The sequence below is a fragment of the Falco cherrug genome, chromosome 18 (assembly GCF_023634085.1).
Source record: "Falco cherrug isolate bFalChe1 chromosome 18, bFalChe1.pri, whole genome shotgun sequence".
Taxonomy (NCBI): domain Eukaryota; kingdom Metazoa; phylum Chordata; class Aves; order Falconiformes; family Falconidae; genus Falco; species Falco cherrug.
The window spans coordinates 2,120,606-2,408,963 of NC_073714.1; the positions used below are offsets into that span (position 1 = coordinate 2,120,606).

Sequence of the window (288,358 nt, forward strand, 5' to 3'; positions counted from 1 at the left end):
GAGGTGTGAGCACTGGTCCCGGGAGCTTGGTTGTCCTTCACAAGGAGCAGAGAGCATGGCCAGCGCCAAGTCGAGCTCTTGCTGTCCATCTGGAGGAGCCAGGGATGCTGTGCAATGGGGAAGGCAGTTCCTGGGCTCGTGCATCCCGGGAACACAGCTCACACAGGTCCCCCCCAGCTCTCCCCTTTGGAAATTACTGGTGAAACTGTCCCTGCCAGCTCTGACCATTCTGAAATATATTCAGAAAGAATTACTTAATTTGAAAAGAAAAGAATGTTTTGGATCCAGCCTAATGTTTTCATGCTCTTTCTTCAAGCCACATTTGGAGAAACTTATTTTATGTGTTGAAGTGTCTTTCGAGAGCTGAATCTTTCATAGAAGAGTAATTGTGCAATTAGCTATGAATTAGTAAAAATTCATTCTAATTACTTCCAGGTGTGACACATTTTATGCTTAAAAACAAGGTCGGGACTAGCAGCACCCTGCCAGTGTTTGCTTTTGGAGTGGATGAGAAGAGAGACTCAGCTCTCAGCCCGATGCGTGCCTTGTGATGGCGCTTTGGGAAACCGTAACTGCAGAGTAACTGCAAATAGACCCTGAGCAAATGCCTGGCTCGGCTGGGGAGCCAGGGGCAGGCATCCCTTCAGAAGCCTGCAGCGAGCCGCCTGATGCAGGCTGCTAGCCGGCGCACACTGGTGACCCCCAGGAAAGCCCAGCGCCTTGGACCAGCAGCAAAGGCTGCGGTTCCAACTGACCCCAGGGCAGCAGCGAGCACATCAAAGTCCCTCTGTACCGCTGGCTATGAGCAAACCTGGCTCTGGAACCACGAGCCATGGCGAGGGTCAGCCCCGCTGGGTGCCACTCACCCTAAAGCACTCGGGTTTGGCTGGTTTACTTCTCCTCAGCCCTCAAAAAGGGCTTTGGGGCCACGCTCCGCTGCAGGAGCTGAAGCCCTTCTCACCTCTGGAAAGCCACAGCTACAGCCACAGCCTGCCAGTTCACTGCTGGCTGGAGAGGAAAAGCCAGGTGGATCCTATTGTGCCTGGTGCGTCATTAAAAACACTGGAAATCTCACAATAAAGCCTGCAAGATTTCCAGCTTTAATTCCAGATCAAAGAGGCTTTGGGAAGGAGCATCCCAGGTTTGAATGCTTATCTCAGCCAGACCCCATGAGCTTTTGAAGTTGCCCCATCAGTCACTAATCAAAGATCTCCTTTTAGATGGGGAAATCAAATCCCTTTCAGCAGAACCCAGTGGTTATCAGTTTCTAAACATCACTTGTCTTTTGAATGACCTTCTTTTTGTGAGCTGACCCTGGAGCAAGGTTTTCCTGCTCTGGTGACGGCAAGAACCGGCCCTTTAGTTTGCAGAGCACTGGCACACACATAGCTTTGCTTTCAGGATGTTTGAATCGGCAAAGAATGTGTGTGTGGAAGCAATAAAACCCTTTAGAGGTAAATAAATACATGCTATAGTCCCTGTTTAACACATAGCAATTGCCTTCAACTACAAGTACTAACAAAGACCCAGCATTTCCAATCAAGAGAGGAATTCACAGAACTATTAGTCTCTGCTTTCCCTCATCATACACAGACAACACCGAGAAGGTGATGCCTTTCCAGAGGATCAAGTTCTTAAATATGAAGCATTTTGGCTAACCCCCATGAATAAAAGGCCTTGCCACAAAGCTATAAGTGATGCATCTGCATCCTCCTGCAGCATAGTTTAGGAATAAGTTTCCATAGACTGGGCTGATGAGGAAGCTATGTGAGAAAAACGTGCCCGCACAGAGAGCCCCACTCTGCCACCAACAGCACCAGGACTCAGCGCAGGAGCAGGGAAGGGGCAACCCCGGCAGCTGCCACCCCCCTGCAGCCACTCTGGACCTACTCTTGTCACTGTTTTACCCACAAATGCCGAACTGCCCTAAGAAACTCCCAAGATTCTCCCAGTTAGCCTTTCGCCATTGAAACTTTCAGGAAGCTCATAAAATCCCTCTAGGATTTTGCAGTGCAAGCATGCAGCAAAGAGCAGGGCTCTCTTCTGTCACCTGCTACCAGGAATATTCTCCAACTTAGTTACGATGATCCCACCGTGCCTGTGTGATCCCTTCTTGTAAATTCGTTGCGCAGAGATCAGATGACATGCTTCTCCTTTCAGCCAGTTTCTTGATGGGAATTTACACCTTGAAACTTGATGTGGAACATGAGCAGAGCCACAGCCCGTCTGCATGCTGTATTCTGAGCTCCGCTACAGCATGGCTGGCACATCAAAAGCATGTGTCCCCCTGCTGCGATGCTGGACCTGCTTTCTGCATTTGAGATTCATGACCCACTATTTTGGTCTTTCTCTCTATTTTTGGAAGTAGTCTCATGGTTCCATATCCTTCCCTGTAACCGGATTCTTCACGTCCCCTGGCTCAATGCTCACGGTTAACCCTGCAGGCTTGCACAAGAGGGGTGCCTGGGCTGGGGATCCTGTGAGGACTAGCTGGCAGCAGCAACAGAGAGGCTGAAAATAAGGCAGAGGGACTCTCTGGTTGCTAGTAAGTGCCTGAGCAGGGATGTGTCGGGACTGTAAGGGGAGGGAAGTGCCTGGGCACCTGCAGCAGCTCTGGGGTTTAATACCCCATAGATACCTCTGCTTCTGCCCAGAGGGGTCCCTCCGGAGAAACCTGCACGCCACACATGTACCTTCCATGACATCCCACTCACTGGGAGAGGCAAGGAACAAACCCCCAGAAGCACAATGGGGTTTGAGCTCCTCTGGGGCGGCTGGGGGAGGCGCTCGGAACACCAGCCCCCTGCCCACCCCCCATGTGCCGGTAACCTGGGACATCCATCACCTCTGGTGGCTCCTAAGAGCTGCTAAAATACTGACTGAGGTCGCCTGACAAAACCACGGGAGGCTGAAAACAAAATTGCAGCATCTCCCCAAGCATCACCTCTCTCACCCACCCTGTGAACACCTTCTTGCCACCCATCTTTTCCCATCCTTCCTCCTCCTCCCTCCCCTGTTGCCCTGTCTGCTCACCCTGGCTGTGCATTTTGCAGGACCCTGCTCCGCTGTGGTTTGAGGCACCCCCATGCAGGAGCTGACAGGAGCAGGGGACAGTCCTTTCCCACCAGCAAGTGTCCTTGAGACCCCATCCCTGCTGCAGGCAGCCGCACTGGGGGGGTGGACGCTGGTACCCCATGCCTCCGTCACTCCGAGGTGACATTTCACTGCATGAAGGCAGCTACCTCCTTTTAGGAAACACAAACGGAGTTACAGGGGGGGGCAGGGGGGAAAGCTGCAGTGGATAGCAAGGTCTGTAGATCACCAAGCACCTAAACAGCACACTTTTATTGGGTTATACCTGATTCCTTGCACGTTTGCCTGGGCGACTTTGAATAATTAAAAATAAACCTCTCTTATAAAAAACAAACAAACGGTATCACTGTCCCGGGCAGCAACAGCCCGAGGGCAACACTTGCTGGCTGGGGTGAAGTGCCCGGGCGCTGCTGAGCTGAACTCCCAAGACTCCTTTGAAAACTCTGAGTCTGAGCACAGGAGACTTGAAGGTGGAATATACCGGACCATCGCTGCCAAAAACTAGAGCATTTTTTTAATAAGGGCTCAAACAAACTAATAAAAAGACCCCGTCAGCAGGGCAAATTTCATTCCAGCTGGGAGCTGGATTCCTGTTAAAAGAAAGTGCCAGCAGGCCCTTTAGCTCCAATGGCACTACGAGACATAGCTATAATTACGAGCTTTCTATTGCTGTGTGAAAGCCGTTATGAATTTCAGTGGGCAGAGGGGCACAGAGGAATAGTAAATCACCCAAACAAAAGGTATGGGCAGCAGGGAGCAGGCTCCGGTGTTAACCAAGCACCATTGTAAAGAGCTTAAATTATGAACATGTGCCATAGTTAAAACAGAATCTGCAAACTGGGAGCTAATTGTCCCTGAGGAACCCAAGCATCTCCACAAGCACGGGAGAAATCAGGCTGTGCTTGCTGGTCCTTCGTCCCTAGGAATCCCAGCACTCCCAGTTCATTCATACGAGTGGGAAGATCACGGCTGTGGCTGCAGCACAGCAGGGGAGAGCGGTGCCCCTGGCTCCATGTGCCCCGGGATGCTCGGAGCCTCCTTGGCCAGGCAGAGCCATGCTGCCCAGGGAGCGGGCGTGGGGATCTCCAGCCCAGCGACCAGTGACAGACCCCATCTCCTTTTGGGGAAGAGTAAGGGATGCATGAAAAGGAGATGATGCTCATGAGAGCAAAGGACTTGTTGACCCAGAATGTATCTTTTTGCCTCAGGTTTCCATGTAGAAAACTCCTCCCTGAGCCAGGTTTGTTGCTTGGGCACCCTGAGCTGGTCACCGCAGCCGGCTCCTGGTTCCAGCCTGGTGGCCCGTGTCTGGAGCAGGCTGCTGAGGAAGCCGAGCACAAACTAAAGGGAATTTAGGGAAGCGTTGGAGGCAGCTGGGGCCCCTGCCTCCTTCAGACCTGTCACAGCCCAGCCTCCCCCTCCATGAGTGCCCTCCTGCAGCCCCGCATGCCAGCAGCCCTGCAATGGACCCGTTGCGCATCAGGAGCCTCAGGCTGCGACCAAAGGCATGTGCCGCAGCATCCTTCCCCCTGCCCCAGCCATCGCTCCCAACTGCAACGCCTGCTTGTGCCAGGGAGAGCAGGAGCCGCGGGCACAGCTGGAGGGCACCGGTACAGGGCTGCACCCCAGTTGCAGCAGACAGGCCTCAGGGGGCTCCCCGGCAGGGTCTCCAGTGGGGAGATGGAAACGCAGCCCCTCACCCAGCTCCGCGGGGCCTCTCCTCCATCCCACAGCTCTCCGCAAGCAAACTCGCAAAGCCTGACTTCCTATGAACAGTTATTTTAGGAACTACTGTCACCACCCCTCCAAGCAAAAACTCTGAATAATCTGTTGTTGATTTGTACATGGATTTGTACCGGAAAAGATTTTCCCAAGACCCCCAGCTTTACACAGCCTCCTTTATTAGTCCTGGATGGAGCATTTGTGGGAGGGTGAGCCTGAGGCGAAGCTGTGAGTCACAGGAACGTTGCTCAGTGCTGCAGCCTCACCAGAGGAACCTAAATCAACCCTGCGATAGGACTTCTAAGGGAAATTTAGGCCCCCAGCACGAGTTACAGCCAGGCAAGGCGGCTCTCCCAAGGCAAACCAGTATTTATTGGTCACCTGGACACCCAACACAGTCTTTGAGCTGGAAACTTCTGGCAAAACTCAGCCAAGAAATGAGTTTGACGACTTCATCCTCTGCAGTGTGCCGTCAGAGAAGCCCCCCTCTTGCCCGGCGCCTCCCCACTTCGCTCCAGAGGCGGCCACCACTTAACACCTCCCATCGCAGTCCTGCTGCCCTCCAAGCCATGCCTGCCCACCCCAGGCGCCCCAGAACTCCCCTGGGGAACACCCACATTTCCAGGCAGGATTCTGAGCAGTTTCACCCATTTCTAGCCATGTGCGGAAGGGAGGGCACAAGCCGCGGGCAGCGAGCACCCAGCCCTGTGCCTCACACGGGCAAGGAGCCCCACAGGTCCCCCCTCCCGACCTTCCCCTCCCTGCTCCCTCCATCCCATTCCCCAGGGATTTCGTTTCTATTTAACCAGCCGCTTCCTCACCCATTGTCCAGGCGGCTTGAGCAAACACCGGCATTGCCTAACAACACCGGGAGAATTTCTGTGTTTGCCAAGGCGGTTTTTTCCCCTCCCCTTGATAGATTTTCCTCCTTGGAGAGATCTGTCTGCAGAGCATAACTTCTCTGCACCTTGAGAAAGTCAGCGCTCTCCCCGAGACAGCTGCAGTATTAATATCCCAAACTGGGGAGCAAGGAGGGGAGAGCATGTGAGTGAAGAAGCAAGTCTGCACCAAACCACATCAGTAAAATGAGAAAGCCAAAGATTGCGCCATAAATAAGGACCAGTTGACACTTCTTAAATTCATAGCTTTAGCACACAGCAAAGTGTCTCCTTTTTATCAGGAATTTGTTGACAAGGGTTGCAAAAAGATCTACAAATAATACTGAGTGGGGCTATGAAAATGTATTTGTGGAACATTTCAGTATCAGGGATCACCATTATATCGGAAGAATTCATCTTCCTGGAACATTTTATTAGTATCTAGATTTTATAGCTGCTCCCTTTTAATTTTTTTTTAAATTTATTATTTTTTTCATTCCTCCAGCAAATGTAGCATTGGCTGAGAAGAGGGGGGACCAGCATTTCACATCCCTCCGCACTGCCTCCCTGATTTATCCCCTACATTCCCAGCCCGGCAGCAGCCGTTAGGGGTTCAGCTTCCCAGGCTCCTTCTTGGGGCTGCTGCTCCCCACGGATCTCCTGGGTGCCCTTAGGCCTCCACACCCCCCCAGCCCCAATGCTGCGAGCAGGCAGCGAGGCTGGGGACCACTGCTGGCCTGCATCCCCCAAGCCCCACTGCCAGCCCCAGATGCCAGCTTGGGAAGGTACCCGCGCAGCCATCCCGTTCCGCTCAGGGCCTTGGTGCTGGCCAGGGATGTGAAGCTTTCGGAGCAGCTGGCTGAGGACCAGCCTGGGGCAGCTTACACCCCGTCCCTGCCCCAAGGCAAAGCTCTGCCGAGCCCCCCGGCTCGCTCACGCCATTGCTCTGCTCCACTTCCCCTGTGCATCCCCCAACAAGTGCCCACCTTGCCCTCTCCCCTCCGTGTTCCCCTTCCTCCCCCAGCCATGCTGCAGCTCCAGCCTGCCCGGCAAAAGTGATAATAAATTTCCAGCAGTGGCATTACAGACAGTCATAAATAACGCCTTGCTCTTCGGTGCCGGCAGTTTCCATTAGGGCTGTCTGGATTGGGCTGTTGATACCCCCAGTCTGCACAGGGCCCAGCCGTAAAATTTATCAGTATGCTTTCCTCACCCCATAAATCATCCCAACTGGAAGCCATATGGCAGATAAGGCCTTAAAAACATATGACCACGAGCAGCAGTGGGCAGGCAGCTCCTCTGCAAGGGGGGCACGGGGAGGAGGGCACTTTTGATTTTTGGTCGTACCTCTCCGCAGCCTGCACCCCCCATCCCACGTGCCAGCTCTGCACTGCAGCCTGCTCCTCCTCCACAGGGGTCTGTGCTAGCTGGGGAACAGGAGAAAAAGGGCATTTTGTGGTTTACCAACCCGATACCAGCAGCACAGAGGGAGGAATCCTCCCCCTAAAAAATAAAACCCCAGACCGGACACCCACAGGGGCTTCGCCCTTAATCACATCCCTGGTGGAAGAGCACGTTAACAGGGAAACTGGGACCAGCACACCACAGGTCACCCGGGACCCAGGCACAGCTCAGAAGCACCAGCTTCATTTCCTAAGGGGCCAGTATGTACCAGTTTGCCACCCAGACAGCAGGCAGGTACGCTGGGGAGAGATGCCAGCTTGTCTCCCACCGCTCACTCTGCAGCCCCCACTAACATCCAGCTCTTGAGAAATGTAGTTGCTGGACAGGGAACACCAGCAGCTCCCCAACCAACCACAGGCATTTTGAAGACAACAGAACAAGCACAGATGCAAGTCCACATTCTAAAGTTTGAGATTATTTGAACTAAAAGAGCCTCACAGCAGAGGAACTCACCTTTCCTCCTCCCCACCGTCACAGGAGACACCACACACCACAAAACCAGGCTCTCCTCTGCCCATCCTTATTTATTTCAATGCAGACCCAGGTGTAAATTGGTCCCCAATCAGCCTGTTTACATTTCACACCCATTTTGCACTCAAGAAACATGTGTAAAGTGATGAAGACTGAAGCCTGTTGTGTTTCAATTGAAAAGCCCCACAGAACACAACATCCCTCTGCCCTGGGACAGGAGCCTGGTGCCCTGTGCCGGCACCCCCCGGGCTCTGCACCCCCACAGCTCCCCTGGCAGCACCTTCCCCTGGGCACTGGGTGCAGTGGCTCTCAAAGAGCCGTGGGGGAAGCACACAAGGGGAAGCACTCCCTGAGGTTTTGTATAGCAGGGATTTACACGAGGATTTAGCACCCTCTCCCCCTCCACGACTGAATGCCTAGATACAACCAGTGTTTATACTGGGGGAAAAAATCAGAGTTTGAGTTGACAGGCGTCCATCAGCTCAGTCCCTGGACTGTGAGCCTGGCAACTGGGCAAACGAAAATTACGTGTTTGGGACAATACTGGCAGGTGCCTACTACTTTCCCCACTTGCTTTCTTTCCATTCATCTTCAGCTCCTGCTCTGCTTTACGGTATCTTTACCTCGTTTCCATTGCAACCCATTAAAAAGCCCATTGCATGCCATTCTTTCCTTCTTGGTGGCAGCTTTTCTTGGTCCTCAAGAGCACAGCCCGGGAATTAGCTGCTTCCCTAGCAATGTGCTGCCTTGAACGGGTTAACCATGGCTCTGTAAGCAAATAATGCCATGTGGCTTTGGAGTAAAGAGCAATTCCAGGAATTCTGTGCTACCTAGATAGAGGCCTGTCTTGCAGAATCTGCCATAGTGAACTCTTGGGAACACATTAAATTAAGTGTCCTAAATTTGCCTAACTATGCATTTAATTTGGCAGTAATAGGACACACTCTGTATAATAGCAGAGTTGCTGTATAATAGAAGACTAGCTGCATATTAATATTTTGATTATTAAGGACATGTGTATTGGAGGCTTGATAACTATGTAATATATTATTGCTTAATTGCTCAGACTCTTAAGTATGTTTTCATAATTAGCTGCTATTTAGTTAACGTAAATATCCAGCTTATTAAATATAGAAATGCGTTTCTGCTTGCAACGGTTATTTGCATGAGAAGAAACAACAAGAGCAGAGCTCCCAGCTCCCGGCTCGCCCCTGCCCGAGGAGCCCGGGCAGGGACCTCGCCATGGGTGGCTCTCAGGTGGCCAAGCAGCCACTTAAACTGTCAGCACAAAAAGGCTGCTTTGCCACAGAGCTCATCTCAGGCACTCCAAACTTCACAGTCTTTATTGGACGTGATGGGAAGCCTTCTGAGTTCAAGCCATGGCTTTGTCTGGTTCCTCTCAAGCAGAGATAATCCCCTCTACCTGGGCCAGACAGCTGATGTGCTTCCTCCTTCCTTAATTTGGTAATAAATCTGCCAAGCTGGGAGGCTTCTGAATGAGGCTTTTGCTCTTGTTTCTGCATGGAGGACCCATAAAAACCATATGGAAATGAAAGGCAGAAATGCATATTTCATACTTTGCCCGAGCCGGGCCCACAGCTCCGGGACTGTCAGCATTTATCTGCTATAAGCACCTGATCCCCCCCCCAGCATCTCCCACCGCCCCAGCCCCAGCAGCATCGCTGCCGGCGGCTGCATGTCGGCGTGAGCAAAGGCAAACGCTTCTGGGACACGCCAAACTCGCACCAGGGTGCTCCCTGCCACGGCTGCACCTGCTGGGAGAAACGGGGGCGACTGTGCTGGGACCCCCGTCCCTGGGCAGCACCTCGGGGTGCACTCGGCGGCAGGCCAGTGCTCGAACTCCTGAGTTCTGCTGCTCACAGCTGGGTAGGGAAGAGCTGATGCCTGAGGAAGCCTGTAGTCAGGGTTTGCCATGGGAATGCCTTGTGCAGCCCAGCCCCGGGCTTGCCCTGTGGGGACAAGTGCTGTTTCTGGGTGTTTCTGTTTGCTGTGGTGCACAGGAGAAGAGGCTCTGGACCACGACAGCGCGGCGGCCTTGGCTCTGGGCCCCCCCGCCGCTGTGATGCTCTCTGCCTGGCTCACAGCAGTAGCAGAGCTTTGCAGAAATGGCAAAATTATCTCAGCTGCTTGTGCTGCTCCGATGGAGAGCATCGCTCCCATCTGAAGGTCGGAGCTGCAGGTGTACGCCCGGCCACCACGAGCATCTGAGCCCCTTCCTGCTGCCGGCCAAGGTGGCAGCGATGCCAGGCTTGCCGCCTGGGGGGCTTCACCTCCAATTCTGGGAGGAAACACTCCAAAGGGGTTTGAGCTTGTTTTTCAAGCTCAGAATTTTTGGGCAGGTTTCTTGTTTTGGTTCCTAAATGTCACATTTCAACATGTTTATTGTCCCACTGCCGAACAGGGGAGGAAGGCTGAATGAGCAAATAACTTAGCTGCCGCCAACATGTTTATTTGATATTTTTTTTTTTTAAGAGCTTTAGCAAATACGGTATGTACAAGGAAAGAAAAAAACCCCTTGGTGCCAGCATGTGTAATTCCTCTAGGAGCGAGTCTGATAGGAACACAAAAGCATGTATGCTTCCAAACTGTAACCAATATTTGTACATTGGAGTGACTAATTGTCCACTCTTCGCCACAGAACAATAGGCATAATAGCAAGGTACATTAATGCAAAGCGTGATTGTCTGGTGCCTTGGTTATTTGACACATAAACAAGGAGAGGAGGAGGATTTTTATCTACCTGTATAACTATTCGCCGAACAGCGGGTTACAAATGCGCTCAGAAAATGCTGACCCAGGGCTGCTCCTGTACCTCCTGTGCTGGATTGGCACATGATTTGCAGCACTGCGGGAGTTCTATAGCTGACCTCATTAGCAGTGCATTTCCTGGCTTGTTAGCATCATATTTGTATAATTTACGGCACCTTCGTTTTTATGGAATGTGTTCCTTGTAGAGTGTAATGGCAGCAGTATATTTAACCTCTCCTATTTAGGAATGCTGTTGCTGAAGGCAGCCTGGAGATATAAAAGGGGTTTTTTTTTCCATTCCTTCTTTCTCTCTTGCATGCATATTTTTTATTTTTTTTCTACCCGTTTGCTAGATACCCAAATATACATGTAACCTGTAAAGTGTTCATAAAAGGCAATGTGAAGCTGTGCTCAGGAAACCGCAGCTTTTCAGGAGCACTCCCAAGGTCAAGCCCCTAAATCAGTGCAGTGTCATCTTTCCAAAGCCATTACTCAGCTGCTGGAAGAGGAATGAGAATTGCACCAGCAAAAAGACAGGACAGCTTTGAGGTGAAGGCAGCAGGCGGTGGTGGGACGGGTCTGGGCTCAGCTCCTGGCTCCGCCGCAGCTCTCTTGGCCAACCTTGGGCAAGTCTCTGGGTGACGATGCGTCTCGGTTTCACAGCTGGGGATGCTGCTTCTCTGCTCTGCAGGTCCAGCGTGGATGGGAACCTCTGCATGCTGGTGCGATAACCTCAAAGCAAAGGAGCGTGTGCGCTGGGGAGGGGGCAGGCAGGACCAGCGCCGCTCACTGATGGAGGTTTAAGAGATGGGTTGGGACCGCTGCCCCAATCGTTCATCCTGGCTGAATTGCTCCTAGCAGGCAGTGGGTCTCCCCAGGACAGGAGCGTGTCACAGGCTGGGTGCAGAGGATCAGCCCACTGCCTGCCTGAATCCGTGCCTCCCAAGCTCCCCTGCGCCATGCGGGAGCGTCGTGGCCTGCCAGAGGGAAGCTCGGTACCACAACCAGCCCCACTGCTGGCGCAGAGCCTTTAGGAATATGATACTATTTCTGCTCCAGCCATCACAGTTGTTTTGTTGCACTCTGGCAAATTAGAACATTGATTTCTGTGAGTGCAAGGAGGAGATGAGAAGGTGACCTGCAGAGACCCCCCCGTGAGCAACACAGAGCTAAACAAGACAGGGGCAGCCGGTGGCTGTGCCCCTGCCCAGCCGCTTCCCAGTGTAAAAAGCACTGGAAACTGGGAACCAGCCACACTTGTGCTGCACTCCAGCTGGAAGCATGGGGGCTGTTGCTGCTGCCTGCATGTCCCTCCTTTGCAGCGGTCTCCACGAGTGTGGCATCCCAGGTGGACCAAACGTGGTCACCTGCATTGCTGACCTACCCTCAGTGCTCAAGGCTCCCTGTGTAACCCATGGGGAAAAGCCACGCTTGCAGGCTGAGTCAGAGGTGTCTGAAATAGGGCAGACAAATCCCTGCAAACACTTATTTTCCTCTGTCTAAATGGAGCCTGGGGTGACGAGTGCAGATGGAGATGTCTCCTGTTGACGGCTGAAGACAAGCAAGATGAACCCCACCTGCAGAGATGTTTACTACCAACGTTGTAAAACTAACTGCAGTTTGGAGCATGGTTCTCAGCTGGGGGTGCTGCTCGTTAGTGCCTACGAGGCAGGCTCCGACACGAAAACACGGGTGTTTGCATGAGAGCCGAAGGAATGCAGCACCCAAACCACTGGAACGCCCTTTGGGGCATGAGTTAATGCCAGGTTGCTTTTGGGGCTCACCCATCACACCACCAAGCTGGCACCACTTGAAAGCAAGTGCCTATGACTAACCAGTCCCTGTGCTAGATTAAACCCTGCTTGTTTCTGGCTTTGTCTGCAGATTCAAGTGGAGGGAGTGGGCTGAGACACAGAGTCAGCAAATGGGAAAGGAAAAGGCTTTTCCCAGGGGTGCTCCAGTCAGTGGGGACTCCAGGGTGATGTGGGTTGGGGTTGTCCTACATCTCCTGTTCCTCCCACAGAGGCTGACTTGTCCTCCCAAACCACTGGCTCCTTGAGCTTTGAGGAGACGCCAGACTAAGACCATGTCTGCCATTCCTCTGCTGGGCTCCGATCATTTCTGGAGACTCTGGGAAGAGGTTTAAGGAGCCTCTGGACTCCTCAAGCAGAACATGCCATCACATATACTGCTGTATCTCCTACAGCGAGCACCTCTCCCAGTGGGAAGTGGGCTGAGAATGCACGAACTCATGTCATGCAGGTGACTGAGGAGACCATGGCTTGTTTCAATTGAATTTGGAGGAAATTCAGACCAGCTCAGCAGAGCTAAAAGGTCTCCAAAGCCACTCTCTCCTCCCTGTTCCTCATTTTTAATGAATTCCTCTGCATCCCTTGGGGCTGTATTTCCAAATAAGTATCTTTCCAGTATTATCGGATAATTGCTAACTGGATGGGCATGGTGGCTGCTTCCCTGCTCTGTCTCGGCATTGTCACTGCAGTTGTCAACTCTACCCTCAAGTCCCTGTGCTAAACTGCTGGTCTGAAGAGGGTGAAGTGAAAATTAAGAAGCTTTTCCTCAGGAGACAGAGCTCTCCAAGCCTGAACTAACCCATCCCTCCTGGTACAGAAGCCATTTGCAAGGTTAAGAAGGGCCTGCGGCTCTCGCTGCAGCCAAGTGCATCCTCCATCTGCTCCTGCAGAGCCTGGCGGGAGCCGTTCCTTGCTTTTTTCTTTCCCTAAAGTCACAGATTCACTCCTGACACAGCTATCTCTCTATTATGGGATGAGACAACTGCTTCAGGTCAGCTTAGGCACATTGTGGACATGTGATCCGAGACCAAGGACCTCCTCAGCCAGGACCAAGCAGCTGGGCAGGTGTGTGAGCCCCTCCACCTCACCAGCCCACGTAGCCTGGCCGCGTTTCCATCTGCTTTTCTCCAGTAAGGATTTCAGAACCCAGTATCCCACCTTGGGGGTGAGAGGCGAAGAGCCCTGGGAACATGCCCTGGAGACCACATAGCTGCGGCATGCAGAGCCTCCTGTCTCCCCTAGCTTGTGGTTTGCTTATGCCTTAAAACAAGATTCGGATCCCTTATAACTCGATTTAAATTGAACCTGTCTCATTAAATGGCTATGTACCCGCTTCGTTGTCTAAACATCCCATTTTCATGCTGCTCAGGTCGTCTGTGATATCTTGCAGTGATGAATTCCATGGGTTAGCTAACAGTTGCATAAAAATACATCTTTTTGTGATGCTTTTCAGCCTGTTTGCACCTGACGTGGCTCTTGTGCTGTGACAGTGGTTCCAGATTATTCTACTTCTCCCTCCATTTCAATTTGCTCAGCCTGCTTTCCCCTCTCACTTAAGCCCATCCTAATTTCATTCAGTCTCAAGCTGAAGAGACAGCAGGATCAAAACTGAGTTTCTGCTGCCAGAGGGGGAAATTTGGCTTTGCCTGCTCCCGTGGCTGCTCCCAGGCTGATGTGTGGAGGACCGATGGGGGGTACCTTCGTGCTGGGCTTGGCTTTCCAGCACCGGAGGTGGCTGGGGAGCCCCAGCTTGGGCAGGGCTGGGGTCTCCACTCCACGGTGCCGTTCCCCTGTGCCTGCAGCTGGCACAGTGACGCACTCCAGGGCTGCTTCCAGTGAGGAGATAGCAAAGTGGAGGCGGTATGTCCCACGTGAGTCAAGAACCAGCCTCCTCCACCACCATCCGAGGGGTCCCGGCCTCGCTGGGGGCTGCGGGCGGGCGCGGAGGAGAGCATGGCAGCCTGCAGCTGCCTGTCCGCAGGCAGCCCCCCGAGGGGCTGGGCATCACCACGCCTCCGTCCCCATCAGTTACGTTTGGGGTTAACGCGCGTCTCATCGAGCCCAAAGAAGTGTGGTGAGCAAATAGGAACTATTGATCCGGCTGCATAAGGCAAGGGCGGCCGCCAGCACCCCCGCGCCCCCCTCCCCCCGGTGCCAGCCCCCCGGTGCTGCGGGGCAGCGATCCCGGTGCTCCCCTGGGAGAAGCGGGGCGGTGGGTCCGGGGTGGCATCGTGCCTGCGCGAGCGCTCCTGCGCAGCCTGGCTCGCAGACGGCTTTGCAGCAGCCCTGGGAGCGCGGCAGCACCAGTAATGTCTCCATGGCTTCTTGTTAGCTGCACTCTAAGCAGGAAAGTGACTGGCCCTGACAATATAATTTACATTGCTGTATAAAACTATCTGTGGAAGCCAAGCTAATTTGTGCCAGATTAGGCTATTTGTCTCAGCCACTGTCTAACGGCACAATCTATCAGAGGGCTGTTTTCAAATATCGCTTTTCAAGCGTGCCCTTGAGAGGCGGGAATTGATTGGGATCTTAGAAAGCAAAATTACAGCAATAACTTAAAAGAAACAATAATTACTGAATCATACCAGTGTCAGCACTCTGCAAAACACGAAATAGCCATCAAACCCCAATCCAATATATTCTGAAGCAAATTTATTGAATGGAAAAAGCAGTTGAGTGAGGCTTTTTTTCTCCCCTTTCCCTTCGCCCCCTCTCTCTCCCTGTACATATGGTTATCTCAAAACCGCAAGTGAATGAGTCGATAATTCTTGTCATTGACTGCTCCATTTTCAGAGAGTCAAGAAAAGATCCATTAGCTACCTCCCGACTCGGTGTCTTTCCCCTTCCCCTCCAGTCATTTGCTAGTCTGCGCTCCTCAGGCAAACAAACATATATAACTAATCATCTGTTAAAACGCCGAGTCCCCTAATAAATCTCTGCAACTGAAATACTTTAATGGGTAATTAATTGATCCTGTTCCAGAGGAGTAATAAGATAATAAATTAGACAATATTTCACTCAGTTGTGTCAGTGTACTGCTAATGGTGCTGTAGGGCTAAGCCGAAGGATAATAAATTAGCCAGAAATTAACTGCTAAGAGCTTTCTGCAGAGAAATTGGCTGACAGGCAAGGCTTTGTGATTTAGGGCCCCGCTGCCATTGTGGTGCTCTCCATCCCATTTATTTATTTTTTTGGGGGCTTGCAAACATTAACTCTGGTTGGGAGCTGGCAGTGCTGGGCCGGGGGTGGTGGCAGGAGGGGATGGGCGAGGGGCACAGCACCCTCTGTGCCGGTCCCCGGGAGGCGCAGGCAGGCACGGCGTTCAGCGGGGCTGGAGAGTGGCAGATTTATTGCAATCTGGTTGCGCTGCATGTAGGTAAATTACTTTTGTGCTGACTATAAAGACTGTCTCTAAGGCAAGTTATTACCCATCCAGCAAACAAAAAGGAAATATTTTCTAGTGCATCTGTCATATTTCACAGGAAGGTTTGGCAGAGACATCGGGAAAGATGACACTGGGGGACCTATCCTCCTGTGGTGTAAACCAGCACAGCTCCGCCGAAGTCTGGCCACTTACTCGAGCTTCGTTAATGAGAAGTTTAAGAGGTTTTTAAACCTGGCCTGTGTGCGCAGCCCACACACACAGACACGTCTGCAGCAGGGGCCGCCGAGTGGCAATGGCTTTGATCATGCCAGAAGCAGCCAGGCTTGAGCCGTGCCAGAGGGAGGGAGGAGGCAAAGGTGGGCTTGGGGGAGCCAGAGGCCTCCTGCAACGCGTTAGATCAGGGACTGGCAGGGTTGGGCCATCCCAGGGAGACAGAAGATAAACAAAAGGTGGCTTTAAAAAGCCAGAAACCCACTTGCCATCCCAGAGGCCCTGGATTTATTTCCTACCTACTTCTAAGTGGAAGAGGAAAACAACAATCAGCCTGTGGTGGAGCAATCTGGCTTCCCAGAAAGGAGGAAACGTTTGAAGCTCTCCGTTTTGCAGAAGAAACCAAAATATATGACATCTGATTCAAACCTGAGTTCCGGAGGGTTTATGTTACTGTTGGTCCAAGCTCAGAGTGTGTCTGGAACTAAAGGAATTGAAAATTCCTGCTGAACACTGAGCTCCGAGGGCCGTCAGACACAGCGGGGCAGAGCACAGCCCTCCGAGGGACAGCAGGAAGGTGCCTCTCCAGCCACACTGGGCAGGACTGGGGCACAAGGGGCAGCTCTGCCCTGCCCCCCTGCCCACCTACGCAGCTCTGCGGGGCGCTGAGCAGAGGAGAGCTGCCCCCAGCCCCATTCCCAGCCCACTGATCCCAGCCCTGACAACTGTATAGCCCTGAAACAGGCTCCATAGATCCTCACCCCACCACCAGCTCCCAGTCCTCAAAGGAAAGAAGACGACTCTGGAGTTTTGCAAGGAACTTCTTCTTTTTCCTCTATTTTGGGCTGCTTTGACCACAGCAAAGCCCATTAGTAAGGTGCTCTGGTGATCAATGGCGTCACCCTCCCACTCCCCTCCTCCACTGCCTCCCCTAGCTTCAATGGGACACCAGTGACCTCCAGGCCCCAAACCTGGGCTGTGGCAGGAGCCCTGCACGGCAAACCGCCCTCTGCTTCGGGTCCAGGGAGCAGCAAGAGGATGGAAGTCACATCTCAGAGGTGCTGGGGGAGATGTGGGTCAGGGAAGGAACAGGCTGGTAAAAATGCCATGGCAAGGTCCCCAGTGCAGGGGACACTGCCCCACAGTATCCTGTGTCCCGATGCAGCATCCCACAGCACCCTGCGTCCCGGCACAGCTCAGCCCCGCAGCATCCTGCAGCACCCTGCATCCCAACACAGCTCTCTCAGCCCCGCAGCATCCCATACAAGTGTGGGAAGGGCAAGCAGCTCTGCAGAGCCACCATGGCCAGGCACCTCTCCTTGGGTTTGTCCTCTCCCACTCCCTCTGTTCTCCTTCCTGCTGCCTTTGCTTCCTGAGAGGAGGTGAAGAGAGTGATAATCAGCCAGGGCACCAGGAGAGCTCATGGACGAGATTAAAAGCAAATCAAAGAAGAAAAATTGTGGCATGGTTTATGTCTTCCTAATTAAAACCCCGCCAGTCTCCCTTCTCTTCCCCCCCTCCCCTTTTCCAGCTAATGTTACACTAACGAGCTGAGTTTAGTGGCATTTATGTAGATAAAAGTCCTGATGATTGATCTCAATGGCTTGTTAAAATTAGTTTCAGTCCACCATATTGATTTAATTCCATTGCTTGAAAGTGCTAATTAATAATGATAATAAAAGTGTCTGGGCTCATTATTATCAGGAGGCAGGTTAGGAAGGGGATGAGGGGCACAGTGGCTTGTGCATCACTTGCTCCATCTAAAAATGGCCTTTGAAAAGCCGGCATGGAGTGGAAAGCAAACAAGGCATGAGAGAAGGGCAGGCCAGAGGGCAGGGGAGTTTGGGTTTGCCCTTAGCCGGGGGCAGCTGACCCTGCTTTTGCAGAACGACCGACCGTGACTTTAGACGCGAGGAAACATTTGCTGGGCTTCCCCTGGGCTGCACCGTTTGGCTGCCCATCCGCAGGCATCAGTCCAGTCTGCTCCCAGCACCCTGGGGATGCCAGCGCTGGGCAGCTCAGGGGACCACCAGGTATTCTGCATGTCACCTCCTGCGCTGTCCCTTGAGGCTTTAATCCCCAGGGGCTGTTTGTGCAGCACCCTGGTGCCCACCCTGCACCCTGGTGCGGGTCCCGCTCCCGGTCTGGCCCCGGCCAGGCAGGACACCCCGCCAGCGCCGCGCTGGGTGGGCTCAGGCACCAGGTGGCTGTTTCCAGACTGCCCGTTAATTAGGCTCCTGTTAGATCTCTTCATGCTTCCTAAAATGTTTTGCATTGAGATTTTCTTTTTTTTAAAGACTCATCCCTGGACCAAACTTCAGTGTCAGAGAGCAGCCCTAATTAAGGAATTTGCCGAGAATGCACTGCCTACAAAATGATGCTCATGCTTTCCTTCAGATACCTGCTGTCTCCAGCTACTGAAGCCTCTTTTCTGGGCAAATTAATTAGTGTAATTAATATATTTATGTAATCATTCAAAGTGGTGATTACAGACAACTGCAGAGAAAACTTTTAAGTGACAGCCACCTCTTCCTCGGGTTCAGCAGTGTAATTTCTTTGCATTTGTTTATCCCTGCTCTTGGCCAGCGACTTTGATAGCCCCAGCTGCATCCTCCATCACTCCCCTCCCTCCCTCTCAGGCCCGAGCCACAAAGCAGCCGGCTGGTCTCCCTGTGCCCCCCCAGCACCACGGCAGGGCTCCCTGGCAGTGCCCACCCTCATGTTTGGCAGTGCCCGAAGCTGACCCATCTCCCTGGAGCCTGCGGTGAGGGTGCTGAGCAAGGTCAGCCAGGCGAGGAGAGGCACGGGGGGTTCCCTGTCCACCCTAACTTCTCATTTTCCTGCTAATGCATCACACGTGTTTAAAACCCCAAACCCAGAACTGCCAGCAAGACTAAGTCACCCTCGGAGGAGCATCTGGCTGCCCTTGGTCACCCTTCCGCAGGTGACTTCTGGTCCTCCCCAAGCAAGCTCGCCTCTCCCCCAAGACCCCAGCCCCAAGGTGCTGTGCCAGCGCAACGCGCCTGGCCCTGGGGCGAGCTGGCACCACCGGGCACCGCGGCTCTGGAGCCGCTTGGGCAGCGAGAAGGCAGGTCAGGGGAGGGCCCTTCTCCCCTGCCTCTGCCCCTTCTTTCTCTCATTTTTTTCCCTTTTATTTTTAAAAATTCTCTCTGTCTTTCTCATCCATCATTTTCTCATTCCCTCTCTCCCATACACAGCGAGCCAGCTAATGGAGTCTGCAGTAATTCAGTCCTCGACAGGGGCTGTAATTTCAATAAATAATTACGGGACTTGATTTCATCTCCCTCTTTCCTGAAATGTGACTGCACAAACTCATCGCACAGGGCTGGGTGGTTAATTAGCGGTGGGACTGCAGGCAGCCCCCCGGGCCTGGGGGCTGCAGGGTGAGACCCCGCTTTCCTGCTGGGCTCGCTGACGCTGCTTTTCCAACGCATGTTGGACCCTGTGCCAGGCATTTCTGGGGTGCGTGGGGAGGCTTTGGCATCCTGGTCTGTGGTCCGAGCACCAGCTCTTGCTGTGTCCCGAAGACGGGAAATTTATTCGCTGTCCATGGAGTGTTCCCAGCCCTCCTGCTCTGCCCTGCCCACACCGCTGCCTGCTCCCGCACCTGGCGCGGGTGAGCATCCAGAGCTCCTGGGGACAACCCATCCCTTGCCACAGGGAGTGCGGGTGGCCCCGCAGAGCCGCGGGTGGCAGGGGCTGCACGGCTGCACCGGTGCCTGCAGAGCCCAGGCACAGCGGTGGAGCGTTGCACCCCGATCCCACCACCTGCCTGCTGGGACGGCATGACGGGAGCTGTGTAACCCACCCGCCCAGACTGACCACAGCAAAGCCAAAGCCAAGGGCAGGAATTCCCACGGCCCGTGTAGGCAGCAAGCCCGCTGATAGCCATTTCTAGTGCCTTTGGTCTTGGCTGAAAACAAAGTGAAGGTCCCTCAGTTCTCCTATAAATGGTAATGATAACACAATTATCATGCAAAACAAAAATTAAGTTTAATGGTGCAAAGCCAGGGTGTACTGTGGAGGTAATTCATATTAATTATGTTTGGATTAAAAGCTTATTTCTTTTGTTAGCATCTGCAAGTAGGAACTTAGCAGTAAAAAAAGCCGCATATAATTACTGCATCTTATGGAGGAGCAGTGTCGAACTTAATGGAGCATCCCCGTTCTCTCTGGGCACCCGACGAGTGGTAATATTTCACATTTTATGAAATACAGAAGAAATAAATTACAGGTTTAATGATAAGCATTACTTGGGCTCGTAATGCAGTGTGATTGGCTACTTAATGCGCTTAGACCTGCAGGCCTGAGTGGTGCAGGGTTGGGTGGCAGAGGTCCCCCTGCTTGGCAGCGCCCAGGGGAGCACAGCGCACCCCAAAACGTGCTTCAGCCCCTGCGTGAGCTCGTGGGTTGTTTCTGCCCCTATTTCTGCCTGGCAGGATGGGGGCTGGAACGGCAGCGTGCAGGGTCTGACGGACACGATGGTCGGGTCTGCAAACCGTTATTCTCACCTGAGGTCATACCGAGTGTCCTGGTGCTGTGACCCCATCCCTGTGACCCCCATGCCGCAGTGCAGTGCCACCCATCACTGTGACCTCTGTGCCGCAGTGCAATGCCACCCACTGCTGTGACGCCCCCGTGACACAATGCAATGCCACCCATCACTGTGACCCCCCCATGCCGCAGTGCAATGCCACCCATTGCTGTGACCCTCCTATGCTGCAGTGCAATGCCACCTGTCACTGTGACCCCCCGTGCCGCAGTGCAATGCCATCTGTCACTGTGACTCCCCTCATGCCACAGTGCAACGCCACCCATTGCTGTGACCCCCCATGCCGCAGTGCAATGCCACCTGTCACTGTGACCCCCCTCATGCCACAGTGCAACGCCACCCATTGCTGTGACCCCCCATGCCGCAGTGCAATGCCACCTGTCGCTGTGACCCTCCCATGCCACAGTGCAATGACACCCATTGCTGTGACTCTGTGCCGCAGTGCAATGCCACTCGTCCCTGTGACCCCCCTGTGCCGCAGTGCAATGCCACCTACCACTGTGACACCCCCCTGCCACAGTGCAATGTCACTTGTCACTGCCTCCCATCACCAAGTCTTTCCCAGGGAGAGCTGCAGGCACAGCTGAGGGTTTGGTTTCACTGGGGTTTTTGTTTTCATTTTAAATACACCCTCGGCGGGGTGTCCGTACTGCAGGAGGCATGTCACGCTGACCCGCCTGAAGTTGGACGGGTGGGGACAGGGTTAATCCCACTGTCATCGCCACCTGCAGCCTATTTGCCCCGTAAACTCTCTGGGACAGTCCCTCTGCTCCTTATTAGTCCAGAGCTTGACGTGAGACGTGGGTGCCAGCTGCTATTTTAATATATTTGTGCTGATGACAACAACTAATTGATCGGTGTCTTCCTTTTAAGCACAAACCAGTTTGGGGCTGCAGGGGCTTCGGCTTTTATTTATGAAAGGGACATCTTTTTAAAGCCTTATTTTTTTTCTTGAAAACCAGAAGAGCCTTGAGCTCTCAAGTTCCAGGCTTGGTGACACAGCCAGGCGGACCCTGGGTCCTGGCGGACCATGGAGCGTGTCCGGAGGAAGCTCAGGCTCTGGGGTGCGTTTCACCCGAAGACTCAGGCTGGTCCTGTGTTTCCCCCATTCCCGTTATTCTGTGAGCTGCGAATCGCTGCGCCCACTACACCAGAATTTTTCCTAAGGGGTTTAAGTTGCATCGACACCATCATTAGTATTATCTGGTTATTGATCTACGAATTAAAAATTCTATAGCTGGGCCTTAAGGTCTTGCTCTAACAGACCACGGTGACCCTACGGCAGCTGCCCTGCTCGGCGTCTGGGCTGCAGCCCCCTCTGGGGACCAGCAGACACGGGGGTGACAGGAGGGGTGACCTGGGAGCCATGTGCATGTGAACCCTGCTCTGCTCCCCCAACTCTGTCACACTTGTGTGACCCTCTGTCAGGAGCAGGGTCACCCTGCTTCGTGAGCCCCGGCGAGCTGGGACCGGGCGCTGCCACTCACGTCTCCTGCCTCAGGGCTGCGGGAGGATGCTCGGAGCAGGGACAGCCTCGCCTGTGAGGGATGCGCCGTCATCTTTAGTTACAGTCCAGGTGACTAAACACTTCAGTCAATCCCTTCGAGTTGAAACCTGGCAGAGGAGGAAAGAAAGATGTACAGTAAACGGTCCCCGTACAGGCAGGAATGGGGGGTTAAATGGCGGAGGGAGGGATACGGCATCAGAGGGGGAAGCAGCCTGACTCGGCTTCAGAGCGAGCGTTTAACACAACGGGCGGTATGAAACGGTCCGGCCGGGGATGCCCTGCAGGACTGGGGAGCACACACTGCCCGTGGCGCCGCTCCATGTAGCTGCTCGGTGCACCAGTTCCATTTTTGTGCTGCAACTGGGCATCGCGAAGGTGCCTGTTCATATACAACGTGCCAAGTGTCTTCCAGCGGCAGCCTTAATCCCCGGCAAGCAAGGAGTTGCCCACACATGGTCAATCCCCAGATCTTTCCTGTATTAGGAGATCTTTAGTTCGGGAGAAAGCCGAGGTCTCTGACTCCTGAAATAGCAGGAGCTGGGCTGTGCCTCCCGAGCCAGGCAGCGGCAGGGTGGGCTGCACCCAGAGGTAGCTGCGGGCTGGTTCCGTTTGTCTCAGTACTTTAAATTTAGGGATAGCACTACCTTTCTATCTCCATACATCAAGTACTGCCATATCTGACACGATGAATGCCACAGCTCGCTACCACAGGGACAGCGGGGGGTCCCCAGGGAAGGGCTTTCTCCCCTTACACCTCCCGGTGCCGGTTTTCCCCCTCACTCACCGCCTCTGCCCTGCCCGCTGCACTCACTGAAAATACCCGTGGCTCCCGCTCTGTCTCACTAGAAGGAACTTTGTGAGTTCATTGCACTTAATTACTACCCCGGTGCTCCAAAAGCCCACAGGCCCCTGCTTGGGGCTCGCCCGGCAAAGCTCCCTCCTGGAGCGCAGGAACCACCTGCGGCCCCCAGCCCTGGGGGGGACACGGCAGGGGACACGGAGGGTCCCGGGACCCCGGCCAGGACAGGGCTGAGGGTCACGCTGCCTGCTGTAAAAGCAGCAAGCAGGCGACCAGGAGATAAATAACTCCATCTCGCTGGAGGAGAAGAGCCTCTGTCCATCGACCGGCTGGAGGAATGACAGGGCAGCGGTGGGCGAGGGCGCCTGGGGACCCGAGGGGTCCAGATGTCGGTAAATCAACAACCAGCCTCGTCCCTCCAACCTGCGGCAAGAGGGGAAGCTGCGAAGGGGCAGATACATATGTCTGTATACACACACACACATATACATACACGCAACAAAGCAGATTCTATAAATCAGCACTATTCCTGCCTTTCCTTTTTTTTCCTCCTCCTTTTTTTTGGACACAATAAATCTTTTTTTCTTTTTTTTTTAAACTTGTGGTAGCGATTGCATCATCTCCCTTTTGCTTCCTTCCCCACCCCACCCCTAGAACAGCACAGATTAAGATAAAGTGATAGTGCTGTGTCAAAGAGTGCTTTACTGCCACACTTGGGATAGAAGAGGAGAGGTTAATTTATCATCACTGGGGAGAACTGACAGAAGAGAGATATACTACCGAAGGGGGATTTAGCACAGGGCCAAGAAACTTCACACTATTTTTACCATCTGTCACATGCTCTAATAAAGCAGGACAAAATATGAAGAAAGGAAAAATGAACTATCAAACACTGATGTAATGCAGCCCATAAATCTAATTTAATTACTTTGCATGGAGACAGGTCCTCGAGTCCGTGTGAATATACTGGATTTTCTTGGCAACTTAACAACTAAGTGTTTTAATAACATCACACTATAATTTATTCTGCTTGAAACACAAAACCTCTTTTGTGCAAGTTTCTTTTTTTTTTTTTTGTGAGAACTGTTAATTTTTCCTGCTAATGTCAAAACTGGCATAAATTCACATGTGAACTTGAAGCCTGACTGTGAAAAAAGGCGGAGGTTAGCGAACGCCTTTTTATTGTTTGTTGCTTTATGTGTGTGCTTGTGTGTGCATACATGGGGGGCTGTGCACGGCGCAGAAATAATTGGGCCTGTTGATGACTTAGGTGAAGAGAGTTGTCTGGGTAATTAGATTTTAATATCATGACAAGAGTGGGGGAGGGAGAAGTGGGTGTTGGCCCCAAACCAAAAAGCAGAGGAACGAAAAAGACAACAAAGGCCTGTTTTTGTAGAAGGCAGAAGAGGAGGACGAAGGGCTGGGGCAGCGCTGCCCAGGGCAGCCAGCCTGGGGCGGGGGGAGGATGTCTGCAGGGGCAGCCACCTGCGGGGACCAGGAGCAAGTCAAAAAAAGCAGAATTATTATACAATATGTGTTCCTGTGAATCCGGATGCAGTTACAGAAATTATTGCTAATAATGAAAGCTATATATCAAAGGTTATAAAATTCCTGTGTACTGGGACACAATTTTTCTAGGCTTTGTTCTGAACCATTAAAGATGACATATTGAGTTTGTGTGCCTCTGTGTTTAGTAAGAGACATTTAAATCTGATTTTAACCTAAACTGGCGATTTTGACATTTGTCTCTGGTCTTTAAAGCAGGAGCTATGATGCCACCGAGCGGGGGGCGATGGGCTGCCCCCACCCAGCCTCCATGACCTCACACAGGAGGGAAGGAGCGAGCAGGTAATTAATTTGTTAGATCATCAGTGATTCACGTAAAATAAAACCATCAGTCTCTGTACAATTCTCCCTGGGAGGAATAAAAAAAAAGAAAAAAAAGGAAACAAGGGAGGAAGAGAGAGGCCTCGTGCCAAAGAGGCCAGGGAACCTGCGCCAAAAGGAGAAGGAGCATGGGATGGGGTCTCTGGCTGATGCGCACCCCCAGCCCCACGCACTGCGTGTGGTCCTGCCCCCGGCACCGTCGCATCCCCTGGGAAGCGGGACTGTCCCCGCAGGTGGGTCCAGCCACTTGTACAGGACCAAGGAATGAAATAATTCCCGCCCCGCGGGGTCTCAGCGCTGCCTGCACCAAGTTTATTTAATGTTACAGCTCCGGGGGCTGCCCAGAGCCTGGGCGCAGGGCTCGGAAGAGGCACCCCCCGCACGCCCCCCTGCTTGCTGCCCTGCAGGCACCGTCCTCTCCCGCTCCTGCTGAACAGTCCTTTACAGCGGGGCGACGGAGGAGGAAAGACAAATGAGGGGCATTTCTTGGGGTGCAATTCAAATTTCTTCCCCCTCTGCAAAAGGGCCATTCAGGCAGGGCGGACGAAGGCAGGACAATGTCCCTGGCCGAGGACACATCCCGCTGGGACATGCTTGTAGGATGCCGCTGGGATCGCCCGGCCCCGCACAGGGCGCCGTGATTTAGTGGCCAGAGCTCTTGCTCCGAGCTGCTTTATCACACACACGCAGTCAAAACGTCAGATGATTTATGTGACCGAGCATGCTGACCCGGCCTTCTGGCTGTATTTAGCGCAAGAGAGGAGCCTGGCCGTGAACCGAACATGGCCACATGTCCCATGTCCCTGTCCCCGGGCTGCAGCCAGCGTGGGTCCGGCCATGGGTTCACACACTCACGTGTGGGAGCCAGGCGCACACGGGCAGGGGGTTCCGCAGGACTGGGATTTTGCTTTGATTTTGCTAGGTGAGACTCCCCTCAAACTTGCCCTGAAACTTGCCTGAGCCCTGGAGTGCTTTTTGTGCTTTTCCAACACTGGAAATTTTAACTGACGCAGAAGAGGTTCCCCCTACAGAGCTCCTGCTGCAGCAAATCTATTCGACTCTCGTAGCACCTCAAGGGAGGGAAGTCGAGTCTTTAAAACTGGACAAGTGCAGCAGAAGATACTGCTTTGGGGGTAGGGATAAGACACGACTAACGCATTATTTGCTTAGGGATCAGAAATCTAAAAGTTTGGGAAGCTGTAGGTGCTGTGGCTCTCTGCACATGTGAGCCAACCCCAGTAATAGACGCTGCATAAATGTAGAATAAACCACAAATCCTTTTAAGTCCAAATAATCTTCTCCAAACCCAACATCCCACCAGCGATACTGAAAGAGAAAAACTGTGGCTGAAAACTCAGTATTACTAAACCAGGGGTTTGCTGGAGGACTGGGAGATGTTTGCTTAGCATGTGGATGTAACCGTAAGTGAGACAGAGTTAAGCCCCTGTGGGTGCTGAGTGTAGCAGAGGGTCCCCAGGGCCCCCCAGGAGACCCCACTGATGCACAGGGACTGTGCCCAGGGCAGCACGGAGTGCGTCACTCTCCTTCTCTTGGTTACAACAGAAAATAAGGGCAAATGCAAGTTGAACGGCGTGCCTCCCCCCAGGCTGGGCTCTGGCGGTGGGCGTGAAGCGGGCACAGGGGCAGCGGGGGGATGTGGGGGTTTGTGCCCCTGGGGAGCTGGCTGTGGGGCAGAGGGACGAGGATCAGCCCACGAGGCATGGCTCTGCAGGTGGGATGGAAAAGCTGCTGCCAGCACGGTGCCGCTTGTGCTGGAGGAGATGCATTGGAGGAGATCCATCACCCGTTCTCTTTGCTGGGCATTGCTTCGCTGCTGGCCCTGCTGCGGTTACGGCCTACAAAGCAGATGACAGGTGGGGACCAACGGGGCTGGAGGGGTGCGTGGCACAAAGCACGGTGCTGGGGCGCCCTTTCCAGTGGGAGCCCCACAGGGTGGGAGCCGAAGCCCCTTAAGAGCCCCAGGGCACCCGGCCAGCGGCGCTGGACTGGCCACAGCTGCCTGCAGCTGGGTGTCAGTTCTGCGGTTCAGCCAGGAGACATCGCTGTGCCAAAGTGGTGGGCTGGTCCCCCTGGGGGGGGCTGAACCCTGGGCAGGGCTCCCCCACACCACCCAGGGCACCGCCACCCCACTGAGCCGTAAGCACAGGTACCGCAGGAGGAGTGATCGAGTGATTTATTGCACGAGGGCATTTGCATCCTGTAGCTAATTAATCCATGAACTGGGGGGGCTGCTCTTATGGTGCAAGAATCTCAGATAACCCAACCCAGGAATCATTTATCTCTTTTCCCGACTGAAATTTGAGGAGCAAACATGGCCTGTCCCAAGCTCGTTGGAATGAAGCTACCAGGTCCTGGAAGCGTCGCCAGTCCCCCGAGCAGTCGCCTTCAGTTCCCTGCGTAATGTGGATTTGGGAACAGAGTTGTCGGGCAGCTCTGGGGAATTCCCTGCCTCCAGTTCTGCTCCTGGCTCTGCACTACCCTGGGCAAATAACTGCCGCTTCCCCCTCCTCTCCACTCCTGCCCCCCTCCCCGTGTTTCAGGTCTGTCTCCTGGTGGGGAGATCTCTCAGTCCACGTCGTAGCCACGTGGCAGATCCACGTCTCTTTGGGGGGTCTTCAAAAGGCAACACAGTGCTGATCCTATGAACCAGCTCTAGACTCCTCAAATGCATCACAACAGTAAAAATGCAGTCGAAGGGACTCTGCAATCTACTTTTCAATATATTCCTACTGCAGAAAAAGATTTTGTGTAATACACTAGGCATTATAAGGTTGCAGAAATATGCACACCTTCAAATGTATTGTTCAAGAAATTGGAATTTATTTCCCTCTATTTCCAATGTCACTCTCCCTCCTTTCTTTCTCCGGTGTTGGGAGATAATGAAAACCCTGGTATTTAAATTCAGTTGCAGCTCCCAGCCGCACAGATTGATTGCCTAGAAAAAACACACACACACACACACACACATATATATATAAAAAAAACCCCTCAGAGCGTGTATGCATAAACTAGATGGTAGATTAGGTTACTGGGAGAGGAAACGTACAAACGTACCGGGAGTGTACCTTTTGCAAGAAGATTAACTGGTGGCAGCAGCAAGTTGCTGATGAAGGCAGTTTGTGTAAGAGCAGACCCTGACTATTGAGACTCATCAGTCATAGCTGTCAGCGTCTACTGCTGTCCCCGCGCCGGCGGCCAGGCCCGCGCACAGAGAGGCTCGTGGTCCCGCGTGGGCACGGGGGGCATGCGCCCACCACGGCAGGCGGTGCTGGCGAGTCCCTTCAGTGGGTCTGCCTTGCTTCCAGGCTGCCAGGGATATTTAACGCCGTCGAGGTGAAGCCCATGAAGGCGCAGAAGGCTGCTGTGATTTGAGCCCGGCAAAGCAAGGATTAAGCCGATTAAAATAGGGCATAAATCTCGGTTTCCCGTCAAGCTTTGCAGCAACCCAGACCCAGTGTGAGTTTCCCCACAGCCGCTGTTTGGGAACCTGGAAAGATTTACAAATGGAGCCCTTGAACGTTGCTTTGAAAAACCCTCCTCGTTCTCTCGCCTCTCCCATAGCAGCGGGGCTGCAGCCACCTGCTGCGCTGGACCCGGGCAGAGCGGGGGAGCCACCATCTGCCACTGCCCCGGCCGCTGGGCAAGGGAGGGGGCTTGGGTCAGGGGAGTGCACGAGGAGCCGGAGGGCAGTGGGACGCCCAGGCTGTGCCCCCCCTCCCCAAACTGCGGCCGGGCAGTGCTTTGGAGTGCGCCTCTCCCCCCGACACTCCCATGTCCCTTCGCTGTCGTTTCTCCAGACGTGCAAAAGGCAGCGTGTCCAGGTGCTGGGGAATGTGTAGAAGGCAGAGGAAAGTAAATGAATTCATGGGCTCACTAAGAGCAGGGGTGGAAAATACCTCTGAGCAGAGACAGAAAATGCCTCTTAGCTCATGCTGGAGCAGAGGCCGACCCGTTGCTGTTGTAATAGCACTGGCACCCTCAGCTGTGTGGCCTTTGAAGCAAAGACAGCGCAAGGTGTTGCCAGGAAAGAGGAAGAGGATGAATTTCCACTGGGAGGTTCTGCAGTCAGTCGGGAGAAGCAGGGAGAGCCCGAGGCACCGGCTGAACAAGGGCTGACACCTCCGGCAGGGACAAGGCGAACACAGCCAAGGCAAGGCAAGGGGAGCGGGAGCAGAGCAGGAGGCACATCCAGCTGGAGTGAGCAGGACTTTGCCGGGCGGACGGAGCTGAGCTGCCGAGAAAGCGGTTGGCAGCAGGAAATCACTGGTGAGGTTGCAGAGGTCCCTGGGGAGAGCATCCCCCCTCCTGCAGCTCCCCTGGCCCCAGAGCCCAGCTTGGGATGTCGGTGGAGTGTTCGGGGACACGCTTCTGCACACAAAGCACTGTAAAACCAGTGATGGCCGGTAATTTCCGCACAGATTATTTCCGTGCCTGGGATTCCCCTGTATACGGTTTATTGCAGCCGTGCCGTGCCCTGCTGCCCCTCAGTGCCCCTCGAAGCGCAGGCTTCGAGCCCAGGCCCGCAAGAGCAGCTCCTGCACGTGGCCGCGGCTCGTGTCCCCCCTTCCCCTCCAGCCTGGTGCGCAGACCCCCTCCAGCCCTGAGCTCCGCTCCAGTGTAAACCAGCAGCAATGACTGTCTGTAAACTGGTTAGGGACTAGGCACAGTTCTGCTTGTGCTCCCGCTAGCGCACGTCCGTGCCTTTCTCTTAAGCAGGCGAGACATTTTGCTACACACACACGCACACACACAAGTTTTTACACGAGTTTCCTGAGCTCATGGATAAAGTCCAGAGCTGCCAAGCTCCCAGTACTTTGCCATGTCACACTAATAGCTTCCAGATCCCATCACATATTAAATTCATGCGGTTTCAGCGAAGCCATCTATTTAATGCAATTCGCTAAATGCCTGCGTAGCTCCGCTGACAGTGACATATTAGGTTTGCAGTCTTTTGCAATCTGATATCTCTGAATTTGCCACTGTACTAAAGATTTGATTAATGTGGTTCCATTTCAGTGCAGTAATTGGCTGCGACTGTTGTAGAAAATAATCAGGCTTTCATTCCTTACAACTGCATGGACATGCTAATGAGAGAGTGGGTTAATTAAGCCCCAGGCAGAAAGCGACAGTTACTGATGACTGTTATGACAAACCACCGACTCGGCATTTGGGAGCAGGACAGCAAATTTGCACTTTATGAAATTACAGGAAAACTGGGACATAAGGAATAAATAGTTACATCTGTTTGGTGAAAGGAAAAGAGCGAGAGAAGAGCGAGTGAGCGAGATTGTGTCGCTTTCTCAAATCAGGGCACAAACACACAGGAGAAAAGTTAGGAGCCCAGAAGCACAGGGAAGGGAATAAAGTTTTATTTTCTTTGCATGCACTTCACCGCTTCCCGGTGGGTTTGATCCATTGGCAGGGTGTGAAACATGGACACCCAGCAAAAGGATTTGCATTGCTGCGATGTAGCCGAGAGCCGCCAGTGACTGCCCCTCTGGCAGGCGGGGGCTGCAGCGATGGCCCAGAATAAATCACATTTCGTGAGACATCAACCAGCCCCACGGCGGGTGGCTGGGGGGCGCGGGGGACCCTGCCCCCCGCCCCCCCCGCACTGGGGTGCAGCACTGGGGGACCTGAGCCCACCCTTCCCTGCAGCTACAGCTCTCCCTGGGGGGCAACTCCCCCCAGCTGCTGAGAGGGATTGCGAGAGCCGTCAGGGTGGCTGCAGCAGGGACAGCCCGAGCTTTGTGGCTTCCTTGAAATGGCCAGGAGGAGGGGGAGGCTCTCGCAGGAGCGGGAGGGATGAAGCCAGAGCCGTGCCATGACATCAGCGCTGATGCAACACTCTGGAAGCACATCAATGCCTTCGCAGAGCCCAACAAATCAAAGCCAGCCCCCAAGTGCTCCTCACAGAGCCGGGCAAGAAGTGACCAAACAGCACGGCCTTCACTTGGAAGGCTCCTCCAGCTCCAGCTTTGCAATACTAATAAGTAATTTATAAGGATTAACCGGCAATTTTTTAAACTTTCCCTTTCATGCTGGGGATATTTTGCAACATAAGCACCGCCACCATATAACCAATGATTTAGCTGAGGGGTTTTATAGTCTGAAATGGCTTTAAAATTTGTTTGGAATTACCTTGAGTACATTTTAAACACTTAAATTGTCATCTTTGCATTTTGGACTATTCATGATGCACTATAGGATATTTTTTTTTTTACTCCATTAGATTGCAGAGTAACTCTTCCATTGTTTTACTAAGCCCTCCTGAAACAAGCCGACAGTATATCCAAAGCAGACTTTACTACATGAGCTAGTACAGATCCTGGGGGGGATGGATGGGTTGTTCAGCCGTCACTGTCACCGTCCATCGGCACGTACACACGGGGCTGTCTGTGGGGGCTGCTTCGCGCCTCACCCTGACCCAGGGCAAGGCAAGGCTGCGCCTGGCGCGGTGGGTACCACCAGCGTACCCTCCCCGCGGCTGCTGGGCTTGGGTCAGTGCCCGCAGCCAGGACATGGGACATGCAAAGTTTCCCTGCAGAGCTGAAACGTGGTGACTCTGAGCTCATATCCCCAGTGGAGAAACAGGAGTGAGCGTCCTGCACCCCGCTGCCATGGCCAGCCACAGAGAAACAGCTGTGAGCATCCTCCGTCCCACTGCAACCTCAGGAGTGTCTTTGAGATGTTCAGACAAACGGGGCTTTTACAAACACATTCCCAGGTGGGATTTCAGGCACATCCAGGGCTGGGAAGGCAAATACAGCCAGAGTTTACTTATGGGTCTCATTAAGGTTTGAGGATTATTTTGCGTTCTCTGCTGCCTTTCAAAAGCTGTTAGGTTTTACTGGGGGATCTGGCTCCCATCCTTCCACCGCGACACCTCACCTTAGCTTTTCTCCCTCCACCTCCCGCGCTGTCCCCGGTCGCCGCGTGCTCCTGCCGGGGGACCCCGGGGGTCCCCGCTTCGCCCGGCTGGCTGCCAGGGGGTCCTGCGTGCTTTCATACCTGACAGGTCCTCGCCAAGGAGCCCCTAGAGGAGAAGCTGTAAAAATGTTTTATGTAGGAATAGGTTGGTTTCTGTGCAATAAAACCCAGAGCCATTGAAAAGCAAGCTCCTGTGTAATTACAAAGACAGAGGAGATCGCTTCCATATGTCTGAGTGGGTGTGAGGGGCCCCGAGCCCGCATCTGCTCTCTTTGTTCTGGTGGGGGGAAAAGGGAGAGAAAGAAAGAGAAAACAGAAGACAGAAAAGGCAACCTGGGGTCTGCTGGAGAAAATGACCTCTCGCTAAACCCTGGCCAGGGCTGTCCCGGCTCCCAGGATCAAGGCACGGCAACATCTGGCTGCGGCCGAAGGCACGCTTGATCAATAAATTGTGCTACCAGGCACAAAATCAGAGAGATCTGAGAGCCATTCATTAACGAGCTCGTTAAGTGATTGATATGCTTAATTTTCCTGTCAAATGTGGACTTCCCTTGTAAACATGTCAATTGAGAAAAGTTCAAGCTGGTCACTCGGATTTATGGCTGGAATAACATGTAGGTGGAAAAGAGTGACGCGTCCCCTGTGGCCCCTGTTGTTTCCCATTGCGCGGCGGGCCAACAGCCCAGGTGCTGCAGTGCCCTTCTTCTGCCTCCCTCCTCCTCCTCTCCTCCCTGCCCACAGCTGAGATAACAAAAACAGACCATCCCACTGGAAACACACCAGAACTTGGCCCCAGCAACAATTAGCCGATTAATTTGTTCACCTCGATAAAGTGGAAGCTTTTAGCTTTAGGGTGCCTTTGATGGGCGGGTGTGGAAACCCAACCCCCACCTTGCCTGAAATAGCTGTGTGTTTAACTTAGTGCAATATCCACGATGAGACTGGTTTAGCCAGGATATTTAATTTAATACCAGACCTATGATTAGACATTTTAGCCACTACAGCAAAGGCTGGCTGGGTTTTTTTTTAAAGTTCTGCCCTTTTTTCCTCCTCCCCCTAGCATCTCACCAGAAGTCCCAGGCCATGAACATCACTACAGGCTCCTGCAGGTGTACAACCTGCTGGGCTGGTACATTGGGACCCCCAAATGCACGGTCCCTGCCTGGCATGCTCTGCCCCCTGAGCCCACCCGCCCAGCTCCCTCGGGTACAGCCTGCTGAAAGCAAACAGCCAGCAAGAGACCTGGTGTCCGCCCCCCCCCCCCGAGGGAACAAGACCCTCAAAGTGCTCCAGGCTCAGGGAAGCCGGGCTCCATCTGCATCCCCTGGGTCTGGGACTTGGGTCACCAGAGCTGAGCCCAGCACGGGGTCACAGCTCTGTCCAGGGACCACCCCTACGGTGATGGATAAACACAGGCAACGCTGAAACATTTTGCTCAAAATATTTGCTTTTAGGCAAAACACCGGAAGTGTTTTATTTTGTAAGCACCGTGCAAAACGCTTTGGGCTTCTATGTGCTAAGACACAGAGAAGGAGGGAGAATGTGTGAAATCCAGGGGATGCCACCCAGTTTTGTTTCATCTGGGGGTACTTTTGGGGGCAGCACTGCCTGGTTGGGCAGCTTGAGGGCAGAGCAGCACAGACCGATGGGGAAGAGGAGCACGGGACATCACCCCCACCCTGCTGTCCTCTGCTTGCTCAAATCCTGCTCCAGGAGCCAGAAAATTAGCCTGGTTTGAGCAACCTCAAATGATTTCATCCCCCAGCCCTCCCCTCCCACTCTGCATGAGCACCAGTCCCTGCACTGCCCACCAGGAATGGTGGGGAAGGTACCACCGCTCCCGGGAATGGTGGGGAAGGTACCACCGCTCCTCCTGGGAATGGTGGGGAAGGTACCACTGCTCCTCCTGGGAATGGTGGGGAAGGTACCACCGCTCCTGGGAATGGTGGGGAAGGTACCACCGCTCCTCCTGGGAATGGTGGGGAAGGTACCACTGCTCCTGGGAATGGTGGGGAAGGTACCACCGCTCCTCCTGGGTATGGTGGGGAAGGTACCACTGCTCCTGGGAATGGTGGGGAAGGTACCACCGCTCCTCCTGGGAATGGTGGGGAAGGTACCACTGCTCCTGGGAATGGTGGGGAAGGTACCACCGCTCCTCCTGGGAATGGTGGGGAAGGTACCACTGCTCCTGGGAATGGTGGGGAAGGTACCACCGCTCCTCCTGGGAATGGTGGGGAAGGTACCACTGCTCCTGGGAATGGTGGGGAAGGTACCACTGCTCCTCCTGGGAATGGTGGGGAAGGTACCACTGCTCCTGGGAATGGTGGGGAAGGTACCATGTTGCTCCTCCCGGCAGCGCGATGCCGGCGCAGGTGTGCACGGCCAGCACCTCTGCCCCGCCTTTCCCAGGGATCCCCTTCTGGGCCGGGCACAGCTATAAATAAGCTGTTTTGTGACTGATTCATTTTTATTTCTGTTAACTTTTATCATGAAATAGCAGTCATCGAATCGACACCTCGGTTCCCTTGAGCATATTCCCTCTGGTGTCATTTTTTGATAAATGCCAAGAACAGCCTAGCAGCAGGAGACCATTATCCTGTGACATGCTCCACTCTGCTCACATTATCTCTAAAATAACACGGATGCTCGCACAAATCCCCACAGCAGTTGTGACAGGGACCAGAGACAGACCCAGCCCGGCTTTGCCGGCGAAGCTCGGCCGCCTCCTGCTTTTCCCAGCCAGGGCCCATTCCAAAGCCGCCGGGCATCAGCGAGCAGTTTGGGCTGATGGCAGAAGCAGTCAGAAACTGGTAACTCCTTCCAGCAGAGGGGGAAAAATATTCAAAGTTTTTCGGTTTTGTATTTTCCACTTTATAATTTATTTCGGGCAGAATCCTGCTTCCTCAGGTACTGGAAGAGCCTGAAGCATCACAGGAGAAGATCAGAATCTCACTGCCAAAACCAGGACTTACACTTCTCCCAGGTTTTGGAGTAATCCCTCCTTCCATCTTCCTTGTTCTTTTCAGTGACACCTCAAAGACCCCATAAACTCAGGAACAAAGCGAAAGGAGGGAGGGGAACACCAAGACCAAACCCAGCACCGTCCAGGTTTCACCTAAGCCCCCAACTTCAGATCTCCTTTCTGTTCCTTAAAGAGAATCAGGAAAGTTGGAAATTTAGTTTACTATGGAAATGTAATTTCATGGGGGTGATGCGGGGATACTTTTTTTCATAGCAAAATCATCAAAAAGCCACTAGAGATTAGGCATCTGGGGTGAGCAGCAGAGAGTGAGCAGATCACAGCATTTCAGCCTCCTTTCATCCCCACTGACGCCACGGCCGGGGTGTCCCCGCACGGCTGGTGGCACAGCCAGCACAGCCCCTGCCGAGCGTCGGCACAGAAGCCCAGGCAGCGATCACCCTCCTGCTCAGCGCACCAGCCTGGCCAACACTTGTCTCGACGCGCGCAGGCTTCTGGGCACTCTCCGGGCACAAGAGTCCGATCCCGTTCCCAGGGATTTGCCATCGTTTTGTGTCAACCTCACACTGTATCAGTATTTATTTTTGCTAATAGGACACAATTAAAGGGTAATTGTATCTGTACCTTTCATACCATGTCAGGCAAAATGAGCGCTGTTAGAAGGATGATACTAACGTGGCACGATAGGACAGTTAACGCGATGAAATGTTCAGATCATATTAATGTAAAAGAAGAAGGGAGGGAAAGCTTTGGTTTCTCTCACCCTTCTTGGGTGGCTCGCCGTGATGCCCGGGAGTCCAGGGCTCGGCACTGGAAGCTTTGCTGCTTCCAACCTGAGCCGGTGCCTCTGCAGAGCCCCGTGGGTGGCTGGGCTGGACAGGCCCAGGGCTGGGGCAGTCTCGGGTGCCAGAAGAGGAAAAAATACATCAACCACAAGTCCTACACCCACCTCCCTCTGGGTGCTGCCTCACATATCTCCGGCTGCTCCCCCTCGCTTTGCCCGGTCTCAGTATCTCTGACGCTCTGCACCCTCAGCAACCCTTTCCATCGAAAACTTTGAAGCATGGTGGCAAAACTTGGAGGAAATAATTAACAATTATTTCACAGGAGAAGGTTCCAGCTGGAGCAGTATCTGGTGGTTGAACATATATCTAACAAAGGCTTGTTATTTAAGCAATAACCCTTGAGAAATTGGTCGTTACCAGCATTAAACGACTCAGCCCATTGCCAAGGATGGTTAACGCTCTAATAAACTGGTCATTAACTGCAGTAACAATGAATTTCGAGGGGATTATTGCTATTATAAACCTTAATCAATGGTTTATAACAGCAATAATGTGGTCCTTTCTTTTAATGGTAAGTAGTGCGGCATGAGCAGCCTGCTTGGAAATATTTTCAGTCTGGCTGATAAGACAAAAGCAGGCGTTAAAAGCCCTTCAACTCCAAACACTTTTGGGGAGGAAAAAAGGCCCAGCGAGGTCTGCGGTGAGAGGTGGTGGGGTGCTCTGGCCTTTGCAGTCGGCGGCTGTGCCATGGGGGCCAGCGGGCTTGGCTGGCCCCGTGCCAGCAGTGGGCACCCATGCCGGCCGCCTGTCCGGCAAACATGCTTTGCCCCACTTAACTCTGACACTCGGCAGGACCTGAACTCATTGCATGTGTCCTCTGGTAAGGAGCAGCTTGGGGCAGAGATGCGGAGAGAGGCGGCTCCAGGGAAGAGGATGGGCAGGGGGGGTCAGCCAGCACTGGACGTGATGCACCCAGCCACGGATCCACCAGTTTCTGTGGACAGGGACTCCCTGGCACGCAGGGACCCCAGGGACCAGCAGCTGATGCCCTGAAAAATAAGATCCATCTCTACCTCCACACAAAGAACCACAAACGTTACTATGGGTCATAAATTACCCCATCTCTTGAAACACAACCGCTGCACAGTACTTGACACCACAACCTTCTGCTGCATCCCCACAGCCTGAAAATGTCACAGGTCCCTTTTCCCCCTCCTCCCCCTGCCACTGATTTGGAGACTCCTGTTATTGCCTTTTGTTTGCCATGTGAGGCAGATACGTTGTTTGTTTACAGTGTGAGAAAGCTGGGGAAAGGTTCACATTCAACCCGAGGTGTGCAAAGAGTCCAACTGAATTAAGGAGATGAGGAAGAAGCCAGTGGTGCTGGCAGAGAGCCCCAGACCTGGTGGATTTTCCGGGGGGCCAGGGGGAGCCACTGCCCCGACTCGGGGGGATGGGTGACCCCAGTACCCGGGACAAGGAGCACAGCGAGCACTTTCCTGTTTGGAGCACCCCTCTACAAAGGGATGAGAAAGCAGCTCTGTTGCACTCCCATCTTGTTTCGTGCCCTGTATCCCTTAAAAAATACTCTATGGCAATATAATAAGGTAACAACCTGGTACGAGTGTCATTCCAGGGTTTAGGAAGCATCATCCTCTTTCCGCGAGCGAGCGGAGCTAGACTGCAGCATGCTGTGTCGGTAACTGCCCGGTCTGCGCCTCCTTCCCCAGGCAGGCTTCAAAGAAATCCCTTGCTGGGCCGAAACTTGTCTCATCACCCTCATCCAGGGAATTATCTCCGCTTTGTGCCGAGCAGCCGGGGGCTCAGGCACCCTCGCTCTTGCTTCAAAGCCCTGGCAGATCCAGGGAGCTCCCGGCGGAGGGCAGGGGGATCTCCAGCAACTGGGGCTGCAAAGCCCTCAGCCAATGAGTGAGTTATAATTATGCTCTGACTTTAATGGAGATTTTCTCTCTTCTGTGCTTGTGATTTTTATGGCTCTTCAGAGCTGGTTCTCAAGCGCTGCTTTTATCTCTGCGCTTCCTCAGCTAAGCTGGTTGCAGCTGCAGGAGCAAGGCATCATTCTGTATTAGCCAGGGTGAAACCATGAGCAGTTTGAGGGCTCTGGCTGGTTTCGGCCAGGCTTCTGACTTCTTTTCCAACATGGTCCCACTCATCCCTCCTTTGGTCTGCTTGTCAGTGTCCCTCAGAGTGGAGGGGGTGGTTAGCGACTCTCCTCTCTGCACTTTTTTTCAGAAGAAGGCTGCAATGGAATAAATTGGAAAGTTTACTTCATGTAGCATGGAAATAAAAAAGCTCATTCAGAAAGTTAATGATTTATTTTATAGTTTCATTATCAGGGTCACATTACTCAATAGCATTTCAAACATGTCATTTGTACAAACTATGGTAATTAAAATTTATAACGTACTTCATCAGCGGCATATGAATCTTTTAGCCAGCACTCTGCTGTCATATAAACAGTGTAATTTCAGCTGCAATTCACCCTTTATTGGCTCTCATTTGTGATTTAACAGCCATCAATGACTGTGCTATAAAGAATAAATTAACCATCCGTAAACCTTATGATGACAGGGACAGTCAAACAGACTTAAACTGCCTCCACCAGACTCTGGTTAGCCAACAGAGATCAGACCCTGGAGGTGCTGGTGCGAAGGCGTGATTGCTCCCGTCACCAGTGTGCTGGGCACGACGCACGTCACCGCCAGGTCTGCGAGCGGCTGCCGAAACGGAGCTTTTTCTTGGCGCTGCCCGCAGGGCCCGGCCACAGGTCCCTCCCCTCCCACCAGCGGTCTCCTGCCTTCAAGGAGGGGGTTCAGCCACTGCCAACTTCAAAATCGTCTCGCCGCCCCCCGCGCCGCAGCACCGTCTGGGATGCATTCGCAAGATGCCTGCGCTGTCGCATCCCTGCACCTCCTGCTGCAACCCCGTGGTCCCTGCACCTTCCCTGGCTCCTGGCAGGTCAGCAGCCCCCAGGGCCCCCGGCTCCTCATCCAGCACGTGGGGGGGGCTGGGGGGAGAGCGGGACTCCGCTGGGAACTCCCCAGAGCCCAGCACCTCTGCTCCCATGGCTAAACCCTGCCTGCCTCCCACACAGGCAGACGGTGCCCACCCAGACCCCAGCGCCCCCACCTCCAGGGAGCTTTATGGACCCACGAGCAGATTTGCAATGAGCAATTTCTTAATCGGGGGCTCCTTGCAGCTGACAATTATCCAACAGCTTATTTGCGCCCATCTTTTGCAGAGGGAGCAATACGTTTTAATGGGATCCCTCCTATGCTTAGAGCTGACACTGTACAAAGCTAATAAATGATATGGATTGGATTTGTTACTGAGACATCTCCAAGGAGCCTGGGTCATACAGGCCAATAAAATTGGCCTCATAAATTTACCCTGACACGCAGGATTACTCCAGCATTGCTGAGGTCACCTTCTCACACTGATTTATTGCCAGCCCATGGGTTAATAATACTGTTTACGGGGTTGTTGTTTTCCCCTACACGTAGCAGATATTAATCAGCGCGTCTGTGCCTTTTTGGTGCTCTGGGGGTGGGTGCAGCGCGGGGGAGATGTGGGATGAGGACATGGTGGGGAGGGTGAGCCTGATTTATTTTCTAGGCAAGAGTTTTTGTGCTTAAAAAATCTTCTGAAAGACCTCTGCGGGAGGAGGTAAACTTTTCCTTCAGTGAGCCCCAACGGGGGCGGCACTGGAAGTGTTTTTGGCTGTTCCCATTTCTGGGCAGCATCTTTGGCGCTTTGTACTGCGCTTGTGCAGGTCCTGGGAACTTCTGATCCATGGGAGGGATGTTGATGTTCAGAAACCTGTATTTCCCACTTGATTCATTCCTCGGGGGAGCAAGCAGCAGCACAGGGTCCCCTCGAGCAGGGTGGGTGCAGCCAGGCCATTGCCTCTCCTAGATGGATGAGGAGGATGGAAACTGCCCCAGATGCAGAAGCAGAGGCAGCGATGGCACGAGCACAATGCGGCGAGGGTTTGCTGGGCGATGAAGAGGTGCCTTCATTTCAGGGTACTCCTCACCTGGGTGCCTGAGGCGTAAATTTAAGAGGCAGCCAGGTTGCAGAAAAGCCTGCAGACTCTTCCAAACCCTATGGAAGCTGCTGCAAAGAGTTGTGCTGGTTTCAGCGTGCTCAGGTGAAATGTTACTCAGCGAGTACTTGGTTTGCAGGATTTCACTGCCTTGCTGCCAAATACGTATTATTTGATGCCTCCAGGCAGGTACACACCAGGCCCCTGCACTGGTGCATGGCTGGAAGAGCAGGAAGCATTGGGCCGAGCTCCCGCTCTCTTCGAGCGCAATGGCAGCACTTACAGCCAGGGCAGAGAGAAGCCAAGTGTCCTTTCCTTGCTGTGACAGCGCTTCAGCGAGCTACACAAATAAACAAGTCCTACAACTAACACAGCAGACTGTAAGCGTGTCAAGATTTCCCCTGGGACACTTCTGTCTTCAAATGCGGGAGGGATGGCTCCCTCCCCAGGGAGGGTCCTCCTTCTCTTGGTGACTTTCTCCCTTTGTCCTGGTAAAAAGCACTTTACAAAGCAGCTTCCACCTCCAGGATGCTGTCTGGGATGAATCCTGGCTTGAGAAGGGCCCCAGCACCATCCCCTGCGGCACTTTAGATCAACACTGGGATATGTACTGCTGAGACTGAGCGCGGGGAGACTCAGCCTGGCAGCACGAATGAGCTTTGCACGCTGGAGAAACTAAAATTTCTTTCACGATCAGGCCAGGCCAGTCTCTGCAACAGCACCTGACTGCTACAGATACCACACTGCCTGTGCTCCTCTTCCGTCCCACTGAATCCCTGCTTTGATGGCTTAAATAGAGCGCAGGTTTTACGAAGAACTCTGCAGGGGGGATTTCATCCCCATGGTGCACCTGCTCCACAAGAGGGTAAAACTTCCTCTTCCCAGGCTGCCAAGGGCAAGGACCTGCTCTTCCTTCTCCACAGAAGAGCTTCTGTGTGTCTAAATTCTTTTAGAAGGGAGGAGGGAAGAGAAAGGCAAGTTCCGTCAGCGAACCAGAGTGACCGGTGGTGTGCCGGAGCTGCCCGGCAGGAAGGCAGACACAAAACCGGAATGGGCACTCCGGCAGCACTGAACGTTGTGCTGGAATTCAGATGGAGGTCAAAACCCACTGTAACCTCCCAGTGAAACATCACTGCCCATCTCCCCTCCATCACCTTGCCTGCCTGGAGCGGGAGGTGTTCAAATACAGCTCACACCTCTGCGCAGCGGGGAACAGCCTCGAGCTGCAGCTGCCACGTGCTCCCGTGTGCTCCGTGACGCTGAGCCCTGGGGAATCCGGTGGTGGCTGGTACCCAGAGGATGCATGTGAGAGCACTACGGCCCCCCTGGGGACCAGCTCCGTCCCCTCGGGGAGGGATTACAGTGGATGCTGGATTGGCACATGCTTTGCAGAGCAGTGCTCCTGCTTGGGCACATGCCGCTTCAGCCCATTCGATTGCTACTGGGCTGGGCAGATGCCCGGCCCGCAGGCACAGGAATCCATCGCCTGTTGCAGCAACAATAAGAAAGCCTCGTGCCAAGCTGAGCTGTCGCTGCAGATGATGCTGAGGTAGAAATAAAGTGTAAGCAAAACCCAGAAACTTGGTCTTATTAGTCCCTCCCTCGCATCCTCCTATTTTGAAATCTGTGGGAAACGAGCTTCAAGGAAAAAAATTGTTGAGAACCCTGAGCAGGGAGAGCTGGGCGATAGTGAGAGGCAGAGAAAAGCGCAGTGGTACCTGAAATGAAACTGAGCGGCTTAAATTGCTTGGACTTACAAAAAGCAAACTCCAGGATATGAATTATGGAGTACTAATTCCCAGCCAGATTCAGCTCCACATTTAACGTCTTATTTCTATAGAAACTTGCCGGATGCAATACTGCTGCAGGACCAGGCTCCCTCGCCCAGCTCCCACTGAGCAGGCCTGGACTTAAACCAGCTCCTCGCAAATGAGCAGCTCATGGTGTTGCTCCCCAGGCACTGGTCGCACTCTCCCAGGATAGCCTGTGGCTCTGTTTCGCAGTGGGCTGTACCAGATGCCCAGATACTGCTTTTTCTTACAAAGTTACATGTCTGCATGCCACGCCAGCATGCCACAAGGATAAGCCTCTGTATTCCATGAAAAAACATGGAAAAACACAGCCTAGAGAGTCATGCCCTCTGCACCCCAGCTCGCTCTGTTGGCACTACTCATTTCCTCTGTTTGCCGGTGCCTAAAGCCCTGCAGCGAGAACCAGCAGGGCTGTGTGTCCATGGATGTCCCTCCGTACCTGCTCGGGTGATGTTTTCGGAATTCTTCTCTGTCCCTTTCCCCAGCTCAGAGAACGGCACCATGTGTTTACCATCCCGCAGCCAAGACCTGGGGCAGCCAGCCTCGCTCCTGCTGCTTCGTGTTATTTTCATTCTGCCATAATCGGAGGGGACAGGTGAGATGTGCTTCAAAACACTGTAATCATATTTTAAATGGAAATGAAATGTGTGAATTAAATGTAAATTACAGCAGAATGGAAGGACAATCACTATTAGTTAAGGTCTGACACCTATTTTTGCAGACCTTTCCTAAATGCCACAACTTGTTTCTCCGCACTTGTGACGAGGACTTGTAATTACGTGGCAGCTGCTCCTGCAGCCGGGCGGATGGTGGGTACCGAGGGGGGCCTGTGTATTTTAAATAGCTATGGACTGCTTGTTGGTTCTCTGAAATTATGAAGCAGCAATGATATTTTTATTTGGAAGCCATGAAAATAAAACTTGGTGTTTTCCCCCTGAAAAGGTGAGGCAGTAATACAAAAGGACGTTTTTATAGAGTCAATTTATTTAAGGGTTCCCCCATTTGCTTTTATATTGGAAAAATATGGGCCCTGCCAATGAGCTGAAATTTCTTCTTTATCTTTAATCCCTACCCCACCTCCTCCGAGCCACTGGCTATTCCCGCAGCCTCGCTGTACCTCGAAGCCTCCCAACAAAGTCTCACTTCATTTTTCACAGCGGGAAGCATCCGCAGGCCCTCGCCAGCCACAGTGCTGGGGTGTTCAGCATGGTGGCGTGTTCAGCATGGCACACGCCGACAGGCAGCGACAGCCCCTGCCCTGCGGATGCTGCACAGCAATGCGGCAGCCACCACGGCGTTATTATTTGGCAAGGAAAGGTGAGTCCCAGCGAGATCAGAAGTGACACTCTGGGTCTATGGCACAGCCAAGGGACAGCCTCCTTGCCCAGGAGAAGTTGACTACAATAATGAGACAACTTACGTGCAGTGAAAATGGTACATTGCAGGAAAACACAGCGCTGAACAGAGACTGGTGGCACGCCGCTCCTTGGGTGACATCTTTGTGATTCAGAGATTTCCTCCTGCGCCCGTTGTTCTGCCTGTCTCCCTGTAAAGATAAAACATTTACTGTTCTCATTATCACTGGGAACTTTTCATCTGGGAAAAAAAAGAGAATCCTTGTCCTGAGGAAGCCGAAAGCTAAGTGCTGATTTAATCTGTTATTAATACCTGGGGCTACTTGGCTAATTTTTTATTTTCCAAGCAGTGGACAGTAAATAGTCAACTGAAAACAGATAGCAGCGAGAGATACGAGCATCCCTTCTGCTCTGGGCACCTTGGGAAGACGAGGCAGGTGTGCGGAGGCCAAGGACTGTGCAGATGGTCCCTTTGCCCGGCGGGGGGAAGCAGCACGGCCCGAGGTGCCCGCTCCCCAGCCCTGGAGCTGGCAGCCCCAGTGGGGATGCGGCCACTGGCAGCACGTCCCAGCGGCCGGGTGGCCGAAGAACCACGCTTCTTTCATTTCTCTGACTTCCCTTCCCTGTTTCAAAGCAGAAGGGTATTTGGGCTTAACTTCTTGCAATATCGCAGTGGGGGAAATCTATCATCACGTGGTGGGATAATCACAACATTTAATTCTGGTTTCAATAGTTCTTACAGATATATATATATATATATATATATATGTAGTACATTGAAACAAAATGCTTTTTGAAATGGAAAAAACCCTATGCCATTTAATTCATAAAAGGTCAAACTGAAATGCTCTGGCCTTATCGAAATGATTTTCTCCTTTGATTTTTCTTTCCAAATGCAATTTCATCAAAATCAGTGCATTTCCGCAAATGTTTCACCTTTGGCGAAATGGCATCTTCTGACAGAGAAGTGTTTTGCAGGGAAATTTCTGCCCGACTCTTGCCAGGAGCGAGCCACCTGCTCTGGCTGGAAGGGAGGAGCGAGGGGTCCTGGCGGCGCCCAGCACCAGCTCCTGCAGCGCAGAAGGCTCCGGGCAGGGCGCTCCGAACGGGATTGTTGCAGCCGGAGATGGGGTGCTGGGAGACCCGCACAAGGGCTCTCCCCACTGCCCGCACGCTGCCAAGGGCAGGCGGAGGGTCTCGCCAAAGCTCAGCCCCAGCCTGAGCAAGGCGCCGGATTGGGCCCCATGGCACGGGTGGCTGGCACTGCCAGAACAGCCATTTATTTTCAGCCGGCCCTGATGGGGATGTGTTGAAGGGGGAAATGTCTCTCATTCCTAAAAGGTGATTCACTGCCCTGGCCCCGTGCTGAATGCTCCCTCCTCCTGGAGCCAGAGTGCTGGGAGGATCCAGAGCCTTCCTTCCTATTTTTACAAAGCTTGCAGCATTGTCAGAAAGGAAAGGGTACCATCTGGTTAGCCCTTGTTTACTGCACACCCTGCCAGTTTGAGCTTATTAATCATATTTACCCAAGTATCTTAATTACTCCCTGTCTAGCGACTTGCCTTGCACTCAGCTGTTGACCCGCTCCCCTCCCCTCTCCCTCTCTCTTTTTTTTCTCCTTCTTTTTAATTCCTTTCTATCATTAATCACAGGAGCAGCGTGGGCAGAGGAATCCGTGGCTCGGCTTTCACTGGCGGCAGTGTTGCTTTCACAGCCGACGGGCTGGAGTTCACCGCCGCCTCCTGCCAAACTTCACACTGCATCCGCCGAGGTCAGAGGAGGGCGAGCGGGCAGCGAGGGCAGCGCAGGCAGCATGGGCGGTGCAGGCAGCACGGGGGTCAGCCCCGACCCTGCCCACCACTGCCCTGTCTGGCTGGGCGCAGGGGACTGGGGGCTGCGGGGCTGGGGCTGGCTGTGCCCGGGTGTGAGCTTGCGCGAGGAGACACCATTAAAGATGGTAATTTGTTGATCCAGGCTCTCCCGGCGCTCCAGTGCGAGAGTGGCACCGTTTTCTTTACGACCTCATAAAGTCACAGCCGAGAGGCCGATTTGGAAAACAAACTGCCTCAGGTTGACAGATAATTAGATACAGGGGACATATTATACACCTTTGCATATAAATGCGCTCTGAAGCACGTTGGTTCATCAGAAGTTTAGGCTACAGGAGAAGCAAGTACTCCCGGCACATCAGGATATATGTGCTGGTGCAGCCTTCAGATGACGGCTCCATTTTATGGCCCTTTCATCTCCTGTTCGCCGGTGCTGCGAACACGGTTGCGCTTTGGAGGCAAACTGCCTTGGTTTGGTTTGGTTTGGTTTGGTTTGGTTTGGTTTGGTTGCTTTGCTTTGGGGATTTTTTACCCCAGCAACCTTCTGAGCTTCCTTCTTCCCATGAGATAGGGCTCGCATTTTGCATCGTGGATATTATGCTCCTGTGCTTGCAGCAGGGAGGAGTGGCTGAGTGGGGATTCATTACTATTATTACTATTTTGGTGTTACTATATCATGTCCAAACCTCACTCTTCCTGAGAGCGAGCCCGCTGAGAACAGCAGAGCAATTCTGAAATGACACGGTCCTTGTATTTATATGGCAATTCAGCATCCTGCTCTCCCAGCCCCCAAACCACGAGGCTTCACATATTAAAACAAAACAAAACAGTTGGGTTTCTTTTTATGCACTTTAAGATTTAAGGTGTCATCCAGCCTTGTCAAGCTCTCAGGGTTTGCTTTTCCAAGTGAAAGCCAAGATCCCCATACCACCATGGTTCCTGCTGGGGGTATTTTCAGAGGATAATCCCAATTTGCAGGATTTGACCAAACTGTGCATGCATAGCTACGTACCCTTCTGCTCACCTTTTAGTGGTTTCCTCTCCCTTGGAATCAGACCCGCATTTCAGTAAGATAACCCCTCTTTCCCAGCTCCCCCGACATATCTCTCTATTTTGGGGGCGAGGCAGAAAATGCCAATTAAATGGCCATATTCCCAAGGAAAGCTTCACTATCAGTCCTTCTCCCCTCGAAAGGGAAAATAAAAATGTGTGTGGGAAAGATAAAGTTGTCAGAAAAGGAAAGGGAGAAAAACCCCCAACCCTAAACCCCCAGCAGCCCCCATGCAAGGAGGTGGTATAGATAGAGTTGCTGTCACTTTGATGAATTAGATCTTTTGTTAATTAGGATACATTGATTTAAGGGTTGTCCAACCAGACAGACCTCTTTCCTTTCCCTTCCTTTTCAAATTACAGCCCAGGGTGGCGGCAGAGCATCTGCCTCCCTGCCTCTCATCGCCTCCTTCCCCGAAGATCATGTTCCTACTTTCACATCAGGAAGGAACCTGGGCAAAGCTGCCCAAGTGATGCGGCAGAGCCGGCAGCATCACGGCTTCAACGCGCCTCCGGTGGGGAAAGCGCTGGAGAGCTGAGTGCGCCGCTGGGTGTTTCTGGCACGTCTGACATCGGCACCCGCTTCACCCAAGGCGCAACCTAAACCAGTGCTGTTAACAGCCCCGTGGGGATGCTGGGGGTCGGGCTGGAGGAGCTGCGGTGCCATCCAGCTCCTACCGCGCTGGGCGCAGCTGGCACTGGGCACGCGCAGACCAAGATACTTTCACCCACTGCCTGGGGCAAACAGCCCAGGGAGGCTTCTGCAGGGAAAGCCGAGGTCAGGGCTCCAAAACCAGCCCAGCAGCTGCAGCTGAGGCCACCCCTCCCAGCGCACGTGGGCCCTGTGGAAGCCGCGCACAGACCAGCAAGACTTGTCCAGGTTGCATGGGAGCATGGCCCTGTGTGCCTTGCCCGCACGTCCCGGCAGGCTGCTGCAGGACCCTGGGCGCTGCTGGTGTTTCCGGCTACCTCACAGCTGCCCCGGCTCCATCCTGCTGGGCAGCGGCAAGTTGAAAGCGTTGGCTTTCTAACGGGACCCCTCTGAGCAAGGGAGGATTCACCCCTGCTTGGCCACCCCCTCCCTTTGGCCTTTGCAAACTGGTGCCCCCGTTACTCGTGGCTCTGGTGAGATGGGGCTTTACGGTATTTGCATCGGCAACGGCCCCTGCTCCTTCCCCTGGTCCCCGCAGAGACCTCCAGGCTTTGCAGGTTTCCTCACTGCCTCTTGTCGTCACTTGAGCACCAGCGAGTCCGAGGGAGAGAGGGGAGAAAAAGTGCTGTGCTGTGTGGATTATTGTGTGTTTGTCATCTGGAATGGTATAAGCTGTAGGTACAGCATCTCCCAGCGGTGATTTATGGCCCCTGTCAGGCAGCACCAGCGCTTTGTCTGCTGTAGCGTGGAGGATGAATGCAGTGCTGTCAGCCCGGGCAGGGCAGTCTTTCTCTCGCTCTGCTCCGCACACTCGCTCCCCATTTCACGCCACTGAACATAAACAATCTTTTGTAAACCTGACAGTCACACTTGCTTCTTTGGAAACATAAAGCAGGAATGTATGACTCGGCTTTCATTACCCAATTTCCTAGGCTGTGCAGAAAGCTCTCCAGGAAGACGGGAAGGGGAGACCCCAGAGGACCAGAGAGATCCCCAAAAAGATGAGAGGGAAGGGATGCACCTACGTGGCACATATATGCCAACACCGGCCACGGACACATGTGCTCACACACACACGCTGCATCGCGATTCACGCACCTATTTCCCGCTGCGGTTTTGACACAGAAATGTGCCCTTCACAGACAGAGCTGCACTGCGCTCCTGGAGCAATGCACATTCCCTACCTCAATTGTTGCCATATATCTTCCTCCCTCAAGCAGAAAATCTAATAGCAGCGTAACACTGGGATTGCAGCCTGCTCGGTAACGGGCTCTCACGTGCCCACCAGAGGTGACGGAAAGTCTTACAAAAACTAATGCACTTTTATTACTATTAATAGTAATTGTAATAATCCTGTATGCGGACAGTGCCCAAAGCACTCTGTTCAGTCTCCGCTTTTCCCAAAGCTGGAAGAGGGTGTCGAGGTGCTGAAGGGGGTGGAAAGGCCGGGGAAGAGGCAGCACCCCCAGCACCATCGGGCACCTGGCTCCTGCCTGCACCTTACCCCAGGGAGGACCAAGGCGACTTGAGGGTGCAGCAAAGGCGGTGGGTGAGCCAGGCCCTAAGCGTGGGGCACGCTGCTCTGAACTAACGGCGCGGGTGTAAGAAACCCTGGGAACGGAGCACTTAGAGTGGGGATAAATGGACCATCTTATCTGAAGCGCTAATGGGGATATACGCACTCATGCTCCGCTTGCGGAGCGCAGGAACCCGCCCCGCTGTTATGGCTAGTGGTGAAATTTTGCCACTGGCTTAAAGCATCATGAATTTAGAACCTGCCAAGGGGCAGAATAAATGCTGTTGATCTCGTGGCCGCTATAAGAGGCGTGAGGAGTAGGTTCCATCTTGGTCCTGCTGCGATTTACTGCTCCAGCTCTGAACGAGAGCGTGGCTCTCACACTGGCGGCAGACAAGGCCAGGCGGGCTTGTCCCTCTGTCCGTGGGGACACCAAGGTGCACCTCGCTCATTGCACAGGGCTTGGCCAGTCTCTGAAGGGACGTGAGAGGGGACAGGCCCTTTTCACGAGCAGTCATCAGCCCTTTGGCAGGGGCCTCGGCCATTGCTTCAGGCTGGAACTGGATGCAGGAGGTGAAGCCCAGAACCCGCTCCCAGAGAAATTGTCCTCATGTCCCCTCCTGCAGTGGGAGCGAGCACTTTCTCTCATGTTTCTGGAAATAAAAGGAAGAAAAATGCATGACTGCGTTTTGGCTGCCCGGCACACCAGTGTGAAGAGCTGCAGGTAGCTAGCGGGAAACCAGAGAGCTCGCAGCACCGCAGGACCTGCCAGAGGGCAATCACGGCTCAGCTCCAACCTTCCTGACGTTACTTTCCCATGTGGGGGCTAAAGCTAGCGGCTCCTCTTTAAGGTGGCAGGAAGCCGGGATGAAAAGCAAAGAGAGAAAAGCTCCAGCTCCTGTGCGTCCTCCCGGCTCCCGCTGCCCACAGCAAAGCTACTAGATCTGCTCAGCCCTGGGGCTGCCCCAGCAGCTGCCAGTGTCTCGCCAGCTCCGGGCCACGCCGTGCCAGCCCGCTGCCTTGCCATGTTTTACAAGAACAGCTGCAGCCTTGCTGGGAACATTTCTTCACTGACACGCTCCTTCCGTTCCTGGCTTTGGCGCTCCGCTCTGTCCTCTCAAATCCTTCCCTGTGACTTTGTGATCAGGGATGCTGGGCGGGGGGGAGAGGCGGAGGAGGGAAATAGCTTGCAAATAGTTTGCTGTTTTCTTTTCCAGATGGTTTGTTTTGGAAGTTCCTCTGGGTAAGCCCGAGTGCTGTGTCTTGAACATCTGCTGAGGAGGAGCCCGCTTGGTATAACTGCGCAGGGGCTGCTGGAAGGGCACGTTCTGGGAGGGTCTCAAGCCTTCCAGCACACCTCAGCCTGGTGGCAAAGGTCGTCTTTGCGTCCTGAGGTTGCAAGAGGGCACGCAGGCTCCCTGTGCCCTGGCTTGTACCCTCCGCTCTGTTAAAGTCCACACTTTGGGTGTGATTTGCAATGTGTTTCAGTGTGTGCCAAGGACACCCAGAGCTTAGGGAAACACACCCTTTGTAAAAAATTTGCATACACCCGAATAAGCAAGCAGGCTGTTGTCTTATACTGTGGCCTTTCTGATGTCTTTAAAAACAATTATTTGTACTTGTGAGTACAACCAAATTTTAGTGACAGCGCTGCCTTCTTGCTTTTGGCTGCTGAGGGAGAGGATCTATTAAAGGCTGGGATGGCTGAGGCTGACCATGCTGGAGGCCTGCGGGAACCACAGAAAATATGAGTAACCAGTTCACGGGATCAGTGACAGGAAAGGAAACTTTCCTGGCAGGTTGCTATTTCAGTCCGTCGGTTCAGGGGTGACTCGTTGTTGCCACGACCTCATGGACAGTCTCTGTGTCTAAGCGCTGCTGTGTTCGCCGGGCGCTTCCTGTGGGAGGGACCAAACCGGCCGGGCGGATCCAAGCCAGAAGTGACACCGAACCAGTCATTCACAAGTAGGAACAACTGCGACAACAAATGATATATAAAAGAAAGGGAAAAAATGGTGGTGCAGCCTGTCCGATGCTCTGAGCGGTGCTTGGTACCTGGCTGGAGAGCCGGGCGAGCTGCAAGCTCGGGGCCGGCAGTCGGGCTGTCGGTGCGGCTCGTGGGTGTCCCCGTAGGAGCCTTGGCACCAACTTGTGTCCTGCTGCGAAACCGGGAGCAAGTCCCAAGACATGCTTTAGCATCGCTGCGATCCTCCCTCAAAAATCTACAGTATTCTTCAGCAACGGTCCCAAAACACCTCCCAGAAAGCTCCTCCCTTGGGGTAACCCCATCCTGGATGTGCACATGGGTACCGCTATAAGCACATACATACATACATACAGGTCTGCTTTGAACGTGAAGGACAAGCAACACTGAGGCCCCTTGTAGCGCTTTGCAGGGAGAGACGCATCAGCTACCAACGTGGGCTGGACATTCTTCTTTCCAGCTCTGACCCAAGGATTTTAACGAGAGGCACCTTCTCCAGCCAGCAACTCCGCGATTACCATGGAGAGAGCAGAATTCGACAGCCATGCCAACCGACAGGGCATCTCCTACACTTCACACAGGATTTTAATTTTAATGAACCGTCAGCAGTTGCAAGGTTACAATTTTAAATCCATTTCACCCTCCTCTCATCATACCCTAATCATCAATAGCGCCGGCTCTAGAGGTGTGTTTAATTGGAAGTTCGTTTGCAGCTTCCATCAATTTGCTTTTCTATCCCCTACGAACAACCTGTAATTTTACTTAAGAACAAAACCAGAAATTTAACGGAAAACAAGCTGTTTGTAGAGGAATGGTAACTGGGTGACCAGTTTGGAGGGCAGTGTAGTAAATAACAATTTGATTATGTTGTTGTCTGATGTATTTTTATAACAAAATAACAGGTTGTTCTACGACAACTTCTGAAAAAAAATGCCTGATCCTTCTGGTGACAAGTGCAGCTGGGAACGGAGGGTCCCAGCCCCCCCAGCCCCCTCCGGCACGCTCCTGGTGCTTTGCAGAAATCTTAAGAGGAAAAATACACATTGGGGGAAAGAACAATCAAGCAAATTATTTTATCCTTTTCACATACTTGGATGCCCTTTCTCCTTCCCAGAGACAAGAGAGAGACCAGACAGGATCTGGTAGAGCCAAGGGAAGGGTAGAGAACGGAAAGGGGTTCCCCTGAAGTAACTAAGCTGATGCGCTGTCCTGGGCGGACAGACACACGGACCCACGGACAGATAAATGCACCGTGGTCATGCACCAGTGCTAGGCTCTAATGCTCGGCTTGCTCAGTGCAAGCGCTGGACCAAACCGTCTATCTCCAGAGCCCAGGAGACCACCCAGGCCAGGGCTGCTGCCCCTGCCCGAGAGCAGGGCCCAGCCCCCCGCGGTGAATCCGCCTGCCCAAGGTCATACAGGAGGCACAAGGGACGTACCACAGGGCCCTCCTGCAGCCACAGCACCGCCTGCCACTCTGCCAGCCTTCAGCTCTCTGCTCTGTTTACCATTGAGCTCGTCCTCTAAATTTTTGCTGAAGACACCCCAACCCACACTCGGGTGAGGAGGGCTGTGTGCAGCTGGAGCGACACCTCTGCCACTGAATTCCCAGCTGGTGCTTTGTCACGGAGCCAGGTCGCTGCTGCCTCTGCATAACACCATGTCGTGTCCTGCAGCTCCAAGGGGAGCAAAGACTCGGACGCGTTCCACCGGGGCGGCGAGGGATCACGCTGCCCGTGCCTCCTGCGGGGGGACGGGTCTGATTTCCCCTTCTACAACAAGCAGCTTCCTGCAGCCAGGGGCTGCGTCTCCTACCCAACCATGCCTCTCAGTTAACTGCACCGTCTACTGAGCTGTAACGTTATTTCCCTCTGCTAAAGGATCCCTCTTCCGTTGTGCCTGTCCCAGCTGGCACTGTTCCTCCCCATCCCACAGGAGGGGAGCGCACTTATTTCCACGGGGAGAAATGATTATTTTTTCCTGCAGCTGCACTTGCTATACGCAGGAATTATGGGTCTTTCCACACCTGTGAAAGAAACATTATCCTCAGCCTTCAAGGGTGAAGCATCTTATATTTAGTTGGACTAAATAATGATTCTTCTCTATCTTTCATATCAGGATTTAAGAGCACCCTGGAGCTACAAAGTTTATTAGAACCCATAAGAAGAACTGTACCATAAACAGGACAACCGTGGCCATAAACCTGCACCTTGAAGTTGTAACAAATCCTGGGATGTTGAAGTAGGACACGGTCTTGTCTCAGTCAGCAGAAAGGAAAAGAAAAAAAGGAAAGAAAAAGAAGAAATGCAAACTTAAGCAGAAAAGAGGCCTGGAAATATAGAGGAGAAGAAAGGGAAAAATAATAATAATAAAGAAAAGCATGCTGGTTGCATAGCCCTCTCAGCAGGAGCCCTGGGATAGGTGCCCACATGATAAAATGCAACTCAGATTAATGGGGAGAGAGAGAAAGGGGAGCCTGAAGGAGGAGAGGGAAGGCCAGGTGGAAGGAAGGAGGTGCTGGGGGGGTTTATGAGACACTTACGCAGGGAGGGCCACTCGTGGCCGTGGCGGTGGGCTGCTCATGTGGCCGGGCTTGCCAAGGCAGCAGCGGCAGCAGGCGAATGGTCAGAGCCATCCCTCCCGTCGCCTGCGGCCGGACCCAGGGCCACCAGCACCAGTGAAGGGCTGGAGGGGATAAAATCCTGGAGAACTGTGAGGGGGTGGGGGGATGCCCCTGAGCATCAGCCTGCCCTGTGGGGGCAGGATGTGGCGTGAAACGGAGCAGAGACCCTTGTCCTCTCTGCGGGAACGTCACCTGGTTGCCCTGTGCCTCTTCTCTGTTGGCCTTCAACTCTCTCTAACTCTCCTACTTTATTTTAGTATCACTTATTTAGCTTGCATTTTCTTCTGCTGGTAGCCAAATTTTTTTCAGCACCTCAGCCTCCCAGCTCTCCCTGTTTCCCCCCCTCATCCACACCAAAGGGGGCTGCAGTGGTTTGGTTTGTACATTTTCTGCCTTCTGCAGCCATCGCAGGCACGTGGTTCAGAGTTGCCGACGAACTTCTGGGACTGCGGGCAATTTGGGTCAGGATCTGAGCCGCCCTCCCATGCGCTACAGAGGCTGCAGAAGCCGGAGAGAACCCTGTCCCTCCCCTCCAGCCTTCACTCTTTTGTCACATCGGGTTATTTTTGCTGCTGTTGAATAGATTAAATGACAGAGGGGTTTTTTTTTAAGTAATTGAGTTTTATTTTGGAGAGGGAAAAATGGAGAGCTAAGTGGGAAAAGGAGGGAGATAGGAATAAACCACACATCTTTTTATATAGGATCCACAGTTAATTCTTAATTAGAACTGACAGATGCTTCTCCCATAATCCTATTCCCAACATGTTCTGTTTGCTTTGTTTGGCGCTGCATGATACATGGTGGCATCGTAATGACCTTTCGCAACTGCTCCTGGAAGTGTTATTGGCACTCCAATGATTTATTGCATGTTCCAGTTGATTACTGGGCCATTTGTCAACATTTTTTTTTCGCTCTCCATAAACCTGTCTCCTGTGTCACAGACATTCGCTAGCATGAAAATTTAAACAAATACAGTGTGCGGCTTGTAGTCAGCATCTGACTTTCACTCCAGGCTTCCAGCACAAATTCATCCTGGCCTCGGCAAGTGTTTAAACTTTGCAGCGCGCAGCCGGCGGAGACGTCGGGACATGGGGCGCTGCTTTCCAAGCCTTGTTTTCGAGAGCTGTCTCTGGGTGATCCATGCTAGTTGCTTGATGGTTTATTGGCATTTTGGTACCGCTTATGGGAACGGGGGAAAATCAGTACTGGAATTAAACACCAAAATAATTACCCTGACAACGAGTGCCTGAGGACAGCCTGTGTTCTCCCCTCCATGGCTGCTGCGGGGCGAGCGCAGCAGAGGTGCAGTGTGAGGAGCAGGATGAGGGCTGGGGGCATACTGTGAAGCACAGAGCAGAATGCGGCCCCGCAGCACGACCAGTCTGGCAAAGGACCGGCCTTTTGGGGCAATTAGCAAGCAGACACCACTGAATGCACTAATGCTTTTCTGAGCAGACGGACCTGGGATCAGGGGAGAGCCCATGTTAGAGTGCCCAAAATTCTGAGGACAAAACCGCAATTATTCAGAGGCCTGGGAAGGACCGGCTTTTCTCGCGCCTGTGAAGTCCCAGCCCCCCTGGGCACCCTGAGATGGATGCCATAAATGGAAGCATCCAGAATCACCTGCCTGATTTAAAAATCTTGGCCCATAAGTAAACTGGATATAGTGGCTGTTACAGTGGCCTGGAGCATCTGCACTGCATTTCGAGGAAGCTTTTCCAGGCACTCGTATAAATCACCACTCTGCTGCAGTAAAGGAAAGGTATTGTTTCACTGCTGTGACATCAATGCAGGCCACATAAATAATTTTTTATTAAGTGTGCAGTGCCCTGTAAAAATACACACACAATCTGAGGATACTGCAGAGCGAATGCAGAAGCACGGCCAGCTTTAAATAGTCTTTTCCGTACAGAAGAGGCTGGGATGAGAAAGGAAACTCGCTGGGGTGGGGAGAGGGGTGGCTGGGTCTTTTTCCAATTCCAGCTCAGATCGGCATGTAATGTATGGCTTAATTTCCTCTCAAATTAGACACTTGATAAAAAAAGTTATTATATCTGTCAAGTTGCCAGTGCTTTTTATGAGTGTGATAAACTAAGAACCACTGCTTTACAAACCTTGATAGGATGTTTCAGTACCTGGAAAACAATTTTATTGCAGCCTGGACTACTAACAAATTGCAAATACTGATTAAGCCATAAAGTTACAACAACATTAAAAAATAATGAGAGGTTATTGCACAAGGGGAAGGCTCTTAAGCAGCGGATGCAGCCGCCAGATTTCCATTGTGCACGGTAACAGGCCGACCTGCAAAGTGCATTTCTCCAGCAGAGCTTTCCCACCCGCTCCCCTGTGGAGGTGCCTGGGAAGCCAGGCTGGGTGCGGGGCAGGTGCCAGGGACGGGCGAAGGAGAGACCGGCAGTTCCTTCCCTCTGCAGCCATGCAGGGACCCCTGCTAAAAATGAGAATATCTGTGTTTTTCTAACCAGGGAGATCTGAAGTCAGAGCTTTGCACAGAGACACCTTTGCCAGGGCAGAGGTCCCTTGTGGAGCAAAGGCAGGCTCTGCAGATCCTGCTGGAGTGGGCTCCTCCAAACGCAGGGCAAGCCAGGTCCTCCTGGGTGCCTGACCTCCCACCTCCAGGGAGGAGAGGAGCCTGCTGGGCTCCCCCAGAGACAGCAGCTGAGCAGCACCCAGGGCCGCTGGGGGCTGTGAAGGGCCTGGACAGCATCCCTGAATGGCTGCACCCACACGTGCCAGCACGCCGACACTCAAGTGTCAAAGTGACTCCACCCAAGTCAGCTTTGAGCAGGAGTTGAGTACCTGAATATCGAGAGACCTGCGCCCTAGACCTCCCCGTGCCTCAGTTTCCCAGCTATAACATTAACATGACAATGCTACCTCACAGTCAGGACAGCATGAGGACAGGCGAAGGCTGTGCCAAGGGCTTGGGTCTGTCTAGACCCCACCAGATCTGTGCTGGCGGCTGGACCGAGGCACTGACCTTCCCAGTTGGAACTGAAGCGTGAGGGCATGGGATAACTGGTGTGAGGGCATGGGATAACTGGTGTGAGAGCATGCGATAACTGAAGTTACCGACCGTGCCTGAGCGCTAGTAATGCTCATCGGCACTCGGGTAGAGGGAAACCCCAACTGCAGACCCCCCCCAACACACCCGGTTGCCCCCACCCTGCCTGCTGCTGCCTCTGACCCCCCACCGCACAGCTCTGCAAACACCAGCGTGTTTGAACACGGCTTTAATAATCATTGTTTGGACAGAGACTAGACTGCTAAAACCTCCTGGGGAGCCGGAGAGAAATTCCTTCTGGGAAGCTCCGCGAGCATTCGGGCGCTGTGCAAGGTGTTTAGCAGGCAAAGCACAGGCTGTGTTCCCGTTGGGCTATCAAAGGCCATCGCACCTCGGGGAGATGCAGGGATAAAGTACATGAAAAGCCTCCCCCAGGCCGTGGCAGCAAACAGAATGAGATCTGGCATCAAGACAAAAAGATCATCCTCCCAGTTTTACTGGGCACCTCCTGGAGGCGAGGTCAGAGGCGGGGGATCGATGACCTGCGCCCTGGTCCGCAGGATAACACTGGCACGGTCAGAGCGTGCAGCGATGGGAACATCACCTCGTCCACTCCTGCGGAGCAGCCGCGTGTAACGGCACCATGAGAGGCCATTTCGGTGCCTAACGCCACCCCGAGCAGAAATGCAATCGCTGCCATTTTAGGGACAAGGAGCTTTACCCGACTCTTTAGAGGATTTAACCCGATTTCATTTTACCCCACGCAGTTTTAATGATGGCAAGCGGCTGCGCAGCCCACACCGGTGGCTTCCTTGGGCCCCACCGCTGCTGAAACTGGGAGACTGCATCTCCTCACACCACCTGTCTCATTTTACAATCCTGCGCACAAGCTCCTCGTGCCCTTGCAGTAATTGAAGTAGCCCAAATTGCAGAAGGAACTTCAAAGATAAAAGTCAGAAAAATAGACGCCTATGAAATCTGTTAAGTACTTTGGGGTCTGTGTGGATGAAGGGTAATGCACGCATCTGTGAGTTTCTGTTAGGATTTCTTTAGCCTCGCACTCTCTGGTGACCGGAGCTGGCCAAACTCTTCAGTGAGCAATTTATCTGATTAATTTAACCCTCTGCTCTTCTCCTTTTTAACCCTATCTGAGTTATCTCTGAAGGTCTATTGATCTCAGTGATTTACTGGTTTACGGTAAAGAACCCTCTACGAAATCCTGTTTCTCAGCCCATCAGCGTCCCAGGAACCTTCATTGCTGCCTTTCCATTGTCACATTTCATTTAAAGTATGTCACTGGTGGTTTTAATCACATGAATTGGTTCTGATCTCTGCTTACTGATCAGAGATGACATTCTGAAACCCTGTACAGAAGGGACAGCACGAGGACAACACATATCACCTCTCAGCTCTGTGGTTGCATCCACCCCTGCAGAGCAGAACTGCTTCCAGAAGGAGGCATTTCCACTCTGGGCAGCGCATCCACATCTCTCTCCCATACCCCATCCTTGCTCAGAGGCACGCCACCCGCTCACCAGCACCTGACCCAGGATCCACAAGCCACTTCACAAATATCTGAAGAAAAGTGGCAGTAAAGGGGCAGGAATGCAGCATCATCATAAACCCACTCAAAATTCAAGCTAACATTCACCCTTCTCCCCTTGCCTACCATCTGCTGAGCTCTGCGTGCTACACAGGTGCTTTGGAAGTCCCTAAGTCTAGGAGTATGCAAGACAGGCTCAGCTGGGACTTCACACCTGGCAGAACCTCTTAATGGCATTTCTGCCCTGGAGCAGCCTGCCTTCTGCAGCCCAAGGTCCTCGGGGTCCTTGTCCTCGCTTTCTGCTCAACAGCAAACTTTGTAGCTCTTCCTCCCTACCCCCTCCATTTAAGCCCGTGCTTAATTGCTGCATTACTGCATGGCTGAACTAATGATGCTGCAATTAAAACCATTTAGGGTTCTTGCCAATAAGGTGGATTTGTGAAGTTGATAAAAAATAGTTCACTGAGGAACGTAACTTCACAAAAGAAGTGAAATAAGCAAACAGGCAGAAAGATGAAAACAAAGGTGAGAAAACGTCCTCTGGTCAGGCAAGATAGTCCTGTGGAGAGAGCCACGGTGACCCTGAAAAGGGGTCCCTGACCTGACCTGCAAGCGCCCCTTTCTCTCTCCAAGACCCAGGCTACAAAGAGATCTTTTCATTTGACCCATTTAAAAGGAAAATCACAGGAAAATTATCGCAAAGGTGGTGGAGATTAGGGGGAATCTTCCTTTCTTTAACTAAATTTGCAGTAACAAAAAAAATGGCCTTTCTTCAACACGTGAGTGGAAAGGTTCCCAGAAGCTGTGGTGTCCCCTGCGGACCCCTGCCTTGAGCATGGCTTCTGCAGGTCCGGGGGGCAGCAGGAAGCCGAGACCTGTGTGGGGAGCTGCACCCCTGGGTGCAGAGCAGGGATGCTCACACAGACCCTGCAAGCAGACTTGCCTCATGACGCTGCCCAAGCTAATAAGCGCCGCCTGTTAACAGAGCTCATTAGCCAAGCTGCAGCCCTGCTCGGATGCAGCTATTCTGGGGCTGGTGCCAGGGCTGCTCACACCACTGCTGGCCTCAGTGCCCCTACATGTCCCTGGTCTTGTAAGGCACCCAGAAGCCCAAAGCCGGATGCAACAAGCCCCTACCAGCCAGAGATAGGGTCCCTCGCTGCCCAGCCCTGTCAGGTGAGGTTGCTCTCTTGCAATCCCTGTGCTCGAGATCAAGTGCAGTGAACGCCCGGGACTGCTCTCTAAAGGGCTCCTCTCCTCAGCCGTGTCACGCCCGATGGCACGTGCCGGTTGGCAAGTGGCACCTTGAAACCTCAAGCCTGGGAACCGTCTGGGAGCTCAGTGCGTCCCCCTGCTCCGCTCCGCCGTCTCGCGTGCCCCTAAAGGTGAGCAGGACTGACTGGCACTCTATGGAAATTCGTGCTGCTTACGAGCGTGATCCGAAAGCGTTTTCTTATGCACACACAGAACTGGCATTTTGCTAGATTTAGGGAAGTAGGCAAGACGTATTTGTCTGTGGAGGCTTTGCACCTTCGGCAATTATGTCTGCAGTCTGGAAAACAACAGCAGCAGGGTTGCAGCGGGGAGGGAAAAAAATTCTATCATGTCAGAATAATGAGATCTGTGATTTCAGCACTTACTGGGTCAGAGACACACACAGTGTGTTATCTGTAATGCTTTCCTCTGACATTCAGGGAAATTGCATTTATGCAGAGGACACGAGGCGCTGAAGCACTGTGCTTCGCCAGCCCCTGACAGGGGATGCTCGGCCTGGGCTTCACCCGCCCCACTCCTCCGAGCCCCCCAGATACCCACGGGTGCCGGGAGCGGAGCACAAGACCGCGCAGCCCTTGGGCCCCGTCTGCTTGGCACCTCGTGGAGACACAACCGACACGTTTCTGCAGTGACAGCTCCAGGGGGGGTCCCAGGAAAGCGAGGTCTGCCTCTGCCTTCTCCGCAGGCTTTTGGGGGCTCTGGGTGTGGGACACGGCGGTTCTGCACCCCATGCATTGAGGGGGTGCCAACGACGCAACCCCCTCACCCCATCAGGGTGTACTGGATGAGTTTCAGATTGAAACCCTTGGGGTCCCACAGCAGGAACAGGGAGCGAGGGATGATCCCGTCACCTCCCACGGGTTTAGGTTTAACCCTGCTGCGAGCCCAGCGGGACACATGGGGACGGCACGAGGCGGCGGGGCCACGGCGGTGCCCCACGCAACGCGGCTGGGGAGCAGGGTAATGGACCGAGAAGCCCCTTCCCCTGGGCTCTGGAGCACTCCGGGTTGTCAGCAGCTCCCGGCTGCCGGGGGCCATGGCGGCGTGCCTGCCTGCCTGCCCAGGCCTCCACGGAGCAAGGGAACGTGCCACGACTGCCGTCATTGGTACTGATGCTGTGCCAGTGGCATCGGCAGAGAGCGGCACCGTGGCATTGGTCCCCCCTCAAAGACAAGAGGCCAGGGCGCGTTTAGTGCAGCTAAACACACGAAATAAAGCGTAAGGTGGAGCGGGTCATCCTGGGGCTGGTTTCTCAAGGAGACAAGCCAGTGTTTTCCCGTATCTGGAAAACACTCCCTCCATAGGAATTTTCTGAGTTTTAGAGAAGCAACTTAAAACCAGATGAATTCCTTTCCCTCCCTCTCCCTTTAGAAATCCATAGTTGTCAAACTCAAAACATTTTGCTTTCCTCATTTAAATCCTTGCGTTTTCATCCAAACCAGCTTATTTTCTAGCAGAAGTACGGTTTTCCAACAAAAATCTATTTTCTGATAAAAAGGCACTACCCTTCTAAGGCAGAGCTGCATGGAGGGGCTGCCGGGAGGGAGCCCTGCCCTGGTCGTGCAACATCAGACGAGGGTTTTCAGACTCCAGGACTTCTCGCACAGCCGCCAGCGCTGGCCAAAAAGTCAATCAAAAATTCTTTTCCAGAAAAGAACACCATTTTCTACTAATGCTCTGAGGCCTCAAATGATATGAGGCCTTGGAATAGAAGCTGTGGAATAATTAACAGTGGGACTGGTTTTTTGCTCCTTACTACTTCTCCTTCGTACTTCTCATCATCCAGGGGGTTTATTACAGCTTTTGCTTTTTGTTTCCTGCCCCCCTCCTTCTTTTTCTCTTTGCAGTGGAGGAAGAAATCCATGTCTAGATTAAAAAGATCTTGTTTTCCAGCTGTTTGAGATAGACTGAAACACAGGCCTGTGCCAATACCCAGGCTCAAACCTCCCACTGTGGGAGAGGGAGTTCCAGCCCAAGGCCAGATCTGAATTTTGCCAATAGCTCCTACATTTACAGTTTTCCTTGAGGGCTTTCATTACAGGCCACAGAGCTTTCGCAGTCAGGATCTGGAGTTTGTCTTGGACCTGATCTGCAAAAGCATGGGGCTGCCTCCACCAGCCAACGTTTCTGGACAGTTCCTGCGAGAAATGCGGAGAGAGGAAGAGGAGGAGGAGGAGGGGGAGAGGGCAGCTGCGGTGCCGGGGCTGCCCCTCATCCCCGTTCTCCCAGGAGCCTCCCAGACCGGGAAGCTGGGAAAACTGCTCTGAAGGGACCGGCAGAAAGGACGGTGGGTGATGCCCCGCGGCGGCTGAGCAGCCTTTCAGCATCCCAGCTCAGGCCAGGGCTAAAATGCCTATTTGACTGTCAGAGTTAAGTTGCCAGCTCTTGCTGCCTACGAAGGATGGTTCACTAAAAGTCCCCAACAACACAGCAAACAGCCCCAAATGGCAAGGAGAGTGTTTCACGCCAATGAAAAAACCTCAGAGAAAGGAAGATGACTGCCTTAGGCACGACACTGCCCGCCCCAACCTCACTGATTTCAAGGATCTTTCTCTACCCATGCAAACAGCAGGGCAGCGGCTCTGCTCCCGAAGCCCACCGCGTGTCTTCGGTGGGCTCTAGGAACGGAACAGACAGCGGTTTCTCTCCATGCCCAACAGCAGGTCCCTGCAGCTGCTTTTTACGATGATAGAACTGACTAACAGCGGTATAAAATGCTCTCGTTCGTCCGGCTGCTGATCTTTTGGGCAATTATTTGGAAGTAATGAAAGTGAATGCATGACATTTAAAAAAGAAACTCCACTGTCAGCAGGAAAGCTGCCACATTCCTCCTGCACCTCGGAGAATACGCTTAGCTTGAAATAATGTTCATTTTAGCAGAGTTGTAAATTACAAGTGTGTTAGGGTCTTGTGGGATTTATTACCATTTGGAAAGAGGTTATAGGCCTTGTGCTGTTGCTGCTGCGTCTGGTGCATGCTACAGAGCAACCACAGAGCAAAATTTGGAGGCAAAAGAAAGCACCTTTTATAGCTCATCTCTGGTGGCTTGTATTGCTAACATTACACATGCACATGCACATGAACTTCAGCAGTAAAGAGGAAGGATTTCAAAATCCGTTTTCCCAGTTGCTTGCTGTAATTGATCCAGTGTTATTAATAGCCAACGACAAAACCTCGCTGGGCTCCACCGCGCGGAGCGTGGCCACTGGCCCCTGACCTGTGGGCTGCTGGCCGCGGGGAGCAGCGCGAGAGCTGGGCCTGGGCGCAGGGCTGCAGCCCTCTGGGGCAGCTGTTTAATTTTCTGAGGTTTATGTTCTTTTTTTTTTCATTGCAGGTGTTTCATAAAAATGCAGCCATGGACCTGGCAGGAAGCAATAAGCTTCAGCTTCCTCTGCATGAACCAAAGGGATTTCTTCCTCCCTTCTGGCAAGGATGGAGCTCTGCTAATGTAAGATTAATGCTGTTCAATCCTGACCCTGCTGTCTTCAGTCTGTAAATGCTGAAGGGTCACCTTTAGTCCATGCCATTAGTGATTAATTAATCTCAGTGTTTATTTGATCCATCCCTTTCAGTGAGAATTCTGCGCTAAGGCTGTTTTGATTCCTTTTGCTCCCTCCCTTTTACACGGTGTTCCCCACCAGAGCTGTTCAGTGAGCGCCCTTTGATATCCCGAAGGAAGCAGGACTCTCTGCTCCTACTTCCCAGCCGCACGCCCTCTGAAATGCTCCGCGAGTACCAGGAACACAACCGCAGGTCTGCAGGGACAGCCAGAAGAAAGAGGCTGGGGAGAGAGGGGAGGCTTTTAAGCCCACATCAGAAAATAACAGGCAAGGAAATGAATGTCATCTTAGCTGGATGCGTAAATTCCTTGCAAGTTTCTGTGCCAGCTAATGTAAGAGAGATCGATTTTTCAACTTTTACCAAACTAGTTTCTCCCTGAAGAGCTGGGCCGTTAACTGAGGTGCACTTGCATGGGGAGCTCTGGAAAAAAGTTACTTCAAGGTACACGGGAGCAGTGGGGAGGGGAACAGCACAGACACTGGAGGCTGAAGGAGGAGCACTGTGGCTCTCCATTCCTGCAAAGGGGCAGGCAGCCTGTCCAACAAGAGCAACCCAGAGGGCTGGGGAGCCAGCATGGCAGCCGGGAAGTGTCTGAGTGCAGTGGCCATAAAAGCTGTGAGATGCTGCGGAACAGTTGCCTCCACCTCACACTGCGCAGAGCAGCTGCACGATTAGGTACGAACATCCTCTGCACCGTGCGGTACAAGCTGCGCCAGCCGCGCTGGTGTGCCGAGGCCCCGGCTGCCCGCAGGGTGGGAGTGGGTGAGGAGCCCAAGGTGGGTGGCTTGGCACCCACAGAGCATCGATCTCCAGCAGAGCTTCAGCTCACCAACAGTTTCCCATTCCAGGGATGGGATTTTCTTAGATCATGAGCTCTCCTCCCCATATGTTTATCTCTGTGAATCCCATTAATCATGTTCTGTGCCTGGACAGTTTATAGCACCACATCCATCCTCTAAGAGCTGTTATCGTACACCCTGAAGATCTGTCAGATAAATAGCCAGGTCAGCTGCAGCTGTTCCAATATCCTGAAGAAATCAGATTTATCATTTTAGATTAAAAAAACCCACACAAGCACACGCACCAGAAAAATCCCCCCCAACCCACCAGCAGGCTGGCTGGGAAGCTGTGTTTCTTGGCCCTCCACAAGTCCTGCTGCCGCTGCCTTCCATCTGCAGCCCTGTGATAAATGGCTGCAGGGTGCCAGGTACAGTTCCATGTTGAAAAATCCCAATATGTGACTTAGGCATCTCATCGCAAGTCATTAATCTAAAAGGAGAGCGGTGCCAGGACAAGGCTCTCACTCACTCCATCGTCATCTGGACCTGCTCGGCGCGGCCGCTGCCAGAGGCAGGGAAGGAGGGAAGCAAAGGCCCCTGCCATTTTCCACTCACATGAAAAGTGCTCTCCATGCTGTTAACCCCCTCCGCAGCCCAGAGCTGCGCCCAGGAGCCCCGGCCAGGTCACACATGGCTTTGCCACCTCAGGGGAGGCTTGAACATCAGCTCCAGAGAAGCTGTCAGTGGTGGGCAACGCTCAGCCTCTGCCCCGCACAGCCCCTAGCCACCATTAGCCCTTTCATCCGCATGGAAAGGCCACCTTCGTGGCACACGGCAAGGCTGCCGCAGCTCCAGGGGCTCCCCTCAGAGCAGCACCTGCCCCTCGCCTTGCTCCCACCGCAGGATAAAGCTCCTGCTTGGTGCCCTGCAGCTACTCAGCAGGGCAGGGAGCGCGGAGCCTGGCCTCTGCTGAGGACGGGAGGAGAGCGAGGGGACGTGGCTCTGGCTGGCTGCCACCAGCTGCCCACTTCTGTCCCATTCCCTTTCACAGCTCCAGTGTCACCAGCAGCAGCCACATCACACGGAGCAGGGATAGCTGGGTGCCGCAGGGGGTCTCAGACATGAGCTGCAGAGGAGCACGAGGAGCTCCTGGAAACCTGGGGTACCATCCTCAAATTGTCACAGAAATAGACTTCCCATGCATGGCCTCTGTTTTGCACTGTGTAGTTTTAAATAATTCATATGAAGAAGCTCCCAACACAGCCCCGGAGACTTCAGGCTTCCCTGGTAGGTCCTGCTACTGGGAGAAATCCTTGCCTGACCGTTTCTTCATGGGGCCGTGGCACTCCTGCCCTCACTCACTGTTGAATGTGCCTGCTGTTACACCCCAAAGCCAGCACCTCCATCAGTAATTCTGACTGGCAGAGCCCTGCCGGCTCACCCAGAGCTGGCACCCACCAGCTCTGCTAGCGGCCGCGGGGATGCCCTCGAGTCAGAGCAGGAGCCACCTCCCGGCTGCAGCACCGATACCCACCTCCTGCCAGCCCTGCACGCCCTGTCTGCTGCCTGCGCCTGCCTGGCTCTGCCGGGGCTGGGCCCTTCAGGCACCCCCCTGTGCTCCCACCAGCCTTTTTTCTGCTGTGATTCCAGGTCCCTGGAAACCCCGCTGATGCCAGCAGGAGCTCCAGCCAGACGCTCCGGTGCTGGGTCCCTCTCTGTGCGGTGGTCCCTGGGCACCGGGCAGGCGCGGGGGATGCTCTGGCTGCCTAGCAGCACCGGCCCCTAGCCAGCGGCCCCGTCCTGCGCTCTCGCCGGGAGCCAAGCGTCCTGCCAAGGTGTCTCTCCTCCCCTCTGCACCAGTCACATCCTGAGCCGTGTGCCTGGTGCCAAATTGAGTTGTAGCCGTGAATTATTTAGAAGCATCAGTGGAATATTGTTGTATCAGTAACGCAGACTATCAGTTTGTGGCCTTGGGGCTGCCTCAGTTACACACTCCATCACTATTTTCTCTCATGAATAATGTAGGAGTGGAATTACTCTGCATGTAGAGAATTCATACCCTGAGAAAACAAGGTTGCTCCAAAATTAATTTTCCGTACTAAAAGAGCGACAGAAAATCAATTAATCGCATATTATTCTATACGGAGACAGAGTAAGGGAAACAGCGAAAATGGCTGTAGCTATACATCAGCAAATGCTGTATTGGCAGAGTGCTTTGCAGGGATGTGAGTTACAGCCAGCTACAAAGAAGGTAAATATATTCCGCCCGAGAGAGCCCTCGAACATCAGGCTCTGGAGCTCACATCGCAGCCAGCCGGGCGCTCTCGCTCACCGCCGCTGGCTTCCCAGCACCAGAGCCGAGCTCAGCAGCATCCCTTCAGCTCTCAGCTTCTTCCTTTGTCCTGCCGCTAGCGGGCTCAGGCTCTCCCCGTGGCAGCACCCAAGTAGAAGCTGGTTTCCCAGAGGTGCCCAGCCCTGAAGAGCCGTGAGCTGCGGGGAGGCAGCCCCTGCCAGCCAGTGCCCGGCTCCTGCCGCTGCTTGCATGCAGGTGCTCGATGCACCCACGTCCGGCTGCAACTCGGGCAGGTGTGCGAACACTTGCCTCTCCAGGAACGTGAGGGGGACCAGCAGCAGGAGTTCAGAAATCTCACCTGAATAAGTTCCTGCTCCTAAATCATGGAGCTGGAAACCAGGGGAGCGGAGCTGCTGCCCTACCGAGCCCGGCAGTGGCCCCGAGGCTGGGGGGTGCCAGGAGAGCCCCGCTCCCAGCGCCGGAGGTAGGAAGCTTTCGCGGCCCAAAGCCATCAGCCCGGGAGCCCGGCTCTGTTGCTGCCTCCGGCACAAATCCACCACGCTGCTCTTGTCAACATTGCTTTGTTTTTATCTCTGTAACATAAACAGTAACCAACCATTGCAGAACAGAGCTGAGAGACTTAATTAATATTTAAAATTGCTTTGAGTCTCATAGCAGAGCGAAGCATTTCTCAAAAGGAGTGAATCCTGTAAAACTGGTGCAGAATCAGGCACAGCTCCAGCCAGCCAGAGTCAGCACAAGGAGCATCACAAGCAGCTGGCCAGGAGGCAGAGAAAACATTCACCCCTTCTCCTGGCAGAGCCAGGCCTGGATGCTGCGTCCCCACTGCCCCAGCAGCATCCCGGGGACAGCCCAGGGAGTTTTCTCCCACCAGATGAGTGGAAGTGGATCCATTCAGTTTGGCTAATTTCTTCTCTTAGACACCTACAAGACTTGACAAGCACGTGGCCACGGGTCAGCCACAGAAACACCTCTGGAAAGGCTGTAACACTGCTGTGACCTGTATCTATTCCACCGCCTAGCTGCTTTTGATTAATAACATTCATTGGTTTAACAAATGGTGTAATAATTAAGGGATGAGAAATTATGAGGCTGACCTCAAAAAAGCTGGTCAAACATCAATAGCATCTTCAGGAATAAAACTCAAAAATAAACTAATCTATAATGAAGACTGGTTATTCTTACTGTAGCTAATTATTTTTCCCCAAGCACTTAATTCTTCTGTCATCTCCTAGAACCAGTAAGTTTTAAGGGTCATCACACAGTGGAGATCATTTTGCCAGCAAGGAAAACAGAGGCTTTCCAAGTGTTCACAACAACAACTGCAACTGCAATGGCATTTACAAGCTGCAGTCTTGGGGTTTATTACAGAGTTATTAACCGGTATGGTTTCTAGCCTGAATTTACAGGCATTTTTATTTTTCCTAGCACTATTAGCAGGAAAAATTGAAGAAACAATCCTCTGTACTTCTACCAACATGTCCTTTGCCATCTAGAGGCGGCTAAAAATCCACCACAGGAGCCAGAGGCCATCAACAAGCAAGAGAAGCTGCTGGGTGAAAACTAGCAGATCTGACACAAGAATCAGCTCTTCTTTCACCAAAATGGAGGGTAGGGTTTTCTCTCCATTTCTTCAAATCCAAAACATCAATGAGGATGAAATAAAGCAGTGTATTTTGTGTTTCAGCCCAGCAACCACACACTTCAGCTGAGGTATCCTCTCTAACCTGCATCTCAGCTCCTCAAAGCAGTGTATTTGTTTCTACTCTGGGGGACAAAAAAAAAAAAAAAAAAAAGGCTTTTAGCTTTCAGGGACGGTCGCAGACACGTGAGTGAGCACACATGTGTGCGCACACACACTGGTACCCATGTGCACTAACAGGAGACACGAACATGTGAGTTTGCTCTCTGCCTGCATGAAGGAGCAAGAGACTATGCTTATGCACGCGCACATGCACAAATGACCCAAGGACAAGCGCAGCCAGCACCTGCAAATGCCTCTCCCAGCCCCTTCCATGCTTACAAGCCAGTTGCCCCTTGCTCCCTCTGTGAATGATTTACTTTCTGCTCTGTCGAGGCAAAAAGTTTCCCGGCGCAGGGCCCAGGCAGAGCACACAGGCAAGCAGAGAGCATCTCTGTGGGTATGGAAGCGTTTAAGAAGTGTCTGTGAGTCCCCCAGCCGGAGCAGACATGAAAGGGAAGATGCTGTGTGTGATTTATTGCGTGCTGAGCAATTTGACAGTCATACTGTTTGAAACCACTGTCCTCTGGCTTCATCCCGGCGAGGGGATGGCTCAGATTAATGGTGCGGGGGAGGAGATTTATGGCAGTACAAAGCCAGCCGCTGCCTCGGCCGCAGATGCCTGCTCCCTTCGCCTCACCCCCCACCAGATGTGGAGCAGGGGAAGATCTGCTCCAGAGGGTGCACTTGGATCCCAAGCCCTCTACTCTGCAGATGTTTATTGACTTATAAATTCAGTCTTTTAAGAAGTTCATTAGAGAGCAGACCCGTGGCGGTTGCTCCCCTCTCCCCGGCACAGCCGGCCGTACCCTGCAGCCGCCTCCCAGGATGGGGAAAATGCCTTTTGCCCCATGATGGTGGAGGGCACAGGGGCTCTCAGGCTTAGTTATTCACCAGTGACACAGAAGGTACCAGCACTGCCCACCTGCTTTTCTGTCCCTGGTTTACTGGGGGGAGACCTTCCCTCCCTGCGAGCCGCGGCAGCAGCCTGCGCTGGGGAGCCGAGGGGGGCGACCCCGGTCCCTTTGCCCCACCAGCCATCCCTCCTCCCCCAACCTGGGGAGCGGCTTAAAAACACGGGAATCAAAGAGGAGCGCCTTTCTGCTGTTGCTTTCTTTGGCTTTTGGGACTCATAATTTCCCTTCAAGCATGAAGGATGGAAACTTCCTCATACACAGAGAAAAGAGGTCAGATTTTTATGCAATAGCAGGACTCTGGGAGCTGGGATTTTTAATGACAACAATTTTCTTGAAATCTGTTCTGTGAGAACTGGCTTCCCTGTGTCCAGCAGCCACGCACCGCCTAACGCGAGCCGCAGCCCGGTCAGCCCCGGGAGCTCAGCACTGTGCCCCAGCCCAACAGTGGCCTTTGCTGGAGACCCAAAATACCACTTTGCCACTGCTCCTCAAGTATTGACATAGGCACTTCAAACACTGGCTTATTCTGTCCACCCCCTTTAGACTAACTCTGCCTTGGAAAACAAATGACCCTATTGGGCTCAAAATGCTCCCGCAGCTGACTCCATAATGAGCTGTTTATTATAGTTCCCATAAGTGAAATCCATTAAGTCTGACAGAAATGCAGCTAAAGTTTACATTCAGCATCCGTTCGAGGGGAGTTCTGGGTCTGAATTAAATTTGCCCCTTCCCTCCTCCACCCCAGCAAAGCTACACATGATACTTAAATGAATTTTCCATCATTATTTTCCAGAAGAATAAGGCTGAACTTTACTGGGCCCTGGATGATTTGGCAAGTTGTCCAACTTGTCTGCTAGGAGTCTAAATTTTCTCCCTTCCAGTGTCAGTTTTCAGTCTTGAAAACTTGAAAGGAAGGAAGGTGGTTTAGGGATGACATTGTTCTTTAAATCTTAGGCACAAGCGATTTGCTGTTTTCTACCGTCCTTTCAAGATTAATATTGGTGCAACGGTGTTACTATTAAAGCTGGCTAAAAAATGGAGTTTCTATTGTACGAGAAGTTCTGAGGTTTCAAACAGGAGTAATTGTCCCAAATCTAAACAGAAAGCCTGTGTCTGTAACTACATTACAACTGAAACAATTAATCCTTTTGTGGTGTATCAACTACAATATGACCTTAATACAGAATGGTAAAGTCAAAACGAAGGATTTGGGGATTCTAAAAGCAAAATGTTTTTTCAAAAAAGTTAAATCAAAACCTACATGTTGGTGTGGAACTTTTTTGTGCCATTGAATCATGTTTTCAACAGAAAAGCATTCCAGGTACACCCTCTTAAGCCTACAGGCTTCACTATGGCTTGTGAGCACCGCCCAGCAAAGCGCGGGGCTGCTGGTGTTCTCCAACTCTCTTGACAGCAGCGAGGAAATGGGAGCTGTGCGGAACAGGAAAAGGTGCGAACAGGGGCAGAAGAGAACAGACAGGACAAAATGGGCAATAGAGACGTGCCATAAAAATCCTGAATCGATAGCAAAGCTCCCCTCACCGTCAGTGGTGCCAAGGGCATCCTTGCTGCGGGCCGCTGCGTCAGTGGTACCCTGGTCCTTGGGAGGGTTCCTGGAGAGACGCGAGCTCCCCAGCACCTGCACCAGCAGCAGCTGCTGCTTCCCTGCCCCTCCACAGAAAAGGTCTAGACATGATGAGAGCATCACCTCGCTTCCCCCAGGAAAAGGAGATGAGGCTTTTATACACTGAATGGCTCTGCAGTCTGGAAATCGCAGTGATTATACAAACTCTGCCATGAGTGGCTGATTGACCTTGGGAAAAGCACTTCATACCTCTGCAGATTGTAATCAGGTAATATCTGTGAAGTGCTCTGAAGTCTTTGGACAGAGAATGTTGTAAGATGATCCCAAAGGCAATAAAAAAGGGAGAAATGCTGTCCAGCCATACACAGAACTGTATCCTTGAAATTACATTTCCTTCCTCCCCTCTCCTCCTCCTCCAAACGTGGCACCAATTTGTCAAGTCTGGACAGATAATCCAGAGGTGTGCGCGCCTGGTTTATCACCAGGAATGTCTGTATCACACCAGCACTAGGTAGTGTATAGATTTTGATTAACGCAGATAAATCCAAAGGATGTTTGATGGCCATATTTTGTAAATCTAGCAAGAAAAGAGCAATTTCTACACAGTTGCGTGTGGTATGTCTGCAAGCAGGTGAGACTGTCTACATTAGCATATAAATGCATTTAAAGTGAGACAAATACTGGTGGCTTTGGCAAGCTGGATAACTCTGGAATCAGAAATGTAAACTGTTTACAAAAGGAAACATTTCTGTTTAAATGTAAGGAAAAGGCGGCTGTGGAAGGTAAACATCCTCCCAGAGAAGGAACTGCTTTCGGAACTCGTGCTGCTCGCCTGCGCGCCAGCGAAGGTGGATGGGAGCTGGCACCTAGTGGCACCGGTGGGCAAACCTGCTCTGGGCAGGCTGCGGCACGCGTCCATGATGCTGCGGCACGCGTCCATGATGCTGTGGCACATGTCCATGATGCTGCGGCACGCGTCCATGATGCTGTGGCACATGTCCACGATGCTGCGGCACGTGTCCACGATGCTGCGGCACGTGTCCATGATGCTGCGGCACGCGTCCACGATGCTGTGGCATGGCGCGGGGCAATTCCTAGGCAGATGGGCCCCAGGAGCAGCAGTATCTGTGGCAGGATGTGTGTGCAACTGCCCCGAGGTGTGCACGCTCGCTGAACATGGAGTCATCGGTACAAACTCTCATTTCAGATGGGTCTGGGTTACTTAGGATTATAAACTCATTAGGGGTTGGGCCACTTCCTTGGTATGTGCTTGTACAATTCCCACTGCCAAGGGCCTGCCAGCTCCAAGTACAGCAAAAATGACAATAGTAGTAAGGAAGCTTCAGCAATCTTAATTGAGTAATGACCCAAATTCCTCTCTCAGCCTGGAAAAGTTTAAGGCAGAATAAGGCCTACTCTGTAAGACAGGTTACCTCTTCAAAACCATATACTCCTTGGTTCACAATGTGTTTATGTGGGGAAGAAAAGACCAAAAAGCATGCTGGCAGAGCCCTAGCGAGGTGCCAGGTCTTCACGTGCGCTCTCTGCCCGCACCCTATGTGCTGCCAGGCGCGGTGGGACCCGGCAGACCCCCCAGCCGCTCACGCACAACCCCGGTGCTCCAACAACAACTTTGCCCAAATAGTCAAGATTTTGTCTGTTCATCACTCAGGGTTTGTTTTGGAAACAGCTGTTAGTCTGTGCGGTAAAACATAAGATGGAAAGTGTCACAGGAATGTAGTTGTCATGTGAAACCTTTCCTAGGAATGGCAAGGAGATTTATATTTTGCATTTGGTTTTAATTTGATGCATATGGCTGTAGATGCCTCAGATCGGGGAATGGCACTCGCAGCCAGGATGCATTTTTCAGGGATGGCTTGTGGCCCGACATGGGAGGAGAGCACACTCCGGGGAAGGACTAACCACGGCCCGTCACCCAGGACCCCGCCAGCAAGCAGAGGTCCCCACCACGCCACTCCAACGAGCCGTCACCTCTCAGGGTCGGGCATCGAGCTCTTCCTCCTCCGTGCCACCTCCCGGCACCCTGACGCTTCCCACAGGACCGGAGGCTGCAGGACGCACTGCAGGACGCCGCCTCTCCCGGCTGTCGGAAGACAGGCGATGCCCTTCAGCTCTCGCGTCCCTGTCTGTCCAGCCGGTCACTGCTTCCTTAGCAGCATTTAAAAACTATCTTCTAACTATTTCATGACCTGGTTTGGCCAGGGGTGCAATTAGCAGGCAGGCTATGTGGAATTATGCGTTTAAATATTCCAGCCCCCCCCCCCCCCCCCCCCTTCCCCGCTTTTCTTTTGGGAAAAAACAAGCAAAACAAACACAAACAAAAGCAAACCAGATGTGGCCTGTGCACCGAGAACGGAGAGCGCTCCGCCGCTTTGTGGGAATCTCACAAGCGGCCCCGGAGATAAACAAGGCTGGGCTTGTAAAAGGAAGGCTGGTGTTCTGCGGGGAAGGGAAGAGGGGCAAGAAGAAGATCTCATTTTCAAAGCATTAGAAAAATGTGATGCAATTCCTTTAAAAGAAAGACAGTGAGTGAGCAATGCAGGGAATGCCACAAACTCATGCAGGCAAGAGTCTGCAGCTGGCTGAGTTTGCAAACAAATGATTTTAATCAGCTGCTATTCAACTCCTGTCAGCTCTGATTTACTGTGTTCAGCCAATTAAGGTTTTTTGGGGTTCAAAGGTTAGGAGGTAAAAAACAAAAGCATGTTGTTGGAGGAGAGGAACGCTGAAGCAAGAGCAGGAATGGGGCTCTCCAAGCTCCTCCCCGAGATAAACCGTCACTGTCAACTCAGACTTGCCACCGCACAGCCGGGCAAAGGGGCTGGGTGACCCCCAGAGCGCAGCCCCTTCCCCGGGGTTAGTCAGCACAGGCTCACCGCAGCCAGCCGGCAGCTCCCAAGGATCTGGAGCACCGGGGTGGCTCCAGCTCAAACCCAGGATTGTCCCAGACCCTCGGAATTTGTACAAAACACAACCGCAAGGCTTGGCAAAAGGAGCAGAGGGGTTGAAAATTTGCTGTAATCAAACGGGACATGGTCTTCAACGATGGCAGAAGCAGAACGAGTGCAACGCTCGCGATGCACCTGTAGGTCTTCCAGAAGTTTGCTGCAGCACCAGCACTGGTGCCCAGCTGGTCAAAATGGTTCCCCTGAAAAGGCGTCTTTCAACTTTGTCACTCTCACACAAAGCAGATTACTTCCATAATCTAAAAATGACAAAATAACTCGAGGTATCTTTCCCTCTCTCAGATCACCGCTAATATATTCAATGCAAACAGTTCCAGCAGGGCCGTGATATGAGCTTTCCACAATTAATTAGTCCAGCTAAGTACTAAGCAATGAAGAAAATTAAAAAGAAAAACTATCTTCCCAAGTACAGAGATATCTGGGTATTTGCACAACTCCCACCTTAGTGGCAGATAATAGTCTGGAGTCTTTGATCCTATAATAACTCTTGGAACTATTAGTATTGTTAAAATGCTCCCAGGCTTTGGCTTACGGCAATGCCTACTCCCAGGATATGGCATGCAGAACAAATGTCTCACTGTGTCCCATAGATTATGGTCGGTAGGTCCTGTTTACCCTGAGATCTATAGTTTCACTCATACCAGAATCGTGTCACTGTGCTGTCTTTGTTCCTCCTATTTAGCACTTTGATTTGTGCAGCTCTGCTAAGAATCTCCCTTGCAGCTTGTTGACTTATCACTCATCCCCGTGAGTTCCCATTCTCTCTTCTCCTGACAGCTTTGCCTAATGTACTTATTCATTCAATTTAAATAAATCGAACACGGGCCTATGACAGCCGATAAGTGAGTCACACAAGAACAAACAGAAAGGAAGCACTGCAAATAGTCAAATGTCAAGTAGGAATGGAAAACTGTCCCTACAGCTTCAGCGAACCTTAGATGTCTAATATTTATGGCCAATTGATGTCATTAGAAAGTAAATAAGCCCTCTTATGCTGCATTACAAAAGATTAACTGCAAGCAATGGAGTTTAAATAGCACAGATAAGTGCAGATGGAAATAAACCTGTTTAAAGCTGGAAATATTTGCTGAACCTCCTTGCTGCTTTTAAGATAATTGATCTCTGTATATCTGTATTGAATCTCACCATAAAAGCTTTGAAACGTCTTCTGGCAAAGCCAAGCTCACTTGTGACTCAACCTCTCCTTATCTCTCCAGATTGCAGAGGGTTTTTTCATTCCTCAGCATACAGGGTGGGGAGCACCGGGGCCAGTGTCAGCACACTTTCCATCCTGCGATGCTCTGGGTTGGGGTCATTTACCTACCAAGATGCTCTGGGCTGGGGTCGTTTACCCACCGAAGGAACACTGGCACCAGCTCAAGCCCTCGCCCAGCCCCAGACTCGACCTCCTGAGCGAGCGCGAGTGTCTCTAACTCACTGCAGTTTGCTCAGCTTCAAAGCATGTCAGAAAAATAGTCTTTCAGGTTATTGAAATGTGCTCCAGCTGAGGATCTCTGGAAACAGCCCTGCATGATAGATATTAATGAGTTACATCTTGCTGATAAGGAAGGTAAGCGAGAAAGGAAAAAGTGATTTACTTCAGCATTTTGCTTTCCTGAGCCCACACTGGTCTCCGAAGCACGCTGCCACCCAGGGCAGTGCTTGTTCGGAGGCAGAAACACGCTCACAGCCCTGAGCCGTGCCATCTGTTTGGGCCAGCCAGGAGCAGCGCGGTGGCCCAGGGCACCTGGGGGGGGGCTTTGGGCTACCTGTGCCAAAACATGCTCGCAGGCGAGTGGGCACCTGCGCGGCGGAAGCATGGGAGAGGGTCAGAGGGGTCAGGGCTCTGCCACCGCAGGGGTCTGCACATGTACACAGGAAGGCCAAGTAATGATGAACACAGCTGAGCTCTGCACAGCAGATATTTATGCAGTGTCTGTGCGAGTCTGAGTAGGCTGAGAAAGGGAGGACACGTGGCCAAGATAATAAGTCAAGCATTGAAGACAACTGCAAGACCCCACCCCTGAGGTCCCCGTGCCCTCCGCGGCTGCCCACTGGGCACCATCTGCAGCTGGACTCCATGCCAAGTCGGCGCTGCACCACTTTTCCACTGCAGAAACATTTATTTGATCCTACAACATTGCTTTCAAGATGATTAATCTTTGCCCGGCTGTGTGTTTAGGCTCTCCATAAAGGCAGGTGCATGTGTTCATGTGCTGCTGCTGTCAGGGCTGTTAATGTAAGCGTCTGTTTTACAGCCCAATTGACAGCCGTATTGTTCTGGCAGGGTTACAGCTCTGACATGTGGAATCAATCTTTTTAACCTGTCAATTAATCAGTGGGCAGCTGTCAGCCCAGCTGAAAGGCCTGAAGGACAGTGCCCTTTCAATGGATTATACTGGATGCTCAGTGGAGTAAAATTGAACGCTTCAGTTTCAAGAAACTCTCCCTGCATTCAGAGCAATGCTCAATCTCGCTTTTACTGTGAGAAGCAAATGCCAGGCCCTCCTGCCTGAAGTCAGGCGGAGAAGGATGACAGCTAGGCACCCTGGCTGTGCCTAATAGCTGGCAAGAGACAATTCTGAAACATGGCCACAGGGCATGGCTGAACAGATCCCTGCCTCCCCCTTCCTCGAGGACCATGGCCAGGCTGGGAAGGCTTGTAAGACACAAACCCGCTTCCAGGGGTCTTGCGGTGAGCAGACGGTTCCCGTGCCCTGCGCCTGGTTCTCGCTTGCAGCCCAGATTGCCTCTCAGAGCTCAGACGAGTCCCCCAAGGCTTGGCTACGTTGCGTGCCTGGCCTCCACCGTCGCCGTCCCGCAGCCAGCTTCCCGTGCCACGCGTCGCAGCCAGAGCAACGGCAGCCGCTCAGGGTGACCTCCTGCAGCTCCTGCCTGCTATCTCCTCTGGGGGCTAAGCCTCCCCCACCGTTCCCTTGCTACTTCCAAGGATGTTTCCCAAATCAATGATTAAGAAGGGTACCTGAGGGAGCCAACACGGGTCTGTAACGCCGTTTCCCTTTTCTTACAGCAAACTGGGATTCTCTCTATCACCTCTGGAGCAGCAGTTGGACAGGGGACAGCATATATCCCCCCCGCAAAGCGACTCGGAGTGGCCAAGGTCCGGTGGCAGCAAGCAGCTCAGGGAGGAAACAAAAGCATAACCTTGAAAATAGCTGCATTTCCCCAGTCCCTTCAGCCTAATGTACTGTGGTGCTAGTTGAGCGGCCACTAATTTGATTCATATGAGAAGCCTGACCTTATTCCACCAAGTGTTTTCCAGCCTGGATTTCTCTAACTGCTTGTTTATAGAGAGTATATGGAGCATTTTATGTTTTTTCAGCTGTTTAGGAACTTGATTTTTTTAAGGCAGTCCCAAGAGAGCAGGGTACCAGTCACAGCCTCCCCCCTCCCCTCTCAGGCATCAGGGTGCCCAAGCCACCTTCCCCGGTCTGGTGCTGGGAAGGAAGAAAGGATAATTTATTTGGTGGCTGCATCATTACGTGGAGGTGACTCCAAGTGCTATTATCTTTGTTTAGCACAAGCAGGGAGCAGTTAGTGCTCTCTGGGTAATCCATCTTAGGATCAAAAAGCTATGGAGACACAGAAAACCTCTTCTCAAGCCTTAATCTCTCAGAACCATCATTTTCTCAGCTGAGGATGGGCAGAGACCTGGGTGCCAATGCCTTTCGTGATGATTTTAGATGATTGATCTTTCTAAACTGCTTTTTTCCTTGCTTGCCATACAGACATGGATAGATTAAGCATTTAGAGATTATCCCTGTGTGAGATGGCTTTGGACAATTAGTCACAAGCTAAGGAGTACCCTCATGTTTTTCAGCAAGGGGAAAACATTAAGGGAATGAGGAGCTGGCAGGTCTGGATGCCAATCATACAACAATAGACGGCAAATTGTAAGGTGGGAGACAGGCGCTGACCATTTGTATAAAACACCACTGATTATTTGCTGCAGGGTCCTGGGGAAACCTGCATAAAAAGCTCTTTGAGACTGTCAGGACTTTGACAAAAGCACAATAGCACCTTCAGAGGAAAGTTGGATGCCAATGAGCAGCATGGAGCATGAAAGCAGGCTGCATAGGGGAGGAGATGTGCAATGAGAGCAGGTTTAGAGAGAAACCTCAGGAGGGCATTGGCTCCCAGACCTCTTTGAACAGCCTACCGTTTTCACTTGATTTATTCTCACATTGCACTGCAGGAAATAGAGAAATATTATCTCCTGTTTACCACTGCGAGCTGAGATTAAGTACCCTGTCCAAGGTCACAGAGTGAGTCTGTGGCACAAAGTAATTTAACGCGAGTTGCCTGAGCCCCACTCTCGCAGCCCGGCTGACGGTGCCTCCTGCGCTCAGAGCCGCCCTGCGCCTGAACGGATGCTCACCCAGCAGGAAGCTGTGCTCAGAGTGTTCCTGACAGTCCCTTGATGAAAGGCACTAAAGAAGAGTAAATAGTAATTGAAATATTTTCATCTAGGGCCCTGTTATAAAAAGCAGCAAGATGAAGCACCAAATGCCCCCTCATTTGCACTTGACTCTTTTAATCAAATTGAACTTTCAGCCCTAATGCTAAACCATGCTCTTCAGAAAAGATTGCAGAAAGATTATTCATCAGAAGGAGCAGAAGCTCAAAGAAGTCATTAACACCCATTCTTTTGATAGAGGAGAAAAGAGGTGACCTGCTCTACAACTCAGTTCATGCCTGTTTCCTTCCCAACCCCCTCCCTCCCCATCTCTGCCAAACCTTCCCCCACCGCGATGCTCTTTGCTGGCAGCCCCGCTGCGCAGCAGGGTACCACCTTTGGCTGCGAGCGGGCAGGAAGGTCTCTGGGGGTTCAGAGCCCACCTGTGCAGGTCCAGGTGGCCGCAGGAGAGCCCAGGCCCCTTTGCTGGCCTGGCAAGGGGTGCCAGGGCAGGCGCAGGCTGGCTTGAGTTAGGCACAACATGCGCCCAGACTCAGCCTAGCAGGGGAGCAACATCCCCCCGGGCTCTGCAGGGCACGCGGGCTGGGCGCCCTGGGGTTGCTCAGCTCTGTCCCCTGCTTCTTTCTACCCTTTACCAAGTGAAACCCTAAGTGACAATCCTCTCCTACTATTATGCTGCTGACTCGGATGGAGTTGTACCTACCGATAATTTAGATGCCAAACACCCTCTCCTCCAGCCACAGAAACAGGAGGATTTTAAGGTGAAATTGTCAGATCAAAGTGAGTTTACAGAGCTCCTTTAAACAAATTTTTACAATAATAATTTCTCTGTGCAGTGTCTGCAATAAAAAGACAATAGATTAGATAGCCACAGAGTGAGCCTGTGGTTGTAAATCACTTGCAGGGCCTCGGTGCTGCTTTGCAAGCATCCTGCACTCTGCCTCGCATGGTTTATGGTGTCATCCAAGTCCCAGAATCCCCAGAGTGAATTACAGCCTTGCAGGCAGCGGGTGGCCATCTATTATCCTACATGTAAACAGGTATTCAAATAGCAGCTTCAGAGCCTTCTCCTTGGCATTTAATCATGCCTGTAATCTAACCCCAGTCCTTGCCAAGGTCACAGCTCTGATTGCTCTTTCTCCAGCACTGCAGGTTTCAGCCAGCAGCAGTGACAGCCTCAGACAAGCTGATTGTCCCCCAAATTAACTCTGATGCTCTGTGCAGAATAATTCAGTAGCAGCATGGTTTAATCACCAACCTAGAACCTGTCTCCATCCCCACGGCAGAAGGGGAGCCTTACGGGAAGGCTGTGCTTGCGCAAGGGTGCTCAGCCTCCACACTCAGGCCAGGGCATCCTGCAGAACTGCTGTGGGCTTTGCTGGTCTGTTGGGGACCTTCACGTCTGCCCGCCACAGCCATCCCAACCCCGACCCTGCAGCAGGTGACCAGCCTGCAGCCCTCTGCTTCCTCCCCTGCCTCCAGCCAGGAGGAGCCGCTGCCTTGGATGGCTGACCCCAACCTTTCAAAAATAACTTTCCCCTGTCCACCGGTGCTCAGAGATTGCTCCGGGGTGCGTGGAGCGCTGCGTGCCTGGCTCCCTCTGCACATGAGCTACCTGGAAGAGACCCCGTGCCCGTCCTGGCCCCCTGTGCCGCCGGAGCTCCTGGTGCCCAGCGCAGGTCTCTCACACGCTCCCTGGGTTGTGGCACTCGCAGCTTTGCCCTGGCGCTTGCTGCCTTCCCCTTCCAGCCTCCACAAGAAGCTGCGGAGCCGAGAGGTGCTGCCCTTGCGACCTTGGGCACATCCTGCCCCTTCGTCACGCTGCGGTCCCTCTCCTTGGGCTCTGCCTCCCGGGGAGGATGATGGCGCTCACAGGTACGGGCAGATGCAGTCTTGGCACAGTGGAACTCACTGAGTGCCACATGTGACGGAAGAGCCCAGACACAAATACATCCAGACCCTGTCCCGTGCTGAGCTGGAAGCAATGAGATTTGAAGGTGCTCAGCAAAACCTTTTAAAGGATCAGGTCCTTGAAGCGTAATCGATAATCAGTTCATCATCCTCCCCACTTCTCTTTCCTCCGTGATGCCTTTCTAAAAAGCTGCTGAGAAATTCCTCACTCACTGGCCAACTAGCAGGCAGTAAATCTGCAGAATATAAAGATGATTTTCATTTCCATTGGGCTACTCTATTTTTCTCTCTAAATATTTCAGGGGAGCTCGATTCATGGCTTCTCCTTTGGCGTTAAAAGAAAATAATAATAATTTTTTATTTAAAAGGTAGAGAGCAAAGCCCCAAGCACTGGGGCCCTCTGTATTGTGTTTCAAATGGTTCCCAGCTTCATTACTAGCTCTAAGCAAGTTCTGTATACATCACCTAGTTTAATTCAGCAATATCATCAGTGTCAATGGGTATCCAGCGGCTGCCGGCTATTGGTCATCTGGACCTGACACAAACTCAATAAATACTCCATAACCCCTGACAGGCGCTAGCAGATTAGCCCGAAATGAACGATTGCACAACCAACACCTGCTGAACCAAATCACCGCGGTGACTGATGGGCCTGTACTGAGCTCTGACCACAAGTGAGATCAGGGGAAGAATGATTTTATTCTTTAAGAAAAGAATTAGAGATGGTGGCTGGAGTGATTGGAAAACCTTCACGAGGCTTCTCACTCCTTCCTGCCTCCCCCTGCCATGCTGAAAGCCATCAGCTCTCCGGCTGTGGCACGCTCCACGCTGCGAGCTGACCACATGATTTCAACAACAGCAGCAGTTTTTATTATTCTATACATTATTTATGTTGCCATCAGCAGCTTTATTTCATGTCCTAGCGTATTATTGCTATAAATTACTATTTTAAACTCTTTGGTGAGACTTTAACCACTGCTTAAAAATAAGCACTTATTTAAAGGTAACATTTTGCAAATGGCTTCAAGAGCCATAGTTGCGCCGGACTGAGAGCTTCTGCTGCTGACTGCAGAGACCGGCTGCAGCTCAAACCACAGCACTTACAGAGTGTTGCTTTCCTTCCAGAGAGCAAGTTTTGGCTCCTGATCCTGTTGCCCTAAGTCATACCCATAAGCCGACCTAAAGGCTTTGCTGACTCAAGCCCCAGCCCCTCCCTGGAAGTCCCTCCTGCTGGTCTGGGGATGTAGTGGGAGCAATGGTTTAGGTTAAGTGCTAGGCAAGGTCTTGGAAATTTAGTGGAGCTGGAACTCCTGTATCTGTTGCAATTCTGAATTGCTACTTGCCTTGGGCAAGTGCCTTGCAACCAGATTTTTAAAGTTTTCAGCTCCCAAGAAAACCACGGGTAATATGCATGTGCTGAATAAATCGAGCTAGATCAGAATGGCCAGGCCAAGTTCAGCTCTGAGCATGGGGCTTTTACTCTTTCAGTGCCTCAGTTTCATAGAACCGTAGAACAGTTCTATATAGAAGGGACCTTGAAGACCACCCAGTTCCACCCCCTGCCATGGGCAGGGACCCCTCCCACCAGCCCAGGGCGCCCCCAGCCCCGTCCAGCCTGGCCCTGGGCACTGCCAGGGATGGGGCACCCACAGCTGCTCTGGGCAGCCCGGGCCAGCCTTCACAGCCACCTTCACAGCAAATGATTTCTTCCTAGTATCTCATCTAAACCTGCCCTAAAGCCACCGTCCCTTGCCCTATCACTACACGCCCTTGCACAAAGCCCCCCTGCACAAGAGTTAACCCATAGGCTGGTCAAGAAGTACTTCTCTCTGGTTAGGAGCTTTTTGATCCTTTTCTCCAAAACTAGACTTTCTTGGTGTGACTACTCTCCCCATCTCATCTCAGGAGTTATTTTGCACCAGAAGAAACAATCTGGTGCAGAACTTGCATGGACTCGAAGTTTTCCAATTGTGTAGCTGACAATTCTGCCTGTCCCCAGCCCTGCAGCTCGCCTGCCTAGTGAGACGCCGAGCTCCACGCTCCCTCCAGGACCGGCCCTTGGCACATGTTTCCCAGCGCCTGGCACAGCCGCAGTCCTCGCCTGAGATGGGACCTGTAAATTCTACGGCAATGCAAATGGAAGGGTAATAGCCCTGCTTGTTTTATCATGTTCGTTTCTGTCTGCTCAGAATCTGTCATCGTTTTCACTACCCAGAATAGCTGTCACTCCAGTTTTGGCTCTAGGATCCTGTTTTGATTCCAGCCCTTATCGAGTTTATCTAGAATCCTTCTGCTCATTTAAAAGAAAAAAAAAAAACCAACCCAAAAAACCCACCCCCCAAAAAATCTCTTATTGAAAGTGCTTTTAGGAGTTTGTCTGAGTCGGATCCCAGAAAGCCCTGCGTGGGTTTGATGCACTCCAGCCTAACTGATGTCCCCAGTTTTGAAGAGCTGTCTAGATGAGGGGCCCGCCGAAGTAATGCGATTTGCTGGAGAGCCACGGTATAGGTTTGCAGAAACACTGATGCTCCCGCTGCCAGCTTAAATCAGATACCAGCCTGACCTCAGAAAGCAGCGTCTTTTCCTATAAATTTTGGCATCACATTGAGTTACATCACTCGTGCTGCATTATGTGCTGTTACAGACAAGAAGTCATGCAAGTTAATGTGGCATCTGGCTGGAATTTAAAGGAAAATGCACAAAGCTGGAAAATCCAAAGGCGCCTTTGCCCGCAGCCACCTGTGGCTGCTCGGCTGGCCCTGCCCTGCGCGCAGCCCTCTCAGGCAGGGCAGGGAGCTCTCTCCTTGCAGGCTGAAGCCCCCATGCTCACGTCTGCAAGGCTTCTCCTCCCCTCTCCCCATTCTGTTTTTGACAAGGAAGATGAACAGTCATTCTTCATCTTTCGGAGGCAGAAGCTTGCTGACTACAGCTCCATCTGGGGATGCTACCAAGCTTGAGCAAGCATGAGCGCAGCCGGGGAAGGAGGTGGGCGACGTGGGGGGGCCCGGTGCCGGTCACCCCCTGCCCTGCTCCCGGCACTGCCTGGTGGGCAGGACACGGCTCCCCGCAGCCTGGACTGCACCGGGGCTGTGCGAGGACCCAGCACTGCCCCCCACAACCCCCTGTGTACCCGCAGCCCCCGTGCAGTCTCATTCACACAAGGGCTCCCCGAGACTCAGGGCCAGGCACAGCACATATACACGTACGCAGGGGAGGACACGTGGTCGGTCACACGCTCCTACATGGGGACACGTGCTCTCACACGCTCGTGCCTGCCAGGCTGTCTTCACTACACCCAGATTAATCACTACACGCCGCCTTGCCACGGAAGCAAACAGATTTTCCAGCATGTTCAAGACCCCCTTGGCTACCGGTACATCTCAGCGGCTCATCGTGAGCCAGAAACCCCTCGGCCCCGCGCGGAGGATAACGCCACGCACCGCGCGGGACAAGCCCTCGGCGCAGGCAACAGCCCTTCTCCTCCCCACCTGCCTTCCAGCCCGTGACGCTACTGACTGGCAGCCCTCGGAGACAGCAATCACGGCTCACAAATGTGCACTTCTCTCATTCCTGCTTAATTTGCTCCTAGCTGCTTTACAGAACCCCTCACCAATTAACCAATTAGTAGGTAATTTAATTTGCTCTATCAGGACTGCAGCCCACTGAGTGCCATGGTGGATGTACATAGCAAGTGCTGGCTCCGCTTGCCAGCCGCCAGCGCTGGGTCCAGCCCGCTACGCAGCCAGGCACAGAAAGTGGGTCACGTTCAAAAGTGATGCAACCCAAATTCCAACCACCTTCCACGTCCTTCCTCGAAATGCTGAGACAAATGCTTGCCCTGGACCTCAGGCAAGGCACCGAACACCTGCCTCCCAAACCCAGCACTTCCAGCTGCCCCTGCCTTGTATCTCAGGGAGATGCTGCAAGCAGAGACAATTTGCAACTGTCCATTAAGCAACAAAACCTGGTCCAGCCGGAACAGGGCTGAAGGACGGTTATTTCCAATTATTATTTTTTTGGGAAGAGCTGGAAGCAGCATCATCTGAGTTTTTAATTTAATCTCGCACAGTGATAAAATATTTCATATAGGTATGATGAAACTTTCTACTTTCAGTAATTTTCCTTGATTTAATTCCAATCTTTAGGCTATATTAAATTGTTGATTTCATTATATTTTATACAAGTTCTAGCTGCTGTCCATTTTAATATAGAGGGAAAAAAGAAACATTTTGGACTTTTCTTTCCGAGTAACAGGATAGACAGATACACAGATCTGTGTGCAAACCACCTCACAAATTTTTCAGAAAAGAAAATCTCTTTTCTACTCTGGTTCAAATCTAACCGGTGGTACAAAACAGCGCTGCTGTTGTGCAGTGGAGCTCTGCAGCCCCTTGTACGAACGTCAGTAACCAGACCAGGCTCCAGGCCGAGCTGGAGCAGCCCCTGAGGTGAGCAGCCCCTGGCTTAGCACTTCAGATCAGCATCCTCCTCCCTCGTCCCGCTGCCCAGCAGGAAACACATTTGTTGTAATTGAGCAGCGGGGCCTGGAGGCTGGAGTAAGTCTGTGAAACCAGGGAAATCCTCAGTGCCACCCCTGTCACCTGCGTCAGCGAGATGGAGCTTGGGTTGTCCCAGGAAGCAGCTCTGCCGTGAGCGGTGGTCCCGAGGAGGGGAGCAGCACCCCCTGCCCCAGAGCCAGCCGCGGCTCATGCCTGGGCACGGCAGCTGCGGCGGCCAAAGCGTCACCCCGGAGCATCCAGACAGGTCGGGGGGGTTCAGCCTCCTCCACTCCACCAGCTGCCAGGAAACTCCAACATCTTGGAGACACGGTGGGATGGGGGAAGATATGACGAGAGGGGAGGACACAGACCGTGATATTATGGAGCACCTGGTGAAAAACTACAAATGGATGGCCACATTTTCTGTCTACCAGGCTCTGCCTTGAAAGAGTTTTTCACTATAATTGTAATTGATGTTTTCCTTCGTCCTTGTAAAATGGTTTAGTGGTTTGGAAATGATTTAAAGGAGGAATAAATATGCAAAACCAGAGAAGGTTTCTGTCAGGCTGCAACTCCTTTCTCTGCAGATGGACTGCAAGGCACCTTGCACAGATCGATACCTTTAGGGAACAAATAATTTTGTCTAGGTTATGTGACATCTTCAGAACATTTCTGATCTCACACTAACCTAGCCAAAGTATATTAAGTGTTGTGGGTGTTTTGTTAGATCAGTTTTAGGCCAGTGCTGCTGGAAACTCATACAGTCTGGATTCTGTCTGCTGGCTTGGAGAACAAAGCCGTCTTAATTTTCATCAGTATTTTTTAGTTAGTAGAGACAGCTAATGAGTATGATTACACACATACATACTGACTCACAGGCTTTACCTACATGTTTTAAGAGCTGCCTAAAACATCACACCCTCCTTGCTGATCCAAGGGAAAGGATCTTTCTGCAGGAAGAACTGGAGGAGAATCTATGGAGGATATAGTTTGCAGGGGATGCAGGGACCAGTGCAAGGAACAGCTTACCCAGCAAGTACCTCTGCCTGCCAGCAAACCAAGCAGGCACGTTTCTAAAGGAGGCCACTTTCAGATTTTACAAGTCAAGATGACTGCAGTCCTCCAACCTGCGTTATGAGGAGTCCATGAGACAAGAGCAGCAGAGGACAGCCCAGAGATCCCAGGTCTCACCAGAGGACCCCAGGGAATGATGTGGGACCAGCCTTTCCACCCATGTCACCTCTCTCCGTGCTGTTGTGACCAGCCCTGTTTGGCAAGATCACACAGATGGGATCCCATGAGCAGATCCCTGGGCATTTCCCTGGAGCTTCCATGCTCCTGAAGTCTATTTCCCACTTGGTCAGAAAGCACCAGGATTTGATTGTCAAATATGCTGCAAGAGACTGGAGCGAGTGGTTAGAAAGGCTGGAGAGTGAGCCTTCTAGATGACAGCGGGGTGGTGGCTTGCTGACTGAGTGCCTATGGAAAGCAGGATATTAATGAAGCAGAGTTTGTAATTGACTAGAATTTATTGTACAATTAACTATGTTAAGGTACCTAGAGCCTTGGATGGGTGTGTCCATTATTTTAAATCTCAATAACTAACTAAATTAATGCTACCCTTACTAGTTCTTTTTTGTAGCATAGCTGAGGCCAAAGTAATTTACTAAAAATAATGAGACTGGCTCACTGAAATCAGCAAGACTTGTGAGACAGCCCAATGGGGTTATATTTACAAACGGATATCTTCCAGATGTCATGGTGATTGGTGGTGTATGCGAACCAGGAGAGGAGAGAAAATAACTTTGGAGCCCATGTCTGGCCCCAACACAGACCACGCACAGATGCCCGTACTCAAAACACGCTGCCAGGCTCCAGAGGCTGCCTGGAAATGCCCTCTAGACACACCACCTTTCTGTGCAATGACTTCTCAAAAAATCACAGATAGTCCTGAGATGTTGTTGTTATCATTGTTATTATTATTATTATTATTCCTTTAAAAAGTTACTTCTGAAGACTGCTGTGCTGGTGACATTCCCTTCAAACCGCAATAACTAACCTGTCACAGCCTACAAACGCTGACAATACAGCACCGTGTGGGGCTGACTTAATAAACCTCATTTACATTCATTTTGATTCGCTCAGGCATTGAAAAACATTTCACAGGGAAAAAGAAATAAGTAGGAACCTCTCCAAGCTGACACGATGTTTGCTGATATGATACGAATGGACTTAATAGCAGCACGTATGAGAACATGCATTCCTTACAATATTTGCAAATGGGCTTCTTTTTATTTACTTGCAATTTTTTTTTTCCTTCTTCTCTTTTGTGCTGTTGCCACTTGTGCCACGGAAGCACTGCCATGACCGCATCTCTGTGCCACCAATATGCCTAAGCACTCCCGTCCCCCCGTCCCCCGGCTGAAATGGCCCACAGGGGCAGGATGGGGTGCTCACTGTGCAGCACACGGGTTGATTCTTGCTGCAGTTTTTATTTTTGTTGCTCCGTTATCTGAGGCTCTACTCCCCAGTTCCCTTTTTTAGAGTTTGCCTGTGAGCTGGTCTTCCTGAACTAGGGCAGCCCAACGTTCCCAGCCTGCCTGCATCCTGTCTTTGGGAGCCAGCAGCTCACCTGCGCTGTGCTGAGCAGCGGCGCTCAGTTCTGCTGCAGGTGGCAGACCCAAAAGTACGGCAAACAGCCACCCCTCCATGTCAGAGGTGGCAAGTGGCCTCTCAGGCTGCCTTGGACAAAATGTATTTGCTGAACTCTGAGCCATAGTTTTGAAGTCTCCCCAAAGCTGTGGTTTTTTATGCTTTGTGTATCACTTTCCTTAGATCTCCGGCACGCCTTGCAACACACACCAAGTCCTGTTGCAAATACATTACTGGGAGCTGCACCGCAGCCTGCACAATGTTGGAAAAATCACGATCAGGCTAAAAGTTTATCTTACCTTGAAGGGCGATAAACACACAAGGCATGGTGGTTTTGTTATTTCTGCCGAGCTTTTTCCTGCTGACATTGGTTTAAAACAAGTTCTTCTTGATTTACATCTGTCTAAGATCAGAATGAAACAGGACCAGTTTTAGCAGAATAGGATTCTGCAGATGAACACATGGGGCTCATTTGGTTTCTCTTATCTGATTTGCATCACACAGAGAGACAGTTTAATTTCGAGCACTGGCTCTGAGCAATTGAGAACAGGGGAAAAAATAAAACCCCAAACACTGAAAAAGTATCACAATCAAGCAAGTCGGAGAGGTATGGGGAGCTGGGAAACTATCTGGAAAGGGGAAAATGATATTGCAAGATGAAAAATAACACCAAGTGGCAAGGTATAGGGAAAAAGACTTCTTGCAATGCATGCAACGCAATGGCACTTAAGGAAAACTCAGGCCACTGAGCTATCGGAAGTAACGGTGAGTGCAGCAGCTTCCCCCCATCACACACCGTACCTGGGTGCTGGAAGCTGGAATCCAGCCAGGATAAGTCACGCAAGATGCAAAATGCAAATACTTCTGTGTCATGATGGCACAGTGACACGGGGTTTAAGGGACTCCCCTAGGCGGATCTGGGCAGGACCAGATTTCTTGCAACACCGCTGCTCCTTCCCCACGAGGCACCCCAGACCCAGCCGAGGGAGGCTGGTCCCTCAGCGGAGGCGTCAGCTCCCTTGAGGCTGCACCTTTCTGCTTTAACCTGCCGTCCATGCTCCAGAGGAGGAAACCCCTTCCTCTGCGAGGCAAGACAAGTGCAGAAAATGAAAACTAAGACGACCCCGCTCTGGCCTATTCAAAATGGCAACTCCGTCAGACCTGTCCTCTTCAATGGTGCCATTTCTGCCTGCTCCCCACAAGCGCACAGGCTGCAAACAGGGCATTACAGGCCCGTGACAACCCCAGGGCCAGGGTTCAGCGTCGCGGGGCTGCAAACAGCACGGCTGCCCCGATGCAACCCCTGAGCAGCCCGGCAATGCCCAGTGGTGCAGGGTGGCCGGCTCCCAGGGGCAAGTCCCCTGTTTCACCCTTGCCTGGCAAGGCTGCCGGGGATGCCCATTGCCTGACCACACCGCACCAAATCCAGAGGATAACAAGGCCTCAGAGTAAACACGAGTCTAGGAAAACTTCTGATGTTGCCTGTGCGGTGGGTCTCTACACTACTGCTTCCAGGAGGGAAATGCGCATGGGCTCGTCTTCTGTTTCAAAATAAAATTCTGCAAGAAATCATGAACAAAATCAGAACTAAAGACTCCAGAGCACAGAAAGACTCTTAAAACTTCCTGCTACCCACTGCTCCCAGCTCTGCCTGGCTCCTGCTGTCAGCAGCTGTCTTTCTATACCCAGAAACCCAGTAACAGCAGCAAACACTATCTGCAGCACAGGCAGTGATTAAGCTCCAGATGTTCCAGCACTGCCCAGGTTCAGCAGCAGCGGGTCCTTTAAAGCCAAAGCGAGAGAGAGCAGGATGCTGCTGGGGGGCCAGCAGAGATACTCACTGCTCGAGGGCTCAGGGCAACCCAGGGATCCCCAGCACCCTGACCGTCAGCTCACTATTTTTAACAAGTGAAGCACACACTGCGCACGTGCGTGCTTGTGCCGTGCGGTATTTTCAGGCTGGACTGGGTGCTGAGCAGTGGGTGGGCTGTTCAGCCCTCGCAGCCTTCTCAGACAACCTTCACCAACGCAGCCGCTGCATCCTGCCCCCGCGGATCCAGCCCTGCACCCTGAGGGGGGCTGGCTGGGCACCCATGCCGAGCCTGCTCGTCTCCCTGCCCTTCCCCAGTGCCCACCCCGACGCTCGCCTGCAGTTGGGCTGCAGCGAGCTGTTTTGCAGCCTCCAAGATGTTTCCAGTCAAACACTCCGATGTGTTGTTCCCTCTCCTCCCCTGCTCTCCCTGCTCCTGCAGCCACTGCCTTCTCCAGACTTGGGCAAATAGACAAAGCAACAGGACAGGGAAAACTGAGTCGTATCATTTCCCCCTTGGGGAGTCTCACTTTCCCACCTGTATTTGAAAGCGCTCATTTCCTACATCTCCTGATGAGAGTTCCCATCGACCAGTGACCCCTAAATGCCTATGGCGATCAATAGTCCCCAGTACCGTATTGACAGGTCTATTGACAGCTCTCCCCACGCAGGGGAGCCGGGCGGCAGCCGGCTGCAGGCTGGCAAGGGCTGCTTCAGGAGCAGGGACGACTCCAAGCCAGTATCGACACCCCAAACGGAGACAGTTTACTTCGCACATGGGGAAGATGCCTCCGTTAAAGCAGCCTGTAGATTTCCCCACTGTTCAGCAGCCGCTGCCCGACGGAGGAAGGGGAGTTTCCTTCGCACGGCGGCAGCGCTGCCCCGTAACAAACCCACCACAGGTCCCCAGGCCCCAGGCTCGGTGCTCTGATGAGCTCCACGGCTCGGGTGAGTACAGCTGGACAATCCCTTCCTGGCTCTGCTCATGTGCCTCTGCAACGTGTTTCCAAAAAGCAGCGATCCTTTTTGTCGAGATCTTGTCGCTAACCCACCAAGAGCTCTCTCCTCCTCTGTCCCTGGCTCACCGCGCTCTGGCCAAGCCATTGCTCCTCCAGCCCCAAGTACCTGCAAGCCCTGGGTCCTCCACTAAACACACAGTACAAGGAGACACTGCCCACAGAATAGGATGAAAGCTTGAGAGCCCAGATTCACACCATCTCCCCCAGACAGCCATGGAGCCCACCCTAAAAATATCCCTGCCCCCAGCTGCTCCTCCAGTCAGCAGAGACGCTGGCCCCCCAGGAGGCACAGGGACCCCCCTGGCCACTCTGCTCTTGCCCATCTCTGTGCCAGCCCCAGGTGCAGGAACACCACGCGGACCAGCACACGGCGTGTTTACAGTAAATCCTCCCGGCACATGCCTTCATAGCCCACCACTCATCCAGGCGAGGAGCCGAGGGGGAAAAAATGAAAGAATATTGAACTTCTAATGCACTGTAATTACCAAATGATCCTGTCTCAGAAGCAATGGGGCCCCATGGGATTTATTGCTGTATTAACAGTGGTTTTCCATTGCATTACTTAATGAATAATGTCTAGGCTAACAGCGCACCAAAAAAAAAAAAAAAAAAAAAAGAAAGAGAACACAACTCCAGTGTAATTATTATTTCTTCTAATGCAGCCACTTCTTACATAAATACCCATCTCTCTTTATTGGGTTGCTGTTTAAAAAATGTTTCCTATTAAATTGCCATTGGTGTGAGGCATATGTTATCGTTATTATTTTTACTCTTGCTATAAACAGATATTTCCCTACTCCGTGATGCTCTTGCACACCCAACTGACCACTCAGCTCCCATCCACACCCCTGGTGCCACCCTCAGCTTTGCTACCTGGGTTCTCAAAAAGCTGCACAGATCTCAGCTGTGCAAACAGCCAAGCCTCTGTTTATTTTGGTAGCCTCACAAAATATTTATGGAGAGTTATTCGAGCAGAAAGGCTGAATGGAGATCATTGCAATGTGTCAAATTAAAGAGTGCTTAATGCTGCCTAATCTCCTGGTAATTACTGTTGTGGCAGCGGATGGCATTAGAGCTGGGTAAGAAAGCTAATGATAGTCAGATAGGAGCCTGGCTGGGTGTCAGTGCAAGGCGGGGTTGGGAGCAGTCTCCTGTCATCAGGCAACTCCAACAAGTGGGTCTTTTTCTCTATATGTATTTATCAAATGACCCCCTCACCATTCCAGCAGCATCCTCACTCACGAATACGATTAGTTATTTGCATCGTGGCAATACACTGGTGCCCAAATACAGGTCTCAGCGCTGGGCACTGTGCACGCCCTTAGAGGGAGGCAGCCCATGCCCCACGGAGCTCATCATCAATTAAAACAAAGCAGACAAGGAAGCTTTATTATCTCCATTGCAGAGCTGGGGAATTAGAGTACCTAGAGACTAAGAGACCCAGCAAATAATAATAAATGCTACTTGGAACTGCCGATGCTTATCTGAACTTTGCAGAGTTTGTGTCACACTAATTACGGGGGCTGTGTCTGATTAGCTCTGCATTCACTTGAGGATTACTGTGCCTATCTGGGCATCCCACACTCAGATCACTGCTGCAGTTTGAGCGTCAAAACCGACCACCTGTGGGGCAAGTGGGACTTCAATCCTCATGGCTTGTCTGGTGTTTGTCCTTGATGAGGTCAGCAGCAAGTGGAAAAGAAAAATGGAGACAACTGGCTTGTTGAGTTCCAGAGGCGCGGCTGGAGCAGGCTTATTTAGAGATACGTATTTAGAAGTACCAAGGACTTACTGGAGACATTTCCAAGTAAACACTGATTTTGTTCCTTAAGGACTCTTCTTTCTCTGTTTAATCATAATCCTGGTTTTGCAACAGCAAACCCATTGCCCTGGCAACAAGCTGTGATGTCAGAAGAAGTTGGTTTTGACATCTTCAGGGGAATAAACAGGACCGGTTGATAAACGCTGAAGCCAGAAAGATTCATATTGTAATGCCAACTACCTAGTACCAGCACCGGAAAAAAGAGCTCTCCCAGATGCACAGCTCCAAACCGGGGAGGGGGGCAGAAAAACTGATCCAGCATTTTTCCCCATCACGGGTATCTCTACAGCACCAAGCACTATGGCAAGGCAGCACCTTGCCAGTTCAGTACCTGTGCGGATGTCGCTGGAGTCGCAGCCCAAGACTGTGGCAAACACGGACCATCCCAGGAACTCACTGAGAGCCTCAGGACTCTCCACCTCCCACCGCCTGTAGGAGAGGACCTGGGGAGAGGGCATGCCGTTCAGGGTGGGAGGTGGGAGAGGGATCCGGGAAAGGGCTCGACAAGGGGAGGGAGGGATGAACCGGTCTGTTCCAGTTAGGGAGCTCAGCAAGCGAGAGGTTCATCATTAACTGTCAAACAGCGGTTTTAATCAGCCCTGCTCCTTGGCGGAAGATAGATTTAATATCAAGGCACATTTTCAGAGCCATTAGTTTAATTATGACAGGTGTCTGCAAACTGGATGGCTCCGCTTTCAAGCTATGAGTGACAGCGTTTAATTCTCCGGGCCCACAGGGGCCACTAGGCTACTTTACAAAAATGAGCTTCCATTAAAGCGTAAGTGTTTCTTTCTTCCTTTCTTCACCCCCCCTGCCTTTTTTTTAATACATATATAAATATATATTTCTCTCCTTTTGCTCTTTCCTCTGCATGCTTCAAAATGAGAGCGGACAGAGAATTGCCCTTTAGTAGAAGGCAAAATAATTTTCCTTGCCCATTAGGACTTACATTACAGGTTAGGAAGGCTGTGCTCCACGTCCTCTGAGCAGGCAGAAGCGTGGCAATTTGCTGTTTAACCTTTCCATTATCCATCTGTCTTCTGTGTTTTCCCAATAAATAGGTGAATCAACAATATCAAATAATGGAAGCTTTGGATGCCTAAAGGATGCTGTCCCCCCAAGCAGAGCCTAGAGCCAGGTTACACCGAGCCCTCCACATCTGCTCGTGGAAGGCTGCTGAGCTTCAGCATCCAGCTTGGGGTAAGATGTGCGCTGCATATCTCCCACCTCTGAAACCAGTGCTGTGCCAGATGAAATCGGTACACACAGCATCCATCCTCCTTCAGTGGCCAGTTGGTACAGGCTTTCCAGATCAGAGCTCTTCATATGCGCCTCTCTTGGGAACCAAAAAGCCTTCCCCTCGCCCTTATTCCCTATAAAAGGACAGGTTTTACATGGCCGTGCTTGGGGCAGGGAGGGGTAAACCTATGGGAGCTTTTGCAACTTTTGGGAAGTTCAGATTAACTTCAGTAATGGAAATGCAGGGGGTTAGCACAGCTACAGGCCTCAAAGATTATTAAGTTTTAAGAAAAGTAACAGATGAGAAGACAGGGTATGAATAAACTGGCAGAAGGGCAGTAGTGTGAGCCTGTGTACTAACAGACACCAAGGACTCGGCACAAAAAGAGTCCCAGTCAGGGCAAAAGGTTCAGATGAAGCTTGTAAAACATCCAAAAAACCCCTAACCAGCAGGAAAGTCAACATGACGATTTTTTTCCCAGTTCTTTACCCAGAGAACTAGTTCTTTTAGACCACTTTTCACACGGAAGCAGCAAAGGTTTCTACTGCCCTTCCTGTGGTTATCCGATGGCCTTTGCCTGCTGTGGTCCCTCACGTGTGAGCTGCTCCAGAGCGACAGCGTTGGATTTCCAGAGGATCCAGGACTTTCAACATCTCCTGCCAGACAGCCAGAAGAGCTCGATCTCTCATACCCCACAGGCTGAGCTCATTTTCAGGAGTGGGTTATTCTGTAAACCTAACTCCAGCTGGCCCTATTATTTAGCACTCAGCTTTTAGAAGTGTTCCTTAAAATCAGGACTGGCTGCATTGAAGTGAGGCAGCCAAGTAACTCGCCCAGTCACACCTCTGCTGTCCCGGCTGGGCTCCAAGTGGATGGAGTCGTGATGGAAAGCTCTCTGCTGGCTGGTCTGGCTTGTCACTTGGATGGTGGCAGGTGGGCTTACTGGTACCAAGCGGAGCTTACAATTACATTTTAAGAAAAGTATTCTGTGATCCTCCAGACACAAACGCCATTACAGGCCAGCTTACAACAGAAGAAAGAGAGGTGAGGAGAGAGGGGAAGACTTGCCGTGCCTCTCAGGGTGGCAGGGGAGTATGTCTGGCTTGCCAGCCCCCAGTCTCCACCCCACCTTTTTCTGAAGTGCAGCTCTGAGAAGCCCTTACTGCAACGCCTGAGCCTGTCCCGTCACCGCAGCGTTGCTGCTCACCAACCCAGCTGACAGCGCTTGTCAGACGCCCCACTTTCCCTGGCAGCGCTAACCCCTTTGCTCACATTGCCCCGAGGGGGGGATGGATGTCGTCTCGCCGGCTGGCTCCCTTCATCCCACCATGTCCTGCCGGGGACGTGCCCCTGGGCAGCCTGTGTGTGATGAGGGGGACGGGACCGCTCAGCGCTGCCCAGGGAAGGTCAGGCTGTCCCCGAGCAGCCCGTGGCCCTGCGCGCTGCTCGCCCGGCTGTACAGTGACCTCTGCTGCAGAGCAAAGCAGCTACCAGCCACGCAGGCACCGCGCTGCCGCTGACACGCACCTCTGGGGGACGGGGCCGCTCACAGCCCAGATGCTGCCTCAGCCTCCTGCAAGACTCTTCTGGCCTGTTTGTCACAGACACACACACACACCCCCCCGCCCCCCGAGTCCCTGTTGTGCCTGCCTGTAACCTCCCTGCCTTGCTCCTGGGTCCTGCAAGGGCAGCCCCCCCCCCCCCGCCCCGTATGTCAGCTCCCCAATTCCTGGGGGGAGCCCCAGGGAGCAGAAAAGGAAATTCAAGGGGATAGCGACAACTGCTGTGCTCAGACTGCCCGGGACACGATGCAAATAGGTTCTCAGCAAGGGAAGCATTTCCTCAGCTCTCTCAAGACAAAACTCATCTAGACCAGGTGACCTCAGAGTTTTGTCCTGGCATCCCCACCTTGCCCTACTACTCTGCCGTCCATCGGCGTCACCATCTTCCCTGTGCAGCTCTGCAATGAAACTAACTTGAAATTTTCCCAGGCAACACTCCTCTGTAGGAAAATGCCAGCCTGGCACGCTGCGGTGCTCCCTGGGCCGGGCTGGTTTCGGGAAGTGCAGCCACAGCCGTGGCCAGGGATGGAGCGGAGCTGCCAGCTCTCCATCCAGCCCCACGCGGCTGCCCCAGGAGCCGGGGCTGCCTGGCTCCACAGCCTCTCAGCAAGAGGACAGCCCTAGACCAGGGTCTGTCAGCACAAGGAGCCCCCAAGGCCCTTAACTCCCAGCCTCTGTGCAGTCTGGAGTCTTTCAAAGTGTTTCTAAAAGGTCAAAAGGAAATATCACTTCTACTTTTCCCCCAAGTCTGACTTTGAAATGTTTAAGTCTCCAGCCAGCCCTAAATGCTGTTATTTCTTGCTCCTAATTCACAGGGTCCCTTGTTATCTCCACATGCCCATGACCTTTCTGTCATGTGTTTAGAAGCTGATGAATGGTAGTTAAGACATGCCAAACTCATTCCACTTGTGAGACAAACCACACCAGTCTCAAAAGGCATCAGGGAAACCAGTCCTCACCCAGCCCTTCCAGCCCCTGCTCTAAGCACAGGAGACATCAGGTCAGGTCTCCCTTGGTATAAACCAGCAGAGCCCCAGGGACAGACCCCTGAGCTATGCTGATCTGGGCTAGCTCAGTACCTAGCAGGCTCCTGCAGACCCACCTTGAGCACTGGCAGAATGCTAAAGCCTTCTGGGACTTTTTTTTTTTTTTTTTTTCTTTTTTTTGCATGCATTTATACAATGAACTTGTTTAAGTGATGTTGCCAAACTCCCGCATGCAGAACTGGTCTAGATAGACATTGGCATTCAATACTTGAAGAGGTTTATAGACTTATAGAGGGATTTAAAAAAAACCAAACATTTAGGTGATGGAGCCACCCAGCATGAACTGGTTTTAAATGGAAATCAGATGCATAATGTGTTTTGGAGTTTTTGTACAGCCCTCTAGCATCCAGTCCCCTCTTATGTCCACAGCTGCTTTGTGAACATGGCCTGTGGGGGCTAAACTCCAGAAAGCCACTGGGATTTCATGGGAAAGAGACATTTTCAAGATCCATGACCAAAATTAATAGCAAAGTTGATTCAATTTCTGCACGACTTTCTAATTCCTTAAAAAAAAAAAAAAAAAAAAAAGCGAACAATGTGTTTCTCAAGAGCACAGTCCTGCCCCCACCCCCATCCCCTTCCTTTTCAGCCTGTTTGGAAGTGATTCTGCCTTTGTTCCTCCCCAGAAGGGGTCTGGCAGGTTCTAGCACAGGAGAAACCTGGGAGAAACAGCAGAAGTTACTTATGTCCAAACACATAAAATTACACATATTCAAAACAAAGAGCATGGGAACTTGGCAGACGAGAGGGTGTCTAAGTTACCAAAGCAGCCATAACTCAAGAGCTGACAAATGATGTGGGTTTGAAATGACTATTTATTCTGGTATTTAATAATACAAATTCAGAGTGTGGTAACTACTACACTGCTACATCACATTGTCTTTAGTGCCTCCAAGTCACCAAGGGCTATAAGGACCAAGCACTGTTGTGGTTTATATAATTCAATGCCTTTCTTACGTTTTACTGCAGAAAATTACAGAATCAGTAGGGAAAGGGATTCCCCTGCTAGTTTCTAGGCTAGCACTGTTTCTGAAACTTTGGAGCTCAGAGAGGTATTGAATGGCACAAGGGGAACTTAAGTCAGAGAAAGCCTACCAGTTCCTAATCAATCTTTCTGTCTCCGTGTTGAAAGTTAAATCTCCAAAACTTCTCAGCTTTAGAGTAAATCTGACTCCAGTTAGCAGCACCAAGTATTTTCTCACGATGTGGTGGCACCTCACCAGCAATCCAGCTGTGCAGCACCACAAACGGCACATGGGCTGGCACTGGAGGGAGGAGGGGATGTTCGGTTCTGCAAGTTCCTTACTTCACCCCACAAACAGAGTAACGATACTGAGCTTCCACTGCTAAAAGCCTAAAAATCGATGGTCAACAGCTCAGCAGAAGAGGCTTCTGTTTTTCCTTTTCCTATTACTGTAGCAATGAACCTGAGCTGGGGAGTTTGGGTCTAGTTTCAGTCCAATTTTTATTTCAGTTTGTTGGTCCCTAATGGGTCTTTGAAACTCACAGGGAGCAGCACTGTGGTTAGACTGGCCCCAGGACGCTGGGTGCTCTCACTGAAAGGTGACGCAAGGAAGATGGTAATGCCCAGTGACCTTCAGGAAAGTTTGGATCCTCAGGAGATTCTGGCCTGATTTTGTAGAACTAAGAAGTGAGGGGTTAAGGTCAAATCATCAGATCAGTTGTTTACTGCAGTCTCTGCTACCCCACAGAATTTACTGAGAGCAGGTCCTGCCCTAGAGCCAGGCAGAGGCATTATTTCAGGTTACCCAAGGATTAGGCAAATGTAAACCAACAGCCTACGTTCCTGCCTCGTGGGCTGCTGCCTGCCTTTTTCTGTGTGTTCAGTAGGCTTTTTGTATTTTATTTTAAATGCAAACCAAATTACAGAGTAGCATATTTCTGTTTTTCTAGTGAATACTATTGTAATGACTAATTGCTACTGGAATTCAACTCTTAGTCTAATAAACCCAGCCCAAGTGAATGCAGAAAGGGATCTATTGTTTTAAATGTGTAATAATGGTGGAAAGGGTTTTTATGACTCTCCACAACCTTTAAAAGGAAGCTCAGAAAGCGGCTGGACAAAGCAAACAGAAGGATTCCTAGGAAGAAGCTTTCTGCAGTGGATGCCTTTCCTATGAAATGGGTTTTTTAAAACCCAGGTAGAGATTCCAATGTCTGCTATGGGGGAGACATCCCAATGGGGGCCGGTGGGGGACGAGCCATTTCAAAAGCAAGCGTGTTCACTGGTTGCTGCAGGCTGATAGTAGTAGCTTCGGTTTAACTACAATTAAATATACAGTGAAGAACACCCAAATCGGTATGATCTGACTTTGTTTTGGAGAACGAAATGACAGATTCACTTTCCTTAACCCATCCTCAGGACTTACAGCCCTGTCAGTAGGAAGCAGAGCCCAACAGACGAACCCCACGCATCCAGCACTGATCCACCCGTGGGGTTATTTCGGGGGGAGTAACCAATATGGGTGGGTCAGAACAGACATCTAAAACAGGACCAAAGGCGTGCAAATGGCCAGACATTTAGAACTTAGCACCCAAGAGCCCCAGAGCCACCCCACACCTGCGCCGCCCGCGCAGCTGGCCGGGCTGCGGCCAGCACTGGGGGTTATGGACCGACCTGTGCAGCAAAGCGCACCCAGAGCCAAGGCACACGGAGCCCTGTGGTCCCAGCAAGGGGCTGCCCCTCTGACCAGGTGCCCGTGCCTCGGGAGGGGAGGCCAGCCTTCCCAAGCCTGCAGGCCACCATCCAAAACTTTCCAGTGGCCAGGAGCCACCAGGCAGGTACCACGGAGCTCAGGAAGCCTGATGCTGCTGCCCGCAAAGACCCAGACCTGGAACTGCACATAACTCACCCAAATTCAATGGTAATAAGTGTAAGAGTGAAAAAGCTCCCAGCAAGCGACGAAATCACTGCAGTTACACCCCTTGGCATTGAGTGCTGGCAAGAGACAAGCACACCCCCTCCACCAGAACTTGCACTGAACGCGCCCAGGGACCGGCAGGGAACCCCTATGGTCCAGGGCCACTTCTCTGCCATTAATATTGCCAAGTACACACAGGGTATTTGAAGGTGCCTGCAAGCGAGACTCTGTTGTCCCAAAAGTCAGTGTGATGCCGAGGAATATCCCCACCGTGTCACAGATCCACCAATTCAGCCCCACTGGTGCAAGTCCAGGAACCAGCCCGCTCCTCCCCAGAAGCAGAGCAGCAAGCGCTGACACTTTCAGCTGCCATCGAGGCACCCGAGCTTCAACAACAGGGTACTGAAGTCCTCCGACACAGGAGTTAACTCACTTAAACTGGGTAAAATTAACAGAAGGCTTCAGCACCACAAAACCACCACTCAAGACCTCCAGAACCAGTAAGGAGATCCCTAAACCTTGTGTTTGCTTTTGCTTATGGGGATGAACTTCATCCCCAGCAAGGGGTTCACGCTGCTTGACAGCTAGCCGGGGACTTATTGCCACAACTCAACAAAAGTAAATAAAACAAAGCAAAAAATGGTTGTCACATTGCAAAGCGGTATTAACCACCCAGTGTAGAAACCACTAAGTGCTTTTGTGGAGAGCCACTGAAGGAACGGGTCAATGCAGTTTTGTACTTCCTTCACCTTAAATGCTACAAGGAATCACGTGAGGAACAGTATCTGGACTATCCAGCCTTCAAATGCATTACCAAAAGAGAAGACCAGTACGAATATCTATGCACATCACAAAGAAATAAAATGCTGCAGTTCCCAGGACCTGGGAGATGCTCTGAGCATTGTTACTTCTTGGCTGGGAAAGCTGCTTAAGCGCACAAAAGGTCTATACGTAAACATTCAGCCTGCAAGGAGGGATATACCAAAACATTTTTCTAAGGCAGTAGCCCTTCTTCCCTTCCTCTTCTCCATAGAAAAAGACACATAGCAAAACTACATAAATTATCAGCTGAACCATGAAAAAGCATCTTCCCAAGATTATGCAAGGATTACAGCAAACACTAGGAAATGAAACTGTGCTGGAGAAATACAATTGCATCGAGACCAAGAAAATGAGGAATCAGTATTGATGAGATACAGCTGGTCAGACAGAATGGTGCTAATCCTCAAGCCACTTGCCACCAGAAGCCCCATTTATCACTCTGGAAAGGACTTAAACAGAGGGCTTTATACTGGCTTTGTGTAGTTTGAGGGTCCTCTGGGCTGGATGCGTGGTACTCTCAGAGATGCTCACCACTCAGCTGGGATGCTGGAGTTAGAGCAGTTGCTCCTCAGGTACGTGCTGCTTGTGGTGGGAGAGGTTTTCTTTCCAGGAGATGACATAAGGAAGCCACAGCAGCCTGGGACAGACCCTGTCTCCCTACTTTAGTTGCAGGGAGAGTCTGGGGAGCACCAGGCACACTAAGAGTCTCTGCAGCCTCTTATCTGTGGCCAGACACCTGGGCCACAGGCACCTTCAGCGCACTCAGGTAAAAATAAACTAAGGACTGTCACAGAGAAGAAACTGGCAGCACAAAGCTTGAAAAAAATCCCTAAAGGCTTTAAGCAAACTCAGCCCCATATTACTATTTCTGTAGTATCTCATTATTTAAGTCAAAACACATGATTTTAAGAAAGCCGACTCGGGGCTTTTAATGCTGGGGGTTGCCAATGCTGTATGTGCACAAATGCTTTTCAGAGGTACTGATCACCTGCAATTCACACCAGATTGTGGGTAGCTAGCACTTAAAACAGTAAGCCTGTAATTTTATATGCAGTTGCTGTTTTATTTCCTGCTTTCTGTTCTGACCTTGATATTTTTGTGGTCCCAGATAGATGCAGCAAATGGAAAAAACGCACCCATTTCGCTTCCATGCAAAGCTGTTTCATCTCAGAAGAGGTGGTGAATTTTTATGCCAGGTGGCAAATACACAACCCATAATCCCAAGTAAAAAGCATTACCTGTGGCAAACAGGCTTCTGCAGCAGCACAAGGACATGTTCCCTCGGAGAAACGGGCAGGAATTTTCTTAAGGTCAAGTTCTGACTCCAGGAGGGACAATACCAGATTTTACACGCTGGCAAGCAGTCACCTTGTTGCTATTCAGAGCAGTATGAACTTGTTCATTTGTCTTTCACTGTAGTTAAAAAAGAAAATAATAAATAAAAAAAAAATACATCAACAAAACTACAAAGATCAGCTCTCCAGAAAGAAAGCTACAATATATAGGTTACAGTTTCCTGCTAAAACAAACCCCCTCACAGTATGATTTCATAGGCCATGCTAATTATTTTTAGGGCAAGCATAATAAAACCCAGGTGATTTGCCTTTAGCAATTTCTTCTTATCTTCACACAGCTCCGGATCATTTACCCACATGGCAAGCAATTACAATGAGCCCTGCAGTTCTTAACAGACATCTTTTGTCGAAACCCGGCAAGAGTACACAAAGGTTAATATGCTTTTGCACTACAAAAATCTGGGCATTGTCTTGTGTATTGTAAGACGTGCTTGTGACATGCTGAATTCAGCTGATTTACAAGATCAGCAAAACAGAAGGTTTTCCCACTGGGAGCCTTTTTCTAACTATTTCCTCATCAGGATGTTGGCGTGCAGGAGTCTGATTTGCCATGCGTCGGCGAGGAGCGCGGCGCAGCCCTTCCAGCCAGGCACACATCCCTCCCTCGCACACACAGCCCAGCACGCTCCGCAGGGGCCGTGCCAGCCTGGCTGCCACCCGCCACGCTGCGGCCACAGAGGCGGAATCCTAACATAACGCAGCAACAGAGATAGCACAGAAAACCACCACCTCCTCGTGCTGCTGCCCTCTGCTTCCCACCTCCCTGAGGTGACAAGGGATGTTCACTTCACCCTGTTTGGGATAAGCTGGGGCTCCACCGTTACGGTGGGGCTGAGCCCTGCTCTGGCTTCAGGGGCTGGGGGTGGGTGGGCGAGGACGTATGAGCCTCGCCTGATGGCTCAGAACTCGAGACAGGAACGTCTCACCCCCTGCCATACTTCTGGATGTGAAGAGGAGGTTACAAGAAGAGAGTCCCAGTGCACACCTTCCTGGGGAGCTACGCTAGCTCCGATTCAGCCCCTATGCTGTGTGCCATGGGTCCCCAGCTAGGAAAAGCACATCTTGCTGAGCCCCTGGGCTCATGTTTACGTCCTTGATATCAGCCTTAGTGATGGGGACAAATGTAGGAAAGTTTAAACCATGGAAGATCTGCAGAATTCCAGAGCTTTCCTGTGGTTCCTATCCATAAATGCAGGATCATTAGAGAGGTTTCACGTTCTCGGGTCCAGCCTCCACCAAGTTCGCTGCCCAGTCTGCTTTCCCCCGTCTTTGGTTATCGCCGGTCGAGCTGCACGTGCCGTCACCACGCTCACTTGGTGCCAAGCGCCGCGCTGGGCAGATGCGTCACCTCTCACTCGCCACAGCTGGTGCAGCCTGGGCACCCTGAGGTGCACCTCTCCTATGTGTCCTTGTCACATGCCCACTGGTGGCCAACCTTGTCTCCTTGACCTGGAGGGAGGGATGCCAGGGCCGGTCTTCTCACCCTCGGAGACTGCAGCCACTGTCCCTCGACAGCAGGATGTTCCCAGCACGAGAGACCTAGGCCAGCCCCAGAGAAGCTGCTGAGACCTGGCTCCTCACTCTCCTGCTCTGCCGTCGCTCCAGGGCATCAGTGCATGTTCCAAAGCTTGTCTCAGTCCCAGTCGCTGACGGCAAAACCTAAGTGGGACATTGTGTGAGGGGGGAAACATGGGAAAAGAAGTTCATTTATTCTGTAGTGCAGGGCACTTGGTGGCTCTTTTTATTAAATTGTGCATCTCTCTGTAGAGCATTAAATGTAAAATACATTTAGGCTAACTCTGGGGTGCCTAAGGAGGAGAGACAGAAGATGTTTCCTCAGCGTTTATTTATATCAAAATATATATTTGTATTGATGAAGTATTGGCTGTCAGGCTACCAACAGAAAATCACTCTTGATGCAATAAAACTCTCAGGCTGTTCAGCTCTGCTAACAGTAACCCTACCCCAGCACTTAATCACGATTTCCAGACTGAGAAAACCAGCCCAGCTTGATGGGAAGGGAAAATATCCACCAGCACCACAGGTTCCTGCACCACAGTGATGGTACTCGGTCTGAACATGTCCCTGAACAAGCCATTTATAGGAGGAGAAGACTGTTGTATGGTGTAAAAAAATAATTAAAAAAACCTTCAGAAGGGTTGGCAGCATAAAAATTTCTGGCTCTGTCGTGTCTCTGTTTCTGTGAGCAGCAAAAGATCCATAATTCTCACACTTAATGTAATTCCAAGGCATCTAAAGTGATTTACAGTCAGTTTACTCAATACTTTCAGCTTTATTTAATGTAACAGTTATGGCACATAAAAAGTTTATTGAAAATCCTTTGGGAGTATGATTGAGTAAGAAACAGTCATTGCTAATACCATTACAAGAGCTGAAGAGAAGGATCCCAGCATGTTCTCTCAGTGACCTTTATGGCTCTGTGATCCAGGGTTACACCAGGAAATCCTCCCCTGCTCTCCAAGGGGAACGGTGACACGTTGCCTTCTTCCCTCGTGGGGGCAAACGGCCTGGGAGGCACTTCCCTGCCCCACAGCGCCCTGGCTCTGCTCCGTCTCGCCAGCAGGATGGGGAGGGCAGGAAAGGATGTTCTGGGAAGCTGAGGGGGGAGGAACTTCCCTCCTGCCAAACTCACTCATGTATGCAGTTATTTATTTTCGTATTTGCCATTTGCAAGCAGAGCTGAATCTCTCCTCTGAAGAGCAGAGGAGTTTGTTTTGGGTGGGGTTGGATGAAAATAGGGTTGCAGTAGAGGGAAACTGCATGGAGATCCTTCCCGGCTCAGCTCCCTGCTGTGCCATTGACTCTTTCAGCATCACCAGTCTGTTAAGCTTCTCCCCAAATGTGAAATTGCAAAAGATGTTAATTTGCCTTAGCAATTAACAAACATTACTATCATTATAGCAATACCTACAATTTAATAGTTGCCAACACTGTTAGCGATAACATCCACAGGGGTGGGCATATCTCAACATCAATTTTTGTTGGATATTCTTGCAGTGCTGGCAGCCCACCAAGGCCACCTGAAACAAGAAGATTCACAATTATCTTAAAAGGGTAGAAGACGAGCATAGTAATTATTACTGTCAACTTTGGCAGCACCTAGAAGCTCCAGTCACAGACCGAACCCAGACTTGGTTTTATAAAACGCTACAACCTTCCTGAGGACACTGGAGAGAGCACGCGGTTGCTCCGTGAATTGTGCCACAGCCGAAGGCAGGCTTTGCAGGAAGGGAGACTTCAGCGTGGTTAGGGAGAGAGATGTTCAGGGAGATGCAGGCAGAAAGTGCAACCCTTCCTTCTGCTGGGGTATTTCCAAGATCTCTTTTCTCAAGCCTGCTTTCACACACAGTCACAGCTCGTTGTAAGCAATGCGTATTTTCCAGGAACCGGAGGTGAAAGGTGTGTCACGTGAAGGTGGGAAGAGCCAGCAAACCCAGTACAAAATAAAAAAGTGCACTGAATAAACTGGAATAAATAGACAGTAAAAGAAAAAACATGTTCCACATGTGCATGTTCCATAAACAGAAAAAAGGTTACGTTTTTTAGATAAGGCAACTGTGATGGATTGTTTAGCTGTATTTGTCAATCAAGTATTAAGACTTGCAGAATTAAAATCAGTGCAGTTCAGAGATAGATTCCAAGCTCTCCAAAACATCAGGTTTGGCATTTAGATAGCTATCAAGCTATCATCTCTAGACAGACAAACAGATAGATGGATGGATGATTTGGAGAAAAAGATGGAGACATTCTTTCAAGGCTTTTTTTTTTTTTCCTCCAAGAGATGATCTGCTTGTGCCAAGAATTCAGCCTGGGGAAAAGTCCAAATGTAGCATTTCCTCTAGCTTAAACTGGGGCTTGGCCCAAACCAAACTTTGGCTCCAAAGACCTGCTCTCAGCAGGGAGACGGAGAACAGGATTTGGTGCCTCCAGCCCACCCCTGTGTTAGCAGAACAGAGATGTGCGTTGCTCGAGGAATGGACACCTGCCTTTGCCCCCAGAACCCCCATTTACAGGTGCCCAAATGTTAATGCTGAACAGATGGGTGGGAGAAAAGCAGCATTTCACGCTGGAACTGGCAGAGCAGACTCCAACAAGTCCACGATTGTTACGACAGAAATTCCTAGAAACAGATGCAGCAAATTCAGTGCTTTACAGCCAGTTCTGGAGTTTGGGGTCTGCTGGGAGAAGACTGTGTAGCTTATGGATTAATGTACTATTATTACATTACTCTTTAAGCTTCAAAGGTCTGCCAGGAAACCTAAGCCTACTATCTATTGAATGACATTTTAAGAACAAATAATACATTAATATATTTAATTTGAGAATAAACACATACATTATAGGAAGGGATTTTGTCTATGCTGATAAGTCAGTGCCTGACCTTTTCCGTTGCAATCCCCGGGTGCTGAGCCATAGAGGACCTCTTCCAGGAACCTTTGCTATCGGCTGCAAGGCGAAAGCCTTAACGCTGGTCCTGCCAGCTCAAAACTGCAGCTGACACACTGTTTGGAAATGGGAGCTTAGCCGTAATTATCCCTTCGACACTAATCTACAGCTACACTAAATCTTGTTGCCTCAAATTAGTTAATCAATTAAGTGTCAAACCACAAAATGTTAGTGATTGTGGCCTGAATTTATTGCCTTGGCACATGCTTCCATCTGCTCCCTCTCTTCTTTACTCAGGTTCTGCTGTTGGAAAACTTTGGGGCAGGTGCTTCCCCCATCTCATTAGAGAAGGGTTAATGAGGCCAGGCTACCCTGCCCCAGAAAGAGATGGGCTGGGAATGCAGAGTCCTGCCCCTCAGGAGGAATAACCCCATGCACTGGGATATGGGGGGGGGCGCCTGGCTGGAAAGCAGCTTTGTGTGGGAAGTGACCCGGGGGTCAGCAGCCAGGCTCTTCCCAGTGGTGCCCAGTTCCCAGACAAGAGCAACGGGCACCAACCAAACCACTTCGGGGAGGCACCATCCTGAAACACTGTTTTGCGTGTGGGCACGGCCGAGCGCTGGCACAGGCTGCCGGCAGAGGTGGGGGACTCTCCCTTCCCGGTGATACTCAAAAGCCCCTGGACAGGCTCCATGCCACCAGCTCTAGGTGGCCCTGCTCGAGCAGGGGGGTGGGCGAGGTGCCCTCCAGAGCTCCCTTCCCACCTCAACCACTCTGTGCTGCCTGAGCCTGAAGCCAACGCCCTGCTGTGCTCGATACAGGCTGTAATGATTACAGCAAGTCAGAAAGTCCCACTATTTGCACAGGATAGCTTGCAAAATTTTAGAAGCTGATCAGTTTTGCTGGAAGTCTTTTCAGCTTCAGAGAGGTTTTTTTTGTTTTAGAATTTCAACAAAAAGATAAAACTGATAACTGAAACATTCAGCTTTTTCAAAAGTTGTGAAAATATTCAGCTTTGGAAAACATTTCTGGTCAAAAAATAAAATAGTCTGTTTTCTTGGAAAGTTTCAAAAATAAATGTCAGCCTTTTAAGCGTATATTTGAAAGGGGAAACTTTTTAAAAAGTTTTTTAGTTTTGTTTGTTGATATTGAAAAACAACAACAAAAGACTTTTCAATGGAAATTTCAGTTCTCAGTGAAAAGCTATTTTTCATTCAAATGACAGTTAGAAGAAAAACATTCACCCAGTTCTAGTCCCAGGGCTGATGTCTGCAAGCACCATGTGGCCAGGGGTCATCTTCTCCCCATTTACAACTCCTGGGGCCAAAAAGAGAAAGGGATGGGCAAAAATTCTCAGGGTCCCCAAGTGAGATGAGTGATGCTGGGACAGTTACTGCCACAGTGGGAGCAAATGAAAGCATCCTGCTCATCGACACTGTCGTCGTCCTACTTCTGATGATCAGTTAAAAATGTAAATACAAAGGCTAGACTTTGGGAAAGCTAGCACTGGACGATGGGGGGAAAAATTGCAAAAGCGAGGTTTATTGATCCCCAGTCGAGATTGATGGCACAATAAGAGCAGGAGGCGAAGAGTGATTTTGCTTTTGAAAACGTTGATGAATAAGCACTCAGGGGCAACAAATAGCTGGACTCACCGAATGATGGACGGCAGCAGGCGAACAAGATGCATTTTTATAAATGGGTGAAAGGAGAGGAGGACTTATTAAAAAAAATGAATGACCACACGTGGCAGGGATATGCCACTGGGGAGAAGCCAGCCATTGATTTATGTGCACTACTGGCATTTGAAAATTCAATAATAACATTGACAAATGAGAGGCAAAGCTGGCCAGAGGACAGCAGAGAACTTGGAGTGGAGAAAGAAAATGCCAAGGTCAGGATGAAGGAACAGAAAAACATGCTTATGTTGGAAAGGTTTTGAGTTAACTCATCTATATAAAGACATTAAGAAAAATCACTCCGGGATCAGAGCTCACCATCCTGACTCTGTGGCATGAACTAGGGAGAAGTAAACGGAGGAGTTGTGGCATCCAGTGGACCTGTCTGTGGGGATATCTACTTCCTGAGCAGGGATCATTGAATCTTCTCCTCCTGCTTTTGCTAAACTGGTGCCTAGCGCTCCCTGGCACCTTTAAAATTAAATACCCTGCAATTTCTAAGAAGCGCTGGCAAAACGCTCCCGTGCACGCGCGTTGCACTGCCAAGCCCAGGCAGCTCACTGCACAGCCTCGCCAGTTTGCTCTTTGCGGTGCTAGCTGGGAACCCGGCCAGCGGAGACTGGCTAAGCCCGGGCCCCGTCTCACAAACAGCGAGGGCAACGCAGCAACCCAGCCCCAGCAGAACACAGCGCACAAAACCAACGAGGTGCAACGGGCGTGAGAAAAGACGACGCACACAGGGGTGGGAAAGCAACCTGGCTGTGCTGAGCTCACCAGGCAGGGACTCGCCAGCTCTGGTCGGCTCCCAGCCGACTGTTGTCAGCAGTTTGCAGCAAGTGGCCAAACCACTTGCAGAAAGGGCATCTTCAGCAGAGCCCATCCCTCGGAACGTCCTGTAAGGGCCAGTCAGAGGAGGGGGTGCAGTGCGACGGGGGAAGCAATGTAGGGCAGCCCAGCTGGAGGGCCTGGGCTGCAGGAGATGTTTTTCAAACCACAGTTAGGTTATGACTGGGCAGAAAATGAGAAGAAGATGCTGCTGGCAGAGCTGTCACATCACATCATGTCACAGCACCTGAAGATTCTCACATCCCAAAGAGGCAGAGAAGAGGAGCTGCCAGCTTTTCCGGGCTGGGCCAGTCTTACCAGGACTTGGAAGTGGAGTGTTTGTCATCTCCTTCACCTGCTCAGGGACAGATGGTAGAAAAGCCCTGCTGCAACAACCTCTCCTGAACCACAGAGACCTGGATCCTACAGGCCCATGGAAAAAAGCAGTAACTGAACTCATCAAAACCATCTCTGGCTACTGCTTGAATAATACCTTGTCCTCACCAGCTTGCAGAGCGCAGAGTGGCACGTAATGTTACCTTAACATTTGATCTACTTAATAAGCCCCCCATTTTTTCTCCTCCTTGTCTTCTGGCTCTGTTACAAATGGCAGTAAAAGAGTACAACCAGCAGGAGAGCCCGCAAAGAGAACACTAGTGAGAATGTGGCAGAAATGTACTTTGCTCTTTCTCACCATTCCTGGCCTCCCTCTGGGCTTGTACTCATCTATGAAGATGTCTTTTCTAAATGCTAGAAGGTCAGAGGTGCAGATGGAACATAATTCTGTGCATCGGTGTGCCTGGCTCAGTCGAAGGAGCACTTATTCAGTGGTGGCGAGAGATTTCTGCAAGGACTACACAAAGCCCTGGCATGGCCCAGGGAGGCCAGTGGAAAGGAGTGCAGGAATGTGGGAAACCACAGGGTTTGGTGCTTGGTGGTTTTGAACTCTCAGGGGGCACAGATCTTGTCCTGGGGCTCAGCACAGGACTTTCCTGTTGAACAAAGCAAAGACCTTAATCAAAGCGTGTAGCGATTTGCAGCATTAGGATAGCGGTCATCCTGGCAGAGACTGGCCCGAGCCTGAGAACAGTTCAAGCCCTCCCAACAGGACTTTGGACACTGTATGTTTGGGGTTCTTCCCTGCCTTTTTTGCAAAGCAGTTAATTTTCACCTTCAGCAAAGCAGCTGAAGCTCCGGGTCATGGTGCTTCACCCAGTTTTCCAGCCTGGTAAATCCCCCTACCAGAGCCAGCTTTCGTTTTAAATAACATCTGATATCGTGCCACTGAATAGCTGATGTGCAGCACTGGCCTGTGTGTTTTAGGATATGTCCCTAAACAAGTTCCAAGCCAACTAATCTTTCAATACCAGGCAAAGTCATCCCTTGGACCCACTCTTCCCCAGGCAGCGCAATCTTTGGGCAGGTGATTTTGGGGGTGTTGCTAAATGTGAGGCCAAAACTCTCAGCTGTATGGGAGGGGGACAGACAAACCTTATTCTTTTGTGCTACCCTGGCGGAAGTGTCAATAGAAGGATTACACATAATCTCATTAAAATTTACACTGCTGAGAAGGGAGTTTGTATTTCTATGTCCTCTATATTTAGATTCCATGTTGCTGTTGCCACTCAGCTCCTCTCCATCCAGAATTAGCAGCCTTAACAATAACAAGGTACACACATACACACTCATACTTTTTGTTCAGCGTTTAAAAGCTCTGAAAACAAACAATACCACCTTGTGTTTCCTTAATTTGAGGACCTCCAAACGGCTCATGTACATAAAGTAAGTAGCTTCTGCAGGAAGGTAAAGTGAAGCACAGGGAATTTGTTGGATTCACCCAGGTTTTATAGGATGAAAATGGACTGAAGCTCCGTTGCAGAGATGGCTGGAGCCCCTTCTAGTTACCAGCAGTATGTCTCCTACTAAGAGTTTTATACAAATAATTAAGGTTGGCAAGGAGTGCCTAACTCTTTCTGGCTGCTGAGAAAAATCCCCTGCTCAAATTTGACATCGCCAAAATAATTAACGAGGGAAAAATGTTGAAAAGCCGATAAAATCTCTGAAAGCCCACCCCTCCGCCTGTCCTGGGTAATGTTAACCTGATAGCTGTCTTTGTCAGCAACAGGGTTTTGCAATCAAATTTGAAACAGTGCAGCTGAGGACAGCATTAATTTAGAGTTTGGAGCCAGTACCGCAGAAAACCTACGGGTCCAATCCACAGCTGGTGTAAGCTGGTGTAATTCTGCTGCTGTGAGGCTTGTGAACAGCAACTGAGGAACTGGCCAGAGCATCTTAGCCCCTCTCCCCCCAAGGGTTGGAGCAGCTCCTCAGAATCACTCTAGAGCCCATTAAAACAAAAGTAAGATACCTCCAATCATTATTACTCATTTTTATGGCCACGCTGTTCACAAATGACTGAATTTAGCTGTCAAATGTATAGAAAAGAAAAATAAAATCAAAGCATCAGCCATCTGCGCCCCAGAAAATGTTTGTATTTTCATCGGTTGTTTATGGCGAGAAGGTCTCAGCTCCTTTGTTCCACATCATATTAGTTATTGCATGGGAAATGAGTGTTTTTCACTTCACCATTTATAAGGCTTTTGCATTCTCTCTCTCGTGCATGCTCGCTCCCTCCCTATATGTATTTTTAGTCCATATGTCTTGGATTGACACATGAAATTGTGTTTGTTTTACTGGTTCTGTCTCTCTAATAGTTTTTCATTGCAAAGGGGATCCAATGTTCGTTATTTACTCTGCCTTCTTCCAGAGCCATTATTGCGAGTGCTTGGTTCAATCAATCCAATTGCCTGATAGCTGTGAGGTTCCCTGACCTATGCGAGTGTGAAGGGAACAGGCACAGGGAGAGCTCTGAAACCCTGCCTGGGCTCATCTCAGAAATGTTTGTAGAGGCTCAGCTCTTTGAAAGCTCACATGATTATCTGTGCTGTGGGTCAGGTCCTCAGCTGGAACCACCGGCATCGCTCTATGGAGCAATATGAAGAGCAACTGCAGCATCTCGCAGCTGAAGATGTGGTCTTGCAGGCTAAGAATTATCCCAGACCAGGACTGGGATTTCCAGTTCTTTGGGACTGGAGGGAGGAATCCACTCTCTTCATCATCTACCTTGAGGCACCTCAGCAGCCACTCAGTTTTCCAGGAAAGTTCAGTGACTGTGCTCAGAAACCCAGGGCCTCTCTTAAGCAGAGTGTCCCAAATACAGGAGCCGCTTAAGAAAGCCTTGGCCAAAAGGTATCAAGAGCGAGGCATGGTTGTTGCAAGTAAGAGTTCCACTCGATCAGATCATGTAAACATGTATTTAGCTCTAAGTGGATAACTAATCCGTCTTTAAGCCACCCACATAGAATACTTTTCTGGATCTGGTGCTGTGCTCTGGGTGAGCATCATATTTTTTCCTCTTTCAAACTCCCTGAAGGAAGTGCAAGCAGAAGTTAAAATCCCGGTGACTGCCTCCACTTTCAGCCCTGGCCTGATCTCATATTCTCTAACCTTACCTGGGAAAGTGCTGTAAACAGCAGGAGTGTAAATCTGCTGAGGTTACTCGGGCACAGTAATATATGGTGCACCAGGGAGGCCTCCTCTGAAAGGCAGAGCACCGCTGTGGGCCCCGTGTTATTAGATAGATGCTGCAGGAGAAGGAAAGGAGAAATAAAGGGCATCCAAGGACCAAACAACTGCACGATGGAGCAAGCGTTGGTCTCTGCGTCTCTCCAGAATGACGCCACCTCTGAGGCACTGCACGTAAGGCGCGGAGGGGGCACACAGGCATACCACTGCGACACAGCACAGGGGGGTCTCAGGTGCCCTGATCTCAGAGGTTAAGCGGCCCTGTGCTTTGCAATCACCTCTAACAGGGATTTACATCAGCCTTCACCTTCCCTGCTACCTCACCCCTGACCCCCCGTTTCAGGCTGTACAGCACGCCTGGGAACAGCAAAAGGGACTTCGGGGTGCTGTGGAACGGCAGTTTGTGCTGTCAGAAGATACCTGGTCTCGCCTTTCAAGCCTCAGAAGCCAACATCATCCTGTCTTGGAAGATATTTTGGTAGCCCTAACAAAATCCTTCTACAAACCCACCACCAAACCCCTGCAAGACCTGTGCACAGGGAGGCTTCCATAACCAAGGAGAGCATTGCCCGCGCTGCAGCAGGACACGGAACAGGGAGCGGAGGCTTAGAGGCAGGTAGCGATCCGCCGCCAGTCAGGAGGGCAAAACCAGGAACGGGGGATGTCACTGAAACACGAGGACGGTGTCACTAGCGACAGCAGGAAGAACCGAAGGGCTATGCCTACTCTTACACCAAGCCAGGGGCTGCACGCGGACGTCAGCCTGCGGTAATGCTGAATGAGAAATCCCAAGGAAAGCAAGTGAGGAAATGAATTCCAGGCAAGCGACTCGGGCAGGGGGAGGGAAAGGGTGGAACGAGCGTCTCTCTTTTCAAGGCAGCTGGGCTTATTTTAATGGGCAAGGTCAGCAAAGAAATGACCAGGAAGAGAAATCGCTGCCATTACAAATCAGTCGCGATCTTGTATCAATTATTCCCTGCACAGTTCCCTTGCCTTGGGCTGAAGCAAACACGGCCTAATCAGTTTTACATCTACGTTTAATTTTATTGGAAAGAGGAGCTAGCAATGCATCATGGGGCTGCTGTGTGACATGAAAGGTGACCCCTGCCAACTTAATGACACAATACATAACCCTTAATGAAGTCACTATCTTGTCCTTTTTTTGCTGTCTCAGCCTGATGATTTATGATGGCATCATTTTGCTTTGCCCTCTTTTCATTTCAGCTTGACAAAGTGGATGAAACAATTATCTTCGTTATCGGCCAGAGCAGTAGAAATGTGATGGTTGAGGATTTCTGCAGGTGGAAGGCCTTGGCTATGGATCAAGTGAATGGAAAAATACGCTTAGAAATTTTGGGGTCCCCTCTTCTTTTCTCTCTCTCTCCGACTGCAGCCTCCTGAAGATGGCTAAGAGGGTCCCAGCAAGCCTTGCAAGCCCTAGAACACTGTGGCAAAAGAGATCTCCAGAGGTACCAATACATTTGCTCTTCAGCTTTGCTCCCTCTCCTCTCCACGCACACCTGCACTGCTATGATGTACCCCCAGGAATATGCCTGACAAAGGTTATTAGGCACATATGCAGCTATGGAAATGAATCGAGGGGTAATAATGACTGTGTGTGTTTGTGCCTCCACATATCCAGGTGTTTGTGTGTGTTCGTACCTGATTTTATGTACAATTATGATCAGCATTAGCCTGTATGTAATCCTTCAGAGCTGAGTTTACCTCTCCACGGTCACAACACTTTCTGGCTGCAGGTGCATTATAAACCTGCTGTTACTAATTGTAGCTTGATGCTTTGATCAGAATCACAGCCCAAGTTTTCAACCAATTTTTAGCGAAAACGGGTACCTTTTCTCCTTTGGTACCTACAGAGGTTGTATGATGGAAGCCTTCCTCCACTGACAGAGATGCAGATGGAAGCTGACGGCACAGTATTTCAGTCCTGCTAGGCAGAAATGACAAAGTGCCCTCACTAGCCATATGCTTGATGGCACTTGGAACTGCCACAGCAATATTTTTTGGCTGGTGATGCTTAGGGTCTGATGTGGCTGTTGCTGTTTACTGAGTTTCTTCTCTACACCAAGATGATTCAGGATGACTGTGAACAGACCTTCGTAGCACTACTTAGGCACATGAACAAATTGCTGCAATTCCTCACTGATTTAATTTAAGAGATAAAAAAGACAGACTCAGCTATTCCTATCATGTCCTTCGCCTGCACAGGGGAATTTTCTTGTACCACCTTTCCCAAGTCCCCAGCACAACCATTCCCCTAATCCACAAGCTGATGGAAGCCCTTCTTCCACATTTCACCAGCAAGGCTGAGCCTAAGAGTTTTCTGCTCCACCTTACACTGCTCAGCTAGCCCAGCTCCCCAGACATGAGCTGCTGGAGAACCCTCTGTCAGCAGAGCTGGAATTCAAACGTCATTCCAATGCTCAAACACAGCACTCAGTCAACTCAATCACACTGTCCTGCTCCCCGCTGTGCATTTACAATTCAAAACGCTACCCTTTTTTTTTTGCCACATTTTTGATGCTTTTGGAAATAGTCAGAAGCCTTCCAGGGTTTTACAACCACGGCACTTCAGCCTTCTAGTATTCTTACAAGCACCCTTGTAGGTCAAGACCTCTGTACAGCGAACCAGTTAGAGTACCTCTAATTAAGTTATTCTGCCTCATTCCTGACTAATATAAAACATGCTTATCAACCCAGATTCTGCATTAGGGCTCCATCCTCCTCCTCACAAGGAAGGCTTTCTCTCCATGCTGTGACCTGAGCAGGGTTTCTCAGGGAGGGTGGGGAAGGAATGAGAAGATAAATGTAGTTTGGCAGGACATTAAGGGAAACCACAATATTGCCTTGTAATGCAGCTCGTATCTGATCAGCAGAGTCAAATGTGGTGCCGGAGTTATGTCTCATAGGAAGTGGAACCAGCCGCCCCTGTCAAACTGATTGCCGAGATCTTCCCTGAGATACTCCTTCTGTCTGTCAGAGATACCAGCTGCTGAGGAATTCCCAGCATGTGCTGCAAGTGACCCCAGCCGAGCTAATGCAGACCCTTCTCCCATCCCCACCCCTCCAGCTCCTCTCCCTCGCTCCAGCCTCCTCCTCAGGACTGCAGCCACCCTGCAGAAAGGGGGACAGCCTCCCCGGCACTGATGCGCACGCTGGGCTTTCATAGCATGTCAGGGCCTGAAAAAACATGGCCTGGCTTATCTTGGTGAGTAGAGGATGTGGGAGGGGGACATGACTATTGCCTTCTCTTATGGCGAAAGAAAAAGCTGCAGTTCTTGAACTGCTCCTTTAATTTCCCAACACCTTCCTTCTGCCCTCGCAGGAGGCATTTCCTGCTCCTCCTGTCAGTTTGGACAGCATCCTGGGAATTCATTTGCATGGAAGGTGGTAAACGTGATGCGTTGGCAGAAAACATAGGCAGCAGTAGCCTCTAGTACTTTCAGAATAACCTGCAAAAATTTAACTAATTGATTCTCAGAGCAATCCTGTAAATCAGATAGGTATGAATGCCACCAAGATCCAGGCCCTCAGCTGGTCTCAACACCAGAGCGCCCTGCAGCAACGGGGTGCTGGATGTGGCCAAGCCCAGCTGCACCTCCTTTTAGCGGCAGGAGCTACTGCACACAGCTACAAATCCTGTTTAGATTCAAATACATCAGAGAGAGAAGAAAAGGCTCTCTAGAGTGACTCCTCTACTGTCAGGATAATTACAGCCAAGATTAGAACTGGTTGGAAAATAGGAGCATTTTACAAATGAAGGAAGGACTAACTGTAGGGTAGTTTAATCATAATTAATGAGAAGACACCGCTCAATGAGTAGCTGCATGTGGGCCTGGTTGTGGTTCGAGCAGCTGAATGTGATGTATAGCGGCTGTTTTCTAATCCCCTCTATTTATATGCCCATTCGTTCTCATGTCCTTGCTGTAAGAGGTTTTACAGGTTTTACATCATGGCCCTTCCTACGGTATCCAAGGGTATTTAACTGCCACAGCTTGATACATTGGCTCTGGATTTGGGAACACATAGCAGTGAATCCTTCTCAGGGAAGGATGCGCTTGTTGTGATGGACCGAGTGCTCTAAGGGTTAATGCATCCTTCCGCTTTGCTTGCCTTTGGTCCCTCTGCCAAAAACCCTGCTCGTTAGTCTGCTGCGCTTCCTCCGCGTGTCAGCAAAGGAAATCCGTAATCTCCCAGCTACAGATTTGGGGAACTTTGACATCCCCTAATGAGGTAAACACATTACTGTCATGTACAAACAAACAGCAACAAATTAGCAGCTGACACGTGAGGAAGCCACGGCACAGCAACATGCGGCACTCTTTGCAGGCAATTAAGGCTGCCTGCGCCGACTGCTCACGTGCCAGCCGGCTCTGTCCCACGCTGCCTGCCCCAGCCTGTGGCTCTGCTGCCCAGTCTCCATCTGCCTTTGCCTCATGGCATTTCTTCCTCCTCTCCCACCTGAGCACCCTCTCAGCAGCTGGGTGGGATACAGGGTACGGTCGGGCGCAACGCAAGCAGCTACTGGTAGAACTGGGAATCACAACCTCATATGGTGGCGACTGACTGCGAGGGGCTGGCAGGGTACGCTGCACGCGGTGTTTGGCCTTTGCCCAGCACAGGCTGCTATCAGGGACAGGGTGCTGAGCTGCTGGGACCCTCGGCTGGATCCCCTAGCACTGCTTTTATTCTCCACATGAGATATGTCTGAGCCTGGGAGGAAGGATTGCAGCCGCCTGGCAGAGGAGGTTCTTTGCATCACGTGTCTTTCAGAAATCAGTTCCTTGCAGTTCACCCACAAAGATCCCAGCGTCTTTACTTTGAGTCCCTTGCTTGAGGCCCTATCCCAGGGAAAGGGCTCAGTAAGGAAGGGGAGACCAAGCTGGTCAAAAGGGACAGATATCTGACTTTATTTTAGCAAAAGCCATCTCTATTAAGCAAGAGCCAGGGCAACAGGCCCATGGTCAAAGGGCTTTATTATTATAATTGCTTTGCAAGGGTGAAAGCCTCTGGATAAGAATCCGAATCAGTCATCACTCAGAATAATAATCAGAAAAAAAATAGATAAATAAATAAAGGTAGGATCCAGCCAAAAAAGGAGCTCGCATTATCAGCCATTAAACCAATAATCCATTAGTGACCAAGGTTGCTGAATAATATAGTACTTTCACAGTACCCATAATTTATACTGCAGACTAGAGAATAGACACGATTATTAGAGTGAGGGCTACTGGATGACACATGATGCATGACCGCGCGGCATTGATCTTCACACAACAGGAAGGTGTCTAGACTGGGAGATGTATGGCCGTGCGATTCAGAGCAGGGCATATTTCATGCGGGGCCTAATGGAGTAGTGGAGGCTGTGATGGATGACTTGCCTAGTTTCAGTAGCAGCACAGTTATAGCAGTGCTAATGCGTGACCTCTCCCGCTCCCTGCGTCCTTCATTCAGTCAGGGTGACCTCATTTAAAGGGATGGAAAATGAGAGGCGCAGAGTACGAGGGGGAGGGAAGAAGGGGGAGAGAAGGGAGGAGAAGAAGAGAGAATAAGAAAAATAAAAGATAAGGAGAGGGCGTGATGTAAATGAACAATCTCTACCCTGCTTCAGGCTCACTCCACTGCAGTGGCACTGGTTGGTTACGGGACTGACTCGGCTTTGCACCAGTTGGGGTTCTGTCCCTGTTTGGACAGGGTTACTCCTGATTTACACAAGTGCTACTTCAGAGCACAGCAAGGCCCCTGTGGGGCAGCCTCAGCCTTGCTCAGGCTCCCAGAGCTCATGGTACTGGGCCAGCAGACCCTGCTTTGACCATCCCCAGAGCTAGGAAGGTTGTGAAAGAGCTCCTGGCCATCACAGTTTTCAGCCTAGGGTAGCAAAATAACCCCAACTAGCACCCTACTCAACCCTGCGGCAGGCCTGATTCCTTGCTGCATGATACCGGGTGACAGATTCCGAGAGCAGGTGTCTAGCCCTCCCCCTCTTCACTGGACCCCCCGTATTCTCTTCAGCAACCCACCCGACGCTCAGCCACCAGCCTCCTCTTCCAGGCAGAGGCAGGGCAAACTGCACAAACAACACAGAACACCTGAAAAATCCCAAGTGTACCATAAATGTAAAAAATGCAAAAGGGATCAAAATTAATAAATGACAGTAGCCCTAAAAAAATTGAAACAAATTAAAACAGAACACCACCATGAATTTTCAAAACGGATCAGATTCTTTTTTGCAGTGCAGCATTCAAACGTAGCCACGAAGCACAGCGCTGCCAAAGGCGTTAGGGCCAGGGCAGAGCTCCGGGGGGGGCTGCCTGGAGCCAGAGCACCAGCTGACCTGCTCGGGGAAGGGCTGGGTCCTGCTCACTGCACTCCCCAATGAAAACGTGACTCTGGGCAGAGCTGCAATAACATTTTGCTGTCTGTCAGCACGACTGGGAAGGACTGTTGACATGGCGGTTCGAGGCCTCTGTCTGTTTAGAAGGTTATTGCAGCCCCATCAGCGTGCCCAACCTGGGGGGATCCTCCTCCCACTCCCGGTACAACTCATTAGCTTGGAGACCGCTAGCAGTGCAGGACCTGGCCACTCAGGTGCTCCGCAGTGACTGCTCGGGACCTGGCTTCCAGAAGAACCCTGCATAGACCATCAGAAGAACGCGAGGGTTTTTGTTTGGTTTGGTTTTTTTTAAACTTCCAGGAGTTTCTTTAAGGAAAACAGAAACAGAGGTATTTTTATGGCATTCTGTCATATTTTCATATCTAACGATACCACTTTTTGATAGAAACTACTATGTTCAGTTGATGGTAAGAAAGATACCCAGGCTGATAAAACAACATACCCAGGAGCTCTAAACTGATTTGTCTCAGGAAATCGATGGCAGAGCCCAGCACGGCGCCCAGCAAGCCCGCTCTGCCCCACGCAGCACAGCGCTGGCCCGCAGCTAAACCTGACTACAGCAGAGAATTTATCAGCCATCTCCCCTCCTTCAGCCCTTAGCTGGATGCTCACGGCTTCTTCTGTGATGAATTCTGTGCTTTGGTAATGAATCCTACAGGGTCCCTAAAGGTTAAATAAAATGATCTGCTAAAGCTGAAAACAGAATTGATAAAAAGGAATTGTTTGCTTTCTCTCCACTATTCTGATTTTACTTTCCTTATCTCTCGTTCATTGTTTCAGTTATCCTGGATTAGTGCCCAGGACTGTTGTCAGCCAGTGTGTCTGTACTGAGAAGAAACAGTCTCCGCCCCAGAGAACTTGCAAGCTAATAGTGAAGACAGATGGATAAAAGGCAAGATTATGATTGCTGTTCAGAAGTAGGAAACTAAAGCACATCACCGCTTGCCGGCACAAGGGGAAGGCCGGGGCAGAACAGGAGCTAAGGTTCACGCTCTCGGGACTTTAAATGAAGAGCATCCTTCCTCTTGTGAACAGCCAGCACTTAAACTGGGCCACGCAGGGGGTTACCACACCGGGGATGGAAATAGCTGTTTCTTAGGTCCTTGGAGTGTCTTTCAAGTGACTCTTCCTGTGTCTGTCCTCAGCCCTAAACCGCATGAATCCCATGTTCACACACACCCTCCCAGGATCCCTGCAGCCCCCGTAACGCTGCCTCACTGCCCACTATGACAGCTGTGCATCACCCTTCCCCAAACCTGTGTACGAATCCACCACCCCCTGCTATGTTTCTTCCCCTCCATGTAAGAGCTCTAACTCCCCGAGCTGCCTGGAAAGAAAAAGAGAGAATGGTCATTTACTGTGTTTCCTTTACCATCTGGGCTTATTAAAAACTGCGCAGCAAATTAAAAATAGGTGGGAACAAAGATGGGGAAATGACATAAAGGGTTGCAGAAAATTCTCTGTGTACTTTTAAAAGCTGGAATTGCCATATGGACTGGCAGAGAGACATGTTTTACATTTCCACTGGTACATGACTGACATCATTTAGCATTAACTTCTATTTGAATAAAATGGTAGTAGACATTTAGGTAATATTACAGGGCAATAAATGTTTTAAAGAGCCTTGGGGGGATGCTCTTGAAACACGGTCCAGACCAGAACTCTAAAAATATGTCTTAATATATATTAACCTCTTTTAGGACTTCTGGCTCTCAAGCAAATAATGGAGGATAGAGGGTTTCCCCCCCCCCCTCCCCTTTTACTCTCTGAATTAAGAGTCCCAAGCTATATTTTTTCCCTTTTTCCTCTTTAGCTATGCTGGGAAGAACATGAGGGAATGTAGTTAAAATTCAAAAAGGTTCCCCTTTATCATTACCATGAATCAACACAATAAATGAGCCCCTTCAGAGCACGGTAATAAGAATTTGATAAATCATCAGCCAAAAATTAACTAGATGTCAAAACAATCTTTGGGAAGTGTGATGGATTAGGGGCGATAGTGGCAATTAATCTCCCAGCATGAGTTCACAGGAGAGACTGAACGCTGGGAGATGGATAGGGGGGAGACCAAGGCCTCACAAGGTCAGGACACTGCGGAAAGGAACGAGAGAGGGAGAGACGGAGAGAAGAAGAAAAAAATTCCACTGAGTCGGCAATACCCAGGCCCCCAGCAGCCGAGGTAGAGGTCAGTCACACGCCTTTGAAAACCTTTCTGTCTCCAGCTGCTCTCCGTGATGAGGCAAGCACTTTTCTGCTCCTGCTAATAAATGCCACAAGCCAGCTCATGGGGTACGACACATGGCTGGAGAGAACCGGAGACCAAGGCAGGCTTCCCTCGCAGGGCTGCACTCCTTTGTAAACAATAACAGGGGCGGCTGGAGGTGGCAGGATGCCGGAGGGGGAGCGGAGGGAGACAAATCCTTCTCTAATGTGTGAATTCATCCATACAGGGCCTGGCAGTGGGTGCGCGTGGCTTGACTAATTCTGCCTGAGCACAGGAGCGGAGAGTGCAGGAGGAAAGTGTCGCTGCAGTCATAAATCCCTATCCAGCTGGCACAACCGCTTCCTCAGCCTTCCACCGCGTGAGGTTTGCGGCCCCGTCAGAAGCAGCAGGGGCAGCTGCCGGCTGGGGCAGCGCGCCCCATCTCCCACTGCTGGGCTGGGGTCCCCAACACCCCTTCGATCACAGCACGGAGAGGCGTGAGCAGGGAAGGGTTTGCGGAGTGGCACAGCTCCTGGCACACAAGCATTAGGAAGAAACTGCTCGCTGGCTAGGTGGAGGCCAAGGGGAGAAGTTCTGTTGTCCACCTGCCTCTCCTGCGACACAGTGAGCGAGCCAGGCCAGTGCAGGCTGGGCAGTGCTGGGTCCCACCAGAGGTGCTGGCTACAAACCCAATCACAGAGCTTTGTGCTGGGAGAACAATTCACATGGTCACAAAAATTTCAAGTAAGGGATATACAAAACCTGCAGGGTTCAGACTAGCCTTCCAGAGCTCCCAGAAAGAGCTTTACATTGATGTTATGCATAAAACATTGCCATAATTGATGATCTTTTTGCAGCCTCACAAATGGTCCGTAAGCATTTTCACAGCACCTACATGGTGGCTGGGGATGGAGGAAGAGGAACAGGGTGGAAGGTATTCAAGCCCTGCTCCTCCAGCATAGCCTTCGATGCACAGGATGGCTGTGACAAAGCAGAACCATCTTAATATGCCTCAGTTTCCCTTGGTTTGAAGAGCAGGTGACTGGACCAATGTGGCAGTTTGTCACTGCATGAAGTTTAACCTGTCAGGGCTGGGAAGCATCCTGGGACACCCTGAGGAAAGGGCAAGAGGACTGTATATACACTGTGTTAACAAGATAAGCCTTGCAGAGGTGCACTGAGGGTGTTTCTCTCCCACAGCTTCCAGGATTCATTTCTCAAAATCCTGTACATCCCTCCTTTCCCTCCCTTCACTCCAGGTAAGCGACTGCCTTTGCCTGTGCTGGTCACTTTTGCATCTTAACAGCAGTCCAGGCTCCCAGCTCAAGTCAAACACTGTACAAACAAAAATATCTACCATGACTCAGCCACGGCTTTGCTATTTTGCTGCCCTGGGCAATTGCTTGCTCTGCTGGTGTTGCGGAGCTAACCTAGCACAGCAGCTACTCCCTGCTCACCTTTCCCATTATGTCCAGCCCTCGGTAATTACGCGTACAGCAGCATCTCTGCTCTGAGCGTGGGTCTGTGCTGGCAGGACTTTTTGACCAGCATCAGCTGGGCCAGATCCAGCAATTATGTGCACAAGGGGTGGTGGCACACACTTCCAGCCTAGCCCAATTTATGCTCTTCCTTCTTTGCACAAAATCTATCACATGGAACTCTTTGCAATCCAAACAAGGAAAGAAAAAAAAAAAAAAGAGGGGGTGGGGGGGGCAATGAAAGAAAGTGAAGTCAGGCAATCACCTCACAGGGCTCCTAGCGACTTCTCACACTTTGAACTGGGCCTCAGGGCACAGAGCTCCTGGTGACATTTCTCCCAGCAAACACAAAGCCTGGCACATGCTCGGGATCACATCAGCCAGTCAGGGTGACGCTAGGGACACAGACGAGCCTGCAGCTGGCTTTTTTTGGAGTGACAGTGACCACAGGAAAATGAATAACTGGCCTAGATCCTCTGCAGCCACACTGCTGCAGTTGTTCGTTTCATCACCGTGAGGGCTGCAATCCTTTCCTGAGCTGTTTAGCATCTCTCCTCACATTTTCACTGCTGGAGCACTGTTGGCTTTGATGCACACTGCGCTCTTCCCCTCAAGCGACAAGGAACAAATGTTCATGTATCACAGAAAGCGCGCATGGGGTGAAGAAGGAGAGCCTAAGACTCACTGAAAACGTCTGTGGCCGCTTACTTTCGCCACTGCCACTGGCCATCTTCCCACCCCAAGCAGGGCAAGAAGACCAGGAAGCAGCAGATAGGGACAGGGATTTGGCTCATCGCAGGTTCCTCTCCTCCACCACCCCCCCGGCTCACACTGACACCAGCTGAGAAGGACAGACAGGCTTTGCTGCTGACAACCCAAGGGCCTCCAAGGATGACAAGGAATACAAGATCTGGGCAGAGCACCTGGCGGCAGGGAGAAGCTCCACATGGTCCTGATAGCTCCAGTCATGACCTGAAAGCTTCTCAAAGGGGATAGTACCACATGCAAGTGATACTTGAACTTGAGCTGTAAACTTGGAGGTTGGAAGTACAAGTGGTTGTGAAGTGAAACCAGATAGTGGGAGCACCAGCAAGGCAAAATCTGACAGGCAGCATGAGCTGTGCTCCAGCAAGCTGTTAGCTCTCCTGTCTCATCTCACTAGAGGTGCCATTTATGGCCTGAGAAGATAAAAGACTCAAGGTGCAGCTGTGGCAGTATCACTGTCAAACTCAGCCTGTTTGCACTGACGTGGCACACAGAGAATCCATTGTGCTGGAGACTCCACTGCAGCAGATACTCTACAACCACAAAGCAAGACCCATTCCTTTTCCTGAAGGAATTGATGTCCACAGCAGGTTGCAAGCATTGGCAACAGCAAGTTTTATTCTTTGGTTACATGCCTCAGGGCCACATACTGCAGCACATGGGGTCAGCCCACTGAAGTAGAGGCAATTCATTCAGATTTATGCATTTCAAATAAATGTGTTGCTGGTGTCTTGAAACAAAGGTGGTACAGCAAACCGGCTTAGATTGAGCATCACTCCTCCTTGCCTGCAATGCACAACATGCTCTGCAGCTGCCTCAGGGATACTGCAATGAGAAAGTCATTGGCTTCTCCATTAAGATAAAGCAAAATATTTGCTGCGGTCACCTGAACATGCATATCCAGCTCAGTAATGTCTGCCACTGTAATCTGATAGTCATTTATTTACTGAAGTAGGGTTAGCTCAGAAGCATTGTTTTCCCTTCCCTACCTAATTTTGCTGCTACGTTAATAGAAACTCAGCTACAGAACAGGACTTGCTCGTTATTACTCGTTATTAGAGGCTAAGAATAAGTCTCCATTAGCTCTGATTGCTTTGCTCCTGTGTATTCATACTGTTTATAACACCTTTCTTAGATGTTTGCATCCTTAAGAAGCAGCCTTTTTTTTCAGTCCTATTGCATCTTTCATGATTTTCCCTGGGTTGCTCATACAGTTTTGTGGAAGAGACAAACGCCTGGCAAATGTTCGGATACTGCTGGCTGCTTGGCACATACCAATGTCAGAAAGATTTCTGGGGAGGGGGGTGGGGAGGAGAGAAGAAAAAACCCGCCCAGCTGGAACACTTTCCCAGAATGCCTGTCTCTTCTCAAGACAGACAAGGCTTGGATAGAACAGATGTTTCCACCCAAAAGCAGATGTGAAGATGTTGCTTTTCCAGGGAGGAAATGTGGTAGGGTTTATTATTAACCAACAGTCCTTATATGACAGCTTCCCTTGACCAGCAGTTGGAAAATCTGGAAAAAACCACAGCCCTCTAATCCAAGTGGTGGCAGGAAATAGCCAGCCCTGATGGACTCTGTTGATTTATTATTATTAATTACAACCTGGAAATGACCAACAACATCTGGGAGAGCCAAATGTGGAAGAAAAGGAAAGGTTGAGCAAAGAGGCCAAATTTTTAATCCCATGATGGCCTCAGCATACTGCTAAGCTTCAGGAAAAGCAGCTGCAAAGTCAGCCTGAGCATCCCCTGTAGGACAGCAGAGCGGTCCGGCAGCACAGCACCCAACAGGGCAAGTGGGAGACACAACATGAAGCAACCCTGCACCATGCATGCAGCATGATGTGGAGCAAGTGACAGCCCTGAACCCAGAAGCACTAGAGTTGTACAAGCATGATGCTGAGCTTCAAAAAACAATGCCTGTTAGAGAGTGGAGCTGCATGCCACCAAGGGCCCGATCCAGCCTCCCCGTGTAGTGCTGAACAGCACCACATGTACAGCCGAGCTGGCCAGCAGATCCCTGCGGCTACACAATGTTAACGTGCTGTAACCCAGCTGATGGAAAACAGGCAACTGAAAGAGAAGAAAGTTTGGACCAAACCCGAAACCAGACGCAGTGAGTAAGAACAGAAATCCATCAGAGAAACAACAGAAAAGTATTTCAATGAAAGAACAAAAAGCAAAACAGATTTTCAAAACATAAAACATTTGAAAAACGACCACATCTCTAGTGATGGGAAGGTAAAACAGACAGCTCTATAACCAGGTCCAGAAAGCTAAATCAAGTGTGGTTACCAGTTTGGAACCGGAACAAAATAAACCAATAGTTCACAGAAGGCTGATCAAAAGCAGTGAGCCTGTGACAGGTAACAAACAGATGTGTGCGTGCTGGTTTACTGCTGCCTGGGAAGAGGAATTGTGATCGGAGCATTCAAAGCACCAGTGGGCCTCCATTAGCCAGCACGGGAGCAGCATTACTGGTCACCCAAGTGGCCACTCGGGCTTGTATAGCCACGCTGGGTCTTCCACTTGCCGCCCTGCCCAAGGTGGCTGCAGGCGCTGCGCTGGTCTGTGCCTGACACCAGTGCATGGCTGTGAAGAGGAGCTGCCGTCATTATTTGAGCAAACAGGGTAGCCCGCTACTCAGCATTTGGCAGGTGCATCCACATTTTGCAGAAATGAGAGGCTGGTTCAGCTTTATTAAAAGCTTTGAATTTCTTTAGTCCTTTTACTCTAAAGAACTTGTACACTTCCAGATTTGAAAACAAACACTGAATCAACTATTACCCACTGCTAGTGTAAAACAAGACATCCTCCAGCCCTCTGCAGAGAGCCCCACCGAAGGGCACGTGGACACTTTCCCAGCAGGTACTGGAAAGCGCAGGCTCCCTGACACGCACGCATGCCAGTTGTGGTTAACCCACAACCTGAGAGCTCGTAAAACATCTGTTCATATTTTCAGAGCAGTATTAACATTGTCAGACCATGGCAAATCTGCTTAATTTTAATAGACATATGTATAATACACAAGCCAAAATACACTTAAAATGGGACATGTCAGAAAATAAACAGCTATTAACTAATGAAACATACAGGAAGTTACTTCTTGCACTTTCTCTCTCTCTCCCACACACATCCCCTGCAGCCACAGCTCAGTCATCTCCTCATGACTCCCCACTGCAGCCTCACACCCAAGAACTTCCACAGAAAATAAAGATGCCTCTAAGTGCGCTGAGGCAGCACGGGAGGGAGCGCAGGGAAAAGGCCAGGCCCCCGCCTGTGTCTGTGTTCTCAGCATCAGAGCAGCGCTGCTCTCGTGGTCAAGATGTCAGTCCCTTTCTGAGGAAGTAAAAAAAAAAAAATGCATGACATCCATATGAAAAATCAGCCTTACCAAAACGCTTCCAGCACGGTTCTGGCTCGGATACAAGAGCCCCACATCGGACGCGTGGGCTGGAGGCGGCATTAAGAGGCCGCATTTCCAGTTGTACTGTTCGTGGTGGTTATGCTAAGAAAGCTTAAACGGGGGATGGGACAACTGCAGCCTAGGCTCACTTTAAAGCTCTCTTCCCATGTCAGGATGAGGGAAAAGGGCTTTGTGCCCCAGGAACATCATCAACATCTCCTGTCTCAGAACAGGCCTGATGTTGAGGCTGACAGCAGCTTCTTCGGGGTTTTTAAAGTTCCTTCTTGAAGGGGGGTAACGGCCCCATCCTTCAATTCCCTGTACTCTACCTCTAGAGATACACTGTAGAAATTGAACCTGAACAGGTTATTTCCACCCCTGCCCTTTCCTTTAATTTATTTTGTAAGGTATATACTGCAGAAAGCAACTGCACAGAGGTGAGGAGAAGTGCCCCATAATTGAGAACAGCATCTCCAAGGGGCTTTTCCAATGAGGTGCAGATTTCTCTGGCGTATATTTTCAGAGCTCAAGTCAGTATAATGAAGTCCAGAACTTTTAGGTTTCCCCTTTAATATATCCATCATGTCTAGATGCATTATTGACATGTTGACTTTCTTGTTTCTGATTTAAGCTGCCAGACTTGGTAAAATTGCCTTGACAGCTTTAGCATTTGTGGCAGAACACTGACATGATGTTACTTACAGCTAATTAAAGTTGAGAGCATAATAAACAATCTTGGGATCCTAGCAACCTAATTTCCTCGGGTATTGAGTTTGCTGGATCTTGACCAGAGTTCTTTGAAGCTCCAGCAAATTCTGAGACTGACCTCCCTGCTCCATGGATGCTGCCTTTGGAAATCAGGGTGCTTTTTGTCCCAGCTGGATAACCCTGAGAACACACAGGCCCAGCTTGTCCAGAGAAACTGTGAGAGACAGGGATGGGTAACTGGTGAGGAAACAGGAAACTATGGGATGCTGGAAGTGGGTTTTCTAAGGGCATTTCACAGAGGAGAAACTGGCCAATGTGTTATAGCTAATTAGCAACAGGAGGAAAGCAAGCAAAGGAAAATTAGATGGATTACCAGGAGATCTTTCCTACTGGCGAGCTCTGTTAGCCTGCAGAATACTCTCTCAAGGGAAGCAGCACGAACCACAGCGTTTGAGTCATTTAGAACTGGCTGGACAAAGCGCTGCAGTACAGAGTGCCAGGACAGGCAGGCATGTGGGGCAGGAGAGCGAGTGTGAACAGGGTGACCTCATAGAAGCATATTTTCTATTACTAGTCCATAAGGTCTTGGAAACTTTAACTGCATCAGTTCAGTTCTCCTTCCCCCTCCTGTGCCATCTCAAACTGCTTTTTTTAATGTAGAAGTGCCTATCACGTGGGAAATTACATACTCACAACACAGAAAGATCAGTTCAGTCAAGGGCAACATTTCACCTTTTCTTCTGATTAATGTGTTTGTTACTTATTTTGTTTTAACAACAAAAGAATAAAACCTGTCATACGCAAATCAAATTCTTAGAGCTGACTCAGCCAGCAAAATCAGCATTTTTTTCTTGTCTGCAGTGAATCAAAAATCACGACTCACTTGTGCAGAATCAACTGAAATTTGAGGTGAATTAAATCCAAAAATCTCCCTCTGTTCCTGCAAGTGACTGACATGCCTTCTTTATTGCCAATTTCTTGAGTGCTATTGGACTGATTTCTCCCACTTCCACCGTATCTCCTCATTCTGCAAAGTAGGGCAACAACATCATCTCACATCTCTTTTGCAAAGACTTAAATGCAGTGCAAGCAACGCTCACTGTGAGTCAAGCCATGGTAAGTCATCAGAGCAAACAAAAGTTAAGACTGTATTAAGTTAAATTTAAATGAAAAATGTTCTAGTTCAAGCATGTTAACTTGCATTTGTGCATATGAAGAGGAGCAACTGCTGAAGTCACAGTAAGATGATGATGCATCTGACACGCCAACATGTATTTAAACTGATTTAGTAAACCAGTACAAAGGCTGTGGTGGTGCTCTTATTCTCTTAATTTGGCTTAAAATATCCTGAAACTGAACCTCATGTTCATACAATGGTTTACTGTATTTACAGTGGTTTCAAGACCACTATTCTTAAGATGACAGAACTTCTGGGCAGAGACAAGGCCCTAGAGGTGAACCAAAGCACGTGTATATTGTAAGAGAAAGAATCTTTGAGTCCAAGCCATTGCTTGCAGGTACCCTGGTGCACATGTGGTAACTCCAGGGATGCCAAGAACTTAATTCATCTCCATAGAACTGCCCCAAGCTTGCACTCATAGGACAAAAATCATATATTCCACTTTGGAGAATGCTGAACAGTCTCTGGAATTTGCAGATCACCTCTGTTCTTCACTTCCTCTCTGCCTCTGCAGGGCACACACTTCTCCACAGGCTGCACCCGAGTGCAAGGGGCGAGAGAACCACGCTGCTAGTAACGATGCTTCTGGCCTGTGGTTTCAGGTGGAGGATGAAGTTTGTAAAAGCAGGAGAGTAAACAGCCCCAATCTTAGGTCCACCCCTGAATGTTATTTACCAGAAAGAAGTTTGTACCGAGCACCACAGCTGGGATCCAAGGTAGAGCCACACGTGGGAAGAAAGCAGAGAGTAATTATTGACCAAGTGAAGTGAAAAGCTCGGGGTTAATGTCTCAAGGCAGAACATGTCCCTGGGCCTCTTGTGAAGGCCAATGACATCACCTCCAACAGTACTTGCTTGGTTGTTACTTGATTGCTCGGGAGGGGGGCAGCGGAGGAGAACAGAATTAATAACATGGGGCTGGGCGCCTGCCTCCCCCTGACCGGTGCTGGCACGAAGCAGGGAGAGGAGCTCAACTACCTGACAGATCTGGCTTGTAGCAGCCACTGCTGTGGAAGCACTGCAGGGGCAAGCCTTTCTCCAGGGAGGCAGTGGGACCTAGGAAGAAAAGGTACTGCAGGAGGAATGCCTCTCTGCTCCTGGAAGACGAGGTGTGGATCCAAGCCTCCCACCCTGCCCTCTCCCGGGAGCCAGGGAAGGCAGCGTGGGCTGGGTCTGAGCCTGGAAATGCAGAAGAGACAACTGCTCACAGCACGCACACCCTTTCAAGTTCCATTTCCCATTTTAGTCCTCCCCATTTCCTGATGTTTCACAAACACTGGACTTCGGTTTGCCAGCTGCACGCAGTCCTTTTTAGCAGAGCACAGAGGCAAAACGGACAGTAGAGGGACAGCAAAGGAACGGGAGCATTCACACCCCAAATCCCATGCCAAAATCCCAAATCTCCCAAATCCTCACGGGCTGCACCATTCCCTGTCTCCAGAGCAGTTAATGCAGCAGCTCCACCGAATTCACTGCAGGGGAAAGGGGGGGGGGGGGGGGGGGAAACAACCAAAAAACCCCAACTCTTGGATGAAGGATGCCTGCAAAAGCAGCATTTCCTCCCCTTTGTCTTGGCTGGGGCTGTTCTCAGTTCCTGATTGTTCAGACTCTTTATTCCTCACTTTCAGACTCTTGTTCATTTCCAGCTGGGCTGTATGTGTGCTTCAGAGATCCAGTGGGAAAGGTGGTGCGCAGTGACCCCCAGTCATTAATCAAGCTGCCTAAGCCGGGGCCTTTTCACAGCCAGAGCCTGATTATTGGCTCTTGGGAGCTGCGTAATAAAATGACAAGAGGAGTGAGTCTATTTCCTGCCGCCAAACTGCTGACATTAATTCACACTGGGGGGCTCGGGGAAGGCAGCAGGAGGGGGAGAGCAGGGAAAGGGAATCTATGTGCAAACGAACACTGCAGGATCTGCATGCCGCTCCCCAGCTGCTGTATGCATGTGTGCCAACAGACATGGAACCGCACACACGTGTTCATGGATGTGCTATCTGCCCTGTGTAACAGAGTACAGCAGTTTGGAGAAAAACATGGTTTTACAAAATACTAGGCAAAATCTTGGACTAAAACCAGGATCCAGTTCTTGATCCTCCATTACTTCAGAGATCCAGACCTGGTCTGCAGCCGCCTGCTTTACTTAGATATATTCACACTATTACATCAAAAAAACCCATTTTTTTCAGTGGTAGCCCTTAGAAACTGCAAGAAAATTAGGTCAACACTTACAGAAGTTTAGACTAGAATATTAGCTCAGATTCCCAGACTGCAGCCTAATCTAAGAAACAAAATAACTACCACCACACCTGTTTTGACTTTAGATTACCAGGGTGTGAGGAGTTTACCTCCCTCAGCAATGAACTGTGGCTGCAGAAAACCTTGCTGCCAAATACCTGCCATACTTCCAGGGATGACTGGAATCCATCCTAACAGCCAGGGAAAAACAACACAAAGCTCCACACAACTACCACAAGATCAACACTGGAAGTATTTATAACTGAGATCCTCGCGTCCTTGCATCTAGGAAAACTGACATTCCTACTGCCAAGGAACTAACTGTATGGTAAGTGCAACTGGTAACAATTTTCTAAAATTGCAGAAATTTCTTGTTCTTTTCTTTTTTTCTTAGTTAAGAGTTCTTTTGTCCTGACTCTAGACATTTTGCTAATCAGTTTGTATCATATGGGAGCTATCAGCAGAGACAGTCAAGCCTGGGGATATGCAAAACCTTTCCATTGCCTGAAGAATCCAAGGAGACCTTTGACACTTGCCAAATTCCCTTGCAAGGGAAGAGTAAGGGAATAAAGTCAGAGCCAAAATCTGCAAAGTCATTTCTTCATTAGCTTTCAAATACAATCTTTAAACTTTCCTCTACTGATACAGTGTTTTTATGGGGCACCAACAACCGAGGAGCTGTATTGCTAAGACCACTTCTTTTCATACTGTTGGCTCTGTTTCTTGCACACTCGTCTCCCGTAGGCTAGCCTGGCCATCTGGCCCCTCAGCTCGTTCACTGATGGCTGCTGAAGAGCCAAGTGTGTAGAAGTTCAGGATCTGTGGCAACCTATCAGGTCGGCTGCTGGGACGTGAGCAGGCAACATGGTGTGGGGATGCAAGCAAGAATAGGAACACCTCTGCTGGAGCACCGACTTCTTTCCCGGAGCACTGTTCCTTGTGACAACATTATTTCATCAGAGTACTTTTAGCTGCACATATAAAATACTTTTGGAGCCTGACTGATCTTTGACACGATCCTTTACAGTGAGTAACAACCTTGCAAAGAAGCAGAAAACCCCCTTGCATTTCCCTCACTGTAGCACCAAGGTCTGTAGAGGTATAAATGTCTGCATGATGCACTGGGGAATCAGCTCTAAATTCTTTCCTGGAGCATCCCATTAAGGATCGGAAATGTAAATCTAACGTTGTCCTTGCCATCAAAGCAAAAACAACTTGCTGGTTTAAGCAGAACCTGAATAAGTGTAGTCTACGTCCTCCAGCCACCCAGGCAAGAAAAAGCCAAAACCAAAAAAGTGTCAAAAAACTACCCCACCACACCAAACCACAGGAGGGGCTGATATGAGGTACCACAGAAGCCTTTGCTCTACACTCCAGCCTGTCTTTTTTTCCTTTTCTATTGAAATAAATGGAACACGGAAATTGGGGAAACCGAACAAAGTCAATTGAAAGCAACAGACCAGAACCCCACCTCTACACACTGGTAGAAATGAATTGCCTTTGATGGAGTCACACCACTCTGCAGCATCAGAGAACCTAGTGCGTCACTGATTACCAAGTATATTGATCCTCAGAGAGTATGTAACTGAGCCCAGGATTTAGTCCCCAGATCTGCAACGCAACGGTTGCACCAGCAAACTCCCAGCAGCCAGTGCTGCTAGCATCAGGCGCAGGGCTGGTAGAGAAAGCAGCCAGTAAATCAAGGTGTGCGAAGGAAATAGTGTCATTAATTCTCACATGTGCATCTGAGCAAGAAGTGGCTGATAAAAAAAAAAAAAAGACCCATTTGCCATTGCAACTATATCAAACCTTCTACAAAAAGTCACTTTGAGGTCACTGTTTTTGTCCAGTATTTCAATACATTAAATGCAATTACTTCATTGTTGATTTACCTGTCATTAGAGGCATGTGTTTGAACATGATTTATTGAGTGAGTTTTGTGCCAGTTGACTTGCAATAGATTGCACAATATTCAAAAAGGCTCATTTGCTTGGCATTACATTAGAAGCAGGGTGATTGCAACACAAAGCAATGTAAATGAGTTCTGAGAGGCTCCATCATTCATGTTGTCATGTACTGAATCCTATTATTATTTATTACCATAATTGTACTGTGTTTCCTGGGGCGATAAATTAGGACTGATGGGTCCCGCTGACAGCCAAGGACTGGACTCGCTCTATATAATTTAATAGGGATACTGTTGGATCTCTGCTTGGAGGAGACTTAGGGAGGAATTTAGTAAGTAAGCAAAATCTTTTCTTAAAAAAAATTAAAAATAAAATAAAAGCAGTGAGGTTTTTTTCTCCCCCCTTCTCCCTTGGCAGCAATTTAAGTCTTGATAAAAGCTGCAAAGGAAATGGGAGCACTCTGTCTTTCATAATAGGATTGTTAAAAAAAATTACTGCCCTGTGTCACAATCTGTTTTATGCTCCCTGCTGACAGGCAGCCTCACGATGGCTGGGAACAGGGGGACAGAGGATGACTTAAAGGGATAGCAGTGACAGCTTCTGACCTCTAGCATACCAGCTCAAATCCAACCCACGACTGCAAGTAAAAGTTGTTTCTAACTGATGCCTGTGGGGAATGAGTGCTGTTATCCCTACATCTCGCACACAAGCATTCACCAAGTGTCACCAAACCCAGCTTTTCCTGAAGTCTCACAGAAGAGGTTGCTGACCAGCCCGACAGATCTCACTTCCCACCTTGGGCCCCTTCCCAAGCCTGGCACAGGCTCTGAAGGACCCCCGCTTCCTTGGGTTGCGCACCCACCGCCCGCTGGCCGAGGGGCTTGCGGCCAGTCTGCAGTACTCCTTTGACCAGGGAGTTTCTGTATTTCAGAGCCTGGGAATGTTTTAGGCGTTGTTTTGGTAACAGCCTCCTGGCTGAAGCCTGTTCTTTCTGCTGAACACTTCTTCCCACACAAGCGGATTATTAAGCCCCGCGGGGCCGGTGTGGGACTCACAAACAGCCCCAGTAACCCTCCCAGAGAGCAAAGGTGGGACCACAAGTCCAAGCATATTTTGCAGCCACCACCTGTTGAAACCAAGCAGTTTGCTCCTCCTAAATTCAGGTGTTTCAGGGTGCAAAACACAAGGAAGAGCCACAAAACTTGCTCTTATTTTTAATTCAATCAGCAGAAGCCTTCCAAGTGGGATGACTACGGTGACAACACCAATGTCAGGACAGGGTTTGCTGTCTGGGTTTGCTGGTGCGTTAGTGCAGGCGGTCCAAGGCACTGCTGTGAGCCCTGCAACTGTTTATTCTTGGCCCAGCAGGGACACACCTTCCCCTGTTATTTAAATGAAAACCAAACCACTTTATATAAACCACTGATGAGTGAAAACTGTGACCTTCCCCCCTTCTATCTGCGCTTGAAATCAGAAAACAACAGTAAAACCAAGACAAGGTTTTTTTTCCCATCCCACATGCCACAGGACTGGCTTTTGCCTTTAACAAAGCACAGCATCTAACAGGCATGCAATGCTTTGACAGCGTCAGGGAAATCAGGCTCTGCACACTGTAAAACTCTGCTCCCCATTAGCAGAGAGCGCCAGCAAAAACCCATTGTATGCCTCAAGTTTTACTAAGGCCACCAGAGCAAAATGGAAGCAGATCTTCAGCAAAATGTATGCCCAGGTTTTAGTTCGTAACCTCCAGAAGTCCCATCCTCCCTTTATGCTGTTTTGACAGCAACGCAATTCTGCTGCCATAGCCAGAGAAATTCTGGATTTACAGCAGGGTGGGCAGATGAGAACCAGGGGCCCTTCTTTTCATTTCAGAGCAATCCTGCAGCGATGTGGAACTGCAGCATCAGCCCGCATGACCAGTTCTTTAGCATGGAATGCAGGGGAACCTCAGAAACATGCCGGTCATGCAGCAGATAGCCGATTCCTTCACACCTAACATGGCAGGAGTCAGTGTCCTCAGTGCTCTGCAAACTAGAAACTCTTCTTATAGCATGGGGCTATAGGTTCTTTGGATTTTTGATATCATCTAGTTTGTGACTGTGTTAACATGCAGAGTTAACCCACAATACAGCTTTTTACCATTACCTAGTTATGTTTTGTTCTTAAAGCCGAGAAGCATGAGAGTAAAGGGCTTCTGCCTTGAACTGGAGCTTTGAGTGTTGCTTTTGGGAACCGATCAAACCTTTCTGTGCCATGGTCATTCCCCAGCTATAGTAATGCTTATTCACCCTATAGGACTGTGATTGGTATTCATTAGACAAATCAGGAAGCTAAGGCTAAGAAAATGCAAGTGCTGCATTAATATTGCAGGTGTTTTTAACAAATGCATCCTTGCTTAAAACAAGGAACAAACTGAATGAACTACTGCAGTAATGTTCTACCCTTAGAGCTAATGGACAATGCCCCAGCTGCTGGAGACAGACAGCATGAGCAGATCAGCCATCACAAAGGAGCAGAAGCTTGCATATCCTGAACGATAAACAGGAGAAGTGCTGCTGAGTGCTGTTTGCAAGGCTAGGTAGAGGATCGGGGAAATGGGGAAAGCACATCTCAGGTTCCGGCATCCAGATTAAAATTCAACAACAAAGTTCCTCCTTCCATGCTTTAAATACCACCAACACTCACTCTTTCTACTACATTTCTTGTTAAGAGACTCAGAGCTGCAGAACCTCAGAACTGTTGGACTAGAACAGGTTAACAGTCCCTACAGTCCTGTATGCTGTATTTGTGAGCAACCAAATGCCCATAAATCCTCCTAGTGGACAATTTTATGGAATAATCAACACATCAGGGATATTTCCTTCTAACCTTCCTTGAGTTAGTGGCTGGCTTATGCCCTGAGGCATGAGAGCTTATTGACTGGATCCATCTCTTGTTCAAGTCAATAGATACTTGTCAATTCAGGTCAATTCAAATGAGATTTTATTGACAGTAGAAGCTACACAAGATGTTACCAAAGTGTGAGAAAATGACAGCACACCCCTACCTTCCTTGAGCCATCTGTCAAGGAACAGATACAACCTGCATTGTTTTTAGAGACTTACTCGCAGCTTCATTGAACAGAAATTGTCCTTGATTTAGCTTCATTAACTTAACTGAGCTGAGCTACGCTAAGCATAAACAAGACCCACCCCATTTCTCTGTGGACGCCATTAGAAGCAGCATGAGTGAACTGAAAGGCCGAGGATGTAAGCCCATAATTACGTTATAAATAGGGCAACACTGATATCCAGCGTCCACAGTCAGACCACCACAGCAGAGCCTGCACCTACAGCTGTTGGACTATCAGCATCCCTATTTCCCCCTCCCTGCTGACTGCTGCTCCAGCTCACATTCTCTCTACCCCACGCAGACATATGAAACTTGTCACTCAGACATCAAAGGCGCTTTTCGCTCACCCCTTCTCAGCAGTGACACATTTTTGGCCAAGCACATCACATTAATAGAACTTGCTGTCAAACAAGAAGGCTTCCAAACAATAGAAGGATTGTATACTGTGTGGCACAGCTGATGGGCAGATCACCAGGTAATGTGATGCAAGAGCTATAAAATATCTCAAAGACACAAGCAATATACACAGAGCCTAGTTTTGAAGAAAGACTTGCAGTCTGTAGATTATTTTTTTCAGTATAAATTTTGGAACAGACCCTGGCATCTGCCTTGATTTGGTTTCCAAACCTAGCTGTAGTTTAACAGGCACATTTCCTTAAGCGGTGCAGTGTTCCCTTGTCTCCTCCCGTGCCTCCTTCCCTAGCACATACTCACCATCTTTCATTTCATTACTTGAAATAAATTACAGGTCAAGTTCAACCAGCCTCATAGAATCAGTGAAAGTATTTAAAACATACCATGTTGCACCGTAACCTGCACAGAAACAGTCTGCTGCTCACTAGCACTTTTCACCATAAAACAAGAAAAGGCTCTGCTTTGCGTGACACTGTTCGTGCTGGGGCCGAGCCCCAGAAGGAACGACAGGGACAGCTTCTGCGAGAACCAGCACCGCGCAGCAGAGGCAGGGTGAGCACAAGGCACACACTTGAACCAGCCATCCGTGGGGACGTGCCCCGAGACCTCTCCTAACAGAGGCCTCCAGTGCTCCAGGGGATGATTAATGAGAACTTGGGGCTGGGACTTAGTAATTGTGATGAGTCTTTTATATAAATCACTGGTAAGCTAACAAATATCAAGAAAGTATAAGGAGAAAGAAAACTATGCACATGACTGTAACCCCAACTCTATCTAGCAACTAGCCAGGTAGGTGACCCCTGGGTTTTTATTTCTTCCAGAGCCTCTAAAAATGCTGGTAGCTCTGGCATCTGTGGTGGGGAGCATCTGGGCAGCATATGCAGCCATGGCTGGGCCACAGCAAGAAATTCCTACAGAGATGTCAAGCCTGAACAAAAATTACCCTACTGTTGTGGGGGTTGGATCTTGCTTCAGGGCACAGAAGTGCAGAGAAGCAGCAAGGCGCTGCCTTGCACCGGGGAGAGCACCGGCTAGCTTTAGTGCCCAGTCTCGGCAGTCACGTCAGGCTGGGGTTTGCTGCACACCGCTGAAGGACAAAGCACAACCCGCTTCTCCTCCTGCACGCCTGCTCCGGCGCCCAGGGAGTGAGGAAGAGCCCTGCACCACTCAGTTTATGTTCTAGTAAAGACGACAGGGACAGGTCAGAGCAATTGAAACCACCTTTGGCTTCAGTCGTGCAGGCCACTGAACATCCATTAGCCAGTAAGGGGGTTTGGCCCTTAGTGACCTGGCCTGGATTTAAATTGGTGACCTAGCAATCAAAGGCTGCACACCCCATTAGCCACAAAGACTGTCTCCTGAAGGGATGTTTTGTGCAGCTTTGGTGAGCTCTCATATTCTATACATCCCTCCACACATCTCCAGGAATATTACTGTGATGCAAAGTATGACTGACTAGAGAGATGAAGATATTAAGCATGTGTCTTTGTCAGTTATGGCCATTATCATTAGCAGACTAGATACTATTCCCTATATATTCCTTTTAGAACCGTTTACAGCTGAAACATTTTTAATGGCTCGATGAATATGAATGCAACATTTATAACCATTTACACATATGAGACTTTGGGGCACATCCATCTTTCATTGCAGGCACATAACCTCCCATTACCGCACTGTCACACTGAAAAGTGAGTGGGGAGAAGAGGACCCCACTTTGTAGTGAAAGATGAGGACATTATTTCTGCCTGTTTTGTAAAACACATGTTCAGAAATCTCTCTTATTGTCATCAGACTTCTCTCCCCAGTCACGCACTTATTTAGACTCTTTATACTTTCATTAACAACAGAAAAATGCAGGCTGTTACATCTGTTAGCAGACATAATTTTAGACAAATACAACTTCTTATCAAATAAGCCTGCAATAAATGTTTCATGAACAGAACCCTTCAATAGAACTCCCAACACTAATTTAATGAGAAGTATCAAATGAATTTTTTTTTTTATTCCGATATCTCCCCTGAGACAAATGATACTTTGCAGGCCTATTTTTAACAAATGAATTATTGACTTAAACTGGCACAATTAATCACAATATAATGGGATCAGGGGATGTTAGAGGCTCATTCAGCACGGCAGATGATGAGTACTGACTCTTCCAAGAAATGAGGCTCTTTAATCACTCCCAGATTAACAGCTACATGCCTTCAAATTTCAATCACGGGGAAGTGGCAGTGTGGAATGAGAAGGGCCCACTCCAGCAAGAAGGAAGAAGGCAGGAGGACTTCTTACCCTAAGAGAACCTCCATGCTCTTTGTCTCAGAACCAGGCACCCAACTTCCCTTGGGAAAGGACAGGATCTAAATCATGCTGCATTTCCAAGAGTTCTTCCTTCCAGTCCTTATCAGGTAGAGAATTTGGTTTCATGAGGACAGAGCACGCTCACAACCTGTCAGGCTGTTTAACACCTGCCCTTAAGGGAAAACCTTCAGAACTGGATAGAAAAAGCCTCTTAACTAATCCTCTCCTTATTAGTATAACTGTTCTCTAAAGTTTTTGCACCTTCCTGCAAAAGGTGCTACTATATGGCATGCCATGTGTACTAAAGGCATTGCAGTTTATTTTTCTTCCTTTCTTTGGTCAGCTTCATAAGCTTATAAATACATTACTATGAATTTACAAGGCTTCCCCCATACCTGCAGCTCCAGAGCTGGGTTCTTTACGGCCCCAGTCCTGCATCCAAGAGCATCCACACTCTCATAGTTCATAAACAAAGGATCCGTCCCATCTGCTTAATGGAGGCCTCGGGTTCTGAGCTAACTAGGCACTTAGGACACATTCAGCATAGATTCTAACAGCTCTGGTAATGCTGAGGACCCTTTTACTCTTCAGAGCAGTAACCTGAAAGTTCTTCCTTTCTGTCCCCAAAGGCTACAGCTCGATCTTCACCCAAGCCAAGTGCCCAAACCTTCCTGCCTGCCTTCTGAGGTGCGTTAACCCCCAGACGCGGCATACAGAAGAGCAGCCTCCCCAAGACGCCCCTGCAGCAGCTGTGCAGTGGCTCCCAGGGCTCGTACTACCCAATCCCAAATGGCAGCCCCCAGGTAAGATCCCCTAACACTAGGCAAAGAGCTCTTATAATGGTCTCAGCACCATCCAACTCAGGTCCTTAAGAACAGGCTCGAGTCTTAACCCCCTACAAGGCTTACTACCCCATTGTGGGAAAGAAAAGTGCCAGGTAAACCTACTGAAGCATTTGCAGAAAGGGCCTGTGTGTTCTGTGCACCAGCACCCTGCAAAAGTATTGCAAAAGTCACATTTTTAGGGCCCCAGTGCCACAGGCACTGTGGATTTGTCACCTTGGCTGGACTCTGAACTCTTGCAATTGCACAGATACAGATCACAGCAAGAGCATTCCTCACACCAGGGATTTGATGCAATTGTCTTGCCCTGATTGGGATTGGAAATTCCTTCAGCTCCCCAGACAACATTTGACACAATTAAAGAGTAATTCAGAAGCTTCTGTGACAAATGATAACAAAATAGTAAGTATATAGATTAGTTTTTAAAGCCAGAAACGGCAAAGGAAATAAAACAAAATTAACATCAAGGCAAACAATACATGATGAAACTACACGGAAAGTCAAGTACTATGTCTGCTTTGCTTTGCTCGTCTCGAGTTTAGGGTTCTGTCTTTCCTCAGCAACAGCTAGTGACATCTCAGACACCTCAGGCAGAGCTTTTTCCTTCAGCCTGCATTGCCTTAGGTGCCTGCAACACCCTGGAATCTCGCAGGGCAAAATTCTCAATTTGACAAGAGACTTGGCAAGTAAATAACAGGTAAATAGATTCCCTGCAGCTGAACTTCCAAACAAAAAACCTATTTTTGTAATTTGCACTTCTGAACAATTTTTCAAATTAGCTCCTTTCTAAGTTGGAGAAAGGCAGTATTTCCAGGGTGGACCATGTGCACCATCTGGCCTTATATCCTGCCTTTGACAGCGACCTACATGAAATGCCTCAGCAAGAGAGTTCAAGAAACTTCATAGCAGGATGTTCAAGAAACAAAAGGAACTCCACAAACATGAGAATCACACAGCCCACATGGCTATCTCTTCCTGACCATGGAAAGTTATAAACAAATGCAAACCCTGAAACATATGTTTTAGCATTCTTTCAACACACATTTGATTACTGTTTAGTGTTACACTCTACATTGTAACACTATTTAGATAAATAAACAATCTCCCTTTGATTCATGTGCTGAAAAACAAACAAACAAGCTTCCTGGCTAAGAGTTGAGGAAGGAAATAATCGGCTGCCTCTGAAATCATTGTCCAGACGTGAATTTCACTGACGCCAATGCCAATATCTGCACTAAGGGATATTGGAAAGAAAGTCCAATTTTTTTCAGGTTGAGGTTCCATGTTGGAGCCGATAGCAGGAAGAAGTGCTGAAGCTGGTTTCCCTCTGTGCAGGAGCCTTTTGCTCCCTCTATACCCAAAGGTATTTGCCAAGAACCTTATGATATTGCATGGTTGCTTCTCAAGAAAATCTAGTAATCTTTGTCTATTTGATGTACATATTAAGACTTTCAAATGAACCAAAACAGGACCTGGTAATACCAGCAGCACAATACATTTAAAATTGTCAATATGGTAAAAATTAATCCTATTCTCTTCCTTCAACTTCAGATTTTACCTGCAAGTGTGTAACAGTTTCCACTACGATTTCATTGCAAGAGAATCATCCAGGTTTTTTTCCTGATACATAAACATCTCCAAATATTTTTGACAGGGAGACGTGGCAGCTTTCTCTCCACTTCAGTCCCGAATCTTGTTGAAGCTGATTAAGAGAGTTCCTCAAAATGAGTTTGCTGTACTTACCACGTGGCTTTAACAGCTGCACGTCCTCAAGCAAGGAGGAAACATTGCAGTTCCCATTACCTCTAAATTCATACAGAAAGGGGAAACAGCTACTTGCAATGGAAAAGCAGCGGGAAAGAAACTGGGAAAGGTGGCAGATGTACTGGGCTGTGCCAGACTTTTTCAACATGTCTCATTGTCTGCGAGGCAGAGCGCAGAAATGGGAAACAGCAAGTGAAACCCGTTTGTGCTTAAACATGCCTAAGCTCTCTCAGCACCAGGGCTGCTCTAAGAAATGGGGGCCAGCTCCTGGGTCTCTAGTGGAGGTCTGGTAGCCAAAAACCATTCTCTTCTTTATTTTAATTTATAGGCCTGTCAGAAAGTTAGAATTGATTGGGAAGAGGTCTTGTTTTACCTATGGTGGGAGGAAATCAAGTGATGTTAGCAGCAGCGCTGGGCACATTATCATCTGCTGGTTCCATTTAACAACTTCTCACAACATATGCAGTTTATATTATGGTATCCTGCACATGTAGTCTTTGGCTGAAAATATCCTCCAGAGCTCTGAATTTATGGTCATGCAAATACTCAGAGAGGCAAGAAACAGGCATGCCAAAGAATGAAAAAGGAAAGCCTTCTTTGTTTCTGCTTCTAGGTCACATTAACTCTAACTCTGCCGTGCTGCAACACAACAAGGGTTGCTGGTGTTTCAACTGCACACCCTCGTCTTTTGCCATGGCAATTCCTCAAAATACCATCATCTCACACAGATTGACTTGGCTTCCATGGGCAGCTGGAGCCAGGCCTCTGAGAAAAGATCTGCTTTCAGACAGGCTGTCGTCTTCTTTCTCTGAAGGCCTGGCATAGCAACAGGTCTCATTCTGCCATTATTCCTACCAGTTCTGCATCCCCTGGGGAGTCTCCCAGGTCCCAGCAGCACCAGCACGGACCCTCGGGGCAGGAAATTAACCGCAGCAGCTGAAACTGCACAAGCACAAAATAAGGAGTTTGCTCCTTATTGTTGCTATCCTTTCTCCTCTATTTTTTTTTCTGACATAAAATTTCAGTGTGACATGAGAAGACGACTGAATAGAGTATGTCTTTGTGCATCCTTTCAGTATAACTACACATTCCAGCCATGATCCAGTAAGCTGCTCTACATCTTACTGTGCAATGCCAGTCCAAGACACTAGCCTCAATCCCAAGATCACTACAGATACACAGTGAGGATCCTGAGCTTATTAGCCCTTCCTGTCCAGTTCATTAGCTTGAGCACAATTATGCTGATTCTGGAGTTCTGGTCTCAACATTACTTTGGTGGTTTTGCATGGCGCTAGCCAGTGGCTGTAATTTTTGTCACAGTAGAACTGCAGGCTTAATGAAAGAAAAACAAAAAGATGTTGTTCAAAGACCTCCATTTCATGTTGGGGCACAACAATATATATACAACCAATGCGGCAATCTGTCACCTGTCAGCGGCTGGCAAAAGCTTTGAGGGAAATTAATTTTCAAGTGCAATTTCAGTTGCCTGTTGATCTTATGTTGTGGAACAGTGGGAATGGATCAGATGGGAAGCAGACCTGTATGTTTCCTTAGTGCGTGCTTTTCACAACTAAGGTGCAGCCCACTAGAAAATGAAAACTTATCTAAGCAATTTTACCTTCTTTGGAACTTTTTCCCATGCTAGGCTGGACTGTCAGTTCATTTAAATGAGTACAGTTCCATGGACTTAGGAAGAGTAATCTCATTTTATACACAAAGGTAACATGACTCTGTTCCAAGGAGTGGCCGCTTGGAACAGGAGGGCTGAAGCAGCAAAAAGTCACCAGGATTACATTGCTACGGTTACCATAAAAACGATAGCATTTGTCACTGACAGCCATATCCAGACATTACTTCTCCTTGCAAGTCCAGCGCACCCACCCACTGCTGGTGGCGGCAGCGAAGCCCTCGGCCTGGCTGCCTTCCTTGCTGCACTACAGAACAGAAACAGTAAATACAGTTATTTTCAGCCGCGACTTCTGACTAACCCATGTAATAAATTAGACTGTCCCTTTTGGCCACACGTATGTTAACTACAGTGCAGTTTGGTCACAACTACTGCACAGTTCTACTTTTTTGATGGCTTTAATTACTCCTAATTTATATCAGGCAGAGCTGCACTTAGTATGAAGTACTTAGCACCGTCACTTTAATGTCATGTTTAATACACATTTTTAGAGCTCTGGTCATTAACTACATGATAGATTTGAGTCCTGGATTTACTAGACAGTGCTCCAAGGCCTCACTCGGCTTTTGGAGGATGTTGCAGCAGGCTAATCAGCGTCACCTCACACACAACATACTCTGTATATATGACATCTACCCTATTTCTCCATTTTGATATCACCAGGGAACAGGGGTGCACCTCCAGGTGAGACACAGGTTTATTTTGAAAGAGAAATTCTCAGAATCAGAGGCCTGCAAGCTTTCAGCCAATATAAACCAGTGTGCTAAGAAATGAAAGCACGTTTATGCTTCTTGGGAATCCTTATTGTTGCAACAGTTCAAAAATGAAACCTCGTATTTGTGAGAAAAATATGGTCGAAGTTGTTCCTGCATGGATAAAAATGACCCACATTCCTACTTCCCTCTTAATTTTTTAATAAGCCGATTCATTCACTGCATGATAACACTACATGCTCATATCTTTATCAAAAACATTAATAAAATATTCACATGTATTTGTCTACCAAAAATGCCTTTTATGGAGACGAAAATATTTCTAAGTCTGCTCATTTATGTTTTTCACCAAGCACTATATTAAAAAAACCCACCATAATTCGTTGGTGAAACTTACAGAATTTTGACAGCAGTAACAACTTGTTTTGCAAGAACTGTTTTTGAGGTGAAAAGAGATACTCTTCCAAATTCCCCAATTTATTAAAAAACAAACAAACTACAACCTCCTTCTGTGTGCACTCATTGCTGAGCACTGTGTGTCCTTGATGCCATCTGAGGCATCTGAATGCTGTAGAAACATAAACGAACACACGAAGTGGTGACTGCCAAGTCGTCTACCCATCATCATAAAACGGCCATTTAGGACAAATTCCTTGAAGCTCGTGAATGCAATTCTTTTCCTTTCAAAGGTCTTGTCTACATGGTACACTCAGGAAAGCTGAGACAAACGAAGCCAAAGTATGAAGTTAAAGTGCATACATCAGAGCTCTGTGGTTGGACGAAGCTGCAGCAAACTACAGACCTGTTACTCTGAAACAGAGCAACCACATGGGGGTTTAATAGACTTGAACTTCTGTTTTTAACCTCATACAATTAGTTACCCCTCATGGCTCCCCATACAGACAGGCCCTAAGCATGCTGAGGAGCTGGTGGGTTTCCCCAGTCACTGCCGTCCAACACAGCTGTTCACACACCACTTCGTTCAAGAACCCAGATGCCCCGGACAGTGCCCTGCACGCGCTGGTCTCAGGCCTCACGATGGGCATGGGGGATCCACACCCCCCCTTCCTGCTGCTGCAGGACCTCAGCCTGTCCCTCTGGGTTTCAGAGCAGCTCCTGTGACACAGCTACCACAAGTGGATGGGCTGTCCGTGAGACCGGAGTGAGGTGTAACAGCTAATTTTCTGGCCTCTCTGCAAAGTGCATTTGTTCCATCACATTCTTTTCTGATGGTAGTAGTAAGAAGGACAGAGGAAATTTTGCTACAGAAACTGAAATTACTCATGGTGTGTGTTATTCATCTTTTGATTATTTATGAGAACATAATAACAGAACAACTGAGCAAAAAAGCCCCCCTTCTCTACCCATTCTCCACCAAACAAACCCATGTAAGTGGACTGTGCCTACAAGCACAAGTTGTCTTTTACAAACGCAACTGCCACCTAAAAACCTAGGGAGAAATCACACTTTTTTCTGATTGACAGGTGCCACAGTGATCAATAAATGCAAGGAAAACAACCTGAAAACACTGTTCACATTTCTGTTACACAATTTTGGCAAACAAAGAGAAGTCTCCGCTGTCAGTGGTGAGCGACACAGGCATTGTCTCACATTAATCAATACCACCCCACACATTCCCTGCTCTTCCCAGGAACCAGCTGTCCCTCCCGGGGGTGCAGCCGAGAAGAGATCAGTAAAGACTCAAATTCATCTATCTGCAAGCAGGTGTTAAGTGAATTCCTCCAAAAGGACAAGATTCATTCTTTTGCTGGCTTTGAGATGAATTAGCATGAATTCATAATCCATAAATCCTGGTGGCAGCAGAACAGCATCCCTCCTGTTGTTATTTATTTTGAGATTTTCACTGGGGCAATAGCTTTACATTTGACATTTATATAGGTCACAGTGAGCTAATAGCCATCTGCCATCTGGGGACTTTTATAATGAACATTGTAGAAGACTATGAAACAATCTCTGGCATTTCCGATTTGAACATAAGCTGAAATAGGGTTGATCTTTACAATATGCTCTGCTGTCTCTCTTCAGGTTCGCATTAGTCATTTGCCTGGCCTTGCTACACACACACGCGTGCTTGCACATATGGGAAGTGGTGGGCTTCAGCATTTAATGCTATCAGTTAATCATCACACACAAAAAACACCCAATACCTTGCACAGCTATAAAATGCCCCCATTTACCTGAAAATTCTTGATACATTTCAGAAGCATTAATGACTCTCCAGCCGTCCTCCCCTGCAGTGCAGGCACAAGAGACTCAGCTATAGCATTGGCTTAACTACAGCACATAGATGTGAAATCGCTCCTGCAAGATCACATAGCCTTCCCTTAGCACAACCTCATAGCTCTGTTCATTCAAAATACATACCAGGCTGAACAATGACACATAAGAATGTACAGAGTCTCCAGGAAAACTGCCACAGACATGGGAGCCAAGATGTAGCAGACACCACCACTTCATCTCACCCTTAAACCAGAGCAGCTGCCCCTATCAACCCCGACTATTTATCAGTTACCTGAGGCATCCAGCCAGGTGCACCCATGATTGAAATCAGCTGAGCCACCTCTACAGGGGAAGGCTGGGGCAGGGTGGGTTGTGCCTTCCCCTCAACAAGGAGCAGAGACCTGCAGTGAAAAAAATCCCTGTGAGGGATTTTTAGTGCCCTGAAATATCCACAGTGTCACCTCTTGATCATCTGCACCTGTAATGAAAGAGATGCTATTGCAGCAGCCTCCAAGCTGGCCCGCTGCAGGGAGCCCATCCTGCTCCACTTCTGTCCCAGCTGATGTCTGAGTGCTCATGGGCATGACCCTCAGCCCCCTGCCCTGGGCAGGAGAGTCGCTGCCATCCCCCTCCTACTCCCTGGGACAATGCATAGGGGACCACAGCTATTTCCCGGTGCCTGGGTGCCCCGTGCTGCTATCATCAGCTCTTGCAGATGGGGAATTGATAGAGGAAAAGATTAAATGACTTGCTGAATTGTATAAGTCACCTACAAGAGTTGTGAGTGAACCCAGGTGTTCTGAATTTCAGGTCAACACTTTAACTGCAAGGCCGCCCCTCCTCCCAGTACCTACATGCTGTTTATTTTACGATACAAATGTGTGAAAGGACTGAATGTGCTCAGACAGATGAGAATATCCCATCTCAATTAGTCACTCTCCAAAAAGCCTCCTAAGGGGCCAGGCCTCCTTAATGCTGCATGTTCCTCCTGAGTTCCCCAAGCCTCAGCAGGCCTCAGGGTAATAAATTACATTTGTCTCTGCCTTAGCAGCAGCAGCCTGGCCGAATCCTCCTTTCCATGACTCAACTCATGATGAAATGCCTATTTCCTGGTGCTGAGATCTGTGAAAATTGGTCTTTTCAGCCTCCCTCCTGAGGGACGTGCCTCAGCAAAGCAGCTGGGGGCATCTTTGATCAGATGTGCTTTTCTCCCTTCCCTCTGCCCCCCGATGCAGACGCCGGGTCCTGGGGTGTCACTTATTTGTATTATGTCTTTCAAGGACGACACACAGAGTGTGTTTGAAATCCAATCCCCTCTCGTGGGGCTGTGGAGATGGGAATCGGGGAGATGCCTAAACACTGACCAGGTTTTGACCTGGTCCTACAAGGATTCCGGTTACACAAAATGCTGTGCTGGCCCCCATAAGCCTAAATCTCTTGGGCTGCAACTTTTGCAAAGTCCAGCAGGTGACAGCTTAAATAATTTAATGCTCAGCTGCTGTCTACTAATGCTGACGCACAGAGCAGGCAATACAGGCTGGAGGGTGGCCTGGGAAGTCCACCTTCCCCACTCCCACCACTGCCCTGGCAGTGGTCCGTTCCCAACAGCATGCTCTGGCTCTCCATCCAGGTGCAGTGGGTAGCCCTGGTTTGGTACAGCAGCCTTTCGTGGACTGAGACTGTAAACATGCCACAGCACGGCTTGAATGGTTTGGGTTGGAAGGGACCTTAAAGATCATCTAGCTCCCAAAGCCTTGCAGCCTCTCCTGGCTCCAGCACCAGACGAGATATGACTTGCCTTTCACTGGTCTCAATCTAACGGAGTTACTTTCCACCGATGCTGTTGCAAACAGTGTCACTTTGCCTATGTCACTGACTCCCTTTCACAGACGTCACTGCAGACTCTGGTCCACATGAGAGCAGTTTCATTACAATGGAAAGCATAGAAAGATAAATGCTGTAACAGCCTTATCTCTACCTCTTCCACCACATGCATGCTCCCTTCCCCACAGCACAGGATATGCAACAATACACAGTCAAGGCTGTGCTGTTAAACAGTGCTCATTCTTCTCAGCACCATTGGTAATACATAACACAGCCCAGCCTGAGGACTGCTTCTGGTATCGTTATTAATGTCCATGTCATAACTGCTTCCGCAGGATTTCCATTACACCCAGGAATCACAGCGTGCAGAAGGTGCCAGGAGCTCAGCCCAGCCTGTTTTCCCTCAGCAGGATGCAAGACCCAGCTCCCTCTCTGAATTACAAGGAGAGCACAGGAGAGAGTGAAGTTTCACATTGTTTCAGTTAAGGGGGGGATCACCAAAGGGTACAGAAGAAAAATGAAAGCGAAGGGGTCATTCCTGTTCCTGGGAATACACTTTTGCACCAGCCACATTCCATACATTTACTTTTGCTTTTCTGCTTAGTGTTGTCCTGTCTTCCTGTCCTGCTTCCTACCTAACCTGCAGCAGCAAGCCCCTCCATGCACTCTCTGCGCCCTGTCCTGCTCGGCTCTCCCTGGCAGCCTCCGAGGACCTGCCTTGCCCCGTCACTGTGCTCAGCACTCCCTTCAAGCACTGACTCTTGCAATCTGATGTCAATCACAGCTGTTATAATGTGCTAACTTTCTAAATCCACACTTGTGCTTACTTAACAATATGCTGCTTTGATCAGTGTAATACAAGCAAAACTAACAAAAACGAGCCCCTCGCCTCCCCTCCCCTCTCCTGAAGCAAGCCTCACCAGGCCTCAGGCTTGTGAAACCGAAGCAATTGCAATCTTTAATTTTATTTCCTTTATTTTGAGGCTGTTAGGTGCTGGTTCTTAGGGACTTTCTGAGCAGGCAATAAGGCTATTGTAAATAAAAAACACATTCAGCTTTAGGGGGGAAAAAAGCACAACCTGATTAATTTAGAAGAAATGTCTTTTCAACCAGTGTTGTGGACAAGGCTGTGTTAAGCCAGGCGACCTGGGAATCAACCTTTCTTGTTAGTCTCATTGCTGTTATGGTTCAGAGATCAGAAGGACATCATTTGTGGGTAGAGCAAATGGACTTTACTGTGGGATTCAAGAGGACAAGGTCTCCCAAGCATTTTCAGGAAATGTAGTTTCAGGAGCACATTCAGAGATAGCTCCTTCCCTACTTGAGAGCCTCACAAAACCAAAATGAGATTTCACTGAAGACTTCACTTGGGTAAATATGTAGTCACTAGCTTGATTTCAATAGAGTGCAACCAAGTATGTACTTCATACCCTGGTAAAGCAGAAGCTGCTGCACTGGGACAGCTCTACAGCTGCCTAGTTCACTGAGGCTGATATGGTTAGGCTAATCTGTGCTGCTGAACAAACAGGCTGCTGTTTGCAGTAGAGCTGCTTTGGACTGCTGCTGCTGTAAATGAACTCAAATATGGCCCAGTGGCTGGATTTACACCAACGTAACTAAAAACATCATCATGCCTTCAGAGCATGGGTCTGGCAAACCTGATCCTGCCAAGCACAGCTCCCTGTCCAGTGTAAACAGGCTTCACTAGACCAGTGTCACTTTCAAACAAGCCACCTAGATGTAATACATAGGAAATGCGTGCTGCATACACAGGGCTTTGTGATACCACACAGGATTTTATGGTAGGGTCAGGGGAAAACTCAGGACCAACCATTTAATCCTATTCAATTTGGGTATGAAATCTGCCAACCCCAGCATCCTGGCTGCACTTTCCTCTTCAAAGCAGCTCCTGCCTACTCTGGTGACTCTGGGTAGCCGAACCTTATCTTTATTTTCATCTGTCTGTCATTCTTGATTTTTACCTCTTTGGATATGTGCACCCTCCTCCTACCCCCACAGATCCTATGACCTCAAGACCCTTTACCATTCAGTGCCAAAATCACGTCAGAGTTGAGCTTCAGCTCCTCAGAAAGGAGTTACTGGGACCTTTCCCAGGTCAGGGTTCACATTAAGTTAAAGAGTCAGGGAGATAAAAGCCAGAGCAGGCTCTTGTGGAACAGTTCATGGACGGCTGCAGTACCGCAATGCAAGTGTTTTGACTTAAAGTGTGCTGAAACCAGCAGCAAGTGCTTTGTATGCACCAGAATGCCTTATGTGGTTTTATTTTTATTCATTATTTTTAGCCTGGTTAAAGACAGGGAGTGAAATGGCTGTATTAGGACTGAGACTACATGCTCAGTGATGAGACTTCATATATACCTTAAGGCGTGCTTTTTAAGACTGAAAAGACTAATCACAGTAAAAAGTTCTAGAACCAGATTTAGGGTGAAGAGTACACTTACCCCAGTACAGGAATTGATTGCTTTTAAGTGGCTAGCTCTGTTCTGGTAATAGCTATTATTACATTACTATTAAGCTGGGAAGAAGCTCTTCCACAGTCCAGGGCTCCACTGTGCTAACATCTCAACGTGGAGTAAGAAAAGGCTGTTATCCCAAAGGGCTGGCAATCCACATGTGGTTCTGAAACTTGCTGTTAGCCATGGCCTTAAAAAAATGCCTCTGGCACAACCCGTTTCAAAGTCTTTTTCTTGCTTAAAATTTCCAAGTATAACATGATTTCATTAAGCAGATGCTAGACAGATAATGTGACATCTTCATGAAAGGGGTGTTTCCCAAGTGCTTAGGAGTTTGCTGCATGACTCTGATGTCAATACAAGAACTTTGGCAGACATCAGAGGACTATAAATCAAACCCTTTTCTTTCCATAAGCCATGCTTCTGTTGTAACTAATATCCTCCTCAGTCATTCTGTGATAGGTACAGGCGGCCTTGCAACACCTTGAGGGAAGCTTTGTGGGCCTGAAACACACCATCGCAGGGCCCTGAGTGAGAGTCCTCCTGGACCAGGACCTCATTACTCCAAGTGCTGAACAAGCGCTGGCAAACCAAATTGCCCCAGAGTGCTGAGCAGAAAGTGCAACAGACCAGTGCAGTTGCATGCAGTTCAAAATGTTAATTTATTTTCCCAGTATGTGAGTTAGTTTTATGATATCAGCATTTTGTAGCTGAAAAGCTATGGGTTTCTTTCCAGTACAGGGAAGGTCAGCATTCTGTGAAGTGAATGTGGGTTCCTCATGTTGGTGTGCCAAGCCAGGGCCCCAGATAGCCAAAGGCAGGTGCTCAGCTTTCAGCAAAGACCTGGCCACTTTCCAGTGCTTCCAGGTGGCCAACCCCAAAAGTGAAGGCATCTCGAGACAAATCACTTTGAAATTCTTTCACTAGGGCTGGCAAATCCCCTCTAAATCTGCCTTTGCCTCAGTCGTTGTGTACACGTGGGGAATTTGCAGAACCAGTCAATGCACCCCAGTCGGAGAGAGGACGCGGGCCCCACATTGCCACGAGTGCTATTGTACGTCTCCTGGCAGTTGCTGCATTACTATGACAGCTGCAAACCCCGATGAGTGAATAACCTAATCGAGCCATTAAAAGAAACAGAAGCCCTCTGCCCTGTTTGATTTCTCTCTATAATGATGTAAAGTGCACTTTAATGGAGTCAAAGTGGTCCTGGGCCATTCTTGTTAAGGCCATTTGATGCAGTGCTATTGAGTCCCACTGCTAGCGTTCATTACCTCCCTTCAGCTCTCTCCCCTGCTGCATTGTAGTTCAGACTTCCCAGCACAGTTTCGCTGCTGCTACAGCCCCTTGCCTGCATTTTGTCTACATAAATTAGACCTTGTGCAGCATATTGGCCTGTCAGGGGACTAGGAAGAAACTGTATATTGTTTCTGGCATTCCCGGGCCCTTCTGCCCCTGACATCTGCTGTGTTTGTGACAGGGAATACATTCCTGACTCATTATCCGGGCAAGCGGAATCCCTCCCTGACAGCACCATTAATCAGAATCAAGCAGTCCGGCAAATAAAAAAAAAAAAAGAAAAAAAATAAAAAAGAAAAAAAAAGGGAGAGAGAAGAATAAGAAAAAGAAAGCAAGCAAAGAAAAGAGACAGTTTCTAACTTTCACTTTTGTGTCATTCCAGTGTCTGGACAAGTAGCAATCTATCTTTCTGAGTGACAGCTCTGATGGATGGCATTATTTATGCTTTTGTGTATTAAAAGACAGTTCTGGCACTGGCTTGTCACTCAGCAGAGATTTGAAAAAAGTTGAAATTTAATTTGAAGGAAAAGAGGGCAAAGATCATAGGATTCCGGCTAGGGAGTGTTGCCTGGGAGGGACAAAGATTACAGTGGGAGGGAGTTAACTGGAAGAGGTGTAGAAATGATGCATAAATAAGTAACTGCCCTCCCAGGTGTAGAGATATCTATTTTTCACTGTGTATCTGTATTAGTATCTTCCTGGGCTGGAGAGGTCTGTTTGTTGACAGAAATAGGTTTGATGTTCCTTGGAGGGATACATCATTTTAGGGTGAGATGGGCATATGCTTAATTTTCTGTATATAATTTCTCTGTGTTTGTTTATACAAACATTATTATATATGCACATATATATCTGACTAAATATGTGTACATAACGGTGTCTTTACGTGCACATGTGTATTTACACAAATTAGTTGTAAATACAGGCTTTTTGTTCTAGTGCACACGTCTTCAAGATACAAAACATATATAAAGACCTACACACACATGAAGACGGTCACATGGATGCATTCCAAGATGAACAAACAATACATCCATATTTTTAATTTCTTCCTTTAAAAAAATCTGCAAGCAAATTAAGTACAAACAAAGGACAGTATTCTTCAAATCTAAAGTATGTTTACTTGACTAATGTTTCGGGGAAAAAGTGGCATTTCACTTCATCTGGAAAGTGTAGTTCCGACTGTTAGCCTAGTTCTGTGTCTTTTGCTCTCTATTTATCCACACACAGCTAGTTGACTGTTGAACACAGAAACCCTGCTATGAAGATTTAGGTGCCCACACTTCCATTTGTACCATCTCCTGCCTGTAGAAAAGGCTGGTAATTGCATGTGAAGTGCCAGGCTGAGGAGCTGCCTCACACTGACCCATTTTTAAAGTCAGAATTGCAAGGAGCATAAATCCGTATTTTCAACCAAACTGTGCTGACTTACGTACTGGCAACTGAACCCATAGGTATTTATACAGCCTATATCACATTGTACATAAATACTAGAACATGGTCAAGTATCTTTGTGTGGGGATATGATACATAGTGGTAGAAGAGGAAGTAAGCAGGCCACATTCACTTCAAGAGCAAACACGTACATCTTTCTGAAAATTGTTGATTATGCGTATTTATGCCAGCAGTGAATTTGCCTCTCCACATACTTATGTTTCTGCAGCCCTGCTGACAGGAAAAGCCTCTCAGGACCTGCTGTTCCATGTTCAGAGTGAACAGCAAAGACTTACCTGATCTGAAGACCGCAGTTAAATTATTAAAGGGCATGATATGAACAAGGCATCTCAAATTTAGGTGTCAACATAAATTAAAACCAGGAATTTTACCTGGAACAACTGAATTTATTCAGGAAGTTTGGATCATAGATGGATGCACATCTCTTTCTTCATCCCCTTCTGGTGTATCCCGGGACTGGATGGGGGGGAACCTCCTGCACTCTGTTGTGCTGCCTTCAGTGAAGCACAGAGATGCGCAGAGGTGCTAGTGCCATTCACACACATGCATCCGCACAGGTACAGAACTGAAGAGAGCGACACGGTCATGGGTGGAGGAAGGCTACCAGCCTTCGCCCGCAGAAACCTCCCCTTGCTGTACACGGCTGTCCAGAGGGCTGTGGCTGCCTGTGTAATGCCACGCACAGGTCTGTGACTGCACAGTGGCCTGGGTCGATGGGTCAGACACACAGAAATGACAGCACATAGCTCCCCACAACACAACACAAGATATTTCACTCTTATGGTATTTCTAACACTGAACAACACATGGTTTTGACCTGAGAAAACATGAAATAACAACCAACGTAGTTCCTATTATTTATAACTTTTGCTTGCACATGACCCATCTCTTGGCTATTTCGACAAACATCTGTTTTGGAACCCATTAGCCAACACACAGCATTTGCTTCTAATTAATACAAATTTGTTTCATTCCCAAGTCTCAGCAGGTTTCACTTCCCCTCTACTAGACTATTGGCACCAGCAGCAGTCACCCTACCACACCTAGCAAATCCTGACAACAGCCACTCGAGACTATAAATCCAGGGCAAAATCCCAAGCACTTCAAAAACTGCCAGAGTTCTCGGCTACATCCAGGAATGGTGTTGACTTGCAGGCCCAGCTGGGTTGCTGCTATCATCCTCTTGGACTCCTTCTTCCTTCCTGAGGATAGTGTATCTCTTCTTCCTATCCACAGGGATTTTTCAGCTCAGCCTCACTACAACACTCAGAAGTAACACCGCATTTCCAATATATTTCCAATATATTTCCAATCCACCAATACAGGTGGACGGACAGGGAAGTGCTGTGACTTGAGCGTTTGAAAACCCACCAGCCCAGGACCACAGCGCTGGTGATCAAGATGCAGGTCACGAGGTGGCCTCGGACTGTGAACTGACTTAATCTGGAAAAGTTCCCCGAAGGGATGACATCACAGCAATCCCAGGCAATGAGCTGTCCCTTCAGGGTGTGACGTTGTGGAATAAACCTATTCTTTCAAGATCCAGAGCTTAAATTTCAAAGTGAGATGTGTGCGCAATTCCCTCGGGCTCCTTTGAAACCCCAGCCGGTGTTTTGAGAAGGAACTGGTCATTTTTCTACTCCCAGTCTCCGTATGGTACAGACTATGGACTGGCTTCTTTAAAATGTTGATATCATTAAATTGAAATTGGCTGGGATGTACAGCAGGCTGCATGCAGTTAGTGGAGAAATATGTGGAGGGGTCTCTCTTCACTGGCTTTCAGAGGCGTAAGTGGGGCCGGTCAGAAACTGCTCCAGAAGGAAACACAATAATAATCACTCATAATAGCTAGGCACAGAAGAAAAGGAGAATCTATCTTACTTGTCAGTCCTACTGTATCTATCTTCTTGGAACTGTACTCTGAAATAAAGACATCCAAGATTGTACCTCAGCTGGGGCAAATGGTGTAAATTTTCGTAGCTCCAGTGAAGACAATTTATACCTGCTAAAGACCTGCCCCTTGATCTCCAAAGCCAAAGGAACATAAGCTCTTGTGTTTTAAGCGTGGTAGTGGGAATGTTTAATTCTATTCTGTCGTCTGTCAGAACAGCAGGCAGAGGGAAGGAATGTATTGGTGTCATATGGAAACCATGGTTTGATGACGGACAAAATTAAATCCTTGCATTTGGACATAAACCATGCTAACACAAAATATGCAGCAAGTCAGGCTTGGTTTTCAATACTGAAAACACAAGGCCCCACTTGGCAGGCTGAGGAAAGGATATTAGTCAGATTTAGACATGGTTTTCTTTGTTTTATTGAAGGATAAATAATTATGTGCTGAGATACTCCAGACTCATGTTAACACAGTTGTGTGTGAACCACAGCAGAGGATGCTGTGAGAATAGGAAGGACCGAAGGTCCTTTAACCTACAAAGTATCTGGAAATCCTAGAAAAGTTTTGGGGTTTACTTCTGGAAAACTGAAACTGAAAAATCCCAGTTTCCTCAAAATATATCTGACACACTAATCTCTGTAAATTAAACTTTCCAAGCATTTGCTTTCTTGACATTCTTAGGTTAACGATTCAGTGTATACCATGTGCCCCTACAGCATCTGCTCAGCCCGCAGCTCCCGCTCCTCCGAGCTCGGCGTGCCCAGGGGTTGCCACGCTCCCAGCACAGGGGCGGCTCTTCTTTCCCTTCAATGCTTTTACCACTGAGATCCAGAGAACACCTCACGGACCCCTAAGAGAAAAATTAGTAAGCAGAGGTTGTACTCCTCTCAGGCAAGTGGCAGTGGCTGGTTCTGGGTCACACAAACAGATTTTGGGGAAGTTCCATTAGGACTTGGGAGCATTTCTGATTTGATTGAAACAAATGCCTGTGCAGAACAACAGATAAAAATAATTTAACTTGTAACAACCATTATCTTTCTAAGTGCAAGAATTCTGACATGGATTTATTGAATATACCCAAATCTGCTTAATAGATCAAAGGGACAGCTAATGAATGTCCTGCCTTGCGTTCACTGTTTGTTCCACAATCGCCCAAGGGGCGCTGCTATTTTCTGTTATAAAAGAAACCCCAATGTAAAATTTGCCTGCAATAGTGGATCAAAGCTATTACAGCCCTGTCCCGTTGCCATACTCCTGTTTTTGTTTATACTGTAACATCCTGAAGGCAGAGACCCTGTTTTTGTTCTGGTTTCGTATCGTGCCTTGCTCAGTGGAGACCTGACCTGGCCTCTAGTCGCTACCTGCGCTGCCTGAGCTAATAACCGTAATAGTTAGCAGAGCAGTTTAAAACAGGTGCTGTGATTATTCCCAGAGGCGCTGGGCAGAGTCAAAGTAATTAGCTGCCCTCGCAGACACAACTGGTCTGGTGCAGCCAGCCACCACAGGGCCGGTGTACCAACGCGACAGATGGTCTTGGCTGAGACACCAGGAGATGAACAGGCTTCACACAGCTGTGGGGCCACCCCTGGGTGGTGGCACAGGTCTTACGCCGGTCCACCTGAATGGCTCTACCTTCACGGACCCGGTGCTGTAGTGTATGAACCGCCCCTGTCTTCCTTTCCGAGTACCCCCACCCCAGCTGCCATTTCCCAAAGTGATTTATGATCTTTTGCACAGCAAAATGTGCATTTCTGTTGTCTCGCCAGCACTAATGAAGCATGCAGAGACCTGACAGTACTAACTAGTCTTAGTCATTCATGTTGCTCTTTCCTGGTCAGCCTCTTCTGCTGCCAAAAAAACTTTAAAAGAGAAAAGTGGAAGGTGAAAGCCACAATTCACTAAGTTCTGGAACCACCTTTCTCTAGAAAAAAAGCTGCTCCAGTGCCTGCCCTCTAGAACTGAGTTCTTGTTTGCACCACCCCCAGATTATGTGGATGCTGCTTTCTTGCACTGTCCTGTTGCACTCACAAGTGTAAAATGGAACTTGTAAATCACTTTTTTGAAAAGTTTAGGGACAGAAATGTCAGCACAGCAGAGTGAGTTTACATAGAGATGAAATCAAGCTGAGTAGCACAGATACAGCATGGAGCTGGATTTCACATTTCACCGATGCTCTTGGTCCAGAGGTTTGCTCATTAACAAGGCTATGATTCTGTTATTGAAACTCATGGTAAGTGGTTCCTTAGGCAAAGATCCAGCAAAGCACTTAGGCAAATTCATAAATTTATGTCCCATTGACTTCTGTGCAACTATTTATATGCCCAAAGTCATGCATGTCTTAAATGCATTTCCAGATCAGGCCTTGTACTCAACAAATAGTTCTTTCTGCAGCATCGTAAACCCCAAGCTTTCAAAATTCAGGAGTTTAAGCTCTCATTTCCCCTAAGCTACCATAACTGCAATGCAGAATGCAACTTCAGAAAATGCTTTTTTAAAAAAAGTCTTAGTTTTGAACTTCTAGTTCTAATAATTCTGCATAGCAGCCTAGCTTTAACAAAGTAAAAGAAACAAAACAGAATGAAAGCTATGGCTGTCATCTACACTCATGTCCCTGGCAGATGAGACTTTTAGAAAAAATACTCAGCACTCTAAAAACTTACAATAAAATCCCCAAAGAAAGAAGATTGTTTTTCACATTTGAAAAGACTGACCCCTTGGTAGCAGTCTCGGGCTCAGTATAACCAGCTGGGTGCAACCTGAGCCATCTTTGGGGGGTGTAACAACTGTGAGACTCAGTAGATTTTGTAGAGTTGTGCTGTTTCTTGTTTTGTTCTATTTTACATACATTGTCTAAAGTCTCTGTTTAAAGGTCACCTCCTGAATGAGTATTTAAATGTCTTCACCAATAACAAACAGGGAATCAAACTGCCTTTTGGTAAGGAATCCCAATCTGTGTTTTGCAGCAGGTACTTTTCTTATATCCTTTTGGCCAGCAAGTCAAAACTGACCCCCACATCTGATTAAGACAGATGAATTGAGTAGTTTGGAACACCCTTGGATTAATCGACCCTTTTTCAGAAGGGCTGATTTCATTTCTTATAGACTTCAGGCACCTGAGAGTATAAGAACATCTTGCATTCACCCATCTGTGATTCATGTTTCGCTCTTTTCTTTCCCAATTGCAGCACAACACATTCTTTAACCAATCACATGTTTTAAATCCCAAAATGACATTCTGCAGAAATGATTTAGAGTCAGTCAGCTCAACCTGCTCTTAATATAAGTGGTAATTTCATCAAACTAAAAGCAATGGTGATTTATTTTTAATTATAATCACTATTTCAATGCAGGAAACTGAGGGTTTGCATTTCCTGCTGAGTTTGTCCTGGCCCTATGCAAGACCTACTTACAAGTGGTAAGCTCCACATGATAGTCATTTACTCTGGTTGCACTCAAGCCTGACCTTGAATGTTCCAGGGATGGGGCATCTACCACCTCTCTGGGCAACTTGTGCCAGTGTCTCACCAAACTTTTCTCCTACTTTTTCCCATGTGGCTTTTCCGAGCCTGAACTGCCAGGGGCTGCAATAGATGAACATGCAATTACACTCTCAGGGAAACCTGCCTTCATGAAAATCTCTGGGCTCCTTGCTGCTCTCTTCCAAATAAAGCCTTTGAGAACCAGATTAACTTTGTTTGCTGGAGAACTTCAGCTGCAGGAAACTCCAGTTTGTTGCATTGGCTCCGTTTCCCTTTGACAAACCTCTTCATCCCCTAAGGCCGACAACCCACATTACACTCCACTGCTCTCAAAGGGGTCGCTTTGTAAATGGAAACCACCGAGTGTCATAAGGTGAAATACGTGATCACCAAGCCACTGATTCCCTGAATGCACTACTGTAGAGATGGCCTATTTCTGAATTAGGAAGAAAAAAATTGCAAAGCTTAGTATTGCAGATTAGCCTTTTGCCTATGAAGTTGTAGGGGTGAGCGTGGATATACTAGTGGAGGTTGCCAAAAGGTACCAGTCCAGATCCTGCTGTAGTTTTAATGTTCTGGGTGAAGGCCTGTCTGTTCCCAGGTCACCCCTTACCATCTTCCATGACCACATTTTTCATTTTACTGGACGAATTGTAAAATATCTGGTGTAAATCTGAGCAAGGAAATTAGGCCCATAAGGCTGAGAGTTAAGCACTCAAATGATGGATTTCATAAAGCAGAGAAAGAGCTTAAATGCACACTGACGTATGAAACTGAACATACCCATAGGCCATTGAGTATGTTCCCCAAATCTGAAAGGATGCACAAGCAAGCCTTATTTTCGTTATCCCTGTCTAGCAGCACCCAGCCAATACACTTTATAGACTATAGATACAAGGTATTATAAAGATCGTGCAGCCCAGGGAAGTACAGAAGTGATTTAAAATGTTCTAATCTCATTAATCTGTTTCTTCTCCCTAAAGATGTTCAAAGCCCTGGCCAGATCCTTAGCTGGCAAGTGAAGTAGAAAAGCACTTAAATAAGACCTTAAATTTAAGCTCATGCTTAAATTCTATTTACCACAAAGTTAATTTCAAGATAAATTCATGCTAAAACAGTATTTCTAAGAAAAAAAAGAAACCCTCACTTGAGCCACAGCCTTTGCAATATCAACAGAGCTAATCTGTAGTAGATGAGGCTTTTCTGCTTCAGGACTCTTTTCCCACTCTTCTGAGCCTCTTTGATCTAGCAAAGGGAACAGAAATTGTGGTTTTGGTGACTAGTCTTAGCAAAGAAATCCTACTTTGATTTTGCATATTCAACTAACTGCTGGAAAAATCACAGTGAACCAGTTTGTCACCAAGCTGTAATGCAAACAAGCAAAAAAAAATAATTTGCTATAATCGTTAATTGAGATGTGGTGCACTTGTTTACAGCCCCAAAAGTCAGACCCATTGATCCCCCCCGCCCCCCTGCATTTACTCAGGAATTGCAGGTACTGCACTGCTTTGGGGTATTATGAGGATTAATACATTCAAGTTTGCTTACATCTCTGAAAATCACAGTGTAAATCTGTACGATGTTAGCACCTATAGACACCACAATTATATTTTTACTAAGTTATTATCACAGGATCCTAAGTCTGATAGCCAGTACCTAAATATTTATCTTAATGAGAAGACACCTGACTGCCAGCTGTCATTCTCCAATGGAATGGGCAGGTTTCCAGAGACCCCAATTCTTTTTCCCAACTTTACTGCTAATGAGTATTTTTGTAGTCTGGGGGAAGCCAGGAACTGCTGTGTATGACCTAGGTCACTAGGTAGGTACTCATTTTGTGGCAGCTGGACAATCTTTTACTGTGCACTTGGCCACTCCTAACTTAGTCACGGCACGATCCTACTTCAACGTCTCGAAGCCCCATACACATAAGAAACCAGTAATGTTTGCAATGGTAAGTAACACTCAGCCGCAGTGGTAATTGGAGGTACTATGTGCATGCCAAACACTGCATTATTATTATTATTGCTATTGACAGTATAAATGGCAGCACCATAATGGGACAACAGCATCAGGTCTCAGGGAGGCAGAGGGTAAGGAGACATTAATATGTGCAGTCAACTTACATCTTGCACTACGAAAGTGTGCTGGTATGAGTGGTTCTGACACCTAGAACATAAACCAGATGGCCCCTTTCTTACGCCATATCATGCAAAAAGAGATTTGAATTAATTCATGTAGAAATCATGACAATTCTGTTACTGTTGGAACTCAGTACAGCGGACAGGGTGGCAGTAGATTATGCTGAATTTTTAACTTATAAAATACTAGTGACAGATGTCACTGCCTGTACTCCTTTGTTGCTTCCCATCCTTTCTCCATCCCCTAGTGCCCTTGTATCCCTTTCCCCAGAGCAGTAACTCTGGGCTATACTGCTTAAAAACCTATTTATATGAATTTCGTGCAGAACTTTCTCAAAGTCTGTGTGTAAAGAGAAATCCATCAAACGCACAAGCATGTGCCTGAAACATAAAGATGCTGGGGTAAAGGAGATTTCATTTTTCAGTGAACTCCACTTACAGCCCTTTTTGACATTCCATCCGAAATTAATAACATTTTACTGGCCATGGGGATCGATGAACTATGGAAGCAACAGTGCCTTCCACAAAGAGTTTGCATCCTGAGTAGCTGAGACTCAGTGGGAGACAGGAATATTACCATCCGCACTACATGGGGGCTGAAGCACAGAAGTAAAGGCGTTCTGCCCAGCGTTAACTCTGCCCAGATTCCCCGAGTACTGCTGTCATGCCTCTGCCCATGAGACATTCCTTGCTCCGGCTCCAGGGGTGCGTTGGCATGGGCGCCCGTCCAGCAAGGTGCCAGGGTCCCCCCGCGCGCAGGAGCTGCGTCCTGCCAGGGCATGGCTGGCGCAGCCACCGAGGCTCTGAGCACACCATCCCCAGGGCCGCCACACTTCTCTGCTGCCGTAATGAGATCCTGGGCTGCTCCCTGATCTCTGCACTTCACACATGCCTCCTCACTTCCATTTTTCAACGCCTTCTCCACACAGCATGTCTCCTGCTGACACACCCCTGTCAGCTCCTCCATTGTGTGGCCAGCAGCGTCTTTCAGCACATGAGCCTCAGCCAATATGGCTTAAACACATCGATTCGGGGCGGGGGGGCAGCGGGAGGGAAGCCTCCACTGTGCGTGCGGGGGGTGTGTGGGGTGTGATGTGTGTGTGCAGGGGGGTGTTTGTGGCGGGGGGGTCCTCCCTGCCACACAAAAGCACAAGTGGTTTTGTTCGCGCTGGCAGAGGCCGGCTGTGTTGAAGCTCCCTTTCATCAGTGGGTATTAGGCCCAAATCGCTGCCTCTTTGAATATGTACACAGCGCTTTCCATCTCCTGTCACCGGGATGACAGATCTGCCAGGCTCCTCCGGGGCCTGGCACCTGGGGCGCGCAGCAAAGCCGGCTTTTCAGCTAAGAGCACACACAGCTTTTTTTCCCTTTTTTTTTTTTTCCCTCCTTTTTTTTTTTCTTTTTTTTTTCCATTGGGGAACTTTCTCCTCCGCCTTCCTCTCCTTTCCCCCCACCCCCGAACCTGAATGAACACTTCTTTCAGTAATAGGTTTTTTCCACCTGGTTGACTTGATGAAAGGTTTATGAGTTGACATTATGTGTGAGAAGAACAAAGCAAGCGCGGGGATGTGTGCGTGCGCGGGGGTGGGGAGCGGGCTCGACAGAGCTGCTGAAAACTTTATTACAAACTAAGAGACGTTGGGAGCAATAAATCAGTTGGATGCTCCTACAAACCAGCAGAAAGCTGCCACTGCAGAACAGAACGAGAGAGTACGCAAGGCTGTGCTGGGCACCAGCACTGGGCTGCTGGAAGGAGGGAGGAGGCAGAGGGGAAGGAGGACGGGCAGGGGAAGAAGCCTGCTGTGCGCCCATCTCTGGCAGGTCCCACTTCCCTGGGCCAGGCAGAGACCTCCAGAGTCCCTACCTCAAAATCACAGTTATAGAAACAACAGCACCAAAGGACGCTTCCAGAGGCATGAATTGATGCTTACAGCCAGCTCAGGGTGCAAATCAGAGGGCTTTAGGAAAAAGCTGCCTTCAGACAGATGCCCTGTATCCGCTCTCCTGCACTCCGGAGATCTGCGCCTGGTCTACCCAGGCAGTTTGTGTTTGCTCAGATTCTGCCTCTCCCAAGGTGAAAGTCGGCAGCTACTATTTACCAACATACAGATGAACAACAACAGCTTGCTGTGAGTGTTTAAAAAATACCATACCTAAAACAAACAAACAAAAGAATTTCAGCTGTTGTTTGTTAGGAAACCAGAGTTAACAGGCTTACAGTTATGAAAGGCACCTTTAGAAAACACAAGTTAAATGATTTTTACTTTGCATTACAGAGAGGGGTAGAAAGGACCTGAGCTGCTACCAGCTGAGCCTGCAAAACAACCAGGAGGTGTATTGTCACATCAGCTTAAAGGCAAGGCTCGGTAGCTGAGACACGACACGGCACGACACTAACATGGCACATTGCTTCCAAAACAGACTGGCTTCCCTCAGTTGCCCCCCACTGCTTGGTACAGATGTGTTCAGCGGGTTGGAGGTTGCAGCAAGGGAAATGACAGCACGTTTCCTACAACGTCACGTCAGCGAGAACCACACAGCATTCCCCTGATTTTATGCTATAACGGAAATACTTTCGTTCATCTAGTTTTTTGAAGGCGTTAGCCTTAGTTCTGCTCTAATTTAGACCTGTGTTAATTAGAACTGTCTCTGCTGAGGTGAGTAGTTTCTTAGGAGGAGCAGGTAGCAGCTTTCCCTGACTAAGCTGAATAAATTGCTCAGAGTATCGCTGTAATGTGACAAGCAGACCAGGTCCCACCGCATGAAAGCCTCTGAACCATACAACTACTGTAGGTCACGCAATCCAACTGCATGCTGCCATTGCTATTTCTCCTTAGCAATCCCATGCCGTACACAAAGGCAAACATGGTTCTATTTTAAACTCTAATCCAAGGCTACTGCATGCCTTTTGGAGTGCGGATGTCCTGGAAATGTCACTGCAGAGCAGTGTGCTCAAGAGATTAGAGCCGTTCCATTTTGCAAATGACAGAGTACAGTCACAGATGTTACTCTAGCCATGGGGTCAGGCACAGTTGCTCAGGCTTAACTTGTTGAATTGCATTAATAAAAAGGAGAAGGGGCAAATGCTGAAAGATCCTGTGCAGCTGTAACTTTGCTCAGGTTAGTATTTCTAAGGTTTCTATCCCAGACAGATACATTTCCTTTCCCCCATAACAAGCAGTAGCCATTACAAGCTTTAGAGTGATGAATTTAATGCCTGAATCTTCAGGCAAAAAGTACGCTTAGTATTTCCAGTCTTGTCGTGATGGACCAGCTGAAGAGTTAACAGCCCTTCTGCAAAAACTCTGCAACGAAAGTCACGGTCACGAGGCTCAGAGAAGAATCAAGCAACTAAAGCAGCTCGAGCAGCGCTGACATTTGCTGAGCCACCTAAAAGCTTCACAGTAGAGCTGGGTTAAGGGAACTGGTCAAGCCCAGAGACACGAAAATGCAGAATTGGTTGGAGATATTTGAGACCTTAACCAGGACTGCCCAGGGCAGACACACACGGAGGATTGGTCAGGAACACATTGACTCACAGGGAGAGGAACTGAGTTCAGATTAAAGTGCAATAGCAGCCCTGGGTCTTCAGACCAAGAACTGCAACAGATGAGCAGTTCTAGTCAAGGCAATGGTGTGCTTGGCAGAGCCGGGCTGCAGAAAGCACCAGCTCCAAACGGTGACATGGTGCAGGTTGTGACTGCAATCCACCGGCAGAGTAAAGTGAGCGTGACCTGCTTGAATCCTAGGGGCCTGGTTCTCCCATCAGTAGTCATTTACACTTGGGCACTTCACACAGTGAGCAGCGACCGCAAATTGCAGACTAGAAGGAAACCAGGCTGTGTTAACAATATTTCCAGAAGAGACTAATGCTATGGGGTGCTTCTATTTTTACGTATCTAATTTGAGTGCTTCTGATTTGCAGATAGCGAGAACTGAGTAGGTTTTACATTTTTAGAAAGCCAGGTGCTTTTAAGATGTACCTTTAAAATCAAAATCCATTTTAAATCACCACGGAGAATCTTGGCTGGTGTATAATAATGCTTCTAGGCACTTGCTCTGAAAAGCAGCCTGAGCTCTGTCCTAGATCAGCATGCAGTGACACGCATCATTCACACTAATGGACTACTTCTAGCTGTGTTGGAGGAGAGAGAAAAGGAAGGGCTGGGGAAAAAGTGCCGAGATGTACTGAAAAAAAAACCCCCAAAATAAAAATCAGGTGCAACTGCAGCTCCAGCCTGCATGCTTGGCGTTAATCATTTGCTCCGTTTCTGTGGCTCATATCTGCTCTACACTTTTGCGCTATGAGCAATTCTGGTGCTCTGTAAAAAGCAAAGCACAGACAATCCACAGCTAGCACCGTATTAGTGGTGCTTCTGCCTCCCTGCTGCCCAGGGCAGGGAGAACCTCTCATTTCTTTAGGGTCTGTAGCTGCCTGAGGAAAGCTGGAGAGAAGAGACATAAATTACCTAGTTATTTGAATTTTTCCAAGCAAAAGTTTGAATCAAGCACATGAACCAAACGCTGGTATATCAAACAAAGCTCGGTCAGATGTACTGAAGTTGGCAGGGTAACGTGGGTGGAAGATGATGGGCATTTGTTCCCTACTGCCCACCGCTGTTTAAGAAGCAGTAGGCAGGCTCTCCCATTTTCTTGCTCCAGCTGCAGCTGAAGAGATAACACAATAATCAAAGCTACTTTATGGTATGTCTAATGGAGCAGGGAAAGAGTTTCATGGAAGTGACCAGAAATGTACGTGGTATTTGAGACGTGGGTATAAAGAGCAATATGCTCTCTATTTCTTCTCTAGAAGTTTCTCACAGAGCTGATGCCCTCACAGAACTACCCACATCGCACTGACATCTCTCTCCTTCAAGGTATTAATGAATTAAAAGACATTTTTTAGCAAATATTTTTGGGATTATTTTTTTTAGCCATGTGACTTTACTAGCACTGAATTTTCAGTGCCGTTTTATTATCTGGCCATTCAGTACTGTGAAATCCTTCTGAAACAAGAACAAGATCATTGTGACATCTGCTTTTCTGTCTCTTCTCCAAGTGATGAGTATTCGAGTCCAGAGCCTCCCCCTCCTCACCCACCACCCTACTCTGATCAGTAGCCCTGCTTTGTCTCAAGGGTCATTTTCTGGCACTAATTCATTCCCTCTCCGCATCAGAGTTTTGCTAGAGTCACCAAGTCTTGCCACAGCAATGGAGTCTGTAGGCTGCTTGGCTGATAATTCTGAAGAGGGATGTGATGGCTTCATCCAGACCACTCTGACAAAAATGAGTCCTGCTCTGAACGTGAAGGAGTTGAAGTCAAGACTAGCAACACGCCCCTCACATCCCAAAGAGCCAGACTTACATCCTGACAAGCTCTTGATTATGAGCACCGATTTTTCAGTCCCAGACCTGCTTTTCCTTTTCCTGATCCATGCACTTGCTGACTAATGCTAACAAATCAGGACAGTTGCTGCTTACTGGAATCACCTTTCAATGGGGAGTTGACAGCAAGAACAATGCATCTGTTTGCAGCCTGTGGAGGCTGCAGGGAGCATCTGTCATCAGAGGAGCTACTTGTCAAAAGAGGTTTCAGGCTCTGGCTGATTCTCAGAACAGGGAGAAGAGACATGTACAGACCTATAGCTGGACTGCTGTTTTGTATTGGTGGTGCTTTCATCTTCCCCTCTCTCTGCTTCCATGGATGACTTTGTTCTATCAGATGTGGTTTTTAATTATGAGAGTTCGCTGTGCCATTAGTGGTTTAACTGAAGGGAAATTGAACCATATAAATAGCACCATTTTGCTATTCTCTGTTTATATTAAGCTGGACTTCCCTTTTGATATTTATTGAGGGAGACGTGGATCTGTTTGAAGATTCAGTTCAACTAGTTAAGATTTTACTGGAGGAAGGAATTCAGCCACTGAAATCGCCATAGGCAGCATCGCAACTAGTTGGGTAGGAAAGAAGCAAGCAGCAACCACTACTTAGGGAAGACAGATGACATCAAACAGGCATTCCACCAGGGGTTTTTTAGCAGTCAGTAAATTATGCATGTACAAAGTAATAAAGGAAGTGTAATAATGCCTTATTGTTATACAGGCACCTTTCATCCTGAAGGAGTTTACAAGCTGGAGATCTCAACACTGCAGTTGGTATTATGTTTTGTCTTGCAGGGCTGAAATATCATTTACCATTTCAGTCTTAAGCTGATTAAGAAGTTACAGTTTGGAGAACGGTGTCAATGAAAAACATCACTGAAAAACTGCATGAAAAATTAACATTTGAAAAAGTTGCTTTTCATGTACTTTTAGAAGGAAAGCATTTTTTCCTCGAGAGAAAATTGTATTTTCATTTGAAAATAACAGCAACTAATTATAGCAAAAGATGATGGGCATCTTTTAACTAAATCATGAGAAACAGAAATTCTTTACATTGTAGGTAGTAATTTATGGTCAGTAGTACGAGCTGGTCTGATGCAGTAACACTGGGTGTCCTGTGAGAACTCAGATAAGTTGAATTTATAAGCAGCGGCATCAAGGATAAAAAGGGAGAGGCCAACGGCAGAAGATGCTGCACAAAATGCAAAGACAAGGAGAATACTGGTTAAGCCCCTAACAGAAAACTCCTCATGCTGATTCAACGTGGAGTCAATTCTCTGCAGAGACAAAATCCCAGGTCTTAATGGCTTATTCAAATGGAAACCTACAGAGCAACATGCTTGATCCCTAACACCTCACTGGAAAACATAAAGTGCTGACTTAGTGCTACTGGAAACTGAAAGTGTAATTGTAGGGAACATGAATTACTTCACAGCAGTATTTGCATCAGGAAGGTAAGATACTATAGAACATGCTGGCTCCCAAAGCAACTCGCAGCGTACGTGTCAAGTCCAAGGAGTCAAGAAGTGCAGAGCAAGGAATTACAAATGCTTCTCAACACTTCCTACAAGCTACACAGCACTTGCAAGGCTGTGAAAGCAAGAGCTAGTGGGAGACTTGTCCTCAGCCTCAGCTCTTTGTCAAGGCAAGGCATTGCTTTTCTCCACAACAAAATATCATTTGGAAATTCTTGTGCATCCGCAAGGTTTACCAAATTAAGCAGGAATTGCATATACTCAATTGCATCTTAGGTGATGTGGATTCACTGAGAGGTAATTGACCTTAATGCAGAAGGGGATTTTCAGGCTGTCTCATCTATCTCCTGGAAAAGACCTCCTGGCAGGAATATTGCTTCATTAGAAAGCAACTGAGTGTTTTAAGTTCATTTCTGTCTTCTGCTAGGCAGAGGCTTGTAAGCGCACCCAGAACTAAGACTGCCAGCCTGCGAACTACAATTACAATGAAATTATAAATTGTGAGACTGTGGAAATAAGGCAAGGGGCTGGCTCCCTTTTTTTTTGGTTAAGGCTATGCAAGCACCACTAGAAAATTCTTGATCTGTAGGGACTGCTGCCTGTTTGCATGGCAGCACATCCTCCCAGACAATGCGGCATGCTAGCAGCTGTTCAGAAAGGAGCAGAAAAAAGTGGGTAAAATTGGTCTTTACTGTTCATTGTCCAGCTTCACCGGTAATTAGCTTGGCTACCTCTGCAAGGTGTTATACAATATAGATCAAGACTTGATTATTTCTGCCCAGTAATAATCACGAGCAGAGTTAGGTTGCGACAACAGATGAGGAAGTAAAACCTAAAGTTTAATAAAAAGCAACAGACACAGACAAGCAGACATCACCATCTAATGATGTTTGAAGAACTTTTCTCCTTTGGCCGAATGTCTGTTTGGCCTGTAGGCATCATGAACTGTATCAGTCAAATTTCTGTGCCACCCTTTGTTTATGAAGAAAGCTACAATTACTCATATTTGACAAGTCAGTCCCACAAAGCCTTGTGAAGTTCAAAGCACTACCCACCTGGTATTTCTTTTTTACAAGCATGCAACTACAAAGTGTAACTTTGGGAATTTTTTAACCTTTCCTTCCCACACGCCCAAGCATTCTTGTTCTTCCCTTCGTCTCTTTCTAGCTTTCATTTCACTGGGTACCACACTGAGAAGACCAAGATAATTCAGGTAAGAGGAGGATGACTGGTGCCTGACCGAGTTTTAAAAGAAGCCTGCCACATCAAATAAATTAGATCCCTGAGAGATGTTAAGTGTCCAAAATGGCCCGCAGGACCCAGGTTCAGAGATGTTACCCAAGGACTAAAATGACTTCAAGCAGTGCACTCCACACCAGAGATCGCTATGGCTTCAGCAGCGCCACTCTGCATGCAGCCCAGACTGTACAGACAGCAAAGGCTGGCTGCAGAGGTTTATGAGAGCTCCTTTCATACCACTGCATTATTATAGAGATGTGTGTCTGAAGATGCCACGATTATAATGGAGAATGTTTATTTTGTCTGTAACCCAGCTGGCTGGTCTGCTGTATTTCAAATCTCTTCAAGTAAATAAATGAGAGGACTCTACTTTCGCCTCCACACTGCAGTGTGTATACATGAGTGTTATTTCCTGTATCTGATTCCTGTACAAAAACTGCTGTCAGGCTATTAATAATCTGAAAAAACACCTTGAAACTTGACTCAATGAGGGCACATTGCAAATGGGCTCTAATGGCTTTTATTTCTCATCTCTGTCACCTCAGATCTAATCTGCCATTTTCTCATTTTTTATCCTCTCTGGTCCCCTCAAAAATCATTCAGCAGCTCTTCCCTCAGTGCCAGGCAGAGCAGAAGGGGGCCATGCCATGGGGTCACCAGCATTTATTAACAGAGAAAGGTCAGGTGTATCATGTAGTGCGAAACAGAGACTCGGGCACACTCCCAGAACAGAGCGAAGGTGAGTGTGTGGCAGCCACCTGCCATTTCCAGGCCTGGGATCAAAATGTAGAAAGCAAAGTGAGATGTGGTCCTGGAGGGAAGATATTCCCACCACCAGAAACAAACCTTACACACACGCCCCACCCCCTCACCCCCCATTTTATGGGCCAGTAAGGAATTTTCCTGGATTCTAAGACTTGCTTTTATCCACAAGGAAAGAATTAGCCAGGACTGTGCCAAAAAGCCAGTAGCAAACTCCTGAATAGTGACAAGTTTGTTTTGCAGACCGTTTCTTTCCTTTAATTTAAAAAGTAATTAAAAAAAGCAGCTTAGAACTGAAACTAGATGCTGATTTTTTCTCTATTTTGGGGCCACATCTGCATCTTCTGATGAAATGATCTGGGCACCATCAAGCTTTTGCAGCATGTGTCCCTATGTTTAAATTCATGCTCCTTACACTGTTTGGTGTGGTACATTTGCCTGAAGAAAAAATGCAAATCAAAGGCTCTTTAGATCCCTCTCTAAAAAAATGAGAGAAAGAATGTGAGAGGACGTTGAAAAAGCATTACACAGGACTTGTGACCTACTAAGAACTTATGGTCAGACTTTTAAAAGTTGTTCAGATGCTCTGAAGTTCTTAATTAGATATTACTACATTTTTTAATTATATGGCATTCCTAGGTATCTAATTACTTGGTAAAAAATGGACCTCAGGTACCTAGGGGGAAAAACATGAGGCAGTTTCTGACAAAAGTTGTATAGTATGTGATTCTCTGAGAGAAGCCACAAACCCTTTTTTCCCCTCAACCATCTTAACATTACGATCTGTTTAGGAGTTCCTTCTTTTCTGTTTTATTTGGTTACGCAAACATTAATTTAAGGAATATTTCTCAAGCCTCCTGTGGGAATCCAACCCAATTTCAGAGACAATGCATGTGCAAAAATGACTAACATTTCTCTTTGAGGAGGGGAGGAGATTTACGGCTTTTGACTCAAGGTTGATTTTTTTCCCCTCTTTTTCTTCTCCCTCCCTCTTCTAAGTATCTCTTTATTCATCACTTTAATTACCTAATCGTAAATTTCTTTAGGGGGTTACTTAGAAGGAAAATTAGCATCAAAGCTTGGCAGTAAATTCAGGGGTTTTTGGAGCAGGTCCAAGCTGTTTCACCTGTGATTAATTAGATGATTTTTTTCTTTAAGTGCCAGAAGGCTATTGAGGTCTTTAAGCAGTTACATGACTGCTGGCAGCTCAGGAATTATGATTGATGCATTAGTCTGGCATTTAGGACTTCGGCTTCTTTTTGGTAGTTGCTTGGATAAGCAAGTACATAAGACCAGCCACAGTGGTGGAAACAAAAGGCTCATTCCTGGCAAGCACCAGACCTTGCTCTCACAGAAGAGTGAAGGAACTGGGAACATTTGGTTCCCCACTGCTGGCAGAGTATTCAACAGGACTAAGATGAGAGAAAGGGAGAAAGAACCGCCTACTACTCAGTATTTTACAGAGTCACAATATCAAGTCATAGCAGTACTTCTTTTCCTTGAAGCTTTAAGGTGTGGCCTTATTCAAGAATGAAATTGAGAGGAAAACAGGACTAAACCTTTAATGTCAACCCTGGAAACTTTCTGTAAAAAAAAGACAGTCTTAAAAAATGCTTTTCTTTAAAAAAAAACCCTAATATTCTTTTCCCCTTGCCTCAAAGGGGAAAGAATGAATCTCAGTGGGGTTGCTTTTTTTAAAATTTTTATTTATTTTTTAAAGCAGAAAACCTTACAAGACAAATCCCAAGTCACAGTGACTGATCTGGCTCCTCCTTCTGGCTGGAAACAAAAATCCTGTTGTGTTGTGTCACCAAAAAAAAATAATAAAATAGGCAACCCCCAAAAAACCCGAGTTCTCCATTAAAGCTTTAGCAGAAATTGGAAACAACAGCCTACTCCAGTCGTTATCCCCATGCCACTCCCACCCACAGGCAGGATAGAGAAGTCTGGAAAACCAAGTCAGCTTGGGGAGAGATGGAGCCCAGTGAGCTGTGCCTACACCTTCACTGCTCCAGCTGCACCTGTTTTCTGGGAAATGGAGAAACTTCAGTCACTAATGCTTATTAGCTGGCACATGTGTACTACAGAAAAAGTGTCAGAAGCATTAATGATGCACTTCCAGATTGCTTAATACAGTTAGCTCACCTAATTCACTCTGCATGGCCTCCTGCTGCAAGCAGAGAAGCAATCAGCAGTTAAACAGCTCTAGTCCCTTTATAACTGGCCACTAGAGAGACAGTGGAGAACAAGACTATGGCTTTATGGTACATTGGGGGCAGGTCGAGAGAGTAAGCTGAAGTAGATGGACGGGAAAGCAGCAAAGAGCCCTTCCTTCAGCAGGAAGAGGCTAGAGAACCCACTGCCAATTAATAAGTAAGAGAGACCTCCTTCTGTCCTGGCATTAATTTAAACCACTAGGTGTTTGGAGTTTATCTCAGCAGCGCAAAATCATCTTTCAGACAAGGTACGCGCTTTGCAGGAAACTGCGTGTGCACTCTCAAAACCTACTCCTGCTGTCATGCATCCTTCCTCCCAAGCGTTCTCAGGACAACAGGATGTCCCTTCACTTCAGGAGACAGCTCCTCATCCTGCTGTGAAGTACTTAATCTCCATGGGAAGTTCCTAGGCCTCTCACCATCCCTTCTCAGAGAATAATGACACTTGGTGTTTGAAGCCACCTCTTGTTTTTGTCAATACCCAGCCTGCCTCATCTAGCATTTATAGAGTCTGGATTCTCCTCAGATCTCATTGACGATGTGTCAGTCACCACCTGCGGCACACCGTACTGCAAAACCCAGCCCAGCTCGCAGCAGTGACACCCTTCACTACTCATTCTGCTGGATTGCGTCTGTCTACAGGAAGGAGGAGGAGGGAGAAAACAGCCCTGGCCTGGATGTACACATTCATCTCCTTAGAGGCAAGTGCACCTTTTTTTTTTTTTTTTAGAGGCTTGTGTTTGTGTGCATGCCCTTATCAGGGCCCAGATTAAGGTGGATACATGTGTTCGGGTAAGTGCTCTAGCATGTCTGAGCCTCTGCAGAGTCTACACATCCCTGCGTGCATCTTTGGAGAGGTTTCTGGCTCCGTTCGTCGTGTGCCAGCCTGGAACAGCAGTGTGACCCAGCTGACAAGACAGACAAGACACAGAACTGCAAGACTGCTCACCTACTGGGTAACCTCAACTAACTTACTCTCCTGTTTGACAACATGATCATACTTGTCTGCTCTTGTAAAGAGGCTGACCATCTTATAATAAATGGAAAAATAATGCGTCAGGTAGTGCTCCATGAAGACTATTTGAGCCACCACTGGAAGAGACTGTTACATCTCTAGACAGTCTGGCAAGGGAATGATTATGTTAGCAGGAGCTCAGATCCGAGAGCAGAAATGCAAAACAGCCTAGTGGGAAAGCTGCTAGCCTAGAAATCAGGAGATCTAGTTTCTGGGTTTATTTTTTCCACCAATCTGATATGTGCTTTTGAACAAGCTACAACTTCACTGCTTCCCTTATAACTCTTTTTTGTATATACCACCTAAGTTCACTAGGCTCAGGAACTAATTCTGATTGGATCTGACACAAAAATTTCAGAACTCAATCGGAGACTCCGGAAACACTGCTAAAAAGTAAAACCTACTAATATGAATCACCACCCACACACTCAAGTGACCTTTACAGGTTAGAACGGGTGCAGATTAGCAAACTACAGTGCTGAGATCCTGTAACAGCTTTGTGTACCACAGTGTGGTTTTCACTGTGGGAGCTGAATTTACATAAACACATGACCCAAACAATACACAAGAAAATACTGTTGCTGAAGATTCAAAGATGCTAGCTTCAGAAAGCAGGTTTGCATGCACTCACACACAGATTCTCTCCTATACCTTTGCTTTTCACAGTTTGTGACAACAGAGATAATTCCTTGCTGGAAGAATGTGGCATTGTTGACACTAAAAAAAAAAAAAAAGTGCAAAACAGGCCTTTGCTTTGCTTGAACAGCACAGGCTTTCTTGATCAGCTGTCTGAGGTGCCTCATCTGTACAAAGCATTTAAACCTGTCTAACATCAAAAAGTAAGGTAAGACAAGTCACTTTGATGCTCCAGAGCACATGCCTAACATGATTATTGCAGAATCTTCCTGGTGATAATAGAATTATGCAAAGGAGGCCTTGACCCATTAATGCTTTTACCTTTCTTAGGATTTCTCTCCCTCTTCCTTCTTTCATGAGTAGCAGAACTGCTTGCTCAGATATAGCAACTGAACAAAAAGTGGAATAAGCAAAGTGAAAGAGGTCCCTTCTCCACCTTGTCATCTCTCCCCACTCCACCTCACACAGTAAATTACATGCTCCAGGAGTTGCAGCTTAAGCAACTGGAAATAGGCTGTACTGGAAAAGCTGTATGACTGGAGATGGGCATATTCCCCCATCACGGTGAGAGTGTGAATGCAAGTTGGGAAAGCAGGGCGTGTGTCATCACTGGCAGTTCTGCACCTAAGACACCTTGGAGAGAAGGAACACTTTAAAAAAATGTGCTTGCTGCAAACCTCTCTTTCTAATGGAAAGAAGAAAAATACTCACACCAGCGGTCGCAACACTTTTACACCAAGTAGCATAGCTCTGTACTAACACAATAGTATATCCAATGTTTGGTGCCTTAAAGCCAGAACTAATACATTCTGGATCTCAGTCATGAAGGAATGCTTTCAACATTTGCCTCCATTTTCTAGGAAAAGCAAGTGATTTCAGATAGAAGAGCTCGCTGGCAAGATAGTCCGAGTTTCTCACCCACTCAGGGAAGTCACAAGTAAACAGGTTTTGGTGGTTTTTAATAAAAAAATGCCTTAACATTGCACAAGACCTGCTTAATATCAGAACACCGAGGTCCAGCCACGTGTAGTTATTTAAAAGCAACAGAACAATAAGGAAGAAAAAGGGATGCTACCTCCTCTGTGCTCTGTGCTTAGACAGAGTCACAGCTGAGAAGAAAGGAAGGTTCAGACGGTAATACAGAAAGCTTGCAGAAGCTTAGTATGGGGTACCCTTTGCAGTCAGAGGACTGTCAAGCCTACCCAGGCTCTTCCTTCCACCTTTTAAATGTCTTGTCTCTGTAAAATAATGCATGCTAGGGAATGGACTGAGACACTATTATCAAAGCCTTGTTCTGCCAGAGGGTAAACAGAATCCAGTGCACAAATTCTTATCTAATTTTGTATATACAGTGGGTGATTTTAGGCCAGAATCACTCCTACTAAGAGATCAGCTGACTGTCTTGGCTCAAGTTCAGGTCTGCAAAGGGCTGGCAAAGAGAAAGCATGCTTCCTATATATTTTGTTTGCTCTAAGCATGGTTTGCCGATTCCTACTTGCAATCTGTTCCAAATTGAAAATGTATGATTAGTTTGTTCCAGGAAAGATAAGTCCAACACATTAAGGCTCAGACCCGAACGCAAACTCCAAAACTCCCTAAGCGCAGATATTTTTCCATCTGGAGCTCTCGTCCAAACTTTTCTGTTGCTTCTTAGTCACGTTATTTGAGTGGAGTTCCTAAACGTCCCATCCTAAATCAGTACCTATTTATGTGAGGTTCAAACAAATCACAAGAGACAGTCCCTTCCCTAAAGCTCTCATTATCTAAATTAACAAGTATGTTATTATATTCCCTGCGCACAGCAAGCATTAGGATACAGTTAAATCATTCACTCAAGGTTACACAGCCAGCTTCTTCCAGAGCTGGGTACTAAACCAGTTCCTTGACTCTTAAGCTCAGTGCTTCGTCCTGCTCCTCAAGAGGAAAAGTGCAAGCCCAGACCTGACCATTCCCTTAGGTAGGAAAGCTTCTGGAGCACCTATTTGAAACAAAGACTTACTTTCCTCCTTTTCCCTGTCTAAAATAGAAAAAGGACCAAGACCTTATTCTTGAGCTTCAGGGATCTGTTAATTGGCTCCCTAGTAAAATTACAGAGACTCAGCTGCCTGATAATGATTGTAAATGACAGAGACTATCAGGTTTACCTTGTGATGTCCCTGGGGAGCCTGCAGTTAGTTTAGTCTGAACTCTGCGTCAGCTGTTTGGGTTCCTTTCTTCTCGGCATGTGGTATCTGGACTCAAGCTGCAGTCTTTCAAACCTAATTAGTGTTAGGGGAAAGAGAGAGAGGAAAAAAAAAACCCCAACCACCACCACTCTCCTCCTTCCCTCAACCGACTTTGTAATATACAGGCAGGGCCTGATTTATGTTACAAGTTCATGGGGATTTTCTGCTTGTTTTTTTGTTTTGTTTTTCATGCGTATCAATCCAGCATCTTCAGTTCTGGCTGCAAGAAAACTGAATTTTAGTGTGCTGGAATCTTTGAAATTTGAGAAGTTCAGCAGAGAATCTCTAAACTCAACAGAGCCATTGTGTTTGTATGCAGTTGAGTCTGTTCTGTGCAATGTTCAGCAGAAACTCAACTTTTTGCCCCTTTCCTCACAGAGAGAGCATTTTACTCTGATATGTCTGTTGTTAAAGCTTAACAATACTGTTTTCAGCAATAACCTCATGTTCATGTTTAGCCAAATTCAAACTGCCACCCCTAAGAAATCAGAGCACGGGCAATTTATTGTGGGAGTCTTAATAACTTGTACAATTTTTTATTTGCAATCACAATCTCTCATAGCTCTGACATGAAGGTGTCTGTTCTACCTGTTTTCTTGCTTGGTAACTGACTTCCACATCACAGGTCAACAGTTGTTGCAATGTTGAATGGAACAACACAGAACAGCAGATCCGTAGACAGCATCTTCAAGTCACTGGCAGGCCGAGCAATCACAAACCTGAAAAAGCAGGAGCACATGAGATTCCGGCTGCTTTGTGAGGCCTTTGAAACAAGCGTCTGGGACAGCAAGAGAGCTGTAGGGGTTTTTTGCAGTGACTGATTGCATGTGCAGAATTCTTTGGAATGATGAGACAATATACAGAGGGTTTAATTTTACCTAGGAATGGGATAGATATATTTTAAATTAAGCTAATTAGTCTCTGGAACAGCTGCTGGAAGATGTGATAAATTTTCTAATTGCTCAAAATCTTTAAATCAAGACTAAATGTCTCTCTAGGAGATCTGAAGCTCAAGCAATCACTGAGATCTTGAAACTGAAAGAATCGGTGAGTAGAACAGGTTAGATGAGAAGGTTCTCTCTGCCTGCAAACTCTCTGAAATCCCTGCCCTCAGCAGCATTACTAACTTCATGCTCCAGCAGCTCTCTAATGCAGAAGGCTTACTTGTAAAGATGAATCACATCTTAAGTGAACATAAGGGAATCTCATACAAGCGCCAGTAGAGCACCATGTTCAGACCACACACCAGTTTGCCTCAAATGGCCTTAGCTACCTACAGGAATGTCTAAATCCAAGACAAAAATAAGTAATTCAGGTTGCCTATAACAGATGCCTAACTTCAAAGTCATGACTACTATCTTTTGACTTACAGTACAATTTGAGATAAAGTATACTTGCCTATTCTTGTACGGATTTGGCTCTTCCACCAGGCGGTAGAGCCCAAAGCAGAGAATCCCAAACAAGTCTAAAGCTCTGCAGTAAATGTCTCCAAAGGAGTCCTCCTGCTATAGAAGAAGCAAAACCTCTCTTATCTCAAGGAAACCAAAGTGGACAATTCAGCCCAACAGTAAGTCACTTATTTAGCCAACTATCATCACTATTCGCTACTTTTAGTATCATAATACTTGGGAAGTTAGAAAGAAAATGACTGGTCCCCCATAAGATTAGAATCTAGTATAAAAAAAAGGCTATCTGATGTCGTCTTTGCCTCTTAAAAACATAGCTTAAGCTACATAATGAGATTCAACTGAATGAAACTAAACTTCAGGCAATGACAATCACCCAAAAGTACCAGCAGCAGGGATGGAAGCCTAGCCCATGAAGCACCACTCAGCAAGGGAACTCACTGTGACACCCGCTAGCAACCTCTCAGACAGCGGCAGGAGTGCCAGTTTGCATCTGAATTGGGAGGCATTGTGGGTCATGTTGTCAGGACTTCTGGGCAGTCTGCTGCCCTCTTCCAGCAGCTGTTCCCCAAATGCTGGGCTTGTCCCACTTGTCACCAAAGTCTGCAGCAGTGCCAAGATGTGGTGGTTGTAGTACGTCTGGAAAGGAAGAGACAATGGAAAGTCAAAGAGAAAAGAGTACGCGCTGGAAAGGAAAATCAAGCTTTCCAGTGAAAAACTAGAGGAAGTGATGACACAGACACTTGGGAGGTTTTTTTGTACACTTAAAGTTGTCCTTAATTACGTTTAAAGTTTTCTGACAATATTTAAGGATCACCACTTGTTTAGCTCATTTCGGCTTCAAAGAGCAGCCAGAAGGTCCCACCTCTGCTCTTATAATAGAATGCATTAAGATGTGTCTGAATGGGAGATTTTCAAAGGCATAAATGGCACAATCGGGGTGAGGCAGGGGGTGCACACACGTGTGTGTGTAAGAAAACTGGGCAGGAGCTCTGATGTCACCTGAGCAGGAGCACACTGTGCAAGGTGAGGCTGAGCAGCGCAACTGCCCTGCCAGCCCCATAGGGAGCAGGTGCAGCAGGAAGCTCTCCATCTTCGTAGCTGCCATATTGTTTTGAAAACCTCTCTCTGTGCCCTTACCTCAGTCAGTATTTTTTGGAAAAATTACCATGGTTCAAATTCAGATCTAAGGCAAAAAAAGGCCTAGAGTCTCTACTTTTTTTTTTTTTTTTTTAAGCTGAAAGTGTTTCCTCTGCCTACAGTGCATCAAATAACTTATTTTCCACCCTTTCTCAAAAAGCTCATTTCCTACATAGAGCCACTTTGAGGAATCTGTCACCTGCATGTGCCTGAGTAAAGAAACTAAACAAGCTGCAGAGAAGTAATGGTGTTACTAAATCCACGCTAAACTCAAATCCGCTTAAGAACATCTGACCATATTGTCGGGCAAATGGGTATAATGCTGTTAGAGTTAATTCTCAGTCTTCTAAAGTAAGGAGCTATAGTCCAGGGTTATCCAGGAGTGATACAGCTTCAGGGGAATCTGTACTTTACATATTTAACAGAAGCGTGCTGAGCTCTTTAACATATCATTGCTGTACTTTTTGACATCAAAAGGATTGCATTTCCATACTTGGATGAATTAATAGGATTTGCATGTCACCCTCATTCTGTACTTTCTTTGCTGAGTTACGCTGCAGGAATTTGAAAGGCGGGGAAACTACAGAGGTGTGCATGTGTGTGTGTGTGCGCGTGCGCGCGTGCACTCATGAAATAACACACTGCATTCAGAATGGGTCTTGAAGCTGACTTTAAAAGGAACAACATTTCCGTAACGTGCCCATGAGATGTTACTTTCTTCACCAGTTGATGTTTGCTTACATCTTCAGACAAGCAGACTTCCTGGGAACACCTCTGCACACAAAGGCAAGACTAGAAACCTTCTCCCATCACCAAGCACTTGCCTAGTCCCACTGACTCCATGTGGCTACTAAGCTTTTCAAACTGGTGCTGTACAGCTTAACAACCCACAGCTGGATCAGGAAGGGAATCCAGGGCTCATTAGAGTACCCGAGCCATAACGATTGTGGTCATTGGATTGTTTTCGGCCTACTGAGACCTCAAAAGTCACGTTGACGCAAATGCTAGTTCTGCTTTAGGCTTTCAGGGGGTAACAGTTCACTTTACAGACCACATTCTGCCATTCAGATTCTTCTGCCAGTCTCCTTTCAAGCTAAAAGAAAACAGCACGCCTGCTCCGAGTGTCCTGAGGAATTTCAACAGATACAGTAACAGCAAAAGGAGGTGATATTGGACTGCTGAAGGCTCCCTTCCTTGTCTTTCTTCTCCATTTCACATGTCTTTTCCCTGATACTGCAACTGCTAAGCAATATCGTATTTCTCTTCATCTTCACTGTATTTACAGAATGACTGAATCCAAGCTGAGATGCCCCTCTACTTTAAAGTAGAGTTGAGTACTGATCATTCCTGGACAGACTTGGAATCTTATGCTTGAGTGAAATTTTATCCTTTAAGACAGGTCATGCTATGTCTTGAGTTACTTTTACACTTGACACTAGCAGTCATTAATTACCATCTGGCTGATTGACATATCAGTGAGTAGCAGCAATATAATACTTTCCCTAACACTGAAGCCTTCTCAGAAAAGCGTAACTGGACTTGACACACTTATTTTGGACAGCTTATCCCTTGGAGAGATTTGTTTTGTATTTATTCAGTTTCTGTAAAACTGCCACCCAAGCACTATCCCCTTGGACATGAACTGAGAGCAAGGCATGTGGAATGACTGCAGCAGGGGGAATGTGGGTGAAAAGAAAGAAAGGGGCTTTCAGAAAAGAGGCAGTTTTGGAAGTGCCAGCTTATGAGCTGAACTGCTGTTTTCTGCCAAAATCCTGGCTTAACTCCACCAAAGTGTGACCTGCATGTGTGTCACCACTGACAATATCACTCAGTTTTGATGGCAACTTAAAATGACTATGTCACCAGGGTTGGGTCACCATGTTCCCTCCATTCTTGCAGTTTTGCTGCAATGTATGCAGTCTTCGTGCTGCAAGTGTTTTTAAAGGTACACACTGCCATGGATTTCCAGAGAATCAAAATATGCACTTAAATCTGATGTGGTATTGTGGATCAGCAGCAGCCCACTTCTGTGGAATTTGTTTTATACATTTTCAGAAAAAGCCATTGGGAGATTCCCACTGAGTTCAGTAGACTGATTTCCCACCCAAATCTACAGTGAGTTTCCCCCAGATGAACTGATGAGAAGAGTTAAATGTTCCATTTATCCCCATGCCTGCTATGGTAAAGCGGTGGTAGTGCAAGCTCCCTGTTCCCTAGCTCACCAACGCGCCTCCAGCCAGGCTTATAAAGCTCCTTTCCATGTGAACAGGTAAGAATTCAGAGTGCCCACAATCTTCTCAGCCTTTGGCATCAATGCTGGAGCTTTCCACCAAGGGGCCAGCTGGTGTCAAATGCAATTTTGGCTTCAGTGACTGCAGTTCCCTTAGAGGGATTGATTCTAACATCGTGTTGTCAAAAGTAAATAAATCAGGCTGGCTTTAAATACCTTTTGTAGCCTGTCAATATCTTGGAGCTGGGAACAGCAGAAACTTAGGAAAACACTCTAGAAGTTTCTCCAAATAATTCTATGTGTATATCAACAACAGGGAGAGTGGCTGCTAATAGCACATACCGAGAGACACGTCTTTTGGAGCCAATAGCTGCCTTTTAGTGTATGGAACCCACTACTCCAAGAAATCACAGAAGCCCACTGATTAGCAAATTGCTTAAATTGGAGTAGACACATACAATTCTCAGGGCACCATGTAACTAATCGTATCACCGATCTCTGCAACTTGTCTTGTGCCTTTCTTTGATGCACATGGCCTTGACCATTGTTAAAGCTAGACTTAGTGGTAATAATTTTGCTACACACTGATGCCACTAAATTTGACAGAGGACATGATATATCTACTTACCACAGACAAAAGAGAATTCAAGAAGCTATCTGAGAAGATTGCTCCTGCAGGGGCACCAGTGGTGAAAAGCTGATCATGGTTCGGAACCTCAGAATTGCAGCTGGGAGCCTGATTAATGAACTGGGCATTTGATGAAGACTCTATTGGAAAAGCAAGGGAGAAAGAGGAAACATCTTAGCAACAGAGAGAAGCCATCTAGAATCAGAAACAAAAGTTAATAAATCCAGTTCACTATTCTGTGTCCAGCACTAGCCACAGCACACAGCATTAGTAAAGAAAAGAGGAACAAAACATTTAGTGCTGCTGATTGTGCAATGGCAGACAAAACCCATGGAATCCTAAACCTAAAGTTTTAAGATCAGATCATGATCAATTTACCCACTTTGATAAAGAAAGGAATAATCTAATTTCTTCCCCTCATTTTCCTGACTTAAATACAATTACTATTTCTGTTGGCTTAAATTGGGGCTACAGAGTCCCCTTCACAGCTGCCCTACTGTTGCAGGGATCTTCACCAGTTTCTCACTCTTATTCTTGCTGGCTGAGACAGTCTTGCAGAATTCTCCCTACTCTGGAAGTGATTCCCCCTTAACTTTCCTTTCTAGTTCCAGGGAACTATCAAAGTACACCCAGGCAGAAGGCCCCTGCTTGTGCCACTGAACATGCTAGGTATGTCCTGGCACTCTAGCACTACCAGTAAGAATGCTGATGAATGACAGCAGCACAGTAGGAGACTGAGAGGAATTGAACAAGAACCCATATCTTCCCATTAAAAAATAGAGAGTGAGCACAACTAACTCTATGTGAGTAATGACTGATTTCTATTATGTCCCCTTGGGTCAGAAAGCATTTGAGTGCATCATTTTTAAAGATGACTAAAACTAGCCAGAATCACAATACTATTAATGTCTCCTGTTGTCTTGCAGTGTTGGTGTCATCCTTCAGCCATGTATTCCCAACACAGATATTTCACCCACCCTGGATGTGAGAGCTGGCTCTGCATCTGGCATTAATCAGTATGACTCCACTGACTAGCTTAATACAGTCTGGGTATGAAAAGCATGGTCTCATAGCCACAATAAGGGATCCACTTTATTTCTCCACATCACTCTCTCTCCTTTACATATTTTCAGAATTCTTATTTCTTTACAGATCAGATCACTTCATTATTTCTCTCCCAGATCTCTGTCTCCTTATGTCAAGGGTTTCTAGAATCCATTGTTTCTGAGCAATAACCATTTGTAACATGCTTCTGAGCCCACTGGCCAACTCACAAGTTTAGAAGATGCTCAACACGTTGAACTGTGCTCAGCTTGGTGGATCTGGGCCTGCAGAAACCCCATGCAAAGCTTGCCATTTACTGGGCCTTGGATCAGCCTGAGGCAAAGTGGCCATTTTAGCATTTCTTATTTTTCTGTTTCTCACCATTGGGCAAGGAGAAGCCGCAGCACACCAGAGCATGACGACAACACAAAATGCTCCTGCTCCTCAAGGCAAAATTCTTACGCAGTCCTCTGTAGAGGAGTGCAGGCCCTCAGCTAATTCTGTCAGCTAATTCCCTGTCCCTGGCTACGCACCCTTAGCTCAGCGGGTGTGAGAGGACAGCATGCCTTTGGGACCACGGCACACCTCTGGGACGCAGGAGGCTCTGGCATGCCATCCTGGTCACAAAGAAACTGTGGCAGAGGCAAGTCAAACTCAACAGTTCTGGCCCTACTGAGATACCACATTGCTTCCTGTGCCTCTCAAGATTTAATTGCAAAAATCCTACTGACTTGAGTGGTGACAGGATTTTAACTGAAGGTATGAAGTGTCTTAGTTTCTCTTATAGCAGGTTTTGACCAGCAACAGTGCTAGCAATAGGTATCATATCGCTGGCTTTGGTGTGTCAGACAGACAGAAGGATACAGATGACCCTTGGTCAACACTCACTGTGCTGTGAAATGAGAAATTGCCCAGCATGAGCAAAGCCCTTACAACTTCAGGCACATGAGTATTACCCCTCTCAGCTTGTTTCTAGAGACAGGCACAAAAGTGAACATTTGTCTAGATCAAGGTCTACCAGAGGGACTTAGAGGAAGCTTATTCAATCACAAGAAAGCTCCAGCTGTTTTTGTTTAGCTGCTTTGTGCTTCCAGGTTTTAAATTCTTGGGGTTGTTTTGCCTCCTAGCCCATCTTTCTAACTCTGAACATATTTCTGTGCTGTTCAAGACTACAGCAGGGGCAGACATCCATGTGCTAAGGGACTGGGCTCAATTCATTATTTTGTCAAAGATCTGACATGACTAAAATCCAAGTCATGTCAACAGATTGCAGATGTTTTCCCCTCCACTGACACACCACATCCTGGAGGGAAATCACAAGGGTGCAATGCCTGTCTGAAGATGTCAGCTTGACTGCACAGTATCTTCTCAGAGGAGCTGGGCCTCAGTAGCCAGCTCAAAACATTTCTGAGACTTTTGGACACAACAGAAATAAAAGCTTAAACCACAGCACAAGATTTCCAAATATCACTCTGGGAAATTCAAGAGTTCTGAAATTACTCAGGAGGCAGCATCATTATCTTATCATTATTTTGTGCCTTTTTTTTTTTTTTTTTCAGCAGCTCCTCAGTATTTCAGTGTAAGGAATACACAGGACCGAATAGCTCATGAAGGTGCTTAACTGCTTCTGGGACACAGCTCATCAGGTGCAAGTTTTGACTAAGCAGTACACCATGTGTGCTGAGTCCACATAGCATTTACAAGCATTGCATCAAAAAGAAAGAAAGGAAAAAAAAATAAAGGAGCTTGAATGAGTCAGGGGCCAGTCATGATGCCTAGCAACACGCTGCACTAATTTGATGGGTACGTTCTTGTGTCAGCACTTTAAATGGAGCTAAACATCCATGTCCCTTGGGACTGGTAGCCCAGCCACGCCACTCTGGTGTGACACTGACTGCTATGTTACTAGTAATCAGTTAATCAGTGCATATGTTCCTAAGTAACAGATCCAGTTTGTAACCATTGGGAGATGAAGACAAAGACAGCCAAGAGAGGCATGAAAGAACTCCATGAGTTATTTCAGTTATGAATGCACGCTAGAGAGGCTGAGCCTTTTGGAATAAGGACAAAGGTGTTTGGGCTCTGCAGTAACATGCCTGTACTCTCAGTCCTTGTGCAAGGACTCATCCAAGTACTGCACCCCAAGCAGTCACTGCATAACGCCATGTACTGCAGACTGTTTGGAACAGGCTCTGTTCTTTCACAGCCACCTGTACAAATGAGGAAACCCGCAGCTACCCCCATAATCCAGAAGAGGAGGAGGGAACCATCACCAGTGTTCCAGAAAGGGAAGGGTTGGAACACAAAGAATTAGGCCTTGACTCACTCCATTTTGTTGTGGGGTGAAAACTGGGCATACAGTCTCTCTCAAGTGCCTTTTACAGTCATTAGAGAGAGGAAAGCATGGCCAAAGAGCAGCTTAGATTTCATCTGGGCAGAATTCCCTTTGGTGGTGCCTCTTTCTCCGCTGAAAATAAGGGTAAACCAGGGAAATACAGTCCTGATTTATCTACCTTAGTGAAGTATATTTGGATAGGTGGGATGAATGCCGGCCACATGATTAGAGCTCAGACCTCCTGAGATCCAGTCCAGTAGAAAAAAAACCCAAGGACATTATCGTTCTCTTCAATGGATGCTTCAGAGATTTGCTACACACTGAGACCTTTGTAACACTTTGTTATATTTATTCTCCTGATAAACCATCCTGACTCCTTCAAAGCCAGTGAATTAACATCTAAGTCAAACCTTTTAATGTTCCTTGGACATGTAGTGCTTGTCGCTTTCTGCCTGTGAATTCTAAAAAGGGCCTGGGGTAAATAAATAATGCAGCATGCATACTGCTTCAGTGAAATTTGTTCCTAAAGAATAACTTACTCAGCTCTGTAGTGATGAGGATCCTTTTATAACATGGCTGTGATTGATTCCTCAGTGCTCTCGCTCTGAAGACAGCATCTGTAGAAACAGTCAATAATAACGTGAGGAAAGAGGGAAGTTAGCAGAAGTAGAAAGAAAAAAAAAAAAAAAAGAAAGAAACCAAGGCACAATGGTTCAGACTGATAAATGCAGGAAATCTCTTACCTATGCCTGAAAATGTCATTGTCATGCAAAAATCCCAAAGCATTTCCTATATTTAGAAAGTTTCTTGCCTTGGTTTGCTTTTCCAAGACTCACTTTATTCACTCAGAGCTTCAAAGGATTAAAAAAGAAAAGCTCTCCCGGCAGCTGCTTATTGACATCATAACTAAAATATAATTACCCTCTGTGGAGCAGCAGTGCTGGTTGCAGTGTTGTTTGGCACAAAGCCCCCACTAAGCCAATTTGCACTCAGAGGGCTTTTTTGGGAGTGGGTTATGTTTTTTCCTTCCCCTTCAAGAAGGCTGCACATAAATAGATGGGACATGTGCTGTAGGAATTAAGGCAAAAGCATACACCATAATTATTTTTTTTTAAAACCTGGCAACCAAAGAGACTTAAAAGAGAAATCCAGAAGTTCCTAGAAGCATGTGTCTTTATTTCCTCCCAGTTCTCACAAGCCAGCTGATTTAGTACAATCACTCCCAATCTGAAATCAGCTTTCTGTGTTTTGATCACATCCAGTCTTGTCTCCCTTACCACGACGTCTACATTTTTCCTTTGCTACTCTAGCACAGCATCTGGGTAACTGAGTATTAATAATACTACTTATTGCACAAGATAGTATCAAAGTCAAAATGATGGACTCTAAACTCCATCAGATTTTGCTAGAAATGGAACTTCTACCAGTTCATATACTGTATAATGGATCCTTTCTGCTTGGAGGAGGATGTGAACGTTGGAGATTAGAGAACCTAACAGGGTCCTAGATGGACCATTGCTCTAATCCACGTCTCTGAGGTTAGGCAATGGACTGCCAGAAAAACTCATTAGAGATGTCAGGCAACACAAACCCTCAAAACAGCAGCAGAAGTCCTTCCCAAGTATAGCAAAGCGTCTCTGAATGCATGCTAGTGGCAGCAACTGAATGCCCGAAATGAATCATTGCCTTTATTGTACCCTTCCATGTACTGTACCAGTTGATTTGAATGTATGTCTTATCACTGCCTGGATACCTTTTCCTTATGTCAATATTTTTACTATGAAACAGTACACAGCGCTCCACCTGAAATTTTACAAACTGGCAGGGTGCTATTACAAAAGATTACTTAATTGTAGATTACTACTGTACATTTGAATTTCACTATCTTATTAAGTTGTCAGATTTAATTACCATTATATGTTTAGATTATGCCACAGATTATTTAGTTCGGTACCTAGGTTTGCCAACCTGTTTGCTTTGTGACATGACAGGGTGATAATTACAGCATTACTGGAAAACCTAAATTTTTCCATGGGAAAGACTAGAAGTCCTTGGCATCAGCACTGACCCTAGTAAATGCTCATTCTTGCAAGTGTAAGTAATGCTTAGCTCTGTGCGGGTCTGGTTCTCTAAGACCTGTCTAATTCTCTACCCCATGAGAGAAGTAATGTGCAGAACAGGCCTGCGTTTGTTGGGTGTGAAATACAGCAAAATCTAAAACCACAGGAAATGCAATTGATTTGGGCTTTGTTACAATCTCCAAATTGAGACTATGCCTGCCGCAATGCTTACCAAACACCTGAACTGTTGAGTGAACTTGGGACCTTCCATCCAAGTAACTACTTTCCACTATGGTTAAGATGCAAAATGCTACAGCTTTGTCTACGGTGTCAGAGCTGGGGATGAGAAAGGATTTGGATGGGTAGTGTAGCTGGATAGCAAGCCATATCATCTGCTGTCCCACCAGCAATGGCATCTACTACAAGAGAAACATCAGCCTCTATCTTTTCTTTTTAAAATCAGGTAACAGTTGAATAATCATTGCTTTAGAAAGCTCTCCCAACTATTATTCTATCATTTCCTACCTGCTTCCTATCCTGGCTGCTAACGTTAACTCAGGCTAGGCTTCTCAGGTCCAATTTTGAATGTAACTTTAACCCCCCTCCTTCAAAAACAGGGTTGTGACCAGAGGACTGCCATACTTCTTGGGTCTCCCCAGTGCACAGTAGTTTCTGCTGCCAATTTCCTTTTCTGCACAACTTCTCCTAGGCGTTTCTCCTACAAGTAGAAAGGATTTTCCTAAACCTGCTGATGTTGCAACTCTGTAGCTGAAAGCACCCATTGGTACATGTACTACACCACTGGAAAATGCGGATTTCACCGGTACACTGTAATTAATTACTGCAGAGATGAACCAACACCAAGTTCTGATCAGCAGGGGCACAGCCTTTCTACATCACTAGTATTTGCTGTTCTTCCTAGCTAACTTGACAGCCACCAAGTCTAGAAAATTTCTTGATACTCCCCATACCGTTGAATTATTTTCTAGCTGTATTTAAGTGTCCTTACATAACTTAAATGAGGCCAGAGGCCCTACTCTCAATTTTTCTCCCCACAAAGAAAAAAATTCTGATAAAAGCCATCCTTTCCCAGCTTGTATCTCTCTTTTCCTTGAAACTTTCCTCATTTTATGACCCCCATGAACTATTTCACCTGAAGGCCAGCCAGTCAGCTAAGAATAGCTGATTTTATCAGCAAATTTTGTCCTCTCAGAGATTAATTCCTATAATAATAACAGTGGTGGGAGGGAGAGCAGAGACTGAAACAGTGGGAGCAAGGACATGTACGTTCTATTTCCACTCTGGGCACCTTGATCCAAAACTTGGTAGCAACAACTTTAATTTACTATCCTATAGGAGCATACTTCTGTAATGCATCTGGAGAGTTCAGAGCCAAAGACCTTAAAGAGTGTAAGCCACAGCGTTAGTCTTGCGGTTGAATCTGAAGGAGCTCCTGGTATGAGAACTCTAACCTAAGATTTTGATCCTGTAACTATGTAAATAACTATGGCAGCAAAGAAGAAAATGAGCTGGCTATTTTAGCAACTCATCTAATGAACCTATAAGGAGAGAGAGCTTCTTTGTACACTTGCAGATTTAATGGATGACTTGAGTAAGAAGTGAAACTTGTGTTTAGCCTTATTTTGCAAATATATCTTTATTCATTGATGATGATCTCCTGTAACTGAACATTGCTTTTCTGCCTGCAGAAAACAATGTAAATCTGAGGAATAGCCTTAACCAAGTAGCCGATAATGTATTACACTGGAATTGTAGTCAGCATATGGAGTGACAATTCACAAACAACTAAGCTAGGCAATAGGTGCCTTATAAATATGTAAAGTGAAATACCTAAAATGGATAAACTAGGGTGGGTTTAGAAACACAGTATTTTGTCAACTAGAGTAAGACAATGCTGTTATGGTAAATGGAGATAGATTCTATCCTCTCTAGTTTGAATCAACCTTTCAGAAATAACTGATCACAGTAATGGATAATAACAAGAATAATTTGCATTTCTGTATTGCTACACTGTAAGCTTGCATTTATCTGGCTTTAAACAAGCCTGGGAAATATTGTAAGGGGGCTCTATGCTGAGGTACAGCATGCTCTAGTAGCTGCCAGGAATACACAGCAAAGGTGTAAGAGATATAGAGGAAGCTTTGACACCATGACCCTTACTTGATCCTGCCTTCTCAAAGCCAGAAAAGAAACCCAGAAGCACAGGTTTCCATTCCTCTGTTCTAGTGTCTACATCACACTTCACCCAGGTTCCTGACAGAGGACCAAGCAACCCTGATTTCTGCTTATACCTGAAAGAAAGTGTTGTGTATTTGGTCTGGTTCTGATGTGCTGAAGAAGAGTGTTAGCCATAATACACAAACAAACTTGTGCCTGCATGTCGCTGCTCTAACTGTTCTGACTGCTAGCTTCTTTCTGCACAAGCAGAAATCCTTTTGATACTGTTCTCAGGGACCTTGTAAGTGCAGAGTTTGATTATCTTTCTTCCAGTATGATTGAAAAAACTTTTCTTCTCTCTCTCATGATGGCAAGGATGCCAAACGGATTTAAATCTGCAAGATCCATTTTTCTGATGCAACTCATCATATGCCCATCTTCCCAAGGGAAATGAGGGAAAAATATGTGCCTCTGGATTAAAGAAACAAAAGACTCTGAGTATGCAGGTGGTGATGGTTCTGACAATGATACACCTGGTAAATTGCCTAACCAGTCATGCCTCAGCTTACCCAACTGATCACAGTAACGTCAGCATTAAGTCCCCGAGATCTTCTGCTGAAGGAGACAAAGCAAGCCCAAAGCTACCACCTCAAAGAGAAACAAGTAAGTATGAACTCTGCAAGGCAGCTGGGGAAGGTTTTGATGAACAGATGCTCACATCTCTATTTTCCATATGCACATTGTAGTTTAGAGTTCTGCACTCCATGTACTACAATTTTTGAGTGATAAAACAAAAAATGCTGGAGGGGAGTAGGACAATGATTGATAGAATGAAATACCCTTTTTGTTCTAAGTCTCTCACTTTTCAATATGTAGGTATAAAGAGGTAGTAGGTACAGTATCTATATCTGTCATTATAGATGGAGAGACATAAATTATATATATAAAAGTACATACTATTTACTGCCTCTCTATATACAATCAATAAAGAGTTCCATACATCTTTGTATTTATGTAGCAATAAACACTTAGATAAAAGTAACCTATTCAAGTCACCATTACCTCTTATTCAAATATACCTTATAAATAATTTGTCTTCTGTTCTGATAGTATACACTGTATATTGGTATTATTTTGTCTAGTTATTCTTAAAAAAAAACCTGTCTCTGCCTCACTCTAATCTTTTCTTTGGCACAGCCATTGTTTTAAAAGCCTAGAATGATAATAAAGTATAGGGAAAACACTTAGGAGAGCCATCCATTTCTCAGCCCATCTTCAGTTAATTAATACCCCACATTCTCAAGAGGAGGACAAATCTTAGCTTCTTCGCCAAATTAAGGGAGGAAGAGACACAATAAATATTCTACTGGGCTGAAGTCGTTTTTGCTTCCATTGCAGTTCTGAGCTACAAGTTCTGTCTGTCTGGCAACAGAGCACCCACCCTATCAAGCCTCAACGGAAAGGTATTGTTTTTCTCTCTTTGAAGGATGGAAGGGGCCTCCACTCACATGTATTTTTACAAATAATACAGTAGTTACCAACACCGGTTACCATTTACCCTCCAGCCAGGGTCTATTGACTGGAAACCTTGAAGCTTCACTCAGAAAGTGCAGCAGGAACTGGCATGTTTCCAGGAGCAATGCTGGCTTATCACTCCTTCCTTTGCATACCTGTAGCTTTTGCATACCTGTACATACCAGTGTAGACACTGGACTAGGCTTTACAGCCGACTATGCTAAAATGGACTTCTGGCCCTTTTAACTTACATATTTATATTCGGGAGAAACAGGCTGTAGCTCAGACTAGTGACAAGTGACCCTGTCATTCTTCCCTCCTTTAGTTGCCATTTTTGTTGCATCAGCATGTTCCCAGGCAAAAGGAAGCATGCTTAACTAGTGTAGCTAAGCTGGACCTACCCTGCATGGATCGGATGTTCAGAGTGGCCAGGATGCTTTCTGTGTCCACCAGGCAAGGACTGCTTGAAGCAGCGGTGTTGGAAGACAGAATGGCGCATGCAGCACAATCCTGGACATTAACTGCCTTCAGATCTGCGCAGGAGAGAGCACTACCCTGATAAAACCAAAGAAATTAATAAATAAGGAGAAGTAAGAGAAAGCCGAACATTAAGGATCTTTAAAGGTGAAACGCTAACATTAAATTTGATTCAAACTCAGCTGGCATAAACGTGTTTTGGAAACACCTCCAAAGTTTCAGAAACTTTGGAAATGGGGAAGTGTCCAATACACTGCAAGTCTAGACCTATGACTTTTCTTCTCTGGCGTACCAGGATTAGCTTCTCAGTGCTTCTGCAGGAAACCAGAGAGTATCAGAAGAGTCTTCTTCCCCCAGAAGAAAATAAATATTTAAAAAGGGGAAGTTTTTCAACAACATCTTGGATTCAAGCTCAAGTCTAGAGTCTGAGATAATTTTGGTCCTTTTTGAATCTGAATTATGCTATCATCAAGAAGTTTTAAAACGTATTTAGAAATGTGCATGAGAGCTAGAGAAAGGAAGGAAGAGGAAAAGAGAATATGCAAAAAAATTCTTACTGAGAATAACCACAGCTTTGGGAAGTTCTGAATAAATTTCCATTCTCTTTGCAGATATTCTGAAGGTCCGAGAAAAACAATGTCTTTCAGCTCATGGTAAATGAAGTTGCTAGCTCTTAAGGGCATCACGAAGTCCTGCAGCCCAATCAGCGGTGAGCTTGCATCGCCAAAGACACAGACCAAAATGTGATTCTGCAGGTTCAGTGCTGCTTGGTCCTTGCAATTCTAAATTGAAAACAGAATCCTGCTGAAACAGGTACTAGGTTTATTTTAGATTTTTCTCTTCAGTTAGAAAGACTTAAACCATTTCTTAGCTTTGTAACATCTATGGGTAGAATGAGGCTATATATAAAAAACAGTATCTCCCCTTAAGTATTTGGATTCTAAGTGTATCCTACAGCAGTGAAAAATTCATATATGTTGCCATAAAACATAAAAAATGTAGAAGGCGGCAACAATACTAGTTTAATGCCAGGAGCTTAATCATGACTTTGGCCTGGTGTTTTATTCCTGGCTAACTGATCATGTTTCTCAAATGAGCTCATTAGTCTGGAAAAACGTACTGGAGAGTGGGTACTGCTTAGCGTGGTACCTCATGGCTGGTAGGTAGTACGGCCAAGTCGGCCAGCCAGGCTCCTCAGAGCCGTTGCGTTAACATCCACAGTTAACGTGGGCTCGGCATATCCCTGCTACGTTCACTCCTTGGCAGTTTTTTTTCCAAAGAGAAACAAGGGACTTTGTCAGGGAGAAGTTTCCCGATGAGAGATTAGAATCATAACCAAATTAAATGATTGTCCCTAACTAATTAGATTAGTTTAAATTGAATAATGAAACCTTTAGCTGTATTTAATGTAACATGCCTGAAGTCCAACGATTAGTCTGCTGAATGAAGCTAAACAATTAAAAACACAATCTATTTTATAGCTTATTTTATAGGAACAATTGGAAAAACTATTACTGCTGAAATCTGCAGAGGAAATGCGCAATTACAAGACCAACAGGAGCAGTCAGTATTGCAAATGTGCAGCAGGGACGGGTGAACCACTCTGAAGACACTATGGAAGGACTGAGGCCTTCCTTCCAACCTGGGGCCAAGAAGCTGGCCGTATCTGGCACTTATTACTTTATTACTGAGGTCAAGAGAAAAAAACCAAACATTAATTCTCAAAATCTATGTTATATCAGACTGACAATTAAGACTTCCAAAAGCTATCTAAATTATTTAATAATGTATACTTTATGTAAAAGTCAGAGGACTGTATTTTGATACGTCCTTAGATGTTGTAGCACAATCAAACCAGTAGACTGCAACAAGGCTTTACCGTTGGTCAGATTCTACTGTCTGTGCTGGATCTCCTTCCTCCAGAGGTCAGACCACGCTGCTCCTCCTAACCCCCTCTCCCACAATCCGCAGGGCTATTTAACTACTTAGCGGGAACGAGCTACAGCTGCACATCGCCCATGTCAATCAACCCACTGCCCCTAAGGCAAGGCCACAGCTGCATGTTATCAATGCTAATCAACCCACCGCCTTCATTCCTCTACGCTTAGACACCCTGTGTTTCACATGGCCATCAAGGAGGAACTTCTGTAAAGTATATCCACCTAGCCGTCCACGCTTTCCAAACAGAACGAAAAGCTGAAGTGTCATGACAAATCCCATGGGAGTATATTTGCACCTTTAAGTGCTGAAACAACTTTAAAAAGTAGCTTTTGAAAACCCAAAGCACAGTCTGGGACTCACTCCCAAAAATGCATCTTAAGACTCCCAGGCCTTTGAGAGCTTGCCTGTCCCAGAAACCTGATGGCAAAGGAAGATACTGCATGAACTTGAAGCGCAGTAGCTATTATGCACTAATTTCCTTTGTGGACATTCTTAATCCTCATAAAGAGCTCCTTGCACAGTCTGGCTTAGCTACACAAAACCACTCAGTACAAAACAGAAGTGGCACATGGGGAGTTAGGACACACTAGCAGTTGTAAGCTTTTTCCTCATGTAAACCTGCCTGTAAGATCTTTTCAAAACATTACCCTTTAATTCACGGAGCTGAGCTTCCAGTCCTATTGGGATACTCGCCCATTTGTAATGACTAATCCTATTTTGGAGGTTGCTGGGCAATAGGGTCCTTTTATTTGCTTGGAAGGAAGCTGCAGCATTTCAAGCAGCATGAATTCCAGCCTGCTACAAGTCTCCCAGCTGGCAGAACAGCTTGAACATTCTGTATTTTTGATGAAATCTTTGATCACCTCATTGCAAGATTTGGTTGCCTACTCTCAGCTCTCTGGCAGCTCTGAGCACAACCTGCCATTTCTAGATGGGATTTGTTCTTTTACGGATTAGACACGTTAAATAAATAAACCGAACTGTCTTAAAGATATCCAGATCAATAATGTCACAGACACAAGGGTTTGGAAACACAATATACAAAATTTCAAAATAAAATAGATGTCAATCAGACCTTCCTTTGTCCATCTGCTGAGACCCTGTCCTGAGATTGGGTGCCTGCCCTGCTTTAGATGAACACGGAAGGCATTACCGATCCCTTGTTACCTTGGAGATCTTTCTCTGTTCCCACGTTACCACCTAAATTACAAAGGAATACGGCCATGGAGTGAACTTTCAGCTCCCTCCACTGCAACAGAGTCTCTGTGCAATGCTGGTCAAGATACTTTATCCACAGCTCACTCCCCAAAAAGGGGGTAATGGTAAACCCCTGGTCCCTCCCCTCCAGCACAGGGCCTGTCTCTTACCTTTGCAAATGAAATCAAAGTTAGAAATTGACTAAGATAACATTGCTAAATAAGCAGCAGTAAACTAGAGTGCTGTGCCCTCCACCCAGATCAATGCACTGAAGCTCCAGCTTAATCCTAGGAGAACAAGGAGGAAGACACGTGAGGGTCCCCGAATCAAATACCCTGCACCTACCAGAAGAGCCTCCTGGAGTGGAACAGCATCACACCAGTGGAACATTCCTGTTGAATCTAGGACAACTTTGCTGTTCTCTTCCACTTGGCCATCAAACCCCCTAAAATGCAGAGAGAAACTTCTTAGCTATGGAGCAACCTCTCAGCAGTGGCAGCTGCAGTTTACCCAAGTTGAGATCACATCTCCAGCTGCTTCTGAGATGCCCTCTTTATCTACATCACAGCTTTCATGTCTCATAGTAGCCAAGGAAAAATTGGGATGAATGAGTCACATATTAACCATGACAGCATGGGGGAAAAGGACTGTGTGGTGGAGGAATTTCTTTGTCAATGTCAGCTGAATGAAACATAAGGAAAAATATACTGCAAAGTGTTTCCTTGAATTACTGTATTAGTTGTGATGTTTATAGCTGTTTGGACTTGGTCCCTAGGATTATTTTAAATAATGAGCTCTTCAGTGGGGACATTCATTGAAGCAGTATTTATATAAACATGGTCTTGATTAAGAGCAAAAAGAAGTCAGCAGGAATTTCCCCCTTGTCTTCAGGGACTTTAAAGTATAGCCATATTGCAGGGTACTGTTAGAGGCAAACTTCCGATATGTAGCTGTGTTTGTGAGCATTGTGTTAGTTCAGAAGCAGCAAAAAGACCACATGAAACAAAAGCCATTCACAGACACTCTCTGAACATCAAACAGTTTCAAAGGACTGCTACAAAACAGTTGTTGAGGAAGTCATGTCAAACAACCAAGGGTTGTTCACATGTCTCCTCATGGCCCAGGCACGGACAGAAAAAGGCCTGGAATCTGTTGGATAAACCATTTTCTCAGCACCAGCTCTCTAGGTAGAGGCAGCTTTGAACAGGTGGCTCAAGAGCAAAGTTTATTTAATCACTCTGTAACTGAAATCACAATGGTCACTGAAACTTGCCGCCTAGGATTACAATGCTTACTGAACTCAACAGCTTTAGTAGCGCTGTATGACCAGACAAGTGTTTCGTCCTGACATTCTTTTTTATGTCCAGTTCATCCTTATCTTGACTATGCAGTACTGGGTGAGGTGAAATTAACAGAAAGGAGAGGGAAATTTTGCTAGGGGAAGCCATTCATTACAAGGCCGGCAAGGTGGATCTCGCGGTGCCCTGTACAGACCAACTTATGCTGGTACTGGGTGTAGCACTTAGCACAGCCTAGACAATTTGCCCCATTTTTTGCAAATGGGGCTGGGGGATTTGCAGCTTGAGTCAAACTCCATGATGTCATAGCTATACAATTAACCCATACCCAGGACAACTAGTTAAAAAGTCACAGTCATTTCAATACATGCAACACAGAAAGAGCCTTTCCCATTCCATATGAGAATTCAAACACCAGGCCAGAACTTCTTTGCAGCTTCTGCTAGCTCTCCAGGTCTTAAACTAAAGGACTAATAACAAATGCCAGGACTGATCATATTAGAATAGCTTACCTTGTTCTTCTAAATTAATACATTTTCAAGTTTTATAAATGTTCACCTATCCTAAAACCAACACAAGATATAAAAGCTGCAAAGGTTCTGCTAATGGCATAGACATGAACTGTAATGACTGACTTTTGCATAGTTGCTCTCCAGCCTTCTCTGCAACTTGCTTATGATGGGCTGGGTTTGACTGTAACCCCAAATCTGGAAGGTGGTTCTTTCCAGCTCTGCAGTGCCTCCTGTTTCTGGTCCCTCCACACCACCACAGAGTAAGAGACAGGGGTTGCCTACAGCACATCCAGCTCAAGCACCACCCAACCTTCAACGGGGACAAGTAGCAGATAATGCAGAGCAAGATCCAAGCTATGCCTGACTGGAGGCAAGCATAGAAAAGAATCTTTCCTTCAGGCAAGAGAAAGGCACCAAAGAGGTAGAAACAGACCTGTATGCACTGGCGGCTGCACTACTGCTGCTCAGAAGGGGCAAGAGCAGCAGGCACTGGCAGCTGGACGTAGCCTTGGGGAAAAGAAAGGGCCAACAGAAAGCAGGGTGCTCCAGGTGCCAAATGGCTCGTGACAGCTCCACTCCTCTCACAGGCCAGCGGTACCAAGCCAGGAGGCTCCCAGTCTTTTTCTAGGGCCTTTAGCGGGAGTCTGTCCGTTCGCAAAGCATAGCCAAAGCCACCACAATATTTATCCCAGTTGCTCTCTTCTGCCGCTTGCACAGTTCTTGCTCTCAGCAGCACTTAGAGCCAGAATTTTCAAAGGCAAACAGTATGTTGCACGAAGCATTTTTTTTTAATCAGCTTTGAATTACCCACCCTTCAGCAAAATGAAAAGTAATTTTGCATCTCTGACAAGGAACAGGGAGAGGCTTCAAACTGGTTCTCCTGAAGTTAGCAAGCTAGTACAAAACTGGAGGGAAAGGGGAGTGTGTACCCCTTTAAGTCTCTGCAGTGTCTCTATGCAGCCCTGTGCTAACTGCAAGCAATTGCATCTATTAGCCACACCTCTCCTCCTCGGATAACGAATCCTTAGGCCAGTGATTAAATGGTATTTTGGCAAGTTAGAAACTATCTTCTCACAAGCTCCCTTACTTGACTCAGATTTACCAATCAATCAATGTATGTATCTCTATCATAATAAAGCCATCATCTATATACACAACCTGTCAGAAATGACAACTCCTCATTCTAATATTATGGGAAATATATACGCCTTGTAGGAAACACCTGTTGGATCTCTGAAGCGAGAGATAAGAGGGAAAAGATGTCAGGAAACTCACTTCTTCATAATGGCATCCACCTTGCCAAAGCCAAGCGCATCCTGACTTAACAAGCCATTCTTTAGTTGAGGGTTCCTTCTGCCATATACTCTGCAAATTACATGACTCTTACAGAAATCTGATTTTCCTGAGAGACTCGTGAATCATCCTGCACTGGAGTCTGAGGAGCCTGAGGATGAGGGCATTGGAACTGACATGCTGTAGTACCCAGAGAGACAGAAATAGTCTGTGATAGAGCTACAGCCACTACAGCCATTAGCAGGTTATCTGGGTCACAAATTGACTGTGCTGTGGGTCCACAGTTATCAGTGTTGGCTCTGCACGAGTCTGCAAAGAAAACGGTTGCATTCACATGACACTGTGCATTGCCATGTCTGCGTTACCTTTCTTTCACCATCACATTCTCATTTGAGGTCCTTACCACTTACGTCGCACTGAACAGAATATCAAAAAAGCACAAGCTCACGCTACCAAAGACTGTACAAGTGGAGCTGACTTAGGAAAGCACTGTGGGCATTTCTGAAAATGCAGCCAGAGTGGCTGAACCTTTGAAAATCCCATTCCACAGTGTGAGGTGCCTAAGCCACTGGTGTAATCAGTCTGTGTGCAACCCACAGGCAAACTGAGTATTACAACAATAGCCCCTAATTAAACTTGGAGAAAAAAATTGGTTTTATGCTGCAAGTAACCCCCAGTCCAATACCTTACCATTCAAAACAGCAGTTCAATCCAGTGTACCAGAGTTGAACTGAGAGTGCTACAACATGGTAAAACATTTCTTTTTTGCCTCTTTCCACAGTCATGACCTAATATAAACCAGTCAGTCATGATTCCATGAATCAAAGTAGATAATATAGCTCCCAGCTACACTAAAAGATGATCAGACACATCCAAGATGTTTCAAACTTCATTTGAGGACTAACATAAGTGATTAACAGTTGTCTATAGCATTAGAAGGCAGGGAGTGGAAGTCCTTTTATCAAATTGTTAGCTGCCAACAACTTCCCGCTGACAAGCTATCTTTAAATTCTCATAATGCCTTTGCAAAGCCCTAAAGCTTTGTTGAATCCCTCGCCTGCAGTCTTCCGACATCAGCTCTTCCACTCCTTGTCGTGGGAAAATGTGGCTACAATGAGTCTTAATGTCATGTGTACACATTGAGGTCTGTGCTCATTTGGCTTGCCTTCTGTGCTCTAACTACAGAATAGCAGCAAATCCTCAGGAATTGGAGCTTATTTCTGTGTCCTAAATTATGCCCAGAGAGAGAGATAAAGGGGTAGAAGCTACTCACAGAGCACCTCAGGGCAAGCAAGGCCTGGACGAGTTGCACCATTGGTCCCTGAAACCTACGCACCTGAGAAATCTGTGCACAGAAGCCTCCAGGGCGAGAACGCCCGTGGGTACCTGTGCGGTGCAGGCAGGTCGCTCCAGCAGCTGGATCTGGAAAGCCGCGGCCCACCAGCACAAACGCCCTGACGTCCTTCCCCTGCCTCTGTACCACAGCCTTGGGGATGATTTAACACTTGGCATGTGGGCTGTTCGGTTCACATCCCATTTGGGAATCCTCTTATTGTTTTTTGAATCGCTCCCAGATCCGCACATATGTTAACCTTTTCCTTTAGGGAGGAGTGGGGTTTCACACACACAATGAAAATTGCCTGTGCCTGTGAAGGCTGCTACAAAGCCCCTTTTCTCACTCCCAGGCCCACTGTGAGAATATGGTGCTTGTCTGGACTTGGTTTATTCATCTCATCACGGATTACATCACTCCAATCACAATGCATCAAAGTGCTTTCCCTACCTCACAAGGAACTACGAGGCTTAATTAATTGACACAGAGGTATTATGTGTCATTGCAAAACATAATTTAGAGTATTCCATCCAATAATTAACAAATACATCAGGCAACAAGTAAAACCAATCTTTAAAATGAGTAGTTAAATTTTTCTTAATTACATCCACTGAACCAAATCTGCCCCTAAGCAATGCACATGTAATCCCAGTGAAGTCAGTGTGGTTATACAGAATACACTAAAATAAAAATAGTCTGTAGTTATCATCTATATTGCCGCAATACTTACAGTCCCCCACTAAGTTCAGGGACTCCTGCTTTATTTAGAATTGTAAACATGAACAATAAAGGTAAACTAAGTTGAACCAAGAAAACAGCATGGAAAGAGACATGTAGCATTGGCACTCACACAACACTCAAACAGAAAGGCCGAATCCTAGTCTCATAGGCGCTGTCTGACACCACATTTTAAAATGGAGCCAAGATTCTCTAATAACAGGACTCCAGCTGATGATACCTCAAGAGGAACTCCTGATACCTGTGTAGCAAGGTCTGAAGAGTTGCCAGCGCTGCAGAAATTCAGAATGCATAAGGGCAACTGGACTGAACTGTCTGAACAGTGATCTAGATGCATTAGGGCCTACTTCACTAAAGAAACCTCCAAGTGACATATAAGAAAAGACATCATCTGCTTTTGTTATCTGCTCTCCATTTCTGCATTCAACATCCATCCAAATCGCCTCCCCCCGCTAACACTTTACTGTATACAGACATGTTGTTCAGTCATAGATATAAACCAGGTGTAATAGCTCCAACACTTTTGCAAATTAATATACCACGCTTATCATGGGGGAAGCTGGATACTAATTCTGCAGGCAGGTCTCATGTGTCAGAGCTGTGAGCCATTGTTTCTGACAGAAAACAACAGCTCATTATTCTTAACATCCCCTGTGAAACCTTTGCTGAAGTCTCCCTCTTCCCTTCCGAGGTTACAGGAGGGCCAGATAAAATGTAGCCTCTTGTCCTTGGCATGGGTAAGTGCATGTGCATATTTTTGTTCTTCCACTGCTGCCTGGTCTGGGCACAGGCTGTATTTTAAAATCTAGAGCCTGATCCTGCTACCCACACACAGAACAGAGGCTTGCTTTGATTCCAGAAAGGCTGTTCAGAGAGTAATACAGCAGACAGCTTGAGTAAGGGTGGCAAAATTCAGCTCCTAATTATTAGATTAAAACCTTGAAACAGTTGTCATGTATGAAGGGACATAGTAGAATTTGGCAAACAGGAAGGGAAAAAAACAAATCTTCTCATAATGATAAATAATCTCTGAAGACAACCTTGTCATTTTCTGAGAGCATCTCAACAGTTCCCTGTTTTTATTTTTTTGGTCACTGCTTATCAAAATTTGCATGGCTAGTTAGTGGGTTAATTTAATTACGAGCAGCATTTATGAACAGCCTGATGGAGGATCTGCAGAGGGCAATAGAATCTGTTCTTGAATTATGAAATTGCACACACTCACACATCTGGAAGCCGTCATGGGACGGATCGCTGTCTTGTAAATGCGTGTTGAGTGTTACAATATTTTACTAAGCACTCCCAATCTGTCAAGGTTTACAGGAGAGTAGAGGCTGGGAACATTTGGGATCATTTGTGGCTTAGAGCCATTAGCTACTTCCACCCACTTATTGTGACGTTATTAATAGCAAAATAATCTAAAGAGCAGAACTTGGCTTACTCAAGATCTTAGATAACAGAAGTGATTTTCACTAAGGGCCAAAACCAGGGAGCCAGGACACAGCTGCATAATAGACTATGCTGCGTAGCACAGCCTTATTTTTGGCTGACCTGGCGGTAACTTTGTGCGGACTCTGCTCCTCAGAGGATCTACCTGCAGACCTAGCCTGGCCTGTTGTTCCAGGCCTGTGTAAGAGGTGGCACATGGTGACACCCCCAAGAAATAACCAGAGGAGCGAGTGCTATGCAAGGCATGTGATGCTGACCATCCCTTACTACTTGCCCTCCTCAACAACGGTTAACAGTAAGAAGGGCATTAAACACCACACACAACAAAACAAGATAGATAAATTTACATTTCATTAAACCACGGACAGTGTAACAAAAGCTGTCTGCCAAAACAGAAAAATGTGAGCTGTAGCTCTATGCTATCCCTACTAAACCTCAAGTTAACTGGCTAAAAACCAGTGCCATTATGCTCTCATGACACTCAGGGACAACTGTGACTACCATATCAGCATTGCCAAGATAAAGTGACATCCTAAGTTCTCCTGGGCTCAAAGACAGAGACCAGAACAGCTGATTAGCTACCAAGACTCAAATCACGGAGAAGTCCAATTCTAGCCTGGCACACAGGAATGGATTTCATCCCATAAAATGCAATCTCCTGTTGAGGAAATCAGGACTTGGTCTGTGAAAAAAACTCTGCATGAAGTTTCTTCAATTTCTGGAGCCATAGCTCGATGAAAAGATTTGGAAGACTTTGAAACTCCATGGAGCTTTTGGCTTCTTGTTAAGCCATTGCATATCTGTTTAATTTAAATCCCCGTCCAATCATTAAATATGGGTGGGTTTTTTTAATGGGTCATTATGATGTGATTTACAACATTGGTGTAATTGTCAGAATTACTGTGGGTAATTAAAATATGAAATGCATGCTGCCAGAGGCTTCAGTCCCTCTCAGCACCCTCATTAAAAATCAGGAGCTGACCAAATTATAAATAGACTGGTTTGCACAAGTTCACAGGGAAAGCTAATTATGAAACTTTTCCTTATGCACTCAGAACTCACACCATCAGTCATGCAAATTCTTTAAGTGATTATAATATTGTATAAGGTGGAATTGGATTAGTATGTACAGGTGGGTGCAACTCCAGTTACAATGTGCAGTACAACTGTACTTTGCATGGTGAATGTGAATCCCTACAACTCTTACGCAACCTTGATGATAGATGTGGGACAAGGGCCTGGGGAAGAGAGAGGTGGTGCATTTTCACATGAAATATAGAAAAAAAGACAGGAATACAGAGAGAGGTTGCAAAGGATAAGGTGCTCTGATCTATAATACTAAGTCTCAGAGAAACAAGAGATACATGTGAATACAAGGGATGAGAGCTTCAGAAGGAAGACGGAATAAACATTGGATTAGCTGACTAAATTCATAAGGAATGGCGGCTGGCTAAAATCACAGTGAGTTTAGGTGCCAAATATAGTGAGCATGATTACAAACTGAAGTTAAGAAAAAAATCCATATGTAAGGGTGGGCAAGACCTGAAACTGTTTTTTTCTAATATTCTGATTTTTTTACTCTGGAAGGGAAGGAAAAAAAAAAAAAAAAAAGAAAGAAAACACAAAAAAAACCCTGGAGGCTTATACACAAAATTTAACCAAGAAGTAAATTACCAACGGTAGAAGAGTCCTGTTAGAGTTACCAGTAACATCTTTTGCTTACTATGGGTTGGTGTTTTTTTTAAAAAAAACCAAAGAAAAAAAGAAAAAAAAAAAAGTGAAATTCCTCTTTCAATGCCAGTACACAGACTTGGCTTTCATGCAGAGACGATGCAGTCTGTACAAAACAAGTCTGGGCAGATTTTGCACACTATGGAAGCTAGGTTTTCTGTGTCAGAAATCCACTAAAATACCTGCTCCATCACAATGATTCGTCAGTCTTGTTGGTTGTGCTAGTTCCAGTGAAGTTAAGACCTCATTGTTCTGTGAGCAAGATTAAGCCAGCCTGCATCAACAGAATAATTTATAGGGGTGCTTAAAGATCCATTTACACCAAGAAGAGTCATGTTCCAAAAATAATGCTGATTTATATTCCGTGTATCTGTACAAGATTCTGGAGGCTGGAGATTTAGGGAAAGCTTGGGGGAAGTATGCATGGATGATGTCTGCCACCTGAATTTCTTTAGCTTGGATAAACTTAATTAACTGCACGTGTATTTATCAATTTACCGATTACTCCATCCAACCTGTCACCCTGACTCTGACAAGTAATCCTCAAAAATACACAGCAAGAAAAATGGGATTTTACAGCACAACAAAAAGTGGAATGCAAAATACTATCGTCTCATCCTAGAGAAGCTCCCTGCCTAACATCAGTTCATAAACTTCCAGTGTCCCAAGTATCTGCTCATCTTCTTCCTTACGCATCCCAAACTCCAGAAATGCCATTTGCGTTCAGGAGGGAATCCTGAGAATTCCACCCCTGAAGTGTTTGAGAGGTACCTATAGGCATGCACACTTTTCCATGTTTCTGCAAACACTCTGTGGTCTGGCTATCACTGAAACACCCCTTCCACTTCTTTCTCCCATTCCAGCAATAAAAATAAAGCTGAAGGAACGTGAAACTTGTCTAACTTGTGAGGCTTTTCGCTATGCCAACAGACTGCTAAATTTTCCACAGATCCCCCACCCTGTAGCGCAAATACCAGGTAGTGATCAAAAGCACAATGTGCCTGCTGACAAAAGGGATCTTGCTCACTGTAACAACACTTTCTCCACCTCTATCTATCTCCTTTTTCTTGAGAACACAGTTTTACACTTGTCCTTCATACAAATAACCCGAGGGTGGGAATTATTCAGAAGGCTCGTGTTTGACACCCCATCTGTTCATTTCTGACAGCGATATATAATGTAAGGCTATAAAAACTTGAAAAATAATGCAACATAAAAAGGGATTGACTCGGCTCCAAGAGGCCATAAACGGTAACAAATACCATTGTATGATTTATTTCATGCTGTAATCTTTACAGTAAGTCATCTTTCAGACATTTCCTTGTGACAGGTTTTAATAATATTAATGCCCAGAGCAATCCAAATCATCGCCAATAGACATATTTATCAAGCTGCCAATCCAAGTAAATGAAATTCTATAAGCAATAATGTAACATGTTTAAAGGAAGCTAATAAAACAAGTCAGGAGAGAAATATTACTGCAAAGTATGCTCCCTCTAATCCAGCCCTGGATTTTATACAGCCAAAATGCAAATCTTTCCCTCCATGATTTATCGCTCCAAAAATACCAATGACCTTTTCAGGAGCTCTTGCACAGCCCTTCTCACACATTTATAAAGATTGTGATGCATTCTGCCAGATTAGCTGAGCTGGAGTGCTCAACATTACTGCCTTGTTCTGCCCTACCTTTGGACTGGGAAGCGATGGGTAGCATCAAAGAGTAGGATCTTAAGTCTTTAAGATTTATTGAAGACTGACAAGCCTTAACGTAGACTTGGCAACTCAGCAGGTATTTACGAGCAATTATGCAGGCACTAGATAAGTTACAATTAACAGGGAACTAAAACTTGGTTCTTTAACCTGGTTTCCCTTTTAATGTAATTCAGTTTCTAATCATCCATTGCTTGGCTGAAGTGACTTTACACCAGAGCAAAAGGGAAGGAGACACTGCAAAGTTGTGTATACATGGAGCCTTGCTCACAAACATTCTTTTATGCCTCACTAGAAACTTAGCAGGAATGAAAAACAAGAGTCAACAATTCAGCAAAACATACACCATTACATTTGTCATGCCTTAGGCGAGAATCTGTGGAAAACCCATGACTAGTAAAGCAAGTGTATCGATGCAGGGGCTCAGAAGTGCTTGAGGAATCCTAACAGGTCTTTATGTATTCACTTCTTGATGAGCTTTATAGGTCTTCAGATTTTTTTGTATTGGCTTGTGATGACTTTTTTTTTTTTTAATGACACTAATTAAATTCTTCTCCTGGATATAAAGATCTGCTTATTTTCAGTGGGGGAAAAAAAAAGAGAAAGGAAGACATGTACAAGACTTAATATGTGCAATATGACAGAAGTTATCTTTCATTAAAATAGTCTAAGACACCAGCAGTATTGGCAAGACCTGAACTAGTATGTCTTTCGAGTCTTATAACAGGCCACGCCTAATTCTTTCCCACTATAATTTATTGAAATTCCCGAAATTATGGTTTGATTGTATTTTTCACCGATTAGCCCACATGCAGATCCTGTCTCAGTCACAAATTTCTGTTTAAAAAAATAATACTGGAATTTAAGTATTTAGGTGGCTAAATGTCCCCATAAACACAGATATTTTCAAACGACCCTGTAAAGGGGCAAGAGGGCAAGTATCCTGCCTGCTGGACACCATGGAAGTAATCCCTATTGTATATCCACAGAACCTGGAAACTCGTTAAAATGTCTGCCTTCCCTGGATCAGACTGCTTTACCATTCTACACCAAATGGAGCAGAGAACTGAGCATGGAGCTCCCCTTGGTCACTGTCCTAACTATCGTAATTTGGAAGCAAAAGGTCAGTGTTAACTTTTCTATTAGCAGAACACCCCAGGTGGAAAACCTCACCTTATTCTGAAAATGGGCAATTGGATCAAATTCTATTTTTGGTTTAAATAATAATATAGAATTATTTTGGATTAATTTGAGAACTCTAATGTGATGAAGAGTCAGCCCCACAGAGCTGTATTTTGCACTGTGAGGTTTCCTCTATGACTTTTGATACCTCATTTGATCCTTTCCTACCTCCTTTTGCCTTCCCAGTCTTTGTCTGCTCTTTCTATGTAGACTGAGAGCTCTTAAAGACAGAATCTGCCTTTTACCATGCACATATACAGCATCCAGTCTAAGAGGATCCCAGTCCCAGTAGAAGCCTCAAGGCATCGCTATAATACAAATAATAAATACTGCAACTAATAATAACAGTACAGCAAAATATCCTCCCCAGGGGAAGTGTTGGAAGACCAGTCCCTGGTGTCATTTAAAACTAAACACCAGAAAACATACCTGCACTGACTGGATAGAATAGAGAGTCTTTACGATATGGTGATGAGGGAGAATCTTGATGGGGATGGGAACAGGAACAATTATTTATCTACATATTTGGCTATTTCTTTAGGGGATTTCAAAATATCTCTTAGTAACATTTTTGTTCCTCACTGCTAAGCAGCAGTAGAGATCTCAGGGAAAATAAATAAATAAATAAGAAATATATAATCCCCAAGGTGTAATCCTGGAGTATGGAAACTCACTTCACTTAAATACCTCCCTCTGGCATAATTGACTTTTCATGTGCATGTTAATAATGATATTTCAGCAGGTTGTGAGGCCTTGTTCTTCTCCCCCTACCCCCTTTGGTAAATTATGTTATTGGGCATGAGGAGGGGGAGGGACACATTATAAATCTAATTATGTTTTCGTTTATATTTAACAAGTCAGCACAATCTGGTAGTACGCGCGTATGTATTTACTGTGCAGTCCCAATATTTACAGCTGACCTAATCAGTTGTAGGACAGCAGCACCGAGCAACATTTTATTGTCCCGATAGCATGCATGTGCTGGGAACAGCTGCTAAGATGCAAAGCTCTCCAGAGGACACCTTAGAGTCCCTGCCATACTGACATTTGCCTTTGCTGCTGAAGCACAAGATAGGGTTTTGGAGGGAGGGGAGACTTAAGCCTCTTCAGTTCTACAGCAGCTGCAAATTGCTCGCGAGCAGAAACAAGACAAGAAATACTAGTTTGTGCATCTCTCTTTCCCTACTAGGTTCCTGTTTATTCCCTGCAAATTTTGGTATGACACCGTTTGCCAATATGTCCTGTCACCCTCTCTAGCAGATGCTTTGGAGGAGCGTAACAGCTTGCTATTACTGACAGCTCAGTATCAGACCATGATACCCTTCCTTATGCTGAATGTAGCAGCTCAGGTTAGGAGTCCTGGTGCAAGTTAACTGAACTGGCCAAAGTAAGTACACTGTAGATAAGAATACTGCAGTTCACACCTTGCCGTGGACAGCAGATGACTATGTTCTGCCACCAGCTTGTAGACCCTGCTGGGAAATTAGATTCCTCTGGCTAGGAAGAATTTAGATGGCCTAGAAAGGACTCCTCTAGCATGTATTACTGATACCAGAGAGAAAGACTGTAGGGCATTACTTCTCTTGGATCTCCATTTGCCCTTAGAGCAAACTTCTTTTAGAGTATATCAGAGTTTGCTACTCTTCCAGGTTGCTGCCAGTGTCACACTGCAATTAAATACCTGAGCAAAGAGCAAATCTTTGTGTTGGCTGTTCATGTTCCTACTCCTAGCGGCTCCTGCCTCCACTCGGCTCTCTCAGGAGCCAAATAAACGTGCTCATGACTTAGCTGTTCAGTGATGGTATCACTGGGTTTCTGTCTGGAAAGCAGCACTTTCTGGAGGTGTGCCAGCCCCTTCCTTCTCCTTCCCCTTGTTCCTCCCCAGTAGCATCAGGAGCTCACAGCACAGGCTTTGAGCTTGCAGGAGAGCCTGAGAGGCTATGGATTTGGATGCATAGCCATAAGTTGTATTTTCTATGCTGTTCAATTAATCAAGATAGGGAGAAGCCATAAACCATCCACTTCAACCACAACCACAGATGATAGCAGAAGAATTAGTGAAGAGGTGCACCCTGCTGTTCCCACCTTCCACACAGATTCTCAATAAGTCAGTCCAGGAAATGCCTGCTCACCATACACACAGCTTTACGTTTCTTACCCATCAACAAAACTCCGAGGTGGAAGAACACCAAAGGACCTTGACTTTTCAGGCTCTTCATCTGAAACACGTGATTCTCTACTGAATTTCAGTTCCTCTGAAACAAAGGCAACAAAACAGAATTGGGTTCCTTTTGTATAGCCTTCAGTTGTATTTAGATTGTGTCTGCCAATGGCTACCATGGCACTTGAGGGTTTTGTGGGGGCTTCAGAAATGCTAGACAAAGGAGCTCTGAGCAATTGATTATTCATACCAACTGCTCAGAAATACAGCACAACGTTATAAAAGAGTAATTTCATTTAGTATGCATAAAACAGTCTTAAATATGGTGAGCACTACATACTTAACACATCATTTCATTTCAAAGGGAGCTCCTTTTCTTTGTGGGGTTCTTGTGTTAGGATCCATAAGTTAAAAATCACTCAGCACTGCTGAGTTTTCCGCCGATAGTGAAGGAAATCTTCGTCACTTATGCAGGTGAAGGCAGGGATGAAGGAAGCATACCCTCAAAACATAGCTAACACACACCTGTAAGACCTTTGTTCTCTCATTTTGCATGGGAAAGAACAAGACGTGTTCTTGACTAGAGAGAATCACAGCTAACATTTGAAAAAGAGAGGGTCCCAGGGCTGGTAGTGAAGGGGGCAAGTGGGTTTCTGCTCTGGTCCTGTAGGGAGGAGGAAGTCCAAGGTGCATGGCTGTGCTGGGGCTGGGCCGGTACTTAATCATGTGGAGGAGGATCCTGGTCCTGCAGGGGAGAGGGTGTGCTCAACACACGCTATGAAAATACAATCCTCCATACAAGGGCAGGGGGAGGGGGGCAGGGAGCTAGATAGAAAGAGTTCATGCTCTGTACTTGGACCATCCTCATACTTCTCATAAGCAACTTGCAATTATTTAAGACACTATTCTCTGAGAATCAAAACATTTTTAACTTCCAAAATTTCCCAACAGGAAATCAAAATTCAGAAAGGCTAAGTGGCCTAAAGTCCCAGACTGAATCTGAGGAAGCAGATCAAGAAAATGAGCTCAAGTTTCCCAAATCCTAAAGTAGCTATTTAACAGCTGGAACATCTTTTCTCTGACACTTGGTCTAGTCCTTTCTGTGCCATAATCTGAGGTCATGGGCCATTAAGCCCAGCGTTATAACACCAGGCAGTGATTTGAGGATGTACAGCAGCACCCTCTGAGATTTTTTAAGAGCACCAGAGCCTACCTGCATCTCCTGCTTTTCATGGTGATGTAGCTGGTTCAGGATGCACAGTGTTACGCCTCACACTCCCCTGGTACGTATCTTTGTTGCTAATCTGCATTCCTCCCCTTGTCAGCATTTGACAGGAGGCACAGCAAAGCTCTCCATGTCACATGTGTCTAAACATGTCCAACGCATACAGATGGGAAAGGAAAGGTTGGACTGGAGGAACATTCAGACACACATATCTTTTTATCTCGTAAACTGACAGATGAACCCTCTCACATACCCTTAACTTTCTTGTGATGTCGTAAGTATTGCCAAACCATACTAACCCAGATGAAACAGCTAGCACTTCCAAACATACCCTGGCATAAAAAGGGACATCTCTCTGAATAGGTGATTTGTCAGCCTTAAGCTGTAATTGTGCTACACAGGTGTGCTAATAGCTGGTGCATTTAGCCTTGGGTAACAGGACAGCACTTTCTACAGCCCTGTGTCCAGTGAGGTGGGAGCTGGATGGGTAGAGAGCTCCCTGAGGATGCTACATGCCACTCAACTCCTCTAGGTCAAGCTTAATAGAAGTATCGTAAGTCAAGACAGAGAATAAAAATTTGGAACAGCTTGTCTTACGCAGGCACTAACAAGTATCTGAGAGAACTCTCTTACAGTCTTCTACACCGAGATACCTGGCCAACTCCACAGAGCTGAGCCCAGTCCCAGCCTTTACCACAGACTTCCTGGGTCACTGTGACCAACCTGCGCAGGGCCTGACTGCCCAGGGTAGCAACGAGGTGCTGCGAGATGCAGAACAGGGAGAAAAGCTCTCCTCTAGTTCCACTGCCTGACCAGTCCCAAAGGGGGGGCAGGGTGTCATTGTCTCAAGAAGCCCTGTTGCCTCTCAAGACATATCTAATGATTGAAGAAATAATAATCTAGTAATAGTAATAGTTTTTGATTAAATCTGGATGAAAAAAATAGCCTCTGTTTTCTGTTCTGACTACACTCTGGTATGCCATTTACACTCCTGTTAAAATGACAATAGCAGCTCCTTTGACTAAAGCTCACAGTCTGGGAAGCTCCTGTTACTAGTTTTTAGATTTGTGACAACAAACTTGATTTTCACCAACTAAATCTCCCTGTTTCCACTGCAGGTACTGGAAGCATACTCATCTGCACTAGTTGGGGCCTTTTCCATCTATCCTTCCCCTTACCTCCCTCATGACGAGTTTGGAGGAATCCAGAACACCACGCACCACTTAAACTACATCATATGGAGAGCAGAGGAATGAACCAAAGTGCTTATAATTAAGCTCTGTTTTGCTCTGATACATCCAGAATCCTAGGGGAGACCAATGGCAAGGTCTTATGCCTGGCAAAGCTCCTGATCCACCTCAGGCAGCTATTCTCTCTACAGTATAACTGGTGCAGAACTGCAGGTTTGCAAACAACTGCTTTTTATTAATACACATTTATACTGAAATGTCATCTTGTCCTTTTAAAATCTAAGATTGCCTAGGAAACAAGAAGAAAACCAACCAGGTGGAGAGCTCCCACAGTGTCAATGTCTTTGTATTCATTTGCCATTGACTTTTATTAAGATGTCTTTGCAGTTTATGGAAGTCTCTTTCTGTGAGGTAGCTTTCAGGGACCTTAGTTACATCTATGCTGATAAGTGTATTGGACTGAAAATGGGCTCCAGCTTCTCTTTCTACATGACATTACTACATGGAGTCCTCCAGGTGTCAGCATGTTTGTGCTTGTTCTCTCAGTCTGGCTGAGCACAGCGTAAATGAGTTTTGCCTTTAGCTCAACCATCTGCAGTTCAGAGGCACATTTTGTAATGGGGCTTGGCTGCCATCTGCTGCTTAAAGGATTTGCAAGTATTTGAAATACAAGTAGGCACGCATGTGTACATCCACATTTAATCGAAAGCTCCTTGTCTACTCTTTCAAGCAAAGCAACATCTCCATGGAGGGGAGACACTAACAGAGAAGTTTACAGGAGCCTAGAAGAGGTGTGCATTTTGGCCTTAAAAGCTTACTGAAAATGCAGCAAGCTTCAATTTGGTGTAGCTACACATAGATCTGAGAGGCTGTGCTCTATTTCAACCAAAAACTAACACCTAACAAAACCCTGCATCTTCAGAATGGAGTTTGGGGTGAAGAAGGAATTGCTCTGCTTACAGTCAGATGTTACCGTGATTGATCTGCTCCCTCCATCCAGCTAAGATTTGCAGTCCTCAAACACTGTTAAGAGTTGCTATACAACCTGTACAACCTCAAAAACGCTTATCTGCCTTCATGTTTAAAGTTTTGTGTTCTCATGACAACAAAGATCTAGATACACTTCCTCAGGGAATCCTGACCATGAATCTAGTACAAACCGGACACAAATTCTGCTTTTATTCAGCTGTAGCTTTTGCTTCAATTATACACATGCTATACTAATAAGACATATTTGCTTCAGTCTTTGCAGTTAAAGAACAATATTCTGTGATAAACCTGTTAATGAGTGAAAATCTTGAACAAGATATATTCTGTACTACTTTTTTTTTTTTTAGCCAAAAAGCTTTGACTCCTAAAGAAAAGCATAAATTTGAAGCATTTAAAGTATAATCATAATCTGTAAGACTTACTAGTATAATCAGAAAACTCCCTATTTTATCAGGTAAGAAAATATTCCAACTTGTCCTTCTAGAGAAATAGTTAATAAAAATACAATTAACAGATATTCAATCAGCCTTTTTTTTTTTTTTTTTTTAAATGAGAAACAGATTTTTTAAAATTACCTGAGAAAGGTTTTGAGTGGAGTCTCCTTTTACACTGACATTTTTTAATCTGTTCTGGATCTTGTATATCACTGTGACAGGCTTTACAATAGAACTGTGCCCTAGAAAACGAAAGTGAATTAGGAAGAAAGAACCGAACTGTGATTAACTGATGACAGTAAGTGCACTCGTCTGCTCTTGGAAGTTTTTCTGTTCTAGACTTTTTTCAACAAAGTAGTACTAGGGAGTCTTACCTTTTCACTTCTGCCAGGCAATGAGCAATAAAAAAGCCCACTGTATTCTGATGAAGCTTTATCTGTGCAGATGGATTGATCAGGATAGTGCTGTATTGAGAAACAATCAAAAGAGAAATCAGTTTGTCTATCCGGTGATGTTTTCCACCTCTGTTGTGAGAGTTCAGACTGTATGACCATAACAGTTTCTTCTCACCTCACAATCTTACATTAATCCTCTTTGTTATAGCTTCTGTGACTTGGGAGACATGAGACATGAAAAAGTTAATATGCTTTTTCAATGGCATAAAGGGAATTTACTGTCCACAGAAACCTGGGGGAGCTGTGGAAGAACAGGGACTCAAAGCATACAAATCAGCTTTTGTTAGGATTTCTGCATTTTATTCAACTCCGAGGCTCCTAAGGATTTGGTGGCTTTTTTTGATTTTTTTGTAATTAATTTTCTAAATTGTAAACTTCATAGGAAACAGGAGCTTTCACTTCCAAGACATTATTCTTGAACATGTTTAATATAATAAAGTCATTCATAGTTTACTGCAGCCTGGATGGGCCATTTCTCCACGGGATCACTGAAAATCCTGAATACTCACACTTAAAATACAAGTTCTGTGCAACTAAAGATACTAAGGATATGCAGGGTTTGAGGTATCTGCTCTAATACTGAACATGCCAGGTAAAACAAGGGAAGCAATCCTTACTTTCTAACGGTTCCCCCTTCTAAATCCAGAATGAGTATCCCTGCTGGGTTGCTTTAAGTTCATCTATATTGAATCCCCTGCAACATGATTAAATTTATCAGTTTCCCCTACAAAGACCCCACCAGGTATCAGCTCAGTCTAAATTTCTACTGCTTTCAACCCAATTTTGATGAATATGGGTAGTGTGAATGGCATAGCGAAAGATGACAAAGGCGTTAACATTTTCCTTTCATGCAAGAGAAGGCCTGTACTCAAACCCTTGGCTCAGAGGACAAACAAAATATGAATGACTATCATTATTACTACAGATATTGTAGCAACATCTAGAGGTCCTGCTTTTAGAAAAGGTATCTCTTCTGCGCCAACTGCTGTGTAAAGAAAGAAAAAAAAATATTCTATCTCAAAGAGCATGCAGCTTCCTTTTCCCTCTTGCTTTCACTCTTCATCATTCTGTTTTCAGCCAGACAATGTATGAACTCAAGGAAGAATAGAACACTTCTGGAAGAGAGCCCCAATGTATTTCTCACAGCAGTGTTTCCCTACAGTCCTCTGTTTTCAGAGTTTCTATTCTAAAGTTGCATTAAAACAGCCATTTCCTTTATAAATGCGGAAAGAGAAATAATTTCACTCAATAGCCTGCATTTCCTGGGTGATTTCTCAAGCTTTTTAAAGATCTATGGCACTTATTTATTCCCCTTTCTGAACTAGTTCCAGGTTCACCATTAGGACGTCTTGTATTTCATCATTAGAACAGACAGAGTGTTATCTGGCCCAGGACCAGATTCAGAGAGTAAAGCTCTGCTGCCAGAATTGACAAATTATCCCTTTATGACAATGTTTCATAGCATTTAGGAGCCTCTGTAAACTCATGTGGCTAAAAAAAATGATGAGGCATTTCCTTTACCAATGAAAATAAATATACTTGAATCACCCCAAACAAAAGTGAGACCTATGCTGTTTGCATGTGGAATAGGAAGTAAAGATGGTGTTTCATCCCCCATTTCTTGCCTGATTATGAGAAAAGAGGTGGCAGAAGAGATTGTTGTATATGGTAAAATTCACCTCAGCACTCCAGTAACCAGGAACAAGATCTTGATCCCATATCCTGAATACTGTGCACAGGAAGATAAAGGTGTATAATACCTGTGCAGACCCTGGGACATGTTTCTTCTGAGTTATTTGGAAATTGTTAGTTTGGAATTAGTTGACTTCTTAGTAGAAGAGAAGTATCCCAGTCAGTTACCTCTCCCCTTGACTGCCAAATTTGAGTTCAATTCCCAAAAGGACAAGGTTCAGTTTTACAAAGCACAACCTGGGGAAAGAAAGCAAGTCACAGTTAGTCACAATATCTCTGTACTGTGAAGACACATCTGGAAGGAAATAACAGGAAAAACAATGACATCTATACCACGTACCGACAAACTTCTACAAAAGTCATGTCTGCAAAATCATTGGAGAGATGAGAAGTCATTACTTTGTAGTCTTTGTCTTCCAGAAGCATTTTGTCCTTCAAATACTTTGTCTAAAAGAATCAACCATAAAGATAATGTATTTATTGAAAGGCAAAGCAAGTAAAATATGTAATCTAACCCTGGGCTGATGCTCTCAACACCACATGGTATTAGATCAAAGGCCCTTCGTTACTGGAAGCAGAATGACATCAGCTATATTTTGTCAGAGACAACATCAGAGTTAATAAACAGAACGGGAATTCTCAACCCTTCTAGACACTTCCAATTCATATTATTATCAAAGAACAGGTGTTATTACTGCATACAAATAAAGTTACAGGGAAATTTCATGACAGCAAAGTACTGGGAGCCCATTATTTGAGGAAAGTTACACCTTTCTTTGCAGTGAGATTAACCTGCCTCCTTAGTTACTCAAATGAGAACTGGTCTTGTGTTAAGTTTTACCAATCATAAATACAGTTATTAGAGGTGTGATTTATTGCCAACCTGTGATCATCCACTCCAGTATAAGCATTTTTTTTCCTTGGGTAGTTGTGTGACTAGGGAAGGGTTGTTTATACCTAGGTAGTTGAAGCAGCAAAACATTCTACTACTTCGAGCTCCTTCAGGTTTTACACTGCCACTCATATTGTCACAGTATATGCTATTCTCTCAGCATACGAATGGCTTCCACATAAAACTTAATAGGCTACTAAAAATGTGTAAAAAAAATGTTGCTTTCCAAATAAAAATTATTTAATGGATTTTGAAATGAGACTTTTTTTTTCAGTTTAAAAAGTTTGCAGAGTTTTCATAGAATGCTTGAAAAAACCCTTAAAAATCATTTTGCTAGCTTTGCCATGTCTGTGAATATTGGGATCTGAATGAAACAGTATGTGTAAATGAAAATACCACTCTAACAAGCAGCCCAATTCTACATACAACTTCTTCATTGATAAACTCTGTATTTATTTCACCCAGTATCGACCTAGTTTATCTAAATCAATTTTGTGAATGAAAAGTCTGTGAAGAGAGAAATAGCAGTCAAATTCTGTTGTGCAGATTAATGTGAAGTATCATGTACAGCCACTAGGTGATAGCAAAAGCATGTCCGCTGCAGGACTAGCGAACCGGAGACCTGTTCAGGCAACTTCATGCCTAATAGTTTTGTATTTTTATGTTTTTATTAAAACTTCTGATATTGATTTAGAAATATTTGTGCAACCTGTGTGCTGTAAAGTCATTATGTAGTTTAGCAAGTTTGCATTGTAGCAGGTACTGATGTGGAAAGACAGATAAAAGGAGGATAAATTTGGATCACCTTCCTTGCAGGGAGATGACAAGATTTCTAATTGTCACTGTTCTTGTGTAAATTATCCATATGACCCAAGCAAAGAAATAAACAAGCCTAAAAGGATACTGAAGAAAAGCATGCTGTTAACTGGAAAGGGTACAGTGGACTGATTTTCAGCCCATTTTTGGGGGTATCAAGCAGGAGTGGCTCTGCTGAAGTGTTTTAAGCGCAGGTTCTAATGGTGAATGCCACACAGAATGGAATCAAGCACAGATGCAGATAAGCTAACAGGGTCCATACTGTGCAGAAACCAAAACTGATTTACTGTGTTCTCTCAGAGGCAGTGGAGCACCAGCATCACATTATTGCTTTTGAACGTGTAGCAATAGACAAGGTGTTTCCACATATCAGCTAAATGCAGCAGCAGAGCTTGCTACCGGCCACGCTTTGCTCTGGCACCTTCCTCGTACCCTATTGTAAAATGCACCATAGAATCATTTAGGTTGGAAAAGACCCTTAAGATCATCGAGTTGAACCGCAGACCTAACACTGCCAAGTCCACCACTAAACCATGTCCCTAAGCATCACATCTACACACACCTTTTAAATACCTTAGGTTCTTTTGCTTCAGCATGCCTTAGAGCACTGAATTCAAGTACTAAATCAGAAATCCTCTGCTAGGTTTTCTTGCCTTCTGGGCCAAGCTTAATCCCAGCATGATCAAGATAAGCTTCAAAAGACCTGGCTGCAGCTTCTACTCAGAAATCAGACATATATTTTAGAGAAGATCCCACTGGGCTGTATTCACATTATTTAGGTAAGTGAAGGATGTACCTCAGTATCCTCTTTCACAATGAACAAGCTGCTTAGGAGAACAGATAAACCAGGAACAAGGCAGCTTTGTGCTAGGAAGCCTAGCTTCAGTTCCGCAAAACAGATGATGCTGTCTCCTGTCCTCCAGCCCCAGTTGGGGATGTTCAGCAGGTGTACCTATTTCAGAGTTGGGAGGTGATTACAGATCAGCACAGAGGTAGGTTAATGGGATTTCTGAGGCTCTTTGTTTTTTCAGATGATTTTTTTTTAACATTAAATGTGCATTTGCTGACAACTTAGACAAAACCAACCAAAAAAAAAGGTTATTCTTCGGTTTTATTAATGTTAAAAGATATTCTAGATTGGTTAGTAACTGGATAAATAAGAGACACTGGATAAAGATACTGTTTTTATAAAAGGCAGGTACTTTTGATTCCATAAAAGCTGGAATTTCAGCCATGACAACCCACATGAAAGACAGAAGTTTATGATACCTTGTTACAAGACTGGATTATTTGTAAAATTACTCTTGTGTTCGGGTAGCGATTCTTGATAGACAGCACTCTGTACAAAAGATATAATTTCTGATTAATATGCTCAGTTCTTACTAGGGTCTCTCACTTCCAAAGTGACACTAGTTTACTCCAGCGGATAGTAACTGGAGAGCAGTGACAAAGAATGGCATATGACCCAATGTCCGTATCTGAGACCTCTACACTTCAAGCACATCCAAGTCCACTATCTGAAGAGGAAGGCAGTCACCACTAAAAGATTTGAAGATAATGGTGCATATCTTGGACACCGGGGAAAGAATCACACCCGTGTCCCACTAACAGTCTAGAGCTAATAGAAGCAACAATAATTAATATTATTTGCTTTGCCAATGCCACCCGTAAATTTAATTAATAAACTAATACCTCCACTTTGGTAGATGCCCTGCAAATAGAAAATAAAAGATAATCCAGTTTGGAACTTGGAATTGTGCATTGTTTTGGGGGTATCTTAATTATGCCATCAGATTCACACAATCCAGCAGTACTAAGGGAGTCCCCAATTCAAGTCTGCCCAGTACAAAGACACGTAGAATTATCAGACCTGACAGCGGAGCTGTACCAGACAGTCGGGTACAACTCTCTACATTGTATAAGAGCAGGACTCCTCGACTGCTAATAATCGGGATATTGAAGAAGGTAATTACACCATATTTAGTAACATCATATTCTGTATGGGGTTGCAAGGCTGCACAGCTGCTACCTGTCTCAATCCTTCAACACATCTGATAAAATCACAACAGAAAACAGTCAGTTGGCTTTCAGAGTTCTCCAGGCAGAAAAAAAATGTGACAGGACAAATATGTTCCCCTGCCAGCAGCACTATCTGTGTCACTGTTAATATCAATCAGAAAGAGAATGAAAGCATGGGAGTATCTCATCCTACCTCATGATATTGGAAGTATCTTCAGTATAAGGTTGTGGAGAGAGAATATCTGCTAGAATGAGGCAAGCTTTTGCAGATTCCATCTGTATCTCAGAAGAGAAACATTAAATTGGGGTTTGTCCCCATATGAAGTACTTTTAGTGGCACAACTTTAATTAAAATCTTTTGTAAGATCATCATGATCCTATTACTTGGGATTTGTACATGTGCTTGAATGTTTCAACAGTGACACAGCTCCAGTCAAACATACAGTATGTAATGCATGTTTTTATTTTCAAAGTGCTGGAACACATGAAAGTAGGTTACTAGTGCTAACATCTTCCTAGAAGAGGTTACAAAATAGGAAGCTTTGCCATATTATTCCCCAGCGAAGTCCAGCTGAAGCACTTCCAAGGGTCAGTATTTGGGCAGGTCAGAAGACCTCTGTCTCAGTCATGTAATCAATACTACGGCCGTGTAATGAAGTCATTAACAACAACATTTCATTTAAGGTGCAGGTTTTATAGTCTGCTGGGAACTGCATGGAGACTAACCACTGTATTTCAAACAGGATACTAACAAATAGAAACTACACTAAAGCTAAAGCCAGTGGTGTTTTTTTGTTTGTTGGTAGTGTAGGCGTTTTGGGTTGGTTGGTTGTTTTGGTTTATTTTGGTTTTTTTCCTCTTTAAGCCAGGTCCATTCCTTCTGCTTCTATTGGAATATTTTACTGAATCTCCAGTATTTCAAAACACAAGGTTTCTTCTTTTCTGGACATCCATGAACAAGACTCAAATATGTTGCACACTCTAAAGACAAGCTAAGGGCTATTCCAATTATTTAAAATAGAACTTCCAGAAACGCTGCACTCTATGATATTTCTCTCACAAAACCAGATGATCACAGTGGCTCTCCCCTTTATTTTCCCTGTTCCAGTACTTGAAAAATGTGTAGCCTGAGAAGTCTGTTATGCCTGACTCTTGCATTCTCAGTTCCCGTGAGTGACTTGTTGGTATGCAAAAGGTACCACTAAAATAAGGGGAGCTGCCTGAAGTGTAAATCTCAAGATAAATTGAGTAAATGCCTTTCAAGCACCCTTTCATAAGGGACAATATTTTCACAAAGTTGGCTTATCTACAAGAAAGGGCAAATGATGAAGTTCTTACCCTAACTCTCTTCAGATCTTCAGAGTTTAGCGCAGAGCCATGAAAGAAAGTGGTGTAGGCTGAATAGCATTTGAATACAGCTTCCAGCTCCAGACTAGGAAGAGACCTATTCAATACAAACAACAACAGGGGGTGGGGAGGGGGGGAAACCCATCAATCTCTCATAATTACATTCTCTGCAACTCTCCATTTCTCAGTGAAGCTATTTGCCATAACTACTTGCTGTTTAAAAATAAGCTACAGGGATTTTGGCAGCTCAGTTAAAGTACTTAGTTTAGATTTTAATGAAAACAAGCTTTTATAAAACTTAACAGTCATGGAAATGTTTTCTGGATTTTTCTTGTCCTCTGCCATTGTCATTAATTTTTCATGAGTATCATTCCACAGCCATCCATGCAACTCTAATTTTACAGCTCACTGTTACTCCACAAGAGTCAGGAAATGACACTTCCTAGGGCTTGATTCTGCATTCTCTTTTCAAATGAAACTGCTGAACTTTAGCTTTCTCTCCAACTCAAGTGTTATTTTCCTATTCAATTTATGTGAACTGTATCTCAGCCAGGAACTTCTGTAACATTCTAGTCTACGTGAGCTGTACAATACATCATCAAGATATGCCCACATTGATCCCAGTAATGAGGCATGCCCTGTAGGAAGGTACCCAGTCTTGATTTAAAGACAGGAATCAGAAAATTCACCCATTCTCTGAGCAGTTTGTTTCAGTCATCATTAATCGCTTCTCACTTTTGAAAATGCATGCCTTGCTTCTTGAGTTTGCTCAATTTTGAGCTCTAGTTATTAGCTTTTCTTCTGTCTATCTGTTCCAGATTAAAGAAGATTTTTATAGTGGTTGTGAAGCTGATTAGGCACTTTAATTGAGCCAAACTCCCTATCCTCTTCCTGTTACGCTAAACAGACTGAAATCTACATCTCTTCCTCTACAGCACTTTTTCCTGGTTTTGAGCCATTCCTGTATCTCATTTTCATGCTCCTTCAATTCAACAGCTCTCTCAAAATGTCATGGTATTTCAAGAGAGATGCCTATAATATTCTGCTCACCTCTTGCCCCACCTCCACTGTATTCCAAGATAAAATCGTGTTTGTGCTCCCAGCAATCACCTCCCTGTGAAGCTTCTGCTTTCAGAAACATGTCTAATAGCTTCAGCTAGGCAGAAGAAGGGGATCTGACAGGACAGTTGAAACGCCTGATACTTCTGGCACAGAAAAGTGGCTTCACTTTCCTCCCTTTGTCATATGCCAGCATGACCAAGTGGAAGTTACAAATTTTCTCCCCAGGATAAAAAAAAAAGGCATAAGAAATTGAGACAGCTGACGATTATTTGATTGCCAGACTTGGCAAGACTTAAAGTTGGGTATCTGGCAAAGCTAGCTTACTATGCAATTTATAGGGAACCTTTTTTTTTTTTAAAAGAAAAAAAATTATCACAACAGGAAAAATTTTATCATAAACATTCTAGCATGAAAGCTTCCTTGCTACAATTTGTTTTGTAACTCCCATTAATTAGTTACACAGCACTGCTATCCTTTACTTTCAGAGCTCTTGCATTTCCCTAACAGTTCAGGGAATCAAAGTGAAGTATCTCAGAGAAATAAGGACACTTACTCTCCCAGAAAAAGGATTTCTGTGCACACATTTTCCTTGTCCTGAAGCAAAAAGTCTCGTAGGAATGTAGTGACACTCTCCAGAGTGATATTACCACAGACTACAACGTAGCTACAGGAAGAGATCAAGCAAGATTTGTCACTGTGAAAATAGTAGAATAGTTGTTGCAAAGCTCACACTGTATGAAACTACACACTTGCTTGTAGTATATTAATCCCAGTAATGCAGAAGACAGTTTGTGTCTTTAGTTTGATGGAAATTTCATTCATTGTGACTATGTACTTCAGGACGTATTTTGGAAAGGAAGAGGAACTGTAAGTGTTAGAAGCAGTGAATGGTACACATTCCAAGAACAGTCGCAGAAGTACTTTGTAAGACTGGGATGTACCTGAGCAATCCTGTTGAGTGGCCAAAAAAACCCCCAAAACCAGACCACATACCCCCCAACCCCACCCACCCACCCCCCTCAACAAAACCAAACCACCTACACTGCAGAAAAACCACACCACCGCCACTGAAATAGGTCTCTCCAATCTTTAAGTCAGGCTATGATGTCAGCACGCTTCTCTTCCTTTGAAAATAAAGCCCATGTTGAATAGTGCTGTTGACAAGGTTTACTCAGCCAATCTCGAGGTAAGGATCAACCAAAAGTAAGTTTCAGGGTATCATTTAAGTTACTACAGGAAGTTTTATTTAGCTTCTTATTTCCTCTGAGCTGGTTCCCAGCCTAGTCACTGACCTGATTTTTATTTTCCCAAAACAAATAGTAAAAGATACTTACTTTTTCCCACTCACCACTTTATAGAAGGATTTGTAATTTTTAGGTCGTTTAACAATTTGCACAACTTCAGGGATAAAGTTTGCAAATAGTACCTAAGACAATGAGAAAAATAATCTTTTTTCAGAGCCAATTTTGTCTCTCCTAACCATGATAAACTAATTGGTGAGAGTTTAAATTATGTAGAACAACAATGAGAAATTTAGTTCAGATTCCTAAAATTACTGTCAAGAATGTACAACAGTATGATGTAATGATAATGGATTTATGCTGTTGATACCTTGGATTAATTTTGTCCAGTCAAGTATTTTGGCTCCTGCCAATACCTGGAGTCACAGGAAGAAATACTAGAAGCCCTGTCACCTCTTAAAAGGGAAAATTACTCTATAGCTATGCCAGTAAATACTTAATGTCAAAGCTCTCTTTGCTCATCTCTACTGCAGCCCTGCTAAGATAAAATTTTTGGTGACACTGCTGTTCACTGTTTGTCCTCCCCCCAGCTGCCATTTTCAGAAAAGAAAAACAGGTTTCTTACCAAACCGCCAATAACGAAGAAAATAATGAAGGTTTGACCCAGCGTCGTTTGAACCACAACATCACCATAACCAACAGTGGACATAGTCATCATTACTAGGTACATGCATTTGAAATAGCCAAGAGACTGGGAATTTGCAGGCTGAACCCAAGGATCTCCATTGTTTTCCACCTGCCCAGGGGGTGAGAAAAGAGAAGTTTATATCTGTTTTGGTTTCAGTCCATCTCCAATTTATAATAATTTCATTAAAAAACTAGCACTGTTTTAGTTATTGCAGAAGTGATTCATTACCCAGGGGGGTACAGGGGAGTACTGCATCAGTGGAACCACATCTGACACCACATGCAAGTATACTACACTGGCTTGAGTCACGCTTTGTCCTGGTACAATCTATTCTCTCCTAAAAGAATGCTGTAATTGTTAGGAAAAAACATATACCCAAAGCTCATGGAACAATACTAATTTAAGGTGACAAGGAAGGATGTGTAGCTGATTATACATACCAGGTGAATAAATCCTGCAGCTGTGAGCCAGGTGCTGATAAATACAGCAAAGAGCTTGGAGAGCTTAATTGAATAACTGGAGATAGAAAAAGAAAATTCCCAGGACATTTAAAATGTAACGTAATCTTTTTCAGAGTTAAAATTTCGTACATGACCCTACATCACTCACAAAACTCTTCTCCAGTGAGCATAGGATTACATACAAAGGATTTAGGATTAGAAAATCTTCCTACATCCAGCCCTTTATCATAGGCAACATGTCAAATAATCCCATTTTTTACATTTATCGGTCTCTAAAACCTTTAAGATTTCTTGCATTTGTGATTTTCACTCATCTCCCCACCACCAGAGTTTCACTGAGCTGATGGTTATAAAAATATCTGTAATTGCCAGTGCAACAGTATTGATAGCCATTTTTTTCCATATGCAACGCTAGTTATTTTCCTTTATTACCCAAGCCAGCCAAAATACACACATCAGGGAGAATATCAGGCTTCCAAGTGTACGTGGCGGGGCTTTAACTTACTTGTTCTTCGTGATCCTGAGGAACTGCAGCATTTGCGGAAGTTCTAACAACCTAAGTGCTCTCAAAAACCGCAAACCTGCAGAAAAATGAGAAAGTCAGACGAGAAGAAAAAAAAAAGTCTGTCTAGAAGTGCAGTGCTTCCACATATTCAATATGTTTAAATATGCGTGCTTTGTTTTCCACATATTTACAGCGGATCCTACAGTGGAAACCTGGCAAGAAAGGATTAACATTACTCAGTATTCAGAGTCTTTATGTCACTGGATTACCATCTATGTCCTTAATGGAGGCCTTGAATTATGAGAAAAATGAAGAACTGCAGTTACTTTGAGCTGTAACCTGAAGGCTTTAGTAACATACAGGCCCCCTAAACTACAGACCCCCGAGCATGCAAGAAAGCCTTTCACAAGAATCAGGGCACCATCTTTGCTTCCCTGCTGGTTCCTCCTCTAGTTGGTCAGGTACAGTGATTGCTGAGACACTAAAAGCCAGGCAAACAGATAAACGTAACGGAGACACATTCGGGAAAATTACAAGCGCCTCAAAATTTAAGGAGTTTTTGCCAACAAGGCATAATTTTGCTCCCAAAGAGTCATTTTCATACTGATGCTCAAAGCTTCCCCAAATCAAAATAAACTTCAAGGGAGCCTTGATGTAAGATGCAGAACAACATGGAGGGAAGTCATGATCTCCAAGTCTTACTTACCAAGCCAATTCCTCTTTAAATAATAGGAGACAAAAACTGGAGGGATCGTGAAGAAATCCACAACAGAATTCAGCTCAAGCCAGAACCTCAGCTTGTCATCTGCTGCCACAAACTAAAGATGAATAACATCCAAAAGCATCAGTGCTGTGTGATTGTGGGTCTCATCAGAGCAAGAGGCCAGCGCTCTGAGGAGACCCATTTTTGCAGTCTGCTTCCTTCTATGTTGTTTTGGCTTCTCTGGACACCCCCTTAACATCCCTGTTTTGTTTCACAAAGGCTTGGGCTGGAGCCCCAAGAACACAAAATTAGGTTGGACATGAAGGTGTAATGATGCTCTCTTTCTTTCTCTCTTTCTCATCTGCCCCTTTCAACTTTTTTCTAGGGTGTCTTTCTCTGTGGTACCACAGTATCAGTAACAACGAACAATAAAATCAAAGGGCAGGTACAACCCCATTCTCATTACACCAATCTACAGCAGGGAATATCCTGTTTTCTAATGAAAACTTGAGACAAAAATTCTAATGTCAAAAGCTACAAACAAAATGTATTTTACACCAGGGCAACTAATGTCCTTTTAACAACAGATGGCACACAGCTATACAGTTTGTTCAAGAGAAGCTGAAGAGACCTGACTAATTTATTCAGTGGTTTAAAAACATGGAGAAAGACAGACAAGTCTAACACGTGAGCTGGGAAATTTTGCAGAAATGCCAGAAATAACCAGATTCCAAAGGGAGAAAATGACATAATTACAAGAAAAGGTGAAAAAAAACCGAATGGCTCCAAGTTAAGCAATCAAACACTATACAACAGAGCACCTGCTATCCACACAGGTAAACTGCTCCCAGATATAGCTCGCTTTTAACTCGCTTCCCCATAGTGTCCTTACCCGTAATCCAAAATAAAGGAGGAAGAAAGCATTGAAGCCTGTATCTACGTAAAGCATGCTGTCCGGAACGGAGATCTTGAATTCCTCTGTTCTAATTGGGAAATAAGACATCACAGCCAGTGGAGGGAAAGGCAAAAAATGAAAACAAAACCCAAATGAAGTGGCTATAGTGACATTTGGTTTGGGTTTTTACTATGAAATAATCACTAAACAAAAAATTTACATGTCTTCACAATTTTGTGTGATTTAAATGTCTACTTCCTCAGTGAGTTAGGCAGTATAAATGACTGTTAATAGCAGGTTTTCATTAGCAAGCATGTTCAAACATGACATTATTTATCTATCATGCAAATATACTGGAAAGATTGGATTCCATTAAATTTGTAAAGTGTTTATGCATATCCTTCTGTTGACTTCTTCAGGAAAACAGTTTCACCCTTCTCCTGTGGACCAGCATACTCTCCTACAGTCATCTTAGTCAGCAGAAGAGAACACTCCTGTAGCTACTTCCCACTGAACCTCTTCTGAATTGGCCTTCTAACTGCTGAGGGAGTAGTTGAAGCACTGAGCAGTTTCCACCAAAGTCTGCCAGGTTAGCTTACAACACCAGTTTAAATTTTCTAGGCCAGCCACACTGACCTTGTATGAAATAGGCTTACAGAGTGCTCCAAGAGCTGTAACAGCACAGACTGATGCAAATGGTAAGATCTGGCAGTAGAAAGCTGTGGGAATAAGCTTTTCCTGCTGGCACCGCTTGGTCCGACAATGGCTATTTGACAGTGCCTGAAGAAATTACAGGCCACATTCTCACACTCACTCGCTGACACATTGCCTATACCAGGCTGACAGCAAGCTAGAAACATCGGCTGTGAGCCACGTGAGGCACCTCTTCCTCCACCCATGGAAGGAATATTTTGAGAGCAGAAACAACAACAAAGTAAACTAGTCCTATAGGTCAGCCCAGGTGAACATCTACTCTCACCTACAGGTGTAATGCTATTCATGGAATGAACTCAGTGTAAATAGGATTAACTGCCTGTTTATTCCTTTAAAAAAACAACTCTTTCCCCTTCTGAAGCTATTGCTAGATGTCTGTCAGATTTATAATGCCTTGGGATTAAACACAATACTGGATTGCTCTTGATGTATAATTCTGCTTCTCAGGTTTACCTCTGCTGATTGAATTCAGTTCAGAGTGCTCCACAGCTTTTATATTTTATTTATTTTGTTTTATGATTCCATTTTATTTCTCCAGTGTTGTGCACCAGTCCAAGCAAAGAACTGAGAATAATGCTCTGACATATTAAATCAATCAAAAGGGTTTACATATTAATATCTTTTTACCCTGAGCACGTTCTACAAAACGTATGTATTAGATGAAGGCTGGTAGAGGCTACAGTGCACCTTCCCACGCAGTCTTGTTATTTTATTCCCATCAAACTGTCTACTGAAGGCTGGATTTTATAGAAGAGCTCCATTCCCATTCAGGTACCAGGAATAAACGGCCAGACTTTCAAAAGAGCTTTGCGCAGTGGATGGTGAGTTCTATTAGAAGTCTAGCATTCTCTAAACACTGTGATAGCAACAGCTGGGCTTTGAATACTTTTGAAAATGTCTGTACCAAAATAGGTGCCAGAGCCTTCTCAAAAGCTGTAGGGTTTGGACATCTGTCCCTCAGTTCTTCTGAAAATTCAGACTTGAAGCTATACACACAAAAAACCTACATACAGTGAAATCTCAACAGCTGTATCAGAAAGATGCAAACCACAGTTTTTCCTTTCTGGAAATTCTATGCACTACTCAGACTGCTGTTATCATGCAGCTATGCCCAAGGTATGTTCTTCTGGGATCTGTAATCCCTGTAAAGTATTGGCATCTTAAAGGAAGAGGGGAATATGTACCTAACAACCCACGGAGCTCAAAAGGGCCTGTCCCATATCAGTGTCCATAGGCTGTATCTGTGGCCACAAAACAGCTCTTAGAAAACACATCAGCTTGGCAGTTTGTTTAAACAAGCTCTTTGGATAAACATCAGTAATCTACTTACTCAGCAAGGTTGACAAAATAAATTATGAGAGCGCCAATATTCAGAAAGAACACCAGTATGACCTGAAAACACAGGCAAAGAGGATAGTATAAGCCATGAGGGCTGAAACACTCAGAAGTGATTCAATTACCCAGAACACAGAGATTGTGTAGCCAGTCTGCCTAAAGCCAGACCTAGGGAGACATCAGATGGTGAGTTTCTGTCATTTTATATAACTTCTCCTGCTTAGGAACTTTCCAAATCATCTTCCCAGGCCAAACACATTTGTATTAGGAAAAAGCGTGACCTAGATCATATGAACTGCAAAATTTGACATATATTTGTGTTTTCACTTGATGTCCTCATAAAAACAGATATGCTTCGCTACCTGCACTGGAAGAAAACTGGGCTAACCCATCTACTTACCAGTACACACCCCACAGATGTTTGAGCCGACAGCATCATTTCAACCTGCATAGAGAAGACTCTTATCCAGTAGACAGAACTTTGTTTCCTTTTGTGTGGCCACCAGACATCTTTGTCCTGACAGAGAAGAAGCAGACTGTTAGCCTTGGCTTTTCCAGACACTGTATCCCAAGATGGCTAAAGCAAACACATCCAGACACCATCAAATCTGAATGGGGACTGAAAGTAAGAGAGGGATGGAATGTATTTTCCTTCAGCTAAACTACTAAAAGCTTCAGAAAGCCTTATCTTCCTGGAATTCACTGAGGGCATGCTGTGCAGACATACACTGTGATATACAGATGCAGTCTCATTTCTTCTTTACTGGTTGCACCAATGAATGTTGATTCTCGTCACCTTAAATTGATTGCCTCATAACCTGAGTCTGAAAGGAAGTGTGCTCTGTTGCTAATAACTCCTCTCTACTAGTCTACCCACCCTTTCTCATCTTATGCCAGGTGTGGATTATTTTTCTTACTTTTGAGTACATAAAACATTTCCCTAGTATATTCCCTAGACTATCTCAGTTCCAATGTTCTGTTTTAACACGGCCTTTTACCTCTTTAATGTATGCCAGTAACAGCCCCAGGTAAGGGATTTACTGTATTGTTTCAGCTAATTCTGATTAGCTTTTACTATTAGGTAGGGTTCTGTCACTCTTGCAGATACGTCTATTAATAGCTGTAACAAATAACTAACACCAACTATACAATGACAGAAGACCCGTAAACATCTACTAGGGGGGAAGAAAAAAAAAGAAAAAAAAAAAGAAAAAAAAAGACCAATGCTCCTTGTAATGCGAGATACTGTGCTGGCCTCTCTTCTTTTACACCCAGTTTCCCAGGCACCAGAATCTGTAAAGAGCTAACACTAAAGAACTAAACCCCACCTCTGCTCAGCAGCCAAAAGAATACCAGAGAATCAGAGTAATTTAACATTTTGGCAAGCAGAGTTGCGTACAGTTTGCCAGCAGCACAGCTGCTCCATTTATTTTCTGCCCACACAATCCAGGTGAGCTGATGAGAACATCAAGCCCTCCCCTGGAAGTGATGGAGTGAAACAGCCCACAACAATTGTTGGAGGCAACATGATGTGACACAAGGAAAGAGCTCTTCAGTCCTGCAAATTACACATAAGTGACCCAGGTATGTCACATGAACCATCCTAGTGATAACCTTGGGAGCTACTAACACCTTCTCACAAATTCCACAATGCACACAGGAGGACTGGGATCAAAAGATCATAATCTTTTGGTGGTAGATTTGTTTTCAGCACACTTAATCTCATTCTTGTCCTGTCTGTTCGGACCATGTGAAAAAGGCTATTCTAAAATACTGAAAAACAACTTATGACCGATTTTCCAACAGCTGCAGTATACACAGTGGGTAATTATGGTCTTGAAAGATGTCTTGACCACATACATGTGTGCCTCGTTTCTGTTACAAACTCTGCCTTTGTGTTTAAAGCAACCACCTGTATGATAGAGTGTGTTTGCACATCAGTAGCTTGTGTGAGCTAGAATCTGAGGTTGTGAGCAAATGTGGATTGAAAAGGCAAGCATTACAGTGCTTTTGTGTGCACCTGTGTTTATCTACATACATACAGAAACATCAGCACCTGCCTATGTTTGTGCAGCTAGTAATATCTACATTGGTAAAAACTATTGCATGCCCTCCTCTTAAAAGCAAAAAGACAGTAACATCCAAAAGAACTAGTCTGTTAAAGTAATCAGCTCAAAGATAAAAGTAAACCAAACCAAACTTTTCCTGAACATGCCAAATTTAGTGCACTATAACAGATGATACTTTCTAAGCTAGTACTCTTCCCTACCAAATGCAATTCTTGCATTTTCACATCAACATGCAAAATATGAGCCATTTAAAAAAGGCTTTGCCCTTACCTTTTTCATCCAAATCTTCTCTGTGCTGAATCTATAAGCATACCTAGCCAACCTGAAAGCCAGTATGGTAAACAGGCCTCCCAAGAAAACAAAGAAAGATGGTATAATATAAGCCAACTGAAAGAACAGTGCACAGGTGAGGTTACATTTCCCTGCCATATTAGGAATCACTGTTCTGCCTTCTTCCTCCCCAGCTTCCTTAGTTGCTTGGTCCTAACCTAGAACACTCACTGCTCTTGTGACATCACAGTGACCTCAGTACAGGGGCACTGGTCAGACTGACAGGTTGAGAGGGACTCCCTCTGCAACAGAAGGATTTGAATGGGAGTTCTAGTTTAGAACTGTATCTTTTTTGTGACATCAGCAAGGTACTTTCTCCCTGGAATATCTCCGTTTATAAAGCTGGCTCTCACTGTATAAACATAAGTTGCTTAATACGGACCTGCAAAGTCTCACAGACAGCACTCAAGATTCACCCATTCAGACCCCATTTCACGCTTCCTTTCGAGAGCTGCAACACACACATACTGCAGCACTCCCTTGGGAATCTCCACTCAGCTTTTGGATTGAATCCTTCTGCTGCTCAAAACCAAACATAAGTAAGATTCCCTGGCACTGACATGATGATAAAAATTGCAATAGCAACATAAGAGAATAAGCAAAATAAGACTGGTCAGATGAGTCATACCAAAGATGCACTTACCCTGGTGGTTTGTCTCTGTAATTGCCCAGCTGTCAGTGGTGAAGTACAGCGTGACCTTTCCCCTGCTGTCTTCATTTCACTGGATTACCCTCTCTCTTTTCCTAGTTTAATAAACTTTGTAATAAGAAGAGTTTTAACAAGCTAAGTCAGAGTTTCTAATGAAATGAAAATAACCAAGCCGGGATAAACATGCTGTCACGCCCACAGGTGGCAGCATTTCCTTGGAGTTAGGCTGCCTCCGCATACCAAAACCAGTATGGAAAACTAATTTGCTTCCCAGCATCACTGCAGCCTTGGACAAAGAGAAAAACAAAGCAGAACAGCACAACAAGCAATCTCCCAGAAACTGCTCAGTAAAAGCAACAGTTCATCTTGTACCATGCAGGCCTAGCTGCCCCGTCCACAGCTGGTGGGGTAGCAAGGCGATCCGATGCTACCAGTTCACACAATATCTTTCCCCCTTTCCTCTAAAACAGAATGTCATCAAAAGCTTTAGGTCTAGTCAAGAGTTTCGAAGTCTTTTATGAGTACTGCAGATGAATAATGCAATCAGACTCTTCTTCATGCAATCAGGACAGCTGAGTATGGAAGTAGTGATTTTGCCTGAATTGGGAAAAACACATGCCCAGAAAAAAAAAAAGAAAAAAAAAAGGAAAAAAAAAAAAACAGAAGAAGAATGGTGAAATAAGAACTGGAGAAAGCAAAGAAAATGTTATTGTAGCTTTTAAATACAGCAATATTTAATGTCTGCCCTCCCCTTTCCTCCCTTGCTGAGCATCAGAGGGGACTATGAGTGACTGGAACCAGCTGGGTGTTTTGAATGGTGAGGCTGGTCCCGGGGACAGCCTGTCAGTCAACAAAAGTCATTACTTGTGTTTTCATGGAAGCTAATATGAAAAAATTGCAATCAGCTCTTCTAAGGCTCCAGGACTCCTGAGCCAAGAACAGAAAAAAAATTAAATAAGCTCCCCAAGGGAGAAGGGGTGGGAGGGCGGGGTGGCGAAAAGAAGGTTCACTCTGCCTCTGAGCTAAGGACAGCAGCAGCATCTCCCTCACTCTGCAGATACCCCCACTCTAGTAATGAAGCGTATCTGCAGGACTGTAGCATGGAGACAGGAATTCATCCAGATGACAAAGGGATGTGACACCAGTCAGTGCAACTTCCGCTCCACATCTAGTGCTTCCTTAACACGTTCCTTCCACCTGGTCCCTGCTCGGTGTCCAACCTTCCTGTGGTGCAAACTCTTCCCTGAATTTCTCCCCTCCACTGCCGTAGGGAGGTCTGGGCTGAAGATGGCAGCCTTTGCCCATGCGTTGCTGCTGAGCCAGGGTTCGAAGCGATTTGCTCGCACTGTAACTCCCAAGTGATTTCCCAGTCCAGCTGTCTCCAGAACAGAAACAGGTCATTCACAAATCACAGCCACTCAGCAGGAGTGCAGAGCTACAAAAAGAAAGTGATTTATTAGCGTGCAGTAGCACACTGCCCTGTCTGCAGTGACAGATACATAGACCAGGAAAGAGAGCATGCAACGGAGAGCAGACCTCTTTTTAATTTGACTAAACTGTAGTTTAGGCTGCACTGATCCACACATTTGGAATTAAACACAGCGTGGAAATCCACCAAAAGGCATCATGTACTGTTAGTTACTGGCACAAAAATAGCGCTACTGATACCTAGAGTGCTTTATGAACATGAGGACATTGACATCTGTCTCCTGACAGGAAATAGCTCTGTCCTATCAGTACTTACAGGTAGGAAAACTCAATGAGAAAAATTAAGGCCCCAAAGGAATTCATCAGGATACCAAGAAACCAATTTCATAATTTTCTGGCATAGAAGTCTGTGTTTTAAGCTGCTTCCCTTCTGCAGCCACACCACTGCAACATGGCAGCATGATGCTCAGCTGCTGTCTCAAGAGAAACATTCAGCGCCCACTGTGACACATCGTTTAGCTTAGCCTCTAATCAGTAGAATAAAATAATGCTTTTCATCAGAGAGCATTACGGATCTCCTAAATTAGGCTCATGTTCTGGATTTTTCTAATTTGTTATTTGATGGTAAATTCTTCCAGTGGCTAATTATCTTACCCTGGAAACGTACATACTTTTTTACAACTCTTGTGCTAGCTCCAGCTTTGAATAAGAGCTGAATCCTGACCTTCCAGCCAAATTTCACTGTCTATTTTTCTGCTGGCTAGCAGAGCCATCTATTATAAGAAGTCATCTTCCCTGTATTTGTGCTTGCACATTGTGATGGAGTCTCCTCTTTATTTCCTCTTTGATAGCCTAAATGGATCAAGCTCCTTACATCTTTCACTAGAAAGATGTTTCCCAGACTCTGAATCATTTATACAGCTCTTTTATGAACCCTTCCAATTTTTCAGCATCCTCTTTGATCTGCAGACACCAGACCCCAAATCACAGTGAAGATCTGGTTAATGGGGGTGGATGGAGTGGAGAGCTTATTACATTAGATCTGTGAAAGGAAAGATTTGATTTTGAAGTGCACCAGTTTGACTGAGAGGAAAGAAGGATAACAGAGGCATTGAATTGGAGAGACATTTCCTGAAAGGATTAAACTTCTGTCTGGGTAATGAGAACATCCACAGTCACATTAGACTGGATTAAAAAGAAAGATAAATTCTGCCGCTTCAGAGCATAAACCAATAGCTGGTGGGGACTACAAATAAATGTCTCCTTCAGGTAGATTCTTCTGTCATTGTTCACTATGGAGAGAGCTTACATCTCCAACTGAAGCAGCTGGCTACCAGCAGACCCAGGACGCAGGGATAAATGGCTCTAGAGGAAATCACCCATCTTTCTATTATGGGGAGACATGCACACACAGATTGAAGAGACAAAGGGTTTGCACTACAGATGAAATCCTTATGTCATCTCTCTCTGATTGCAAGGTAAGTAGGCTAAGAAATTAAACCAAGAAACACATATTACAGCCTGCATTCTCCCAGCCTCCTTTCCCACTGCAATCTCTATTTGGGATGGAAGTGAATGTATGTGCATGGATGCAACAGTCCTCTTGTCCCTGCTTGGTAAACAGTTCCTACTTTTACTGTATGAACATTCCAGGTGCAAAATAAAACAGATTAGTCTGGAATGTGGAAGCAAATGAGCCAGGCTGCTTGCTCCAGGCTTCCAATTTAATAAACATGCATCTATATCTAATGGACAGTCTGTCACTTCCCTTTAATAGAAATCACCTGCTCCTCTAATAATCATTAAACAAATTGACAGCACAATAGCCAAGGCCTCTCATCTTAACGCCACCTGCAGCAAGAGTAAAATAATCTACTAATATCTTTTCAGAAAGGCCATTATTCTGCCTAATATGAATGCATGTACACACATTCCACGTGACATAGAATGAAAACAGTCCATGAAGAGAATAAATTGTGTAAGTGCATAAGAAGTCTATTTATGTAATGCATGTATTTTATCAGTAAGATCATTTTTCATTTTCTCATGATGAGGATAATAATCTCTCATGCCTTCTGCAGTGCTTTCCTCTACTAGAGCCATACCCTGAGTGGCTTTATGGGCACGGTCAGGCTGGATGGCCAGACATGCTGGCATCTACATCTGAAATGCAGCTGTTTTCCTAAGTCAGAGCTTTCAGGCCAGAGTATGCTAACACTGCTGAGACCTAGAAAGTTTGTGAAGTCCCCTTTTGGAAGGGATTAGAATTGCTCTCCTAGACATCCTTGCCTAGTTGTGGCTGGACCACAAGGGTATTAAGACTTCTGACACTTAACTGTAGAGCTCTCCTAAGGCCCAGGCAACTTTGCATACAAGCAAGAAAAATACTTCAGGGTCAGATGGAACCCCTCCACAGATAATTCACATGCCTGAATACCCAAGGGGCTGTGTGCAACCTTCCTCAGTCTTCAGAAACAGTTAAGCATTCAAGGATTACCACAGTCCTGTGTGGACCCTGCCATCTGTCAGTCTCTAAAGAATGGTCTTTCTGAGCTCAGCCAGTACATGCAGTGTTTTTGAAGCAACCATGTGCATCTCATACCATAAAATTTGACATTAGTACATGTAGGTCACTTCAGCCTTATCAATCTTCAGATAATAGGACCCCACCTTTATTTGTTGAAATCACATTCCATATCCACATAGTGGTTACAACCACATCTTAGGGTCATAATATGGGGAGAAAATTTGGAGCAGCGGGGGCGGGGGGGGGTGGCGGAATGAACTCCAGTATGACAAAATTCAGACCCACTGGTGACAGAGCAAGCATAGGGGGAACAAAAGCTTTCTCTTGAACTTGTTCGCCCCTTTGACCTCTGCATTTTGTCAGCATTCTCAGATGCCCATCTCAAGCATGTGTTTGACTCTTTGGCTTGGCTCTTGCTCTGCCTCCCCACACACCGATTCCAAATACAGCCCATCAGTCTCAAAGTTCTGCTTGCTATTGGCCTTCAAAAGCTTTCTTACCCACAGCATCCATTACTGAGGGATACTAGAGGTTAATGAAGAATTCTAACAACCTTATGTAACTAGTTTGACTGTTTAAACCATGCCAGTTTGGAAGTCATGTTGCATGTTATGGGGCCTCTCATGTCTGATGAGAGTACAAAAATACCCACATATGCTGGGAGAAAAGGCCGTGTGCCAAAGTGACAGTGACAGTTTGGCACCAGAGCACTTCACAGGCCATGCTCCTCCCCAGAGGACACCTCTCAAAGTCTGGGACAAGCTGTTCTACAAAGGCAGGTGCACAGAAAAATCTTGCACATATGCTAGTAGCCAGAATATCCTAAGGAATCCCAAAATGTCCTTCAAGACACCTTGGTATCTAGCCACGTGGTTCTCACAGTGTGGGAGGCACCTCAGAAGATATCAGTCTTTTCAAAGCAGCCCATTCCCAGTTCTACTCCCCAGGCTGCTAACATGTGGCATGCAGCACAACCTAGAGCTCATCTGTATTAAACAGGGCACATTCACTAGCTCTACCTTATGTGCAGAAGCTGTTCTGTGATTCCTGTTCAGAGATGAATCTACTACAGTGCTGTAACTATTTTCTGGCAGCCGCGCACAAAAGCTTTGCGGTGAATCACTCTCAGCTTAAAGCAGAATCAACTGTCCTTCACAACTCTCCCTCTGTGGGGAAGTACCCACACACGCAAATATTAAAGAGAAATCAAGGACACAGCAGGACTGGATCTACTCCAGGGCGACTACAAGATTTACAACAAACCTCATGGGGCTACCGACCATCTGATGCATAATCTGGGAGTTAGGATGGAGGATGTAAGTGAGGAGTCTAAAATGGGTTGTGCCAGGATAAACTTGGCCCTTGCTGTTTGCCTGGTCCTTATCTCCACAGTACACAAGTGTACCAGTCATTTGCTGAGTTCTCTTCACAGCATGCCTGTGTGACAGGGAAATTGCACGTCCCCATTTTTCAAACAGGGAGGTGAAACAAAAGGAGTAGTAGTACATGATTTTTCTGTTCCGCCTCTAAGTCAAGCAGGAGGCCTGCAAGTGAGTGGAATTGAAACCATATCTCCCAAGCTTCCTCGTTTCTCAACTATCCTCCCTTTACTAGCAGTGACAAACTGCTCTGCAATGAAACTTGCCTTGCAGAAATCTCAGCTAGGCTGATGGCATCTCAACATATCTCTTTTTACCAAAGACTTTTTTTTTTGCTTGTTTTAGGGGGTTCCTACTTCTATTATCTGTTTGAGGCCTGATGCTTGTACACTTCATTACTGTGCCATTTGTTGCAAGGCACCAAATATATACTAAGAGGCATATTACGTTCCACACATCCACTGAAGCTAATTTCAATGGCGGCATAGCTGCAAATTAAACTCTCTGAGGTCTCCATGGAGTACTCTCTCCCCCTGCCTCTCCTCCTGACTGTCTAGCCTACATTTGGAGGCCAAGTGCTGCCAGCTTTACTTAAAATGTATATGTTCTAGAATATGCCCATGTTTGCAGTACCAGGAAATAAAAGAAAACACGTATCTCAAGACTTCTTCAATTAAATACTAGTTTTGTTACTGCCAGGAGTAAACCCTACTGTTTATACTTACAAAAACTAAGACCCATGTTCCAGATCCTCAGGAAGCACAAAGAGGTGTAACTCAGGTAATTCTGAGAGTCACAGCCATGGAGACAAACTGACCCAGCAGCTGAGACTGCAGCTGTGTAACTTCATCCACAGATTTATTTTTTTTTCCATCTAGAATGCTAAAGAGCAGGTGCTTAACATCATGCTTACTGTTTGAGTCAGTCCTTATTTTAAATATCTCTTCTCTGCTCCTGAGATACTGGTGCAAATATTCAAAGGGGTCTAATACAGCAAGATGCTCACAATAACGCACCAGAGGGAGCTGGGCTCTTGGCTCACTCAGGTGTATTTCCAAGGGTGAACCATAATGTGATGGGGAGTTTCAGTGGCTGCTTAGAGGACCGCGAACACACGTAATGTTTTTTCTTGCTACACGTGCTGATGTTATGATCAAAGCAGTCTGCACTGGATATAGGTTAGTCTAACTAAAGTACATTAGACAGACAAAGATTAACATGACTAAATGATACATGTGTTCTAATTAGAGAATGTAATCACCTCAGGCTTGATCATTATGGCTCCCTTTATGTTTATCATTTCAGCTGCATTACAGTCCCTGGCAGTTCTTTCATCTAACTTTCATATTCAAGGGCATCAGGTTTTTAATCATTAAATGCTTTAAACGCTTTTTTAGGAATCTTTGAAGAATAATTATTTTACCAGTATAAACTCTGTATCACTGAAGGTTGTTTTAAAAGCCTCTCATCTCCAGCTGCTGCACTGATGTCAACAGATCTCTTTGGAAATCAGACTGTGGGGAAGTAGCTCAGAAAATAAAGAAAAAAAATGTTTTGTCATTCTCCCTCTGCTTTTTCATCCATTTTGTTCTGCTGGAAGATTTCCAACTCAACTATAGGATCTGTTTCAGCACTGTCAGAGCTAAGGGGATTTGTATTTGAGACTGAGCCCTCAGGGGCATGTTGCCCCTGACTTGGGCTGCATGACAACTGGAACTCATTCCTTCTGATTTAGCTTAATGTTTCTTCTCACACCTTTCTGCATACATCCAAGTTTTCCCCTCCATGTAGACCAACCACCCATAAGAAAAAAAATAATTAAAAATTGCCACATTATTCACCTTCCAAAGGTCCTCTTTTGCAGTATTAGTGATACACAGGGAGACACTCAGGAGGAGTTGCCATAACTTTTTGCACATTCACTGATACATGCATTTATTATGTGGTTAGCTTCGTATGATTCTGCAGAATGCATAAATCTGGCTTAGAATATAAAAATAGCCTATGATCAATCTTTCTGTAGCAGGAAATGTAGATTCATTGGTGGAAGCAGAGGGAGCACTGGCAAAACTTTATAGCTGCTTCCATAAAACTGTCAGCAGTGAGAATGGGCTGGTTTTTAAGCTCAGGCAACAAAGACCATATCGGCACCAAGTCTTACAGCAGGAATACTGATGAGATCCCACAGCCTGAGGTTTGTGGGTAGGACAAGGAAACACAGATGTAGACCTTCAAGCTCTGTACCAGTGTGATTCCATCAAGTTGTTAAAAGTGACTTCAACCCTTCTGAATCCATCTACAAAGGATAACGTTTCGTTTTCTTTACAATGCTCTCAAAACACTTTGAGAGTCCTTAGTACGGCTGCCTACTGGATACATATTCTGGACATCATTATTTAGAATGGTAGAAAATAATGGCCTGACGTTGCACATGATTGTTTTGGTGGTGTGCCCCTAAAACTGACATCTCAAGACTGTATGTTAGTTCAAGGATCACTAGTTTAGAGGTTTTTTTCAGTAACATGGCCCTTCAGAATCGGCAAAGCTGGAAAGGAAGCTTAACTAACACATTCTTCTTAATAAGGAAAACTCTGGATCACAGCTTATATTGATATAAAACCAGTTAACCTAACAGAGAAGAATGGTGGGTCACGGTTCTTTGTGCATCTGCTTCTGTTGGGCTTCTCACCAAGAATTTTAAGGATTAAAACAGAACTCTGGTAAGTTCTATTGCTTATTACATTTCATCCCAAACCTTCTGAAAGGATCATTGTCAGTCCTACCAAGAAACTGGCTATTTTCATTAAAAGAGTTCCAGAAATCATATCTATTCTGTTTTCAGCCAGGATTGAAAGCCAAAACATCAAATGAGCTTCTGTGTGCCAGCTGCTTTTGTGATGCACGCCCTCTGTGCATGACAAGAAAATATGCCATAGAAAGCACAACAAACATTCCTTGAATGCTTTGCATACACTCAATCTGAACGATACCCTGATATCAAACTTGTGATCTATCCCTTAAGACAGAAACCTATATGCATTTTACATATGCAGTGTATACAATATATCTAACATATATAACGTGCACCAACCAATGGAGCCCAGCAAAGACCAAGAAAAGAGATTTCTAAAGAAGAAAAAAAACACCATCTGAAGTTGTTGCAGCCCACAAGGACTCACCAAAGCAATTCCAGCATCCTTTCCACAACAGCTTCACTTTACCACACAGCACATCACTGGCAGAAGCCCACGAGTAGCCAGCAAATCTCTTTTACAGGCTCTTATTAGTTACAGCTCAGCTGACACCTGCCCCTCATACCCCAACCTAGTTTCACAGCATTGATTTAGGTAGCAAGTGGGAATGCTTGCTATTGTTCTCCATTTGCCTTCCTTTAAATGACCCTAATTACTAGTTAATCTTCTGTTCCTTTTCTTTTTTTTTTTTTTTTTTTTTTTTGGGGGGGGGGGGCGGCGGGCAGGGGAAGGAAAGGGGAAGTCTCTTGCTGCTTGAATAACACAGAGATAGGGGCTGAGACCTGTACGAACCCTACTCTACCAGGGAACCTTGTTTTGACATCCCTTGTCTTACAGATTGCTAAACACAGTTATAGCCCATGAAGCTGGCTATTTGCAAGACTAGAAAGTAGAAGTTCCCATTCTGAGGCAAATCAACTTCTCATGAGTAAAAACTGAATCAAATTGTCCAGACTATATTTTGTAATTAGAGGCTCAAAATAACTTTAGAACACTATTATCATATGCATTTTCCCCTCTTCTGATCACTCAGAGTTCGTGTGATAACTGCACAGCACAACGAAAAAGTACATGGGCATTCCCAGGCTCCAACTGCCGTCTCTTAACTGACAGCAAAGTGGCAATGAATGTGCAATAATTCAATATAAACATTATGGAAAAAAATATAAACATTACTGACCCAAACTGCATTTTTGATGCAGTTCACAGAAGATGGGATCCAAAGCCCTTTGAAATTCATATGAAACCCTTTCAGAATCTGTTTGAACATCATCAGGTTGCACTGCTGTGGTTTCTTTGTAATGTGGCATGTATACTTTTTGTGCATGAATACCAATAATTCAGAATAAAAGCAGCAACATGTCTTTTGAGACTGTGCCCCAGACACAGAAATCAGTCAGTAAAAGGCAGAAGGCTCTTTCTCCTAACTGGAAGCTTTTACCAAGACAAGCGATCACTTTGAAGGACATGAATTGTTTATATCTAGAAACATAAAAACTTCATACTGCACTGCTTAACATTCTTTGTAACCCGTTGTGCCTATGTATGTTCCTTTCCCAGTCTGGATGAGCAGCTACCATGTATCTGGGGAAGTTACTGTAACTACCATTCCCATCTCTTCTCTCTTACTAAGGGTCACCCTGTCTCCAGATGTATTAACAGATCATTTGATTTCCTGATCTGTTTCTGTTTCAATTGAGACAGGTCAGACAGATCTACTACTAAACAAACTGGCTCTTTTGTCCAAGAAGGACTACGGAGTGTTGCTGTGAGGAATAGGTAGCACTCCACAAAAGGCAGTGGTATCCTTCACTGGTACAGCACTCTGCAGCCTTAGGCAACCTCTGCATTACACCAGCAGGAGCAAAAGAGACTCTGTCCCACCTTGCCTCCAGGAAGAAAGTGCCTGTTTTATTATTACCAGGGATCAGCTGATATTCAACGGGATTTACCTTGCAAAAGTTGGCATTTTATGCCTCCAGGACTGTAGCATCATTCAAAGGGGCCAACAGCTTTGGAGCTGTGAGAAATGGGAATGCATTGAGGTGCCTAATGGCTGGAAAGCCCCAGAATTGATACATCATCTGCAAGGCTGTTCAGAAGTAATCCTGCCAACCAACCACTGTTGACAGGAAATGTAGATTCCAGGTAAGCAGATCAGCAACTCACTATAGTGGAAATTACATCAGGTAGACATGGGCAAAAGCACAGTATTATGCCTCCAGCCAAGAATTTTCTCCATTGTTAGAAAATCAATTACTTCTTCCAGTTGGGACTGCAAATATTACAGGTGACTAAGTATCCTGTGATCTTTTTCACTCATAAACTTCTCCCTCTATAGTAGGTGTACCACAGAGGTGGTAATAAAATTTCTATCTAGTGGTTCATGCACATTTCAATATTACTCTCCCGCAATTGAGCCTGGTGAATGGAAAACAAATTTAAATCAAGATAAAAGCCCAGGCAGATGCTATCCATATTGTTAACTGCTTGTCATAGGTAGAGATGTATTTTATATCCTTTGGGAATGGCACTTGTCATTTTTTCTCACTGCAAAGCCATAACATTTATTGTCTCTGAGCAGGAGCTGCAAGGTATTCCACTTGGATGATTCAGGTGTGAGAATGGAGTCTAGTTTATAGTTTACTTTCTTGTACTCCTCTCTCCATTTCACCCCAGTAGCCCACAAATACTCTGCCCATACTTTTTCTGTCTTCACTGTTATAATTAAGGGGTCTGACTCAAAATCCACGGTCGTCAGCACAGATCTTTCCACTGGCTTCAGAAAGGTTTGGACCAACTGTTAACAATCTTGTTAGACCTCTTGTGAAATTTGCAATGATATCCTGAAAACTTTTTAAGGCAGCTATTGGAGGCAAAGGTAAAAATGTAATTTTCCTATTGAAACGGGTTAGCGATGGTCCTGCAAGAATCACAGGCACAAATACATATTTTTAGACTTCTGTGATATTTTTTTTTTCATATTTTCACCAAAAATCTGGGTGAAAAAACCTTGGACATTGGGGTTAGAGGTTGAAACATGCTAACAAAACCCCCATCCACTTCAAAACAAACCACAACAGAAAACATTTCTTAGGCATAGGGAGCTTTCTGGCTCAAGAGCTCTTTTCTATTCCCCTAAGAACCTCAAGCAACTCTGCCTTTATTGCTCTAAATGTCTTTCCTTTATTGAGGCAGGTAAGCGCTGTTCTGAATGTTGAGTTTACACAGAATAAATGACTAAGGGACATCATCAGTCCCACTGTCCAAGCACACCAAAGCACATGTAATGGACTTAGTTATATCATACATGAAATCTCTCACCAGCCTAGGAAGGAATCGGTACCTCCAGGGCAAGAGAAAGAAGAAATACTTCACATCAAAATAGCTGACCCCAGATAGCTGCTTTAATGCAAAATCCCAGCAAGAACCATGCTTTTACGTAGGTTTAAACAGTCAAGATAAACTGCAGGGTGAGGGGTACATAGGAATATAGTATTTTGACTGTACAGGCACTGTGCTTCATTGCTACTACTATTTATTTCAACCTGCTCAAAGACAGCTGGTACTCTGCTGAAAGAACGTTACTTTTACAGGGAATATACAGTCTGCCAAATCAACAATGGCTTGAATTGCTTTTTTTTAATAGGCCAGTGGTTCTAAGAAAGACAGTAGAAATAAACATGCCTTACTAGATGACTGTGTTGCAGTCTCAGCCCAGCTTCTTTAGCCCTGCTGCTGTTACATAAACAGTCATCACAACAATTAACAGTCCCATTTCTTATCAACAGAATCCTTTATATTCAAAATAAAACTGGTGAGCTGAAGCTACCACAAAAAGTCATCAGTTACCGCATCTCAGGGTGAAAACCTGAAAAAAAGATCATTCTCTAATCAATCTGATGTGATTTTCCACACCCATATCTCCCTAACCCAGACCTCTAAAGAGTCTGAGTTCTTCAAAGGGTGTTAAACTCACAGCCTTTTGGTTTTGAAATGAAAACAAGCAAGAGTAGGTATTTTCCTTGGTTCGTGTTCTCATTTTCGTTGATTTCGTTCATGTTGATCATTTCTGTTTTCAGAACTTCAGGAATAAGAATTATTATGCACCAAAGGCCTCGTTAACGTTAAGTAATTAATTTTGCTAATGAAAGAATTTCTACATGTGTTTAAAAATATAATTATTTGAATTACGAAAGAAGCCCCCATAATCCAAGGGGAATGGGTCAGCAACCTGCTACCCCCAAGTCTATAGGGCTGGACGGGATCCACCCAAGGGGACTGAGGGAGCTGGCCAAAGTGCTCACTGAGCCACTTTCCATCATTTATTAGCAGTCCTGGCTAACCAGGGAGGTCCTACTTGACTGGAGGTTAGCAAATTTGATGCCCATCTACAAGAAGGGCTGGAAGGAGGAGCCAGGGAACTATAGGCCTCTCAGTCTGACCTCAGTGCCAGGGCAGGTTATAGAGCAGATCATCTTGAGTGCCATCATGTGGCACTTGCAGGACAGCCAAGTGATGAGACCCAGTCAGCATGGCTTTATGGAAGGCAGGGTCTGCATGACTAACCTCATCTCCTTCTGTGACAAGGTGACCCACTTCGTAGATAAAGGAAAGGCTGTAGATGTTGTCTACCTAAACTTTACTGAAGCCTTTCACACAGTTTCCCACAGCATTCTCCTGGAGAAACTGGCTGCTCACAGGTTGGATGGCTGCACTCTTTGCTGGATAAAAAACTGGCTGGATGGCCAGGCCTGACGGGCCGTGGTGAATGGAGTTATATCCAGTTGGCAGCCAGTCACCAGTGGTATTCCCCAGGGCTCAGTATCAGGGCCAGTCCTGGTTAGTATGTCTATCAACAGCCTGGGCAAGGGGATTGAGCACACCCTCAGTAAGCCTGCAGACACCACCAAGCTGGGCAGGCACGTTGATCTGCTGGAGGGTAAAAAAGCTCTGCAGAGGGATCTGGACGGGCTGGATCAGGTCTGAGGCCAATCGTATGAGGTTCAACAAGGCTCAGCTGGGTCCTGTGCGTGGGGCACAACAACCCCACACAACGCTCAGGCTTCATGTCAGAAACAGTGTGGCCAGCAGGAGAAGGGAAGTGATCGTTGCCCTGTACTGGTAAGGCCGCACCTCAAACATTATGTTCAGTTTTGGGCCCCTCACTACAAGACAGACATGGAGGTGCTGGAGCGTGGCCAAAGGAGGGCAATGGATCTGCTGAAGTGCCTAGAGCGCAAGTCTTACGAGGAGCACCTAAGGGAACTGGGATTTCCCTGGAGAAAAGGAGGCTCAGGGGAGACAACCTCATATTCTACAACTACCTGAAAGGAGGCTGTAGCGAGGTGGGAGTCAGTCTCCTTTCCTAAGTAACGAGTGATAGGACAAGAGAAAATGGCCACAAGCTGCACCAGGGGAGGTTTAGATTGGAAGTTACAAACAATTTCTTCATCAACAGGGTTGTTAAGCATTGGAACAGGCTGCCCAGGGAAGCAGTGGAATCCCCATCCCTGGAGGTATTTAAAAGGCATGTAGACGTGTTGCTTAGGGCCACAATTTAGCAGTGGGCTTGGCAGTACGAGGTTAGCGGTTGGACTTGATGACCTTGAAGGTCTTTTCCAACCTAAATGATTCTATGCTTCTATGATTATTATTATTTTTTTAATGTAGTTGCCTAGTTTCATAGGTTAATACCAGGCTATTGACATTTTGCAAGGCTTGCATTTATAAATAGAGTATTTCTAATGCACTAAACTTAATAGAATCCTTTTAGAAAACCTATTACACTCTGATGTAATGTAAAGTTTTATTACTTTTTAGTAATTACAGTGTTTGTTTTGCAGAATTAATTACCAGCTGGCTTCAACCTCAACAACTCATCATTCCAAGGTTCTCTCTCTCCTCTAGCTATGCCGTGAGCCTGGGTCATTGGCATAATTACAGGAAATTAAGAGGTAGAATTGTTTCTGTGTTCTTCTGTACACTTGACAATAAACATATTTCCTCATAAATATTCTACTTTGAATTAGACCTTGAACAAGAAAGGTAATGCAACACAACTGTTAAAAAACCACAACAAAATACTGGGTTTTTTTTTTCCTTTTTACACAGGCTTAAGTGCTTGAAAGGTTACAGGAATCTGTCCTGTATTTTGTATTAGGAAGAGTGAAAAACCTTGAAATATGACTTTGAGCATTTTTACTACTATTATTATTCTGTTACTACAGCATCTCACTGAGAATCCCATTGTAGTAGGTCTTACATGAGCACTTGTGAAAGAGCCTCATGTGCTTTGTCCTGTAGAAAGATATCAGCAAGATTACTCAGCTTTTTATAAGTCCTACAACTGTCCAACAGGAATGTTCCCCTGAATGGGAAATGCATTCCAATAGCATTCTTAAAAAGTGTGTATCCGAGCCCTTCAGTTACATTTCTCCACTTAGGAGACAGCTCTGGTTTATGAATACTCTTCCAACAGCCAGGGAAATAGAAGAAAAACATATGAAAACTCAGAACAAAGTATATTATTTCTACTCCTTTATTAACATGACTATACTTGCATAACTAGCAATCCATTAAGAACAATTTTTCTTGATAAACATTTGGATATGGGGAAAAAAATCACAATGTACCTGCTCAAAAAGAACTTGGCAGAAACCTGCATCAAGACAGACTAAACACTAATTCCGTAACAGTTTGCAACAACTCACCCTACCTTTCTCCTTTTTTTCACATGCACACACAAATATAAACACACAGACAAGAGTCTGATTCAGTTCTGTAAATTAAAAACCACACATGGACATACACAGAGCCCAGAAGTTTCATAACAGCTCAGAATCCACGAACTGGGTCCCAAGGCTTTCTAGACCTTATGTGACTGTTCAGAAAGGTGCTGGTGTATTTTTGGAAATCTGACACCAAGGGAGTCAAGTTATGCATATGCCAACACAATTACGTGATCGAGGGCGTAATGATTACCAATTATTCTAGATTTCCAAACTGAGTAATTGCTTACATTATATATTTTTTGAAAACCCTGCAGTCTCAAGAACAAAACAACTGCAAGCTATTCTGTGCTTTCCTGGAACTAGACTCACACTTCTTTCTCCTGCTGAGACCATAGATCATTAACATTGTTAATGTTCTCACTAAAACTGTTTGGAGAATGTGACAAGTCTAATTTGTTACTGACAAACCGGTTGGGAGTATGTTTAAAATGCATAAGTCTTGCTGTTGTACCCTTTGAATGGATGTGTGGTTCCTGTCAGGCAGGCTTGCTATTTTGTTAAAGACTATCTGTTATCTCATCAATCTTTTTAGCTGACTCCAGAAGGGAAAACTCTCCCTTTTGCTTACTTTCATTTCTGGTTTTGGATTTTAAGAAAAACTGTCTAAAATGCAATGATTACAGCCCAGGGAGAGAAAAAGACAGCTTTTCAAGGCAAAGCTTGGGAACCCAGAGGTGCCTGACTCCTCAAACAGAGTTAGCTTTTAAATAAGTCGTATAGCTAGTTACCGTAAAGTTAGGTACCTTCCACCTTTATTCTGATGGTTTGATGAGATGTATTTACAAATTACTGAACTTCAACAGTGATTTATCAGAAAAAATAATGTGTATTTTAGCAACCTAAGTATCAAACCAGCCTCTCCTCTTCACCCAAAAAGTACTTTTCAGAAGGCCACAGCCTAGATGACCTTTCTGTCCATTCACCTACCTCCATGTCTTTCAAAAGTGTATCTGACTATTTTGGTTTATTCAAGTACACATATCAGACACTGTGGATTTATGACCTAGCCGTGAAGATAAAAGGGACTTTCAGTACTGCCAACTTCTTCAAAAGATTTGAGTTCTCTTTTGCAAACAAGTTAACCAGGATTAAAGGCACTATGGCAATTCTTCAAATGCTGTGTGCACATTTTCAAAAAAGACCACCAATGCACATTGACTTTATGTTCTAGAGAACAATTAAATGTTTTTAAATGGGCACCCAAACTGAGAAGTTCGGGGGGGGGGGGGGTGGTGTGTGTGTGTAATCATTAGCCACTCCTGAAAATAGATCCAAAAGAGTTCACACTCATATTCCTAACATCTTTGGTTGCTGTGAGCCTGATCCTCGGCACAGATGTGTATCAGCACCTGAATGTCTGAAAAGGATGCTTTTTAAATCATATTTTTATCTCCAGTTAGTTGTCTCTAGTATACAGTATGACACTGCTAGACACTTCTTAAATCAGATTCAGGAGAGAAGTGAGAAGCTGACTGAGATTAAATTTCAGGAGCAGTGCTGGGTGCAGGTACCTGTTTATACTACATTTCATAAAACGCACATAAACAGGACATACCTGTTTGTATTAAGTTTTGTTTAGTATCGTGGGAAATACTACTTTAAATTGGAAAAACCTAAAACTGAAGCAAAGTATCAGCACTGAATGGGAAGTTTTATTCAACTCGGTGGAAGGGTAGATTATTTTCCCTTTTGCTTCGTGAAAAAAAGAATGGAAAAGTAGCATTTCAGAGCTATAGGGCATTGTTATTTTTTCTGATTTCTTCCTTAAACATGAATTCTATTACAGCAAAGAGTGCTAACAGTCATCCTGCTGGAACGCCTGCACTGCCCATTTCCATGCAGAACCTGTCTCCATCTCTGCTGTGAAGGAGATAAGTAGAGTACAGCTCATGTTGAGCAGCTGCTTCACTGCAACACAGCCACTCTGCTGTTCTGCATCTCATAGCTAATCAGGCTCCACAGCTCTCCGAGTTAAGTAGCAGGACCAGCTTCCCATGGCCTTTGTACCACACCAAGCCCATAGGAAGGGGGTATGGAATAAGTGTCTGAACATTAATATGGGGACAGGCAGCTGTAACGTGCAGCAGCTGAATCCTGCCTGGGATACAGGATTATGATAAACATCATCCAGGTCATAAGGAGCCCTGTCAGTTTGATGAGAGGCCCAACAGAATGAAGGATCTTGGTGTCTGTGCTAAGCAGCTGGTGTTATGAAAAGCAATCTAAAGGAGAGATGCTTGATTTATAACATGCAGCTCTGTACACATGGCAGCCTTGTTTCCTCATGGCTTAGCAGGTTCCCAAGACATAATCACTCCTGGACTTTCCTTCTGGTTCATACAAGAGTCAAAGCTGTGGAACAGTTTGGAAGACACTGTGGCAGCAGGAGAAGGGCACTTACAGGGAGACAAGATGATCACTTTTCCCATTTAAGTGCTACACTCCATCCTTTAACAAGACATCAGAGTGTCTCTGTGCTTGATGAATAGAAGACAGGAATTTGCTGCAGGTAACGCCCAGAAAATTGTTTTTTCACTTCAGCCACAAAGGCCAATGGGCTTAGACCTTACCTACACACAAACATGAGCTCGTTTAACTGAGTGTATGATTTTTATACTGGTTTAGTTAAAATGTTACAGCTTTGTAGTCAGGCATTTTTGTATTAGTTTCAGCGTAAGTAGTGAAAGCTAGAGCAATATAGCTTGTTTAAAGCAATATAAACCCATCTTGAAAAGTTAGACAGTAACTCAGGGTAAACAGAAGCGCAACTTCTGTGAGCAGCTTCAGATGTCCTACATCTGTTCTTCAGCAATATTGCAGATGATTGCTTTCCTAATAGTCTCATGAACACAACCACTCTAACACAGCAGTAGTGATGAGCCAGAATGAACAGGTTAAGGGGCAGCCAAAAAGGAAACGCGAAGAATGTATCTTTCCCTGCCTCAAGCAGGAGTCAAGTATGTTTTTCTCTCCATGTTGACCTGCTTAAGAGAGATTTTAATAGTAGAACCTAAGATCTGTCTTGCTGAGTTTTTAAATTTGGTCCCTTTTTACAGCACAAAGCCCCTGTTAATTTAACAAGCTGAGAGGGATTTATAATTCTGATTTAGGATCTTATAAATTGTTATTGCTTTTCTTGAGTTTTTCATTTAAACCAGTTGCAAAGCTTGGGAATATCTCATGGAGAATAATTTAAAACTGGCCATGCTGCATGTCTGTAACCAGGGCCAGTATAATGCAAGACTGTTATCTTGCTAAAAATAAGGGGAGAGGTAGCCTGCTGAATGGACCCATGAAGGGAAGGATGGCCGTTACCCCTGATTGTATTACTACATACAGTATATATCATGTTGTGCACATTGCCTATACTTTGCTGTCTACCAGATATATCATTCTGCGTTAATAGCAATAGTTAGCATTTCTCCTAGCCCCACCACATATGGAGGTGAAATTGGTTTTTTTCCAAAGGAAGACATCATTTCCACCCAGCAGGGGAAAAAAAAAAAAAAAAAAAGTTAAGATGGCAGAATGAGAAAGGAGTAGCTTTCAAAGGTTCAGAGATCATTTAGAACCCCAGCCACCACTACAAAGGCTCTCATTTATACCTCTGAAAAGCTGTCCTGATAAGTTTGAATGAGAGCACTCTTAGGGCTACAGCCTAGTTCCCCTTCTCTTCTTGTGACATCTACCAATTTGTATTGAACAGACCTCACTGTATCTCAAAGAGGAAAATGGAAGTGTCTTAGCACAGTGCCATTGCAAGCTACAGATGGCAGGGAGGACTGGCTGAGCTATGGTAGAGCTGGCTGGATGTCCAAGTGGGAAGCACAGAATAGATACATTCATGTGAGGTATGCAGGAACTTTTGAAAAAGTCTGGTTTCTCACACAGTAACTCATGACAGCACCTCAAAGGAAGAACTATAACCTATATGCTTGTACTGTACTTTAGCAATGTGGAAAAATAATAAGGTAGTCACCTCCCTTCTACAGTATTCCCAGATGCTCAGATGCTTATTAACTTAACTGCTGTGAGCTTTCACTAGTTACCATTAGCGTGAAGCACCCTAAGAGATGCAAGGTGCTAATGAAAAGGTGCTAATCCTTTCCACCTTCTTGGGAGTTCAGCTGCATATGGGATCTATCCCAGGTGAACTGTGCGACTCTCTGCCTCTAACATTAAAACACCGGGAAGTAAGTAGCCTTCATGCTTTTTACTTCCAACAAAGAATGTCAGCGTTGGGCTGTTGAATTTGCCTGAACCAACACTAAGACATATTAAGGTACCCTCCACCACTTTTGTCATTGCTTCTTCAGCAAAATGGCAACAGATCCATTCATGCAAATGTAGAAATAGCTTTTTTTTAAAGCAATAAAGCTGATACTGCTAGCTAGAGCAGATATATAAAGTGGATCCTAAATCAATCCATATAGTTAATTTGGGACTTCTAACCTTTTAAGTATTCTCAGAATCAAAAGGATGCCAACAGCTGATCAAAGAAGATTCATGTCTCCTTTAGTAAAACAGCGTTTTTGTTAGTGCATGTCCTGATAATTACTCAGTGAGAGTTTCAGACTGCCTAAAATACCTTGAGAATTCCCCTATGGGTGATTCTGTGGAGGAAAAGGAGAAAGTGAATATTAAACATACTGTAGTCAATATTTTTTTATCATACCAGCACTGCAACAGAGCCTGAGCCAATCTGCAATTTCACAATGCTGAGTCTTTCCATCTCAGCTATAGTTAATCCATACCTACTGCTACCTAACCAAAAAAAAAAGAAAAATCAAACATGTTCTCACATTATAGTATAGAAGATGCACTTTTCATTTCATGCAGTAGTGAGGGAGACTACAGCTCCATCAGAGATTTAGTTGGCCTCAGAGCTCATTTGGAGTAAAAGCCCTATGAGAAATCCATAATGAGAAAGATCTGATAGTTTAATGCATTCCTGCAAAGAACTGTAATTTGCTAGGAAATGGATAGGATAATATCATTCCTGAGATCAACTGGAGGTCAGTGTGTTAAATTTCAGCTGTAAGTGTTGGTACAGAGTGATTCAATTAGGAATGGGTGACACAGTTCGGAGACAGTCACAGACTATGTGACATCTCTAGGGGAACTCAGAAAAATTCTTAATGAAAACTTTAACATTCACTTAAGTTTATTTTTCATTTTTTATTACTGCTTCTGGTCAATTTGACTCGGTTCAACACTGCATCTTGGTAACATCTGGATATACACCCAAACAAACCTCATAATGTATTTATTACAGCAAGATTCAAAGAACTCAAACAATATCCCATGGTACTCTACATGGTACAAGAACATTGTAAAACACAGCACTTGAACCACAGAACTTACAATCTAAATAGGCAAGACAGGAAAACAGTGTTACCAGATGGAGAATTAAGTGAGGAGCTACTAGCTTTTCAGCAATTCAGTTCTCATTTAGACAACTAAGCATGTTAAGTTTTTCAATATCCTTGCTCTTTCTCCTAGCCAGTTAAAATCAAAGCACTTACATTCAGCTAGCTAGTATCTTCCTCTTCACCTGTTCCAAGAGCAGTTTCTGGAGAACTGTCAGAAAAAACTATTTGCTTTGTTCCTTCACTGTCATTTTCCCACCCTCCGTTCAGTGAAGTTAGTAACAGTAAGAGCAGCTCTTTCAGCTCCATGTAGTAGTGTACCACACTTGCTAAGGCAAGCAAGCACCTACAAGACAGGAAATTTATTAACAGCACTTCCTGATCAGACTGTCCCAAGGAAAACTGTGGGAAAACCTGAGCACCTGACTTATGAGATACACAGTGAGACTGTGTCCCACGCTTCTGAGCAAGAAAAAGGCTTATGAGCAAACCACTGTAAGGATAATATGGGGATCTGGCTCATGGCTGGCTGACTCAGTGCTGTTGAAACCAAAATACGTAACAAATTACTCAGTGAGCTATTTTAATGTATTATTTGCTGTGCAGAAATAAGGCAACTTTCTAACACACTGTGTGCAGAGAAGGTTCACGTTGTTTATTATAACATGAGTTTTCTGCAAGTGAAGTATGCCAACTCCTTTTAGCTCTAGATCTCAATGTATTCAAGACAGGTAGTCTGTCACTGTGAACCCAGTATTTGTAATGGAATAACAAAGGTACTAGAAAATTTGAGTCACCCAAGGTAAGCAAATAATCAGATTCGGAAAAGCAAGAGGAGATGACCCCTAGCTGTACATTCAACCAAGCAAGCATCAGTTAATTTCAAAGATTTGAAATAACAACCATAGATACTACCTGGTGTTTTGTATATGGAGAAGTGTCAAACAATTTTAAGGCAAGACTGACTAGGAAATTACATAAGACAGAAAGAGAACTACCATTACCTTCTAAGAATGCTACTGCTGCTGTGGGATTTACAGGCAAACTAAATCTGGAAAGACCAGAACTAGCTAGTGAATTAAAGGGAAAATGCTGAAATACATCAAACTAATCACCTTGGAGCTAATAAGAAAACATTGTAGAACAGATCCACTGCATGAAGATGGTAAGAGGGGCAGAGAGCTGAACTTCAGAAAAATTTGTAAAACCAGGGGTGGGGTTAATGCATCTTTAGGATTAATGTAGTCATAATGAAGCACTGCAAAGAGAGAGCTGGTCATAAATTGCTGCAAGGGAAGGAGATGACAATGGGGAGTCTGTGTGGACTTACTGAATAATAGTATCATAGCATCTGCTATACAATATGGTTTGAACTTTGCAAAGCCCCACTGTATAACTCACTTGTCATTTGGGCTGAGGAACAGATGACAAATCTGCCAGAACTGCTCAAAAAAGCCTATTAATTTATTTTGGGGTTTTTGTTTGTTTGTTGTTTTTTTTTCCCCAATGAGAAGTTTCTAAATCAGCTGTTTGCACTGAGATGGTGTTTTAGCAAACACATCAGCCTCCATGTAAAAAAAAAAAAAATATGAAAAAAATATGTATAGCAGAATCTAGTAAAGGTTCCTGTAAAAGCAAGGAAATGTTCAAAATGAGAACTGTGGCAGCCTCAGTTAGCTTACAGCATGGAATTATTTATGAAGCAATGGAGGAACATTACACTGGAAGGGACCAACTAAGCCATCAAGGCTAAGCCTTCACAATGTGACAATAAAAGCAATGATAGCACCTATTAAACAGCACACCTGAAGATGTTTTTCCCCCTCTCCAGCAATATTCCAAGATTGTTCTGAGAAAACAGAACAAGACAGAGAAGGCTGCTGCCTGTCTTCCAGTCAGAGTATACAAGTGAATTCAGCATCTACCGGGAAAAAAACAAAGCTGGGTACCAAAGCAGTTGCTAAGCTTATCTGTACATTTGATTTTTGGGGGGGGGGTTCTGGCTGCTGACCAGATGGGAATCTCTCAGAACTGTTTTTGTAAAGGATGCTTTTCCCAGATCTCTTAGGTAATGCAAGATCAATCCAGTGCTGTCAATAGCATTGTGGCTAAAAAGTGAAATGATGGCTGTTGCCTTTGCAAACTGGAAATTTAGTAATTGTGCCAAGTCTGATTTGGACCAGGATGCTGTTGTACTTTGATCGTACAAAGAGATAATCTATGCCTCAAGAAGTCTGTATCATTACTTGCTTCCCTTCCCTAATCTTTCTTTTGCCCTAGCCTTTACTAAATACATTTAAGACATGCTAACTTTAGGGAGATGGTAGAAACTGAGACAAATTTAGAACAGAATTGTTTATTTCCTCTTTTCATAGGGCACTTGTAAACACTTGGCCACTCAGCTTACTAGGAAATGCAGCAGTTGAGTCAGTAGCTGAAGTCAGAATGGACACACAGCAAGGAGCAGATGAAAAAGACACTGGGTACATTGCATGCAACCTTAAAAGTAGAATGCCACTAACTCCCCTTTGAAGTATGCTTGTAATGAAAAAATGTAGCAGAAAAACAGCCAGAGAGAAATTTGGTGTAACAGATGATCTAGCTATACAATATTGACTGATTCATTCTACCTTCATGGATATCTTCTACATGCATAAACATAGAACTATATGAAAACACGTGCAGGTTGCAGTTTGAGATGAGGACACTACCATGGCACTAAATGAAGGCACAATTTGTTCCCCATAGAACAGATGAAGATTTAGGGCCCCAGCAAGTCAATACCAAAGTCTGAGAGAGTATTGATTATTTTATTGTTAGTCACTATAACTTTTTATGGTGAGGTTCGGCAGCAGAAACTTCCAAAGCTGCACTGAGGACTACTTGTGTGAGGATATGTATTACGTTGGGAGCTGCCAGTTGCCTTCTCAAGTACTAAACATGTGATCACATTAACAGCAATTACATCAGGATCCATAGATCTTAAATGCACACTAATCATAGGGAGCAGGCAAAGTGTCACATGAATACAGCAAATTATCCCCTCTTGCAATCTCCATCTCTGCTCTTACTTTTCCTTCGTGCCAGATAACACATTTTACTGATTTCATGTTCCTTTTTCATACTCTAACTTGTGCTGTTTAGTTCTTGTTTGACATGAAAATGGGAAATATTATCCATGGAACAGATCCTTCCCTCTAATCAAATTGGTATCTGAAAAAAGAGCTTTATTACTGCATTTTTTCCAGCCCCTGTTCGGTGTTAGCCAGCCTGTACATTCAGGCTCTAAAGCCTCTGGTTCAGATAATTTCTGATTTAAGCTGTGCTCTGTTCCATACATGAAGAAATGCAAAAAACCAGAAGACTTAAGAGCAACCTGATTCTTGGGTCAGAAATCAACCAAGATCTATTCAATCCAAACCCTGATGAAACTGTAAAATGTTCTGGTGAATTTTTTTGTTTCAAACCTTTATGTTCAAAACCTTGTCTAGGCCAGAATAAGTATCCTTAGTGAGTTCATAAGGGTCAGAAAGGAAACATAAGAGATAAGCACCAAGTTTGGGGTTGAGATAAACCAGCAGCTGTGTGTATGAGCCCTTGGTGACTCCTTCCAAGCCACTCTCCAATGTAGGAACCATTGCCACTGTGCACAGAGGAAGAACATAGACACTAGCAACAATACCAGGTCTGCTGCAGCCAGACAGCAGAACCCTCGCAGTGTTGTCAGTCACATGAACCACCATACAGCTTCTCTGCACGTCACCAAGGCTAGGGACACTTAGCAATAGAACTCATTTATACCAAACCAAGCAAACTTACATCCTAAATTCATGTAGTATCTTAGCAGATTTGTTGTTTTCAATTTGTCTTTTATATCCATATAATTTGGGATGTTTCTAGACTTGCTGCTCACATTGTGAACACAAGACCTACTTCAGAAACCACTGGTAACAGCAAACACAAGGCATTGCAAAGATTAACAAGAACACCCCAGAGATAAGACACGCTAGCTCAGTGTTGGACTAGTACAACTATATATGCTCCGACAATTTTCTGTATGTGCTTACAGACATGTCATTATACATTTTCCATTTCACCAGAAGACCTAGTTTATGTATCTATAGCAATTAAGAAAGGAATGAAAAACATTAAACAACTCTGACACACAAACAAGTATGGACCAGGGAAAGGGAGGGAAACTGCAGCGCTCCCTGTATGGTCTCTGTCCTAGGAACATTTCCAAAATGAAGATGATCATTTGCATCACATGAATATACAAGAATGTCAATAGGAATAGAATCTGTTTGAAGTCTATTCAAACACTCATTAAAACCATGAATTAAGGTAAATTACCTGAATTTCACTATTGTGCCTATGTACCACCTGATAGCATATCCAAAAGTCAGGTCTCTCTACGTTACTCAGCAAGCTTTAGTAGAAACATACCCTTATTTAACTCCTCAAAATAGAATAGAAGTTCCAGCCTTATACTGTTTTTCTGCAAAGAGGCATTTTTTCCCCAGATAGATGTATGCTGTTTGCTCTATATGACATACATATATAATTACTTTAAAGCACTGTGGATTTCTCTAGATATTGCTAGAATTACCAGCTTCCTCTACACTTCCCTTTCACTGTGCTATCACATTCCGATCAATACAGAATAGTCAGTGGATGTGCTTACTTAGATATTTTGCTTTATCTCTTGTGGCCTTCACATATTTATAAAAATACGATCAGATCAAGTTCTCCCTCACTGGCCTGTTTAACAGACTTGGAGCCAATCCCTAGGTTATAGATTATCTTTTCACTAGCATCAATGGTCAAATAGCTAAAGCACACTTTGGAGCCTTAAAACCATTGGATGTCATTCATAAGGCTCTGCTGGATGGGGCTTTTTTTCAGGCAACTTAAGGCTAGTCATTTAGGATGTTTGTCAAAGATACTTAGCACTTCAGCTTTGATTGATTCAGGGTTTAGGCATGTGAACACATTTCAGGATCAGGACTTATTCTCAGTTCAAATGAGTTGTTTTCCCAGACAAATGTATTGTGTGGATACATATAATTATCATAACATCATATAATTAGCCAGACACCCCTGGCTTGTGTAGCGGCTTGCACCTGAGTCACTGTTTCATTTCTTTAAGAAAACTGTTCATCTCCTATTTAGATCTTTTCCAAACTGTCACATGCTGATCATCAAGAACTTGAGAACAAAGTGTTTTGATCATTTAAAAAATAAAATACAAGCAAAGCAAAGATACTTGCAATGACATCTTTGATGTTTTATAGATTAAGAGAGTCTCTCATGAATAACAGTCATTTCTTGTGTGATCTCCCTCCTGGCTTTGAGAGGTTTTCATTAACTGAGATTAACACTAACTGGAAAATAATTAAACTAGCTTACAGAGTCTGGCCTTCCCATCAGTACTAGTAATAATTAATCAGAACCATCAATAGATTTTAATAGTATTAAAATTCCAATTCACTGAATTATTCCGTAGTCCCACTTCACCCTCTTCTATTCTTAGTTTCACTGTGTGCCGGAAAGTCTTCCTTAAGACAATACCAAGACAACAAATATAGAAACTAAAATTAACCCTGTCCTGGTAAAAAAACACATCATTTTTTTATGTAACTGCCCAGCATCATTCACCGTTGATCTGTGAACTTGAACTCATTATTCAGGTTCCCAGATCAGCTCCACATAAAGATGATTTTGTGAGGAAGCCAAAACAAGGATAAAGGAGTTATACAAAAAAGAAACGTTCTTCAGCTGGCACAATCCCATCTCTCCTTTTCATCATTGTTACTATTCTATTCACTGGCAACAAGCTCAGCCTAAACTTTGTTAATCACACCCAAAATGGACCAGGGCTTTTCTAATCTTTTATTTATACATAACTTGAATAAAACTCAGTCTTACCTCCTGGGGAAAAAAAAAAAAAAAAAAAAGAAAAGATTAAGAAAATCAATAGTCCTGCTAGCACTAATACATCTAAGACTTCCAGAAATGGAACAAGCATGTGGTCAATTTTCCTTCATTCCTTCTAATCTTAGAAGATAAGTGATGCATCACCATTTTTTGTTAAGGCCAAATGAGTCATAATTATCTTATACCACTTAATTCCCACTTAAGAGAACAGGTAATTCCTTGTCAGCAGCCAGGACACAGTTACAGTCCCTGGTTTACTGAAAGATGCGTGGAAGGTCTAAGTAACCCTAAAGATCTACTGTTTTTAAACTTCATGTTGAAATACAGGCGTATTTCATAACTATATCAGTGAGAATCCACTATATTTTGAAAAAGAGTAATAAAGTGGATTAGTAGCAAGCATAGTTCAAGTTTCTGGGATAACTGAAGTAGATATTGCATTGTTTACTTTGGTTAGGAACTCTCATCTCCATTTGCAATATCCAAAGGCCTGATTCTCATCATCACTGCATCAATAGCAATTGCTACTGTTCAAGTGGAAGTAATTTCACAGCTGCCCAAAACAATTGGACCTGTACAGTATGAATGAGAAGCCCTACAATGCTGACAACTGTGCCTATGAAGGATTCTATGTGTTTTCAGCAACATTAGGTATTTTAGAAAGTTGACTGCATTTTGCCTTTGCTTGAAGATAATGTACTGCTAAGTTACATTTCTGCCCGTCATATCAGAACTGCATTTCACTGGCCATTTAGAAAAAAAAACCAACACACCCACACAAACCCAAGAGGTTGTTCTGACCATATCTTCATCACATTTGCTACTTCAAAACTTCATGCAATAGACACCAATGGAGAGATTAAGAGCAACAGCTGTTTCTGTCAGTGATTTTTTGCAGGAAAGATTTGTGTTTAGATCTGATGCAAACCAATCAATGAGACAGTAGAAGCATATGAATTAACTGAATCCCTTGCAACTGAAACAAATACCTCACGGATTTCACTGGGCCCTTACCATTATAACTGTAGCAAATCTGAGCTAACAAAAGCAAAGCTGCCTTAGAGGAAAGGACCCAGTATATCATTTCCCACCCACCCCCCACCCCCAAAATGAGATTGCCACCATTTCATTCTCTTGAACATTTTACCTCCATTTTCACTGTTTGGTTCTACTAAATGCTGATGGAGAAAGACAGACTTCAGTTAAATCACTTACTTTGGGATTTCTCTATATCTAGGTACTCTACACTCAAAGAACGGAGACATATCTCCCCCTAGGGCTGAGTTAGTGATTTCAGTACTTTATCAGAAGAGGACAGCTTTAATTCTGTATTTCTTTATGTGTACAGGGTTCTTTTAATTAACTTTTAGGTTACTCAGTAATCTGAGTATTTTATAGCCTTTGTTAGAGATGGATTAACCATTTCTTTATCACCAGGAACCACATTTTATTAGTGCAACATCTGTTCCATGCACCTGAGACCATGCAGAAGCACCTTAGCATATGATGGAAGCCTGCAAGCCCTGTATCGCTGAGTTTTGCAACCTGAAGACGCAGAAAAAAATGAAAATCCAGGTATTTCATAAGCCTCTGAATGCAATGCTTAATCCAAGTAATCCAAAAGCAATCTTGTCAGCAATCTAATTGTGTTTTCCAAGGAGATTGCAATAATAGTTTGTTTACATATAATTGGATCCCTTTATATGTTTGTATTGTGCTTATTTCTGAAACCTTTCAAAATTGAAAGGTCTCCTGTAATATTTGACTTGGCTTTTCACTCTAACCTGAGGGATTACACATTACTTTGCACACAACAGCCCAAACAAATATGAATTTTGTATTAGTACTGATCAGAAAGTACAGCTATCCCTTGAGGACCAGCAACCAGGACACATGAGAAAAAAAATAGAGGAAACTGCAGTGATTTTTAAATTGCTTTTTATTTTGGTTTGTTTTTCTTAGAAAGCTCTCACCATCTAGATGAGCTTCTCTGTTGTAAATGCAATTCAGTGGGGAAAACAAGGGAAGAGAGTCTTCACGTCTGAGAACTTTTAAAGTTAATACAACTTTTCCATAGAATATTTACTCACATATGCACACTAAAGTGATTAATAGGCAGATTTCAGAGTGTGCATCCCTCACTGATACTATTCATAGATCTTAATTGGAAACACTTTGTTTGCTTCTTACACCCCATTAAGGGTTTCTAGTGTACTTCAGTGAAATAGAAGACCAGAAGTTACTTTGACTGAAGAGAAAGCAGACCCTAACCCTTACACAGAAATGACACAGTTCCTTGTGCGGACAACACCTAATGTCACATTCACACCAAAAAAACCGTGTTCACTGGTACCAACACTGACATGCAAGCCTTATTGCCCAGGGGTGAACTGGACAACTAATTTAAAGGACATAGGCTTTTGCCAGACTACACCAACTCAACAGCCCATCAAGACATTATGCTGACTCCAGCCACAGCTACTACCTGATGCTCGAGGTGAAGCCAGACCTCCATCCAGCTAAAGGAACTGCACAGTAATTTCAGCAGGGGAATTCCTTCTTGACACCTAGAAGAAACTTCTAGGTTTGCACACTAGGTCCCATTACATGAGAAAGAAGGGAGGGGAGAGAGTTCTGGGTACCTGGAGAACATGGTAATAAGACCTGGAACAGGAACCTGACTGGAATAGAGCAGTCAATGTTTACTCTCCTGTCATGGCCCCTTGTAAGTATGTGTATCTGCTTGCCCAGTTAGATATAAAATAGGCAGGAAGTCAGAGGAAAGCATTACCAGGCGAGATGCATTTGAGACAGAACGCTATTTGCTTAACAGCCTGCAGACAGTCCTGTATTTCTAGATTGCACTAAAACAGTCTTCCCTAGACTTCACATTGAGGTAATCCTCATGTACAGGAACAACGTGGAATTTGCAGTACCAGTTCAATCCAGCCATTCTAAAAAAAAAAAAAAAAAAAAAAAAAAAAAAAATCTTTTATGCTTGCTCTCTTAGGAAATAAAAGATGCAGTCTTCATCACTATTTGACGACTCCAGCCTGACACTTGTAAAGCTATTCAAACCAAGCACACAAGATTTGTCAGAACAAAGCTGACATTTTAAATGAAGAATAATGATAAAATGTCTAAAAAACGTGCTGCAGAAAAGCCCTCACTCATAGTACTAGCAATTTGAATACAACAGCAAAGTGTTATTATGTAAAAATCAAAGCAGAAATTCTTCCACATAGCTAAACATGGAGTTAAATTACATAAAAGCTGCAAGTACTCTGATGCAGAAGAAGGGTGAATTCACAAGTGCTCGTTTTGTGACTTACGTATATGGACATTTTGCATTAAGAATGACACTTGCTTCACTTTCACTCTTGACATAAGTATAGCTATTTCATGAACAAACAGTAGATAGAAAGTAAGGATTACTCATAACCAAAAGGGAACAAAGTCTCCTCTGTTGAGCTAAATTAGTATGAATCCATTTTAGATGTGTGCAGTGCTATAATAGCACTAATAATGGTAATTTATTTCATATAGCTGAAGATCATGGAAGAGCTATCGTGTGGACAAGCCAGTTGAGCATGTAATGCACTGCATTTTTTTGTTATCCTCTCCATTTGGTAGGGCATTACAGTGGAGTCCTGTTGTCTTTTTACAGTGAAGCCTGGATCTTTAACATTCACATTGGTTAACTTCAGTGACAACGTAAGAGATTTAATTCTGCTTTCCTCATCCTCCTTCCCAGGGGAAGCTAAGCATGTCTAATGCTATAACATGGAGCCACATTAGGAAGTTTTAATACCATTTTCAGCCATCCTGGATGCAAATAAAATTTGTGCATTGGTTACTTTAGATAGGCTCACAAGTAGAACACAGACTAAATTAAAAAAAAAAATAAATATTGGAAAGCTCCAAAGATAGAACCATTTCTCAGGACAAGTAAAGGGGAATGCTACAAATCTAAGCATGCACACATCCTTTGTATTCTGAACTCTCAGAGTAGATATGCCCCTTTTAGGACTGCTTTACTGCATAAGGGCAGATCAAACAGGGCACTCTATCCCTCATTTATTTTATCAACTCACTAATCCATAATTAAAAATTAAATAATTAAGTACAAGAAATCCATGAAGTTCTTTAAACAATTATAGTAAAAAGTCAGTTAAATATGATGGGCCATTAAGTTATTATTGAATAAGGTTGCTGTGTTTGCATAGTACTAACTTACTTTCTCAGAAGTATGTAGTGCCTGATAACTTGCACTCATCTAAGGTCTGTTACATAGACAAAATTCTATCTATCAAAATGCATATTTTCCCATGGCTATTGAGCTCTCTCTCTCCTGTGGTTTGAAGGTAATTTAGCATGGAACATTTTCCTGCTAGTATCAGGAAAGATGAAGCATCAGCCAGACGTGGTGTCAGCCAGCAGATGGTACTGTAGGCTGCCGTACTGCAGGCTACAGCGGCGCGGCCAGGCTGCTGTCAGCTCGCTGCGCATCAAGCTGCGCGGGAGCGAGCCCTGGCAGAGGTGGTGCTCTCAGCCTCCCTTCTCCCAGGGTTCTGATGTCAGGAGACTGGCAGCGCATTACGCCATGGAGCCAGCTGCAGGAAAGCCAGCGTTCCTGGCAGCTAAAGGCATCTTGTCTGTGGATAATCGAGATAAGCAACGTATACTAAAAAGCCTCACCTGTACTCCCACCTTTACTTCACAGTACCACCTCCCTACTGCTGTGCATCTCGGCGTGCAGGGTGAGGGCAGGCACACACCCTCCCGTGGCTGGGAGCTCGTTTGCTCTCCCCTCCAGCTCCATTTTGCTCAAGGACAAGCAGCTGTTTCTCAGACAGTATGGAACCCAGCCCTGCACACAGTATCAGAATAAGTCACTGGTATCACTAACACCCCTCTCAACTCTAGTTTAGTTATTGAAGTCTCTTTTTCCCCAGTTGCCTTATCAGGGAACCTAGACCGTGTACATAGGGCAAGTTTCAGCAGCTCTTCAAGTCACCTTCAATTACTGAGGATGCAGTATTATCTGTATGCTTTTTATTCACACAGAGAAAGACACCAAATTTAGCAGATTCTCACTGGCTAAGGTAAAGTTGCATCTCCTTGCATTTTCTAGGGACCAGAGGCAAGTGATGACTCAAGCTCAGGAAAGTAGTATAACGTGCAAAAAATATAAGTCACAGTATGTATGATCTGCTTGCTTCAGGAGGTTGGGGGGAGGGGGTACTTTTAGAATATGCATGTCTCTGGAGGTCCACTAAGCTAAGAAAGGCACTTTTGGGCACTTTTTTTAGCACCTCAGTCTATTCCTGGATTTTGATTTCCCACATATGCCCTCCCCTCCTCCCCCAAGATAAACTGCATTGCTTGTGGAACAAAGATTTTTTGTTTAACAAGATAGGTGATGACCCACTTTAGAATTGCATGATTGGCAACTGAAGGGGAAAGATGTGCTTTAATTACTAGTCTCTCTGGGGAAGATTTTAAATAGTTGAGTTGCTTCTAATATGACAGCACTTAATAGATTTTGTTTTCTTTTCTCATTTTGAAACCAAGTTTACAGATCCATGAAGCACCATTTGCAACAGCTACTGACATCTTTACCAGACTGTCTGTCCTGGGGACCCATTCCCTTGGGAATGTACATGCTATATACCCTAGCTGAGCAACAGTCTACTCTACTGTTTCCCCTAATTAACTAAGCTAACTGGGAGAGTCAGGATGCCTTGGGTTTAGACCAGTCTGCACCACCAATTCTCCTCCTACAAGTTAAGTCACTTCAGCTCATGTTTTCAGAAGTGCCACTCTGAGCTCTGATCTGACAGACTCTGAGGTTTCACTGCCTGTGCCAGAGTCTGAAAAGAAGGAGCTCTTTGGAAAACTGTGGGGCTGGGCTTGTAGAACTTTAATTCCATTTCCTCATCTTTCAATTTCATCATCTGTAGATTAGCAATAACTTACTAGCTCCTGAGGTTTTTAAAATGTTTTTTTTAAAAAGAATTTCTTTTAAAAGAATTTCAGTGGACGGTGTTTGAATAGGAAGATCAAGAATGGGTCTTATTTTTTCAAGAAATTCTAACAACACAATGCCACTTCCACCATACAGTAGTACCATCTCTCACTTTGGTATTGCACTTCCTGTCATGACACCAAAAAGCTGAGAAATTCAGACACAACGTCCTTCAGCATGCAGTCATCTCTATTGTATTGGGAGTTCCTCAGTGAACCAGAACCTCTTCCCAGAGTAAAGAAAAATATCACATATGCACTATAGTCTAAGTTACTGTCTCATAATTTAAATTAATAGAATTTAGACATAGCCACAGACACCCAAGGGGAAGCTACAAACTGCAGGTAGGTCTGAAGCCCCAGTTTATCATATTAACCACTGCATCATTCCTCTGTCCTGCCTCACCAAACTCCCGTCAAGTTAACAGCTGTCCTTCAGACTGCTTTGTTAGGTGGCTCACATGCATAAAATTGTGCACAGCATTTAACTAACTGTTTTTGCTTTGTCTTCCCCTTGTGCATTAAAGTTTTAAAGACTGAAAAATGAGCATTGAAAAAATTTCCTCAGTCAGCAACCTGCAATCTATTATGGCAATTAATCAAAGACATACTTTGTCAACTTCTCCTTGTTCTCTTATGCTTTATGATCATGTTGTTATTTCATCAACACAATAAAAAGGGATTAATCTTCATTGCCAGGAAAATTGTTTTCAGGACTAAGGGTAGCAGCCTTAGCTACGCTACTGATCTTTTAGTCCAAATCAATCCCTGAGAGCAGAATTAATTATTTTTAACAGGGATGCATTCATTAAGCCCTAGCGAGTGCATTTTCAAGTTCTGCACATTATCATAATACCAATCTGTCATTCAGGGCAACACATTCATACAGTCACTGCAGGTTCAGCAAGCAAAATATGAGGGCTGCATGCAACTCAACAGACTTGTTAGGGTGACTGTGTATATGGTGATCTAATACACCTACAAAAAATACATCAGTATGCTACTCCACTATTTTGTTACTGAAAAGGGTAACTGCAATAATTACACTGTTATGATGAATGTTTTATAAAGCAGTAACCATAATTTAATCTGTTACAAAATATAACATCACAAATTGTTTTTTTCTAATCTGGAGATTAATTGCAAAGAAGGTAAGTCACAGTGCAGGTTGACATACTCTGGCATTTTGATACCTGTTATCAATACAAGTTCATACAATTTTTTTATGAAGCTTTCAGAATTTAGGAGAGGACACACAGGATGTCCCGCAGCAACAGAGACCCCCACAGCCATCCTAACCGTTTCCCCATTGCCCTGCATTTTCCCCTAGAGTATCAGCTCAGCATAATTTTGTTATCCTTAGAGGCTTGGTTGATGGTCCCAGCTAGCAATTGCTGTTAAATGTACTGAAGAACTGACATCCCAAATCTTGCCTGGGCCACCTGGAATGTAATCCCCAAAAAACCCCAATATCCAGAAACTTAACAGAGCATCATTTTGCAACACTTACATCATCTGCAACATCCCAGTCACTTTTTAAAGTTACCTGGGTGCTAGAGCATCTCATTTCAGTAGTCTAAGATTTTTCTTCTGTTGTTATCACCATTTCTTACCAATGCATTTCAGCAGGATTGTCTAGACATTGATGATGTAAATGTCTCAAATATTTGCAGATTAATTGCAGCACCCTAAATCTTTATACTGACAGTAGAACTTCAAAGCACCGAGTTCATGTGTTCTTTGCTTTTCTCATTACTCAGTTTGGCCTTATCATTGGCTCATTGCCCACAAAATATTGATTAGCCACAGAATCTCTGTGGCCAGCACTGTAAAACCAGCCATAGATTTACATTCTGGAAAGAAGCTCTGACAGGGCCAATAACAATCTGAACACCTTGTAGGTTCTTTTATTACCAAGTGGATAGAGGGCTCATTTCACCAACTCAGTAAATAATTGGTTTCAGTTTAATGTTCTTGTAGTTAAAGGATTACTAACAAGATTCACTCAAAAAAACCCAACAAACCAGCACTAGCCTAAGGTACATGTACTAATACTAAAAGGTCTTAAATATGTAATAATACTAGTAACACATCTGGCTCAAAAACAGATGCATAATGCACAATTCTACCCTATGGACATGGCCAGTACTGTTTTTACTCTCTTCAAATAAGGGTTGAATGCAAAATAGTCCAAATGCACAGGGCACTTACTATGACAGCATTCACTCATTTCACAGGTCTCTGGTATTTGGTGCGTAATTTCAGAGGACCTTTGCTAGCAGCACAAACAGTTGTGCTCTGGTCTGAAGTAATGATTAAGCATTCTCACTTCCAGAATCTGTGGTCGGTGGCTCAGACACTCACCTGCTCAAAAATCCATCTACAGCACTGAGACTCCTGAGCCCCAGCTCAATGCTTGATGTATGAAAGTTTTCTGCAGGGAATGCTGCAATAGGAAAAAAAATCTTCCCTGGTTTCAGTTGCTGGAAAACTGTTTTTTGCTTCATAAACACAAAATTCAGAGATACTTTGTTCTTCACTACCCGAGGGAAAAACAGATTGTTTTTCAGGTCTTCATGTCAGCTTCACTCCATCCCATGCCACAACACAACAGCAGTCTTACAAAGGCATTCCTGTTCTACAGTCTACCCAGCACTGATTACAGCTGCTAATAAATACCTCCTTGAGGGGCCATCAGAGAAAACCTCCTTTCACCACTAGTGTGCTTCCTGCTCCTGACACTTCTTTAAAAAGCCTGCTCACAGAATATTCACCAATGATTTATCAGCTTAATATCTGCCCCAACAGCATGACTGCTGCTTGGTACAATTTGGAGTTATGTACTGCTAGAGCTTTGGCTCTGCAGTTTATTTCCCTGATTAGACTGTAGACCCATCAGACACTTTTTCCACTCTTACTGATTGGGGAGGGCGGGCGCAGAGAAAGTAATTTCTATTTTATGGCTTTGTTACTACAGAAGTTTTAGAACATTAGCAAAATCAAGTGAACTGCTCATTTTCCATACCTGCCAATGTCCAAGCAGCATATAAATTATAGGCATTCCTTTGTAATTCCCAAGGTAGGGGAAGAAAGGGAAAAATACCAATTTAAGAACAGTCAGATTTACTACCAAGGTTTTGTGTGAACCTGGTCTGCTATGCCCTTGAATTACTGTATCTCCCTCAGCCAGCATTTCATCACCTCCTAAACGATAAGTTAATGTAGAAAGGACAAGACATCAGAAAGGCATTTTAGAGTTTTACCCCATAGTTCCAGAATCACAAAAATCATTCATGCTCAAAGGAAAAAAAGGAAAGAAGCTATTGATTCAGGTCTGGTCTTGGTTTAAGTTACCAGAGGTGGAAGGTGGCACACAGATGGCCTAAATAGTGTATCTAACCCCTCAGTCATCCTAATTCACCAAGTCTGATGACAAAAGCAGGTCTGCTTTTCCAAAAGTGTAAGCAACAAGCAAGAAACGCTCAAGTAACAAAATTGGTCAGGTACCACTACCTTTCTCCCCAAATGTTAACATCTACAGCACTCTGTCCCACATCTGAATCCATTACCAACTGCATCACCACTTCTGTCCCACATCTGAATCCATTACCAACTGCATCACCACTTCAGTATCTTCAGGCCCTCCTGAACTAGCCAGCTCAAGGCGTCCTGTTTGACAGAGATACTTAAAAATAAAACGAAAAAAACACTGGTTTAAGAATCAGTCTGTAACTCGATTTTAATTATTCTTGGAGAAATTGCTTCTGCCCTGACTCTGGATCATGGGTTTCTCTCGAGTCCCTTGGAACACCTGTGATAATACAGTACTGCCAAGTCTAAAACCACTTGCTCTGCTTTCCTTATGTAAGCCTTTTGACAACCGAGTCTCCCTGTTGCGCTGCAGGCAAACTAACACAGATGCAGTAGTTACTATGGGCATGCAGGGGAGGGAATGAAGAAATAGTACCAGGTCTTGCTCTCAGTAGTACATAGAAGCAGCACAGCTTGTTACCAAATTGTCAGCATCCCAGGAACAGCCATAAGCACACTATCATGAGAGAGATTTTCATATGGACAAATCCATTAACAGAAATGTTTAACTAAAAATCCTAGAAAAGTTGGTTACATTAACCAGGAGAATCTAATGGAGGGGCTATTACATTCCTTCTCATTTGATTAGATTTCATTATGATAGACACGTAGATATAAAAGAACATTCTGTGCTATCCTGGTCTCTAACCACATCCTACCAGGATAAAACAATGCATGAACATGAGATGCTCCAAGAACATGAGCAGCAAGAGGGACTTCCTTTAATTTTCACTAATAGTTTCCTATTCAAATGGAAATAAACTCCAAATAAGTTTAACTCCTGCAGCAGGAGCCCATTCGGCAAAACTGTTCGTCAGCATACAATAATTTCAACAATTTAACTTTCACTGTCTGAATAACAAAAATCAGGTCTCATAAGGGCTTCCCGAAAACCATGCTCCCTCAGGACACCTCAAGCAAGTGTGAGCCAGCATAAGAGTACACTAACTGCTGAAGCTTGGTTACAGTAAAACAAGGAACTCAAATGATGGCTACTGGCACCACCCTCAATTCATCACAGATTTAAGAACATAGAGGCATTAAAAAGAAAAATTCCCTACAGCTCAAGAGCTGTAATCATCTCTCATGATAGCCAGTTTCTTCAACCTTTACAGTTTCTGTAAACTTTTCCAATAGCTCATGAATTAGAAAAAACACGCCTTGAGTTATAAATCCTCTGTATCACTAATCATAACAGATTAGTGATAAATACAAAATAATTGATTCTTTTCTCTATTTCCTCCCTCCCCTAACAAGCTTAAACCAATAATGATAATTCTGTGAAAGTATTTCCATTGGGAAGTTTGTACGTTTCTGGCAGTAAAATCAATTGTTTTGAGGACAAATTTTATTGCAAGAATTAATCATTGCTATCTTCAATTACTGCATCACACAATTATCAATGTTATTACCGATATAAAATATGGAGGAGGGCATCTTAATTACAAAATAAGACTGTACAGTAACAACCAAGTCTTACAAAAGCAAATGAATGGGAAAACATTCCTGATGATAGAGCATAGTGATATATCATCACACCAAGGCTTCCTGGGAAGCTGTTGCAAGTACTTTTGACCTAACAGGGAAATTGCACTATAGAATAAGTGCTGTCCTGTGCTGAGTTTGACAACGACCTGTCCAAACCCTGTAATTGTTTGAGAGAAGTTACCAGTCCTTCCAATGTCAGTTTTCAGCCTTAACTTCATAGGAAAGTATGTTTTTGATTTATCAGCATGAATGATTTTTGCTGTGTTAAAGGCTCCCTCCAATAATCCTGTTCAAAGTCAGATAGGAACTCCAAGTAGTTCACTAGGGCTCATGGAAGTGCGCAGGACACCGATTCACATACAGAAATAACTGGGAGAAACCAAAGTTTCCTGCAGAAATGACAGCCGGCAAAAACACCTGACAAGTTGGTTTCCTGCTCTTCCACAGACTTCCTGTCTAAGCTCATGCAAGTCACTTGGGCTATATGTATATGCTGCTTTGAAGGCACTGTGCTAAGGACAACCACAACCTAGTTTCACTAGTGCAAAAAATAGCACAAGGAGAGCTACAAACAGCACAGAGCTCTCTATGGATTGCAAAAACAACCACGCAAAGCCAGATAAATGTAATGGCAGCTGACCATGCTGTCACAGCTAGGCTAATGTTATCTACCTATTGTAAAGCCAATCCAGACACTGCCAAGATAGGGTAAGCAGTTCTCTTGGCTATTTGGATGGCAATATTTCTAATACAGGGAGGGGTGTCACTTGGCTCTGCACAGGAATACCTTGTTAGAAGCATTCAAGCATCACTGTAATACAGATGATGACCTACACTGAGATTTCTTTTAAGATAGCCCTCGCATCCTTAAGGAGTTTAAAACGCTATAGCTTTTTCAGATAAGCTGTTAAAATCTAAACATGACCCATCTGATCTTTTTGCTTTGATTAATACAGCAGCCTTTTGTTAGTCTAAAAATCATATAAGCAACTAATAACTTGCAGTCTCAGAAAGGGCAAGTGTTAAGGTGAGGCAAGAGTTCAAGTCCAAAAAAGAAAATGAGTCATCAAGTCGGGTACCCTTTCCGCTAGAGCAGGTATTCTATTTTGCTGTGCCTCACTAGTCTTTGTTGGTCAATTACAACTGTTGTCAGCACCCCCCTAGACACAGTTTGCCTAATTGTTTTTATATGAAAAGCCTAACAGTAATACTGTCTGCCTAGGTGGGAGGAAATTAATAAATTGCTGGATGGCATCACAGTGGTTTCCTTTGAGGGGCACTTTGTCAGTGCTCCCTAAACAGGTGAGCAGTACCACTTTGCTATCTCACTAGTACATTGTTACACTTAACATGAACACCTTAACACCTAAGTAACTAGTCAAACCAGAACTGTGCTATTATATATACCAGGCCAAAGCCTCCAGAGAGGTTTCCTTTGGTTTATTAAGGGACATTCATAAATATCACATTCTTAGCCACTATAAAATTGCAACTGCTCAGCTGATTCATACCTGCAAAGGATCTAGTCCTTGATCTTGAATTTGTAATTCATTTTCTTACTACTAAGTGTAACACATGTGTTTGGTAAGAATAACAGACAACTGCACTGCTGTTATACTATGCCATGAAATAAAGAATATTTATCATGTGGTTCTAACCATGTCACTTTCACAGTGCCCAGTAATTAATCTCCCATAACCCTTATTTCATTCTGAGCCTTTAGGCAGATCCCAAGGGATATTAATTGTTAGCATATCTGTCAGGCAAGTACATCCCCCTTCTTTCCAAAGACAGCTCAGCTACTACAACAGGCAGCATTTTGTCTCTACTTCAAAACCTGTAATGAGACTCTGCAGTTGTAGGGTAATGACTGCAATTGAAGTATACAGAAAAGCTGACCACAAGCTTTCCCTCCACTGTACTGGGGGCACATATGGCATTGCCCTGAACTATTAAGTTTAATTTGTGTCAGTCAAGAACTATGACAAGATAGCTGATGCTGAAAAAAGTCTTGTTAAACTTACTGTAGAGTTAATGGGAAAAGGTCTAAACAAAAATACATATCAGGATCTCACTCAGAGGAATAAATTTTACTAACACCCTGGCAAGTAGTCCCATTTTTTCCACAGTTAAAGTGAACTCTAAGTTGGTAAGTCAAGCAAGAACTTGAGCCGTGTCCCAAATTGATACAGCCTGTTGCAAACCTGCTTTTAAATGCTAGAAGAGACTTTAATGTCTAGAATGCATTCTATGTCTGACTGCCTCTCCTTTAAACACATCTCTAGTCTTCTGCAGTCCTTGAACAGAAGAAAAATTAATCTGGACTGCCTGCTGTGGTAGCTGCTTTTCTGTAAGTACAGAAGTACAAGTACAAGCTCAAAACTTCTCAAATACATTCACCCCATGTCTACATGAGACAACAGTAGGATGACAGGAGGCAGCCCAGAGCTACACAGAGCAATTTTCCTTCTAGAAGGAGAAAAGGACCCTTTCTTTGACTAGTACAGGGGCTTTCCGCTAGTCTTCACAGTACACAGATGTAGCTAAGCTAAATAGCGAATTTCCTCTTTTAAGTGATACTAATTTCCTTTTGTGTACACTGCCTTGGTCAGGTCACCATGCCTCATTACACACAGCATCTCAGGTGCCCAGCTATCAGGGGTTCTGGGCTTCGGAAATCTTTCCCACAGAGTCATTCTTTAATACCTGTTATTTAAATAATGCTTTAGGGACCAAAAATTATGTATTTTAAACATTGAAGTATTATTAGTAGTAAGCAATAGAAATTATTGTTCTGGAATAGAAAAACATTTCCTGAAAGAATCTGTGCCAGCCTTAATTACACTCCCACTGTATTTCATCTTCACACTCCCCACACAGAGGGAGGGGTGGGTGGAAAATAATTGGAACAAGGTGAAAATGAGTGCTCATTAAATTGCAGACTACACAAGTACTCATTCCATGTGAGAGGGCTGTAAATATGACTTTTAATGAAGTTATGACATACTTGCCAATAAAAGTCATTTACTTCAGTATTACAGTTAATTATACACAGCTGGAGCCATTTATTACAGCCCATCCCTTGTTAACTTTGCCTGGGCTCATTAACCCTTTCACAGCTCTGTGCTGTGATCCCTCTGATGCAAGTAATATGGGTGGGAGGCTGCAGGAATTTTAGGAGAAGGGGTGGGAGTGTAGATACTTTAGAGAACCTTTGTAAAAGCGCAAATACTCCAGCTGGAAACTGAATTGTTCCCTCACTTCTGGAAAGTACAAATGTGTAGAAGTCTGCAATAGAAGCATAGAGGTATAAATAGAGAATGAACAAGTGCAGAAACACCAGAAGGAACGTGATAAGGGCAGGTGTGGATAGCATATAGGCCAAAGTCATCAGGACTGCACTACATGCACAGGTAACTTTACAGAAGATGGATAACAAAAAGTTACCTATAGCGCAGTGGATTTCAAACAGTTGGTTCATAATAGTCTTTTGGCCGTAAAACTACAATTTAGTATTGAGTCTCATCAGCACAAAGATCTGTTTTTCCTTAAGAAACCTCCACATTCTCTATATACTAAAAGATTGAATTTTCTGTAAATGAAGGCACAACAGCTCAGTTTACCTATTCACTGATTCTTACTTGCTGGTATTCAGTCCTTTTGGCAATGTACTAGTTTAGCCAACACTGTCAGAAGCACACAGCACCCATAAGAAAGGGACAGGCTTTTGCACAGCATGGCAGCACAGACTTCTAAACATCCCTTTAAATCTCATTTGCTTCTCTGTTATTCAGGAGAACTTATTGCCTAAGCCATAAGCTTTACACTGCAGTTTCTGCAAGCAAAATATCTTGCTTTCCAAGAGGAATCCTCATTTGAATACAGGTATCGATTTCAGTTCCTTTAGTGCTTCTTTGCAATTTGCAAGTAGAATGAGTTATCCATTGCTTTCCCAAATTAAAACAAACAAACAAACCCCAAAAAACCCCAAACATCAAAAGAAGTCGTCAAAACTTAATTTGATGACATGACAGTCTCTTTTGCATTGATAGGTCACTGCTCACTACCTAGACTGTGATGAAGAAAGTAGATTAAGGTTATGGTATGTTTGTCCTTAAAAATTCCTGCTGTAGAAATAGTACTGCAATCTTAACACCCCCAGGTAAAATAGATTTGGTATTTCATGCTGTTTGTTTTGTAAAAACTCAAGCTATAGCTCCATGGGACTGTAAATCAAGTTTAAGATGCCTAGCACTAGATTAGGTTAAGAGACAAAGTGCTGAACTAGGACAAATGACATCTGCTAGTGTAAGTCAGCTGAAAATTGAAGGAGTAACTATCCCTGTAGATCAGATATTGCTCAATCAGAAATATTCCTACCGCAGCCAGCATAAAGCTAGTAGGCCAAGGCAAATACCTATTTGTGAGCTTGTCCTACCTGTATCAAATTTGCATTGCCAAGCAACCCAGTAATGCAGAGATTTGGTATTACTGAAAATAGAGCCATCATCTGTCATTTATTGATATTCATTGTGGCACAGAAGTAGAATTTTAATAGCCTGGGGTTAAGATATGGAAAAATTATCTGATCAATACAAAATTAGGCTAAATAGGCTAAAATGATCAATCTTATTTCTCATAATTTTAAGGGTAGCATCACCAGATGAGATATGCAAGATAGAGTTGAAGGAAGGTATTCAGAACAGAACTAGTGACAGTTGTTTTACCACAGGTAAACAACTTTAGGCCATTTCTTTTTATTATCTGTTGCAAGTACAAAAGCTTCCCAAATTGCATTGCTTGTACATGTTGCTTTTACATCTTAAGAGCTCCTTATCTTCTACTATTCCAAACAGTAAAGGTCTTCAACCTCAGCTAGAGTTATGTTGAATGAATGCTTTTGCTAGAGAAGCACAACCCTGACCAAAAATCTTCTGTTCAAAGAATAAATGAAATACCAGATTTAACAAGTGTTGCTGGGCAGATTTAGAATCCCTGCAATCAGGAACCCCCACAGCTGACAGCAACCTGGCTCACAGTTATCCAGGGATTTGTTTTCCTTTGTCAGAAGACTTGCCAGCATACAAACTTTTATAGTGCCAATAAAAAGCTTTGAACTACCACATCAGCTTTAGAGTCAAACAGCAATTCCTTAGCACTGCTCCTAATTGGCTTCTAACCTGCTGGCTGTTGGTCCCGGACACCCCCCTCCCCCCCCCCATTCCTTTCTTTTCACCTGGTAATGAAGTCTGGAAAATTTAACTTTTCCTTGATTCTTCCAGTTTGACAGAGTTAATTACAGGTCCTCTGTGCAGTTTGTAAATACTGTTTAGTTACCCCAACATAGAGTACTCTTTTCCTGTAATCTTAATCTTGTTTGCAAGTTGTGTTAAACAAAGGGCATGTCATGATCTGAGTTAGTCATTTACATAGTTATAGGTGGTTTTAAGCAGAAAATAGACAATTCCCTTCCAGTTCCACTGATGGACTTAAGAGTTTTAGATGGAACAGAGTAAGAGCTAAAGCACTGAAATAAAGGAATTTTCTAGGCTGTTCTAAGCACTTCAGAAAGCATGTTCACAATAGGGAAGGTCTGAATTTAACCATTATTCATAATAGAAATCAGCTTCAGCATATCACATTTCTTGCTAGATGACCAAGTATCTGAAGAGAGCTCAAACCTGGGTACTGTGTAATTTATTATGTCCACAGCTCTGAAATTCTTAGAACCTTGTGTCAATCGTCTATTTTTCATCCTTCCTCTATTTTTGTCTGCAACTGCTTCTATCTGATCATGTATCTGTACTCAAACCTAGGTCCCGTCTAGGCCCTTGAATAAATAAAGGTAACCAGAATGTATTTTATTTCTTTGCATAATCAAAGGAAACCTGCACTAAAGCTTTAGAGTTCCTTACTTGATGTTTGTAACAAGGCACTCACATCACTTTGAATGTTTATGTAAACACTAATCTGAGTTGCAACACTCATGACTTAAATCTATAGATGAAACACTGGTAGTAAAGTTAGTTATTCGCTTTTTGCTGCCCTGAAGCTATCTTACAGAATCTGGGCCGGCTATACATAGAACATTAACCCCAAAAAGGTTTGCTGTATCAACAGGACAACCTGTTTCATTAAACCCATTAACTAGCAAAAAAGTCTAATTAAAGTAGCTGTCTTGCAGCTACCATAATAGTGAACAATACCAATTTTATTGATGAAGATGAAATTGTCATAATTAAGTTTAAGTGAATCCTGTGAAGAAATTTTTCTTCATTAGAGCTGCCTTCTACTTTCCTTACTTACATCATTTAGTTGGAGATGAACATGTTCCTACTACTGCCACAAGCCAGCAAAGAAAGCAGAATGACAAAACAATACCTAGCAGAAAGGTTCACTTTTGTCCTGACTTTTATCTTTTGCCACAATGACTCTCAATCTCTTCCTATAGCATATCCAGTTGTACAGAAAGCAGTGACTAGAACCATTCTGTAAGGTTTATCTTAAGATCATAGATTTGCTAAATTGAATATGCCAAGTGCTTTTGCTTTGTGCTGCCTAGCAACTCCTTAAAAATAAGGACTATGAACAGGAAAGCTATTTAGAAAAGCAACCACCACTGCAGAACATGTTTAACTCCCTTTGCAAACAGTATTTTTTCCAGACTGCATTTCTCTGCTTCTTACCACCTCACCTCTGGTAACAGACTAGTACGAGACTACTGAAACTGCCCTGGCCCCTGTGCCGGAAGAAATGCTAAAAGTCAAGTTTAAACAGTGCTGGTTAAACAGAGGATTTATTGCATGTTATTGAATGAGAAACCAAGTTGGTTCACATTAGACCATATCTGGTTACCTTCAATTTGAAAATTATCTCCCTGTTGCATATATGAAAACAGGTAATTCCCAGTTCTCTACTGGCCACTGACAGTGCCAACAAAGAATTCAGGTGTGAGGAACTGTTAAACATTAGAATTTTGAGACTATTATTAACTGCATGTTCATGATCCGTACCTACAAGTTAGGAAGTCAGAAGCTTATTACCAAGCTTCCTCTTCTAAAATTGTCTAAGCAGTTTCTTGTACCTTACCTCTAATATACCCTATATATATATATATTCACTAGAGTGAAGTATCAGCCAGGTAATACCATGATGCAAATCAGGTAAGTAACAGTCCCCTGCTCAGAACACATAGTAGACTGCACTTGCTTCTGAAACAAGGGCTTGATACTACAGTACCCTAAGAACTAGTGCATTATAAATGCATTAAGACAGACAGGTGGACAACTATGCACAGTAGTAGTTTTACAAATTGCCCATTAAATCCTTCTCCTTCAAAATCCTGAAGCATATCTATTACTTCACTGGGTTTTTTCTATTGTGGGTCATAAAAAGGTCAGGGTCTAACCAGTCATGATCATTATCCTTTGAAGCTTCTCTATTCCTAGACAACCTCATAAAATGAAGGCCAGCAAAATAGGAATTTTTTTACTCTAGTTGCTATAACAGTACAAAATGGCAGCAGTAGTGGGAGCTGGTTATAAACCACCTTTCCTCAACCTGCAAGCAGAACATTCAAATACAAGACTAGTATTATTGTAAACTGGGTAACACCCAGATTAAAAAAAAAAAGAAAAAAAGACTCACCAGCCAGCCAACCAGCGTGTTATACACTTTAGCACTATATCATAATTTGCTCCAATTTACTAATGAAGACTAATTATCCCAATAATTCCACATAACTCTGCTCCTGACCACTGCAAATCATTCTGTTGTTCCTCAAATCCTCTTTGTTCCCTCTCCCTTCTCTTATTTTAAGCCCCTGACTGTTCCAAGTGCCTTCTATTTAAAGAGAAATTGGTTACCTACTGAGCAAATTTCTGCAGGGAGCCCTTTAATGTACACTGTTGCAATTTTCCCCAGGAATATACTAATAATTACAATGGCTAGGGACTTGCCCTTTGTTATCTAAGGGGAAGCAACAAAAATATAAAGACAACTTATTTGTTAAGGTCCATACAGAAAACAAAAAAAAAAATGAGTATGATGAAGCCATATAGTCGTCTTAGCAGTAATGGGCTGGAGAAGAACTAAGACCATAAAAAAAAGGGCAGAGAAGAAAAGATAGCAGAGGCAAACAATTAATTGCTCACATTAAGTGGGAAAGCATCTCTTCCTCTGTCTCCATGGAGCTTCTGCTATAGTGAGCAGGATTAGACTCAGCACTACAGCATTTGGGATTTAGTGGTAGTATTTCAACAGCTGGGAGAAGAGTGGTATTATGTTGATGAGTAGGAAAGGAAAAGGGAGGGCAAAAAGAACACTTAAGGAGGAAGAAACGGAAGGAGCCAAAAAGCACAAGGTAAGGATGGCACGTGGCTTACAGGGGTTAGAAAAAAGCACCTTGTATAATTAGTGAGCAGGCCAAGCCATGAAGTATTATGCATCTGCAATTTTAAAACAGAAAATTTGTCATTTTTAATTCAGACTCATAGATTTACAGGTCACATTTTCAAGGTGATTTATGCTTAGCAATTTCACATTGAATAGAATTAAAAGACCTGTCCAGGCATGAAATTTAGCAGTTAGATTCAAATTTCATGCTCCGTGTAAAGCCATCAGAAGCTCCCCACCACCAAGAATAGAGTCACTGTTGGAGCAGTTGAGTCAAACAGTAGGTGGGTAGATGCCTGACCATACCCACCTATTAAGAGCTTTTCATGTCAGAATTCCGAGTTGCTCAAATCATGAACTAGACATCTGCCACATTCTTCACCCTACTTGTCTCTGCAGCCTAACAGAATCACTATTTCTGTTCAAACACCTTTTGTCTTCCTCCTCCTTGGTACAGATAGGCAGATAAAACGTAACTTTTAAATGTCATCCTACTGACTGAACTGACTTCAGGCTTTTGGAACATGTTTTTAGACATTGATATTTTCTGTCTTGACAGTTCACACCTACAGATTACCTGCACAATAGCTCACTGCCCATACCAGACTGCAGTTATATTCAACTAAAGAAAGGGTCTGCATACCAATTATTATCTTATTCCAGAAGCAGATAAAAGAACCACCATTCGTACCCACCCCAGTGTACAAACTATGAAAGAGGGCAAAATGGCTGTAATGCCTGCAAAGAGATGCATAGTTGGTTTAGGAAGCCGTTTAAGTACTGCCTTGGTTAAAAGGCAACTGCATGAAGGCTAGCAGTCCAGCACCTCACAGAGCAACCACAGGTGCCATTTCCTTCTTTAGGGAGAAGCTTTAGATCTACTCCAACTTCATACATTGTTACTATTAAAACTCTAGTTTACTGCAGAAGAATGTGATTAACAAAGAAAGAAAACACAGGCATGACCCACTATCCTAGTTATTAGGTAAGTCATGAGGCAGAGACAACTATTTCAGCCCCTTTCTTGCCAAACAGTGAGAAGCCAGCAGTGAAATATTAATTAAAGAAGGAGCTAAAACTTGCACAGATAAAAAACTTTAGGAATCATGTTCCAATGTCTGAAGTAGTTAAAAAGCAGAATACAATATCTAGGGAGTAATGCTTAATCTTTTGGATCTCTATTCCATTGGAGATTTTAAAGTAGAGATTAGAAAAACATGTAAGGAGTGTTAAGTCTTGCTGATACTGCCTTTGAACACATGATCTCAAGAGATTCCTTTCAGTTCTGTTTTTCTGTAATTGCATGTTGTGGAAGGCCCTGAAATTCAGCCTTTATTGAAAGACAAATGTAAAGCTTCAGAGAGCCTGAATACGTATATACCATTTCACTCCACCCCAGAATCTGGGAAAGTGATTAGGAGAACTCATGAGCACAGTTAAGTCTCATACCAGCTTACTACCACAAAAGCTCAAGTCTCAATAGTGTTGTAATGCCTTATTTTAACTATTTGAGCTATCTTACTTTAAAATTGTAGCAAGGTCTCCACAGAAAATGTTCAAACTGTTAATACATCAGGTGCTATACAGCGTGGGGGAAGCCTCCTTTCTCTCAAGCAATCGTAATATTCAGACTGGACAGACGAGGGGGAAAAGAAGCAGACAGTAAGAAAATAACCATCCTGAATTCAAAAAGCCTAAATAATGGAGCTGAAAATAGAATCTAGGTATTTTAGTTTTGGTCTCAAGCAGAATTCTAGCTCCAAAAAAACCCAGCAGTAAAGAGATACAGTATTTGGTTCAGCTCCAATTAAGACAGTTAACATGATGCTATAATACAGGAAGTCTATAGGCCGGTGTGAAAAGATGAACATAGCGCATCTAGCAGAAAAGCTCCGTTTACAGACATAGAACAGCACAGTAGCAAGTCTTGGCCAGGTACCTGTAACTTACTACTCCAGTTCTTTTGGAGAAAGGCACTGAGGGAAAAGGAAGACAAGGCGAAGGACAGATCATCTACAAAGTTTTTATGGATTAACTTCTATTGCTCAGTGTAGATCTCATTGAGCTCTGTTCCTCAGCTTTGAGTATATTTATTGACTACACTGAGACCGAGCGGAACCTAAAGACAACGTCTTTCTGAAGAAGCCTTGAAGTTAAGAGTTTATTTTAAATATCTCTTAAGAAGGTTAAACTCTACCACAGTGTGCTGGCCTAGCTGTAATGGCTATCTCTAGTGAAGAAAAAAAACCCCAAGTAACTAAACACTGAAAAACTTAAGTAAAACAAATCCAAGCAACTTGATAATTGCGTGGAAGTAGTACCAAATATTCAGCCTGATTGCAATTAACTAAACTATAGTTTTCACTTTTCAAAGAAGTGATCCTAGCTTCACTTTGTAACACAGTTCTCTGCCTCCGTCTGACTTCTGCTATGGAAAATCTCCAAAATCTTTCAAAATAACATGGACTTGAACAAGTAGCACTGAGTCACAAGAAAGCTGTGCAAAAAACTAAGAGTAATTAATCAGAATACACAAAGAAACAAGAATCTCAACAATACAGACCCACAATACCTGAGAAGAGCCAGTATGGCAACAGCACAGCGAACATTGAACCAAGGTAACAAGTCCAAGGTCAGTACTTCAGCCAACAACCCAAGGACAGGGCTGAAAACCTCTCCCCACAATGTAGCTCAGGCAAGAAGTGAAGCTGTAGGACTGAACCTGCTGCAGGATTGAACTGGAGCCAAGAGGGAGTGGGTGTGTGGGCAGAGGTTAAGGTGAAATAAAGCAGGGCAGGTAAGGTCCCCTGGTTTACTTGGGAACTAACAGCACTAGTGCTGATCTAAGCTTTTTTATTTATTTATTTATTTTATTTTCTCTTCCCTCCTTTACTTAGAAGATTTTTATTTTTTTTTCTTCTTTCTCTCTTTTAATTAAAAAATACCAGACCATGCAAAACAGACCTTTTTACAAGTAAGATATTTACGTTAACATTTTCAATCAACATAAAGGAGGATTAGAAAGAGAAACCTCTTTAGTAAGTAGTGATTCTTTCTTGGATAGCAGGCCTTCAAGTATGACCCTTTATTTTCTAACTTAATGAAGCAATTACTTTAGCTAAACAATAATTGTAGATTTTAATCCTTCTATACTGAAGCATGTTTCTCTGATAGAAGTAATTGTTTGCAGTAGCTACTTACAATTCAGCATCTTCCCTTTTTACAAAAGATCTATGCTGAAAAGATGTTCCAGTGATAGAGAACGTATGCTCTCAGCTTTTCTGTTCCAGCTGTTTGCAAGCCTTGTGATTTATTTTTTTTTTCTAAAGTATTCTCTAGGGTTGCTGAAGATTGCATGTTAGTGGCAAAGGCCTATCTTCTTATTACCTATGGCAGTTTGGAAATTAGGGTAAGTTAAATGTGTCACACCGAGAGCAGAGCAGGGAACAAAAGGAAGAGGGGAAAAAAGGAAAAAATCTACTCCAGGAAGCTTTTAGTCAGTTTGTGTGGGTGAGTGTGGGCAGATAATGTAATGGAAAAGCAAATATGCTGTTAGAAGAACATTTAACAAGTTTCTTTTTCAACAAGGGGTAACAGATTCATACTACTAACTCACTGTGAAGAGCAACTCAAAAGATATTCCCCCAAAAGATACCTGTGGTCCCTCTTTTCTTAAAAAATTTGCCTTCTCACCTATTCTACGAGCTGCTCCCTTTTAAAAATTTTTTATTATGGTAATGGATCTCCTATTATTCTCTGAATTTTTATTCAAGAATTTTTACTTAATGCTTGTTTTAAAAAAAAAAGTCCAAATCTCCATAGCATTATATATGTAAAGGAATAAACCAGCAGAGCTGAGAGGTGGCTTCCAAGGTTGATTCTTTCTCAGTTATTAGAATTAGGAATTACAGAATTATATTAATGATGCAATGCTTCAGTTAGCGCCAACATACCTGTTAATAAATACATCATTTGCTTGCTTCTGTATACATAATGGTCTTTTTCGTAGCACTGCTCATGTAGGCTCCCTTAAACTGCAGCATTCAGACTGTCTTTAGTCTCAGTTTGGGGGGGCACAGGATTAGCCTCCCTACTCTTCCTTTGTCTAATACTTGTGAAGATTTGCTGCCCCCATGTGAGTCTGGAATATATATTCACTGTCCCAAGAAACATGGCACTTTCAGTTGGATCCCTTGAGGTATTCATAATGATCACCTTTGTGCTCCTCCCTTTCAGTATCTCTTACTAAGCCTTGCCAGTTCCTGTTTATTAATACAGCACCACAGAATGGTCTTGGAATGCTTGTGACATGCTTGTTCTTCAGAGTGGCAAGGAGCAGGGCACTAGTTAGTTTTTATTCCAAAGAACTAAAAAGACAATTTCACATACCAACATTTAAATGATCTCTGTTCAGGTAACTGCTCTCCAAGCAATTCCTCAGACTCCTCCGTTTTTTGAATAAGGATTACTCACCAGGAAATAAAAACCTAAGTAGGTATAGCACTCAGAAAATGTAGTAATAAGTCTAGTTAAATAGGCCAGGCTGGCTTGTTGGCCAGCTGTAGAGAGGTGTTTCCAACAAACCCCGACCATTTATCAGACACCAAGATGAAGGCATTTTGTAGGCTGCAGAGGCAAATTCACTAGTTACCTTTTTATTTTTTAAATACTGAAATAAGGGGAGACACTTCTTATGTGTCAGTCAGTGACTCTATAGCTTCCTACTTCTTCCCCATCACATATAGGCAAATGGGTACAGTTTCATTGACACTGCAATTTACACAGGTATCAGAGGAGAGCCAACTTTGGTCAGACAGTTTTGCTTATTTGTATGTGGGCAGTTAAAGAAATTACAGCCCTGCTATAGGAAAACGATGTACAGCCTCTCCTTTTCATAATGAACTTTTATTGAAAATACCAACCCTTCCAAAACCCTGTCCTTAAATGGGTATGTGTTTATATTAAAATGTATGTCCCAATGCAAAATGTGAGTGCAGACAAGGCTCTGATAGTTTTCAGCCTTAATATGGCCAACCAGGATTCAAATGAGGGGGGTGTGTGTGTGTAGGGGAGTAATGTGGGGTATAAGTAGCTACACTGCAATACAGATGACTTGGGGTAAAGTTGGTGGGGTGGGGCGGAGAAAGAGATCACAGAGCTTACAATAGCAGCAGTTTCAAAAGCCTTTGTTATCTTTTTAAATCATTATGAGAATTTGACCAGCACAGCAAGAAAAGAAAATAGGAACTGTATGGCATCATATTTTCAGAGTGATTTTTTTCATCCATCAGACACTTTGATGATAGTTGCTACACATCTACATTATGCAGTTAAGACAAGATATTGATCAATCTTATGGATATGTCACAGAGGGGAGTCAAAAGGATTTAAGAATTACTTGCACAATCTCTTACCCATGAGGTGAGATGATTTATTGGGTAGATGAAGCCTACTGGGTCCACCATGTAGAAAATAGGCAAGGTGGGAACTGCATTTGGGGCATCTGGAAGAGATGGGATCATCTGTTGCTAACATGGGCCATTAGTGGGCTACAGGAGCCTAAGGGATCTAGGGTGCTGGGAGTCAACATCATCCGGATCAGGACAATGAAAGGTGCACAACACCATCAGAGTTGAGCACAGCTCTAAGCCTGTTCTCAAATCCAGATCTGCCCACATCACTTACATAAATTCACTCTGACAGGCGTAATTTGTGTCCTTCTTAACACAGAGGGGAAAAAAAGAACAATTTTTCTCACCTTAAAATTACTCTTGCATAATACTGTATTTTTAAATATTCACACTGTGTATTACTATAAGAAAGAATACTTAAGGAAGATAAATACTAAGATCTGCAAAAAGTTTTTCTGACCACTACAGAGTTCTTTGGAGTCACAGTAAGAAGGAAAGAGAAGTAAGATTTAGAGGTCACAGAAAATTTTATTCCTTTGATTCCTAATCCCTCTGCAGATTGTGTCATTTTAGATGCTGTGTCTTATCAGGCTTCCTAATCCTTCTTCAGAGGAGTTCAGGGAGGTCTTTTAAAACAGGTATTTTGGAAGAGGGAAACACAGATTACCAAGAAAGGTCTGATCCAAATCCCATCTAAGTGTGGATATCCAGAGGAGCAAAGACCAAAACACCCCCCATTCACAGTTGTCAAAGTTTAATGCTGAGAATGCTGTGTTTTAATTTGGCACACAGCAGGCCTCAGCCATGGAGCAGAAGCCTGTGCAGGGAACTTAGGACTAGCTGGCATCTGCTGTGCCTCAGCTCTGGCTGTTAGAAAATGAAATGCAGTAAGGAAGGAGAAAGAGAAGCACAGTAATTCTGCATTTCCCCATGCGCTCTACTTCCTAGTTTACAGCTAATACTTTTTAAGGCCCTTCCAGATGAGAGATTTTCTTTTAGAGAGGAGGAATTCACATTCAAATGCATAGAGATGTTACTTGCACTATTTGAAAGAACTTGCAATTAAAATGAGAGGATGGCTGAGGCTGCATTTTAATAGTCTATGGAAACTTTCTTAGCAATCTTATTATATCAAGAAAAATAAATTCAGAACATACTTACACCCCAAACCTGCAAGCTTGATTTAGCCAGAATAGGGGACAGTATACAATGACCCACAAGAGTCTGTGGGACAGTCATAACTCTAGGCACATTCTCTACAGGTTCTGCCTGAAAACTCACTTAGGTGTTCCATTAGTGTTATTGAAATTGGAATAGTTGATTTCAGAGACATGAACCTGGCCAGGAGATGGCAATGTGCTTTGACAATAGCAGCATTTTAAAACCTTTAAAACCTAGAGAGCCACTTTGTGGCAGGACATCAAAGGGATGATGCAGAGATTGGGGGTGTATACATTTAGTTTACCTTCACAGTAGTAGCACTTATTCTTGCAATTTAATTGCAGACTGTTGCAGAGTACAAAGCACTACTGTAAATGTGTTACCTGTGCAGAATACTTAATAATCACTAACAGTAGAGACATGCAAACCGTTTTTATTTAATAGTAGAGTTGCCTGCAAGTGCTTCCATTCGTACGAGTTTGTCAGAGCTTTGTACTTTAATTAAAGGGAAAATGATGCTGGTAGAAAGTTGTTGGATCGACACTCCCTGAAAATGAAATCCTCTTATCTGTCAACAAACAATACCCGCAGCTGCCTAAGTGCTACTTTGAGAATAAATTTGGGAGAGCCAACATGCAAATTTATCTAGGAATATTGTCTGTACATTTCAAACATTGCTCAAAAAAGATGTAAGGATGTATAAAGTATTTAACCAACAGGTAAGAGTTTTGCATTGCAGACTGGGCTTTGGGAGACCCAGGGTTTAACTCCTACTCTTGTGATTCGCATGCTAGTTGAGCTTGGAAAGTCACCACTGCTTGCTGGGAAGTTCACCTAACACTTCTAGGGTGCCCTATTTCAGACCTAAGTAAGTTAATCTAAGAAAAGCATGGAAGAGAAAGTCTTCGTTTCATGGTTCACTGCTATAGAGAACTGCAACTTCTGTCTTGTAGTATGTTTCAAGAAACAACTGCTCAGCCTCGTGCTAGAGACAGCTCTTTGAATAACACAGCAAGATTTTAGAAACATGGCAACTGAATTTAACACCAAAAATTCCAATGGGCTTTCTCAGGATTTATAACCTGTATGTTCCAGCCAAATTCATAGCTCAAGCCTTAAAAAATGTATTGATACAATTATTTTAGTTAAAGATGTTTGGGTTTGTTTTTAACTAAAACATTAGATCTGTACCCTCCTCATTACGGAAGACTAAAAGGTAGTTTATACTGGTCTATTTTTAATTCCTGCTACAGAGGAATAGTAAAGCAGCAAACCCATCTTTATTCTGCTCTTTTGCATTTTAGTCATACTAGTAAATTGGTGTGAGCAATCAGATGAATTCTGACTCAAAGTGTCCCAGTATGAACATGGAAAACATTACAACTTTGCTAATTTCCTAGTGAATGATCAACTAACAGTTGCAGCAGCTGTGCTAAGAGGATTCTTGTTTACAGCAACATTCCAGATAGCCTGCTTTTGTTTTAATAGCACCTTTTTCATCTTCAGTCTAGGAGTCTGTCATAGCAAGGTACTATATATTACTGCCACAGCATGCTCCTTACCCCCTACAGCCTTTCTGTGGCAAGAGATGACCCATAAATCTTATTGACATTCCTTTCCATGGCTCTTTTCATGCTCATTATCTCCTCCCTTACTCTCTCCTTTTTCTCTACCTCTTTCCTGTGAAGAAGTCCAGTGGTTCCACCAAAAGGAAACAAACAAAAACAAAGGCAGCAGCACGAAACAATGCAATCAGATTTTGTGGGGAAACCTGAAGGTGAACACAGTAAGAAATTAATCCACTCTGGATACAGTCTTACTTTCCTAAGTACTTTGAAACCTAGGAATCCCTAAAGGGTTTGACAATTACAGTAAGGTCTTCTACATAAAATACCAGCAATAGATTTGGTCCTAGTAATTCAAGAGATCACTCAGTGTTCTAAGTAGCTTCATGTTCTAAAGGAAATGGGATTACATTAACTTTTAGGAATAAGTGTATGCCACTGAAGTAAACTTGGTCAGTAGGCAAGTGATGAGGTCCATTTTCAGCTTCAAACACAGTAGCTCACAAAGGGAGATATACAGACACAAAACACTGTAAGAATTAATTTCACCACATTTAAATTTAATAGATTCTCTCCAAACTACTAGCATTCTCCGCGCAAAGAAATTGCTTAAATGATTTATAAAATAATTTCCCCCTCAAATCTTCTCATTGGCTCACTGGACAATTTGACAAGATCACAGGTATCTGTTTCTATTATTTATTTCATTATTTATTTTGCTTTTTGTTCTATTACATTTATTCTATTTAGACAATCACATCTCTTTCAACTGCAGTTTAATTGGTATCTAAGGCCTAGTCTGCATTTACATTTTACTGGAATAATAATGTTGGTAACGGGTTTGACTTTTTTTTTTTTTTTATGAGAGAGTTATGCTGCTATGAACCCCTTGGTGGATGCAATCAGGTTAGTATAAAAGTGATTTATTCTGGTTTAGTTTTTCCCCTACTCTATGGTAATAGCTAGCTAATTATGAAGTATGTTTATACTGACACAATTGTAGCCACAATCCTGGTTTACTTTTTCATTCTTCATTTGTCTTAATGTAAATTCTGCTGGAGGAAAATGACACATGCAGACACATACACCCACAAGCAAGATCATCAAAGTCCTGAAAATCCATTTAGTCGAATTCATCAGAAGATAATTCTGTCCCTGGGGCTTTAATCTCTAAAGAGCAAGATCACTTTGTGGTGATCGTAACTGCTTGATTTGCATTACAGCAGTAATAAAAGACTCCCACAGTGCTTAAAAAAATACCATTTATGGAACTTCCTTGAAGAAAATAGGATCAATAGCACAGTACGGTGCTAAAATGCTGTTACTTAAAATGTATACCAGATTAATTTAACCCTTAATGCTCTGCGTGCAGCAGATGAAATCAATCTTAAATCAAAGTCTCGATAAGAGGATCAGAGTTCCCGCCATACAGTTCTGCTATCTCCTACAGAATAAGCAAAGCCCTGAACAGGTGGCATACAGGGAACTGAGACTCCTTTTTTTTTTTAGTGTGTGTGTTTAATATGCTCCTCATTAGACACCACCTGGAATGCAGTGCTCTATTCCACACCTCCCAGTACTTAAAGACACTAACTATACAGAGGGAGTTACTCCAGGAGCACTTGGATTTCTGAGATACTGTAAGAAAAAATGGAGCTTAGAAAAGGGGTTAGTCAGTTAGGGGAAGGGTTTGTGGGCATTTAAAGGCTACCACTGTTTGTGTAAGTCCATAACAAGCCATAGGAATGGTACCAAGGCCTGCACTGCAATTATAAGCCCCAGTGCTGGGCACCAGCTGAGGAGCAGAGGCCCTCTGGGCTCATCACCTGCCTCACCTGTGGCAGCGAGGTGGCAGGGCCTGCACTTCTTCCCCCTGCTCTTGGCACACAGCCAGCCTGTTGCCAGAAGGTTCTGTGACAGAAATCTGGGCTTGTTCTATGGCATTCGTGAGGTCTGGGCTTGCTGCAGTGGCCACATGCAGGAAAAAACAAAGTTAGACAAGTGGTGTGAAAGAAAATAACTAACTTACCTTGCATTTGCTCTACTGAAGGCAAAAGATGCTTTTCTGGGCTCTGCCTGAACTGGTTTTGGGCCACATCACGTGGTGGGGCTCTTCAGGGAGCCGCGGGTGCTTCACGTGGGGCTGCTGGCCTGGGCTGCGGTCCGGCCACCTCAGGCACAAAGCTGTGCTTGAGGCAGCAACCCCCCGCGGGCTTCCTGTGCGGGGCCTGTGGCAGAACCCCGCAGCCTTCATGGCAGAGGAGCGAGGCCAGTACCACAAGGCCGGGGGGGGGGGATAAAGAAAAATAAAATACAAAGCAGCTGCCTAAGCACTGACAAAGTGTAGATGAGGGCTGCCCTCCCTGCGGGGGCGCCGCGCCTCAGGTGCTGAGGGCAGTTAACGGCCGCCGCGCGCCGCGCCTCTGGTGTTCAGTGCCGCTAACGGCCGCTGAGGCAGGAAGGTTCTGGAAGGGCGCGGTGGGCGGAGCCTGTGGCGGCGGGGGCGGCGAGGCCGCGCTGCTGAGGGGAGCCGGGGCGTCTCGTCACAGGGTTTGAGCCTGCAGGGCGCTTTGCGTTGCGAGGGGTTTTTTTTCATCTGCGACTTGTAGGTAAGTGGAAAAGAAGTTTTTGAAGTATTGAACGTGCACGTTTACTTTTTTTTTAAAAAATTTTATTATTATTGGTGGTCTGTTTGCAAATCCAAGCCTGTTGTTCTGAAAGAAAAAGCAAGCTTTGTCTTAAAATTGCTGTGCGTTTTCAGATATGTAATAGAATGCAAACTCGGCAGGGAAAGCCCCGACCAAACCTGGTCATTCCTCACAGAACTAGTTAAAACATGGTGGATTTTTTGACCTCTTTCTCCATGATTGGAAAAGTGGAACCCAAGCAGAACAATTAGCTGGGCTGATGTGACTGAGCTAACTATGAAATGTAATAAATTCCTGTGGGAAAAAAAATTACTGTTGTTAATGTTAAAAGGATAAATAAAAGGGCCATTACAGGTAGATCAATTCAGGGAAATAATACTTGATTAGATGCTGAAGAAACAATTGCATTAATTGATGCTTTATGAAGAGTTGTGCTGTGAGCAAGGTGGGAGTGGGGCAGCAGCAGCAGCAGGGTCGATATTTCTAGTCAGCAGTGAGCTGGAGCGCTTTGTGCGCTGCCTGGCGGGGCAGGCTGCTGGCTGCGGGGCCTGGGTCCCCCTGGCACTGTACTGCACTGAGGAGACCCGGGGGGCTGGCAGCCCAGGTTTGAGGGTCTGTAGTTTTGAAGTGCTGTGTCGTAGTTTTGTGCAGTGAATTAACATGGCAGGCTTGCAACGCATAGCTTAAAGAAAGCATGGTGCGTACAGTCTTGGGCAGGTCCAGCCCATGGCGTAACAGCATCTGCAGGCTTGCCATGTATGTGTGTTTTATGGAAATCCTTTTGCTTATGCTAACCTGTCTGGTAGGTCAGCCAGGACCATTAGCTTGCTGCATTATCTCACAAATGCAGCCACGTTTCTTGCAGGCCTGAGTTTGCTTGGCTGTTGGTCCTGTAGAAGATGTTAGTTCTCAGTGTGGTTTATGTTTCTGGTATCTGTTTCAATAGCTTGTGCTGGATGTGGCCAGTGCCAATCTATCAGACTGCATCCAACCCTGTGTGGTCACGTAATCCTATTCTTGTTTGTTTTAATCTGATTAAATTTCTCAGTGCCATTCAAGAATAAAAACCATGACCAGATGGATGCTTGAATAAAGTGCAAGTAGTGTTCTCTGGAACCCTGTGTAAGACAGCTTATAATAATATTTTAATGTCCTTGTAGTCTGGTATTAGGATTGAAGAAGGCAAGCTACATAGATGAGGTGCTATGGTAACTTTCTATCTCCCAGAATAAAGATAAAATAATGGGACTCTAGTAAAAGTTACTTGAATTGCCCTTAAGCCATACAGCATGTTCTAATTCTAAGATCATTTAAAAAAAAAAAATATCCTCCTTGAGTTATGCCCCACATTGGAGAATGGGAGAGAAGGGATCCTCCTGTTTCCTGCTGTTGGGACATAAGTGGGTGACAGTGGGAGTATAGCTACAGCTGGTGCTCCTGATCCTCCCTTCCATACCAGTGGATGAGAAGAGAGGTGATGGGAAGAACCTCGGTGCTGTCTGCACTGATGTGCTGGCTGGTGCCCTGTGCAATCCCTCTTCAATTCCTGTATTTGATGTGGAGGAAAATTTGCTGGGATCTGGCTGAAACTGAATGGCAAGAACCCAAAAAGGGAGCTAAAGCCTTTCTGAGGTGCCAGTAGGGACAGCAAATCAATATCCCTCTTATTCAAAGAGCAGAATGAACAGAGAGTTTAGGGTGAAGCTAATGGGAGGCAGGCCAGGAATGAAAAGCCTCAGGTGCCTTTGCCATGACAAATAATGACAAAAAACGACTGAAGCATTTTAAAGGTAGTGTTGCAATAAAAAAGATCTCGTGGGTTACTTGGTTATAATTGGGCTGGGCCCTGTCAGCATTTGTTAGGGCTCAGGGTGCTCTGCAGGGTGCACAAGCGGTATGTGCACTGGGTGATACACAGAGGGGGAGATAAAGCTGTTGTAAAAAGGCTCTGAATTTAATTCATCTAGGAAGTCTTGTCGTGTGTCTGTCCCATCATCCCCCTCCCCTAGAATCTGGATGTCTGTTCCTGTTCCTTCCTTTGTTGTTCTCCTAGCATATTGTTTTGGGAATTTACATTGCCCTTCTGTCACCTGGCTTATTCATCTATAAAAATGGTAGTAGGGCTTGGAAATGTGTGTGTGAGGGAGTGAAACTTGGAGGCAGGGAAGAAAGGGGTTGGCAAACGGCTGTTGGCACTTGGTGTTGCCACACTGTGTGAGGAAGGTTGAGGAGTGAAGCGTTCCTTGACACTTCAGTAGTGAGGCTTAGTTGTATGAAGGGTTGCACTTCAATATTCCAGAAGTACTGCAACAAGTATAACCATTTGGACTGCTGAATTACAATCCTAGCGGTAACTTCTGTGGGTATACGTGCATTTTCTTTTCCTCCCATTCAGCCCCATGAATTTTAGATGTAGTCGATGTGGAACCTTCCTCTTTCAATTTCTGATCCATTTCCAAACTCGAGTCTTGGCTGTGTGGCTTCCTGAGAATGTGAAGACCTTTGTTTTGTTGTCTCTGAGGCACATTCTGAGATGGATTATTTATGGCTCCTTCAAACAATACCGTGTTTAAAAAAAAAAAAAAAAAAAAGGCAGCTAACTACTGTTGTCTGTCATGTAAGCCTTTCATGTCTTTCTGCTCCCTTCTGCTCCGTCTGCAAGAATCAATAGTTTTGAAATAGTTCTTACAAAATGTTAGTCAGTTTTTGTATGCAGCTGTGTGTATGCATGCAGGTGTGTATATGAGTGATCTCTGAATGTGTATGCTGCAACATGACTATTGGGAAGATGCAGAAAGAGCCCTATTGTGGGATTATTTTTTTAATAGTTATGCCTGATTGCATTCTACTGGAGTGCAGTTCAGCTAGACACTGTAAATATGCAATGCTATACTCTTCTCCCTACCTCCCCCCCCGACCCACCCCCCCCAACCCCCTGTGAACGTACAAATCGCTGCTGGAACTGAAATCTGAAGGTAGTTTGTAATATATATGAAGGGAAACTAAGGGTGCCCAAGCGTGCATGCAAAACTGCAGGCATCTGGGATTGGTATGTTGGGGAGTGCAAACTAGAAAGAAAAAGGTAGTGTTTAAAAGGATCCTTGGTTACAATATACTGCATCTTCCTTGTATTTTGGTCCTGTACATCTGCTAATCTTTATGACCCTGTGGTGCTAATAGCAAATGTCAATACCGCTAAATCTTGCAATCCAGGAAGTACAAAGATCTTAAACAGAGATTGGACCAAATCAAATCCCAGTGTTGGTAAGATTCCAGACAAGGTACCAGTCTTGAGTCAGAATTCACTGTCAGTGCTTGTTACAATGGAAACCAATTGAGACCTTACAAAACTTTAAACCCCATATAGAACACTAGTTGGGTGTTGTTTGAATAGTTCCCGTATTGAAATTTTCTGTAATAAACCAGGCCAAACTTACACATAAGGTTCCAAGAAGGATTTTAATTTGGTTTTGCATGGCTTTGGAATTAAGTTGCTTTGGCCACTGTAGCTTTTATTTGCTAGTCATCTTTCTAAACCACTTCCGATAGGACAGTGTTTCTAGAGTAGAAATTAACATCTGTCTGTACTGGGATGACATGGGCTGTTTAAAATTTTTAAATAGTTGGTTCCCTTTTCAGTGTGACAAAGGCATGAACAGCATATTTCTTGTTGTATTCAAATAATCCTGTGTATTTTTGGAATTTTTCCCTTCTTCAGTCATTCTAAATAGATTATAAAAAACCTGAAGGTACTTCATATTAACAGGCTTGATTTTAGGTAGTGTACAAATATTGATAGCTAGTAGTTTCTTTTGCAGTTTCAAAGAACGTACTTTTTTCTCTGAGAAACATGCTGAATGAGTTACTACCAAATTCAATGCAAAAAAAAAAAAATCCAGTAGTGTAGGAAGTATATAATTTTAATACTTGTACAGCTCCCATTGGCCTGTAATGACCACAGTCTGTCAGAATGTAATAATTCCAATGGGGAGTGACGTTAGAGCAATAACAGTATATGTGAAGGCATCAAACATTCATGACCATATCTGAGGCTTTCTAGTCCATAAACCTTCTCTGAACTCAAGTAATAGAGTTATCAAAAAGTTAGAGCAACTGTTCATCATAAATGTGATATTCATAGGCTGCATTGCAATGTTACAGTGTATTCAGTACCTTGGTATAATTTCATCTGTTGTATAATATATTAACCAATAACCAACAGACCTAAACTTTTGGCTTCTTCCAATCTTTTCCCCCCTTTAGAGGATAAGCAAGTTATTTGGTGCAAGCTTTTTTGTGATTTGTGATCTTTCTAGAACATATAGGATATATAGAATGTTGTAACTTTGTTTCTTTGCTATTTTAGTTGAAAACCAAAACATGCACATTCTTATGTTTACATCCATTTCCAGAATCTGTTGGAGGATGTTGTGTCTGTGCTAAGATTTAGTCAATTCTAAAGGTTCAATGTCTTTCAAAGAATATTTGGACTGGATCTTTTAGCAGATTTACTTAATATAGTACCTGATTTAAATGGAGCATTACACAACCTGAAGTTTTCTACAAAGCATTTGCACAAATTCACACCCCAGTCAATGAAAATTATGTTCTCATAATTCACATCCTGCTAGATTTTGAGACTGTGAGATGGAGCTTCTGCGCTGTAGGCCAATGGAGAACATCCTGTACAACAGCATGCACTGGGCTTTGCTCTCCCTTGTAAGTGGATGTTGCAGGGGTCAGGAAATGCATATGGACAGTGCCATTTATAAAAATGGATTTAACAGAATCTCATAAAGTGAGCTTTTGCTTCAAGTTTTGCCGACAAAAAGCCCAGTGAAGTCAGTGTTGTTACAGGCTTCAACAGATTTTTGGATTGTGCCTATAGGAGAGAGATGACAGACTGCTACAAATTGTTCTCATACAACAGGACATTTTAGCAGTATTGTAGACAACCCTGAACAAGCTTAATCAGAAAAAAAAAGTCATTATAATGTAGTGTGGAGTTTTGATGTTGTGGTGATTTTTATTAGCTTTTGAAAGAACTTGGGAACCCCTGCTGAAACTGTTGCTTAATTGAGTCTCATATCTTTGCAGGAAAGGGTAAGAGATTGACTTTAAAGGGATTAAAATATTTTTGTTAGGAAAATCTCTCTCTCTTTTTTTTTTTTTTTTTTTAGATAGTTTTGTCCGGGGTTTTTTTGGCTGCAGAGAGAACTTTGCAAAAAGCGTGAGTACTAGGTTATCAGTTCTCTGCTATTGTTTTTGTATCTTATGTCACTATTGAAATTAATTTTTATTTAAATTAAATTTATAATTTAATTTCAAATTGAGGGCTTGCATCTATATTGAATCGTGAAAGGTACATACTGTCTATGACTTATTTTGTCTCAGTGTGGTTTTCCCCTGATTCATAGTATTTTTTTCTGTAGTTTCACAGCGAACCTGGTACAGAGTAGGATTGTTTCTTTCTAATGAAGAGAGCTCTTAAACTGTTGTTTAGTGAAGGATAACTTCACAAGAAGCTGACTTACAGTTGCTGTGCATTAACTGTCTGGTTTTAATCCTATTCCATGTTGTGATCTTCCTTTCCATGCTTTCTGTGTCTGATACCCTTTCAGTACTTCCTATAAATTAACTGATGAGCTCTTTGATATAAGCGTTGGCCTTTTTCAATGTGTATCTGCAAGGAGCCTGGCATAATTGTGCCTTGACCTTTATTTGACACTTAAGAACAAGGAAACTAATGTTGATAAACTACTGTTGTCTCAAACAGTTGCTATTTCCAAGCTCTTAGATGGTGTGCAAAACCTCCATAAGATGACAGGTACAGAATATGTAATTATAGGGGACGGATTTCCTTTTTCTTGCTACTTTAACCTAAACTAATACCTAGATAGACACAACCTCTGTTTAAAATCTGCCATAGCAATTACAGCAATGCTGCTGGTTTGCTTGCAGTGCTGAATGTGTCCTTTGGATTCAGGACTGGGTGCTATAATTTCATCTCCAGATACCAGCAGCCATGTAGTTTTAACAGCAGCGATTCTGAGCTGTTTGCAGGACAGAGCAAGAGGTTCTGTTGATCAGGATGGCTGACAAGGTCACTGTGACCAAGTTAACATTGAACATGCAGGTAAGTAGCCAGCTTGATAAGAGCAGCAGTTTTAGGTCATCAGGCAGTAATAAGATCTTAAACCATTCCACTCATATAGCATACATTGGCACAAATAAAATAAAATGGAGTCACAAAATTTCATCATGCCGGATGAGT

At 45.8% G+C, this 288,358-nt stretch overlaps 1 long non-coding RNA gene across 1 annotated transcript; it reads right to left on the minus strand.

The window, feature by feature from the left end:
* Positions 1-30,262: 30,262 nt before the first annotated feature.
* LOC129734168 (uncharacterized) lies at positions 30,263-172,695 on the minus strand. The gene is made up of 7 exons (XR_008729812.1): positions 172,262-172,695; positions 150,247-150,440; positions 98,843-99,017; positions 42,586-42,711; positions 41,605-41,780; positions 36,904-37,548; positions 30,263-31,641 (listed from the first exon to the last, which is right to left on the minus strand). It is a non-coding gene; the product is annotated as an uncharacterized LOC129734168 (long non-coding RNA).
* Positions 172,696-288,358: the final 115,663 nt, after the last annotated feature.